This window comes from Mytilus californianus, unplaced genomic scaffold (assembly GCF_021869535.1).
Source record: "Mytilus californianus isolate M0D057914Y unplaced genomic scaffold, xbMytCali1.0.p SCAF_2, whole genome shotgun sequence".
NCBI classification, from domain to species: domain Eukaryota; kingdom Metazoa; phylum Mollusca; class Bivalvia; order Mytilida; family Mytilidae; genus Mytilus; species Mytilus californianus.
This window is the reverse complement of record NW_026262668.1, coordinates 128151712-128385045: the sequence shown is the minus strand read 5'-3', so window position 1 is coordinate 128385045 and position 233334 is coordinate 128151712. Positions and strand designations below refer to the sequence as shown.

At 31.9% G+C, this 233334-nt stretch overlaps 5 protein-coding genes and 1 long non-coding RNA gene across 57 annotated transcripts; 3 read left to right on the top strand and 3 right to left on the bottom strand.

Moving 5' to 3' along the window:
• Window positions 1-1476: 1476 nt before the first annotated feature.
• Window positions 1477-68195, bottom strand: LOC127730979 (neurogenic locus notch homolog protein 2-like). Of its 50 annotated transcripts, none has more exons than XM_052239621.1 (34): window positions 68154-68195; window positions 65271-65444; window positions 62285-62404; window positions 61596-61688; window positions 57594-57920; window positions 56218-56469; window positions 49946-50170; window positions 47825-48049; window positions 46966-47190; window positions 45963-46187; window positions 45244-45468; window positions 44241-44465; window positions 43522-43746; window positions 42519-42743; window positions 41812-42036; window positions 40249-40473; window positions 39532-39756; window positions 35159-35383; window positions 34438-34662; window positions 33804-34028; window positions 32837-33061; window positions 31872-32096; window positions 30907-31131; window positions 29035-29259; window positions 26573-26797; window positions 17674-17898; window positions 17062-17286; window positions 12380-12604; window positions 11699-11923; window positions 11057-11281; window positions 9187-9411; window positions 8141-8365; window positions 6542-6763; window positions 1477-4158 (listed from the first exon to the last, which is right to left on the bottom strand). In XM_052239621.1, exons 2-34 carry the CDS (start codon window positions 65442-65444, stop codon window positions 4021-4023), a joined length of 7176 nt encoding a protein of 2391 aa, XP_052095581.1. In that variant the 5' UTR covers window positions 68154-68195; the 3' UTR covers window positions 1477-4020. The 50 variants fall into 50 exon arrangements, with proteins under 50 accessions (XP_052095581.1, XP_052095602.1, XP_052095582.1 ...); XM_052239642.1 differs by having other exon boundaries at window positions 31872-31985; window positions 32951-33061; XM_052239622.1 differs by lacking the exon at window positions 6542-6763.
• Window positions 68196-68297: 102 nt separating this feature from the next.
• LOC127730984 (uncharacterized) lies at window positions 68298-92405 on the top strand. 3 transcript variants are annotated; one of them, XM_052239675.1, is made up of 11 exons: window positions 68298-68351; window positions 74249-74285; window positions 76471-76549; window positions 78043-78168; window positions 84451-85568; window positions 85992-86124; window positions 87249-87398; window positions 88777-88944; window positions 89920-90024; window positions 91289-91442; window positions 92116-92405. In XM_052239675.1, the coding sequence occupies exons 1-11, from the start codon at window positions 68312-68314 to the stop codon at window positions 92355-92357; spliced, it is 2352 nt and encodes a 783-aa protein (XP_052095635.1). In that variant the 5' UTR covers window positions 68298-68311; the 3' UTR covers window positions 92358-92405. The 3 variants fall into 3 exon arrangements, with proteins under 3 accessions (XP_052095635.1, XP_052095636.1, XP_052095638.1); XM_052239676.1 differs by lacking the exon at window positions 89920-90024 and adding an exon at window positions 89468-89572; XM_052239678.1 differs by lacking the exons at window positions 68298-68351; window positions 74249-74285; window positions 76471-76549; window positions 78043-78168 and adding an exon at window positions 79323-79364.
• A 4560-nt stretch (window positions 92406-96965) lies between these two features.
• On the top strand, window positions 96966-136169 carry LOC127727809 (calcitonin gene-related peptide type 1 receptor-like). Its single transcript, XM_052234926.1, has 6 exons — window positions 96966-97011; window positions 97619-97900; window positions 133277-133374; window positions 133814-133905; window positions 134511-134661; window positions 136011-136169. Exons 1-6 carry the CDS (start codon window positions 96966-96968, stop codon window positions 136167-136169), a joined length of 828 nt encoding a protein of 275 aa, XP_052090886.1.
• Window positions 136170-149951: 13782 nt separating this feature from the next.
• LOC127730985 (uncharacterized) lies at window positions 149952-160044 on the top strand. Its single transcript, XR_007995408.1, has 3 exons — window positions 149952-150167; window positions 154079-154120; window positions 158895-160044. It is a non-coding gene; the product is annotated as an uncharacterized LOC127730985 (long non-coding RNA).
• Window positions 160045-163740: 3696 nt separating this feature from the next.
• LOC127727808 (calcitonin gene-related peptide type 1 receptor-like) lies at window positions 163741-213715 on the bottom strand. Its single transcript, XM_052234925.1, has 11 exons — window positions 213697-213715; window positions 212811-213143; window positions 183416-183513; window positions 182205-182296; window positions 177995-178142; window positions 175347-175497; window positions 174377-174437; window positions 173017-173083; window positions 171731-171813; window positions 169526-169661; window positions 163741-163839 (listed from the first exon to the last, which is right to left on the bottom strand). Exons 1-11 carry the CDS (start codon window positions 213713-213715, stop codon window positions 163741-163743), a joined length of 1287 nt encoding a protein of 428 aa, XP_052090885.1.
• An 11880-nt stretch (window positions 213716-225595) lies between these two features.
• LOC127730978 (uncharacterized) lies at window positions 225596-232358 on the bottom strand. The gene is made up of 3 exons (XM_052239620.1): window positions 232146-232358; window positions 227035-227498; window positions 225596-226417 (listed from the first exon to the last, which is right to left on the bottom strand). The coding sequence occupies exons 1-3, from the start codon at window positions 232260-232262 to the stop codon at window positions 225910-225912; spliced, it is 1089 nt and encodes a 362-aa protein (XP_052095580.1). The 5' UTR covers window positions 232263-232358; the 3' UTR covers window positions 225596-225909.
• Between the last annotated feature and the right edge of the window lie 976 nt (window positions 232359-233334).

Genomic DNA, 233334 nt, shown 5'->3' with positions numbered 1-233334 from the left:
ATCTATTTGTATTTATGTTTATAGCGAGTTATATGATCATCGACAGTATTCGCAGGTCATCTCGATGGATAATTAAATGGCATCTAGCGTAAAATACGCAAGAATTGTTGATACTTTATAACGAGTCCAAACATTGTTAATTGTATCTTTTGGACTATTTGTAATGTGGATATACGTTTCAACATGCTATAAATAATACATAAGAATTGGAGTTAAATCGGTGAATAGGAGTTTGACAGCTAGTGCTCCTTTAAATGTGATCGATTTTAAGTTATAAGTAGCAATTTGCCGATATATTCAAATTGATTACACGTTACATGTAACATTGAAATCCACAGTTTATTTAATGAAAAATATGTTTTACTATAGCAGAGAAATAGGGATAAGGGGATATATTGCTGGTACCAAACGGGAGAAATCGGAACAAATCCATTTGCAAGCAAACTTTGCTTGGTTGATTTCCTTGACATAAACCCAACATCCCCTTTTAATTCATCATAAACAAGCCATAGCAAGACGAGAATGTTTTGGGACTCAACTGTTTCGGTTCTTACACATCTTGGCTGTCAAATTTTCGGCTTTGAGAGTTCCTGATGAAGGTAAATATAGAAAAGCGCTTGCAATTTATAACGTGTTGTTCTATCTTTTTTGGATTTTAAAAGAGCAAGAATTCCAACAAAACAATGCACTGATAACATGAGAGACTTTCACTGTAGATTCTACTAAGACCTACTTTAGAATTTGTAGAGTTTTTTAATTTGATTTGTTTAAAAAAAAATTTCTCTTGGAAGATCATACAATAGTCTCAAAATTTACTATCGAACCCTGCAGAACATTCTTTCATATACATATGTTTTATAAATTGTTTGTGGGATAGACATTTTTTCCATGTAGACCATACAAAGACTTCCAAATTGACTAATGCACATTACAGAACAATATCTTACATAAGTTTAAAATGAAGGAGATGTCGTATGATAGCCATGGAGACATCCATTCATCATAGACCAAATGAAGTGGCTGTAAGCAAATATATGTAATTGTCTTAGTAATCTGATTTGTGGATTACATACTACTACTAGGGGGTGTTTAACGACCTTGACTATCCATAAGGGTCTCGCACGGTCGGGTGGTTTACATGTATTTTCAATCAAGACCATATATGTACTGCCAGATGAGCAATTTTTCAATGCAGAAGAGTTTTTTACATTAAAGTAATTTTTAATTCTATTATTGGTATGAGTGATTTCCACCAAAAACCATACAATATCCACTAGATGGGCTATTCTAAGATTTAGAATAATGTTTGTTATTAAAAAAAAACAAATATTTATAGTACATGATAATAAAGGGTAATTTTCAGCTTGATCTTTGGTTTTGACTTTTTTCCAACACTGCAGGCAATATTGCTTTGGTCCTTGTATATGTCTTGTGGAAATACACAGCTAGACGTCTCATTCATAATAAATCACATGCTGTATTTATAAATATAGTTTATTCAAGTACAAGTGATATGAAGTCAAAATACAAATTATGTAAGGGAATGTGACTTTCAACATTAAAATATCACAGTGTGGATTACTCAATAATCTTCTATCTCTTTTATTCACATTTAGACTCTTTGTTTTTCTCTTTTCAAGATACTATGAAACTTATCAGTGATAGGTCGATGTTTACTTGAAAAAAAAAACCCAATAATTTATACAAATTTTAAGGAGAAATGTCATTAAGTTTTAACCATTAACAGCCAATATATGTAATTACAGGATTTCCTCTCTGATATTGCAATTGGGATTCACATTTTCTCTGTCTCTATAAATATGCATGTGCCATGCACACTAAAATTGTTGACATATCTTTATACCATTTTAGATTTATTTCAGATAATTTATTTTCTTATTTGTCTAACTGACATTATTGTATATTCGTGTAAGGGGTATTTTGTTTTGTTTTGTGTTATATTTTATAACTTTCATCAACCGAAAGTTCTTATATGTGCAACCGTCTTTCTAACATTTGAACAGACCTGATTCAGATCTATTTAACAATTAAATAATCCTACATTTTCATTGTGAGCTAAAAATGATTGAGAGATTTTCTGAACAATTTGCATATGAGGAATATTTTAAATGCTATATTAAGAATAAAATATATCTTCTATAATATCATTCATACAAATTTTATAAACAGTTTTAACTCGTCTGAAATACATGTAATCCATACATGATTTTTAACTTTTTTGAATAGCAAAGCACATTCAACCACACTTGCATGCACAAAATGCACACAGATCTCTACAATATTTGTGATCCAATTAGTGCGAAATAAAATGTAACTGGATCATTGGTCCATGAAAAACATTCAAAATATGTATATAGAAACTGTTTGTAACAAGAGATATTACTTAGATATTTGCTTTATCTACACACATATTGACAGAAGATATGTATGTGTCAATTCTTGACTACATCATGATATTAGCTATGTCCTCCTTTTAATACAAAATAATAAAAGACTTAAATTCAAAATCACACATTTCAACATTCATACTCTCATAGTTATTCAAAAACAATGAAACAAGGAGATGCAATCAGTCACAATGTGTTTACAGAACTATACTAAAATCAAAAGCATGTGAACTTTATTTTAGAACCATTTATTACCACTTACTAATGTATGTAAAGCATCAATAATATTTACATTTTGAGGACTAAAAATACTTATAAATATTTGTTTTTCATACTGAAAAAAAAACAAGTCTCTTCATTCCCCCTTTCCTTCTTTCTATATTCCAAAAAAATATTTTAAATATTGACAATAATAGGTAAAAGACTAAAATGGTAGGGATGTAATACTGATGATTTGTGTATATAAGTAGTACTTGCATAAGTATTGATATGCTTTAGGAATCAATTATTTGAATGCAAGTAAGGAAATTAAATATCTACAGACTTCTTTTAGACTAATTAAAACTGCAATCTCCAAGTAGCTAAAATAGACCAAATTATGATAAAAAATTTTACCATGCACCTGGAATGCTTTGTATATTGACTTAGTTAAATGATCTTGGTAAGCTGCAACAAATATCCACAAATTTCACAAAGTAAAGTTCACATCTGCAATGTTTATACAAAATTCTAGAAAACCTAAAAGGTTCTGGGTTAAAAACTGCAGGAATTGATGAAATAAAATTGGTAATTTGTATCAACCATTGCGAAATTTGCTGAAAATTGATGAAGTTTCACTCTATAAAAAATCTGCAAAAGGTTTCCCAAGTATGTTAAAAAAAAGGTATATAATAAATAAAGAAATGTTTTTAAATTTGAAGTTCTGAATTAAATTCAAGGAGGAGATATACACACAATTGGGTTGTACCCTCTACTATGAAAGTTGCTAAACATCGACTATTTTACAATTACAAAATCCTAAAAAACTATGAACTATGTGCAAATTTTAAGTATGAAGGCTCAGTGTTGTTATAAAAATAATGAGTTTGTTGTATATATTAAATGACATGAAATAAGTATCCTTTTTCCACTCATTTCATCATATGCCTACTTGTCTGAAATGTACCATACAGTATGATGGATTAACACTCCATGCAACATGGCGAAAAAATAATCATTCATTTATAATGCACAACTACACATGTTTATACATGTAGCAATTTTGTAAGGTGTTGTTTTAAACATTAACACACTTCTGTTTATGAGAACTCAAACATTTGCAGTTACATTAAAAATGAAATAAAATCTACAATGATAAGAATCAAGCAATGTTGTTCCATTCCAATGAATGTGATTTTGTTATGTCAAACTGCTCTATACGAAAAGATCCATAAAAAACCAATATTACCCAAAAATGATATGCAGAACAACAAAAGATATAAAACAACAATATCATAATCGTCTGTTGCAGTAATGGACAAACAGACAAATTGACAAACAAAAAAGGACAGTACACAAACAATAAGTCTAAACAAGCCGAGATATTGTATACTATTAAACCAACAGTCTTTTCTTAGAGTAATGGTTTCCCAACAACAGGTTTTGGCATGTGTACCAGTCCATATGTGTAAGGAATGCGGCAGATTCCTGGTTCTTCATCACATACATATGTGTGTGGACAGCAATATTTTGAGTTTGTACAACAAACACCCTACAAAAAAAAACAGAATAGGTAATTTTAAGTTGCATTGTACATTAAACAATTACATTGATATCTCTATGATATGAAAATAACGCATCATAAATTTGGTGTGCACGAAACACTCTTTCTGGGTTTACTTTTACCAGGAACACTCAAACCCCAAAAATGCAAAACATGATGAATAACTATTTGAATACATTAGGAGCTTCATATTGGAATTGTATTAGATAATACTGTGTGTCATAACGAGGTTTATTTTAAGTTATAAGGTTCATTACATCAAAGTTCTGCCTTTGTTTGTGAGTCAAAAGCCAAGGAAGAATCAATGTGCTTTGAGCACTGAAGGGTAAATATTGCTTTCATTTTGCAATTTTGTGAATTTTTAAATAAAACATTGAATTTTATTTTGCTAGGCAAATTCAAAATTTGAGTTGAGTTATCTTCCTTTGTTCATGATTATACATTTGTAGTTGAATCTTTTTTTATACCAGATTCATACACCATGCATATCTTAGGTAATTTTGAATGAAAAAATGTTTTCTTGACAAGCATGGTAATTCAAATACACATCATATTGTAACTTAAATATCAAAGTATAACATAACATCAATAAATTGCATGACACTGAATGGATAGGATCTAAATAATGATCACTTCACTGCACTATTTTATTTGAACTATCAAAGATAGTGATCAACCTTGGAAGATATAGATATCAAGTCAGTATCATAGGGTTTTGATTGCATTTCATACAATGTTTACCCAAAAACTTCTTGGATACATTAGGAGCTAGTTAGTGGAATATAATGTGTAACTATCTTATTTTATCAGATATATATACCTAGTTATATCTATTATCTTTCATAACAACTTGGATTATTTCGAATAGACAGATGGAGACTATTACAATATTCTCACAGGGGGCAATCAGCACATAAACATACAATTTAAGGATTTGAAAAGAACTTACTACATACACAGTGATATAAGTGCAAGGGGAGACAATTAAAGATTGGTATATTTCATGGTAACAAGTATTCACAAACATCTTAATTCGAGAGCATTAGTGCATAGCATTGATAGGTATCATATAGTGCAACTATTATGAGAAAAAATATAATTTGTAGGAATTTCAGTATAAGTATGATGATTGAAAAGATCATAAATAGGAATTCTAGTGAAACTATCATCCTGATCATGAGAAGAAAAACACTGATATATATATAGATATAAACTGTTATCACAGAGATATGTCTCGCCTTTTTGTAATTTTGATAATGCAAATGTTGAAATTAAAATTGCAATACTTTAACATGTAAGTTATGCAAATATTCAAAGTCGATGAACCATGACTGAAGGTACATGGCTAAACAATCTCCATGGAATGAGATGTGCCAATGCTCATACAACTGCATACCAAAAACCATGGACTTATTATAAGTCGTTCCCTTTAAACAAACCTAAACACAAACATTAACTTGTAAACTATGTAAAAGTTTCAAAGTCAATGAACCATGATCAGGGGTGGGGCTATATAATATCCATGGAAACGATACTTGCAATATCATTGACTTAACATTAGCAGTTCATCTTAAACTGACCTAATCACAAACTAATACATGTAAACTAAGCAAAAGTTTCAAAGTAAATAGACCATGACTGAGGGGGCGGGGTCAAATATTCTCCATGGAAATGAGATGTGCTAATGCTTATACAACTGAACACCAATTAACATTGGCCTACCACTAATGGTTCCCCTTGAACTGACCTAATCACAAACTAATACATGTTAACTTAGCAAAATTTTCAAAGTCTATAGACGATGACTAAGGGGCGGAGCCAAATAATCTCCATGGAAATTAGATATGCCCATGCTTATACAACTGCATACCAAATTTCATCGACCTACCACTAGTGATTCCCCATAAATTGACCTAATCACAAACTAATACATGTAAACTATGAAAAGTTTCAAAGTCAATAGACCTTGACTGAGGGGGCGGGGCCAAATAATCTCCATTGTAATGAGATGTGCCAATGCTAATACAACTGCATATCAAATATCATTTACCTACCACTAGTGGTTCACCATGAACTAGTCCTAATCACAAACTAATACATTGTTCACGCCGCCGCCTCCCTCGCCGACGCCGGAAACAGCATACCTATGTCTCGCTTTTTAACTCCGTCAAGGCGGGACAATAAAATAAGATATAATATTAGAGTATAACTATCTTGTGAAAACTGATGTGTCTTGAAAACGAAGGAAAATATATACGTGTTTGCAACTTTTGTTTTGTTAAAAAAAATTATTGCAAACTATTATGAAATTATGGTTTTCTTTTCATTCTGTTTTAAAACTTGATTATCAATATTTATATCAGTAACTTACATTGGAGTAAGGACAGCATGAGTATCCACTACTACCTGTTTTACAACATATATTTTTATCTGGGCATACTGTTTGCCCGTCAGGACAAGTAACAGTCTGTAAATGAGTCTCCAATGATAATAGAGGTTGACTAGCACTTAACAGTAAATCACAGCTACTGGTTTTGATGTTACATTTTGTGTTTTGAGGACAACAGTGAAGGTTATCATCACAACAAATAGCCTAGAAAAAAGTTTTTTAAAAGTTAATTTGATTAATTGGTTGTTGTTAACCAATCATGAAGTAATCTAAAGTTTCATGCTAATTCAGGGCAAAAATTTATTAAAAAGGCGAAAAGTTACTCAAGACAACAAACCAGATTAAAATAGTTGTTTCACACTTGGCTAAAATAAATCAGAAATGATTTTCAACGGAATCCAAAGAAAGGGATTAACAATAAAATTAGAAAATTGGGTTTTTCTCCCTTTTTAAGAGTAAAACAAAGGAAGAAAATAACAAGTGGCTATAAAAAAAACTATGCCAAAAAGAGAATCGACAAAATGAAAAACAACCAGCAACAAAACAATATACAAAAAACTAAGGTTCATGTTCCTCAGTCTTAGGTTTTCTATTAGTGTTTTGTAGACTGTTTTTTGTCTTTTGGTTGTTTTTTTCCCAAAAAGCATTTTGTTTGACATATTTAATGAGAAAAAAGTATTCAGCTGACTAAAGAAAAAAAAATCAATTACTTGAGCATAAGTTTTCTAACAACCTTCTGCATCCTTTATATAAGAAAGATAAAAATAGTAGGGGCAAATCTGCTTGTCAAATATAGGTAACCATTTTTAGGCAGTAAAAGAAAACAAAAAACTATCAGTATTAGCCTAAAAATAAAAAAGTGAAAAAATATTCGGTCTAGATGTTACTTTGTCTTTGCTTTGAAAATACAAATTATATCAATATAATTTAAAATGTCTATTTTGATACAAATATGTTTCATCCTTCATTCTTTCTCTATCAAGTTATTAATGACTATCAATTTTAAAACTAAATTTCTGGTTTACTTAGAAATGTAAACATGATATGAAGAAATAATATCCAGTTCTGTTCCAATACAAATCAATGGAAGATATATTTGAATTGACAAAAAAACTCCCAAAGTTCATAATTTGCTATGAGAAACTCTAAAAGGCATTCTGAATGAAAAATAAAAGGTGCACAACTACTTATAGTTTAAAGAGAATCATTTTTATTCAATGAAACCACTGTATCAATAATGGTGGTGCAAAACTTTAAAATGTAAAAAAAAAACTCATCAAAGATACCAGGCTTAGTCATACATGACAATCTTTTGTGTTGAATAGATGGATGGACAAGTAAAAACAATTCATCTCCATACAAATATAATATAAAGAGATACTTTTCACATTAAATACATCTCTCATAATTTAAAAATATTTATATATATATATATATATTTGTATCATTTTTTCCATAGTAATTAGTGTATGAAAGAAGGAATTTTAAGCAGGAGGAATACAAGAATATATAATTATATTACACAGGACTAACTAAAATGCTACTTAACGATTCACTGACAAAATTCTTAAAACTTCATACCTGTGCCAGTGGACAACAAGCATATTTATTATTTCCAGCTTTACAACAAGTCTGTCCATTTTTACATGTAGATGAGTTGTCAGGACAAGTGATGGTATCAACCTTTGCCTCTAATTTTGTAAACCAGGCAATTTGACTTCCATCTCCACGATTACATTTTCCAGATGACACATCACAGGTAGTTCCCTCAGGACAACAATGTTTACCATCAGTACAACACACAGCCTGTAAGTACAAACCAAAGACTTACAAGACCCCCCTCATGTCTTAAAGTTCCTTTATTCAGGATACATAATATAAATTTGAATGCTCAATGTTCTATATTAATGATATAATGAAAAAACAATGTTGTGTTTTTAATGATTGATTGAATGTTGGTGTTTAACGCCCCTTTCAGCACTATTTGCTATATTGTGGTGGGCAGTTTATATTGGTAGAGGAAACCAGTGTGACCTGAGAGAAGCCCGACCATCGACAGTAAAATGAATATGAATTCAAGCAGATATGGGGTAAATGTCAATGAGAAAGTTCACTGATGAAAAAGCTAGTGTAACTTAGCTTGCAACATTGATTTCGTTATAATATTACTGAAAAGAAACCTGAACTACCTCAATGTTCTAGCCCCACATCCCTGCGTGCAGGAGGGCAAAGGTGCAATAACTGGCCTGATCAAAACAAAGTCTTAAAATTGAGATTTCTAGCTTCTCTTCTAGGCACATGGCATTTAGCAGTAAGAGCAAAGACTGGTTGGCTTGAGTGAAAATAATGATTCTTGATATGGTGTCCAGCATTTTTACAGACTGTTACTATGTGAAATATAAAAATCTGGGCTTGTTCTACCAACTGTCTGTATTTAGCTATACAGTGATCATTGAACTTCTTCTTGAAGGGATATTATTAATCATTATGAAGAGAACAAAATATAAACACTTTTCCATGGACATATTTGTTATTTCCTAGCATTCCATGGGTTTATTCTTTTCTAATTTAAAGAAAAACCAATTGCATATGCTAAATAAATCAAGGAATATAAATATTGGCTTCACCTTTGGTATAGGACAACAACCATATTGACCAGATGCTAGTTTACAACATGTCTGTCCTGTTTTACATTCTGACCGACCATCAGGACATTTAACACTTCCAACATTTGCAGGAACTTTTTCAAACCAGTCTATTACAGTCATGTCTCCACGGTTACATTTTCCAGATGACACATCACAGGTAGTACCCTCAGGACAACAATGTTTACCATCAGTACAACAGACAGCCTGTAAGGTGTAAACATTTAAGTAAACCTTCCAATTTGCAGATGATAACATAACTAAATACAGTTTATTCTACCTGAATGTATATTTATTATTTTTCAAATAAAAGTTCAGTTTGTTATATGTGGGTATTGATACAAAATATTTTTTAGTTTACTAGGAATCAAAAGAGGTATTATTGTGAAATGTTGCATTGCTATTAATGAGAAAATTTCAATGGTATTCTACATAGCAATATGAAATGCTACAAGGAGCCATTTAGACAGATTTTTGTGACAATCAGTGCAATTAAAGTACAGCTATTGGGAAAGAAATGAAACCTTCCCCAAAATAAGTTCCTTTTTGTCATGCTATTCAAATTTTTGCAAGTTCACATGTCCCATTGAATAAATACAATAGCTATTGTTCTCAGTGGAGTTTATTCAATGGGACCTTTAAATCTTTCCTTGTAAAGCCAATCATTCATTGATTAATTTAGATGAACAAAAAACTTAACTCCCAGTAATGAAATACATGTACCAATACCAAATAAGGACACACACAACCGCATTTGATGTTGTATTTGTTCTAATCCACTAATTTATCTATACATGTACCAATGCTGAATAAGGACATACAAAACTGCATTTGATGTTGTATTTATTATAATCCACTAATTTATCTATACATGTACCAATGCTAAAAAAAGGACATACAAAACTGCATTTGATGTTGTATTTATTCTAATCTACTACTTTATCTGAATTGTAATTGTTGTAATTTGTTGTTTAGTGGGTTACTAGATTGTATGAGGAAAATGTGATATGCATTGGCACATTGCTATATCAGCCTTAAGTATCACTATGAAACCATTAAAAATGGATATAATTTATTTTGCAGTTTGCACCAATTATTACTTTCTCATATTTTTTTTACAAATGTTTTATTTTTCAATTTGTTCAATAACACTGATTATAAACAGATAAAAGTAAATTTCTGACTTAAGATTTTGCTACATTTCTATAGAAATTTTTCTTGCAAATATTTCACATTTGTGTTCAACCAATAAAATTTAAAAATGACAATGCTTATATTAGGTACCAATTATAAGCCATTTAGCCTGTCCTAAATTTATTCTAGGTTACATTAAATCAAAAAAGAAGATTTTTTTTTGTGTGTTTATAATCCAATATAATAGAATTGCTACCAAAATTTCACAATATACATTAGCCTAAAAAGTGTACAAAACAACACCAGTATTTAAAAAAAATATTATAATAACTTAACTTTGACACCTCTGAAATTTTAGAAATAAATCAGTTATATTGCACATTATTAAATGCATATTATACATTCTCTGTTGTACATACTTAACCTATGTCATTTTTGCAATTTTTCTGCAATTTTAGAATCATACAAGCATTGTTCGGTTTTTAATTGTAAAACGGTTTTTAATTCAAAGAGGAACTCATTCTGAAGAAAGGTTTTATTTCTTTTGCAATAAAAGGCAAACCAAAAACAATTAATTAAAAGTTCAACTATATGACATCGCATAGCCACATGAAATGCTGAGAGGAGACTTAATGTCATTCAGGCAGATTTATATAGTGACTATCAGATCAAGTGCAACACATTTTTACAGCAAAACATACTACATTCTTAAACATACCTTTGGTATTGGACAGCAACCATATTGACCAGATGCTAGTTTACAACATGTCTGTCCTGTTTTACATTCTGACCGACCATCAGGACATTTAACACTTCCAACATTAGCAGGAACTTTTTCAAACCAGTCTATTACAGTCATGTCTCCTCGGTTACATTTTCCAGATGACACATCACAGGTAGTTCCCTCAGGACAACAATGTTTACCATCAGTACAACAAACAGCCTGTAAAGAGTAAGCCTACTAGCAAACCTTTCTAATTTCCAGATCCATAATATGATTAAATACATCTGATTCTATTGTAATGTGTATTTTACTTTTGCCAAAAAAATGTCAAGCTTATTAAATGCAAATATCAGGTTTATAATAGTTGTTTTTAGGAAACAAATGCAAACTTTTTCATTATCAAGACCAGGAAACTTTACATTTAAGCAAAATCATTTAAATAATTATATTGCAAAAAATAGTATTCAGTGTTATAGTTTTTTTCCAGAAGAGTAATAAAATGTTCAACTATATATCATCACATAGCAATAAGAAATGTTGAGGAGAGACTTTTTGCTATTTAGATAGATTTTAGTGATTATCAGATCGAGTGAACAAATTTGTTAATGGAAAGTTATACAACATCTGTAACCATACCTTTGGTATTGGACAACAACCATATTGACCAGATGCTAGTTTACAACATGTCTGTCCTGTTTTACATTCTGATCGACCATCAGGACATTTCACACTTCCAACATTAGCAGGAACTTTTTCAAACCAGTCTATAACAGTCATGTCTCCACGGTTACATTTTCCAGATGATACATCACAGGTAGTTCCCTCAGGACAACAATGTTTACCATCAGTACAACAAACAGCCTGAAAAGTTTAAGCCTACTAGCAAACCTTTCTAATTTCCAGATCTATTATATGATTAAATACCTCTGATTCTATTGCAATGTATATTTGACTTTTGCCAAAAAAATGTCAAGCTTACAAAATGCAAATATCAGTTAAATAATAGTTGTTTTTAGGAAACAAATGCAAACTTTTTTTCATTATTAAGACCAGGAAACTTTTCATTTAAGAAAAATCATTTAAATAATTATATTGCAAGAAATAGTGTTCAGTGTTATAGTTTTTTTCCAGAAGAGTAATAAAATGTTCAACCATATATCATCACATAACAATAAGAAATGTTGAGGGGAGACTTTTTGCCATTTAGACAGATTTTAGTAATTATCAGATCGAGTGAACAAATTTTTTAATGGAAAGTTATACAACATCTGTGATTTAATTTGTTAACAGAAAAGTATACAACATCTGTAACCATACCTTTGGTATTGGACAACAACCATATTGACCAGATGCTAGTTTACAACATGTCTGTCCTGTTTTACACTCTGACTGACCATCAGGACATTTCACACTTTCAACATAAGCAGGAACTTTTTCAAACCAGTCCAATACAGCAATTTCTCCACGATTACATTTTCCAGATGACACATCACAGGTAGTTCCCTCAGGACAACAATGTTTACCATCAGTACAACAGACAGCCTGTAAAGTGTAAACCTTTTAGAAAACCTTCCGGAAAGAGTTCCATATGGCACCCCCACGGAATAAACTGTAATACATTATTGTGTTCTTTTAGTATGGTGGGGTGCCATATGGAACTCTTACCAACCTTCCAATTAGCAGATTTATAACATGGAAATATACATCATATTCTATCCCAATGTTTGTTTTTCTCTTTCAAGTAAAAGTGCAGCTTGTAAAAGGTAACTATTGATATAACAAGTTTTTTTTTTATTTTACCGCAAATTCAACAAGAGTGCACACGCTGAAATGTCCCGCCTGCTTTACTTACCATTGATTTAATGTTGATAGTCTTAAATATAAAGCTTTATTACAAGTATCACATAAACTTAACATGATCCAAGAAAATGAGGTCAAGGTCAGATAAACCAAACCGGAAATACACATACGCCTTACAATCATTCCATACACCAAATATAGTTGACCTATTGCTTATAGTTTCTAAGAAACAAACTTAACCAGGAAAACTTAACATTGACCAACGAATCATGAAAATGAGGTCAAGGTCAGATGAACCATGCCAGACAGACATGTACACCTAACAATCAATACATGCATTAAATATAGTTGACCTGTTGCTTATAGTATCTAAGAAACAAACTTAACCATGAAACTTAACATTGACCAATGAATCATGTAAATGAGGTCAAGGTCAGATGATACCTGCCAGACAGACATAAACACCTAACAATCATTCCATAAACCAAATGTAGTTGACACATTGCTTATAGTTCAACAAAAACAGACCAAAACACAAAAACTTAACACTGAGCAAAGAACAGTGAAAATGAGGTCAAGGTCAAATAAAACCTGCCAGACTGACAACTTTACATTGTAAAATCTTTCCATACACCAAATATAGTTTACCTATTGCATATAGTATTAGAAAAAACTTTAACCACTGAACCATGAAAATGAGGTCAAGGTCAGATGACACCTGCCAGTCGGACATTTTCACCTTACAATCATTTCATACACTAATTTAGTAGACCTATTGCTTATAGTATATGATATATGGACTTGACTACGAAAACTTAACCATTTTCACTGATCCATGAAATGAGGTCGAGGTCAGATGAAAACTGGCTGACAGGCATGAGGACCTTGCAAGGTACGCACATACTAAATAAATTTATCCTATTACTCATAATAAGAGAGAAATTAACATTACAAGAAATGTTAACTTTTTATTCAAGTAGTCACTGAACCACGAAAATGAGGTCAAGGACAATGGACATATGACAGGCGGAAACTTCAAAACATAAGGCATCTATATACAAAGTATGAAGCATCCAGGTCATCCACCTTTTAAAATATAAAGCTTTTAAATAGTTAGTTAACGCCGCCGCTGTCGCCGTCGCCGGATCACTATACCTATGTCTAGCTTTCTGTGACAAAAGTCACAGGCGCGACAAAAACAATGCGTGCATTTATTATTCAATTCCTTGCCCTCAGGCAAAATTGCAAAATCTAACTACTGTGACTTGACTTTATGTGTTGCTGTTTACCTTTCCCTATTGTTCAACAAGATTATAAAATTGACAATACAGTGTGGACATTTAAATTGAACAGTTGGTATTGTTAGAGTTGAGTCTACCTTGATGCTACCTGTACTGTTTTTTATTCACCTAACCCAACATTAGACCATGCTTTTTTCCTGAAGTTTGTCTTCATCTAGGTTTATTCTTTTATAAAATTGATAGGAAAGAAAATATGATATGTTTTCATTGTTATAAATTCCTAAAATAGATGATTTATCTAATTTTGACCCAAAAATCTAAATCAATAAAATATTTTCTTAACTGGATGTTAATATGTATGAAAATTAAAACTGTTTTTACATAATAAATGAATCTTTAAATGTTTAACCCTAAAACATAGTATTGTCCAGTTGTCAGTGAAACAAGAAATAGCTATTCAGGTGTTTTCAGTTTCAGTTTTCAGATGGATATGTTATGCTTTCTTTCATATATCTGTTCAAAGTTTTCATTTTGGAGTATTCTTCGGTGTTTGAAATCTATTGGAATCAATGTGCATAAAAAATTTATTTAATTTGAATTCACTTCTTAGATGCCATTTAATTTTGCTGCTTAAAATGTGACTTGTTTTCCCAAGTATGGATTGTCATGAATGTATCAAGGAAGAAATCATTCATTCAAAATGTTTTGTGTTGCATTAACTTGATGAAGTACATGTAAAATTCGAAACAAAGTTTGGAGTATACCTTGCAGTGTTTTTTTAAAAATCTATTAAGATTTTTGTGCATAATAATATTGTGTTCACTCAAGGAGTTCACTTTTTATAAGTTGGGATTTAGATAATCAAAAAGGTAAAAACAATTCAAAACTGGAATGCTGAAAACTGAAAGTAGGAGATCTGTGGCTTTTAAATGTGATTTTTAAAATAATAATTACAAAATTCTGGATCTAATATGAAGATGTTTCACCTGTTTAAATTAGATACATATCATGGAAATGAAATAAAATGTGAATACAGTGAATATAGTCAATTCAAGTGAAAAAGTGAAAAATTAAAGTAAAATATTCCAAAAAATTCATAACGTGAGGATACAAATTTTAAATGTGATATTGGAAATAATCATTATAAAATTCTGGATCTAATATTGTTTAATTGGGACATATATCATGGAAAATGAAATAAAAAAATGAAAACTGTGGATATAGAATAAAAAGTGATGTAGTGAAAATTATAAATAAAATATTCCCAAAAATCTGTAAAGTTTAGATAATTATTTTGAATGTGAAATTGGAAATAGTCAAAAATTACAAAATTCTGGATCCAATATAAAGACTACTCTGCACCTGTTTAATTAAACAGAATACAGTGGATACAGAAAAAAATCTAGTGATATAGTGAAAAATGTAAGAAAATATTCCAAAAAGTTATTAAGGTTAGAAAAATATTTTAAAATTATTTAAATAGTGAAACTGGAATACTGGATGGGATATTAAATATCAGTGTCAATTAATAATAAATAAATAAATAAGTTTATTCATAACTAATATTTTGATATTTCACTATGCATAAGCACTTTGTACAAGGCTCATGCCAATAAGTATTGAACAAATGTCAAAATGAAGGAATGCACACATTTGTTCTGGTGTTTATTAATCCTGGAAAAATTATGGAATTATAATATAATTAAGATTTCCACAAGAGTGAAAAAATTTTTTTAGTTATCTCCCATTAAAAAAACCAAAGAGGACTTTTCAACAATATAAAAGAAATTCAAGTACTCATAGTATTTGGATTGATTGATTGTTGGTTGCTTTACGCCGCATTAGCACAACAAGGCTATATCGCGGCGACATAGTATTTGGATATGAAAACAATAAAAGAAAATGTAGTGCATCATATGATATGCAATTAAATATCCTACAAGAAAAAAATATATATATATTCTTTATCTGGCTTGCTCACTCCTAAAATTAGACATGACAGTAGAATATAAAATGTTTCTTTGGCAATTGTATGGCCAGTTACTTTAAGGAATACATTCATTTCAATGAAAATAAGACTTACTTATTTTAGGATTCTCTAGTGGAAAGCATAGGGAAATGAATTTTTCAGAAATCAGCAGTATTTTAGCAAATATTAGAACATGAAATAAGTTTGCCACATGGATAACGTTTGAAAGACCTATCCCAGTTACATTACAACATTTACAATTGAACAGGTGAAGTGATGGGACAGCATCCAGGTATACTCTAAATGCATGAGTGATCATATATTCATCACCTCTAAAAATACCAACTGGTCAATTTAAATGTCCAAATTGTTTTGTCAATTTTACAATCTGGTTGAACAATAAGTAAAAGTGAACAGCAACACCTATAGTCAAGTCACAGTAATGCCATTGCAAAAACTTTATCAAGAAAAATCACTACTAAAATTATGAATGGGAGGTTTTTACTATTGAAAAACTGAAACTGTCACATTTTTCATATTAAAAAACATCGCAATAATTTCTGAATTTACAGTACTAGGAATCAAAAAAGGTTATAATGAAATGTAGTAAAATCAGGATATAAAGAACATTTATTTTGATCAATACCATTTCAAACTAATGTAGGTTTTACATGAGATAGCGTGAAAGCTATAAACAAGAAAAGTAATAAATTTGTCAGCGATATATCATCACATTGCAATAGAAAATGCTACAATAAGACTTTATTAAGGAGACTTATTGCTATTCAGACAGATCTTTATGACAATCCATGCAATTGAAGAACTATCAAAAGGCAAAGCAGAAAAGTAATAAACAATTCAACTATATGCAATCAGATAACAATATGAAATGCTGAAAGGAAACTTTTTGTTAATCAGGCAGATTATAGTGACTATCAGATAAAGGAGAATACTTTTTAATGGCAAACATACTACATCCTTAACCATACCTTAGGTATTGGACAGCAACCATATTGACCAGATGATAGTTTACAACATGTCTGTCCTGTCTTACATTCTGACCGACCATCAGGACATTTAACACTTCCAACATTGGCAGGCACTTTTTCAAACCACTCTATAACAGACACGTCTCCACGGTTACATTTTCCAGATGACACATCACAGGTAGTTCCCTCAGGACAACAATGCTTACCATCAGTACAACAAACAGCCTGTTAAATGCATGCCTATTAGCAAACCTTTCCATATGCAACATGATAATTGGATAATATAAAGCAGAATCCACTCTGGTATTATTTTTTACTTTTGCCAAACAACTGTTAAGCATATAAATGCAAGTATAAGGTTTAGTTTGTTTCGAGGCAACAAACCCAGTATTTTTACATTATCAAGACCAGAAAACTTCAAATTTAAGCTTTATCTTTTAAATATATGTGTTTATTGTTAGAGATTTCAACCAGAAAGTAATAAACAGTTCAAATATATATCTTCACATAGCAATAAAGAATGCTGAGAGGAAACTTATTGCCATTGAGACATATTATAGGGATTTAGTGAATTAATCTGAATGGAAAATTATACACTATCTGTAACCATACCTTTGGTATTGGACAACAACCATATTGACCAGATGCTAGTTTACAACAGGTTTGTCCTGTTTTACATTCTGACCGACCATCAGGACATTTCACACTTCCATCATTGGCAGGAACTTTTTCAAACCAGTCTATTACAGACATGTCTCCACGGTTACATTTTCCAGATGACACATCACAGGTAGTTCCTTCAGGACAACAATGTTTACCATCAGTACAACAAACAGCCTGTTAAATGCAAGGCTATTAGCAAACCTTTCCATATGCAAAATAATAACGGGATTAAACAAAGCAGACTCTACTCCAATTTTCTTTTATTCCCTTCCCAAACAACTGTTAAGCATATAAATGCAAGTATAAGTTATAACAAGAGGCTGTCAAGAGTGACAGCAAACCGGATTTTCCTGCAGAGGTCGAACCCTGAACAGTTGAGCAAGTATGGACACTACATTCAAGCTTAAAACAGCTCTGAATTTGGATTGTGATTGAATATTTGACACAGCATAGGTTTGTGAATGTGGTCAAAGAACTGAAATATTTGAAATTGGACATTTACCTTATGTGGACCAATTTGATAAAGAAACCTACAATAAAAAATCTCTCAATACATGGTTAGATTCAGCATTTCAAAGAACCCCATAAATTCAATTTTCGTTGAATCAAACAAACTTTAATTTTGGACCCTGATTTGGACCAACTTCAAAACTGGGCCCAAAAATCTAATATTTAAATACAGGTTTAGATTCAGCATTTGAAAGAACCCTATATTTATTTAATTTATGTTGAAATGAAACACAGGTTAATTTTATCCATAATATTTTCTGTGCAAAGGGAAATATCTCAAACATGATAAATGTTTTCTAAAATAAGATATGATGCAATTTTTCAACTTATAATCAATAATATAACTAGAGGCTCTCAAGAGCCTGTGTCGCTCACCTGTATTTACTGATTCTTTGGAAATCATGTAAAATAAGGTTAAAATCATAATTAATAGTATTGGATATTAGATATTATAATGATATCTAAGATAATAACAAATAAAATGCTCCGCTGGGGCGCAGCTTGATACGACCGCAGAGGTCGAACCCTGAACAGTTGGGGCAAGTATGGACACAACATTCAAGCTTGATACAGCACTGAATTTGGATTGTAATTAAATATTTGACACAGCATAGGTTTCTCACACAGAATGAAAGTAGTCTAAGAACTTAAAATTTTTTAATTTACCTATTCAAACCATATCATTATTATTTGCTTTTATATATAAATCAGAAATAACCAATTTAAAATGGAAAATTTTAAAGAAAAATAGGGAAAAAAAAATCCCCCCCCCAAATTTTTTGAAACCCCCTTATGATTCATCACCCCCAAACTCAATCCCAGCCTTCCCTTTGTGGTATGGTACCTTGCAGTACAATTTCAGAGAGATCCATACACTTGAACACAAATTATTGTCTGGAAACTAGAAAAATGCTTGGGTTTTTTGCACCTTTTTGGCCCCAAATTCCTAAAAGTTTAGGGCAATTACCCCAAACTCAAACCCAGCTTTCCCTTTGTGATATGGAACCTTGCAGTACAATGTCATAAAGATCCATACACTTACACACATGTTATTGTCATGAAACTAGAAAAATGCTTGTTTTTTTGCCCCTTTATGGCCCCTAATTCCTAACATTTTGAGACAATTACCCCCAAAAACAATCCCAGCCTTCCCTTTGTGGTATGGTACCTTGCAGTACAATTTCAGAGAGATCCATACACTTGTACACAAGTTATTGTCTGGAAACTAGAAAAATGCTTATTTTTGGCCCCTTATTCCTAAACGTTTTGGGCAAGTACCCCCAAACTCAATTCCAGCTTTCCCTTTGTGATATGGAACCTTGTAGTACAATTTCATAAATATCCATACACTTACACACAAGTTATTGTCATGAAACTAGAAAAATGCTTGTTTTTTGCCCCCTAATTCCTAAAATTTGGAGGCAATTACCCCCAAAATCAATCCCAGCATTCAAACCCTCAATCAGCATCATTTAACAGTAATATCTAAAAATGGAAATTACATAATAAAGGTATTAAAATAGAAAATGACATCATAGTCATGGCTAAAAATAAACAAAATCCTTAATCAGCAACATTTTACAGTAATATCTAAAAATAAAATTCCTTTGTAACCATAAAAGCCCATTTAAATACATCATGACAGATATTAAAATAGAAAATGACATCATAGTCATGGCTAAACATAGCAAAAACCTTAATCAGCATCATTTAACAGTAATATCTAAAAATAAAAACTTTGCAACCATAAAAGTAAAATAGAAAATGACATCATAATCATAGCTAAAAATAAACAAAAATTTTTTTTATTACCAAATTTTAAATGGAGTTTATTAAACTAAAACAATAAATTTGCAACCATAAAACCCCATTTAAACACATCATAAAAGTATTAAATAATTCAACTACATCATAAGGCTATAAAAATAGAAAATGACTTCATAGTCAAGGCTAAAGGTAAACAAAAAACCTTCATCAGCAAAATTTTATATTGGCAAATTTCCAATGAAGTTTATTATACTAAAATTGTTGGCAAATTTCCAATGCATTTATTAACAATAAAGTTATTGGCAAATTTCCAATTTACATAATTTAAAAGCAGTGTAAGTGAGATATTTAAATGAGTTTGAATTACCAACCTTACACTGCTTTTAAATAATGTTTTGTACTTATTTGTCTATTAACCTGGAAACCCTTGTTTTTTCACCTTTTTTTCCCTTATTATTCAAAGGTTTGAGCCATAACCCTACCCCAAAGCCAATTCTTAAATTCCAATGTAACCTAAATTTACAATATACATAACTTCAATTTAAGTTTTTGATAAAATCAAACCACAAAATTATTATTTGCTTTTATATCTAAATCAGAAATAATTAACCGACTTTAAGTGGAAAATTTTCACACATCACGCCCCCCCCCCCCCCCCCCCCAAACTCAATCCCAGCCTTCAGTTTGTGGTATGGTACCTTGCAGTACAATTTCACAGAGATCCAATTACTTAAACACAATTAATTGTTGGAAACTAAAAAAAAATGCTTATTTTTAACCCCTTTTTTAGCCCCTTATTCCTAAACATTTGAGCAATTATCCCCCAAACTCAATTCCAACTTTCTCTTTGTGATCAGAATTAACCAACTTAAAATGGAAAATTTTAAAGAAAAAAAAAAGGAAAAAAAATCCCCCCCCCCCCCCCCCAAATTTTTTGACCCACTTCCCTTTGTGGTATGGTACCTTTAAGTACAATTTCAATTAAAATCCATACACTTGAACACAAGTTATTGTCTGGAAACTAAAACAATGCTTATTTTTGCCCCCTTTTTTGGCCACTTATTAATAAATGTTTTGGGCAAACATTTTACAATAATATTTAAAACTGAAATTAATTTGTAACCTTAAAATTAAATAGAAAATGACATCATAGTCATAGCTAAAAATAAACAAACTATTGGTAAATTTCCAATGGAGTTTATTATATTAAAACAATAAATTTGCAACCATAAAAGCGCATTAAAATACATCATAAAAGTATTAAAAAAAATTTAACTACATCATAAGGCTATTAAAATAGAAAATGACATCATAGTCAGACTAAAGGTAAACAAAAAACCTTCATCAGCAAAATTTTATATTGGCAATTTTCCAATGAAGTTTATTATACTAAAATAATTAACAAATTTCCAATTTACATAATTCAAACATAGTGCAGGTGAGATATTTAAATGAGTTTGAATTACCAACCTTATACTGCTTTTAAATAATGTTCTTTACTCAATTATTTGTCTATTAAAATGGAAACCCTAGTTTTTTAACCTTTTTTCCCCTTATTCCTTAAACGAAAAAAAATAATTACCCCTTTTTTGACCCCCCCTATGATTCATCACCCCCCCATTCCCCCCCCAAACTGAGCTCAATAACAGCCTTGCCTTTGTGGTATGGTACCTTGTAATACAATTTTAGAGAGATCCATACACTTGAACACAAGTTATTGTCTAGAAACTAAAAAATGCTTATTTTTCACCCCTTTTTAGGCCCCTTATTACTAAACGTTTTGGGCAATTACCACAAAATCAATTCCAGCTTTCCCTTTGCGAAATGGAACCTTGTAGTAAAATTTCAGAAAGATCCATACACTTACACACAAGTTATTGTCATGAAACTAGAAAAATGCTTGTTTTTTGCCCCCTTTTGGCCCCTTATTCCTAAAATTTCGAGGAAATTAACCCCAAAATCAATCCCATCATCGACCCTTTGTGATATGGAATCTTGTAGTACAATGTCAAAGAGATCCATACAATAACACACAAGTTATGTCTGGAAGTTACAAAAATGCTTATTTTCGGCCCCTTTTTGGCCCCTAATTATTTAACTGTTGGTACCATAACCCCCAAAATCAATCCCCACCTTCCTATTGTGGTATTGAACCTTATGGTAAAATTTCATAGAGATCCATTCACTTAAACTAAAGTTAGAGTGCGAAAACCATTGTGTATTCGGACGACGACGCCGGACGACGACGACGACGACGACGACGAAGACGACGCCAACGTCATACCAATATACGACCACAAAATTTTTTAGCGGTCGTATAAAAACTGCAAAATTTTTGTAAAATTACTAACTCAGGGGCAGCAACCCAAAAACGGGTTGTCGGATTCGTCTGAAAATTTCAGGGCAGATATTTCTAAATCTGATGAACATTTTTGCCACCTGTCAGATTTGCTCTAAATGCTTTAGTTTCAGAGATATAAACCAAAAAACTGCATTTTACCCCTATGTTCTATTTTTAACCAAGTCGGCCATGATGGTTGGAATGCGGGGTCATCGGACAAATTTTTTAAACAAGATACCCTAATAATGATTATAGCTAAGTATGGTTAAATTTGTCTCAGTAGTTTCAGAGAAGACGATTTTTGTAAAAGATTACAAAAATTTACAAAAAATTGTTAAAAATTGACTATTAAGGGCAATAACTCCTAAATGGGTCGACTGACAATTTTAGTCATGACAACTTATTAGTAGATCTTACTTTGCTGAACATTATTGCTGTTTACAGTTTATCTCTATCTATAATTATATTCAAGATAATAACCAAAAACTGCAAAATTTCCTTAAAATTACCAATTCAGGGGCAGCAACCCAACAACGGGTTGTCGGATTCGTCTGATAATTTCAGGGCAGATAAATCTAAATCTGATGAACATTTTTGCCACCTGTCAGATTTGCTCTAAATGCTTTAGTTTCAGAGATATAAACCAAAAACTGCATTTTACCCCTATGTTTATTATTAACCAAGTCGGCCATGATGGTTGGAATGCAGGGTCATCGGACAATTTTTTAAACTAGATACCCTAATAACGATTATAGCCAAGTATGGTTAAATTTGTCTCAGTAGTTTCAGAGAAGACGATTTTTGTAAAAGATTACAAAAATTTACAAAAAATTGTTAAAAATTGACTATTAAGGACAATAACTCCTAAAGGGGTCGACTGACAATTTTGGTCATGACAACTTATTTGTAGATCTTACTTTGCTGAACATTATTGCTGTTTACAGTTTATCTCTATCTATAATAATATTCAAGATAATAACCAAAAACTGCAAAATTTCCTTAAAATTACCAATTCAGGGGCAGCAACCCAACAACAGGTTGTCAGATTTGTCTGAAAATTTCAGGGCAGATAGATCTTGACCTGATAATCAGTTTTATCCTTGTCAGATTTACTCTAAATGCTTTGGTTTCAGAGATATAAGCCAAAATCTACATTTTACCCCTATGTTCTATTTTTAGCCACAGCGGCCATCTTGGTTGGTTGGCAGGGTCATCGGACATATTTTTTAAACTACATACCCTAATGATGATTGTGGCCAAGTTTGGTTAAATTTGGCCCAGTGGTTTCAGAGGAGAAGATTTTTGTAAAAAGCTAAAGACGACTGACGACGGACGCCAAGTGATGAGAAAAGCTCACTTGGCCCTTTGGGCCAGGTGAGCTTATAACAACAACCAGTGATGACTAAGTTCTCTAAAATTAGATATGATTTAACACTCAAACATTGTTAGAATCAGTATATCAAAGAACCAAAGAATTCAATTTTTGATAAAATTAAACAAAAGTTTAATTTAGGACCCTTTGGACCTCAATGTGGTATTATCTTATTATAAATGAAAAGAAATACAGGTTTAGATTAACCATTTCAAAGAACCCTATATTTATTCAATTTTTGTTGAAATCAAACACAGTTTAATTTTGGACCCCCGATTTGGACCAACTTGAAAACTGGGCCCAAAATCAGAAATCTAAATATATGTTTATTAATAAACAATATAAGCTTAGTTTTTAAAGGAGTTCACTTCATAAAAAAAAAATATATAGCATTCAGAAAATTAGTTTTTACAGAATAACAAACAAACATGACACAAAATTCTCCAAACAATTTACCAAAGAAAAGAAGAAAAAAATCCAAAATCTCATTTATCATTAATACAATGTCTTTTCAAAATGAATAAAACTTATCAGTAACAAGAAATAATTGTAACAGGATGCTGTTACGAAGTCTCCCAAACAAAGCTCCAATAATTCGTCATTCCCATGGTCACCTTACATTGGCCAAAGTCCAGTACAAATTGGTTTGTGATATGCATAAGTGACGCCTATGAATTGACCCTGTATGTCATTCAAATCTTCTTGAAATGACGAACAGGAGTATATACGGTTGTTTAGGGGTGGAGATCTCGACCGTTTACAAGTTCTCAAAAGGGGGGTGTGATCCCCAGTGGACTCCCCCTAAATTTCATATGATTTGTTTTTTTGTCCCATACAAGAATATATATGGTTTAGGGGTGGGCATCGTGACCGTTTACAAGTACTTAAACAGGAGGGGTGGGGGTGACCCCAGGAGACTCAGCTTTTATTTCATTTGATTTGTTTTATTGTCCTATACAAGAATATATATGGTTTCGGGGTGGGGATCTTGACCGTTTACAAGTTATCAATAAGAAGGGGGGGGGGGGGTGGGGGTTACCCCAATGGACTTCCCCTATATTTCATTTGATTTGTTTTAATGTCCCATACAAGAATATATATGGCTTAGGGGTGGGAATCTCAACCGATTACAAGTTCTCAAACAGGAGGGGTTGGGGTTGACCCAAAAGGACTCACCTTTAATTTCATTTGATTTGTTTTATTGTCCCATACAAGAATATATATGGTTTCAGGGTGGGGATCTTGACCATTTATAAGTTTTCAAAATAGAAGGGGGGTGGGGGTGAACCCGGGGACTCCACCAATATTTCATTTGATTTGTTTTATTGTCCCATACAAGAATATATATGGTTTCGGGGTGGGGATCTTGACCTTTTACAAGTTTTCAAAAAGAAGGGGGTGGGGGTTTCCCCAGGGAACTTCCCCTAAATTTCATTTGATTTGTTTTATTGTCCCATACAAGAACATATATGGTTTAGGGAGTGGGAAGTCGACCGTTTTCAAGTTCTTAAACAGGAGGGGGTTGAGTTGACCCCAGGGGACTCGTCTTTTATTTCATTTGAATTGTTTTATTGTCCCATACAAGAATATATATGGTTTCGGGATGGGGATCTTGACCGTTTACAAGTTTTCAAAAAGAAGGGGGGTGGGGGTGACCTCACTGGACTTCCCCTATATTTCATTTGATTTGTTTTATTGTCCCATACAAGAATATATATGGTTTGGGGGGGGGGATCTCAACCGTTTACAAAGTTCTCAGACCTCACTGGACTCGCCTTTTATTTCATTTGATTTGTTTTATTGTCTCATGCAAGAATATATATGGTTTAGGGGTGGGGATCTCGACCTTTTACAAGATAAAAGCACATTATCAAATTGAAGTTGGGTGGGGGTAAGAATATATATGATTTAGGGAGACTTAATTATCTACAAAATGTCTAATAATGAACAGTAAATTTCAAACTTCATTTATACAGTCCTTCTAGTAAATTTCAAACTTTATATATACAGTCCTACAGATCTTATCAGGAAACAGAAAATTTTCAAATAAATCTGTCACTCCAATTATTATCATATGCTAAGACATTTCCCAGATCTAATTAATAATGAAAATAAATCATCATATGCTAAAATGTTTCCCAGATCTAATTGAACAGAACTATGGTTTAACATAGTACTCTAACATTACATATATAATAATTAATAATGTTATAATCTTCAAAATGTCTTATGATATAGCTTATAATCATTACCACTTAGGACATAGATAATTTTCAAATAAATCTGTCACTCCAATTTTTATTGTGAGATAAGACAAATCATAACATGATAACAAGAGTAAAATATTTAAAATTCCACTTTTGGATATTAAAAATGGCGATAACTCAAAAAGGAGAAATACTTAAGTCTTGAAAATTGAACAAGACATTCATTAAGTCCCAGGAAACAACATATTTAAATTTGAAACAAGTTTGATAAAGCGTTTTCATGTTATTGGGCTGACACTGTTTGGCAGCCGCCCGTAGATCCGCCCAGCCGTCCGCCGTACATCACCATTTTAATAACCGATATTTCCTTCAAAAATCTGGTTAATAAAAAAGGTTTTGTTTCTAGGCAACAAACCCAGTAATTTTACATTATCAAGACCAGAAAACCTTAAATTTAAGTAATCTTTTTAGATTTGAGTTTAGTATTAGAGATTTTAACCAGAAAATAATAAACATTTCAACTATATATCATCACATAGCAATATTAAATGCTGAGAGGAGACTTATTGCCATTCAGCCAGATTATAGTGACTATCAAATCAAGTGAATTTATTTGATAATTGACAATTATACAGCATCTGCAAACCATACCTTTGGTATTGGACAACAACCATATTGGCCAGATGCTAGTTTACAACATGTCTGTCCTGTTTTACATTCTGACTGACCATCAGGACATTTCACACTTCCAACATTAGCAGGAACCTTTTCAAACCAGTCCAATATAGCAATTTCTCCACGATTACATTTTCCAGATGACACATCACAGGTAGTTCCCTCAGGACAACAATGTTTACCATCAGTACAACAGACAGCCTGTTAATTGTGAGCATAGTAGAAAAAAGTCAAATTTGCATATTTATAACATGATGATATTCAGCTAATTTATCCTAATGTTTATTTTTATTTTTCAAATAAAACTGAGCTTGAAAAAGGTAACTATTGATACAATTTTTTTTTTAGTTTACTGTAAATTCATTTTTATTATTCAATTTATTGTCCTCAGGCAATAATGAAATCTTATTAATGCCCTTGAAAAAATTTATAAAGGAAAATCACTTTTGAAATTATGAATGGTAGTTTTTATTTTTGCAAAACTTGAAATGGCAAAATTTTTCGTATTATTAAAAACATTGCAATAATTTCTAAATTTACAGTCCTAGGAATAAAAAATCAAAGCATTGTTGATGTTGTGATCCAGTCATATTCATAGCTAGTCTCATATTCTTTCTGACCATACTTTTTTCTAAATTTTTACTCTGTTCATTTCCAATCTTACTGTAAAATTTCTGTTATTGTCCAAAGGTAGGGAATTTCGCAATATTGATGCAAATATAGATATATATATATACTGATCTTTCAATTTTAGACTCTGTCAGATTTTACTTTTGACGAGAATGGAAAGGAAAATCGTCAAACAAGTAATATATTTTTTATATGCCATTAATAATGACAGGTTTAATAATTTCCAGAAAGAAGCCTTATAAATGCACTTTCTAAACAACAAAAATTAAAAAAAAATAATAACTTTCTTTATCTAAATTGGTGTTCATTCTTCATTAAGAAAAAATACATTTCCTGTATTCAAATCTGAATGTACAAATACCTAATGCTGAGATATATCCAATTACTGTTAAATAGCAATATAATGGGATATAAATGTAAAACAAACAAATAAATTTTATTGCAGAAAATGCTCAGTTAAGAGTTATGCAATTTTGTTTAATATTTCAACCAAATTTCTGATAATTGTAACTAATTAATTAGAACTTGATTATTGACTTATGTCAGATGATAATGGCACTGATTTTACAAGTAAAATAAAATATGCTCGGTGGTGGAACTGTTCGACATACGAAAGTAAGGTTACCATATAAAGGGTGTAAAGATCCAGAGAAGAAGCTTGCATTTATTATACATATTTTTTTCATTTTAAGTATTTTCTTTGAAAAAAAAAAGCACATCAGATTAATCATTCAGCTAGCTAGCAAAATTAAAAGAATATTTTAATGCAGTGTAGATCTAAATACATTTGTAGATTTACTATTGAGGTCAAGAATGTGTGTATTCAGTTAAGTGTGTAATAAATTGTGACTATTTAATTATGTAACAGGTCATGAGATATTAACTGTTTTGAATTAAGCCTGGGGTTGTTTCTAATTAATACGTATTTGAAAATCATGACAGTTAATAATCATTTGACTCTTACTTGCCTATGGAAAGAATTGGAGTAATACCATTTCAAAAAAGTGTGGGAATCAACTTAGATATATTAATACACATGTTGACCTACATTTCATTGAACAATGATTTCCACAAGCACAAGATACTAATATAATACTTTCAAAATTCTTATCAACTGATTCAATTGATATACAAATACTTTTTCAAATTAATTTATAAATAGTGAATCATCATAAATTTTGATTTAGATAGGAACTATGTCCAAGTGTATATCTAAAATAAAGTCACTATTCGACCAATCTTTTCTTAATTTAAGGGCAAATAACATGTCAAAAATTTGCAGTTGATGATTAAAATAGTGTAGAAAGTTTCTGCAAGTCATTAAAACACATAATTAAGTTCATGATATGTCTTCAACTTAGTATTCTGCACCATCTCCAAAACCAGAGTGATCGCATAGATCCAGCATGGCTGAATCAAAAAGTGTTATTGTGAAATGTAGTAAAATCAGTATATTTAGAACATTTAATCTAAAGTTAATATCATTTCAAACCTATGTAGGTTTAGCATGAGATGGTGTGAAAGCTGTTAACAAAAAAAAAAAAATGAAATTTTCAGCAATATATCATCACATTACAATAGGAAACGCTACAAGAAAGCAGACTTTTTTGGAGATTTATTGCCATTCAGACAGATTTTTATGCCAATGCGTGCAATTGAAGTACTACCATAAACAGTACAACTATATATCATCACATATCAATATGAAATGCTGAGAGGATACTTTTTGTCATTCAGGAAGATTATAGTGACTGTCAGATCGAATGAAATCTTTTTAATGGCAAAATATACTACATCCTCAAACATACCTTTGGTATTGGACAACAACCATATTGACCAGATGCTAGTTTACAACATGTCTGTCCTGTTTTACATTCTGACTGACCATCAGGACATTTCACACTTCCAACATTAGCAGGAACCTTTTCAAACCAGTCCAATACAGCAATTTCTCCACGATTACATTTTCCAGATGACGCATCACAGGTAGTTCCCTCAGGACAACAATGTTTACCATCAGTACAACAAACAGCCTATAAAGTGTAAACCTATTAGAAAACCCTCCAATTTGCAGATTCATAACATGAATAAATACAACGAATTTTAACCTAAAATATATATTTCTCTTTCAAATAAAAATGCAGCTGCTAATATCTGAGTATTGGTACAAATAAAATTGAGAATGGAAATTGGGAATGTGTCAAAGAGACAACATCCCGACCAAAGAGCAGAATTCACCCGAAGGCCACCAATGGGTCTTCAACACAGCGAGAAAATCCCGCACCCGGAAGCGGGCTTCAGCTGGCCACTAAACAAAAATGTGTACTAGTTCAATGAAAATGGACGTCACACTAAACTCCAAAACATATAAATGAATTAAAATTAAAAAACATACAAGACTAACAAAGGCCAGAGGCTCCTGACTTGGGACAGGCGCCAAAATGCGGCGGGGTTAAACATGTTTTGTGAGATCTCAACCCTCCCCTATACCTCTAGCCAATGTAGAATAAACAAACACACAGCAATACGCACAATAAAACTCAGTTTAAAAGAAGTCCGAATCAGATGTCAGAATAGGTAACAAAAGAAACTAAGCGAAATGACAATGATACATAAATTAACAAAGGACTACTAGCAGTTACTGACATGCCAGCTCCAGACCTCAATTAAACTGATTGAAAGATTATGTCTTCATCATATGAAAATCAAGCACAATCCCTCCTGTTAGGGGTTTAGTATCATACCATCATAAAATATATGAGAAGAACATGGCCCGTATCATGCCAACAACTTGTTTTAGAATAAATGTGTTTATTTCCGATGCAAAGACCCTATGAGTGAATCAATATTAATACCAAAATATGCCATCTTTAATGACCTGACAACAGTATCGTAACTATATCTCTTCTGAATAAGTCTGTTTAAAGGTTTGGTTAGCTTCTGAGGTGAATGTTTACATTTTTGTGCTTTGTATAGAATATTACCATAAAAGATAGGATGTGAAATACCGGAACGTATAAGATGTCTGCATGTTGATTTATATTTACTAATGATGTCCTTGTACTGATGATAAAATTTAGTAAATGTTTTGACTAGTTTGTGATATCAAAAAAACCCTGGTGTAATAATTGGTATTAAGCTTCCCGTTAAAGATATAGATATCAAGATCCAGGAAAGGGCAGTGTTCATTGTTAGCATTAGCTTTATCTAAAGTCAGTTCAGCAGGATAAATATATTTTAGTCTACAAGAAATCAAAAGAGGTATAACTGTGAAGTGTAGCATTGCTATTAATTAGAAAGATATGTCTTCACATCATGATCATATCAATATGATATGCTGCCAGGAGAATTATTGCCAAGCTAACATATTTTTGTAACAATCAGTGCTTTTCAAAGTACTGTTCAAAAACAAAACAGAAAAGTAATTAACAGTATAACTATGTATCATCACTAAGCAAAATGAAATAATGAGAGCAGAACTATTTCCATTCAGACAGGTTTAACGGACTGTCAGATCAAGTTATTATTTGTTAATGGACAATTATACAACATCTGTATAACATATATCTTCACATAGCAATATAGAATGCTGAGAGGAAACTTATTTCCATTGAGACATATTATAGTGATTTAGTGAATTAATATGTTAATGGAAAATTATACACCATCTGTAACCATACCTTTGGTATTGGACAACAACCATATTGACCAGATGCTAGTTTACAACAGGTCTGTCCTGTTTTACATTCTGACTGACCATCAGGACATTTCACACTTCCAACATTAGCAGGAACCTTTTCAAACCAGTCCAATACAGTCATGTCTCCCCGGTTACATTTTCCAGATGACACATCATAGGTAGTTCCCTCAGGACAACAATGTTTACCATCAGTACAACAGACAGCCTGTTAGTTGTGAGCATAGTTGAAAACTGTCAAATTTGCATATTTATAACATGATGATATTCAGCTTATTTATCCTAATGTTTATTTTTCTCTTTCAAATAAAACTGAGCTTGAAAAAGGTAACTATTGATACAATTTTTTTTTAGTTTACTGTAAATTCATTTTTATTATTCAATTTATTGTCCTCAGGCAATAATGAAATCTTATTAATGCCATTGAAAAAATTTATAAAGGAAAATCACTTTTGAATTATGAATGGTAGTTTCTATTTTTGCAAAACTTGAAATGGCAAAATTTTTCCTATTATTAAAAACATTGCAATAATTTCTAAATTTACAGTCCTAGGAATCAAAAAAGGTGTTATTGTGAAATGTAGTAAAATCAGTATATTTAGAACATTTAATTTAAAATTAATATCATTTCAAACCTATGTAGGTTTAGCATGAGATGGTGTGAAAGCTGTTAACAAAAAAAGAAATGAAATTTTTAGCAATATATCATCACATTACAATAGGAAACGCTACAAGAAAGCAGACTTTTTTGGAGATTTATTGCCATTCAGACAGATTTTTATGCCAATGCGTGCAATTGAAGTACTACCATAAACAGTACAACTATATATCATCACAAAGCAATATGAAATGCTGAGAGGATACTTTTTGTCATTCAGGAAGATTATAGTGACTGTCAGATCGAATGAAATCTTTTAATGGCAAAATATACTACATCCTCAAACATACCTTTGGTATTGGACAACAACCATATTGACCAGATGCTAGTTTACAACATGTCTGTCCTGTTTTACATTCTGATCGACCATCAGGACATTTCACACTTCCAACATTAGCAGGAACCTTTTCAAACCAATCCAATATAGTCATGTCTCCACGGTTACATTTTCCAGATGACACATCACAGGTAGTTCCCTCAGGACAACAATGTTTACCATCAGTACAACAGACAGCCTGTTAGTTGTGAGCATAGTTGAAAACTGTCAAATTTGCATATTTATAACATGATGATATTCAGCTAATTTATCCTAATGTTTATTTTTCTATTTCCAATAAAACTGAGCTTGAAAAAGGTAACTTTTGATACAATTTTTTTTAGTTTACTGTAAATTCATTTTTATTATTCAATTTATTGTCCTCAGGCAATAATGAAATCTTATTAATGCCCTTGAAAAAATTTATAAAGGAAAATTACTTTTGAATTATGAATGTTAGTTTTTATTTTTGCAAAACTTGAAATGGCAAAATTTTTCCTATTATTAAAAACATTGCAATAATTTCTAAATTTACAGTCCTAGGAGTCAAAAAAGGTGTTATTGTGAAATGTAGTAGAATCAGTATATTTAGAACATTTGATTTAAAATTAATATCATTTCAAACCTATGTAGGTTTAGCATGAGATAGTGTGAAAGCTGTTAACAAAAAAAGAAATGAATTGTTTAGCAATAATATCATCACATTACAATAGGAAACACTACAAGAAAACAGACTTTTTTGGAGATTTATTGCCATTCAGACAGATTTTTATGCCAATGCATGCAATTGAAGTACTACCATTAACAGAACAACTATATATCATCACAAAGCAATATGAAATGCCGAGAGGATACTTTTTGTAATTCAGGAAGATTATAGTGACTGTCAGATCGAATGAAATCTTTTAATGGCAAAATATACTACATCCTCAAACATACCTTTGGTATTGGACAACAACCATATTGACCAGATGCTAGTTTACAACATGTCTGTCCTGTTTTACATTCTGACTGACCATCAGGACATTTCACACTTCCAACATTAGCAGGAACCTTTTCAAACCAGTCCAATACAGTCATGTCTCCACGGTTACATTTTCCAGATGACACATCACAGGTAGTTCCCTCAGGACAACAATGTTTACCATCAGTACAACAGACAGCCTGTTAGTTGTGAGCATAGTTGAAAACTGTCAAATTTGCATATTTATAACATGATGATATTCAGCTAATTTATCCTAATGTTTATTTTTCTCTTTCCAATAAAACTGAGCTTGAAAAAGGTAACTATTGATACAATTTTTTTTTAGTTTACTGTAAATTCATTTTTATTATTCAATTTATTGTCCTCAGGCAATAATGAAATCTTATTAATGCCATTGCAAAATTTATAAAGGAAAATCACTTTTGAATTATGAATGGTAGTTTTTATTTTTGCAAAACTTGAAATGGCAAAAAATGTTCGTATTATTAAAAACATTGCAATAATTTCTAAATTTACAGTCCTAGGAATCAAAAAAGGTGTTATTGTGAAATGTAGTAAAATCAGTATATTTAGAACATTTAATTTAAAATTAATATCATTTCAAACCTATGTAGGTTTAGCATGAGATGGTGTGAAAGCTGTTAACAAAAAAAGAAATGAAATTTTTAGCAATATATCATCACATTACAATAGGAAACGCTACACGAAAGCAGACTTTTTTGGAGATTTATTGCCATTCAGACAGATTTTTATGCCAATGCGTGCAATTGAAGTACTACCATAAAACAGTACAACTATATATCATCACAAAGCAATATGAAATGCTGAGAGGATACTTTTTGTCATTTAGGAAGATTATACTGACTGTCAGATCGAATGAAATCTTTTTAATGGCAAAATATACTACATCCTCAAACATACCTTTGGTATTGGACAACAACCATATTGACCAGATGCTAGTTTACAACATGTCTGTCCTGTTTTACATTCTGATCGACCATCAGGACATTTCACACTTCCAACATTAGCAGGAACTTTTTCAAACCAGTCCAATACAGCAAATTCTCCACGGTTACATTTTCCAGAAGACACATCACAGGTAGTTCCCTCAGGGCAACAATGTTTACCATCAGTACAACAGACAGCCTGTTAAATGCAAGCCTATTAGCAAACCTTTCCACATGCAAAATGATACCCAGATTAAATAAAGCAATTTCTACTTCAATGTTATTTTTCTTTTGCCAAACAACTGCAGAGCACAAAAATGCAAATATAAGTTATAAAAAAGGTTTTGTTTCTAGGAAAAATCCTTTTTTCACATTTTCAAGATCAGAAAACTTTAAAGTTAAGCAATCGTTCAAATATATCGTTCAAATATATGTGTCTAGTGCTAGAGATTTTAACCAGAAAGTAATAAAAAGCTCAACTATATATCATCACATAGCAATATGAAATATTGAGGAGAGACTTACTGCCATTCAGAAAGATTATAGTGACTATCAGATTAAGTGAATTAATTTGTTCATGGAAAGTTATACAATATCTGTAACCATACCTTCGGGATTGGACAACAACCATATTGACCAGATGCTAGTTTACAACAGGTCTGTCCTGTTTTACATTCTGACTGACTATCAGGACATTTCACACTTTCAACATTAGCAGGAACTTTTTCAAACCAGTCCAATACAGCAATTTCTCCACGATTACATTTTCCAGATGACACATCACAGGTAGTTCCCTCAGGACAACAATGTTTACCATCAGTACAACAGACAGCCTGTTAAGTGTAAACCATTAAGTAAACTTTCTAGTTTGCAGATTCATAACATGAATAAATAAAGCTACTTCTACCCCAAAGTATATATTTCTTTTTCGAATAATAGTGCAGCTTGTAATATGTGAGCATTGATACAAAATATTTTCTAGTTAACTAGGAATCGAAAGAGGTGTAAATGTTAAATGTAGTATTACTATCAATGAGAAAATAATAGAAATTTCAATGATATGTCTCCACATCATGCACATAGCAATATGATATGCTGCAAGAAGACTTATTGCCAATTTGACAGATGTTTGTAACAATAGGTGCTTTTTAAAGTTCTGTTAAAAAGAAACCCAGAAAAGTTATAAATAGTTCAACTATATATTATCACATAGCAATATGAAATGCTGAGACGAGACTTTTTTTCGTTCAGGCAGATTATAGTGAATATCAGATCAAGTGAAATACTTTTCAATGCCAAAATACTTGTATACTACATCCTTAAACATACCTTTGGTATAGGACAACAACCATATTGACCAGATGCTAGTTTACAACATGTCTGTCCTGTTTTACATTCTGACTGACCATCAGGACATTTCACACTTCCAACATTAGCAGGAACTTTTTCAAACCAGTCTATTACAGTCATGTCTCCACGGTTACATTTTCCAGATGACACATCACAGGTAGTTCCCTCAGGACAACAATGTTTACCATCAGTACAACAGACAGCCTGTAAAGTGTAAGCCTATTAGAAACCTTGCACATTTATAACATGAAGATATACAACTAATTCTATCCTAATGTTTATTTTTCTCTTTCAAGTAAAACTGACCTAGAAAAGGTAACTATAGATACAATAAAATTTTTAATTTACTGTAAATTCAGAAATTAATGCCTGCATTTATTATTCAATTCCTGTGCCCTCGGGCAATAATGCGAAATCTTATTAATGCCATTGCAAAAACTTTATAAAGGAAAATCACTTCTGAAATTATAAATGGAAGTTTTTATTGTAAAACTGATACTGTCATTTTTTGGTATTATCAAAAACATTGCAATAATTTCTGAATTTATAGAAGTAGGAATTAAACTAGAGGCTCTCAAGAGCCTGTGTCGCTCACCTGTATTTACTGATGCTTTGGAAATCATGTAAAAAAAGTTTAAAATCATAATTAATAGTACTAGATATTAGATATTGTAATGATATCTAAGATAATAACAAAAAACTGCAAAATTTTTGTAAAATTACTAACTCAGGGGCAGCAACACAACAACGGGTTGTTGGATTCGTCTGGAAATTACAGGGCAGATAAATCTAAATCTGATGAACATTTTTGCCACCTGTCAGATTTGCTCTAAATGCTTTAGTTTCAGAGATATAAACCAAAAACTGCATTTTACCCCTATGTTCTATTTTTAACCAAGTCGGCCATGATGGTTGGAAGGCAGGGTCATCGGACAAATTTTTTAAACTAGATACCCTAAAAATGATTATGGCCAAGTATGGTTAAATTTGTCTCAGTAGTTTCAGAGAAGAAGATTTTTGTAAAAGATTACAAAAATTTACAAAAAATTGTTAAAGTTGACTATTAAGGGCAATAACTCCTAAAGGAGTCGACTGACAATTTTGGTCATGACAACTTATTTGTAGATCTAACTTTGCTGAACATTATTGCTGTTTACAGTTTATTTCTATCTATAATAATATTCATGATAATAACCAAAAACTGCAAAATTTCCTTAAAATTACCAATTCAGGGGCAGCAACCCAACAACAGGTTGTCAGAATTGTCTGAAAATTTCAGGGCAGATAGATCTTGACCTGATTATCAGTTTTACCCTTGTCAGATTTACTATAAATGCTTTGGTTTCAGAGATATAAGCCAAAATCTACATTTTACCCCTATGTTCTATTTTTAGCCATGGCGGCCATCTTGGTTGGTTGGCGGGGTCATCGGACACAAATTTTAAACTAGATACCCTAATGATGATTGTGGCCAAGTTTGGTTAAATTTGGCCCAGTGGTTTCAGAGCAGAAGATTTTTGTAAAAAGCTAACGACGACGGACGACGGACGACGACGACGGACGACGGACGCCAAGTGATGAGAAAAGCTCACTTGGCCCTTCGGGCCAGGTGAGCTAAAAATGTGTTTTTGTGAAATGAAGAATGATCAGTATATTTAGAAAATTTAATTCAATCAATGCCAAATTTCAAACTGATGTAGGTTTGCAAGAGATAGCGTGAAAGCTATTAACAAGAAAAGTAATACAGTTTTCAGCGATATATCATCACATTGCAATAGGAAATGCTACAAGCAGACTTTATTTAGGAGACTTATTGACATTCAGACCGATTTCTATGACATTTTATGCAATTCAAGTTCTGATAAAAGGTAAACCAGAAAATCAATAAACAGTTCAACTAAATGTTACCACATAACAATATGAAATGCTGAGTGAAGATTTATTGCCATTTAGACAGATTATAGTGACTATCAGTTTAAGTGAATTAATTTGTTGAAGGAAAATTATACAACATCTGTAAATATAAATAAGAAGATGTGGTATGAGTGCCAATGAGACATATATCTATCCAAGTCACAATGTGTAATAAATTGCTTCGCCAAGCCCAGCTATATATGACCGCAGAGGTCCAACCCTGAACAGTTGGGGCAAAAATGGACACAATATTCGTGCTTGATAAAGGTCTGAATTTGGATTGTAATTAAATATTTGACACATAATAGGTTTCTGACACAGAATAACTGTAGTCAAAGAACTTAGAATTGATTGGTTATATGATTTGAATTTATATTCAATTTCATGCTTCTGTGCAATACACTGTGCTGTTGCGCAATACTTTGTAAATCTGTTTTCAGACGATATACAAAGAATTAGCAATTAGCAATTGTGACACACAATTATTCTTTGGAAAATTGACAATGAAAAATTGACCCCCCCTCCCCTCAAAAAAAGATTTGTTAACCCCCACCCTCCCCATTTTTGTAAAAAAAAAAATAATGGAATAAATTTTCTTTTCAATTTCTGAAATCTTGATAAAAAATTGTCCCCATCCCCCACCATTTTTTTTTACCCCCAAGATATGGTCATAATCTCAATTGAAATTTCCAATGGAGTTTGCAACCATATAAACCCATTTAAATACATCATAAAAGTATTGAAATAGAAAATGACATACATAATCATGGCTAAAATTAATAAACCTTCATCAGTATTTAATAGTAACTTCTAAAAATAAATTGACAGCTAATCACCTCAAGACAATACAACAATACTTCATAACAAAACCATTGTAAGGGAGGTAACACTTAATGCTAAAATAACCCCAAACAAATGATATTGATCACAAGTAAACAATTCTGAATATGAAAATTTATTACCACTGAACCCTTTGATATACACTATTATTATATCATATATACTTCATCACAGTATTTAATGTTTCTAGAAACAGCTAAAAAATAATTCATACTAGAACTAGCTGACAACTTTACATAATTTAATAGCAATGTAAGGGAGGTAATTCAAATATAACATTGTGATTATTATCTTTTAAATTTTATTTAATGTTTATTAAATCAAACAAAACAAATTTTATAGCCTTAGGACCAAAATTTGGACCAATAAGAAAATGGGCCCAACAACCAAATACACAGTTAGATTCAACATATGAAAAATTGTAATACTTAAAGCAAAAAGTCCAAACATAAAGAATCAAAGCTTTCTCAAAATCAAAATCCCAAAATATTGTTCTCTTCTATATACTGTAAAATATCATGAATCAATCGAATGCTATCCCTTATATAATGCTTAATGGTCCAATATCTATTTCATAGAGATCCAAAGACCAATACTTAAGTAATTGTCCATTAACCAGGAAACCCTTGTTCCCCTCCCTTTTTTTGCCCCTAATTCCTAAACGGTTTGAACCATAACCCACCAAAGCCAATCCTAACCATTCCTTTGTGGTATGGAAACTTGTGGTATAATTTCAGAGAGATCCATTCACTGTTCCACAAGTTATTGTCTGGAAACTAGAAAAATACTTATTTTGGCCCCTTTTGGGCCCCTAATTCCTAAACGGTTGGGACCATAACCCAAAAAATCAATCCCAACCTTCCTTTTGTGGTTTTAAACCTTGTGTTTTAATTTCATATATTTTTATTTACTCATACTCAAGTTATTGTCCGGAAACCAAATGTCTTCGGACGACGCTGACGCCGACGTGATACCAATATACGACCGTAAAATTTTTTGCAGTCGTATAAAAAGTAAACAATTATAGGTCAAAGTACGGCCTTCAACACGAAGCCTTTGCTCACACCGAACAGTAAGCTATAAAGGGCCACAAAAAGACTAGTGTAAAACAATTAAAACAGGAAAACCAACGGTCTAATCTATAAAAAAAACGAGAAACAAGAAACACTCATGAACCACACAAACAAACGACAACCACTGACCAACAGGCTCCTGACTTAAGGCAGGTGCATAAAAATGCAGCGGGTTTAAACGTTTTAACAGGCGACAACCTTCACCCTAACCTGAAACAGTGGTATAACATTACAACATAAAAAGACCCACAATAAAATATCAGTTGAAATGCCTTAACTCAATCAAAAAGACAATACACAAAAACAAGTAAATATTCAATGAATGACTAAGTCTGATCAATGACACAGTATAAATAAAAAAGATGTTTCAATGTCAAAAGACAACTTTAACCTAGAACAAAATGGCGTTAAATAAAGTAACGTACACAGGTAAATATAAATATAATAATTTTGTTGTTAGTACAGAAACAATTTTTACAAAATAAATTTGTTATTCATAGTACCTGTACAGAAGTTTAACCATACCTTTGGTATTGGACAACAACCATATTGACCAGATGCTAGTTTACAACAGGTCTGTCCTGTTTTACATTCTGACTGACCATCAGGACATTTCACACTTCCAACATTAGCAGGAACCTTTTCAAACCAGTCTATTACAGACATGTCTCCACGGTTACATTTTCCAGATGACACATCACAGGTAGTTCCCTCAGGACAACAATGTTTACCATCAGTACAACAGACAGCCTGTTAAGTGTAAACCTTTAAGTAAACCTTCAATATTGCAGATTCATTACATGAATAAATACAACAAATTCTACCCCAAAGTATATATTTCACTTTCAAATAAAAGAATAGCTGGTAATATTTGAGTATTGATACAAAATGTTTTTAAGTTTACAAGAAATTCAAAGAGGTATAATAGGGAAATTTAGCATTGCTATTATAAATGACAAATAATAGAAATTTCAATGATATGGCTACCCATCATGCACATAGCAATATGATTTGCTGCATGGAGACTTATTGCCAAGTTGTCAAATTTTGTAACAATCAGTGTTTTGTTAAAGAACTTCAAAAACAAAGGAGAAAAGTAATTAACAGTTCAACTAAATACCATCACAAAGTAATATGAAATATTAAGAAGAGACTTATTGCCATTCAGACATATTTTAGGGAATATCAGATCAAGTGAATTGATTTGGAAACAGAAAAAAAATACACCATCTGTATCCATACCTTTGGGATTGGACAACAACCATATTGACCAGATGCTAGTTTACAACAGGTCTGTCCTGTTTTACATTCTGACTGACCATCAGGGCATTTCACACTTCCAACATTGGCAGGCACTTTTTCAAACCAGTCTATAACAGACATGTCTCCACGGTTACATTTTCCAGATGACACATCACAGGTAGTTCCCTCAGGACAACAATGTTTACCATCAGTACAACAGACAGCCTGTAAAGTGTACGACTATTAGAAACCTTACAATTTGCATATTTATAACATGAAGATATACAGCTTATTCTATCCTTATGTTTATTTTTCTCTTTCAGGTAAAACTGAGCTTGAAAAAGTTAACTATTGAAACAATAAAAGTTTTAATTTACTGCATTTATCATTCAATTCCTTGCCATCAGGCAATAATGCGAAATATCATTAATGCCATTGCAAAAACTTTATAAAGGTAAATCACATTTGAATCAGAAATTATGAATGGAAGCTTTTATTTTTGCAAAATTGGAACAGTCATATTTTTGGTATCATCAAAAACATGGCAATAATATCTGAATTTATAATAGTAGGAATCAAATAAATGGGGAATGTGTCTATGGGACACAGATGATGCCCCTGCTTACTATCATATAAAGGTATAAAGGGACATAACTGAAGAATGGTAAAAGTGACACTACCCAAATTTGTCCTTGATGTGAGTTTTGTGGTAATAAGTATTTTGTATAAGTTTCATAACATTTGATTGAGGCAAGCTTGAGTGAGACAACGGAAACGAAAAATTCAGCAATTTTTCCATTTGTAAAGAGGCATAACTCTAGAACAGTAATAGTGACACCACCAAAATTCAAACTTGATGTGTATTTTGTGGTAATTAGCATTGTGTGCAAGTTTCATAACATTTGGTTGAGGTTAACTGAAGTAAGAGAACGGAAACAAAAAATTCAGCATTTTTTCCATTTGTAAAGGGGCATAACTCTAGAACGTTTAAAGGGACGCCACCAAAATTCAAACTTGATCTGTTTTGTGGTAATAAGCATTGTGTATAAGTTTCGTAAAATTTGGTTGAGGCAAACTTAAGTTAGAGAACGGAAACCAACTTTGGGACGGAGGGACGGACAAGGGTAAAACTTAATGCCCCCTACGCTATGGCGGGGCATAAAAAGGTGTTATTGTGAATTGAAGTATAATCAGTATATTCAGAACATTTAATTTAATCAATACTATTTCAAACTAATGTAGGTTTACAGGAAATAATATGAAAGCTTTTAACAAGAAAAGTAATTAAATTTTCAGTGATATCATCACATTGCAATAGAAAATGCTACAAGCAGACATTATCAAGGAGACTTATTGCAATGCAGACAGATTTCTATGACAATCCATGCAATTGAAGTCCTGTTAAAAGGCAAATCAGAAAATCAATAAACAGTTCAACTATATGTTATCACATAACAATATGAAATGCTAAGAGATATACTGCCATTTAGACAGATTATAGTGACTATCAGATCGAGTGAATAAATTTGTTAATGGAAAGTTATACAACATCTGTAACCATACCTTTGGGATTGGACAACAACCATATTGACCAGATGCTAGTTTACAACATGTCTGTCCTGTTTTACATTCTGACTGACCATCAGGGCATTTCACACTTCCAACATTGGCAGGCACTTTTTCAAACCAGTCTATAACAGACATGTCTCCACGGTTACATTTTCCAGATGACACATCACAGGTAGTTCCCTCAGGACAACAATGTTTACCATCAGTACAACAGACAGCCTGTAAAGTGTAAACCTTTAATTAAACCTTCCAAATTGCAGATTCATTACATGAATAAATGCAACTAATTTTACCCCAAAATATATATTTCTCTTTCAAATAAAAGTGAAGCTGGTAATATTTGAGTATTGATACAAAATGTTTTTAGTTTACAAGAAATTCAAAGAGGTATAATAGTGACATGTAGCATTGCTATTTTAAATGAAAAATAATAGAAATTTCAATGATATGTCTCCACATCATGCAAATAGCAATATGATATGCTGCATTCAGACTTATTGCCGAGCTCTCAAATTTTGTAACAATCAGTGTTTTGTTAGTTGATCTGTTCAAAAACAAACGAGAAAAGTAATTAACAGTTCAATTATATACCTTCACAGAGGAATATGAAATATTAAGAGGAGACCTATTGCCATTCAGACAGATTTTTGCGAATATCAGATCGAGTGAATTGATTTGGAAACACAAAAAAAAATCCATACCTTTGGGATTGGACAACAACCATATTGACCAGATGCTAGTTTACAACAGGTCTGTCCTGTTTTACATTCTGACCGACCATCAGGGCATTTCACACTTCCAACATTGGCAGGCACTTTTTCAAACCAGTCTATAACAGACATGTCTCCTCGGTTACATTTTCCAGATGACACATCACAGGTAGTTCCCTCAGGACAACAATGTTTACCATCAGTACAACAGACAGCCTGTAAAGTGTAAGCCTATTAGAAACCTTACAATTTGCACATTTATAACATGAAGATATACAGCTAATTCTATCCTAATGTTTATTTTTCTCTTTCAGGTAAAACTGACCTAGAAAAAGTTAACTATTGATACAGTAAAAGTTTTAATTTACTCTAAATTCAGAAATTAATGCATGCATTTATTATTCAATTCCTTGCCATCAACCAATAATGTGAAATCTTATTAATGCCATTGCAAAAACTTTATAAGGGTAAATCACGTTTGAATCTGAAATAATGAAAGGAAGTTTTTATTATTGCAAAACTGGTACTGTCATAATTTTGGTATTATCAAAAACATTGCAATAATATCTGAATTTATAATAGTAGGAATCAAAAAAGGTGTTATTGTGAATTGAAGTATAATCAGTATATTTAGAACATTTAATTTAATCAATACTATTTCAAACTAATGTAGGTTTACAGGAGATAACGCGAAAGCTTTTAACAAGAAAAGTAATAACATTTTCAGTGATAACATCACATTGCAATATGAAGTGCTACAAGCAGACTTTATTAAGGAAACTTATTGCCATTCAGATAGATTTCTATGACAATCCATGCAATTGAAGCCCTGTTAAAAGGCAAATCAGAAAATCAATAAACAGTTCAACTATATGTTATCACATAACAATATGAAATGCTAAGAGATATACTGCCATTCAGACAGATTAAAGTGACTATCAGAATGAGTGAATAAATTTGTAAATGGAAAGTTATACAACATCTGTAACCATACCTTTGGGATTGGACAACAACCATATTGACCAGATGCTAGTTTACAACAGGTCTGTCCTGTTTTACATTCTGACTGACCATCAGGGCATTTCACACTTCCAACATTGGCAGGCACTTTTTCAAACCAGTCTATAACAGACATGTCTCCACGGTTACATTTTCCAGATGACACATCACAGGTAGTTCCCTCAGGACAACAATGTTTACCATCAGTACAACAGACAGCCTGTAAAGTGTAAACCTTTAAGTAAACCTTCCAAATTGCAGATTCATTACATGAATAAATACAACTTATTCTACCCCAAAATATATATTTCTCTTTCAAATAAAAGTGAAGCTGGTAATATTTGAGTATTGATACAAAATGTTTTTAGTTTACAAGAAATTCAAAGAGGTATAATAGTGAAATGTAGCATTGCTATTTTAAATGAGAAATAATAGAAATTTCAATGATATGTCTCCACATCATGCACATAGCAATATGATATGCTGAATGGAGACTTATTGACAAGCTCTCAAATTTTGTAACAATCAGTGTTTTGTTAAAGAACTGTTCAAAAACAAACGAGAAAAGTAATTAACAGTTCAATTATATACCTTCACAAAGGAATATGAAATATTAAGAGGAGACTTATTGCCATTCAGACAAATTTTTGGGAATATCAGATCAACTGAATTGATTTGGAAACAAGAAAAAAAATACACCATCTGTATCCATACCTTTGGGATTGGACAACAACCATATTGACCAGATGCTAGTTTACAACAGGTCTGTCCTGTTTTACATTCTGACCGACCATCAGGGCATTTCACACTTCCAACATTGGCAGGCACTTTTTCAAACCAGTCTATAACAGACATGTCTCCTCGGTTACATTTTCCAGATGACACATCACAGGTAGTTCCCTCAGGACAACAATGTTTACCATCAGTACAACAGACAGCCTGTAAAGTGTAAGCCTATTAGAAACCTTACAATTTGCACATTTATAACATGAAGATATACAGCTAATTCTATCCTAATGTTTATTTTTCTCTTTCAGGTAAAACTGACCTAGAAAAAGTTAACTATTGATACAGTAAAAGTTTTAATTTACTCTAAATTCAGAAATTAATGCATGCATTTATTATTCAATTCCTTGCCATCAACCAATAATGTGAAATCTTATTAATGCCATTGCAAAAACTTTATAAGGGTAAATCACGTTTGAATCTGAAATAATGAAAGGAAGTTTTTATTATTGCAAAACTGGTACTGTCATAATTTTGGTATTATCAAAAACATTGCAATAATATCTGAATTTATAATAGTAGGAATCAAAAAAGGTGTTATTGTGAATTGAAGTATAATCAGTATATTTAGAACATTTAATTTAATCAATACTATTTCAAACTAATGTAGGTTTACAGGAGATAACGCGAAAGCTTTTAACAAGAAAAGTAATAACATTTTCAGTGATAACATCACATTGCAATATGAAGTGCTACAAGCAGACTTTATTAAGGAAACTTATTGCCATTCAGATAGATTTCTATGACAATCCATGCAATTGAAGCCCTGTTAAAAGGCAAATCAGAAAATCAATAAACAGTTCAACTATATGTTATCACATAACAATATGAAATGCTAAGAGATATACTGCCATTCAGACAGATTAAAGTGACTATCAGAATGAGTGAATAAATTTGTAAATGGAAAGTTATACAACATCTGTAACCATACCTTTGGGATTGGACAACAACCATATTGACCAGATGCTAGTTTACAACAGGTCTGTCCTGTTTTACATTCTGACTGACCATCAGGGCATTTCACACTTCCAACATTGGCAGGCACTTTTTCAAACCAGTCTATAACAGACATGTCTCCACGGTTACATTTTCCAGATGACACATCACAGGTAGTTCCCTCAGGACAACAATGTTTACCATCAGTACAACAGACAGCCTGTAAAGTGTAAACCTTTAAGTAAACCTTCCAAATTGCAGATTCATTACATGAATAAATACAACTTATTCTACCCCAAAATATATATTTCTCTTTCAAATAAAAGTGAAGCTGGTAATATTTGAGTATTGATACAAAATGTTTTTAGTTTACAAGAAATTCAAAGAGGTATAATAGTGAAATGTAGCATTGCTATTTTAAATGAGAAATAATAGAAATTTCAATGATATGTCTCCACATCATGCACATAGCAATATGATATGCTGAATGGAGACTTATTGACAAGCTCTCAAATTTTGTAACAATCAGTGTTTTGTTAAAGAACTGTTCAAAAACAAACGAGAAAAGTAATTAACAGTTCAATTATATACCTTCACAAAGGAATATGAAATATTAAGAGGAGACTTATTGCCATTCAGACAAATTTTTGGGAATATCAGATCAACTGAATTGATTTGGAAACAAGAAAAAAAATACACCATCTGTATCCATACCTTTGGGATTGGACAACAACCATATTGACCAGATGCTAGTTTACAACAGGTCTGTCCTGTTTTACATTCTGACCGACCATCAGGGCATTTCACACTTCCAACATTGGCAGGCACTTTTTCAAACCAGTCTATAACAGACATGTCTCCTCGGTTACATTTTCCAGATGACACATCACAGGTAGTTCCCTCAGGACAACAATGTTTACCATCAGTACAACAGACAGCCTGTAAAGTGTAAGCCTATTAGAAACCTTACAATTTGCACATTTATAACATGAAGATATACAGCTAATTCTATCCTAATGTTTATTTTTCTCTTTCAGGTAAAACTGACCTAGAAAAAGTTAACTATTGATACAGTAAAAGTTTTAATTTACTCTAAATTCAGAAATTAATGCATGCATTTATTATTCAATTCCTTGCCATCAACCAATAATGTGAAATCTTATTATTGCCATTGCAAAAACTTTATAAGGGTAAATCACGTTTGAATCTGAAATTATGAATAGAAGTTTTTATTATTGCAAAACTGGTACTATCATAATTTTGGTATTATCAAAAACATTGCAATAATATCAGAATTTATAATAGTAGGAATCAAAAAAGGTGTTATTGTGAATTGAAGTATAATCAGTATATTTAAAACATTTAATTTAATCAATACTATTTCAAACTAATGTAGGTTTACAGGAGACAACGTGAAAGCTTTTAACAAGAAATGTAATAAAATTTTCAGTGATATCATCACATTGCAATAGGACGTGCTACAAGCAGACTTTGTTAAGGAGACTTATTGCCATTCAGATAGATTTTTATGACAATCCATGCAATTGAAGCCCTGTTAAAAGGCAAATCAGAAAATCAATAAACAGTTCAACTATATGTTATCACATAACAATATGAAATGCTAAGAGATATACTGCCATTCAGACAGATTAAAGTGACTATCAGAATGAGTGAATAAATTTGTTAATGGAAAGTTATACAACATCTGTAACCATACCTTTGGGATTGGACAACAACCATATTGACCAGATGCTAGTTTACAACAGGTCTGTCCTGTTTTACATTCTGACCGACCATCAGGGCATTTCACACTTCCAACATTGGCAGGCACTTTTTCAAACCAGTCTATAACAGACATGTCTCCTCGGTTACATTTTCCAGATGACACATCACAGGTAGTTCCCTCAGGACAACAATGTTTACCATCAGTACAACAGACAGCCTGTAAAGTGTAAACCTATTAGAAAACCCTCCAATTTGCAGATTCATAACATGAATAAATACAGCCAATTCTACCACAAAGTATATGGTTCTCTTTCAAATAATAGTGTAGCTTGTCATATGTGAGCATTGATACAAGATATTTTTTTGTTTACTGGGCATCGAAAGAGGTATAATTGTGAAATGTTGCATTGCTATTAATGAGAAAATAATAGAAATTTCAATGATATGTCTACACATCATGCACTTAGCAATATGATATGCTGCAAGTAGAATTATTGCCAAGCTGACAGAGTATTGTAACAATCAGTGCTTTTTAAAGTACTGTTCAAAAACAAACCAAAAAAGTAATAAAAGTTTCAGTGATATATCATCACATTGCAATAGGAAATACTACAAGTAGACTTTAGTAAGGAGACTTATTGACATTCAGACGGATTTCTATGACATTTCGTGCAATTGAAGTACTGTTAAAAGGCAAACCAGAAAATCAATAAACAGTTCAACTTTATGTTATCACATAACAATATGAAATGCTGAGAGGAGACTTATTGCCATTCAGACAGATTTTTGGGAATATCAGATCAAGTGAATTGATTTTGAAACAGAAAAAAATACACCATCTGTATCCATACCTTTGGGATTGGACAACAACCATATTGACCAGATGCTAGTTTACAACAGGTCTGTCCTGTTTTACATTCTGACCGACCATCAGGACATTTCACACTTCCAACATTGGCAGGCACTTTTTCAAACCAGTCTATTACAGTCATGTCTCCACGGTTACATTTTCCAGATGACACATCACAGGTAGTTCCCTCAGGACAACAATGTTTACCATCAGTACAACAAACAGCCTGTAAAGTATAAGTCTATTAGAAATCTTTCCAATTTGCACATTTATAACATGAAGATATACAGCTAATTCTATTCTTATGTTTATTTTTCTCTTTCAAGTAAAACTGAGGTTGAAAAAGGCAACTATTGATACAAAAATTTTTATGGTTTACTGTAAATTCAGAAATTAATGCATGCATTTATTATTCAATTCCTTGCCATCAGGCAATAATGCGAAATCTTATTAACGCCATTGCAAAAACTTTATAAAGGAAAATAACTTCTGAAATTATGAACGGGAGTTTTTATTATTGCAAAACTGGTACTGTCATATTTTTCTTATTATAAAAAAAAACATTGCAATAATTTCTGAATTTTCAGTACAAGGAATCAATAAAGACCTGCACCATGAGGGCATGATACCCCTGGCACATCATATTAGAAATTTATAAAACCCTAAAGGGAGGTTATTTTAATACATATAAACCAGTCACCAAAGTTTCATTAAAACTGCTCTATTCACTTTTGATTTATTGTCTGAAAACTTGAAAATCACCCCTTTATATTTATGAATAAAATCCCATAACTCGGAAACGTAAAATCTTAAATTTATAAAAATATAAATGGAGCTTACATCAATAGATATAAACAATTCACCAAAGTTTGAAGAAAACTGCTCAAAGCATTTTTGAGTTATTGTCCAATAACTGGAACATCCCTCTTTTTTGAATGAAAAAACCCCATAACTCGGAAACTTATAATCTATTATTCATAAAAATCTAAAGGGAGCTCACATCAATAGATATTAACAATTCACCAAAGTTTCTTGCAAATTGGTGAAAGCGTTTTTGAGTTATTGTCCGAAAACTGGAAAATCCCCCTTTTTTAATGAAAAAACCCCATAACTCGGAAACTAAAAATCTAAAATTCATAAAAATCTACAGGGAGCTCACATCAATAGATATAAACAATTCACCAAAGTCTATTGCAAATTGGTGAAGCATTTTTGAGTTATTGTCCAAAAACTGGAAAATCCCCCTTTTTTAATGAAAAAAAAAAACCTTTACTCAGAAACGTTAAATCTAAAATCTATGAAAATCGAAAGGGAGCTCACGTCAATAGATATAAACAATTCATCAAAGTTTCATGCAAATTGGATAAAAAGGTTTTGAGTTATTGTACAAAAACTGGAACATCTCTCTTTTTTAATGAATAAACCCCATAACTCAGAAACGTAAAATCTAAAATTCATATAAAATCAAAATGGAACTCACATCAATAGATATAAACAATTCACCAAAGTTTCTTGCAAATTGGTGAAAGTGCTTTTGAGTTATTGTCTGAAAACTGGAAAATCCCCCTTTTTTAATGAAAAAAAACCGATAACTTGGAAACGTAAAATCTAAAATTTATAAAAATCGAAAGGAAGCTCACGTCAATAGATATAAACAATTCATTAAAGTTTCATGCAAATTGGTTTAAGGGTTTTTGAGTTATTGTCTGACATTTGGACGACAGATGGACGGACAGACGGACGGACAACGATATTCCTCTAAAATGGCATATAAGAAAGTTCTTATTATTAAATGTAGTATAATCAGTATATTAAGAACATTTAATTTAATCAATAACATTTCAAACTAATGTAGGTTTTTGCATGAGGTAGCTTAAAAGCTATTAACAATTAAGGAGACTTATTGCCATTCAGACAGATTTTTATGACAATCTGAGCAATTGAAGTACTCTTAAATGGCAAACCAGAAAAACAGTAAAAACAGTTCAAATATATGTTATCACATAGCAATATGAAATGCCGAGAGGAGACTGTTTGTGTTTTAGACAGATTAAAGTGACTATCAGATCAAGTGAAATACTTTTAATGGCAAAACACTGGTTTACTACATCCTTAAACATACCTTTGGTATTGGACAACAACCATATTGACCAGATGCTAGTTTACAACAGGTCTGTCCTGTTTTACATTCTGACTGACCATCAGGACATTTCACACTTGCAACATCGACAGGAACTTTTTTAAACCAGTCTATAACAGTCATGTCTCTACGGTTACATTTCCCAGATGACACATCACAGGTAGTTCCCTCAGGACAACAATGTCTACCATCAGTACAACAGACAGCCTGTAAAGTGGAAGCCTATTAAAAAACCTTTCCATTTTCCAGATCCATTACATGATTAAATACAGCTGATTCTATTTCAATGTTTATCTTTTCTTTTGCCATGTAATTTAGAAGCTGATAAATTGCAAGTAATGGTTATGAAAATAGTTTTAGTTTTCTTGGAAATAAAAGCAGAAGTATAACATTATCAAAACCTAAAATTTTGAATTGAGCAATACCTTTTTAAAAATGTATGTATATTTTGGATGAAATGATGGTTTAGTCAAAACCTTTTAACAAGAAAAGTAATAAAAATTTCAATGATATGTCATGACATGGCAATATGAAATGCTGAGAGGAGACATACATTGTATTGCCATTCGGATAGGTTCCAGTGACTATCAGACATGTCAGATATCATATTTGTCACAAAAAATATGATTTAAGTCTATGAGTAAATACTTGTCAATTATATGGTTTGAACATTTTAAGCAAATCAAACATCTCCCGTAGATTCACATTATAGTCAGACTGTGCTGCAGGGTGTGAGACCAGAGCTAGGTTGAATGGTAAATCCAAAACCGCCTATTACAGCATGGTTGTTGTTGAAATTTTTTTCTAACGTACAAATTAAAAATCTCAATCATATATGTTTCTGGACAGCCTGTTTGATTGCTTTTTTTGCATAAGATGTTGCAAAGTGTAGAAGCTATCATCCCCAACACAGAGTTATAATGAAAGAACCTTTAGTGAGCAAGATAACATAACTTATATGCAATATTTTCACCAGTTCCCCTCAAGAAAAAAGTAGGTCCCCCTTTTAAATTTATGTTATTATTCAACTCTTCAGAGGTTTTGATGAGTGGAAATCTTCATATAAATTTGAAGAGGATTTGACAAAAAATGAGAATTCTATTTTTGGGATAAGAATAAAAATGGAATATCTTTACAAGTCTCCCTTCCAAACTATGGTCCCTCATTTCATTTTTTCTCAATTATCCATATCTTTAAAGGTTTTTATGAGTGAGAAGCCTTATCCAAATTTGAAGAGGATCTGACTTAAAATAAAGGCACTATCCTAGCAACAAGTAATTATATCAGATATACAAGTCCCCTTCCTCATAACTTTTGCATGAAGAATTTTGGAATATTTTTGAATTTATTATTAAGTTTGGTTGAAAAGTCTGGATTGATAGTTTCTGCTTTGTTCCAGTAACCAAACACTTTGTTTTATTTGCATTAATGAACATGTTATTCATTTTGCACCACTCTTCAACCCTGTATAAATCTTCTTGAACATCATCATGTATATTTATATTTTCTATGTTTTTCCCTGATTTATGAAGAGTGGTGTCATCAGCATATAGGTCTGTTTCACAGTTTTCAATGCATAAGGGAAGGTCGTTTATAAATAACACAAACAATAGAGGACCAAGTATAGAACTTTGGGGGACACACATTTTACATGTTGTTGTTCAGAATAAACATTACAAATGTTTAACTGCTGTGTTCTGTTATTCAGGTATGACTTGAAAAAACTAACAGTAGCCTCACTTAATCCATAAATTACAAGCTTTAAACAAAGAATGTCATGATCTAACAAATCAAAAGCTTTTTTAAAGTCTGATAATTATTTACCAGTAAAAATTATTTGAAATCATTCAATATTGGTATACATTTAATATACAAACTTGTTTAGCATTAATTAAATATTTCTTTTTTTTTTATTGAAAATCATAAACAGACATTAAAATGATATTGCAGAATTACATTAAATGTGAGGAATAATGATGCACAGCTACTAACAGCTTTGTCTGCATAAATAATAGTGCCAATATTTCTTCTTTTTATGAAATAAATCATGTAATGATATTAGAAATCATTGTACTTGGTAACTCAAGACAGTCTGTACTCAGGCATGGGATAATCGTAATCAGTAATCTTAATCAGCTGTAATCGATTACATTTTGCAATGTAATCCCATGTCATCAGTAATCATGCAATTTCTGATTACAAGCAATCGTAATGTAATCGATTACAGTGTGAAAAACAGGTGTAATCATGATTACTTTTTGATTACTTTAAGATTATATTCATATGATTACTTGCTGATTACAATTTTGTATATGAAAATAGTTTTTGATAGACAATATAAAAATAAGATGTGAAGCATGAATGAAAAATTAAGGATCATTGTTCATTGTGATTAATCATATTATCTATGTAACAAGCTAAGTATAACCAAGTTGGGCATGTAGAGTGAAAATGTGTGATTTTTTTTGTAAACAATTTACTAAAGGAATTTACCTTTCCAAATATTTCATTGTGATATTGAGTTCCTATGATACAAGAATATGCTTTGAAAGCATTTTGTGTTCCTTGATGAAACACTTCTGATATTAACTCCAATTTAAGTTTTCACAATATTTTGGTATAACTACATCATTGTACATGGAAATTCAATAGCATAAAAGATTAGTTCCAGTTTGACTTTGACGGTCGACATAAATGAGCCCACTTAATTAATAATGGAGTTTAGAACCAAATTTTATTTTTTTATAATTTGTATAAATTTTGTTTTCCAAAAATATTTTGATATGTGCTTTCTAATTATATCAAGTATTGAAATTTTTCAAACAATTATATACATAATGAAAATAAACTACTTATACTTTATTAATATTGCAGTTAAGACAATTAAATTTTAATACCCAAGCTCACCTATTGTTTGTCCAAAAAATGGAAATAGTGATAAACACCTGTAAAAAACATATGGATGTGTCAATTATATCCCCACAGACAATAAAACTATACCTAATTGATTTTTCATTATTTGTTCTGGTTTTTTGCTAAATTTTTGCTAAAATTTTTAGATAAACCATGTTTTATCATTTACACAGAAAAGGACATTTGTCTATGCTATCAAACTTTACTCATGTTACACTGCTCCTAGTCGTCTGAATTCTTAATAAGATGAATAAATTAAGGATATAAACAAAAAAATTTCACCAAAATTAACTTTTTCGTGAGGATAAAAAGTTTATAAGAAATTCTTTAATATTACAATATACAGTGTAATCATAAGTAATTCAAAGTAATCATGATTACTTTAAAGAAAAGTAATCTAATGTAAAGGTATACATTTGAATTTAGGTGTAATTGTAATGTAATCGATTACATTTTAAAGTAATCAACCCCATCCCTGCCTGTACTAGAAATATATTCAATAGTATAAAGAGTTGCTTCTTGTTTATTATTGAATTGAAATCATGCACCATATCAGTAGACTTTATAACTCAGAATGGATTGTTAAACAAAAAAGTGAGAAATATTTGTATACATTTATTTAAATACTGGTCTTCATTCATAAAATGGGTAAATTGTTTTTTTAATTAAAAATCATGTACAGGAAATACAATGTAATATAAGTGTTAACTCGGGATAAACTGTATTACTTCACATTTGAGCAATATTAGAATATGCTATTCCTATTTTTGTTGGAATTAATAAAAAGTGCCTATATTTCTTTTTTAATTAAAAATCATTAACACTTATGTTCTACTTTGCTTGCTCATATGAACATTAAATTGTCTTATGAATGCGTAAATAAAACAAAAAGCAACTTGGGATGAGAAATCGCATTGATCGGTTTTGAATGGCACAAAATCGAAAGATTTATAAGTGAGATAACCAAATTACTCCATGCATGTGAAAATATAAAAAAAAAAACGCAATTTAAGAAATGAATGCATTGAAATTTAATAACCTTGGTATCTATAGATGAGGTAACTTGGGATGGATTGCAATACATATAAATTTGCACATTTAATAAAATTGTGTCTGCATAAGAAAATAGTGCCAATATTTCTTCTTTTTATTGAAATTAATGTACCAGTCTTGGAAATCTGTAGACTTAATAACTAAGGATTGATTGTATTATATAAACGTCAGCAAAATTGGCATACTGTTAACAAATAAAACTGTTATCACAGAGATATGTCCCGCCTTTTTGTAATTTTGATAATGCAAATGTTGAAATTAAAATAGCAATACTTTAACATGTAAGTTATGCAAATATTCAAAGTCGATGAACCATGACTGAAGGTACATGGCTAAACAATCTCCATGGAATGAGATGTGCCAATGCTAATACAACTGCATACCAAATACCATTAACTTATTATAAGTCGTTCCCTTTAAACAAACCTAAACACAAACATTAACTTGTAAACTATGTAAAAGTTTCAAAGTCAATGAACCATGATCAGGGGTGGGGCTATATAATCTCCATGGAAACGATACTTGCAAATGCCAATAAATTTTCATACCAAATATCATTGACTTAACATTAGCAGTTCATCTTAAACTGATCTAATCAAAAACTAAAACATGTAAACTAAGCAAAAGTTTACATGTATTAGCAGTTCATCTTAAACTGATCTAATCAAAAACTAATACATGTAAACTAAGCAAAAGTTTCAAAGTAAATAGACCATGACTGAGGGGGCGGGGCCAAATATTCTCCATGAAAATGAGATCTGCTAATGCTTATACAACTGAACACCAATTAACATTGGCCTACCACTAATGGTTCCCCTTGAACTGACCTAATCACAAACTAATACATGTTAACTTAGCAAAATTTTCAAAGTCTATAGACCATGACTAAGGGCGGAGCCAAATAATCTCCATGGAAATGAGATATGCCAATGCTAATACAACAACATACAAAATATCATTGATCTACCACTAGTGGTTCCCCATAATTGACCTAATCACAAACTAATGCATATAAACTATGAAAAGTTTCAAAGTCAATAGACCTAGACTGAGGAGGCGGGGCCAAATAATCTCCATGGTAATGAGATGTGCCAATGCTAATACAACTGCATACCAAATATCATTGACCTACCACTAGTGGTTCACCATGAACTAGACCTAATCACAAACTAATACATTGTTGACGCCGCCGACGCCGGAAACAGCATACCTATGTCTCGCTTTTCGACTCCGTCAAGGCGAGACAAAAATTGCCAATAGTGCTAAAAGTGATATTAAACACCACAATATTCAATCAATAAATTCAAGACCAGTATATATAACAATAAAAAAAAAACAGCACTGAATGAATTATCTGTCGACCTGAAATTTAGGTTTGGGCTAGAAAACTGGGAACAAAGCAATCTTAAAATGCTGTCCCATCATATATAAATTCATATCTTCCAACACATTAATTACCCTAATGTATGTCACGGAATTGTTTTAACAATGCATTGTGAAATAATCATTTGTTTTTTTTTTTGAAAGTTATTCACTCAATACCAAAAAAAATACAATTACATGTATATTCATATACAGATTTCTTGCATTTCATGCATATTAAAATGAATGAAATTATCCTTTATGTCAACCCAAAAATAGCCATGTATAGTATGAAAAGTTCTAAACATCATGGCCAGTCACAAGCTGACCTGTTCACAGGTCTGGTCTGTTTAAAATTCAGGACCATCTTCCTAATCCCTCATTATTCAAAAGAATTCTAGGGAAAACAATAGTTTGGTGCAGATTTAATTGGGGAATGGTCATAGACAGACCTGTCCTTAAGACAAGTCAAGACGACTGGTCTGGTCTTGACTGAAGCAGAAATGTCCATAGGATTGCAGCAGTTCTAAAAGAATGTATGAAGGTCTGGTCTTCCACCAATTAAATCAACTTGCTTGACTGCTCAACTCAACTTTGCTTAATAATAAGAATATGGCAATTCCCAGATAATCACTGATTTAATTAATTAAATGCCAAGAGTAAAATAACATGCCATATCTAAAACTAATTAGCAAGTAATTATATGACATACGTAATCATGGTAATGCAGATAAAACATTTGAGGTGGCAATTAAGATTTACCAGTCTACATATTTTACTTCAATATTCCCTTTAAATTATTCTTTCCAATTTTGTAAAATAGGAAAACTGACAAAATGTAAACTTGATATTTTATCAAGGGAACAATATTAAAGTTTTCTAGATTTCTGCATCTTTTGGACTTAACATTTTAAATGTAATCCTACCTTAGGTATAGGACAGCAACCATACTGACCGGATGCTAGTTTACAACATGTCTGACCTGTTTTACATTCTGACCCACCATCAGGACATATAACATTACCATCTGTAGTCATGTCTTTCTTGACTAACGGATGTGGAGGAAGGGTTTTAAACCAATGTATTCTTTGCGCTCGTTTACCAACACATTGTTGCTGTATGACATCACAAATATAACCTTGTGGGCAGCAGTGGACATGATCACTACAGCACTTAGCCTAATATAAACATCAACTGTTACAGCATGCTGTATTAACATCAATCTGATTAAAAAACAGATCATGTGTGCATGCATGCTTACAAGGATCTGAGAACACTCCTTTCTATTTTCTTTTCTGGTAGGTAATTATATCATCAGCCAATGAAATTTCAGTCTTCAAATTTTTGAAGGTGTCTATCATAATGACAAATCCAGGGGATCCCTAAAGGTCTTTAAAACAGAAAGTAGATCCTTGTAAAAGTAGAGCTGACACAGAATCTGCATTTGAATTAGATTGTATTCGCAATTTCATTCATGCTACCAGACACACTTATAGAGGCCTTTGAACTTTCAAGTAGATTTCAAAAAGTATCATCATGAACTGTGCAAAGAGACATAATTGTGAGCAATGCACAATTCATTTAATTTACAAAATACAGTTAAAAAGATAAAATACTTGTTCATGTTTCAAACTGTAGGTTGTAATTTGAAAACAATAGGAAATTAAAAATGCAATGACTTAACAATATCAGTATAATTATAACCCCAAACAAAAAGTATATTAAGCCAAATAAAATTTTTTCAAAGAATTGTTTGGTTTATATACAATCTTACCATACCAATACCTATGTATATGTTTCTATATTTGTAAAATTCGAAAAAAAATACCAAATCTCTATTGTATAAAAGAGGCAAAGAATACCAAAGGGATATTCAACCTCATAAGCTGATGATAAACTGATAATGCCATGGCAACAAAAAAATAGAAAAACAACCAAAAATAAACGACATAGAAAACTAAAGACTGAGCAACACAAGCACATAATTCTTCATTTTCATGCTTTAACCAAGCTATTCCTTTGCATCCAATTTTTGCTTTTTTTTTTATTTTGAACTGCTGTCTCCTTGACATACCACTTCTTATTTAATTCATACATGTAACAGTGGAGAAAGGAAGATCTTAGGACAAAATAATTATGGTTTAATATAATTCAAATTTTCAAATGTTGTTTTTTTACAAACAGAAACAAATTTGAGTGAAGTTATACTAATGTGAATGTATATTTGACAAATTATCATACCTTTGCTTTGTAAGGTCTATTGTTTTATTTACTTATAATTTATGTAAGAATTACCACTTACATCTGGTATTGGGCAGCAGCCATATTTCCCACCATCTAATGGACAACATGTTTGGCCATCAGAGCATTCTGATCTACCATCTGGACACATCACAGACTTCATTTTCAGTGCTTCAACTTTCTCAAACAAATCCATTACCAAGTTTCCACTCTTACATTTCCCTATGGACAAGTCACATGTGTCCCCTTCTGGACAGCAATGTATTTTGTCAGAGCAGCAAACAGCATTTGGCAATTGACAGCAAGCATATTCTCCATTTGACTTGTTACAGCAAGTTTGCCCGGTCTGGCATGCTGATTTTCCATCAGGACACATAACATTACCAATCTAGTAGTAGAAGTAGACAGTACTATTTCATCATTAAAAATAATTTGTGCTGCTCATGTAAGTACAAAGTAAATCTTTTTTTTCATCCTTCATTTAAACGTTTCATTGACAAATCTTTACTGAATATCTAACTCATTACAGACAATTTTATCTATTTTTGCAGTTTTGATATTTTTCTTATTTCATCACTCTCTGGACCAACAGAAATCTCTTTTATTAGAGGCAAAAGATGACCAGAAACTGCATATAATGGCATCTTCTACATGAGTGTTAAACAAGTTTGACTCCCCATTAGCGCCTTGCACGGTAGTTTTATTTTATTGCTGCTCATAACTCTTCATGTGGCATTTATCAGATCAATCCTGGTAAAATCCAGGAAAGGAGAATGAGACTACAACAATAACAAAACAAAAATATACATGTTTGCATCTAGGAAAGCCCATTCAATATTGACATTGGGTTCTCAAAAGAAGCAAGTAAGTTTTTGAAAATTCATAGAAGATTTGAAAGAAGCAACCTTGAAATGTGTTTAGAAGAGCCAATGGAAAAGGATTCAATCCATCTTCATTAAAGTCAGAAAAGGACAAAAATCCATCCATGCATACAAGATTATGATTGACATGAAACCAGTGGAAATAAGGGTAGAACTGAACTGCACAAGAAAGTTTCTGCTCACCAATCTTCTTTGTGTGGCATTTATCGGGTCACTCATGGTAAAATACAAGGACTGAGGAAAGGAAAGTTTGACTACAACAATGACAAAACAAAAATATCCATGACCTTTTTTAATGGATTTACTCGGCAAGGTTTAATGATTAATTTAAAAGTGATGATACCAACTTAAGAATTAGTAACTCTTTCTTCAATAACAACTTATTTAAAACGTTTCCACAACTACTGAGTAAGACTATAGAAATTCTGACACATATTTTGTTGAATGCAAATGCAACAGTATTTACTAATGGTATCATAAGAAATTCTTCAAAATTAAAAACATTTGCAACTGATCAGAATAATGTCAATCCCCCCTATTGTTGGGTGCTATGATACAGCACTTAGCAAGAAGGCCAAATAATTTAAACCACACATATTTTAACATTTTCCTAGCAGTGGAGACCAATTGCAAGTTACTTATAAAACTATATAAAAGTCATTAAGGCATGCCTGAGGGCAGTAGAGAACAATTAAAAATCACTTCAAACGGAAAAATGATTGACATAAAAGTAGTTGGAGATTGCCTGGGTGCTTGAAATAAGAATTCTCATTAATTTTACATTTCCAACAACCATAACTTTACCAAAATTCATGCAGCACCCACTTTCGAAATTAACTGACAAAATTGTGTAATGAATCATTTATTTTGATTTGACTGAAAAATACATAACTATAGGCAAAATCTGACTGATCCAAAACAGTGTCCAAGTATATCCTGTGTTGATGTAATGCACAATACATTGTAGATGGATTTTTATATATAGTAACTTTATTACATACTTATATCAATCATTGTCAAAAGGTTTTTGGAATTTATCAACTAGCCTAGAACCTGTATTTAACCATATGGTACTAACAGGTCTTAAACTACACTATAAAACTACAAAGTGCAAAGGATATGGGGTATTGTGTAACTGGTAATAAAATGTATAGTTCATGCATATCACTGACAAAATAAAGACAATATGGTTTATGAAGAACAGTGCTATGCAACATAAAAAGGAGAACCTGCCAACCTTCATAACTGAAGTTGATTTTGCTGGTATTTTTGTTTGTGTACCATTCTGACATTCTGGCGTTGCAGAGGAATTACAAGTGTAGCCATATGGGCAACATTCTAGTTTATCTGGACAACAGATAGCATCAGGGAGCTCACAACAGAAGTGACCAGACAAACCAATACAACAAGTTTGACCATCAGGACATTCTCCAGCATCACAATTACCTGTCAACTTATTGTTCTCAAACTGAAATATATACATTGGACTCAAACTGAAATATATACATTGGACACAAACTGAAATATATACCTTCAACTCAAGCTAAAATATGCATTTTGGACCCATACTGAAATATGTACATGACAGTAACACTAAAATATATATTACATTGCACAAACATTGAAATATATCTATAAGTCAAATAGAAATATATACATTCCCAATTGATAAGATGTTCCAGGGCTTATGTTTGCTATCATGAACACAGAAGCTTATTTGCATCAAAGGTTGGTAAAGTAGAAGTCATTTCTTTGAACGTTTTAAGGACAACTTATTAATTTGGTTGACTGTTGTACATCTGTGTCACAAAGAACAATGTATATGTTTTGATTGTTGCAGTCAAAATCCTGTCCTCTTAGTCTTGATTGTGACATCACCAAATATGACTTGTCATCAAATTTTACTTGAATGGAGGAACACAATTAGTGCCACTAGTGGTGCCAAAAGCTGCCTACCCTTCAGAAGCACTCAAGTTAACTCCCATTTTTGGGGTTTGTGTGCAATGTTTGTGAACTGTTGTTTGTCTTTCCATCATTTTTTATTTTTGACCATGCATGGTATTGTTTGTTTTCTTCACCTTTACAGATTCTGATTGACCTCTTGGTGCCTTCTTCCTCTTTTTGCATTCAAATTATAATATATATTTGACTCACTGAAGTATATATACTGAACTCACACTGTTATATATATACAGTACACTCTATTTTCTATACATAACAACTTTTCTTATAACTAGAAAGGTAAAAAGATTGTGCTTGATTACTTTGGAGGATGGCCCTTAATGTAGTTGGTTCAAAATTAAATGGTTTCATTTCACCAACCACAAACGGTGCCCTTCACAAATGTAATAAATCCTTTAAAAAAAAAATTCATTCAATTTTATCAGAACTGTTATTTTAAATATTTGACAAAAATATGAAGAATTTCCTATATCAATAAGAAGACTCAATTTTAATGAGCATTTCAGAACACAAAATTGCAGACAACCTTTGGTGGCTGTAGGCACAAGTTTATAGTTATTGCTGACTGCAGGGTAAAGATTTTCTATCTTTTTAATGTATGTTTATAATGTTTCAGTGTCTTTCTTCATACAGCAGTTTTTTACTGCTTACAAAAAATTGTTATTCACAAAATGGAAATAACACTTGTTTATGTTTACTTTATTTTGGATAGATTTTTTTGATGATTCATTCTATGCGCAATCTAAAATTCATCATTTACATTTTTCTGCAGTAAAAGCTGACTAAAAATACCTTCAATAATATTCGTGTGATTAAGTCAACTATGATTCCATGAATATAAAATGATCACAGGAAAATGCTTGACCTACAAATATATAGTTCAATAAATAAAATATATATCTTTTCCACAATTACCACAGTGTTTAATCATAGGCAGATCCAGGGGCTCCCTTTTGTGGGAAAAATTTGGTTGATTATATATAGAATAACTGAAGAATTGACTGTAGTGGGCCCCCCTTATGGCAGTCAGTGCCCCCCCCCCCCCCCCCCCCCACCCCCCCCACCCCACCCCACCCCCCTTATAAAAAGTTTTGGATCCGCCACTGTTAATAATCAATGAAGTAACTAACTTATTAAATATCTTGTCTTACACTTAATCTACTGACTATAATGATTAATTTAATTGTCTTGCCTCAAACTTATTGGTCTTATATACATACCTTTTGATCCAAAACTCTGGTAACATCAGCCTTTGCACTGATATCATTTACAATAATATGAGGTTTATTTGTTGATGCCAATTTAGTGATAACCTGCATAGAAAAGGGAGTATAAAGCTATAGACATGTATATCAAGATAATATATAAAGACAATTTCAGCATACAATATTTGTATAATAACATTAACAGTACCAATTTTACTGCACCAGATAGGCATTTCAACAATCAATGTCTCTTCAGTGATGCTAGAGGTCAAACTATTTGAAAATCAAACAACTATAATAAGTTTATATTTATTGCTAAGAGCTTATCAAATGTTGATGCCTGTAAGGACACTTATAATTTGATGGTGTTCATCACATAATGCCCTGTTCAACACATTTCATTTCTTGTATAGGTTAAAATATCACAAATGCTATATATAAAACTTGTCCTTTCAATGGAACATAACTTAAGATCTGGGCTTCCAAAACGGTGGTATTGTCTGGACTTGAGACAGTTAAATTATATTTTTTACTTGCTGTGCAGAGCCTGAAATGGACATATAATGTTGGTTTGCCATTTTACATAATTTTTAAAAAAATTGAAGTTAATGCGATCTTTTATACCCGAACTTTTGCCTTAAACAACCACACATTTCCCGTCTTAAAAGTGACATGATGAATAAGTACTATCAAGTTAAGATAACCTTTGCTTGAGATTTCTGTAACCATGGAAACACTTCATTTCCTCTCTGACAAGAAGCTGATGTTGTCAAGCATTTAGATCCAAATGGACAGCAATATTTTCCACCAGGGCAACAAACAGCCTGTAAAAAGATAGATAATTAGAAATACTCATTAAAGCACTGTTACTATACTTTTTCTGGTGGAACTTCTAATTAAGAAATAATTCTATCATGCCATGCTCTATGCTCATTTTAACATGGGTAGGCATTATATTTGTCAATATCCTTATAACAACCGTTAGCGAGGTGTAAAATGTTGACAAATATAATGCCTACCCATGTTAAAATGAGAATAGAGGATGGCATGATAGAATTATTTTGATTCTAATAGGAAAATTTTGAACTTTTGTTCTTCGAAGCGGACCTATAATACACACCCGAAAGGCAGCCATTTTGATTTTATGAAGCCAAAACGATATAGAAAATCAACCGTTTCAGGATAAAAAATGAACAGATACATTTAAACTTACTTTTAGAATGATTTTATTTAATTTCCTAGCAAGCAACACCAACACAAATGTCCATTTTGATCACCGGCGTTGTTCAACATCCAACTGACATTGCAATTTCAATTGTGATGTCAATCATGTGCAGTCCATGTTTTATTTGAATTAGAACATGGCTTTGTTTCCAAAGCAAAAGAAGAACGTCATATTAGAATACTTTACAATGATCATCTTTTTTTCAAGATGTAATGGTATCATTATTTTGTTTTTATTTGTTGTCACACTCAATTAAAGTACATTTATGAGATCAATGGATAAACTATGAGACTCTAATGTTTGGATTTAAGGATTTCAATTTGTATATTTGGTAAATTTACCTCAAAGATAACTTTAAATATTGTGAAAAACCAGAGGTGTAAAATTGTTACAACTGAATCATTTCTGGTCCTCATGTTACGAGTAATAGTCTCTTAATACTTTGAATAGGGGTCTTCCTATTTTATTGGAATTCATTGTTTAAACTTACTCTACCACTGCATATAAAAGTGAATCAAAAACATTTAAGTCCACTTTAAATTATAAGGCTCAACTGGAGTATAGTCAGAACAAGTAAGTTCATGGGCAAAAAAAGTCTGTAGAAAGTCTGTTAAGGAATACATTGTCTCGTGATCTGTCAATGTCAATGTGTCAATGAATACATCGCCTCGTGGTCTGTCAATGTATAAATAAATACATCCACTCATGGTCTGTCAGTGTCAATAAATACATCATCTCATGGTCTGCCAATGTCAATGTGACAATAAATACATACATGTAGCCTCATGGTCTGCCAATGTTAATGTTTCAATGAATACATCACCTCATGCAGTCATGGTCTGCCAATATCAATGTGTCAATGCATACATCCCCTCATGGTCTGTCAGTGTCAATGAATACATCACCTCATGGTCTGCCAATGTCAATGTGTCAATGAATACATTGGGGATTGCCTCATGGTCTATCAATGTGTCAATGAATACATCACCTCATGGTCTGCCAATGTCAACGTGTCAATGAATACATTGCCCCATTGTCTGTCAATATCAGTGTATCATTATTATACCTCTTGGTCTATCAATGTCAATGTGTCAATAATTATACCTCTTGGTCTGTCATTTTCAATGAGTCAATGATTATAGCTCTTGGCCTGTCAATGTCAATGTGTCACTAAATACATCGCCTCATGGTCTGCCAAAGTCAATGTGTCAATGATCGACAGGAATCATTTACATTGTAGTCTATAAATAATAATTTGAAAGAACAATACTTAAGACTGAATTACTAATAACAAATATGACAACACACTATTTGCTCTGTATAATACACTTAATCTGATGTTTACTATATAGTATGAGTATAGCATTGGGATCTGTTCATAGTTGAAGACCATACTGTGATCCTAAGACCTTAATTTTGGTTGTTGTACAGACAATGACAGACACTGTCTCAATATGGTGTTTATTCTATACCCCTATACACATGATACGTGAGTAGAGGGAAACAACTAGGGAGTGGATAATGAATTTAAAGTCTTCTACTGCAACTTGAAATTAGATATATCTTATTTATCACAGACCATCAATGGATCATAATTCAATGTAGACATTCTTAAGAGAGTGGTTGATGTTACCTTCCAAAATAAAGTTGTATAGGAGAATTATAAAGTCCCAAGTAAAAAGTAAAATAACAAAAATACCGAACTCCAAGGAAAATTCAAATCGGAAATTCCCTTATCAAATGGCAAAATCAAAAGCTCAAACACATCAAACAAATGGAAAACAACTGTCATATTCCTGACTTGGTACAGGCATTTCCTTATGTAGTCAATGGTGGATTAAACTTGGTTTTATAGATAGGTAAACTTAAACTTAGGGAAATGTAGGGAAAGACTAGTGTGAGCTTTAATGTCTCAAAAATACCTTGGTGGTTTCCAATGTCCTAAAGAAAAAGACAGAATAGGTTTAAATGCCTTAAAGGAATGTTCAAATTGATTTTAATATCTTAAAACAGTCGTTACTGGTTTATATCATTGAAAAGAAAGGCCTGGATGCATTTTAAAGTTTCCCCCAAAAAGCCTAAGGGATTTCATGTCCTAAATCAGACTAGATGTTGATTTTAATGTTATTCATATTTAGTATAATTCATAAACTTAATCCATAAAAAAAAACTAGTACTAATACCAATAAAAGATAAAGATTTGATATAGATAGATAGAAGCTATCATTATATACATATGACCTCATGACTTTTGACACTATCTGAAAATGTGACCGTCATCACATGTAATAATTATCTAAAATCAACTGTCCTGTAACATATACAGGTCATGTAGGAAAGAAGTCATGTCATGATAAATAACTGTCCAAAAATTATAACAAATTAAGTCAACAAAAAGTGTTTAAAAAAACAGGGTAGTAGGTACATATAATTTTAATAATGTATTAAATAACTAGGATAATTACATTTGGTGCTGGACAACATCCAAACTGCATATTAGGTAATGGACAGCAAGTATTTCCTGTGGGACACTCATGCTTTTTATCTGGACACACTACTGACTGAGCTAATCTTGGTACAAATAACAAATTATGTGCTGCTGTCACTGTTACAAGCAGGGACACAACAAGGAAATACATCTGTTAGAAATATAAAATAATTAATGTGGCTTTTATGATGAATCATACATGTATCAATCAAAGTACAATTCTCGACTTTTATAATTTAGCTAAAATACATGTATACAATTTAATGTTTATCTGTCTACATTTTACAAAATCAGTTTTGACATTTATAGTTTTGATAGTGATATAGGGTTGAGTCATATATTGCCCCCTGCTAATAACATATTCAATATACAATACTCTATAAAAAAATTTAATATGTACTTATGATTAAAGTTGTAATGGAACTCATTTTTGAACATGCAATGAGATGAGGAAATGGTCAGATATGTGTACCTTCATGAATGATAAATAAACATGTGCTTGCATTTCCTCAAACTCAAACTTCAAAGTTGAATATCCTCTAATCATATATAGCTATAAGAAGGGATTGTGTTCACTCTGCATTGTATATACAATACATACATTTATTCAATATGCTGTAATAGAAGAAATACAGTAAGGTCTTTCCCTTTTGGGAAAGGAAAGACCTTAGTTATAGTTCTCAACCACCTTAATAGTCACGATAGTCCTTGTTCAAAGAACATAGTCTTGTGTCTAATAGTGCTTATTGGTTTTAAAGGGGGTTCATACCCTGAACAACACTTGGCTATCTATATAACAGTCAATATCATTGTAATGTGGGTTATTCAATAAAATACAAGTGTTGTAACAGGGTTCTCACTAAGAAGAGTCCACAAGTCTTGATCTCATCAAAAACCAAATTCAGTCTGGACTCCTCATTTTCTGAACTGGTGCGCCAATGATGCATCAAGAATGTACAATTTTGCATCAGCTGAGCCCATATATATTTCCTCTACATTTGTATATGTAGCAAAGTTAAAAATCAATCTAAATTTGATGTTATTTGAATGCTCTTCTTGTCACTGAAACTTAAATAACATATTATAGCAATGACATACATGACATAGTATTTTTTCTCACTACTGGACTTGCCATGGCCAAAAACGATGAGTCTAGTCCCTGAACTTGCCTACAATAATTCTTAGTGAGAACCCTGGGTAATATGCCAAGACTTCTGGACAAACAAGAGCCCTCTGAGGAATTTTTATTCACAAATGTACATGTACAAATGTAGATAATTTAGAGAATCTATTATGAAAAGTACCTAGCTCCTAAAATGGGAAAAGAACTACATGTAATAGAAGAACAAAGGATATGGAGTATCCATCCATGACACAAAATCAGTACATGCACAGCAAAAAACACACAAAAAGTACAGGAACAGTCCTTCATTGCTGTTCTTCATCTCAAAAGTGACAGGGAGGCCTTCAACATGGATAAAAATAAAACTAATTACAAGTTTAAAACAGACCCTATCGACTGTTTGAGCAGACTTCTTTGCAAAATGATTCAGATAGACTTTGTACATGTGTTGTAAGAGTCCATATGAACGATACTAAAACCCCTGTCTTGCAGATTGTTACAGTAAAAGTAGAAGCTACATACAATTTTGTGTACATGTATGTTCATTATGACTTTATCAATTTGGTAAGTTCAATTTCTCAACTCTTTACAAGAGTCTTGGTATTACAAATACATGTACATATGTCTGTAACTTTTGTTATTTTGTTTATTCCGTAGATTTTGTTTGATCTTTTTTTGGTAAAGACCATTTCATCCTGGACTACACTCTTGCAGTACTACCAAGTTTTCATGAAGCAAATGCGTGAGATTTGGCCAAAATTGTAAAGATCAAAGAGAAAAAACAATAGATCAAAGGAAAATGCTGCCAAATATGCATGAAAATGCATGAGTCTCACGCTAATTGCGTGAGACTTGGCAGCCCTGCTCTTGATCAGTAATCTGTGTGCTAGCATTATTCTCTAAAACAGGTATTTTACTTTCAACATGTTCAACAGCAATTGTTTCTTTGAGTTGATATGAGTTTTAAATGTGTTTATCTGTCATTGTCTGTTATCATATATTATATAGAAAATAAGGAAATAAACATTGAGACAACTATAGTACTATCCACCAGAGATCAAATGACAAGGATGTGAAAAAATATAGGTCAATGTTTGGACTTCACAATGAGCAAAATCCATACACTATAGTCATTTACAATGTATTTATAAAAGGTTCCAGCATGACGAAATTTGAAAAGAATTAATTATTCAAATGGGAAAACCAACAGTCTGATCTATCATGTGTCTATAATTTATTTTGTATATATTCCCATAAGAATGCATTTTATGTTTAACATCTCATTATGTTTTTTGAACTTGTGGACCTTTTGAATACTAAAATGGGTAATTTATTTTATTGCTTTTTATAGCCCTGGTAGATTTGGAATCTATAATAATCGTATGCATAATCTATAATAATCGTATGCATAATCAAACATAGTATTTCATGTTTGTTTATTACATATTTGAACAAGGTATTATAAACCTTGTTATATGCAGAGACATATATGCACATATATCCATATATGTCTTATATACATCCTTGTTGTGTATCATCTGGGACTAGTATAATAGTCCCAGGTATCATGCATTTTCTAACCTTATTCTTCTTTTGTAATGCAATTATTGAATTAATCTATTAACATTAGATAATTATTAACTTTCTTTATAAATACCCTGACTTTAGAATGCAGTTGGTATTTGCATGCAAAAATATCCTTAGGTAAAATGTGAAGTGCACAGGTACAATATCTACCTTTTCAGTTCCCTGTATTTCCTACCAAACGAAGTCACATGAACAAAATCACGTGAAGAGATTAATTTTCATTTCGAATATTCTCTAGACTTTACAAAAATACAATACAAATAAAACAAGTTACTCTCCCCATTTCGTAACGTTCCAAATTTGTAATAATGTTTGCTGCACAACAAGAGTTGAAAATTTTATCTATCTGTACGATAAAGTGAATAATTATCAAAACTCATGTGAAAGAATTAAAATTTTATTCACAAAGTAAATGCAAGCATTTCCGACAATAGGTCAAAATGATAAAAGCTGTTCTCAATTCGAATTTTTTTATGACGTATATTCTTCATCTAAGTCTAAGACTGCTATCACACAGTACTTGTCAGTAGTCTCAGTATACATGTGTACTGTCATGGTTGCACTTATTCATGTAATACAACACCAATTAAGTATATATATATATATAAGTACATAAGTACGTCTAAATAAGTGACAACTCTATGACAGATCCATCCAGTGGATCACATGAGTGAAGGTGATACACGGCTGAAAACACATATTATATTATTGAGTTGTCACTTGTTTAGACGTACTTATCAAATAATTATTTCTGTGACTGCATTTTACGATCCTTTACGACAGATAAGTTAGCTAATCTGCAATCAATTCCATCTTCATGCCTCATATATCATGTACTGTGTTACAACTCTAAATTCTACTAATGAGGAAAGGTAACACTAGGCCACCGAAAGCTGAATTTTTAGTTCAGTCTAGGTGGCAGAGTGGTCTAGAGCGCTGGACATAGTGCAGGCGATGTTGTCTAGATATCCCAATAGTATGAGTTCAAATCCCAGCGAGGGAAAACAAAAATTTGCCTCTGCAAATTTGCAGATTTAACATTGTTGTGCTGATATATATAAGTACATATATATGTTGGTACCTTCAATCTTCTTTGCATGTGGAAATAAATGGTCTGTAGATACTTATAGATGACATACAACACCATGAACACTTAAAAAAAAGCATGTGCTTTGTGCCCATATTTTTGTGTAATTAGTTGTTGTCATGGCAATGTCATTGTGACAAGTTTTATAGCCGTTTGGTATCTTCCGCTTTCTTTTACAAGTCTTAGATGATTGAACTTTGCCTTGATCATCTTGACAATTTTTATGCCCCTGCCGTAGCGGAGGGGGCATTAAGTTTTACCCTTGTCCGTCTGTACGTACGTAGTACGTACATCCGTACGTCCCAAAATTGGTGTCCGTTCTCCAACTTGAGTTTGCCTAAACCAAATGTTATGAAACTTATACACAATGCTTATTACCACAAAATACAGATCAAGTTTGAATTTTGGTGGCGTCACTTTCACCGTTCTAGAGTAATGCCCCTTTATTAATGGAAAAATTACAAAATTTTTAGTTTCCGTTCTCTAACTAAAGTTTGCCTCAACCAAATGTTATGAAACTTATACACAATGTTTATTACCACATAATACAGATCAAGTTTGAATTTTGGTAGTGTCACTCTAACCGTTCTAGAGTGATGCCCCTTTATAAATGAAAAAATTACAAAATTTTTAGTTTCCGTTCTCTAACTTAAGTTTGCCTCTACCAAATTACATGAAACTTATACACAATGCTTATTACGACAAAACACAGATCAAGTTTGAATTTTGGTGGGGTCACTTTAACCATTCTCGATTTATGCCCCTTTATAAATGAAAAAAAAAATGCAAAATTTTTAGTTTCCGTTTTCTAACTTAAGTTGCCTCAACCAAATGTTATTAAACTTATACACAATGCTCATTACCACAAAACACAGATCAAGTTGAATTTTGGTGGCGTCACTTTAACCGTTATCGAGTTGTGCCCCTTTATAAATCGAAAAATTGCAAAATTTTTAGTTTCCGTTCTGTAACTTAAGTTTGCCCCACCAAACATTATGAAACCTAGCTATACACAATACTTATGACCACAAAACTCAGATCTAGTACAAATGTTGGTAGCATCACTTTTATTGTTTTTGAGTTAGTCCCTTTATAATGTTGTATGGAAACGGGGTCATCATCGGTGTCCATGGGGACACATTTTCCATTTATTTATTCATTATTCATTTCTTCCAAATGATAAACTAAACACTAAAGTTAACCTGTTTACGTCTATAGATTGTCACTTTATTTTGAAACAATAAAAATACTTATTTATAGCAATACACTATCTGAAACATGATTAAAAAATTATTCAACTCAAAACCAATAAAAAGTTTGCGAACGTATAGGTCGCGAACAGACCCAGCGTGCGAACGTATTAGGGGCAAACATGATTTTGGACAAACAAACCCTGATTCCTTTAGAATGCATGGGTCCTGGGTTTGTTTCCCTGAGGAGACAATGTGATTTCTAGTGAAAATCATGCTTTCTGGATATATAAACAATACGGACATGAAGTATGATTGCCAATAAGACAACTATCACCAGAAACCAAAGGACAAGATTATTAACATCTATAGGTCACTGTACTTCAACAATTAGCAAAGCCCATAATTCAGGGCTTCTAGAATATATTCTGGCCAGCTGGACATTTTTTTCTTATTCTGATTTTAATCTGTAGACATGTTAGACTAAATAACAGTCTTTTGTCTTGATATAAAATGATGTTCTGATGTAAAATGTTCCGTTGACAATGCATGATTCGAAGTGTGCAACATCACTGATCAGTCTACTAATATCTGGCTTAGACTCTTTATTAATGCAAAATCCTGGTGTCACAACCTTTTCTTTTGTTTTTAAAAGGCACATTTTCCTAATACCAAATGTTGATTTCCCAATGGTAAAACACAGACCAAAGACAGATATGTAAAATCCGTGCTCATTTACAAAGGATAATTGAGTTTAAGTAGTTCTTTTCACATTATTATTTCAAAAAAATACCTAAAATGAACTTAAGATAAAGGTATCAATGATATTTTTAGTATTTTTGAAGAATTTGAATGCATAATTAAATCTCGCACCTGCACATATGCGCACACCATGCACACCACTTCGTACAACGTGGTTCTGATGATTTTTCACATTTATTACTGTCTTTTTAAATGTATCATCAAATGATGTTTTGATACGAATTCTGATAGACTAAATTAAATAGATGCAAACCAGTGAAATAGACAGATTGAAAAAAAAGTTTACATCTCGCCTTAACAGGTAAATTTCAGCTGTCAATTAATTCCCTTTGATTGCAATGATGGGGATATTAAAGTAGGGGTTACTTTTATAGTTATTATTTATCATGTCACTTTTATGACCGGAAATGTGATGCTGTTTAAGGTAAAAGGTCAGGTCAAAAATATCGCATAAACTTCAATTTTTTTCTGAATTGTTTAAATATGGCAAACTTAGGTTATATGGCCAGTTCAGGTTTGGCACAACCGGTCCAGAATATAATTTGTCGGACTTGTCCGGACAATACAACTGTTTTGAAAGCCCTGCCCATACCATATAATAAACTATAAAAGGCACTGGCATGACAAAATATGAAACAATTTAAATGAGAAAACCAAGGATCTGATTTATGCTTAAAAATTAACAAAAAATATATATGGCAGACAGCAACTTAGGACAACCACTGATTGAGAGGCTCCTGACTTGGGGACAGCCACTGAATTAGAGGCTCCTGATATGGGACAGCCACTTAAAGAATGTGGCAGGGCTACACCTTAAATAATTAAGCATCCTTGATTTTGAAAGCTTGTGACTTTTGTGTTTTTATTCATGTGTTTTCTTTTTTATATGTTTTCATTTATATTTCACCATCATCTGTGCAAATTCATGAGGATATATCTCTTTTCTGACCCTTTGTCATGGTATTTCAGCATTCTCATTTTCATATACATATAGCATCCTGGTAAACAAGGAATATTTCAATACCATCTTCACAGTCATGCTTGTTTCTAGGAAATATGGCATCACATTTATAACACAATCTATAAGAAAATCATTTCAGATAGCATCATATTTATGACATCATTGGCGTAGCTTACATTGAGGCAACCGAGGAAAGTTGCCTCTGTAAAAAAATAATTAAAAACAAATTAAAATTTTTTTTTTTTTTTCACAAAATGCAGAACAGACTCGCTACTAAACCAACTTGTATATTGTCTTGTTGCCATTATTGATTAATACCCTTTGGGAGTTATGCAAGATTTATGGAAACATTTCCCTCCGGAAATCCCGACCCCTTTGCGGTAGTTTTCTAAATATGTTGGAGTCAAAAGAAATCGACACAATTGAAGCTGAAAATTTTAATCCTACCCCAAGCAAAATCAGTAGAACAGATGATGATCCATTTCAAGAGCTTGTAAATTATTAATTTTGTGTGAGAATAATTCCTAGTATATGAGGGTCTGGGTGAGGTTTACAGAATACAGAAACATGCCCTGAAATTATTTTAAATTTAAAAGAATAGAGACTTAAAATGGTGCTTAAATATAAAAGAAAGGAAATCAAAATATGGACAAAAAGGATTAAAATAAATATTTGAAGTCCTGCATTCAAACCCTTCAGAAAAAACGAAAATGTTTCCGTTAGTACTTCAACGGTTGTCACTTTCACAATGGGAAAACCATGTAAGAATTTGAAGACCTTCCAAAAAATATCAGGGCCAAACCCAACCAATAAATTGGCTGTGGTGCATTTTCATGTAGCATGTATCTATTTCTTTGTTTATCAAGAAATGGTGCTAGCGTAATGTCTGGTAAAGTTTCTGGTATTAAAACCTGCATACAGCAAATCCAACCAAGAGCATATTATCATCATTGCAGAGTGCACGTTTTGAATCTTGCTGTTGCTTCCACTTGTAAAGCACTAGCTGAAATCTGGATTTAAAAAAAAATTCTGTACGTAAGTTGACATGGTTTCTTAGCTGTATTGTTTGACATGCATTTAAGTATACCCCATATCCATCTCCTTTTATTCTCAAAGAATTTAAAATCTTAGTTCACTGAAAGGATTCAATTTGAAATAGTGGTAAATGTATTTGAGAACATTTATGTATTCATCTGAACTGTTGATTGAAAATGATGTAGGTACCAGTAATCAACTAATAAATCTGTAGTATAACTTAGTGTAAGGCATATTAACATTATTATGATGAAATAAAATAAAACAACTGTTATAATTTTTAAAAGATTCTTCTTGTTCAAATTGCAAAACCTCAACAGCTTCTGGGGGCTGCAACCCCAGACCCCCTGCCTGAGTAATAACAGAATGCAAGCTACGCCACTGGACATTGATATTATGTTAAAAGGCCCAAGGGAGAATGCTGTATTTGCCAAAACACTTAGCATTGTTACCCTCCACAGAGAAAGCATTGCTACCCTCCACAGAGAAAGCATTGCTACCCTCCACAGAGGCTCATTTGTGCCCTTTATTAAATGCAGCTCTTTTCATGTTTTTGGCTAATAATTTGATAGCAAAACATAAAGGGAATTAAATTTTTTAATTTTTACCTTAACAATCTCCATTGAGATTTGTTGTATTTTAACAGATTTATCATGTTTAAGGAGGGATATTTTTGTGAAAAAGTTGCTTATATCCAAATGATTTGGACCCTGGTGGATAGTTGTCTCATTGGCAATCATACCCACCTTATTTTTATATTGGAAAGAAATTTTCTTTGCCAAGTGGCACTGGAAACTTTACCTTATCTCATTTTTTTTTGCAAATACCCCTCCGAGCATGATAAATCTGTTCATAATTAATTAGAAAATTGTGTACAACTTAGAAGTTCTCTGGTATTTCTTCAAATTTCTGTATCTATGTGCTGTGCAGGGACACACTTTCAATTTGTTTCTTACTGATACTTGTCCTACACGATGTTGGAAGGTGAAAAATAGTGTAAGTCTCTATTCTGTACATACACAACTTGTTAATACCTTCACAGCAAAGAAGCTGTAATGAATTTGAAGAAAATTTCAAATAAACCTGATTTGAAATGTAAAAAATTCAAGTATATATATGGCACTATAACAAGTTCCAAGAGGTTCATAATCTTGAAATGGGCTACAATGACCTTATTTTGAAAAAAGATTTCTTTAATTTTTTATTTAAGGTAGTTTGGTCCAGTCTGCATTGGGAACAAAAAACAGGTATGGTTTATTTAGTTGTTTTTTTTAAATTAGTAAATATTAAAAAATTGTTGCTGCTCTTCATATTCACTGTTACTTAGAGATTTCAACAAAGATTAAATGTTTCATGCCTTGCAGTAAAATCTATACAACCTTATGTTTAGATCCTTAAAAATTTATAAACACGGGATTATTTGAAACTAGAAAAATTTTGAAATCAGAAATACATGGAACGTTTAATATTTAGAAATAATCTACTTCTAACATGTCTGAAAGTAATTTGACCAAGGAGAGTTAGCCATGTATGTATGTATCGGTAAGGAAAAATATGTGTTGTTAGTATATATGTCTATGTTAAGCAATTGGAGACCCTTGGCCATGCATGGCTAATCCTTCTTAGTTGAGGTAGTTTATATACCAGAAACTAAACTGATTTTCTATTTTTTTTTTTGAATGACTCCAGTTTTCATTAACGTGTTTACAACAGAATTTCACTTCAACTCCATATGTCATGACTATATAAAAAAAGGCACACAGTTATAAAAAAGTGAAAGGAAAAAAGCTGTAAGAAATATGCTAAAAATAAAGGGAACTACAAATGAATATTTATAGTCATCAAAGACTGAAGGGAAATGATTGTGCCGAATAGCATATTGCAAATTTAGCTCATGCAATAGAAATGATGAAGTCTATAATTTCTGTGTGAATGAATGACAAGCACTTTAATGAATTTATCTTCATCAGGAACTCTCAAACCCAAAAATTTGAAATTCAAGGATGTATAACGTATTGAATATGTGAGGAGCTAAATAACCAAATGGGACCTAAATAGAATAGCCAAATCCTCCTATAAAGGCCTATAACTATTTGCATAATTAAGCTACATATGACCAAAAGGGACCTAAATAGAATAGCCAAATCCTCCTATAAAGGCCTATAACTATTTGCATAATTAAGCTACATATGACCAAAAGGGACCTAAATAGAATAGCTAAATCCTCCTATAAAGGCCTATAACTATTTTCATAATTAAGCATCATATGACAAAAAGGGACCTAAATAGAATAGCAAAATCCTCCTATAAAGGCCTATAACTATTTGCATAATTAAGCTACATATGACCAAAAGGGACCTAAATAGAATAGCTAAATCCTCCTATAAAGGCCTATAACTATTTGCATAATTAAGCTACATATGACCAAAAGGGACCTAAATAGAATAGCTAAATCCTCCTATAAAGTCCTATAACTATTTGCATAATTAAGCTACATATGACCAAAAGGGACCTAAATAGAATAGCCAAATCCTCCTATAAAGGCCTATAATTATTTGCATAATTAAGCTACATATGACCAAAAGGGACCTAAATAGAATAGCCAAATCCTCCTATAAAGGCCTATAACTATTTGCATAATTAAGCTACATATGACCAAAAGGGACCTAAATAGAATAGCTAAATCCTCCTATAAAGGCCTATAACTATTTTCATAATTAAGCATCATATGACAAAAAGGGACCTTAGTAGAATAGCTAAATCCTCCTATAAAGTCCTATAACTATTTGCATAATTAAGCTACATATGACCAAAAGGGACCTAAATAGAATAGCTAAATCCTCCTATAAAGGCCTATAACTATTTGCATAATTAAGCTACATATGACCAAAAGGGACCTAAATAGAATAGCCAAATCCTCCTATAAAGGCCTATAACTATTTGCATAATTCAGCCACATATGACCAAAAGGGACCTAAATAGAATAGCCAAATCCTCCTATAAAGGTCTATAACTATTTGCATAATTAAGCTACATATGACCAAAAGGGACCTAAATAGAATAGCCAAATCCTCCTATAAAGGCATATAACTATTTGCATAATTAAGCTACATATGACCAAATGGGACCTTAAAAGAATAGTCTAACCATCCTTAGGTCAACTTTGCCTGAGAGAGTTGGAAACTTAGTTTCTTAATAATTTCTAAATTTATTAACAGATTTTAAGATAGGTATGTTTTATATGATGAGTTTATTATGAGTACTGAAGCACTGACTTCTAAGCTGACATTACCCTCTGGCACTAACAGCCTACCAGAAGAAGTATCAACACAGTGCTAGAAAATAACACTTTGTAAATAGTTGATAATAATATTTTATATGTATTGTTATACAGAAAGCAAGTTTATTTATTGTGTTAATTTATATTGCCAGTATAAAATGTGTTGTGGATAACAATCATAGCCTGTTTATAAGAGAAACCAGTATGCTGTTAACAGCTTTAAATGTGCAGGTTAGTTTGTATTAGGGTAATTAAATCTGTTTAAACAGGTATTAGTTACACAATTTTTTAGATGTTGAGTGCAACTTGCAAGGACTAAGGGAGCTACCATTTGATTTTTATGGGGGGCTAGGATGAAAAATTTTGTCCAACCTTTTTTTTTAGTTGTAATCTCTGTCCCGCCTTTTTATTTTTCACTCTATTCAGTCCTGCCTTTTTTTACATAAATTGTCATCCCTCCTTTTTTTTTTGCCAAGTTTCTCATCCTGCCTTTTTTTTTACTCAAAACTCCTGTCCTGCCTTTTTTTCAAATTTCATCCTAGCCCCCCCCCCCCCCCCCCCCCCCCCCCCCCCCCCATAAAAATCAAATGGTAGCTCCCTAATGAAAAATTTGCTATCAAATATTTGCTGTTAAAAAGGTCAAACAAATAATTTCAACTTAAACAAACTATTGTTAATTATGTGTCATTTGGTCTCATGTGGAGAGTTGTCTCATTGGCAATCATACCACATCTTCTTATTTTTATATAACTTCCAGTTGGAATTAACTGCCGATTCCTTCTTAGTTCTACCCAGGCAAAAATGTAAGCTTTTATTAGAAAAACAACTTGAAAATTGGCTAAATGGAACCTTTCAGAACTATATATTTTATTTGGATTAGGCAGTTATTTGATAAACACTGGTTAAATTACTGTACAATTTAAGTGTATGCCTTTATAAATGAGTTCAGTTTATGTAGTTCATTAGGACAGCTTTCCATCTATTTCTACCATATTACCAGGGTTATATATTTTTCATCATTTTATCTACATATTTTAGGAATGTTCTTTTTTGGTCATTTTGGGCATCCTTTTCACAAAAGTATGGTCAACTAAAAATCTGCAGAATTAGTGAGTAATTTCCTGTACAGTATTTTTCGAAAATGTTTTACCATGAAAATTTTACGTGTGAAGGGAGCAACCATTTAACTTCAAGGAGGGGTTATGGTTTTTTTGTCTGAGTCAGAAATTTTTTTTGCGCAAGGCACGAACATTTTTTAAAAGTTTTCGACGCTTATAATCAATCAAATTATTTTTTAAAAAATTTTAACATTATAAGGTATGGGAAAACTGGATATAGAATATTTTTTTTGTCATCTTCTTGACCACAATATTTTTTTTCAGCAAATTGGGGATCAGAATTTTTTTTAGGAAAAAACCATATCCCTCCCCCCCTCCTCCCCCTCCCCCCCCCCCCCTTTTTTGAAGTGGTGTTTCCTAAGTACACTGAAGTAATTTGTTTTGATGTTAAAATGACTAAAAGTAAACCTCAGCCTAAGTTTAGAGTTGTTGCTAATGTTGATATATAATGTATATCTTTGTAACAATTAAAATGAAAAAGATGACAAGGTTGATTGGTGTTTAGTTTTATGTTTCAAGAATCGTGAAGTATGAGTTAATCCTGAAATATTTTTTTTAGGATAATTTTTATTCTTTATGTGTGACATAAATTTAACAATTTTACAGCATCCTGTTGGACAGTTTATTATATCTGTTTGTCAGTCATTTCACCAGCAACATGGGTGTGGAGTGAAAACTCTGCTTTATATGATTGGGATGTTTGTCAAAGTCTGCAGGAATCTCAAAGACAAGGTAAGTATCTATAGTAATATACTGGAATGTTTATCAAGTCTGCCGGAATCTCAAAGACTAGTGTATGTATCTATAGTAATATACTGGGATGTTTATCAAAGTCTGCCGGAAACTCAAGGCTAGTTAAGTATCTATAGTAATATACTGACATATTTGTCAAAGTCTGCAGGAATCTCAGAGACAAGGTAAGGATCTAGAGTAATATACTGACATGTCTGTCAAAGTCTGCAGGAATCTCAAAGACAAAGTAAGGCTATATAGACTATAGTAATATACTGGAATGTTTATCAAAGTCTGCCGGAAACTCAAAGGCTAGTTAAGTATCTATAGTAATATACTGGGATGTTTGTCAAAGTCTGCAGGAATCTCAAAGACAAAGTAAGGCTATATAGACTATAGTAATATACTGGAATGTTTATCAAAGTCTGCCAGAAACTCAAAGGCTAGTTTAGTATCTATAGTAATATACTGGGATGTTTGTCAAAGTCTGCAGGAATCTCAAAGACAAGGTAAGGGTCTAGAGTAATGTACTGGGATGTCTGTCAAAGTCTGCAGGAATCTCAAAGACAAGGTAAGTATCTATAGTAATATACTGGAATGTTTATCAAAGTCTGCCTTAATCTCAAAGACTAGTTAATTATCTATAGTAATATACTGACATGTCTGTCAAAGTCTGCCTGAATCTCAAAGACTAGTGTATGTATCTACAGTAATATACTGGGATGTCTGTCAAAGTCGGCAGCAATCTCAAAGACAAGGTAAGGATCTGGAGTAATATACTGGAATGTTTATCAAAGTCTGCCGGAATCTCAAAGACTAGTTAAGTATCTATAGTAATATACTGGGATGTTTGTCAAAGTCTGCCGGAATCTCAAAGACTAGTTAAGTATCTATAGTAATATACTGGGATGTTTGTCAAAGTCTGCCGGAATCTCAAAGACTAGTTAAGTATCTATAGTAATATACTGGGATGTTTGTCAAAGTCTGCAGGAATCTCAAAGACAAGGTAAGGATCTAGAGTTATATACTGACATGTCTGTCAAAGTCTGCAGGAATCTCAAAGACAAGGTAAGGATTTAGAGTAATATACTGACATGTCAATCAAAGTCTGCAGGAATCTAAAAGACAAGGTACGTAAAGATATATAGTAATATACTGGGATGTTTGTCAAAGTCTGCAGGAATCTCAAAGACAAGGTAAGGATCTATAGTAATATACTGTGAAAATCAAATGCACATATTAATTGTCCCTCGTGCAACGCGTTGCAGGGGGTTCATAGAAATACTGGGCGTCCGTTTGTCCGTCCATCCATCCATCCTCTCTTGTTAGCGCTCTCACATGTACAATTCTTGACAGATTTTCATAAAACATAAGTTTTATAAAAATCTGTCATAGGTTTATATCTGCAATGTCTTGAACGACTTCGAAAATCAGTGCCTATCAATTATTTTTAAAAGAGTTATGCCCTTTGAAATATTAATTATATGGAAAATTACATGGTTAGCGCTCTCATTTGCACAATTCTTGCCAGATTTTTATGAAACTTATATCATAGGTTTATATCAGCAATGTCTTAAATGAGTTGGAAAATAGGTGCAGATCCTCTAATTTTTTAAAAGAGTTATGCCCCTTGGAAATATTAATTATATGGAAAATTGCCTTGTGAGTGCTCTAATGTGTACAATTCTTGCAAGATTTTTATGAAACTTATATTGTAAATTTATATCAGCGATGTCTTGAATGATTTGGAAAATAGGTGCCGATCAATTATTTAAAAAAGAGTTATTCCCCTTGGAAATATTACACAGAAAATTGCATCGTTATTGCTCTCATGTGTACAATTCTTGCCAGAATTTTATGAAATTTATATTATCGGTTTATATCAGCCATGTCTTTGACACACTTGAGAGTAAATGCTGATCAAACATTTTTAAAGAGTTATGCCCCTTTGAAATATTAATTATATTGGAAATCACATGGAATTTGCTCTGAAGCATTCATTTCTCTAAGATATTTATCAACAATTTTAAAGAATAAAAAAAAAGTTTATTTATTAGTTATTGCCCTTGATCTTTGGATAGATAAAATATGTGCAATGCGGGGGACATTGGAACTCTCTTCTTTTATTGTAGAATGGAAAAGAAATGATATGATGTATCAACTCGTGAGACAAATTCACTACACACCCATGTAAACACCAAAAGCAAGGGAATCATAAAGAAAATATGTTTTAGTCATTAGTCATTCCAGATTACGAGTGACTTTTATTGTGAAAAACTTGGAATGTTTCATATGTCTGGTGTGATAATATATATCATATGTTTACTTTTACTGAATCATAGGAAATGTGTGGAAAATTTCACAGCTTATAAGCTCCCTTTAATTTTTTTATGATTTCCTGATTACTCATTCCAGAGTTATGGGACATTCTTCATACAAAATATGAAATTTTTATTCCCCCTGCCGTAGCTGAGGGGGCATTAAGTTTTACCCTTGTCAGTCTGTACGTCCGTCAGTACTCCCCAAAATTGGTTTTTTGTTCTCTAACTTTAGTTTGCCTCGACCTAATGTTATGAAACTAATACACAATGCTTATTACCACAAAGCACAGATCAAGATTGAATTTTGGTGGCTTCACTTTTACCGTCCTAGAGTTATGAGCCTTTTCAAATGCAAAAATTGCTGAATTTTTCGTTTCTGTTCTCTAACTTTAGTTTGCCTCTATCAAATGTTATGAATCTTATACACAATGCTTATTACCACAAAACACAGATCAAGTTTGAATTTTGGTGGCGTCACTTTTACCATTCTAGAGTTATTCCTCTTTACAAATGGAAAAATTGGTCAAATGGAAAAACTGCTGAATTTTTGCCTCAACCAAATGTTATGAAACTTATACACAATGCTTATTACCACAAAGCACAGATAAAGATTGAATTTTGGTGGCTTCACTTTTACTGTCCTAGAGTTATGAGCCTTTTCAAATGCAAAAATTGCTGAATTTTTTGTTTCCATTCTCTAGCTTTAGTTTGCCTCAACCAAATGTTATGAAACCTATACACAATGCTTATTACCACAAAGCACAGATCAAGAATGAATTTTGGTGGCTTCCCTTTTAGGTATAGAACCACTAATTCAGGCCCGGTCGGAAAGAACATACAAGAAAGTAGTACATATTTTAAACAAAATAGTTCCTACGCATAGCTGTATCTTTGTCAATAGTGGGAATATTTGGGTAGTTTAAGTATCAACTGAAAGCTTGGGGACTTGGGATCACTGTAGAACCCTTGTTGAAAGTTTTATTTGAATAATAAAGAAGTATATGAAATTTTAATAGGAGGGCTCATTTGGCCTGTTGTTCAGATCAGAAGTTCCTGTTTTTGTACTATCAAACTTCTGGGAACCAGTATGCTCTAATATGCAATTAAAGGTATGTTGATTTTTTCAGCACAAGTCAGGATAAGGTACAGTTTTGACATGAAATAACTGCCACTTTATTTGAACTTAAGACAAAGTAGCCATTAATGCTTGAAATTGCAGAATTTAACATAGAAAGCTATGAATTGGTGGTTTTATACCTATTACTGACAGGCATGTGAAATTCTATTTTTAGAAATCATACCCTTTACAGTGAAAATTGGTCACATTTGTTGTCAGAAATCATGTTACATTATTTTTTTTATGTAACAATTATGTTAGTGTCAAATTACAACCCTCAAATTGCTACATTAAGGTATTTTAGCCTTTTTTGGTCATTTAGCATGCACACAGTTAAGATTTTACCTGAAATTTTAATTTTTGGAGTATCTAACACTGAAACCAACGAGACTTGTATATTATGACTAGTTTGCAGTATAAATATTGTTTTTGGTCAAATTATCTAGTTGAGTGTTCATGTTTTATTGTCTTTCATAGTGAATTATTTATTTCAAGGAAAATTGGTGTATACTTATATAGGAATTCCAAAATCTCACTTGAAATGCATTTTTATAACCATTTTAGCAAGTTGTCTAGCTTGGAGATACATAAATTGCTCTTGTTGATCCATGTTTATACATAAAAGTATGTTTTTTTACCAAATCACTCTCCTTTTCCAACATGTAGAAAAAAGGGGGGACAAAATTATCAATTATATTTTATGTTTGGACCACTGTATTTATATTCAAGGAAGAATCTCTGATAAAAATAAGACATATAGGTAAGAACACTGTTATTTGAGTAGATATTAACAAATCAGAACTGGTAAAAATTGAAATAGTGTCATATCTGTCACTAGTAGTATCCATATGTAGTTTTCTTTGTTTAACGCATATGCTACTACCAGTCTAATTTGAGCTTGAATTCAGTGATATAGTGTTTTGACAAATGCTTGATGTGTTTTTCTATGCTAGAAATAGATCATAGAAGGAAATTAGGTCAAGCAGAAGTCAATATAACAAGTTTGGTACTGTTATAGGTATAGAACCACTAATTCAGGCCCGGTCGGAAAGAACATACAAGAAAGTAGTACATATTTTAAACAAAATAGTTCCTACGCATAGCTGTATCTTTGTCAATAGTGGGAATATTTGGGTAGTTTTAGTATCAACTGAAAGCTTGGGGTTTTGGGATCACTGTAGAACCCTTGTTGAAAGTTTTATTTGGATAATAAAGAAGTATATGAAATTTTAATAGGAGGGCTCATTTGGCCTGTTGTTCAGATCAGAAGTTCCTGTTTTTGTACTATCAAACTTCCGGGAACCAGTACGCTCTAATATACAATTAAAGGTATGTTGATTTTTTCAGCACAAGTCAGGATAAGGTACAGTTTTGACATGAAATAACTGCCACTTTATTTGAACTTAAGACAAAGTAGCCATTAATGCTTGAAATTGCAGAATTTAACATAGAAAGCAATGGGGCTATGAATTAGTGGTTTTATACCTTTTACCGTCCTAGAGTTATGAGCCTTTACAAATGCAAAAATTGCTGAATTTTTCGTTTCCGTTCTCTAACTTTAGTTTACCTTAATCAAATGTTATGAATCTTATACACAATGCTTATTACCACAAAACTCAGATTGAGTACAAATTTGGGTAGCATCACTTTTACAGTTCTTGAGTTATGTCCCTTTATAACGTTATATGCAAACGGGGGCATCATCTGTGTCCCATGGACACATTCCCCATTTATTTTCATATGTGTTGAGATAAATCAACATTTGAACCTGTAAGTCATGCAATGTTACACAATGTACTATTAAAACTATTACAAGCTAATTTAATGCTTTATATGTAACAGATCAATTTTCATAATATGAAGCCATAAATTGCTTCAAATCATTTGTTTAAAACATGATGTTAAGTACCAATTGAAATAGCTATAATTTTATTTTTACTGCATTTTTATCATCATGTAGAACCAAAAATATAAAAGTATACATGTGCAAACTTTAACCCAGTGATGGATATTTTTATGATTCTGAAGCACATGCTAAGTTTTCAATTTCCATGTGCACACAAAACTGATGTGTCACTGTTTTGTGGACTTAAGGAGTAAACAATTCTTTGATCTCAACTGCCTCTGTGGTCTTGTGGTAGCGTGTTTGCCTCGAGTGCAGCAGGTCTTGGGTTTCGAACCCTGGCCGGGTCAAACCAAAGACTTGAAAATTGGTATTTGCTGCTTCTCCTGACTAGCATGTTAAATCCGGCTCAGTGTGTCGGTCTAGTCCAAAGTAGGGTTAATTTTCATATCACATTAACATGTTCTCGTCCTGAATATGCATATTAATTTGCCGCTGGACATTAAGCAGCCATCCATCATCATCTTTAATCTCAAATAATCAAGACAAACATCTTTGTTTCAGTGGGAGACTTGTTTGGGTAGCCACAAACAATAATGATAACATGAAACAAATGTCTCTATACCAACAGGGATCTAAGGTTAAATTTGGATACATCAGATGTACTTTCATTTTAATGACATATTCTAGTCACCTGATAAAATCAAATCGTCAAAATCTCACAATAAGTCAAGAAAGGTGACAAGTTCAACCCAAAATTGTATCTCAGGTTACTAATATATAGCTATAGTGCCACCAAATGGCACGCCATGGTTTTTATGTTTATTTTTTTCAGTTGTTTGCTTAATTTACAGGACACGAAACTGAAATGGCTGTTGTCCAAGGGAAGGCAGTTTTAGAATGTTCATTTTGCTTTTTTGCTAGTTGAAAAAATTGATTGAATAGAAGTATGTAATATTATCTTACGAACCAGATTTAGTATATATACTTTGTTGTTTTAGGGGGTACCTTCAGATTACATAGATACAAATTTGGATGTGATTTTAGACAGATGCTGTAAGAAAGCTGATGAAATAAGAATAGACTTTTCTAAACCTAGATATAAAAAAAACATACAGAAAGAAAATTATAGTAAACAGAACTGTACTGTTGCTGGAGGGGTGGTATTAGAAGACAAACATGAAAATTCATTAAGTGGTACACCTCCTCAAACCCTTGAAATGGACCAAAGAGTAAATTGTAGTAGAAAAGGTATAATAAATCTAAAATCAGAGAATTCACAATTAACTGATGAACCTGATCATAGTGAGCTAGACTGGTTATTGGATGATGATTTGTCCAGAGAAATGTTAGGAATTAACAAAGACAATAATTCAGATGTTCTTTATAGTCGCCAACAACCATCACATTTTAAGGGTTCAAATGTCAAAGTGAGGCCACAGAATAAAGTTGTTAATGATTGTGAATCTGATGATGAATTTGATGACTGTTTTGACACTTTGTTGAATAATACATCTACTGATCAGGTTCAAGGGATTAATCAATATTCTAATGTCCTTAGTGTTGATTTAAAAACAAAGTCACCACAGCCTACAGAGTCCAAACAAGGAACAGATTTAAGTTCTGTAAATAAATTATTAAAATCTATAACATCTTCAACAGGGAAACAATTCAGTGCTTCAAAAATTCTAAACAGTAGCAGACATTATAAAACTATACACTCATCTGTTAGCCAAATAGGTGACAAATCCAATATAGAGGAGACAGGCCATGTTAGTAATGGAACTATAAAATCTACACACGAGATACCTTTAGAAAAATATAAGGAAATGGGAAACAGAAGAATATTCAAAAACCATATTATAGATGATGAATTTGTGGACAATGTACAATGTAAAGAAACAGGAACTGCATTTTACTCATGTTCTGAAGGTGGTAGTTGTTTAAGTAGGAAAACTTGTATTGCCAAGGATGTACCACCAGATATTGTCCAGGAGAACAGAGAAGCTGGTTTTATATCATTAGCTTTAGGACTTAGTCATGGATCAGAAGAAATGATGAATAGTTTGATAGACAGTCTTGATTTGAATTCTACACAGTTTGGGCAAGCTAGTATAAAGTAAGTATAGTGAGAAAATAAGATATAAATGTTGAGAAGTTGATAGTGTACCCAAAAGTCAAACATAAAGAAATAATACAAAGATAAAGCTTTCAATCAAAAATAGGTGTTATAAGAATTATAGATTCAATTGGAGTTTTGTTTAAGTTGAATAATCAATTTGTGTTGAAGTTGTGGCCCTTGGACATAGAAAACGGATGGATATATCATTATTCTGAGAGAGAAAAACTTTAAAACTTACCAATGTTCTTGCAGTAAGGGACATTGACAATGAAATATTGTATTTGTCTGTTTCAAACTTATCACTGTTCCTTCCAGTAAGGGACATTGCCTATGAAATATTGTATTTGTCTGTTTCAAACTTATCACTGTTCCTTCCAGTAAGGGACATTGCCAATGAATTATTGTATTTGTCTGTTTCAGTTGTGTACATAGTATCTGTATAGAAGGACCATTGTCACAGACACCTATAACAGTACCTGGTATTGTTGTTAAAGCAAGAACAGAAGTTTTGGATATAGTTACAAAATATGACCAGACCACAATAAACACTGTGGTAGGTTACATTTTGTACTTTACATATGGTATTGCTGTTCAGATTCTGTTCATTCTATAGTGGTCTATGTTAACTCTTTCCCTTTAATTGTGTATTACCCCCAAGACTAGGGTTTACTGGAGTATTGACATATGTTTACCTGAAATTCTGTAATGGAGTCGTAAAACCATGCAGAGTGGGTGTCAGTTTGGCTGTGGGGGATGCATATTACCAAACTATATGAAAATAAGATGATGTGGTATGATTGTCAATGAGACAACTATCCACCAGAGACCAAAGGATGGGGATGTAAATATGGCTAGATCAAAATTGTATGTTAAATCAGATGCCTCTTGTTTGGAGAGAGCCACTCACTTTTCACTGGAAAGGATTCTTGCATCAACTTTTTAAGGGTTTATGTAGGTGGCTTATTGGAATGCTAGACTTCTGCCCCTTTCCAACATATTATCTTTTTCAATTTGAAGTATTTTTAGTTTTCCCACTTCCTTATAAGCAACCATAGTGACTCAATTAGTGAGCAATGACAAAACCATTATGTCTCCTGACCTTTTTCTTCAACATTTACTTGTGAAGATGGTCATGAAATTTGATTGAAAACTACAGATATGGCAAATGATGCCTTATAAATTATAAATTATCTAATGTTTGCCTATCACAGATGACACATACACAGATTGTGTATTTGTTTTTCCCAATGAGTGTGCTGTAAAGAGTACTACAGTCATTTTAAAATTTGATGTTTCAACTGTTTGAAAAATGACTTCCTTACTCTTTCTAACACATTTTCGATAAAAAAAAATATCGTTCCTATGTCTGGTCAACTTGTAATAATCAGATAAATGAATGACCTAATTATTTATGATAAAATAAAAAACTTTGACTTTACATGACAACTACTATATGTGCAGGAAATCAATCAATACTTTTAATTTCAATCAATGTTAAGAATTTTGCTTTTTTTTGTGGGATAAAATGTTTTAGGGGAAAGAATATTTTGCTCAGAGTAACCACTACAAAACTCCTATGAGATGTAAAGACAAACTAATGAGTGATTACTTTTTGAGGTTGTATATGGTTTGAGATGTCGTACTGCTGAAGCAATATAGTCTGTCCTTCCATTTCAGATAATAAATGGAGATATATCGTATAATTACAAACATATTGGTTATAAGAAATCACTACCAGCAAAACAAGTATTGTCAGACAGAGTTACGGGAATAGAAGATCAAAGGAATATTGAATGGTTGAACACTATAGAAGAAATCCTAAAAATGGTGATGTTTCTCTTTCTTGTTGTAAAAACTACACCTTCTTATTAACAGTTTACTCCAAAAATACATTGTAAAGGAAATAGTAGTTAGTATGCTCAGGCAGTGTTCTCCCCAAGGCTTAATAGCATTGTGGTACCTTGGTGCTTTCTGAATAGACTACTTAAGAATAGAAATTATAAATGTGGTGCTACAATTTTTGGGGAAAACTGCTATTTTATATACAGCAGTGTTATTTGAAATACTAGGGAGAATACTGTGCTGACGAGGTAAAACAAAACATGTAAACAACAATAACATGTACAATCAGTCAAAACTACATGGGTTGTATGCTTGTTAATATTTCCTAGTTATAATCAACATATCATTTTTTTTTATCAGGAAAAAGTAAAATTACAACAAATGATTGAATATAAGAAACTTGATACAGTCGAACCTTGATAAGTCAAAACAAAAGGGACCTGACATAACTATTTTACTTAGTTATGTTATTTTTATTGTACCTTTTATTGCCAATCTGGTATATGATAGGTAGAAGATGTGTTTTATAAATTCCCAATTTATATGCATTGATAGTGTTAGAAAATAAATAAATTTCATAAAAACAAAACCGGCTAAACAATACACATCTGTTTACAGAGATATTAAAGTTAATTTGAAATACTGGAAGTACTTGTGGAACAAAACAAATAGTTTGAGAAGCATTTATCATACTTTCCCTTTTGCCGATATATAATGATGTCCATTTTGAATATCTTTACACAAGTTCTATCATTTAGTTATAAGTTATAATATAAAAGGAAACTCATTTTGATGCTCAATAAAGGTATATGATTAGAATGATTAGAATTTTTAAACCAGTATTTCAAAATTTCTGTACTTCATTTTGTTTTATTCTAAGAGGGAACTTTAAAATAATTTCTATTTAAACCATTTTTCAAGTCAACCAAGTTTGACTCATCAGAGTCAGGAATGCATTGATCAAACGCTAAATCTTATTGGAACTGACAAGAAACCTTGATTTATCTGAATTTTTGTACACAACCAAGTTCCACTAAATGAGGTTCAACTGTATACCAGATTTATTTGATCATGCCTCGAAACTTGTATTTTTGTTTATTACTTCATAATTCATTGATATGCTGCCACAATTTTAATATCTATAAAATGACAGTTGCTGATAAATTATGTAAAGCTGTGAAGTATTAACCACAGAGTGTTGATTTCTGTTGAACCTCAAAAAGTTTAAGGGAACTGACTGTATGATCATTCCATTTTGTGTTTGTCTTTCACTGCTCATATTCACTTCATTGTTAGTAATATGTAAGTGGTAAATTAGATTCAATTGTATGAATATTTTTGAAACAGTTATCTTGTGTTTCAGTATTCCATACGTTGTTTGATTGTTAAAGGATCAGTCTGCAATGAAGTAATAGATCTCTGTCTGAAAGAAAATATTATTGTGCTTGATGGTGTGTATTACAGAACATTACAAGGTCTTGCTAACCAGTTTGATATTTGTATGATGGCATACCTCACCAATGTGACAGATGTGAGTTAACTGTGTCACTTCTTTTAAAAACATATTATTCTTTATGTCAGTAAAGCTGTGTACAAATCTTTTCAGGGTACCACTTTCTCCTTAGAAGACCTAAATACTATAAATAATGGGCTTTTGGTTACCTTATCATATTTATTATTCATTATTGCTTTAAGAAGCTATTTGATGAACATTATTACTTAAGGAAGTTCATTCACTTGAGCCATAAATAAGATTGGTAATACATATATACTTATGGACTTAAAACACTTTTTCAAGTTGAAATTTTAATTTATTTCTTCAAATTAATCAGCTGGTTAAATATTGAAGCCTATTGCTAATGCTCTCTATGAGCTGAAAAGCTTGATTTTTATTTTTCTATTCATTCACATTCTTTAAAAAACTTTTTGAGAGTTATTAAAAATCGAAGTGTATAATTTTTTAAATGGTTTTAATGCTTTATCATCTTTTTTTTTAATTTAACTAGTAATTCTGATTAATGGGATACCTGAGATCAGATTCTCTTTCATTGTAGGCAAATGTATGCAACATACTAGTTAAACCCTACTGTGATGATTGGATGCTGAAACCATATAATCATGTGATTATAAAAGGTGATGTCATGGTTGATAATTTTAAAGTAAGTTGAAATTATCTGGTCACTTGATTGTAACAGATGATGGGAGACAACTTCAAAGCTTTAATCATTCAACTTAAATTTATTTAACTGAGACCTTTAACTACTTTTAAATTGTCATCAAATTTAAAGGTCAGTCAAAATAAATGTGGACAAGAATGGCTCCATTTCACAGCTTTGGTGTCACCTGTACTGTTCATTAACTTCTGCTATCTCAGCCTATGGTTATACATTAAAAATCGAAGTGTATAATTTTTTAAATGGTTTTAATGCTTTATCATCTTTTTTTTTAATTTAACTAGTAATTCTGATTAATGGGATACCTGAGATCAGATTCTCTTTCATTGTAGGCAAATGTATGCAACGTACTAGTTAAACCCTACTGTGATGATTGGATGCTGAAACCATATAATCATGTGATTATAAAAGGTGATGTCATGGTTGATAATTTTAAAGTAAGTTGAAATTATCTGGTCACTTGATTGTAACAGATGATGGGAGACAACTTCAAAGCTTTAATCATTCAACTTAAATTTATTTAACTGAGACCTTTAACTACTTTTAAATTGTCATCAAATTTAAAGGTCAGTCAAAATAAATGTGGACAAGAATGGCTCCATTTCACAGCTTTGGTGTCACCTGTACTGTTCATTAACTTCTGCTATCTCAGCCTATGGTTATACATTTGTATAAACATATCCCAAAACATAACATGCATCAAATAGGAAAAGAGTTACTTCCCTTGTCTTAGTGTAAAATATTAAAAAAAAAAAAATTAAATATAGAAATATTAAAAAGATACTACTTCAAAATGATTTTAAACTTATGTAACTAGATATATGATTATCTAATAGTTATTTCAGACTGGTTATAACAACTGAAAGGAATTTTATTATGTCAAAACCAATGATAATAAAGTGAAAACAACCTATTTCACAAGATACCACATTTAATATTGTGCATTAAAAGACAAACATACATGCTTTTCTTTAAAATTGTAATACTGTTAATTCAGAAATTATTGTGAGGTTTTTATCAGTGCGAATAATGCAATTGATTGAGTATCACAAATAATAAGAACTCACATTCTAATATGCAATTCATACATCTGTATGCAGATTTTTCTGAATAATTTGCAATATTTAATCTCACATTTTTGTCCTTTCTTTAAATAAATGCATGCAATAATTTCTGAATTTACAATAGATAAACACACATTCTTCACTTTTTCCGAATCTGAGATGAATATTAATGTCAATAAAAACGTAGCAGATATATAAGGATTCTACCACTGCATCAAGTGTGATACAATATTTATCCACTTGTGACAGTGGAAAAATATCGTATTGCACAAGATTTGTTAGGTGGTGGAATCTGTTTCGCTATTGATTTTTAGACGATACACAGACAATCTAAATTCTTCTTTTCAAATGATCTGCCAAAAAATGTGTTCCTTCTATGTGACATCATCAGGCATGGTTGCCTTTTTTCATGACATCACAATAGGAAACTTAGAGGACAGCAGGAACATTTGACATTATAATCGAATTTTGACCAATGAAGAACTGAGATCAAACAAACCACACGTTGATGAAATAAAAATAATCAATAGGTCAGGAAAAGGATAAATCGGGTAAGAATTAGAGAAAGTTGTGTAGTTAATATTGTAGAACATAATACTGCCTCAGTCTTTACTTTTGTAGTGGTTGTTTATTTCAGACCATTGTGTTATGTCATCCTAGTAAAAATGGGTGTGATTTACTTGAACAAGAATTTCAGCGATGTATTAATGTTTTGTCATCTGCCATGTCATTAGGCTGTGTTTTGCCAGGATATGCTAAAACAGAGGAAATCATTGCTCAGCATTTAACAGGTACTATGTAAAAACTTACTTGATATAGTAAATAAATTTATGTGAGCTTCCAATAATCTCACAAAAAAAAAGATAATTAAAAAAAATTAATGAAATAGATATATGTTCATGAGACTTTATCCAAAATACATAACATAAAACAACTTACTGATTTTTTTACAAGACAAAACCTGGGGGAGGGTAAAAAACCTCCAAAACTCACAACCTGTGTGCAGTGTAAAAAATAGATTAAAATCACTCAACCTAGGAATAGACCCTACAAAACTTACAAACTGTGAAAGCATTAAAAGACCTTATAAAACTAACCTCGTGTGCAAAGTCTAAAAAGTACAATATAAAACATGCATAATAAATATTCAACTAGTATATATATATTGAAATGTTATTTGAGAAACTAGCACCATCATAGAACAAAAACTAAATAAACTACACTTACGGATTAATCTCATATTTAAAAAGATAGGAAGAGTTAAAAAAAATCTACTGAATATTGTGATAACAACATTGATGTTAGATATCAGATTATTTTTCATTTTTGTGAATGAACACAATAGACATATGAATTAATGTGAAAAAGGTACTAACTGTATGTTCCTATGAATGTGTACTCTGTGCAAATTCCTCATGATAGTAATATTAACATGAAGCTCAACTTTGGCCTTTTGTTTTTCAGACAATGGACAAGAACAGTCCTCTGATATGTATTTATCTGTTGTGAGTGAAGAAGTAGCAGCTGCATTTCAGGAGTTTGTTTGGACGGTCAGGCGTAATGTGCAGGATATTCCATCTCTGGATAATAGAATTGTTGATGATTATAAAACTAAAATTTCTGCCTGGAAAACCTCACTGAATACTGCAATGACAATATTTCACACAGATTCCTATATAATTAATGATCAGAATCAAACATTGTAAAACAGTCTGTGATAAAAAAAATTATTAAAGCTACTAGATTTTTTTATTCCTCTGTCTTAATGTTATAGAATTGCCTGGACAATATTGTGAAGTCAAGACTTGGGCTTGTGGTTTCTGGCATCAGCATCTAGGCAAGACTTTGGCTTGTGGTTTCTAGCAACAGTGTCTACAATTGTTAAAGTTTGTGATTAGGTCAGTTATAATGGAACAATCAATGGTAGGGCAATGATAGTTGGTAGAAAATGGTATAACCATTGGCACATCTCATTTTGATGGAGATCATTTTGGCCCCCTCCAAAGTCTTGGTCTATTGACTTTGAAACTTGTTGAAAATTTAACATGTTGCACTTGCAAAATATATTTCTGTGTCAAAAGTTTGCCATATAGATATTGTATCTCAGTCTGACTAGGGTCAGGAGTTTACTAAAATAAACTTGCCAAACTAGACTAGTTTTTTTGCCTTCATTTTCCCTCTCAACCCTATCATTCTGCTGTTAGATATGTTATATGATCTGGTTTATAATATCTAATCCTCTTTAGTACTGAAATGAATTGATATACATAAACAGTTTTGTGGTATCAATGTAGCAGCAACCAATTTACACAACAAAACTAAGCTCTATTTCATATTGAGTACCGGTAGATCTAATTTATGTGAAATGATTTTACAGGGTCACAATAAAGACTTGGATTTTCATAGATTTCTTTGTACTTGTTTAAATTCTAGAAAATGAAGGTGTTATCTCATATTTTCAACTTTCCTAAATACCATGAATATTAAGTCATTATTCAGGTTTTTTTCAAAGATATTCATTAAAAATATTTGTCCAGCAACTCCTATTCTTCTGAATATTTGTCCAGCAACACCTATTCTTCTCAATATTTGTTTAGCAGCCCTATTCCCAATATTTGTCCAGCAACACCTATTCTTTTCAATATTTGTTTAGCAGCCCCTATTCTCAATATTTGTCCAGCAACACATATTCTTTTCAATATTTGTTTAGCAGCCCCTATTCTCAATATTTGTCCAGCAACACCTATTCTTCTCAATATTTGTTAAGCAGCCCCTATTCTCAATATTTGTTCAGCAACACCTATTCTCAATATTTGTTTAGCAGGCCCTATTCTCAATATTTGTTCAGCAACACCTATTCTTCTCAATATTTGTTTAGCAGCCCCTATTCTCAATATTTGTCCAGCAACACCTATTCTTCTCAATATTTGTTTACCAGCCCCTATTTCCAATATTTGTCCAGCAACACCTATTCTTCTCAATATTTGTTTAGCAGCCCCTATTCTCAATATTTGTCCAGCAACACCTATTTGTCTCAATATTTGTCCAGCAACTCATATTCTTCTTAATATTTGTCCAGCAACCCCTATTCTTCTCAATATTTGTACAGCAGCCCCTATTCTTCTCAATATTTGTCCAGCAACCCTTTTCTTCTCAAGTAAAAAATCAGTGACATCTTCCAAAAAATTCTAATATTCCAAACGTCTGTTGCTCTAAAACAAGCATTCCGACTTATTTTTATATACCACAATTATTCTGTATTATACATTATGTATTTGAGAAAGAAGCAATTTATGAGAATATTATTTTGAATATTAGTAGTAAAGTTCCTTCATATGTTAAGATGTTGTGTATCTGGAAACAAAAGGCATATAAAAAAGTTGAATACTGTGTTGTTGGTTGAAATCTTTATATCTAAACTGTAACCGTATAAGTTTGATCTTTAAGTAGAGCAAAAGAGCTAGTTATCTGGTAATACTTAAAAGTTCTGTAAAGTACACATTTTGTTGAAAATGTGAAATTACTTTTAAAATACGAAGAGATATTTTAGATACTTCACCTTTTCAAATGGAGAAACTTAAACATTCACCTAGCGAAATGGGCAAAGTGTGTGACTGCTTTGTTGATCACATTTTGTTTATACCTTTGTAATATTCTGATGATACATGAACTCACGATATTTTAGAGGGGTTAGCATCAAGTAGACAACACAACAGAACAAGTCATAAAAGACAGACTTCAGAAGGTGGTCTACAAAGATATATATACAATTTGATAGGCTCTGTTCATACATTGCAAGAATCTAGAAGGAACTGAAAAGTCGGAGATATTTGGTCAATCTATACCTGTGCAGTTTATTTTGTCCCATCACCATCATTGTAAGCTTGAAGATTTTGTCTTGATTTGTAAAAATGGCAATGTGAACTTTAGTGACAAGATGACAGTTGTTTTCCATTCGTTTGAGCTTTTGATTTTGCTATTTGAGAAGGGACTTTCCGTTTTGAATTTTCCTTTGAGTTTGGTATTTTTGTTATTTTAACTTTTTATCTACTGGTACCATTGTATGTAATACATAAAAGAGATAACAGAAATTAATCAAGACCACACCAACAACTGACTCCTCGAGAACTAACAACAAAATAAAAACACATGGTCATACAAGTAGATTGGTTGAACCAGTATATATTTGAACCAACTTGCTGTAAAAAGATTTTATAACTATCACAAGTTCCAATCTATTATTTTTCATCGTGTTTTTTTTTATTTACCAAATAACAATGGAAGATAAGATAAGCAATACCATCTAATATTGTTTTATATACATTTCAGTTACAGATAAGATGTGCAGATACCGAGTGTAAAATTCTTGTTGTATTTGTTACTCTTTAAAAAGAATTGTTTGTGTTGATGGAGAGTTACATTTAAAAGAATTGTTTGTGTTGATGGAGAGTTACATTTAAAAGAATTGTTTGTGTTGAAGGAGATTTACATTTAAAAGAATTGTTTGTGTTGATGGAGAGTTGCATTTAAGTCCACTACATTAGATCATATTCTAGGAAACTGTATAAGTACTGAAATGTACATACCTTATGATCGATCTTATCATGACGATGATGTAAAAACGTCTCTTGAATATTTTAGATTCAATTTGGTATCATACAGTATTATATATGTTCCACAGGGTCTGTTGTACCAATACAAGTAACTGTCATGAAAATGTAAAAGTGTATGAGAACGGTTTAAGTCAACAATCATTAAACAAGTGGATAATTTTGATTTTTTGTTATCGAAGAACTAATATTACTGATAATGGCTTAACATCTTTCTTTTTCCATAGCTTGTCTGTTTTCCTACATTTCTTTCCTTTACTTCGATTTCTTGGTTCAAACCTCATCTAGTATCCAGTCATAAAGTATCTTATAATAAGGTAAAATAATTGGGAAGGAAGAAATTTTGCCATTAGTATGTTGTTGGTCTATTTTCTCTGAGTTTTCGGCAATTATACAACCTACCAAAAGTTCCCCGTCATTTCTTTTTTGTTCAAAATACTGATTGTGGAGGCATTGTGTTCGTATTTTCAGTTTTGCGTTTTTCTACTACCAGTCTTATTTATCAGCTGATTTGTCTTGCGCTTAATTAAAATGTGAACCTCAATCTTATGGCCTGTTGGCACAACTGCTATCTAGGATGAAGGTGTACTCTGTTGCTTTTTCATCTTGTGCTTCAATTGGTTACGCTGTTTAAGATTGAGGTTGAGGGTTTGGAGGATTAAAACGGCCAGTCAGGTCAATGAAGTTGGCAACTAGTTTTAATTTTGTTTCCTCGTTGTTGTCGCCATCAATATTGATTAGTAATATTGATAAGTTGGTATTTCTTATCCCGGCCTGTTTCGTTATGTCATAATTATACATAATTTCCCTTGCAGGAACACACGAGGATAACATGGTGAGGTGTTTCTGGTGATTGACATTTACAGGTTTCATTGGCGTTGGATTTGTCTACTTTTTTTCTGTTATAATTGAGTTCTGATTATCCAATTTTCATTTGGGCAAATATGCTGAAATATCTTTTGGTTCGGTGGGCACAAAAGATGATATGATTGAAGGCTGATATCTTCTCATACAGGTCTTTGCTTTTTTCTCATATTTCCCATCTTCTCTGTTATTTTTAGCGACGCTCATGTTTGTCCCTTGTTTGACTTCGTGAAAGGCTATGATGTTGGTTTCTAGTTGTATATGTCTTTTGCTTCCTGTGATGCTGTTTTTTGCAAGAATGTTGACTTCATCATAATCACTCATATTGGCATCTCCTGTTTTCCATCAAGTATATCAACAATGAAATTGACATCGCTTGCATCTGACCACCCAGTCTTTGAACTAATGATACCGTTTGACATTCAGTCATAAATAAAAGCGCTATGAACAAACGTCGATGAAATTTTGGTAATAAATGAGTAAAAATAATAGCATACTAATCAAAGAAACCAAATGTACGCAATTTGTATATTATTTTCATTGTCACTTCAAATTGTACATAAATATCTTCTCTATACCTATATACATGTATATGGTTTTATTGAAAATATGGTATATTTCGACGGAACTCCGGAGATTACCATTGTTATAGCAATATCAGTTCGAGACTAAATACAAGACAGTTATTAGTTTCATATGCACTATTTTATAATATTTTTTTATAGTCACTTCTAAGGAACCCTTATTGAATATAAAATGATCATTCGAGGCTAAATACAGTAATTAGTTTTATTTGTTGGTTGTAAAGCATGCAATTACAGATGAAAGGACTCGTGTTGAATGCATAGCTATATTACAGTTCAATCTGAGTTGGAAATAACAATTAGTAAGTTAAGTATGTACACAGTATTAGTTGCTATGGTTAATTCTACGCTAAAAAGACTTATCCATACTCTACATCTGAATGGACTGTATTTACGTATTAGCTTTACATAAAACTAGAAACACCTGTCTCCATAACAGTAAAAGTTGTGTTCTATAATGACCAATTAATAAGCAAATCGTGAGAATTCTATATACGATTTTCATCGCTGTTATCTTTCGTTGTCTTTTTTCCACTTAGTTATTACTGTATTGGCGAAGAAAACGATCAACTTACAACTGAAGCTATGTAGCTGACGGTATTGGTGGTACTTCATTGTTACCAATAATAACGTTCCGGTATTTAATATTTCAAGGTTTCTACAAGTAGAAGTACATTTTAAATTGTTTAATTGGAATTCCTTTTATCCGAGACATTCCGTAATATTAAAGATAAAATAAAGTAAAATATCCAAGGATTATGGAAAATATCTGTCGGGACACTTTTGGATATTTCAATGCAAGTATTTTTAAATTGTGGACATGTTCTCTCTGTTTTTCATACCTCTTTCAAGATTCAGCTCGTCTTACTCCAAACAGGAATAAATCTTATCCCTTACTTATTTCCAAAGATAATGACTTGGGATTAATTCCAGATGTTTCAAATACTAGAGCTACGTTAGAAGTTTGTAAATATTTGGATGAAACAAATTGTGAAAGATGGAAAAGTTGCTGCCTGTCGGCTGTTGAATGTTGCAAGACGCAAGTTCCAGAAAGACAATTAACGCACAAACCACTTTTCACCGTGCAATGTCCCAAAACATGGGATGGATTTGGATGTGTTTCGGAGGCAAATGCTGGAAGTATTGCAGATATTCGATGTCCTCATTTTGTCCAGTACGGATTTTCATCAGGTATGTTGTAAATCTTAAGTTTCAGCTTAATTTTTTTTTTAGTATTACTGTTCAATTACATTGAAAATATACAAGATTAATGGTAACTGTTTGTGATTAGGAAATCCTCTCTTTTTCCACGGTTGAGGTACGACGGATTTGTTCCATTTGTCATGGTCCTTAAAATTTCGTCGTCTTGCTTTCCTCTTTTATGACTTATCGTCGATTTTTAGTTCTCAATGATTTGTGCAACAACTAGTGGAGCATCCTTGTTTTGAGTTTGTGGATTTTACTGCATTGGTTATGGGGAAAGTATATGCAAGAAATCGTAAAACAGTACTCGGAAAGGGTGATTAAAGTTGAATATTAAATCGTCGACAGTGCAAGAATATCCGCATGGCTTTCGAAAATGGTTTAAACTCTCTCTCAGTTACTACTACCAAATGCTTTCAGTGTGTATGAGAAATTAGCTAACGTAGACAGGGGGTCTAAATTATTGTGATTTTACTTTGCCAAAATATTGTTGATCCATTAAAAAATGTAATCAAAAGAAAATGTCACGGGGCTCTTTTTCATGCTACCGGTTGTGCAAAATTTTCAGATTTTGTAAAGATTATACTTGGAAACCCCAATTTTGTGTGAATAGAAAGAAAAATAAATGATATAATTGAAAATGAAATATGAGAAGAGTATTCAAGATAGGTCTTCTAATGTGCTATCAGAAAATAAAAATAAAATGGGGTTACAAGAATCTGGCTATACAAAACAAAACAAAATAGGTAAATTGACTGTACATGCATTCCTGTATAAAAGTTAGACTATCTCAGTTACATGTATTATGTGTATGTACCCTTAGATGATTGAGTTAAACAAATAATGAACTCAAATATATATTTACAGTTGTAATAAGACAAAAGACATATTTTTTTTATTTTGATATAATTAATTGCATTCTTTTCTCAAATTTTGCAGGGGCCTCGGTGGCCGAGTGGTCTAAGTAGTTACTACTGTAATCACTAGCCAGTCAACACTGAGGTTGTGAGTTCGAACCCCGCTCGTGCGGGTGCACTCGACTCCAATCTTTATTGACTAGGATTGTCAGTTTTCCTATCGAAGGTCGGTGGTTTTCTCCGGGCACTCCGGCTTCCTCCACCAATAAAAACTGGCCGCCACGAAATAGCCCAAAAGCGGTGCTTAAAAGTGGCGTTAAAACACCAAAAATCAAAAATCAAAATCAAATCAAATTTTGCATATTTCATTAAAAATCTAGACCGATTATTTTATTGCTATTTTACAATCCAAAATGGCGAAAACATTCGATCTACCTAAAGATTACTACTTGACGCAGAAAAAAATACATAAAACAGCACTAACACACATATATTGGTAAGTCAACACACTATTGATGTACACATGTATAAATGTGTAGGCAAATGAACATGTTAAACAGTAAGATGTATATTTATGAGCACTATAGCTCTAAAAGTGAATCATTCCAGATAGATTTAACGTGTTATTGGCAAAACTTAAAAGTAAGCATTTGAACAAAAAAGAGGAAGAAACTATAACCAGATAGAATGTTCCGTAACTATTTCATATTAACATTTTTATTGCTTTCTGTCTAGCAAATCTGTTGAATTTTGTTAATCGAAAAAAGTTGATCAATAAGATATTTGGGTTCTGTCAATATTTTTATTTAGAAATACGTTTTAACGCTCTATTTATATAAAGTAAGTTAAGTGAAAGAAAGAACATAAGGTTCATGAGAAAATATCACCATGAATTCAAAGGAAACAATCAAGACATCATAGGAACTGCAACTTTATTGCTGTTTTTCATCTTGACTTGTTAGGGAGTTTTTTTACGATAGACAAAAGAGGTTATTCTTTTCAGGACGATTATATACGTATTGTATTGACTTGGTTGGATCAAGATGGCATACATATTCACTATATAACCGTTACAGACACCGCTATTGGTGTACTCTTTGTTCACAAGGGTGTCATACCATCAATTTAGTTAGAGATTTGGCACTGCCTATGATTTAAGTGAATATGTTTTTGTAAATCACAGTAAATAATTTTTGATAACCGTATCTAAACGATTTGTTTTTCATGTCTGCAACAGTAAGGATTATTGAGTTGAAATGAAAGTTTTCCGAGTACTGTATCCCTTAGTCATGCTTAAGTGCTTTTGAATTTTTGTAAGTCAGTTGATAAGTTTATAACGACAACTAACCTAGACCATAATGCATTTGTCTGCAGTTGAGTAAGCAACATATTGTGAGGCTGTTGTCTACTACTCTGTTGTCTTGTTCATTTTTGTTTTCTTATTTAGTACAATAAAATAATTTGGTAAGTGGATCGTTCTTTCTATAATAATGCATTCTGTGATAGTTCTGCTTTGATTTTTTCTACAATAATGCGAGACCTTCTTCGGAATAGACAATTTTGTTATTTCAACTTATCTTCATTTCTATATATACGTTATTCGCTATGACTCCCTCAAGAGATTGATAATTTATCATAATCCGTTACTAGATATTGAATAATAAAACCTTACTTCTATGAATTAGTTGATTTTTAACAGTTAATACCGCTTTAGGCTTGATTAGCTCGCCACATTGACTAACTATTGAAAGAATTCATGCAAGTAAACAGCTGTCATTCAGGTATAATTACATATATCTGTACTTTTGAAGACGGTTAATGTTGTTAGTTGATTTTGACGTTGCAAAATTATACAAATCTTGCTTTGTAATTATTATTAAAAACTATTAGATTTAAAATGTCCCTTGCATATATTTATTTGTAAAAAACTAAACTGCACATAATTGCTTTCATACAAGTTTAGATTGCGGTGCATTCCGGTGTATCCGCGCACCTAAGACTTTTGGCTTCATTTTGGTAATCTCACAAAACTAATAATCGGATAATATTGTGTGCACAAATTCATGACATATATTAATTTCATGAAATCTTCTTTATGTATGGCTTCAGCCTAAAGATTTTATGTAATGTGTATGGCAAGCCGATTTACTATTTATTCGAACTTCAAGATATCTCATATAATATTTAAGATATCTTATAAACTTTATAATATATCTTATAAACTTTATAAGATATCGTATATACTTTATAAGATATCTTATAAACTTTATAAGATATCTCATATACTTTTAAGATATCTTCTAAAGTTTATAAGATATCTTATAAAGAAAATTATATAAGATATCTTATAAATTATATAAGATATCTTATTAACTATATAAGATATCTTATAAACTATATAAGATATCTTATAAAGTCTTATATATTATATGAGATATCTAATATATATTATATGATATATACTATATACTATATAAGATATCTCATATAGTATATAAGATATATGAGATATCTTATATAGTATATAAGATATCTCATATAGTTTATAAAATATCTTATCAAGTATATAAGATATCTTATAAATATTTTTTATATAAGATATTTTAAATATTTTATAAGATATCTCATATATTTTATAAGATATCTTATATAGTTTATAAGATATCTTATATAGTTTATAAGATATCTCATATAATTAAAAGATATCATATTAAGAAAACTTATATGAGATATCTTATAAACTATATGAGATATCTTATAAAGTTTATTGTAGATATCTTGAAGTTAGAATAAATAGTAAAACGGCTTGCCATAAATGTGTGTCCAAAATTAGGGAAACCCCTGTTTTGACATTTCTTCAAATGTCCGGTGATTTCGCGCATGCCTTTTGAAAACAGCTTATTTTGAGTACAGGAAAGATTTTTTACTACGAAATATAGTTCAGTTTGAACCAAACAGACTGCCAAGGATGCGGAGCTAACTTTATTTTATTTTGATACAAACTTTACTTAAAATGAAACCAATTTAATCTGGTGTAATTTTTTTATGGAAAATGGCTAAATATGGATAATCATGGGATTGCAATTATAAATTTATGCTTAAACTTATCAATTTTAATTTTTTTTTTTGTGCCTTCGGAAGACTAAAACAATTGCAAGAATAATTAGGTCTTTCCACTTTTCTGTGGAAAGACCAATTGGTTTTCTTCTGATTGTTTTTTTTTTTTTTTTTCTTCCGCCAAATTTTGTTCTTGCGCTTAATTTTTGTTTCGTAAGATGTCGCTTAGATGTTTCGTATATGATATCGAACAGTTTATGCGCCTTTGAAATTGACCATGCTTAACCGAATACTTTTCTTTGTAGGAGTTATCTCCCCGAACACTGTTTTCCTTGTGCGTGCATCTCCTCTGTAACCGTATAAGAAAGCGACAAATTTATTTTACCAAATTGCTCGTTATATCCTCGGGATGTTTTGTCCACTTTTGACCGAAGCGATACGTAAACTCCATATGAGAGTTATTTCCCCTTCTGTATTTGACATAAGGGATATATAAATGTATAGCATGAATGGTAAGTGATAGAGACCTAAGGTATATTGATTTAAGTTCCTTGGTTCATTTAAATGAAATTGAGGCCAAGGTCAAAGGTCAAGGTCATATTCTAAATTTTGACTTTTCCTTGTTATTTGATCTCCTCTGTCACTTTTAAAATTACAAATTAAAGAACTAGTGCATAATGTTTGCTTAATTGTGATTAAGATATGATACATTTGGTCTGAAACAATCCAATGATAATTTATAGGAGTTATCGTCCCTGAAATGATTCAATTTAAGGTTAATTGATTTTTACTCCAACTTGGTACATGATAAAGCCATAGGGTCTTTTGCAAACTGTTGGTTGACATATGATCTTGAAAAAAGTAGACCGGAAGTGACCTTGAGTGAACCGGAAGTAGTTTTTTTGCACTTATTTCATGGAAAAGTACCTAGAAACCATATATTTTTTGAATGATCATAGGTTAACCTATCATTTGAGACCGGAAGTGACATTTTATATACCGGAAGTAGCATATTATCTTCCTTATTACAGGCATAAGTATATACAAACTATATATTTTTGGAATCAGTGTGAATAAAGCTATCATATGAGACCGGAAGTGACATTTTCTAAACCGGAAGTTGGCAATTATCTCCCTTATTTCAGGCAAAAGTATATAGAAACCATTTATTTATTGAATCAGTATGAAGAAATCTATACTTTGACGCTATTAATAACTTTGAGTAAACCAGAAGTAGCTTCCTATCAATTTTTAGAAAATTGATGTGGAAAGACCTTCAATTGTTCTTTGAACAATTGGTTTTTAATTCTATTTGTGTTACAATGCGGATATGACGAAATCAGGTAATGGGTGATATCACATGTCGCGCGGACACAGGAGATTCCACTGTAATAAATGTTGGTATCAAACTTCGTAAGGTTGGTTTCATACGGGTAAGATTGGAATATATTGGTTTTATGTTTGGTAGGACTGGTGTTGGTTTGTTTCATGCTTGGTAAGATTTGTGATGGTTGGTTTCATATTAAGTAAGACGTAAAGATTGGTTTCATACTTTGGTAGGGTTGGTCTCATGCATTGGAAAAATACTTTCATACTAATGCAAATTGACAGAATTTTAAGTGAATGTTTTCTTTTTTGAAATTTTCCAAATTTTTTACAATAAATTTTTCAAGGTCATCTATAAATTTCCGAACTTGGAATTCTCTCTATACTACATATGTGGAAGACTGCCATGTTTTCATTATACAAGAAGAAATAAAATTTACAAAAAGGTTTTGCTAGACAAGAGAGAAGCGTGAAAATATGTATCTCGTTTATTATTGCTCCGTCCATTTTAATTCAGTATTTACAGATAGCTAGTTCACTTTTGTTTTGTATAATACATTTTCTTATAGCTATCTTGGTAATTCCAGACGACAGCGCCATATGACGTCTTAGGAATATTATTAAGCGTTTTCCAACAACTTCAATACATTAAAAAAAGGAAGAAGATATCTGGAAAATTCTCCTTCTTTTTGTTATTTTTACGACAACATTTATTTGGTCATTCAGCCTTTAACAGAATTTTGTATCTTTTCTTGCGAATTACAGGAGAGATGCATTGAACGTTAAAAATTAATAGACCTTACCTACTAAATCAAGTGTCACCTTTATCTATCATTCAAAGTTCATTTATTGTATTTGTATATGGTAATAGAATCTATCATTGCAATGTATACCATTGGCATACAAACATACGACTCTCTAATGAACATACGCTGATATGTGACCAAATGCGCTTACAACATTTCAATTGTCCGTGCAAATAAAAAACTACAATGTAGCTTCAAGTTTTAAACCTTTGCATTTTAGTACACTCATTTCAATGTATTTCAGTGTATGCTGAACAGTATTTTATAAATTCTTACTGAAAAGAAGCGTTGTGTCCAAGAACAAAATAAAAAAAGCTAGCAAGCTTATATGCAATAGAATGTACAGGAGTGCTAATTTTATATAGAAATTTGCAAAAGAACATTTAAGGCGGACTATAGGCTCTAAAGAGCCTTTGCCACTCACCTACATCTTCAACAATGGCCATTGTTTTGCAAAACCATCACGAAAGGGCCAGACCTCTATAAAGACAGGGTTGTAGCTAGGCCAAAATAATGTGTACTCAAAGCCGGGGAAGAGAGTCATACGGCGAGGGGTCTGGGGTCCGCTCAAGGCCCCCAGAAGCTCTGGGGTTATTGGTGCAAAATCCTGCATTCTCGCGATTTCCTGGGACTTAAGATGAACTCGCAGAAATCTTATGTTCATCAGTAACAAGTCAATTTTTGAAACTAAAATATATGATAAATAAATTTTGAAAAAAATATTAATTAGAGAAAAACAAACTTCTATTGTGTAGTGAGTTGAGCTAGATTGGATATTAAGTACAATTAAAATGTATAGTACCACTACCATATATTTTAATTGTTACATAATCAGTCTCAACCCACTGTACATTAGTAAACCAAAATTTCTAAGCCTACACCGTCTGTGCATCTTAAAGGGTATTTTTTTAATTAGAAAATTATACATAAATGAATAGAGTCACATTTCTCTATGATTTATTTTGTAAGTGAACAATCTGTCTTTCTTTCATCTTTTAATTCTCAAATTCAATTCTAAAATCAGGGACCATTTCCTTTCCTTTCTTCTACTGATGATGTAAAAAACAGTGTCTGCTGAAATTTGTTTTTCACGTTATATGTTCAATAGACCAAGCCAGATAAACGCTTGATTTTCATTGTATTTTTTAAGTCTTCTCGTGGTACTGAAAGACTGTTCTGCCGTTGCCGTCGAATAAAAAAAAAAACGGCGAAGACGTTGCACGAAAATTACCCTTAACAATCCCCGTCAAACTTAAGTTTGACTGGACTGTTTAAAAAAGACGTATGTAAGACTATACATACCCCACAGGAACATCAAAAGAATGAGTCGCTGCCCATGGTCTCTTTAGAATTTTAATCTTATTTCATCAGTTAGTTTGAAATCTTCAGAATAGATGTCAGGGTAAGGAGGCATAGTAGACGTAACAAATGTTTTCTGACACCCCGAAAACTCAGCTATTTTAATTGTCAGCACCACAATGACGATGCTGGTTCCGTAAATGAAAAGAGTAGACTAGTTTCAGGAACGGAATATAGATAGAAAGTGACTATAAAGGCAAAAACTAAAACAAAATAGTAAAAAAAATCATCCTTAAAGGGCAATAACTCCAATAACGAGACGTTTGAAGATTTCAGCCATGATGGCTTATTTGAAGATCTTGTCTTGCTGATCATTTTTGCTATTTAAAGTTTCTATCTATTATGATTTTCTAGATAATAGGCAAATATGCTAAAATGGGAAAAATCGTCATTTAAGGGAAATAACTTGAATAAGGAGTAGACTGACGATTTCGGTGACGATGACTTATTTGTAGATATGGTCTAATTGATCACTTTGGCTATTTAAAGTTTCTATCTATCTATTATAGGTTTTTTAAGATATTAGACTATTAAAAAATAATTATTCCAATAAGGAATCATCTGACGAGTTCAACAATTAGACTTATTTGTGGATCATCAAAATTTGCCAGACAAAGTTACTTCAAATATATGGAAAATTTATGTAAATAAAATAATCTGGGAGAAGGAAAAATAGATTTTGCAATTATATTTTTTTTCATTAATTTGAAGGTAAAATGTGAGCCAAAAATAATGCGCCATTTATGATTGCACGAAACAAATGTGAAACGGAATAATAACTGCACCTTTCTGAAAGTTACACGGTTGCTGCCTTAGTATTCCCCGGTGAATTTTTGGTAAACGGACAGAAAGTCACAGGACATAAAGTCACAAATTGGATAGGACAAAACGTCGCAAGACAAAAAGTCACAAATAATTTGTTGACAATTGTTTGAATATATAAGAGAAAGATCTTCAAATAATTTCTTTTTTTACATTTATTCATTTTTAAGTTTAGGAAATTGTTCATAAGCCTTGATAAATGAAAATTTTTTAAATTTTAACCATGCAAATGATATATTTCTTGGCACCATGAAGCCATTTAAGTGCCAAACCACTTTGACATTTTCAGGCCAGTGTTATCATAACAATTATTTGATCATCATTGATATTCATTAATAAATTTTAATTACAAAGTTGCTTCATATATTATAGTTCAAGAAAAAATCTAAAATTTATTTTTAAAATTAGAGTTTTCTTGTTCAAAAAAAATAATCTCAAAACTGAATTGTTACTTTGTCCTGTGACTTTTCGTCCGTGACTTTTTGTCCTGTGACTTTCTGTCCTACATTCGAATTTTTATGGTCTATTTTCAACCAGTCATATCTTCAGTTGATTTGGTCTCATTCATTTAAACGTTGTGTCATCTAATAATTGTGGACCAATCTGTTGTTCAGTTAGCATTTACGGAAAATGCTATCATGAGCCAACATGTGAAATCAAAGTGTCAATTTCAAGGGAACAATTAAAACACATTCATACACACACGCATATGCCCTCACAAAAAGCTGTGGTTAAGATACTTGTAGTTTGATATAAAATAGTTGTCCAGGAGCTTTCTAAGCTTATCAACAAAGAAATGATCATCACACTACAAAAGTCCAAAAGTCTGAAAAGACCATTTTTTTGTCTTAATTTGCATGAACAATTACTCGACATTCTCCAAAAGTATGACTTGTGTCTCAATTTTTCTTGACAATTCTGATTTGTATTAAATTTGTATTAAATTTACTCGACATTCTAAAAATGGTCTTAAAATTTCTTGACAAATTCTTGACATTTGAATACTGCCTTAAAATTTCTCCTCAGATTCTCGACATTCTTATTTTTTCTCAGTATGGCTTGACAAATTCTGAACATTTTGTATTGTGTCTTAAATTTACTTGACAATTCTGAGTTTTATAAATCATGACCAATATACATGATATAACTTTATCTTTATTTCTCTTCATATAATGTACTGTTGCATCAAATTACACTTATTACAACAAAAACCAAAGTTGGGCATGTAAATATAAGATAATTAAAAATTTGGGTATGTAAATATTTTTATAAATACAACAAGTGTGTTGCACGATGACAACCAACCTGAGCATGAGTAGTGTTGTTTATTTATATTTAGATTTTATGTTCAAGAGGGCATGGAAGAGACACTAATTGCATTAATGACCAAATGATTATGATAGAATATTTTCCACATCTTTGATTTTGGATACATTTTGTAGCTAGGAGAGCAACACATAATAGGTTCATTTTTTCATGTGATTTTTTTTAAAATAGGAGATGATATCTGAGAACATGATATCAGGAGGCTGTAATTCAGTGGTTGTCGTTTGTCTATGTGTTACATAATAATTGTTTTTCGTTTATTTTGTGTACATAAATAACATAAATGACTATGCGTTATGGGCTTTGCTTATTGTTGAAGGCTGTACGGTGACCTGTAGTTGTTAATTTCTGTGTCATTTTGGTCTGTTGTGGAGAATTGTCTCATTGGCAATCATACCACATCTTTTTTATATGTATTTGCTCACTATTTGTATGGTTCTATTTATATTACTTTGTGGTGGATTGTCAGTATCATTAGTAAAATATTTTGTTAAAATGTCGAAATTGTTTCTCAGATTAGAAGACATTTATTGGTTTTTAGTAATGAAAATGCCTGACATGATGCTTGGGGCTAGATGAGCTAGAAAGTAAACTTCTGTGTTGTTTTTTATCAATTCTTTGATAACATCTCCTCCAAAGCTGGCCGAAGCAAAAAAAAGTTTTGACCAATATGAAAACGATATCAACAAAAAAACCTTTGTGAGCATGCTTCAAAGACTCATAACTGCTCCAAAAGTAATCTGATAGAATTTCAAGCATGTCAAGTGGGTATTATGAAAATCTACTTAATATGTCTAAATATCAAAAAAGTTATAGTATTCAATATGAAAAAGGTATTGCAAAATTATTCTCTTTTCAATTTTTTTTGTTATATGGATACAAATATAAGTGATACCAATACAGTATTTGTTGTGGTATGAAAGTGTAGTAATTAACATTTACTGTAACAATGTTAATTCACACAAATTAAGAAATAAACAAATGAATGAAATATAGTTTTAGAAATCAATTAGGCCAGATAGGCCTTATAAATTTTTTTTTTTTTTTAACATACTGAATGACCATTTACACTCAGGACCGAGTCATCAGTAGGCAGTACAGATGTATTAAAACAACCTAGCATCATATTGCTAGTAGCGAGTGTAGCATTGTCGGGTAAATTTGTTCTTTTTTTTAAATTTGGTTAATGGACAAAAAATGTTTGGTTCAAATCAATAAAATGCTTTTATCTCCTTATTACTTACATTGTACATAGAATGGATACTACCCTGACAAATCCTTGTACATGAGAGTTGTCTGTCAAATCTTTATTTCACAAAGAATGAATTGCATAACAATGAACTGAGCTCAAAGCAAAGCACTTTAATAATACACTTAGACAAAGAGCCCAATCCAGTGATATACTTTGTACTACAGGTCCTTCATGAACATCCTATCCACCAAAACCATATCTCATAAACATGCCATACTACATGGTTCGATCAGAAGTCCTGAAAAATACATGAATTTTATTATCATATTTTAATTATTTATACACAGGTTAAAAGTTATATACTCCAATGGCAGTCTTTCCTGCTAAAATGTCATGTGTAGAATGTGATATACCATTTTTGGGTCTATATGGGTACTGTCCTTTATATTCATTAGGTCATTCTGACACAGCAAAATATATAGAAAATGTTAACTTTGATCTGGAAATTGAGTTCTTTTTCGCAAAATAAACCCACTAAAACTAAACTTTGAATGCAAAAGACCCCTAAATGGCTAACAGATATTTCTATAAAGAATAGTCCATGATGATTTTTGTTATTAAAGAGTTCATGAAATGTACACCGATTCTGTCAGTTGAATGGACTAGAATGAGATAAGTTATATAAACATAAAGGTTTTTTCAACAGTTGTGGTGTAAATTAAATCAGTTTTATTTTATGGTTGACATATATAAGTATATATGTAGATCATTTGCTTTTCAACACATTGATATTTTACAATATCGATTATCTATTTATTGTTATATTGTTGGTATTTTTCACCTTCCTAAAACAGTTTTAACGCAACATGAACGCAAGCTTAATAGATCTTGATAGGGTGTCCTCACATATTTTGACGTTGCTGAAAAATTTTGGTTGACATATGTATCCTCTTCTCATCGTTTTTCGTGCTATTAAGAATGCTTACTGTCGTCACAATTTCCATTGAAAAGGCATGCATAGTACAAATTCATATGACGTACGAAAACATATGATCTGACCATATACATGTACATGTATGTATAGGTTATCAGCTTTTCTACACATATTAGCCAGTAAGCCCCAATGAACCTATTATGGCGAGTGAGCGCAGCTAATGAGCTAAAATAAATCAAATTGTGTCCTCAGTGGGGGATATTTTAAAGGATCTATATGAAGAAAACCTGATCATCTGTTTATCGTTCTATTACTGGCTTTTTCACCTCCCTAACTTGGCCTAAGACAGTTTTTACAGACGAAAGCAAGCTTGATAACTTCTCCTCACACACATGTATAGATTATCGGCTTTTCTACACTAGTCATGAATATCGTAAAATGTTAGCCAGTGAGCAGGCCCGCAATGAACCTTTTTAGGGAGTGAGCCCGGCTAATGAGCTAAAATTAATCAAATTGTGTGCTCAGTCACAGTTGGTGATATTTTAAGGTATCTACATAAAGAAAACCTGCTTATATAAATCTCAGTGGCGGATCCACAACTTTTCATAAAAGGGGGGTGGCCGCTGACTGACCTAAGCTAGGGTTGCCCACTCCCGTCATGCTTCCCATGTGGCGGATCCGGGGGGGGGGGGGGGGAGGGTTCCGAGGGTTGGGACCTCCCCCTTTTTTGTACGATCAATGCATTTGAATGGGGACACATAGTTGGAACCCCCCCCCCACCCTTTGTCCCGAGTTGGGAACCCCCCTTTTATAAAATGGCTGGATCCGCCCCTGCTTCCCTATAAAATCAACCAAATTTTCCCCGCCCCCTGGATCCGTCTATATAACTGTTTATTGTTCTGCGTAATACTGGCTTTTTCACCTCCCTTACTTGGCCCTAGACAGTTGCTTATCTGTTTATCGTTCTGTCACTGGCTTTTTTTTAGACTATAGAGACTTCATGTGTACAAACCTGACGTCAAACTCGTGTACTATAAAAGAAGAGACAAATAATTTCACATCAAATCCTGTAACATTACATCTAAAGATAATTATAATCCAAAGTAAATTATATTACGATATCAATGGACTAAATTCCCGCGCAAATGTCATTACTGGGATAGACCAAAACGAATTTTAGGTTTATGTATCATTCACATTCCGATCAATTTACTCAGTTAAATAAAATATATGTGTTAACTATTTTTATATTGGTTTTGAATTTAGTTAATCTATCAGGAAAAAGGATTTATTTCTTGCAGATAGCCCTCAATACTATACACCAACTCGACACTGAAGCTAAAAAACCCTAAAACATAATAGTATATGGAATCGTCCAAACGGATTACCTAATATTGATATAGGTGAAATATGTAGATTCAGAATTGTGTACACAGAAATAAGATCAGAAATAAAGCCCTATGTAAGGTGAAAACAATAACACAACTGTATAAAATCATTGTTTATTAAATTTGCTTGCATAAGAACCATGAAGTTAAAATTTATAACGATTACGTTTATCCTGTCAACCCCTTTTCTTCATTGCATCAAGGCTTCCGTTGCTTTACATCCAGCAGCAATTCAACCAATCGGGGAATGTTAAGTTGGGACATACCTCTATTTTTGGAAGCGTGATCTTTACAGCGAGGCTTGCGTTGCTTTACACCGAGGCCACAGTAGTTCGACCAATCGGGGAATGTTTATTTGGGTCATGTGACCTGTTGAACTGCAGGTTTTATAATATTTTAATCGAAATTGTAGAAAAATGAAATGTTGTTAGTACATACAACGGTATCCGGTCGTTCCGTCCCCAAACCGATCGGGCCCCAAGTCGATCCGGCCCAAGGTAGCACTCCACAGTTAGGTGTGTAGTTTCGCATTTTGGCCCCTGTGGATTTTTCAAATATGATAGCTAGTGTAGAATAAAATTCATTTTTGGATAGCTGAAGATTAAAATAGCCTTCATAGTGGGTTTATAGGAACATCAAGATTATGTAATGTATGTAATATGGGCTGTTTTCTGTATGACAGTCCGTATTTTCATATCCATACCAAATATTGGTACGGCAATTATTGTAATGTTTTTTTCCGACTTTTTGTCGCACGAACTTTGCAATTAAATTTTATGAAAAAAGGAGGCGAAAGACACCCATTTTTTATTTGATCATTTGGTAGATTTATATCAACAGTTTCTGAAAAGGTATCACTGAAAGGCATTGAAATTCTAGTTTGAACCAAATTTTGGGGGAATATGTGACATTTTTGCCCCCCTTTTTGCAATATTTTATGGTAAATAAATGCAGAATGTTGCCATGGATACACAAAAAAGGAATTATTTTTCACCATTTTAACTTTTAAAAATCAAATCTATGGAAGATACTGATAACATACATATGCACATGTATAACACAAACAGTTAGGTTAATGTATTAGAAAGCCAGGAATAGAAGATGATAAAACATTTTGTGGTTCAATTTTAATGTTTTTTTCTAACTGTGGAGTGCTACCTTATGGCACATCAGAAAGCACAGAAATGCACTTTTTAAGATAAATTTAACCACAAATCTTTAGTCTGTTAGGTTCTTAATGTAGTTCTGAAGGGAAAAAAGTTGCTAGGATTGCAATACATGTTAATTTTATTGTTTACTGTCCTTAGCAACCAAATATACACATTTTGACACTAAGACATGTTTCTGTCTTAAATTTGTACTCCATTAGCTTCGCCCTTGTAACCAAAGATTGCGCTTTATATGATAGCCTCAGAATATATCGCTTTATATCTTTTAATGCGAATAAGTCAAATAAACATTTTTAGCAGGATTTTATATAATAATTTGGCATGAATGAAATTTAATGATGCCAGTACTGTTAGATATTTATACCCTGCTTGAGAGTTTCTAAAACAAGGTTTGGCATGCTATTTACAGCAAAATTGACCTATAAATGCTTTCAAATACCTAAAAATTGTACAATTTTTCTTCTCTAAAGGTTATTTTATGATTTTAAACAGAAAAAAGGGAAAAGTTTTAGAAATTTACCCCAAAAATGTGACAGGCTTGAGGTTTTACACTTTGATCAGGCATTTTTTTTTTAAATGACTTTTTGTCCCCTTTAACATCAAATGCTAACCTTCATAAAATCTTTATTACTGAACCAATTTTAAAAACTATGGTACCATTTTAATCGTTACAGCTAGTAGAACACAGGAAATGAATTTGAATGTGAGGCAGGGAAAAAAAATTTGATATTAAGGTAGCACTCCACAGTTAGGTGTGTAGTTTCGCATTTTGGCCCCTGTGGATTTTTCAAATATGATAGCTAGTGTAGAATAAAATTCATTTTTGGATAGCTGAAGATTAAAATAGCCTTCATAGTGGGTTTATAGGAACATCAAGATTATGTAATGTATGTAATATGGGCTGTTTTCTGTATGACAGTCCGTATTTTCATATCCATACCAAATATTGGTACGGCAATTATTGTAATGTTTTTTTCCGACTTTTTGTCGCACGAACTTTGCAATTAAATTTTATGAAAAAAGGAGGCGAAAGACACCCATTTTTTATTTGATCATTTGGTAGATTTATATCAACAGTTTCTGAAAAGGTATCACTGAAAGGCATTGAAATTCTAGTTTGAACCAAATTTTGGGGGAATATGTGACATTTTTGCCCCCCTTTTTGCAATATTTTATGGTAAATAAATGCAGAATGTTGCCATGGATACACAAAAAAGGAATTATTTTTCACCATTTTAACTTTTAAAAATCAAATCTATGGAAGATACTGATAACATACATATGCACATGTATAACACAAACAGTTAGGTTAATGTATTAGAAAGCCAGGAATAGAAGATGATAAAACATTTTGTGGTTCAATTTTAATGTTTTTTTCTAACTGTGGAGTGCTACCTTATGGCACATCAGAAAGCACAGAAATGCACTTTTTAAGATAAATTTAACCACAAATCTTTAGTCTGTTAGGTTCTTAATGTAGTTCTGAAGGGAAAAAAGTTGCTAGGATTGCAATACATGTTAATTTTATTGTTTACTGTCCTTAGCAACCAAATATACACATTTTGACACTAAGACATGTTTCTGTCTTAAATTTGTACTCCATTAGCTTCGCCCTTGTAACCAAAGATTGCGCTTTATATGATAGCCTCAGAATATATCGCTTTATATCTTTTAATGCGAATAAGTCAAATAAACATTTTTAGCAGGATTTTATATAATAATTTGGCATGAATGAAATTTAATGATGCCAGTACTGTTAGATATTTATACCCTGCTTGAGAGTTTCTAAAACAAGGTTTGGCATGCTATTTACAGCAAAATTGACCTATAAATGCTTTCAAATACCTAAAAATTGTACAATTTTTCTTCTCTAAAGGTTATTTTATGATTTTAAACAGAAAAAAGGGAAAAGTTTTAGAAATTTACCCCAAAAATGTGACAGGCTTGAGGTTTTACACTTTGATCAGGCATTTTTTTTTTAAATGACTTTTTGTCCCCTTTAACATCAAATGCTAACCTTCATAAAATCTTTATTACTGAACCAATTTTAAAAACTATGGTACCATTTTAATCGTTACAGCTAGTAGAACACAGGAAATGAATTTGAATGTGAGGCAGGGAAAAAAAATTTGATATTAAGGTAGCACTCCACAGTTAGGTGTGTAGTTTCGCATTTTGGCCCCTGTGGATTTTTCAAATATGATAGCTAGTGTAGAATAAAATTCATTTTTGGATAGCTGAAGATTAAAATAGCCTTCATAGTGGGTTTATAGGAACATCAAGATTATGTAATGTATGTAATATGGGCTGTTTTCTGTATGACAGTCCGTATTTTCATATCCATACCAAATATTGGTACGGCAATTATTGTAATGTTTTTTTCCGACTTTTTGTCGCACGAACTTTGCAATTAAATTTTATGAAAAAAGGAGGCGAAAGACACCCATTTTTTATTTGATCATTTGGTAGATTTATATCAACAGTTTCTGAAAAGGTATCACTGAAAGGCATTGAAATTCTAGTTTGAACCAAATTTTGGGGGAATATGTGACATTTTTGCCCCCCTTTTTGCAATATTTTATGGTAAATAAATGCAGAATGTTGCCATGGATACACAAAAAAGGAATTATTTTTCACCATTTTAACTTTTAAAAATCAAATCTATGGAAGATACTGATAACATACATATGCACATGTATAACACAAACAGTTAGGTTAATGTATTAGAAAGCCAGGAATAGAAGATGATAAAACATTTTGTGGTTCAATTTTAATGTTTTTTTCTAACTGTGGAGTGCTACCTTATGGCACATCAGAAAGCACAGAAATGCACTTTTTAAGATAAATTTAACCACAAATCTTTAGTCTGTTAGGTTCTTAATGTAGTTCTGAAGGGAAAAAAGTTGCTAGGATTGCAATACATGTTAATTTTATTGTTTACTGTCCTTAGCAACCAAATATACACATTTTGACACTAAGACATGTTTCTGTCTTAAATTTGTACTCCATTAGCTTCGCCCTTGTAACCAAAGATTGCGCTTTATATGATAGCCTCAGAATATATCGCTTTATATTTTTTAATGCGAATAAGTCAAATAAACATTTTTAGCAGGATTTTATATAATAATTTGGCATGAATGAAATTTAATGATGCCAGTACTGTTAGATATTTATACCCTGCTTGAGAGTTTCTAAAACAAGGTTTGGCATGCTATTTACAGCAAAATTGACCTATAAATGCTTTCAAATACCTAAAAATTGTACAATTTTTCTTCTCTAAAGGTTATTTTATGATTTTAAACAGAAAAAAGGGAAAAGTTTTAGAAATTTACCCCAAAATGTGACAGGCTTGAGGTTTTACACTTTGATCAGGCATTTTTTTTTTAAATGACTTTTTGTCCCCTTTAACATCAAATGCTAACCTTCATAAAATCTTTATTACTGAACCAATTTTAAAAACTATGGTACCATTTTAATCGTTACAGCTAGTAGAACACAGGAAATGAATTTGAATTTGAGGCAGGGAAAAAAAATTTGATATTAAGGTAGCACTCCACAGTTAGGTGTGTAGTTTCGCATTTTGGCCCCTGTGGATTTTTCAAATATGATAGCTAGTGTAGAATAAAATTCATTTTTGGATAGCTGAAGATTAAAATAGCCTTCATAGTGGGTTTATAGGAACATCAAGATTATGTAATGTATGTAATATGGGCTGTTTTCTGTATGACAGTCCTTATTTTCATATCCATACCAAATATTGGTACGGCAATTATTGTAATGTTTTTTTCCGACTTTTTGTCGCACGAACTTTGCAATTAAATTTTATGAAAAAAGGAGGCGAAAGACACCCATTTTTTATTTGATCATTTGGTAGATTTATATCAACAGTTTCTGAAAAGGTATCACTGAAAGGCATTGAAATTCTAGTTTGAACCAAATTTTGGGGGAATATGTGACATTTTTGCCCCCCTTTTTGCAATATTTTATGGTAAATAAATGCAGAATGTTGCCATGGATACACAAAAAAGGAATTATTTTTCACCATTTTAACTTTTAAAAATCAAATCTATGGAAGATACTGATAACATACATATGCACATGTATAACACAAACAGTTAGGTTAATGTATTAGAAAGCCAGGAATAGAAGATGATAAAACATTTTGTGGTTCAATTTTAATGTTTTTTTCTAACTGTGGAGTGCTACCTTATGGCACATCAGAAAGCACAGAAATGCACTTTTTAAGATAAATTTAACCTGTTAGGTTCTTAATGTAGTTCTGAAGGGAAAAAAAGTTGCTAGGATTGCAATACATGTTAATTTTATTGTTTACTGTCCTTAGCAACCAAATATACACATTTTGACACTAAGACATGTTTCTGTCTTAAATTTGTACTCCATTAGCTTCGCCCTTGTAACCAAAGATTGCGGCTTTATATGATAGCCTCAGAATATATCGCTTTATATCTTTTAATGCGAATAAGTCAAATAAACATTTTTAGCAGGATTTTATATAATAATTTGGCATGAATGAAATTTAATGATGCCAGACTGTTAGATATTTATACCCTGCTTGAGAGTTTCTACAACAAGGTTTGGCATGCTATTTACAGCAAAATTGACCTATAAATGCTTTCAAATACCTAAAAATTGTACAATTTTTCTTCTCTAAAGGTTATTTATGATTTTAAACAGAAAAAAAAAGGGAAAAGTTTTAGAAATTTACCCCCAAAAATGTGGACAGGCTTGAGGTTTTACACTTTGATCAGGCATTTTTTTTTTTAATGACTTTTTGTCCCCCTTTAACATCAAATGCTAACCTTCATAAAATCTTTATTACTGAACCAATTTTAAAAACTATGGTACCATTTTAATCGTTACAGCTAGTAGAACACAGGAAATGAATTTGAATTTGAGGCAGGGAAAAAAAAATTTGATATTAAGGTAGCACTCCACAGTTAGGTGTGTAGTTTCGCATTTTGGCCCCTGTGGATTTTTCAAATATGATAGCTAGTGTAGAATAAAATTCATTTTTGGCTAGCTGAAGATTAAAATAGCCTTCATAGTGGGGTTTATAGGAACATCAAGATTATGTAATGTATGTAATATGGGCTGTTTTCTGTATGACAGTCCGTATTTTCATATCCATACCAAATATTGGTACGGCAATTATTGTAATGTTTTTTTTCCGACTTTTTGTCGCACGAACTTTGCAATTAAATTTTATGAAAAAAGGAGGCGAAAGACACCCATTTTTTATTTGATCATTTGGTAGATTTATATCAACAGTTTCTGAAAAGGTATCACTGAAAGGCATTGAAATTCTAGTTTGAACCAAATTTTGGGGGAATATGTGACATTTTTGCCCCCCCTTTTTGCAATATTTTATGGTAAATAAATGCAGAATGTTGCCATGGATACACAAAAAAGGAATTATTTTTCACCCTTTTAACTTTTAAAAATCAAATCTATGGAAGATACTGATAACATACATATGCACATGTATAACACAAACAGTTAGGTTAATGTATTAGAAAGCCAGGAATAGAAGATGATAAAACATTTTGTGGTTCAATTTTAATGTTTTTTTCTAACTGTGGAGTGCTACCTTTATGGCACATCAGAAAGCACAGAAATGCACTTTTTAAGATAAATTTAACCACAAATCTTTAGTCTGTTAGGTTCTTAATGTAGTTCTGAAGGGAAAAAAAGTTGCTAGGATTGCAATACATGTTAATTTTATTGTTTACTGTCCTTAGCAACCAAATATACACATTTTGACACTAAGACATGTTTCTGTCTTAAATTTGTACTCCATTAGCTTCGCCCTTGTAACCAAAGATTGCGCTTTATATGATAGCCTCAGAATATATCGCTTTATATTTTTTAATGCGAATAAGTCAAATAAACATTTTTAGCAGGATTTTATATAATAATTTGGCATGAATGAAATTAATGATGCCAGTACTGTTAGATATTTATACCCTGCTTGAGAGTTTCTAAAACAAGGTTTGGCATGCTATTTACAGCAAAATTGACCTATAAATGCTTTCAAATACCTAAAAATTGTACAATTTTTCTTCTCTAAAGGTTATTTTATGATTTTAAACAGAAAAAAAAGGGAAAAGTTTTAGAAATTTACCCCAAAAATGTGACAGGCTTGAGGTTTTACACTTTGATCAGGCATTTTTTTTTTTAAATGACTTTTTGTCCCCTTTAACATCAAATGCTAACCTTCATAAAATCTTTATTACTGAACCAATTTTAAAAACTATGGTACCATTTTAATCGTTACAGCTAGTAGAACACAGGAAATGAATTTGAATTTGAGGCAGGGAAAAAAAATTTGATATTAAGGTAGCACTCCACAGTTAGGTGTGTAGTTTCGCATTTTGGCCCCCTGTGGATTTTTCAAATATGATAGCTAGTGTAGAATAAAATTCATTTTTGGATAGCTGAAGATTAAATAGCCTTCATAGTGGGTTTATAGGAACATCAAGATTATGTAATGTATGTAATATGGGCTGTTTTCTGTATGACAGTCCGTATTTTCATATCCATACCAAATATTGGTACGGCAATTATTGTAATGTTTTTTTCCGACTTTTTGTCGCACGAACTTGCAATTAAATTTTATGAAAAAAGGAGGCGAAAGACACCCATTTTTTTATTTGATCATTTGGTAGATTTATATCAACAGTTTCTGAAAAGGTATCACTGAAAGGCCTTGAAATTCTAGTTTGAACCAAATTTTGGGGGAATATGTGACATTTTTGCCCCCCCTTTTTGCAATATTTTATGGTAAATAAATGCAGAATGTTGCCATGGATACACAAAAAAAGGAATTATTTTTCACCATTTTAACTTTTAAAAATCAAATCTATGGAAGATACTGATAACATACATATGCACATGTATAACACAAACAGTTAGGTTAATGTATTAGAAAGCCAGGAATAGAAGATGATAAAACATTTTGTGGTTCAATTTTAATGTTTTTTTTCTAACTGTGGAGTGCTACCTTATGGCACATCAGAAAGCACAGAAATGCACTTTTTAAGATAAATTTAACCACAAATCTTTAGTCTGTTAGGTTCTTAATGTAGTTCTGAAGGGAAAAAAAGTTGCTAGGATTGCAATACATGTTAATTTTATTGTTTACTGTCCTTAGCAACCAAATATACACATTTTGACACTAAGACATGTTTCTGTCTTAAATTTGTACTCCATTAGCTTCGCCCTTGTACCAAAGATTGCGCTTTATATGATAGCCTCAGAATATATCGCTTTATATCTTTTAATGCGAATAAGTCAAATAAACATTTTTAGCAGGATTTTATATAATAATTTGGCATGAATGAAATTAATGATGCCAGTACTGTTAGATATTTATACCCAGCTTGAGAGTATTCTAAAACAAGGTTTGGCATGCTATTTACAGCAAAATTGACCTATAAATGCTTTCCAAATACCTAAAAATTGTACAATTTTTCTTCTCTAAAGGTTATTTTAAGATTTTAAACAGAAAAAAGGGAAAAGTTTTAGAAATTTACCCCAAAAATGTGACAGGCTTGAGGTTTTACACTTTGATCAGGCATTTTTTTTTTAAATGACTTTTTGTCCCCTTTAACATCAAATGCTAACCTTCATAAAATCTTTATTACTGAACCAATTTTAAAAACTATGGTACCATTTTAATCGTTACAGCTAGTAGAACACAGGAAATGAATTTGAATGTGAGGCAGGGAAAAAAAATTTGATATTAAGGTAGCACTCCACAGTTAGGTGTGTAGTTTCGCATTTTGGCCCCTGTGGATTTTTCAAATATGATAGCTAGTGTAGAATAAAATTCATTTTTGGATAGCTGAAGATTAAAATAGCCTTCATAGTGGGTTTATAGGAACATCAAGATTATGTAATGTATGTAATATGGGCTGTTTTCTGTATGACAGTCCGTATTTTCATATCCATACCAAATATTGGTACGGCAATTATTGTAATGTTTTTTTCCGACTTTTTGTCGCACGAACTTTGCAATTAAATTTTATGAAAAAAGGAGGCGAAAGACACCCATTTTTTATTTGATCATTTGGTAGATTTATATCAACAGTTTCTGAAAAGGTATCACTGAAAGGCATTGAAATTCTAGTTTGAACCAAATTTTGGGGGAATATGTGACATTTTTGCCCCCCTTTTTGCAATATTTTATGGTAAATAAATGCAGAATGTTGCCATGGATACACAAAAAAGGAATTATTTTTCACCATTTTAACTTTTAAAAATCAAATCTATGGAAGATACTGATAACATACATATGCACATGTATAACACAAACAGTTAGGTTAATGTATTAGAAAGCCAGGAATAGAAGATGATAAAACATTTTGTGGTTCAATTTTAATGTTTTTTTCTAACTGTGGAGTGCTACCTTATGGCACATCAGAAAGCACAGAAATGCACTTTTTAAGATAAATTTAACCACAAATCTTTAGTCTGTTAGGTTCTTAATGTAGTTCTGAAGGGAAAAAAGTTGCTAGGATTGCAATACATGTTAATTTTATTGTTTACTGTCCTTAGCAACCAAATATACACATTTTGACACTAAGACATGTTTCTGTCTTAAATTTGTACTCCATTAGCTTCGCCCTTGTAACCAAAGATTGCGCTTTATATGATAGCCTCAGAATATATCGCTTTATATTTTTTAATGCGAATAAGTCAAATAAACATTTTTAGCAGGATTTTATATAATAATTTGGCATGAATGAAATTTAATGATGCCAGTACTGTTAGATATTTATACCCTGCTTGAGAGTTTCTAAAACAAGGTTTGGCATGCTATTTACAGCAAAATTGACCTATAAATGCTTTCAAATACCTAAAAATTGTACAATTTTTCTTCTCTAAAGGTTATTTTATGATTTTAAACAGAAAAAAAGGGAAAAGTTTTAGAAATTTACCCCAAAAATGTGACAGGCTTGAGGTTTTACACTTTGATCAGGCATTTTTTTTTTAAATGACTTTTTGTCCCCTTTAACATCAAATGCTAACCTTCATAAAATCTTTATTACTGAACCAATTTTAAAAACTATGGTACCATTTTAATCGTTACAGCTAGTAGAACACAGGAAATGAATTTGAATTTGAGGCAGGGAAAAAAAATTTGATATTAAGGTAGCACTCCACAGTTAGGTGTGTAGTTTCGCATTTTGGCCCCTGTGGATTTTTCAAATATGATAGCTAGTGTAGAATAAAATTCATTTTTGGATAGCTGAAGATTAAAATAGCCTTCATAGTGGGTTTATAGGAACATCAAGATTATGTAATGTATGTAATATGGGCTGTTTTCTGTATGACAGTCCTTATTTTCATATCCATACCAAATATTGGTACGGCAATTATTGTAATGTTTTTTTCCGACTTTTTGTCGCACGAACTTTGCAATTAAATTTTATGAAAAAAGGAGGCGAAAGACACCCATTTTTTATTTGATCATTTGGTAGATTTATATCAACAGTTTCTGAAAAGGTATCACTGAAAGGCATTGAAATTCTAGTTTGAACCAAATTTTGGGGGAATATGTGACATTTTTGCCCCCCTTTTTGCAATATTTTATGGTAAATAAATGCAGAATGTTGCCATGGATACACAAAAAAGGAATTATTTTTCACCATTTTAACTTTTAAAAATCAAATCTATGGAAGATACTGATAACATACATATGCACATGTATAACACAAACAGTTAGGTTAATGTATTAGAAAGCCAGGAATAGAAGATGATAAAACATTTTGTGGTTCAATTTTAATGTTTTTTTCTAACTGTGGAGTGCTACCTTATGGCACATCAGAAAGCACAGAAATGCACTTTTTAAGATAAATTTAACCACAAATCTTTAGTCTGTTAGGTTCTTAATGTAGTTCTGAAGGGAAAAAAGTTGCTAGGATTGCAATACATGTTAATTTTATTGTTTACTGTCCTTAGCAACCAAATATACACATTTTGACACTAAGACATGTTTCTGTCTTAAATTTGTACTCCATTAGCTTCGCCCTTGTAACCAAAGATTGCGCTTTATATGATAGCCTCAGAATATATCGCTTTATATCTTTTAATGCGAATAAGTCAAATAAACATTTTTAGCAGGATTTTATATAATAATTTGGCATGAATGAAATTTAATGATGCCAGTACTGTTAGATATTTATACCCTGCTTGAGAGTTTCTAAAACAAGGTTTGGCATGCTATTTACAGCAAAATTGACCTATAAATGCTTTCAAATACCTAAAAATTGTACAATTTTTCTTCTCTAAAGGTTATTTTATGATTTTAAACAGAAAAAAGGGAAAAGTTTTAGAAATTTACCCCAAAAATGTGACAGGCTTGAGGTTTTACACTTTGATCAGGCATTTTTTTTTTAAATGACTTTTTGTCCCCTTTAACATCAAATGCTAACCTTCATAAAATCTTTATTACTGAACCAATTTTAAAAACTATGGTACCATTTTAATCGTTACAGCTAGTAGAACACAGGAAATGAATTTGAATTTGAGGCAGGGAAAAAAAATTTGATATTAAGGTAGCACTCCACAGTTAGGTGTGTAGTTTCGCATTTTGGCCCCTGTGGATTTTTCAAATATGATAGCTAGTGTAGAATAAAATTCATTTTTGGATAGCTGAAGATTAAAATAGCCTTCATAGTGGGTTTATAGGAACATCAAGATTATGTAATGTATGTAATATGGGCTGTTTTCTGTATGACAGTCCGTATTTTCATATCCATACCAAATATTGGTACGGCAATTATTGTAATGTTTTTTTCCGACTTTTTGTCGCACGAACTTTGCAATTAAATTTTATGAAAAAAGGAGGCGAAAGACACCCATTTTTTATTTGATCATTTGGTAGATTTATATCAACAGTTTCTGAAAAGGTATCACTGAAAGGCATTGAAATTCTAGTTTGAACCAAATTTTGGGGGAATATGTGACATTTTTGCCCCCCTTTTTGCAATATTTTATGGTAAATAAATGCAGAATGTTGCCATGGATACACAAAAAAGGAATTATTTTTCACCATTTTAACTTTTAAAAATCAAATCTATGGAAGATACTGATAACATACATATGCACATGTATAACACAAACAGTTAGGTTAATGTATTAGAAAGCCAGGAATAGAAGATGATAAAACATTTTGTGGTTCAATTTTAATGTTTTTTTCTAACTGTGGAGTGCTACCTTATGGCACATCAGAAAGCACAGAAATGCACTTTTTAAGATAAATTTAACCACAAATCTTTAGTCTGTTAGGTTCTTAATGTAGTTCTGAAGGGAAAAAAGTTGCTAGGATTGCAATACATGTTAATTTTATTGTTTACTGTCCTTAGCAACCAAATATACACATTTTGACACTAAGACATGTTTCTGTCTTAAATTTGTACTCCATTAGCTTCGCCCTTGTAACCAAAGATTGCGCTTTATATGATAGCCTCAGAATATATCGCTTTATATTTTTTAATGCGAATAAGTCAAATAAACATTTTTAGCAGGATTTTATATAATAATTTGGCATGAATGAAATTTAATGATGCCAGTACTGTTAGATATTTATACCCTGCTTGAGAGTTTCTAAAACAAGGTTTGGCATGCTATTTACAGCAAAATTGACCTATAAATGCTTTCAAATACCTAAAAATTGTACAATTTTTCTTCTCTAAAGGTTATTTTATGATTTTAAACAGAAAAAAGGGAAAAGTTTTAGAAATTTACCCCAAAAATGTGACAGGCTTGAGGTTTTACACTTTGATCAGGCATTTTTTTTTTAAATGACTTTTTGTCCCCTTTAACATCAAATGCTAACCTTCATAAAATCTTTATTACTGAACCAATTTTAAAAACTATGGTACCATTTTAATCGTTACAGCTAGTAGAACACAGGAAATGAATTTGAATTTGAGGCAGGGAAAAAAAATTTGATATTAAGGTAGCACTCCACAGTTAGGTGTGTAGTTTCGCATTTTGGCCCCTGTGGATTTTTCAAATATGATAGCTAGTGTAGAATAAAATTCATTTTTGGATAGCTGAAGATTAAAATAGCCTTCATAGTGGGTTTATAGGAACATCAAGATTATGTAATGTATGTAATATGGGCTGTTTTCTGTATGACAGTCCGTATTTTCATATCCATACCAAATATTGGTACGGCAATTATTGTAATGTTTTTTTCCGACTTTTTGTCGCACGAACTTTGCAATTAAATTTTATGAAAAAAGGAGGCGAAAGACACCCATTTTTTATTTGATCATTTGGTAGATTTATATCAACAGTTTCTGAAAAGGTATCACTGAAAGGCATTGAAATTCTAGTTTGAACCAAATTTTGGGGGAATATGTGACATTTTTGCCCCCCTTTTTGCAATATTTTATGGTAAATAAATGTAGAATGTTGCCATGGATACACAAAAAAGGAATTATTTTTCACCATTTTAACTTTTAAAAATCAAATCTATGGAAGATACTGATAACATACATATGCACATGTATAACACAAACAGTTAGGTTAATGTATTAGAAAGCCAGGAATAGAAGATGATAAAACATTTTGTGGTTCAATTTTAATGTTTTTTTTTAACTGTGGAGTGCTACCTTATGGCACATCAGAAAGCACAGAAATGCACTTTTTAAGATAAATTTAACCACAAATCTTTAGTCTGTTAGGTTCTTAATGTAGTTCTGAAGGGAAAAAAGTTGCTAGGATTGCAATACATGTTAATTTTATTGTTTACTGTCCTTAGCAACCAAATATACACATTTTGACACTAAGACATGTTTCTGTCTTAAATTTGTACTCCATTAGCTTCGCCCTTGTAACCAAAGATTGCGCTTTATATGATAGCCTCAGAATATATCGCTTTATATTTTTTAATGCGAATAAGTCAAATAAACATTTTTAGCAGGATTTTATATAATAATTTGGCATGAATGAAATTTAATGATGCCAGTACTGTTAGATATTTATACCCTGCTTGAGAGTTTCTAAAACAAGGTTTGGCATGCTATTTACAGCAAAATTGACCTATAAATGCTTTCAAATACCTAAAAATTGTACAATTTTTCTTCTCTAAAGGTTATTTTATGATTTTAAACAGAAAAAAGGGAAAAGTTTTAGAAATTTACCCCAAAAATGTGACAGGCTTGAGGTTTTACACTTTGATCAGGCATTTTTTTTTTAAATGACTTTTTGTCCCCTTTAACATCAAATGCTAACCTTCATAAAATCTTTATTACTGAACCAATTTTAAAAACTATGGTACCATTTTAATCGTTACAGCTAGTAGAACACAGGAAATGAATTTGAATTTGAGGCAGGGAAAAAAAATTTGATATTAAGGTAGCACTCCACAGTTAGGTGTGTAGTTTCGCATTTTGGCCCCTGTGGATTTTTCAAATATGATAGCTAGTGTAGAATAAAATTCATTTTTGGATAGCTGAAGATTAAAATAGCCTTCATAGTGGGTTTATAGGAACATCAAGATTATGTAATGTATGTAATATGGGCTGTTTTCTGTATGACAGTCCGTATTTTCATATCCATACCAAATATTGGTACGGCAATTATTGTAATGTTTTTTTCCGACTTTTTGTCGCACGAACTTTGCAATTAAATTTTTTATTTGATCATTTGGTAGATTTATATCAACAGTTTCTGAAAAGGTATCACTGAAAGGCATTGAAATTCTAGTTTGAACCAAATTTTGGGGGAATATGTGACATTTTTGCCCCCCTTTTTGCAATATTTTATGGTAAATAAATGCAGAATGTTGCCATGGATACACAAAAAAGGAATTATTTTTCACCATTTTAACTTTTAAAAATCAAATCTATGGAAGATACTGATAACATACATATGCACATGTATAACACAAACAGTTAGGTTAATGTATTAGAAAGCCAGGAATAGAAGATGATAAAACATTTTGTGGTTCAATTTTAATGTTTTTTTCTAACTGTGGAGTGCTACCTTATGGCACATCAGAAAGCACAGAAATGCACTTTTTAAGATAAATTTAACCACAAATCTTTAGTCTGTTAGGTTCTTAATGTAGTTCTGAAGGGAAAAAAGTTGCTAGGATTGCAATACATGTTAATTTTATTGTTTACTGTCCTTAGCAACCAAATATACACATTTTGACACTAAGACATGTTTCTGTCTTAAATTTGTACTCCATTAGCTTCGCCCTTGTAACCAAAGATTGCGCTTTATATGATAGCCTCAGAATATATCGCTTTATATTTTTTAATGCGAATAAGTCAAATAAACATTTTTAGCAGGATTTTATATAATAATTTGGCATGAATGAAATTTAATGATGCCAGTACTGTTAGATATTTATACCCTGCTTGAGAGTTTCTAAAACAAGGTTTGGCATGCTATTTACAGCAAAATTGACCTATAAATGCTTTCAAATACCTAAAAATTGTACAATTTTTCTTCTCTAAAGGTTATTTTATGATTTTAAACAGAAAAAAGGGAAAAGTTTTAGAAATTTACCCCAAAAATGTGACAGGCTTGAGGTTTTACACTTTGATCAGGCATTTTTTTTTTAAATGACTTTTTGTCCCCTTTAACATCAAATGCTAACCTTCATAAAATCTTTATTACTGAACCAATTTTAAAAACTATGGTACCATTTTAATCGTTACAGCTAGTAGAACACAGGAAATGAATTTGAATTTGAGGCAGGGAAAAAAAATTTGATATTAAGGTAGCACTCCACAGTTAGGTGTGTAGTTTCGCATTTTGGCCCCTGTGGATTTTTCAAATATGATAGCTAGTGTAGAATAAAATTCATTTTTGGATAGCTGAAGATTAAAATAGCCTTCATAGTGGGTTTATAGGAACATCAAGATTATGTAATGTATGTAATATGGGCTGTTTTCTGTATGACAGTCCGTATTTTCATATCCATACCAAATATTGGTACGGCAATTATTGTAATGTTTTTTTCCGACTTTTTGTCGCACGAACTTTGCAATTAAATTTTATGAAAAAAGGAGGCGAAAGACACCCATTTTTTATTTGATCATTTGGTAGATTTATATCAACAGTTTCTGAAAAGGTATCACTGAAAGGCATTGAAATTCTAGTTTGAACCAAATTTTGGGGGAATATGTGACATTTTTGCCCCCCTTTTTGCAATATTTTATGGTAAATAAATGCAGAATGTTGCCATGGATACACAAAAAAGGAATTATTTTTCACCATTTTAACTTTTAAAAATCAAATCTATGGAAGATACTGATAACATACATATGCACATGTATAACACAAACAGTTAGGTTAATGTATTAGAAAGCCAGGAATAGAAGATGATAAAACATTTTGTGGTTCAATTTTAATGTTTTTTTCTAACTGTGGAGTGCTACCCAAAGTCGATCCGTCTCAAGTCGATCCGGCCCACGTCGATCCGGCCCAAAGTCGATCCGGCCCCATAATAAAATATGAATAAACTATATTGACTTTGGAGGATTTTTAACAGTATAAATGGATTTTGCAAAAAGTATCGATGATGGATGACAACAGGTAAGTGAAGTATTGGTGTACCAGTCAAAGAATTATTTTAAATCGATACGAAACTGAGTGTGATTGTGTCTGTTTGTATAGCAGCTTCAACATATTAATATGAAGTTATTTTCCATGATAACTTTGAATGTCATGGCGATTTTTATTTTGCTTCAACATATTAATATGAAGTTATTTTCCATGATAACTTTGAATGTCATGGCGATTTTTATTTTATTTAATTCACACACAGAATAGCTACATTTCTCAATTTGAGATGTTTTAAGAACTTAAAACAAAAACAAAGTTTGTATGTATGAGCTTGGGGATCGGCTTGTACCGTTGTGTATGTAACTATTTGTTATTACACAGGATGAAAGACTTGTTAAGATCACAGTCAATTGAAAGAAAATGGTAATTACTGCTGATTAATGTTGATGTCTGTTGATTGTACTAAATTCTGTTATATACGTTTTTATTATATTTATACCCAATAATCTTGAAAACTTGTAATGAAAACATAATCAACCTACTTGTTTTATACTCATCTAAAGAAAATATTTGTTAAAGGCCATTTTTTTTTACCGTACACCTTTTACATTATAATAAAATTCATAAACATTTATGAATTACAACTAATATATGTCTTTATTTTTATTCCTTATAAATATATTTTTTTATTGGGGCCGGATCGACTTTAAATATGGGCCGGATCGACGTTGGGCCGGATCGACGTGGGACGGATCGACTTGGGCCGGATCGACGTGGGGCCGGATCGACATGAAACCCATACAAAACAGAAAATGATGAATACTTTTTGTCAAAGATAATTTGGATCCGGGTTCTGTGTATTCACATCATTTGTACAACTCTCCTTACTGATGCCATTTTTTGGAATTTCTGTGACCTAAATGGTTCGCGAAAATTAATATTTTATTATATATATAGTAAATATCATATGGCTACGAATTTAAAGTATTAACAATACAAATGTGGGTATGTTGATATAAACCAATTTAAATGTGGTTAATTACATATAATTAAAAATGTTGATTCCTAAATCTTATAAATAATTGCTAAATGATTAAAACCAATCATATTGTAGACATATTTCATTCTACATGCATGATATTCAATGTAAATATGGTAAATACACAAATATTGTACCAAAATGTGGTTTTTATAAATAGCAAAGTATTAGTGTATCCTAATTCTTCCAAGGATTTGTATAGTCTTACTTTACAAATCCTTGATTTAAAAGAAGAAAATTTGTGTAATGTCATCTGTTGCAATATATATTAAGTATTACATGTGGACAGGATGTTCCCCAGAAAATTAAGGTATTCCATATAAGTTAAACACACCCCAGTACATGCGACTGTCATATGGACAAAAAGTTAAAAAGTATATTTTAACAAAACGCATTTGACAAACAGGTCTCAAACCCTGATGACTGCCATTGGCGATTGCCAAATAAACGGATCCCAAGATGTAACAAAAAGGATCTTTATTATTAATTCAATACCAAACAGAAAACAATAAACTTGCGATTTTATTTCAATTAGACAGATGTAATAACAAACACAGCTGTTGTATTATGTGTTTTTTTTTAAATTTTTCACCAAATACCAGAAACAAGGGCAAAATTGTTATTTTTCACTATTGAGATAAAACATTTGTAACAAAAGGCTATTTCTTATAAAACTCGACCGTATCACTCTCAAAATTTGCAGTAATGTTTCTCTTACAAATAGGTACTTATTGAAAAAAAATCTCATTTTGCACCATGGACCTCATTTGGACCCAAAATTTCATGTTTGGTCACATATAGTGCCCCTTATTACTTGATTTTTACCATAGTGCTTAATTTATTTCTTTATGCAATGCATGTATAAATTTGATTCATAAATAATATAAATTATGTCTGCAATAAAAGACAATTTTATCATATATTGGTGTATTTATATTATATTTTTTGAATTTTATAAGGATATATATTTTTTTTGATATAAATGTACAGTTGTCTGATATGTTTTAAAGTGTCTCATAAGTCTATTCAAAGGCTGGATATTTGATCTCTGTTTTTATTATGAATTGTTGTATATATATATTGTCTGATCAAATATGTGACACTATAATAAAATAATTTATTTTATTTAAAAAAAAATTTATGCAATGCATGTATAAATTTGATTCATAAATGATATAAATTATGTCTGCAATAAAAGACAATTTTATCATATATTGGTGTATTTATATCATAATTGTTTTGTTATTAGTTGTATGTCAAATTAATCGCTTGAATTGATATTAAATTATTGAGAAACAAATGTTCGATTTATTTATCATTTATCTATAGAAATATAAACTACAAAATGAAAAATACCTGAATGAAAACACAGATAAACTATAAACCTATTAAGTTGGAACAGACTATACAATTGTATGCTCATTAAACCTTTTGTCTTTTTTGTTTTCTTTACTAATAGATAATTGGTATAATTAAATGTGGGCAAACCAGGAGTAAACCGGAAAATTACTGCTTTACCTGTAATCAAGGATTTGTATAGTAAGATCAGCAATGCAACTTATCAGTTGACTGATCACTACAATTTTAAAAGTTTGTCGTTAGATCAAAATGAAAATCTTCATTTTAATTAAAAATTTTAGAACTAAAATGGATTTTCTTCATCAAATTATGAAGTGAAATAATTAAACATAAAACAAATCCGATAATTTCCAAAAGATTAAAAGAAAATTATTATCGACTCCGGGAAAACTGTATTTATAAAGGGTCCTATCAATGATTTCTATAGAAATGGATCTCACACAGACATGCATAATTAAGATCTAAACATTTTTTTTGTTCTATGATTTTTTGAGGAAAAAATCAGGAGGGAATATCAAATTGAAATATTTAGTTTTGAAATAAAATTATGAAATACAACACTCAATTTTGGATAAAAAAAGTTTTTGAATCAAGATGGGAACAAATTCTTTTTCCCAAACGAAAAAAATCAAGGTCCCCCTTTTTAGCCACACACACGCACAAAAAGAATGGTAGGATTCAAAAGAGACACACGGTCACATTTTAAAACTGCCTCAGGTCATCCATTTTAGTAAAGCAAATTTGACCATGTACGAAGTCCTGAAAATGGGAAGGATGTATCAGCTTTCCATAAAATGTCAGCTAGATCTTTTTGACAAAATTGTCAAGCCCATTCTGTTGTATGGGTGCGAAGTATGGGGTTTTAGTAATAATGAGGTATTAGAAAAGATACATTTAAAATTCTGTAAATTACTTTTAAATCTGAAATCCTCAACACCAAATTATATGGTTTACGGGGAACTAGGTCGCCATCCGGTTGACATAGATATAAAAGTTCGAGCAGTATTATTTTGGGCAAATTTGATTTACGGCAAACAAGCAAAGTTTTCCTTTATATTGTATCAACTTTCTCGCCATATGAACGCTCATTATAATATGCAGACTAAATGGATTCTATTTGTCAAAAAAATATTTCAAGATTGTGGTTTTTCATATATATGGGAAACACAAAATTATATAGATAAAGATTGGTTAAAAACTGTTATAAAGCAAAGATTATTAGACCAGTTTCTTCAGAATTGACATTCCCTTATTCAAAATTCGTCAAAAGCTATAAACTACAAAATTTTTAAGAAAAACTTGGAATTTGAGGAATATTTTAATATTTTGGACTTTAAAGATGCCGTTGTTCTTTGTCGATTTAGAACGACTAATAACAAATTGCCGATTGAAACAGGAAGGTGGCAAAACGTATTGAGAGAAAACCGTGTTTGCCATCAATGTAACAATCGACAAATCGGTGACGAATATCACTATATATTTGAATGTACTTTTTTCGATCAAAAACGTACAGAGTATTTATCCTCCTATTTTGTACAACGACATAATACATCTAAATTCTCGGAACTTATGTCGAGTACACGGAAACCAGTCCTGAAGAAACTTTGTTTATTTATAAAAAATGTTAATACTTTTGTTTGTCCTCCTGGCTTGTGACTTCTGTAACCTCTCTCCTTGTTTTGTATATATTGTAAATAGTTATTGTTGTTATCTCTGTACTGATGTAATGCATTGGCTTTATGAGAAATAAAGATGTAAAGACTGGCATTTTTTCGACCGGCAAAAATCTCAAATGCTTTTTGTCAGTAACTTCGACATATATTCCATGTGAAAACAATTTAATTAAACGTTTAATAAAAACTTAATCAAAATTATACTACATGGGGGTCATTCGGGGTACTCCCACTCAGGGGCACCCAAAGGGTATCTTACTATACAAATCCTTGATTCTTCTAAGTTCAGTTTAGCGATAATAAAAATGAGTATATAACAGCAAAAGAAAGTGTTTATTAAAACAGTGCGGAATTCAGGCGAAATTTATACTTTTGAGATAGTGTCAAGACATCTTTAAGACCTTCAAGAATGTGTCGAGATATATTCAGACATTATTAAGAATGTCAAGAATATGTCAAGACTGATCGAAACTAATTTAAGACAATCAAGAATTGGTCGAGACTAATCAAGACTCTTATCAGATGATACAGAAAGGGTCGAGAAATGTTTTTACACTGTTAATACTGTCAAGACACTTATTAAGAAAAATCAAGAACCTTATTAGACAAATTCATACTATGTTAAGAAGTTTTAAAAATAATTCAGACAAAGAAAGAATGTCGAGTAAAAATTCATGCAAATTCAGACAAAAATTGGTCTTTTCAGACTTTTCGACTTTTGCAGTGTCAACACCAATGCAAATGAAGTTCAATATGCTGTTTTTCGATGATTTTTTTTTGCCATGGTAGTGTCAGTTTGTTTTCGAATTATGAGTTTGAATATCCCTTTGGTATCTTTCGCCTTGCTTTTTAATATAGTACACACTGTATAACAGGCTGTTGATGGTCAAAAACAAAATAATGGTGTTACGTCCCTTTGTAAAAACAACACGGTGTTGGGGAAAAATCTGAAAGGTTTCAACAGACGAAGAAATTGATGATGAACGATTGAAATAAATGCAGAAAACACATTAAAAGCTAACAAGTTGTTTTTGTTGGCATTTGTTTTTGTATCGACCAATGGAATTAGGTTCTTAATATTGAAGACTTGATCACTTTGATAGGCCACTAGTCTAAATGCCCGATGTTAAGATAGTCGGTAAGATAAATTCGTTACACAGTGTGCTAGTGACCCAAAACGATATATATGGGGTCAGTTAATTTCATATGGGGTTCGATCTTTGCTCTCACCCCATATTGAATTTACTGACCGCATATATATCGTATAATGTCACTAGCACACTATGTAACTAATAATATTATGGCATGAAAGGTGAATATAAAATACAATTATAACATAGCTAAAGTGATTTTTTTATAACCTAACTTGACTTTTATATATGTTTTCTTCTTCATGTTTTTTTACCATATTCTTGACCATATTCTTGACCATAAACTATGTAAGCAATATTCTAATGCAGATTTAAAACCGAAAATGAAAAAAAAAACGTTGTTGATTTCAGATTATGCTACGAAGAAATGTACAAAGAATGGCACATGGTGGAGGGACCCAGTTTCTAACAGAGAATGGACGGACTATACGCCATGTCTTAATCTCAGGGTATTTCATGTTGACAACATTCGAGTATATCTAAATTAAATGAAATTTGAATCTTATCAAAATGTGAAAACATCAAATAGAAAATTAAAAAAAAAAGAAAATGTTTGCTATTAGTCTTTATCAAGCTGATTATACTTAGTTAGTGTTATTCATATCTATTTTACTATGTCTCTGCTACGTTCATACCATGACTGCATGAACCATTTTTGGTAGTACGGCTGTTGACATTCGAGTGTTAGAAGTCGATTTTTATATCAGCAAATCAAACTTAGTATGTTACCATCGTAAAGTCTATGTATAGTGTTTAAGGGTTGATGTATAGTAGACGTTAAATCCACAGCTCTATAAGTGTACTCACATAGATTGGGGAATTGACAAACATATAACCAGTGTTGCGAAAGGGTAAACGTATATGTCATTTTTTTTTGCTTTATTTCAGATCTACAAGAGTATGGTGTATGTAGGTGTAACCTGTTGTAGCATCAGTTTGATTCTACTCATTCCAGCATCTCTTACATTTCTATGTCTAAGGTTTGTGTCTCTTACGTACAGGAAATATTTTGGAAAACCATGATATAATGTTTGATCTTTAAAACATTTACAATGTTACTATAATGATATTAACTTCGGTCTTAAAGACATAGTTGTTTTAATGTGCATTTTTTTTTGTTATTCCACTGATCCTTGATATTAATATGGGAGCATTGAGAAAAGAACTGGGCGATTTAGAGCTTGCCACATTTTTGGAACTTGTTCATTGTTAAAGACCGGATGTTGACCTCTAGATGGGTGTTAATTAAACATTTTGTGTTTCTAGGTTGTTGTCTTATTGGCATTAATTCCACATCCTTTTATTCCTTTCAAAACAGATTGCGTATATTCTGAAATTGATCTTAGTAGATACAATTATAATATCAAAAGAAAATTACCAATTAATGCTGATTAGATGGTCATTCACATTTATCAATTTCAGTACAGATATTTTGAATGCCGGCAAAAATTAAGAACATGCCCATGTCGTTCATGGTGATACGAAATCATGGAATTATATATCCAGATACAGTTTTAAAATATGTGTATCTATTGGAGGTTAAAAGTTTTACACCTGCTATAATATTATTCTGTTTATATTACAGACAATTGAGAACTCAGAATAGAATCCGTCTTCATCTTTGTTTATTTTTATCTTTCATCGTGACTTGTGTTACAACGTTGATGTGGGACATATTTATATACAATGATCGTCTGGACAATCCGGCATCAAAGACTAGAATGCAACAGAATACAGTAATTTATTATTTTTGAATTAATTATATCAATGTTATACTAGGGTTTTAGTCGAAATTAAGGACAGGTTACAATACAGAAGATGACTGTCTAATTGTTACTTCATGAAGACGTAATTGTCAACGAAAGATAAAAAAAAAAAACATATACTCAATGAACAAAAGATACTTTAAATCATTTAAGTATGTGAAAATCACAAATAGAAATTCATAAGTAGTAAGGACTGTCACGCTTTGTATCATAGATGTACATGGTAAAATAAATTGGTTTTTTTTTTTTATTTTAAAGTGTGAAATTATCATTTCTAAAATAAATAAATAATTCTAACTTTCTTCTTGAAAAAATAAAATAAAATTGCTTCCTTTGTCCCTTTCCCCATGTCATTTTGATATGCGAACACTTAAAAACGGTTTAAAGCTGAGCGATTTAATATTGATATTTTTGGCATTCCAAACACTGTACTCTGAAAATGTTAAACAACTTGCAGCATCATCCGCTGTTTATATGAAAATAAGAAGATGTGGTATGATTGCCAATGAGACAACTCTCCACCAGAGACAACGGACATCATATCATATGTGACATTCCTTTACTACCGCTAGGTCGGTACAGCGGCTGCTGGACTATCAGTCACCGAGGAAACAACCCACACAGTAGCAAATCCTTCGGTATTAGAATATTTAAAATTATTCATACTTCAACTGTGCTATTTGCGAAAAGCTGCACATTTTAACTGTCTCTAAACCTTGTGCAGAAAAATGTTATATTTTGAGACAATGTGTAGTTATTCTGTAAATGTGTATTTCATAGAATTGTACATTACATTAAGCTTTTTTCAAAAGAATCCGTAATTTTGATTGATAGAGAACAATCGCGGGGAATTCCAAAATTATATTTTCCCCCAATAAAATGAATCATTAGTGAATGCACGTGCTTCCCATGGCCACGACAGAACAATACATATGCAAACAAACGAAATGTTAACATAAACCATAATTTCATGGTTGTAGCATACAAATGTAAAGCATTGACCGTGCACAGTTTTTTACGAAAATGAGATTTATTGGTCAACGCTCTTACATTTCAATAACACTTTTAAATGTTATTGTATTAAAGCTATTGGTTTGACAGCGGCAAAGGTGGCACTATATTGTGTTCTATTAAGACCCTTCTGGATTTTAAGCTGTCCACCATTTATATTTTTGGCTACCTTACCTTAGATTATACCTGTTGACGACTAATCCATAATAAGAGCATTATAATCCCACCAAATGTCATCTTGTATGATACCTTGATTCGTCGTCATGTAACTTTTAAAAAATTTTGTTCTTTTTTCTATAATTTTACAGATATTTTGTCGTGTTTTATACACATTTAACCGATATGCTAATTCAAGTAACTATTTCTGGATGTTTTGCGAAGGTTATTACTTACACAGACTGGTGTTACATGCTTTTAAAGTACCAACAAATCTTGCTTGGTATTACATCATTGGCTGGGGTGAGTAACAAATGTTAGATTATACTTTTTTTTAATTTGATGATTTACAAGACCTTAATGAACATATCGTACTGTGTTCCTTTCTTAAAGAATACCCCCTTAATCAACATGTACATGTCCTATACCATCATTTGAAGAATATCCTCTTAATCAACATGTACATGTCCTATACATCATTTAAAGAATATCCCCTTAATCAACATGTACATGTCCTATACATCATTTAAAGAATATCCCCTTAATCAACATGTACATGTCCTATACATCATTTAAAGAATATCCCCTTAATCAACATGTACATGTCCTATACCATCATTTAAAGAATATCCCCTTAATCAACGTGTACATGTCCTATACCATCATTTAAAGAATATCCTCTTAATAAACAAGTACATGTCCTATACATCATTTAAAGAATACCCCCTTAATCAACATGTACATGTCCTATACATCATTTAAAGAATATCCCCTTAATCAACATGTACATGTCCTATACCATCATTTAAAGAATATCCCCTTAATCAACGTGTACATGTCCTATACATCATTTAAAGAATATCCTCTTAATCGACATGTACATGTCCTATACCATCATTTAAAGAATATCCCCTTAATCAACATGTCCATGTCCTATACTATCATTTAAAGAATGTCCCATTAATCAACGTGTACATGTCCTATACATCATTTAAAGAATATCCTCTTAATCAACGTGTACATGTCCTATACCATCATTTAAAGAATATCCCCTTAATCAACATGTACATGTCCTATACCATCATTTAGAGAATATCCTCTTAATCAACGTGTACATGTCCTATACCATCATATAAAGAATATTCTCTTAATCAACTTGTACATGTCCCATACCATCATATAAAGAATATTCTCTTAATCAACTTGTACATGTCCCATACCATCATTTAGAGAATATCCTCTTAATCAACGTGTACATGTCCTATACATCATTTAAAGAATATCCCCTTAATCAACGTGTACATGTCCTATACCATCATATAAAGAATATCCTCTTAATCAACGTGTACATGTCCTATACCATCATATAAAGAATATTCTCTTAATCAACTTGTACATGTCCCATACCATCATTTAGAGAATATCCTCTTAATCAACGTGTACATGTCCTATACATCATTTAAAGAATATCCGATTAATCAACATGTACATGTCCTATACCATCATTTAAAGAATATCCCCTTAATCAACGCGTACATGTCCCATACCATCATTTAAAGAATATCCCCTTAATCAACGCGTACATGTCCCATACCATCATTTAAAGAATATCCCCTTAATCAACGCGTACATGTCCTATACCATCATTTAAAGAATATCTCCTTAATCAACATGTACATGTCCTATACCATCATTTAAAGAATACCCCCTTAATCAACATGTCCATGTCATATACCATCATTTAAAGAATATCCCCTTAATAAACGTGTACATGTCCTATACCATCATTTAAAGAATATCCCCTTAATCAACGTGTACATGTCCTATACCTTCATTTAAAGAATATCCCCTTAATCAACGTGTACAAGTCCTATACCTTCATTTAAAGAATATCCTCTTAATCAACGTGTATCTGTCCTATACCATCATTTAAAGAATATCCCCTTAATCAACGTGTACATGTCCTATACCATCATTTAAAGAATATCCCCTTAATCAACATGTACATGTCCTATACCATCATTTGAAGAATATCCTCTTAATCAACGTGTACATGTCCTATACCATCATTTAAAGAATATCTTCTTAATCAACATGTGCATGTCCTATACCATCATTTAAAGAATATCTTCTTAATCAACATGTACATGTCCTATACATCATTTAAAGAATATCCCCTTAATCAACGTGTATCTGTCCTATACGATAATTTAAAGAATATCCCCAACATGTACATGTCCTATACCATCATTTAAAGAATGTCCTCTTAATCAGCGTGTACATGTCCTATACCATCATTTAAAGAATATCCCCTTAATCAACGTGTACATGTCCTATACCATCATTTAAAGAATATCTTCTTAATCAACATGTGCATGTCCTATACCATCATTTAAAAAATATATTCTTAATCAACGTGTATCTGTCCTATACCATCATTTAAAGAATATCCCCTTAATCAACGTGTACATGTCCTATACCATCATTTTTAGGAATACCCCCTTAATCAACATGTACATGCCCTATACCACCATTTACAGAATATCCCCTTGATCAACGTGTACATGTCCTATACGATAATTTAAAGAATATCCCCTTAATCAACGTGTACATGTCCTATACCATTATTTAAAGAATATCCTCTTAATCAACGTGTACATGTTTCTATACCATCATTTTTAAGAATATCCCCTTAATCAACATGTATATGTCCTATACCATCATTTAAAGAATATCCCCTTAATCAACGTGTACATGTCCTATACCATCATTTAAAGAATATCCCCTTAATCAACGTGTACATGTCCTATACCATCATTTAAAGAATATCCCCTTGATCAACGTGTACATGTCCTATACGATAATTTAAAGAATATCCCCTTAATCAACGTGTACATGTCCTATACCATTATTTAAAGAATATCCCCTTAATCAACGTGTACATGTCCTATACCATCATTTTTAGGAATACCCCCTTAATCAACATGTACATGCCCTATACCACCATTTACAGAATATCCTCTTAATCAACGTGTACATGTTTCTATACCATCATTTTTAAGAATATCCCCTTAATCAACATGTATATGTCCTATACCATCATTTAAAGAATATCCCCTTAATCAACGTGTACATGTCCTATACCATCATTTAAAGAATATCCCCTTAATCAACGTGTACATGTCCTATACCATCATTTAAAGAATATCCCCTTGATCAACGTGTACATGTCCTATACGATAATTTAAAGAATATCCCCTTAATCAACGTGTACATGTCCTATACCATTATTTAAAGAATATCCCCTTAATCAACGTGTACATGTCCTATACATCATTTAAAGAATATCCCCTTTATCAACGTGTACATGTCCCATACCATCATTTAAAGAATATCCCCTTAATCAACGTGTACATGTCCTATACCATCATTTAAAGAATATCCCCTTAATCAACGTGTACATGTCCTATACATCATTTAAAGAATATCCCCTTAATCAACGTGTACATGTCCTATACCATCATTTAAAGAATATCCCCTTAATCAACGTGTACATGTCCTATACCATCATTTAAAGAATATCCCCTTAATCAACGTGTACATGCTTATACGATAATTTAAAGAATATCCCCTTAATCAACGTGTACATGTCCTATACCATCATTTAAAGAATATCCCCTTAATCAACGTGTACATGTCCTATACCATCATTTAAAGAATATCCCCTTGATCAACGTGTACATGTCCTATACGATAATTTAAAGAATATCCCCTTAATCAACGTGTACATGTCCTATACCATTATTTAAAGAATATCCCCTTAATCAACGTGTACATGTCCTATACATCATTTAAAGAATATCCCCTTTATCAACGTGTACATGTCCCATACCATCATTTAAAGAATATCCCCTTAATCAACGTGTACATGTCCTATACCATCATTTAAAGAATATCCCCTTAATCAACGTGTACATGTCCTATACATCATTTAAAGAATATCCCCTTAATCAACGTGTACATGTCCTATACCATCATTTAAAGAATATCCCCTTAATCAACGTGTACATGTCCTATACCATCATTTAAAGAATATCCTCTTAATCAACATGTACATGTCCTATACCATCATTTAAAGAATATCCTCTTAATCAACGTGTACATGTCCTATACCATCATTTAAAGAATATCCCCTTAATCAACGTGTACATGTCCTATACCATCATTTAAAGAATATCCCCTTAATCAACGTGTACATGTCTTATACATCATTTAAAGAATATCCCCTTTATCAACGTGTACATGTCCCATACCATCATTTAAAGAATATTCCCTTAATCAACGTGTACATGTCCTATACCATCATTTAAAGAATATCCCCTTAATCAACGTGTACATGTCCCATACCATCATTTAAAGAATATCCCATTAATCAACACGTACATGTCCTATACCATCATTTAAAGAATATCCTCTTAATCAACATGTACATGTCCTATACCATCATTTAAAGAATATCCTCTTAATCAACGTGTACATGTCCTATACCATCATTTAAAGAATATCCCCTTAATCAACGTGTACATGTCCTATACCATCATTTAAAGAATATCCCCTTAATCAACGTGTACATGTCATTTAAAGAATATCCCCTTAATCAACGTGTACATGTCCTATACCATCATTTAAAGAATATCCTCTTAATCAACGTGTACATGTTTATACCATCATTTAAAGAATATCCTCTTAATCAACGTGTACATGTCCTATACCATCATTTAAAGAATGTCCCCTTAATCAACGTGTACATGTCCTATACCATCATTTAAAGAATATCCCCTTAATCAACGTGTACATGTCCTATACCATCATTTAAAGAATATCCTCTTAATCAACGTGTACATGTCCTATACCATCATTTAAAGAATGTCCCCTTAATCAACGTGTACATGTCCTATACCATCATTTAAAGAATATCCCTTTAATCAACGTGTACATGTCCTATACGATAATTTAAAGAATATCCCCAACATGTACATGTCCTATAGCATCATTTAAAGAATGTCCTCTTAATCAGCGTGTACATGTCCTATACCATCATTTAAAGAATATCCCCTTAATCAACGTGTACATGTCCCATACCATCATTTAAAGAATATCCCCCTAATCAACGTCTACATGTCCTATACCATCATTTAAAGAATATCCCCTTAATCAACGTGTACATGTCCTATACCATCATTTAAAGAATATCCTCTTAATCAACGTGTACATGTCCTATACCATCATTTAAAGAATATCCCCTTAATCAACGTGTACATGTCCTATACCATCATTTAAAAGAATATCCCCTTAATCAACGTGTACGTGTCCTATACCATCATTTAAAGAATATCCCCTTAATCAACGTGAACATGTTCTATACGATAATTTAAAGAATATCCCCTTAATCAATGTGTACATGTTCTAAACCGTCATTTAAAGAATATCCTTTTAATCAACGTGTACATGACCTATACCATCATTTAAAGAATATCCCCTTAATCAACATGTACATGTCCTATACATCATTTAAAGAATATCTTCTTAATCAACATGTACATGTCTTATACCATCATTTAAAGAATATCCCCTTAATCAACGTGTACATGTCCTATACCTTCATTTAAAGAATATCCCCTTAATCAACGTGTACATGTCCTATACCTTCATTTAAAGAATATCCTCTTAATCAACGTGTATCTGTCCTATACCATCATTTAAAGAATATCCCCTTAATCAACGTGTACATGTCCTATACCATCATTTAAAGAATATCCCCTTAATCAACATGTACATGTCCTATACCATCATTTGAAGAATATCCTCTTAATCAACGTGTACATGTCCTATACCATCATTTAAAGAATATCTTCTTAATCAACATGTGCATGTCCTATACCATCATTTAAAGAATATCTTCTTAATCAACATGTACATGTCCTATACATCATTTAAAGAATATCCCCTTAATCAACGTGTATCTGTCCTATACGATAATTTAAAGAATATCCCCAACATGTACATGTCCTATACCATCATTTAAAGAATGTCCTCTTAATCAGCGTGTACATGTCCTATACCATCATTTAAAGAATATCCCCTTAATCAACGTGTACATGTCCTATACCATCATTTAAAGAATATCTTCTTAATCAACATGTGCATGTCCTATACCATCATTTAAAAAATATATTCTTAATCAACGTGTATCTGTCCTATACCATCATTTAAAGAATATCCCCTTAATCAACGTGTACATGTCCTATACCATTATTTAAAGAATATCCCCTTAATCAACGTGTACATGTCCTATACCATCATTTAAAGAATATCCCCTTAATCAACATGTGCATGTCCTATACATCATTTAAAGAATATCCCCTTAATCAACATGTCCATGTCCTATACCATCATTTAAAGAATATCCTCTTAATCAACGTGTACATGTCCTATACATCATTTAAAGAATGTCCCCTTAATCAACGTGTACATGTCCTATACATCATTTAAAGAATATCCCCTTAATCAACGTGTACATGTCCTTTACCTTCATTTAAAGAATATCCCCTTAATCAACGTGTACATGTCCTATACCATCATTTAAAGAATATCCCCTTAATCAACGTGTACATGTCCTATACCTTCATTTAAAGAATATCCCCTTAATCAACGTGTCCATGTCCTATACATCATTTAAAGAATATCCCCGTAATCAACGTGTACATGTCCTATACCATCATTTAAAGAATATCCCCTTAATCAACATGTACATGTCCTATACATCATTTAAAGAATATCCCCTTAATCAACATGTGCATGTCCTATACCATCATTTAAAGAATATCCCCGTAATCAACGTGTACATGTCCTATACCATCATTTAAAGAATATCCCCTTAATCAACATGTACATGTCCTATACATCATTTAAAGAATATCCCCTTAATCAACATGTGCATGTCCTATACCATCATTTAAAGAATATCCCCTTAATCAACGTGTACATGTCCTATACCTTCATTTAAAGAATATCCCCTTAATCAACATGTACATGTCCTATACCATCATTTAAAGGATATCTCCTTAATCAACGTCTACATGTCCTATACCATCATTTAAAGAATATCCCCTTAATCAACGTGTCCATGTCCTATACCATCATTTAAAGAATATCCCCTTTATCAACGTGTACATGTCCCATACCATCATTTAAAGAATATCCCCTTAATCAACGTGTACATGTCCTATACATCATTTAAAGAATATCCCCTTAATCAACATGTGCATGTCCTATACCATCATTTAGAGAATACCTCCTTAATCAACATGTGCATGTCCTATACCATCATTTAAAGAATATCCTCTTAATCAACGTGTACATGTCCTATACCATCATTTAAAGAATGTCCCCTTAATCAACGTGTACATGTCCTATACCATCATTTAAAGAATATCCCCTTAATCAACATGTACATGTCCTATACATCATTTAAAGAATATCCCCTTAATCAACATGTACATGTCCTATACCATCATTTAAAGAATATCCCTTTAATCAACGTGTACATGTCCTATACCATCATTTAAAGAATCTCCCCTTAATCAACGTGTACATGTCCTATACCATCATTTAAAGAATATCCCCAACATGTACATGTCCTATACCATCATTTAAAGAATGTCCTCTTAATCAGCGTGTACATGTCCTATACCACCATTTAAAGAATATCCCCTTAATCAACGTGTACATGTCCTATACCATCATTTAAAGAATATCCTCTTAATCAACGTGTACATGTCCTATACCATCATTTAAAGAATATCCCCTTAATCAACATGTGCATGTCCTATACCATCATTTAAAGAATATCCCCTTAATCAACGTGTACATGTCCTATACCATCATTTAAAGAATATCCCTTTAATCAACGTGTACATGTCCTATACCATCATTTAAAGAATATCCTCTTAATCAACGTGTACATGTCCTATACCATCATTTAAAGAATATCCCCTTAATCAACATGTACATGTCCTATACATCATTTAAAGAATATCCCCTTAATCAACGTGTACATGCCCTATACCATCATTAAAGAATATCCCCTTAATCAACGTCTACATGTCCTATACCATCATTTAAAGAATATCCCCTTAATCAACATGTACATGTCCTATACATCATTTAAAGAATATCCCCTTAATCAACATGTACATGTCCTATACCATCATTTAAAGAATATCCCCTTAATCAACGTGTACATGTCCTATACCATCATTTAAAGAATATCCCCTTAATCAACGTGTACATGTCCTATACCATCATTTAAAGAATATCCCCTTAATCAACATGTACATGTCCTATACCATCATTTAAAGAATATCCCTTTAATCAACGTGTACATGTCCTATACCATCATTTAAAGGATATCCCCTTAATCAACGTGTACATGTCCTATACCATCATTTAAAGGATATCCCCTTAATCAACGTGTACATGTCCTATACCATCATTTAAAGAATATCCCCTTAATCAACGTGTACATGTCCTATACATCATTTAAAGAATATCCCCTTAATCAACGTGTACATGTCCTATACCATCATTTAAAGAATATCCTCTAAATCAACGTGTACATGTCCTATACCATCATTTAAAGAATATCCTCTTAATCAACGTGTACATGTTCTATACCATCATTTAAAGATTATCCTCTTAATCAATATGTACATGTCCTATGCGATAATTTAAAGAATATCCTCTTAATCAACATGTGCATGTCCTATACGATAATTCAAAGAATATCCTCTTAATCAACATGTGCATGTCCTATACTATCGTCGTATCCAGGTCGTATTTTCGGGTTCATCGACATTCTTCTGCTCTAGCCCAGAAATCAAAAATACATAGATTTATTAAGCCACAAAAGTCATTCTCTTTTTTGTTCCAGATTTCGTGCAATCTTTTTTAAAGTATAACAAGGATGAGTGATTTTAGAATGTCAATGTCATAGTAATATCTTATAGGAATAAAAAATAAAGATTTTAAATAAAAAGTTGGATGGTCATCAAACAAAAACAAAATAAATTATGTATCATGAACATACAAAAAGTTGTAAGTAATGACTAGACATTATCAACGTTTATTCGTATTCCAACTTAGGAGTACGACGGAGGTGAAATATACCATAAAGAACAGTCAATCTTAATTTGTTCAATAACAGATTTCTTCAGTTTATATAGTTCTGCATTTATACATTTCTTTAATATCTCAATACAACATTTGCCGACATCATAATTATTTTTAGCAGAAACAGTTGAAATACACGGTATAATAGCAGTCAACATTTGAACAGAAGTTATTAAGGATAAGTTAATTACATTTCGTACTGAATTATAATTCATCTTTTGGTCTGAATTCAAATGAGAATATATTCTATTTAATACATAAGTTTTGATGTCGTCTCTTTTCCTTTATTAAAACTGGTTTTTTTTCTAACTTAATTTTAAGGTAATAGCACAAATAAAGGATGTCAAAAACTAAAAGCATGGACACATCAATTGAACATAGAATCTTAACCGAATTCTTAAAATGCTTACTATTGACTATTTGGGGCAAAATTGCTGATATTCGAAAAGGGAAGAAAAATAAAACTATACATGTATTGTTGTCCAATCCGGCGGAGCTCATCTCAATAAAACTATAAAGTATTGTTGTCCATCCCGGCGGAGCTCATCTCAATAATACTATAAATGTATTGTTGTCCATCCCGGCGGAGCTCATCTCAATAAATCTATAAATGTATTGTTGTCCATCCCGGCGGAACTCATCTCAATAAAACTATAAATGTATTGTTGTCCATCCCGGCGGAGCTCATCTCAATAAAACTATAAATGTATTGTTGTCCATCACGGCGGAGCTCATCTCAATAAAACTATAAATATATTGCTGTCCATCCCGGCGGTATTGTTGTCCATTTCGGCGGAACTCATCTCAATAAAACTATAAATGTATTGCTGTCCATCCCGGTGGATCTCATCTCAATAAAACTATAAATGTATTGTTGTCCATCCCGGTGGAGCTCATCTCAATAAAACTATAAATGTATTGTTGTCCATCCCGGCGGAGCTCATCTCAATAAAACTATAAATGTTTTGTTATCCATCCCGGCGGAGCTCATCTCAATAAAACTATTAATGTGTTGTTGTCCATCCCGGTGGAACTCATCTCAATAAAACTGTAAAGCAAATAATATAAAATGTAACATTTCACCTAACGTATTTGTAATGATAGAATGTTGTACAATTATTCTGACAGAACTAAATAAAAGAAAAACGAAATTAGCACGCATATTTATTGCAGAAAAATATCGTCATAATTGCGTGTTGTAAGTCAATTTCATTCATAATTTCAGGCGGGGCTTTGATACCTGTTATTACTTACCTGATCATTAGATTAAAAATAGCAGATAACGAGTAAGTATATATATATATATCAGTTAAATATCAATCAGAAGTATATAATATTAATCGCGCATAGTATCGTGTCGACAACCACTGGCGATATTTCTGACGCGGAACAAGCACATGAACGTAGGCCGAGGTTAAGTCTCAAAGCTCCTTCCATAATCTCTATAAGGCATTTTATTCACGTATACCTTAAATACGAAACACAAAAATAACAGCAACAACAGCAACACTATTACATAAAAAAAATCCCTTTAAATGAATGTGTGCAGAATGTTCAAGGAGAGAAAACGATGTATGCTTACTTTTGTTATGGTAATAATTACACGTTGAATCCTAATGCAAATTAACCTACGTAAAATAGTAGTTCTTCGGTGAGATGTACTGATTATCTGTAAGTTTTAAGGTTAATTATCACTTCCTGATCAAGTGTTCACACTTGGTCAAAATGTCACAATCGGGATTAGGATAAATGTCACAATCGGGATTAGGATAAATGTCACAATCGGGATTAGGATAAATGTCACTATCGGGATTAGGATAAATGTCACTATCGGGATTAGGATAAATGTCACAATCGGGATTAGGATAAATGTCACAATCGGGATTAGGATAAATGTCACAATCGGGATTACTAATAGGATAAATGGGTAAAATAACAGATTAAACTTTTCTGGTATTTAAAGATATTAGACTACGAAAACGTGTAGTAAGTGACTCGATACACAGATATCCCATATCGGTCAACCAATTCGTGAAGGCAACAGTAAAACTGATGAAGTGTCGATTACAGCCGTTATTCCTCATAACTCTATTGGAGCAATGTTTGTGTAAGGAGCATAAATTATTCAATTACACCCTAAATAATCATATTAACAAGATAATTCCAGAAACATGTTATGTGCACGGTCTGGAATTATATCTTACGTTTTTTGTTTCTTCTTTTTTGTTGTTTTGATTACAAATACCAGTGATATACATAATTGACTACTCAACAATAACAATCTAAACACCAACTTAGTTGATCATTAAAAAATCAATTAGAATCTCAAAACTCATTTCAGTATATTTTAGTTAATGTTTCGCTTTCATATAAATATATGTTTTAGGTGTTGGGTAAAAAATATTGGAATTTATGAGTGGATTATTTACATCCCAAACCTACTTTGCATATTGGTAAGCATATTTAAATTGTGCCTAAGATAAATAGTATTTAGCTTCTTCTAAAAACGCCGTGTTTCATATGATATGCATATGCTGTCGATTGCATAAAAAAATCGAGGTAAAAAATATGGTTCCTTGGTCGGTCAAAGATCGTATTCTGGAGAGTCGTTATATGACAGATATTGTTGGATACTAGTATTTTTTTTTATATTAACCAAATGCCAGTCGGACGCCGACGAGATACTTAATACTACATTGATGTTTAGGAAGGAAAGATAATTGTATGTGCGAAATGTCTTCTTTTTGAGGAAAACTAAACCAATTTAAATTTAAAAAAATGAATGAAAGGTTCCCGTGTGCGTAACTAAGGCACATATGCATCTGTCGTTGAGGCAAATTATTTCTTTAAGTATTTTTTTATTCTTAATTTCTTGAAAAAACAGTGGTTGGTGTCTTAGAAGTTGAAGCCCGTTATGACAGATAGCTAGGTTCCCTTACCAAATGTTGTTACGTCGATTGAGTTTGGTTGATCGATATATCTTCGAGCATGGAATTTTGCTTTTTCCAATTTTGTTTTACATTAATTATTGAGTACTATAGGAAATGTGGTGAAATCATTTTAGAACAGCCGAATAGGCTTATTTGTAATTGACTATATATTTACCTTGATTTTATTATGTGGAATTACATAATAACTAATTGTCAATAAGAAGTAAACAAAAATGCTGTCTCTGTTCCTGTATTTATATATGCTTATTTAATTAAATTGCAGATGACGTATTAAGACATCCGTAAAATGTAATAATAAAGATTTAGTAAACTAATTTGGAACTTCAAAGCGATTAAACAGGCCTGGTGACTATCTAGTTTACCAAAATCCATTAGTATCACCAAAAATATGTTTTCTAGGTCCTCACAGATGAAAAATATAAAATCTGTCCACTATTTAATATTTCAAAAAGTTACGTTATAAGTAATTTCCTTAGGAATATATACAGAAAGCTTCTCAGAACATTTACATTGTATCAGAAATTACCAAGAGTTTTATTATATAAGCTTAAAGTTTTATATCTAAATCGATTATACTCTTGGGATAAGTATGATGGGGAAACATAAACAAATTGATACGGATAATCCACTAAAAAGAATATATTATGTTAGATATACTGTTCCCATTCTAGACGTATAAACTATTATATATAGACATTACTAATATTAAATACTACTAAATAATAAATAATGATACCCCTCGGGTCAGCTGAATGTAAAGTTTAACATTATCAAAAGATTATGATCTTTCTTCCATATTCAGAAATATAGTGTTATTGTAAAAGAGGTAATGTCATCTACCTCAAGTATTCTTTCAACTTAGTTTCTACTGACATTTTTTTCCAGACGAACATGGTATTTCTGTGTAGTATACTGAAGATTCTCCTGACGGGATTACAGAATCATCCAAATGAACCAAGCAATTTTAGGTATATATATATATAGAGCGCATCATAATATATACCACCGGTGACAACTTTCACCATTTGAATTATAGCATTCCACAAAGTTGACTTTAACGTTGAATTTATGAAATTCAATGAGACAGCAACGCCAATGATAAGAATTACCAAACGACATCTTGATGACACAGGATGTAATAATATAGTACGTTAGTTGGTATACATAACGCTTTATACTATAGATAGTTTCAAATTCCAATTGCCTTCTATTTTATAAGAATGTCATGAGTAAACAATTGATTGACAGTGCGTAAGAACAGTTTTATTCTTAAATTTTGCCTGATCATAATTGACTGATCTAAAAATCTTCTGTCTGACGAAGATTTGTTCTAATTGTTAGTGTTCAAACTTTTATGTTTTGTTTCAAAGAATGTCTAGTAGAAGAATCACCGAATGTTGTTTCTTTATATATACTCAGTCATCTAAAAGAGAGGCGGAAGATAGGAAAGGAATATTTAAACTCGAAGTCGAAAACGAAATGACAATGCCATGACAAAAAACGAAAATTGATCAAAATACAAACAACAGTCTACCAAACACAACATAGAAAACTAGAACAAAATAGAAAAATAACTGAGCAAAACAAACCCCATAAAAACAAGGTTCTCCGGAAGGGTAATAAGATCATGTTTTAAATATGACACCCGTCTTGTTACTCTTATAAAATACGCTGTTAAGTAATATCAGGTGATCAGTTATCAAATAGTAGTGGATTTGTAATTGACTCTTATCTAAATCTAAGACATCACCAAATCCGTAAGCCATCGGTCATGTACATTTTCTAACCATGAAGCTTCCGAGTGTGAAACAACGGATAATAATGACGATATTAGAAGCACTTGTTATAATTATAGTTTCTTGTTAGTAACAGATTTTATTAGGACCTTTAAAGTTTTCAGTGGGAGTAGAACAAAGATAGGAAGAGTATTTTTGTTGGGATTGACTGTATTTCTGTGTGATTTTCTAAAAATGATTTCAAATTCATTTCAGACGTGGGATCAAAGCAACATTCTTACTGGTACCATTATTTGGTATTCAGCTATTCTTTATTATCTACCGACCGCCAGAGGAAACAGCATACAGATTTCCATACGAAGTTATTTCAAAATTCATTATTGATTCTCAGGTAAATTAAATTTCAACTAGGCTAAAGATGTATGTAATGTTTCTACACTAGAGTATCTTAACTTTAATGTATAAGAATTAACACTTATCAGAAAATAGTGTATAAATAGTTATAATAATATGAGATAATTCACGCATGATGACAACACTATGTGACGTTGTTAGACTTGTCATCTTAAAGATTTCTCAACAGTTATGTTAATAGATTTCGTCTTTATCTAGTTCATTTTCTAGTAGCCGTGTTTTATTTGTTCCATGTTGTTAATGGCAAAAGAAACTTTAGTTTGTACTCCGTCTAGCCTTCCGTTTTAGACCGTTGTCCTCATTTTTTTTTTTATTAAATCTTTTCTTGTACCGATAGGGCGATTTTTGCGAAGTTTATCACATATTTTAAAAAAATTGCTTGAAAATTTTGAGTTCACCGCATTTTTAGCTCACCGGGGCCCGAAGGGCCCCATGTGAGCTTATGCCATCACTTGGCGTCCGTCGTCGTCCGTCGTCTGTCGTCGTAAACTATTTCAAAAATCTTCTCCTCTAAAACTACTGGGCCAAATACCTTCAAACTTTAACTAAATGTTCCTTAGGGTATCTTGTTTATAAATTGTATCTAAAGTTTTTATCTATCTACAAACATGGCCGCCATGGCTAAAAATAGAACATAGGGGTCAAATGCAGTTTTTGGCTTATATCTCAACAACTAAAGCTTTTAGAGCAAATCTAACAGGGGTAAAATTGTTCAATTGGTCAAGATCTATCAGCTCTGAAATTTTCAGACGAATCGAACAACCCATTGTTGGGTTGCTGCCACCGAATTGGTAGTTTTAACAAAATTTTGCAGTTTTTTGTTATTATTTTGAATATTATTATAGATATGTATAAACTATAAGCAGCAATAATGTTCAGCAAAGAAAGATCTACAAAAAAGTAAATATGACCAAAATTGTCAATTGACCCCTTAAGGAGTTATTGCCCTTTAAAGACAATTTTACACAATTTGTTCATCAAGTTTGCTAACATTTAAAAATCTTCTCCTCTGAAACTACTTGGCCAATTACCTTCAAACTTTAACTAAATGTTCCTTAGGGTATCTTGTTTATAAATTGTATCCGAAGTTTGTATCCATCGACAAACATGGCCGCCATGGCTAAAAATAGAACATAGGGGTCAAATGCAGTTTTTGGCTTATATCTCAAAAACTAAATCTTTTAGAGCAAATGTGACATGGGGTAAAATTGTTTAATTGGTCAAGATCTATCGGCCCTGAAATTATCAGTCGAATCGAACAACCCATTGTTGGGTTGCTTCCACCGAATTGGTAGTTTTAACAAAATTTTGCAGTTTTTTGTTATTATTTTGAATATTATTATAGATATATATAAACTGTAAGCAGCAATAATGTTCAGCAAAGTAAGATCTACAAAAAAGTTAATATGACCAAAATTGTCAATTGACCCCTTAAGGAGTTATTGCCCTTTAAAGACAATTTTACACAATTTGTTCATCAAGTTTGCAAAACATTTAAAAATCTTCTCCTCTGAAATACAGGTGAGCGATTCAGGTCCTTGAGAGCCTCTTGCTTTCTCTCAATTCAAATAGGATATGGTATATATTCATATCATAAGTAGTTCGAATTAAGATTCGGTTGAGCGATTGTGTTGAGGTTTAGGCCCTAGGACATAAGAATACCAGTGTTTGAACATATCAGTCAGCCGCATTTTTTCAATCAATTTATTAGATATCAAAAATAAAGTCATATTATAAGTACTTATACATAATGCTCGAATTTTGTTCCCGTTGACCGATTCATTCAGAAGTGTTTGCCCCAGGATATAGAAAATTACTTGAAAATATCAGTTTTTCGCACTTTTTCTACAATTCCTGGATGAATTGAAAAGGAATTGGTTGATACTCATATCATAAGATGTTACAAACTAAGTTCGAATCTCCTTCCGGACAAGCGTTTTTGCAGATATTGATATAAACTTCTATTAGGTTTGATGAGTTTGTTTTTTCTAGGAATATAAGAGAAGTTTGGCCTAAGTTTTTAAATGAGATTTGACCTAGATGATACGAGTTCCGAGTAGTCGTCTTTAATCATTATTCGGATTTTGATCCATTTTTTCCATTGTATCACCGTAAAAACTTTAAGCATGACCAAAATTAGTTTCCAAAATGAAAAATGGCTGCTAAATAAGTTTTACTTTGAATCGGTTTTGTGCACTTTTTTTTATGAAATCTACAGAAAAAGATACTACTTCGATTTTCAACAGCTTTGTCATGATATCTCTTACCTCTACTGATATATAAGCAAATGTTTCCAGCATATTTTATATCTCAGTTATACTGCGAAATTGTGGTCATCTAGTATTAATTTTTATACAATAAAAGGAAATAATGCTCTTTGAGAAGAGAAACCTCGGTATTGGTTTTTATATTATTTCTAAGGACAACTCGACCAATGACTGCCTGAAAAGACGGTACACTCTTTCCAGACATCACCAACGAACGTAGTAAAATTTATTTTAATGTAATCATTATTTTACTCGAGTGCCAAATATCGATTTCAAATGTTTGGTTACCCATGTAAAATTGATACTAAATCCATTGAATGTTGGATGTGTACGGATTTTTATTAGTTGTTAGTGGCATTGAACTAGCTGTCAGTAACTGCGAGTACTCTCAGATCTGTAATTAGTGTCTTTTTGTTGTTTGGATGTACAAGTACCCGGCCACGTCCACTTGTATTTGTAGTATTTGTATTTTTATTCATCTGATGAGTTAAGCCTCTTTCAACTGATTTTTATAGTTCGTTCTTATGTTGTACTGTTACACCAATGTCCCAGGTTAGGGGAGGGTTGGGATCCCGGTAACATGTTTAACCGCCACATTCTGTATGTATGTGCCTGTCCCAAGTCAGGAACCTGTAATTCAGTGGTTGTCGTTTGTTTATGTGTTACATATTTGTTTTTCGTTCATTTTTTGCGGTACACAAATTAGGCCGTTAGTTTTCTCGTTTGAATCGTTTTACATAGTCATTTCGGGGCCTTTTATAGCTGACTGTGCGGTATGGGCTTTGCTCATTGTTGAAGGCCTATAGTTGTTAATTTCTGTGTCATTTGGTCTCTTGTGGAGAGTTGTCGCATTGGCAATCATACCACATCTTCTTTTTTATATACACAACTATGACTTGACTCCCAAAAAATGCAAATGAATAAAAGTTAATTTAAAAGACAAATAATGAAGTCAAACATTTTTAGGTTTAAATTGTGTCCACTTATTCACAATATCTATTTGAATATCCATGAATTATGTGTACTTGTGCTTTCGTGTAAATCAAAGTTTAATGTTGAAGAATCAAAACTCCATTGTAAAACTTTTTTTCAAATTTGTTAGTGGTGTTTTGGGGAAAAGGTTTGTTTACGATAAAAAGAACGAAAGAGTTAATTTGACAACATTACCAAACATATAAAGTACAAATTAAATAAATTTTAAGGAGTTTAACTTTTAACAAAAGTAGACAAACTTTCAGTGACAGTATGTGTAATTTTCCATTAGAACGTGCTGACAGTGTAACGACAGAAAAGAAATCATTTATGAACATTTGAATTGATATAAATTTAATCCGTAGATAATAATATTTAGAACATAGAATATGGATTGAAGAACTAATAATTTGGAAAAGATATGAATAATTGATTGTCGAAATATCATCATATATTAATTCTATATTCTGTTATATTAACTTAATAAGTAATAATACTGGTTGTTCATTCATCACTGAAAATACTTCAATGATTATTGCTGTTATCAATTCTTTTCGTAACGAAGAACTGACTAGGAAGTTAAGTTTATTATATTCACTAATCCAATGTATAAAAATATCCATATTAACACCATATTCTTTGTTTTCAGGGAACATTAGTATCGCTGGTCTTTTGTTATATGAATTCAGAGGTAACAATTTCTTTTTTTAATTATCAATGTACATGTATGTAAGTGAGTTATAGAAAGGGTAAAACTTTGCTGTTGTCTCGTCACGTTTGAGCAAATCAATAGTAAGAGTCGGTGAAAAATTTAATTCATTTCAATCATTTAAAAGATCCAACAAGGAAATAGTAACAATCACCAGTATATACATTACAAAAAGTCACCTATGTTATGTTTGGAGTGCACACAAACTGTATTTGGAATTAACCTTCACCAATAACACTAAAGACCAAACGATTGAAACGACGTCAAAGTCATAAAACGCTAACGAGAAGAACAAATCCCAAAAGTATCTCAATGGAGAGGCAAAATCATCTAGGCTTTGTCTAGCATCAAAATGACATAAATGGAGAATTAAAACCATCTTCACTTTGCCTGAGCTCAAAAGGACGTAAACGAGGAGGAAATAAACCAACTAAACTTTGCCTGATCTAGAAATTTTAAAACAAAATGTATACATTGATTACCTTGGAATTTGAACTTTAGTTTTCTATTCATAATGAAGAATTCCTGTGTAAAACTTTTTTATTAGAAAGATAAAAGTCACTATCATATTAATTGCAAAAAGTGTGATATGTTAAAAGTGCACATTAAAACATGCTTTTGATAACCACCATCCGGTACACTCTAGACTAGTAGAGTAAAAAAAAACAAGCGCTGTATAACCTTTTATCAAGCTTTTCATCTTTTTCTGTCCACTCACTGATTCAAAATTACCCTTGGCCACCATTGTGTATATCTAAAAACATATGTTACCCATGAAAACTAGATCGCATTGTGGAAAATTCTCATGTTGTTAGATACTCTAAAAGCAATTGACAAAGGTGCAGAGAGGGAAACATAATAATTTAACATGCAATGCTTAAGGTTATACATGGAGTACATTTATAAAATGGACAATACAAAAAATAGAAGAAAAAAAAAATAAAGATGAATATAATATAAATAAAGATAAAAATAGATATATAATAAAATGTCCACAAAAAAGGACTTTTTCATTTACTATACTAATAAATTTACACAGTCTATTTAACATGAAAATATTTTTGTATTAAACAGAAAGTGAAATTTATTGGTTTTTTCTCTTATGTAATACTAGAATGGAAGGAATTTTTTTCTTTCGTTTCTTTAGCAGGGCATTTCATGATGTAATGATATTTATCGCCTATTTCAGTCATATTACAGATATTACATTTTTTCTGATCGTTGATAATGATACCAATTTGTTTTTGTTTTATCAACTGGTGAAACCCTAGGTGTTGCTGATAAAAAAAACCCAAGTCATTTGATAATACTAGGTTAACAAGCAAAAAATATCAGTAACACATGTCACAATTAAGGTAAATATGGACCTGCACCGTTACATTTCATAAACATTAGATAAAAGAATTATATTGATAAATTCTTTGAGGGTCCGTAACTGACCTATTACAAGACACAATTTCTACGCTTTTCCAACATTCCCTCCATTTCCTATTGTAATCCAAATTATCCACTGTAATTCTCGAAGGAGTCGCATATTTGTTTTTATACGACCGCAAAAAATTTTGCGGTCGTATATTGGTATCACGTCGTCGTCAGCGTCGTCCGAAGACATATGGTTTCCGGACAACAATTTTAATAAATGTATAAAGAAATCTTTGAAATTTAAACACAAGGTTTATAACCACAAAAGGAAGGTTGGGATTGATTTTGGGGGTTAAAGTCCTGACAGCTTAGGAATTAGCGGCAAAAAAGGGGCCCAAATTAGCATTTTTCTAGTTTCCAGATAATAACTTGTGGAACGGTGTATGGATCTCTCTGAAATTATACCACAAGTTTACATACCACAAAGGGATGGTTAGAATTGGCTTTGGGGGGTTATGGCTCAAACCGTTTAGGAATTAGGGGCAAAAAAGGGGGAAAACAAGGGTTTCCTGGTTAATGGACAATTAAAAGAAAGTACAATGTTATGTTTGGATTACCTCCCTTACACTGCTTTTAAATTATGTATAAAGAAATGTTGTATTGTCTTGAGGTGATTAGCTGTCAATTTATTTTTAGAAGTTACTATTTAAAAATGCTGGTTAAGGAATATTAATTTTAGTCATGATTATGCATGTCATTTTCTATTTGTAGACTTTTAATGGTGTATTTAAATGGGTAATTATGGTTGCAAACTCCATTGGAAATTTGAATGGAGATTATGACCATATCTTGAGGGAAAGAATTTGTTTTTGGAAAAAGGTGGGGGAGGTGAAAAAAATTGGGGGGGGGGGGAGTAAAAAAGAAATTGCGAGGGGGAGGGGGGACACTTTTTTTAGGGGGGGGGGGTCAATTCGCAACAGCATAGTGTATTGCACAAAAGCAAATACAAAGAGGGGTATTTTTTTTTTTTGAGGGGTGGGCGGGTCAATTTGCAACAGCATAGTGTATTGCAGGAAAAGCAAAAAAATGAATATAAATTCAAATCATATAACCAATTCTAAGTTCTTTGACTACAGTTATTCTGTGTCAAATATTTAATTACAATCCAAATTCAGACCTGTATCAAGCGCGAATATTGTGTCCATTTTTGCCCCAACTGTTCAGGGTTTGACCTCTGCGGTCGTATCCAGCTGCGCTCGGCGAATCAATTTATTAGTTAATGTGTTATCGTCCTTGATACACTTGCCACTAGACGTGAAACACACAATCTGCCAATCAATAAATACGGAATAAGAACGATCTTAGAAAGTGTGAGATTTATTCCGTAACCCATAACATTATTGGATTGTTCACTCAAAAGGTCCAAATGAGCATTTGTCATCACTTGGCGACCGTCGTCCTTCGTCGTCGTCCGTTAAATTTCACAAAAGTATCATCCTCTAAAAGTACTGGGCCAAATGTAATCAAACTTGGTCACAATCATCATTGGGGTATCTAGTTAAAAGATTTGTCCAATGATCCGTATTCCAACCAACATGCCTGACATGTCTAAAAATAGAACATAGGGGTAAAATGCAATTTTGTAACGCAAAATGTCAAACGACTTTTCAAATGAGGTACTGCTCTTTAATGACCATTTTACCATTTTTATCACTTTTGGCTATTATCTTGATAACTATAATAGGCAGGGATAAACTTTTAATAGCAAAAATTATCAGCAAAACAAGATCTACAAACAAGTAAAACATGGCAAATATGGCCAATATCATCAGACGACTTCTCATTGGGAGATTTGGTATTATTGCAAATGAGACAACTATCCATCAGAGTTCAAATAAGTGGATATAGGCAATCATAGGTCACCGTACGGCCTTCAACAATGAGAAAACCCGATACCGTATAGTTGTCCAAGATAGGCAATTTGAAAACACAAATTATCAACAAGACAAGATCTACCAATAAATAAACATGGCCGAAATAGTTGACTTTTATTGGAGAGTTTGTTCTTTAATGACAATTTTTACCATTTAACTATTAGGTATGTTTACCTGAGGGATACTAAGTTAAAATCTGTAAACTTAGTAAGTTGTTATAGGAAATATGCAATAAAGAAATTTTTACGTTGAAAAATAATTTTTCCATTTAGCGTTTTTGACCATTATCTTGAAAACTGTAAAATGTTAGACGATGTTTTACTCTTTTTTGTGTTTTGGGCAAAAACAAAAATGATAAGAGAAAAAGTTATTAGCAATACAAGATCAACTTAAAAAAAGATTTTTGTCATGAATTCTATACTTGTTCACAATATTTGAGAGTGTCCATTGTTTGAAATATACATAGACCTAGGTGAGACACACATGCTCTTTAGAGCCTCTTGTTTGCAAGTCTATTCACCTGTTTTGTTGTTTTTGTTTTATCTCGCTTGGGTGTTGTCCTCATGTTCGATACATGGATTTTTTTTCACAAATCATTCGATATTTTCTGCCTATAATTTTCTTCGTATGATTGAATGAACTCTCCATTCAATATCATTTTACGTCGCGCATTGGTTAGAATTGGCTTTGTATATTTACTTGCATTGACAATAGCGGTATCGTCTTCCAAATAATCGAAAGTATCGACTTTAATCTCTTTTGATGAAATATTGAAGAAAGATTAGACTATATAAGAAACAAAGTAGCCACTATAAGTAAAATAGATTTATAGACGAATTGTTTGTAAATTAATTATGAATAAAATATGCATGTCAATTAAGATGTCCTGAGAAAAAAAACACTCGATAGAAATAAACTTACTAATTAAAATTTACTAATTATTGGAATATTCATAATTTAACTGCAACTAAAAACAGTATGGAACTAAATTCTGTTATATTTGTTAAGTCTTGTTAATTAAAAAAAAACCTTATACAAAGCGAAGTGCCGAAATGATAAATAGAACAAACATATTCTGCCACAACTTATCATCACAAAGATATACATATTGTGAACATTTATAAACCCAGGAAGAACTCTGTAAGGAAGAATGTTGTCGCAAGACAGAGTGAAAAAAAAAAGATTAATAAAATAATCAATAGGAATTAACATAAGTCATCGATATTAAGCATTTATTGTTTCCATGATTTATTTTCATATGAATCTTCATGTGAATCATTGTCTGATCCCTTATAATTTTTTTAATATTAACATAAGACAAATAAAAATAATAAAGTAGAAAAAAACAAGTTTCAATGACGTTTGGTGCAAAAAATTTTAACATGCCTAACCAAGAATCTTACAAACTGTTTTATCTTGCTTATCCATATATGTAACATTTTTATTTTTTTTTACTTTAGGTACATTCATCTTTGAAACATTTTTGGCATGTCACTGAATTACCCTGTACTCGTGGAAACCAACGAGATTTTGTGAACAATTTCTCCACCAGTCACCTATCGCTTACAAACATTCGTTCACATATTCAAATGAATGGATATAACAAAGCTTTCAAACCTAAGAAGGCTATCAAAACAGATGACAAAACACGTGAATATGTATTTTCGTAAAACAACCTAACCAATGTTATCAGGCATTAACGATTTTCATTCCCGATATTTGCTAGACGCCTTTAAACATGTTTTGTGCACACATAAATCATATCATTTATATTAATTTATTCTAAAAATTGCCACTATTTATGAAAACCAATCCAAGGTTTAATATTCCAACAACGATTGTTAAGGAAGTGAAGAAACGATGAGTCGAGATAATTTGAAGAAGAAAAACGGTTCAAAGACAACGAGCAACAGTAGACTGAATGAAAAAAATACCATTAGTATAACAAGGGTTCAGAAGACTAACATGAACTAACGAGTGAAAAAATGATACAAATTATATATGTAGTATAAAGTACAAGCAGGTCATCAAAACAACTCTTGAACGCCGATGACTCATTTCTCTGTTGAAAACCTCTACGTGCATCTTGGAACAAACATGACATTGTAGAAACAATAACATTTAATAAAGCGCTATTAACATAAATAAGAAAGGATTGACAAAAAGCAATTACTACTACTGCTACTAATTGCTAATGTTAGGTTTGACTGAGGGAGTTATAATAAAGGACGAACAAAATAATTGAGGACTTGTAAACACAGGTGCTCAAAATTGTATTTAAAGCAGTTTGTCAATTTTTTCTACACCATTAACAACATCTTATTCAATGCAACCTGAAATATTTGTGATGTAAAAAATATATATATTTTTATAGGTTTCGGATTATTTCTGATACAGTTTTAATTCGGTGGATTATGAAAATACATATTCTTTAACATCTCCATTGATATGAACGGTTTTCTCAAATTTAGGACCATTATAACATCCATTTTTTTGGCTTGTTTGGCGTATTGAAGACATATGTGTCGCAGACTGGTTCTTAGAGATACTTTTCTTTGTTTTATACGGAAACTGTAAATGGATTACACGAAGCTGGTACTTTAATGCTGTGTGCACCTAAAAAACATTTTTTTATAGAATAGGTATATATATATATAGATGAGAAAATTTTAATTATCAGTGAAGCAACAACGATATACATTTATATGAAAAAATTGAAGAAAAAATGAATGAAAAAAATGATATCAAACGTCTGCTAAAGTTAAGTAAAGATACATTTCTTTAGAGTCCAATTAAATCTTTTTTCATATTTAGTAAAGTTAAAATTGAGAATGGAAATGGGGAATGTGTCAAAGAGACAACAACCCGACCATAGAGCAGACAACAGCCGAAGGCCACCAATGGGTCTTCAATGCAGCGAGAAACTCCCGCACCCGGAGGCGTCCTTCAGCTGGCCCCTAAACAAACTAGAGGCTCTCAAGAGCCTGTGTCGCTCACCTGATTCTACTTTGGTTTTGGAAATCATGTTAAAATAGATTAAAATCATAACAGATACCCTAATAATGAGTGAGGCCAAGTTTGGTTTAATATTGGCCCTGTAATTTAATAAAAAATCCTGGTGGCAATCTTGAACAGTAAATCTGCAATAAAGTAGCAACACTTCATCAACACCTAATAAGAAACATTTATGCCATGTTAGGTTTCATTCCATTCAGTGCACCTCTAGAAGAAGACATTTGTATGTATTTCCAATAGGGTCTTATGTTAAAGGAAGTCCCCCCGCTGGCAGCCATCTTGGATGAAGGATCAGCTTCAAAGTAACAACACTTAGTCAGCACCTCATAAGTAACATTCATGCCATGTTTGGTTTCAATCCATTCAGTGGTTCTCTAAAAGAAGACATGTGTATGTAATGTCCATAGGGTCCTTTGTTAAACACTGTCCCCAACTGGTGGTCATCTTGGATGATGGATCGGCTTCAAAGTAACAACACTTGGTCAGCACTTCATAAGGAACATTCATGCCATGTTTGGTTTCATTCCATTCAGTGGTTCTCTAAAAGAAGACATTCGTATGCATTTCCCTTAGGGTCCTATGTTAAACTAAGTCCCCCCGCTGGCGGCCATCTTGGATTATGGATCGGCTTCAAAGTAACAACACTTAGTCAGCACCTCATAAGGAACATTCATGCCATGTTTGGTTTCATTCCATTCAGTGGTTCCTTAAAAGAAGACATTTGTATGTATTTCCCATAGGGTCCTATGTTAAACTAAGTCCCCCGCTGGCGGCCATCTTGGATGATGGATCGGCTTCAAAGTAACAACACTTAGTCAGCACCTCATAAGGAACATTCATGCCATGTTTGGTTCCATTCCATTCAGTAGTTCTCTAAAAGAAGACATTTGTAAATATTTCCCATAAGGTCCTATGTTAAACTAAGTCCCCCGCAGGCGGCCATCTTTGATTATTAATCGGCTTCAAAGTAACAACACTTGGTCAACACCTCATAAGGAACATTCATGCCATGTTTGGTTTCAATCCATTCAGTGGTTCTCTAAAAGAAGACATTTGTATGTATTGTCCATAGGGTCCTTTGTTAAACACTGTCCCCAGCTGGTGGCCATCTTGAATGATGGATCGGCTTCAAAGTAACAACACTTGGTCAGCACCTCAAAAGGAACATTCATGCCATGTTTGGTTTCATTCCATTCAGTGGTTCTCTAAAAGAAGACATTCGTATGTATTTCCCGTAGGGTCCTATGTTAAACTAAGTACCCCGCTGGCGGCCATCTTGGATTATGGATCGGCTTCAAAGTAACAGCACTTGGTCAGCACCTCAAAAGGAACATTCATGCCATGTTTGGTTTCATTCCATTCAGTGGTTCCTTAAAAGAAGACATTTGTATGTATTTCCCTTAGGGTCCTATGTTAAACTAAGTCCCCCGCTGGCGCCATCTTGGATGATGGATCGGCTTCAAAGTAACAACACTTGGTCAGCACCTCATAAGGAACATTCATGCCATGTTTGGTTTCATTCCATTCAGTGGTTCTCTAAAAGAAGACATTTGTATGTATTTCCCATAGGGTCCTATGTTAAACTAAGTCCCCCGCTGACGGCCATCTTGGATGATGGATCGGCTTCAAAGTTACAACACTTGGTTAGCACCTCATAAGGAACATTCATGCCATGTATGGTTTCATTCCATTCAGTGGTTCTCTAAAAGAAGACATTTGTATGTATTTCCCATAGGGTCCTATGTTAAAGGAAGTCCCCCGCTGGCGGCCATCTTGGATGATGGATCGGCTTCAAAGTAACAACACTCGGTCAGCACCTCATAAGGAACATTTATGCCATGTTTGGTTTCATTCCATTCAGTGGTTCTCTAAAAGAAGACATGTGTATGTAATGTCCATAGGGTCATTTGTTAAACACTGTCCCCAACTGGTGGCCATCTTGGATGATGGATCGGCTGAAAAGTAACAACACTTGGTCAGCACCTCATAAGGAACATTCTTGCCATGTTTGGTTTCATTCCATTCAGTGATTCTCTAAAAGAAGACGTTTGTATGTATTTCCCATAGGGTCCCATGTTAAACTAAGTTCCCCGCTGGCGGCCATCTTGGATTATGGATCGGCTTCAAAGTAACAACACTTGGTCAGCACCTCATAAGGAACATTCATGCCATGTTTGGTTTCATTCCATTCAGTGGTTCTCTAAAAGAAGACATTTGTATGTATTTCTCATAGAGTCCCATGTTAAACTAAGTCCCCTGCAGGCGGCCATCTTGGATGATGGATCGGCTTCAAAGTAACAACACTCGGTCAGCACCTCATAAGACACATTCATGCCATGTTTGGTTTCATTCCATTCAGTGGTTCTCTAAAAGAAGACATTTGTATGTATTTCCCATAGGGTCCAATGTTAAACTAAGTCTCCTGCTGGCGGCCATCTTGGATTATGGATCAGCTTCATAGTAACAACACTTGGTCAGCACCTCATAAGGAACATTCATGCCATGTTTGGTTTCATTCCATTCAGTGGTTCTCTAAAAGAAGACATTTGTATGTATTTCCCATAGGGTCCAATGTTAAACTAAGTCCCCCGCTGGCGGCCATCTTGGATTATGGATCGGCTTCAAAGTAACAACACTCGGTCAGCACCTCATAAGAAACATTCATACCATGTTTGGTTTCATTCCATTTAGTGGTTCTCTAAAAGAAGACATTTGTATGTATTTCCCATAGGGTCCTATGTTAAACTAAGTCCCCCGCTGGCGGCCATCTTGGATGATGGATCGGCTTCAAAGTAACAACACTTGGTCAGAACCTCATAAGGAACATTCATGCCATGTTTGGTTTCATTCCATTCAGTGGTTCTCTAAAAGAAGACATTTGTATGTATTTCCCGTAGGGTCCTATGCTAAACTAAGTCCCCCGCTGGCGGCCATCTTGGATGATGGATCCGCTACAAAGTAACAACACTTGGTCAGCACCTCATAAGGAACATTCATGCCATGTTTGGTTTCATTCCATTCAGTAGTTCTCTAGAAGAAGTTCAAAATGTAAAAAGTTAACGCCGACGACGGACGACGCTGGACGACGACGGACGACGCCGGACGACGACGGACGACGGACGCCAAGTGATGAGAAAAGCTCACTTGGCCCTTCGGGCCAGGTGAGCTAAAAAGTACCTGTTTAACTTTGCAGTTGTGATCAGTTTCAAAATTATTTCCAATATCCAATGTATTTCATTAATCATATTGTCTTTGCTAATTCCCTTATGAAACGAGATTTATCAGGCAGTTTCATTTTTTAAACATTACGATAAATAATACTGAAATTATATCATGTGAAATACTCACTTCTGCGTTCATGTAGAAAAATATTAATGACACTAGGGATCCCTGTTAAAAAGAAGAAAAAAACAAATCAAAAGTAAGGAAGACTTTTTTCTAGCATTGATTCATACAGAATCAAAATTAGAATAAGATGAAGTGGCGAACAAATTTGAATCGTTTGAAGTATTGTTATATATTTGTTTTTTTTTTTACGACAAAGAGGTTTCATTTGTTGTTACTGATCACTTATCTACTGAGTGTGTTAATTATTAGGTTTCAAATGTTCTTTCAATAATCATATCTTAAGAAGAAAATGTAGGTTAGCGCTTTGTATAAATGATTTGGCATCTATGTTCTTAAATTATATATTCTATAGTTTCACCAATTCATAAGATCTACTCATAGTACGTAAAGTCTGGGAACCAGAGATCGATATTTCTGCAGAGAAATGTCTGTCGAAAACAAAATAGTTTAATTTGATCGGTGTTGTTTAATGTTGCATTATTTTGATTGTATGAACGGAATGCTTGCTTTAGTCCTGCGATATTTTTCAGTTCCTTTTGCAAAAGTAGTAGGTATAATAGGAGCAATAACTTGGCCCTTGAAATTTCAAAATAGTAAACTTATTCAAGCCTTTCAAAATTATGCTACTTTTATTGTCAAATGACACGGTTGAATCTGGACACTTTAGGGCAGACTGGTAACTTGTGAATTTACCATGTTGTCATTAACATTTTGTAATTGACATTTATGACATAAAATGACAATCCTTGCTTAGTGTTTGGACAAAACAGAAATGAGACAGGAAAGCCCAAAAAAGTTATTGTCAGGAACCTGTTTCAGTGGTTGTCGTTTGTTGATGTGGTTCATAAGTGTTTCTCGTTTCTCGTTTTTTATATAGATTAGACCGTTGGTTTTCCTGTTTGAATTGTTTTACACTAGTCATTTTGGGGGCCCCTTATAGCTTGCTGTTCGGTGTGAGCCAAGGCTCCGTGTTGAAGGCCGTACTTTGACCTATAATTGTTTACTTTTTACACATTGTGACTTGGATGGAGAGTTGTCTCATTGGCACTCATACCACATCTTCTTATTTCTATTGTACACACATTAACATCTTTGTATAATACATCTGGTAGCAAAATATCTTTGTTGAGAATAATAAGTCTTGGCTATTTCTAAATATGACTGATAATATTTCAAAATGAGGCTAGTTTGGTCGTTTGTTCAGCTTTGCACTAAATGGAATAAATTAAAGCCCTTATGCCAATATGTAAGACAAAATCCAAAAGTATTGGTACTGATGTCTGATATTTTATGAACATCTTTAGGATATTATCTTGGTAGATTTATCAAAGTTAATTTATTTTAGAACTCAAGGGGCAAATAATTGGCCTTACCATACCTTCTGTTTTTAATACAAATATTATTCATATATCAACCTGCAAGAATCTTGGAAACTTCGAAATTCTATATCTAGACATTTATATCATCAAAGCCCAGATAATTTTAACGAGTTTCAAAAGAACTTATACTATCACTGAAGGTAAATTTATAATTTTATGATACGTATAAATTGGAATAAACATTTTTTAACTTTTGAGTGTCTAAAGCGCTTTTCTGGATTCACATTCATCTGGAATGCTCGAACCTAAACATTTGAAAGCCAGGGATTCGTAAATTTGCTGTAACGTTAAAGGCAATATGACCAAAAAGGACCTGAACAGATTAGCAAAATTCATCAAAGGCAAAAAAAAGTATAACAAACATACTTTGCTCTGTTTGGGTTGCTCACTCACTTTGTCAATAGAACGGAACTATAAACAACTGTCATATTGGAGGGAGGTTTGGCTAGCTTTAAAACCAGGTTTAATCCACCATTTTCTTCATATAATGTCTGCTCCAATCAGGAAAGTGATGGTTGTTTTCCATTCGTTCCGTTGGTTGATAAAGTTTCACATTTAATTTTGTCAGTTTATGGAGTTCGGTTTTTTTTTGGTTATGTTTTTTTGCCTGAGGGAGTTGGAACCACACTTTCTTAATAATTTCTTAATTTATAAACTTGGAACTTTAGATAAGAAGATGTTATAAATCACGTCAGTACCGAAGCACAATCTACTAAGTTGATAATAGCCTCGGGGACTAACAGTCTATCATCAGCGGTATCGACCAAGAGCTAGTCAATGAAATAAACACTTTATAGATTTTGTACGTCCGAATTGTCTGAGATATTAAGCCTAAGGGTCAGTGAATAAGAATTTCTGTCACTACTGCCATTTACATGTTAAACTAGTTTAAATGAAGGATATTTAGCATAAGGGTCAGTGAATAAGAATTTCTGTTACTACTGCCATTTACATGTAAAACTAGTTTAAATGAAGGATATTTACCCTAAGGGTCAATGAATAAGAATTTCTGTAACTACTGCCATTTACATGTAAAACTAGTTTAAATGAAGGATATTTACCCTAAGGGTCAGTGAATAAGAATTTCTGTCACTACTGCCATTTACATGTAAAACTAGTTTAAATGAAGGATATTTAGCCTAAGGGTCAGTGAATAAGAATTTCTGTAACTACTGCCATTTACATGTAAAACTAGTTTAAATGAAGGATATTTACCCTAAGGGTCAGAGTTTAAATGAACAATATTTAGCCTAAGTGTCAGTGAATAAGAATATCTGTACCTACTGCCATTTACATGTAAAACTAGTTTAAATGAAGGATATTTACCCTAAGGGTCAGTGAATAAGAATTTCTGTCACTACTGCCATTTACATGTAAAACTAGTTTACATGAAGGATATTTAGCCTAAGGGTCAGTGAATAAGAATTTCTGACACTACTGCAATTTACATGTAAAACTAGTTTAAATGAAGGATATTTAGCCTAAGGGTCAGTGAATAAGAATTTCTGTCACTACTGTCATTTACTTGTAAAACTAGTTTAAATGAAGGATATTTACTCAAGGGTCAGTGAATAAGAATTTCTGTCACTACTGCCAATTACATGTAAAACTAGTTTAAATGAAGGATATTTAGCCTAAGGGTCAGTGAATAAAACTTTCTGTTACTACTGCCATTTACAAGTGAAACTAATTTAAATGAAGGATATTTAGCCTAAGGGTCAGTGAATACGAATTTCTGTTACTACTGCCATTTACATGTAAAACTAGTTTAAATGAAGGATATTTAGCCTAAGGGTCAGTGAATACGAATTTTTGTTACTACTGCCATTTACATGTAAAGCTAGTTTAAATGAAGGATATTTAGCCTAAAGGTCAGTGAATAAGAATTTCTGTCACTACTGCCATTTACATGTAAAGCTAGTTTAAAGTTACTACTGCCATTTACAAGTAAAACTAGTTTAAATGAAGGATATTTAGCCTAAGGGTCAGTGAATAAGAATTTCTGTTACTACTGCCATTTACATGTTAAGCTAGTTTAAATGAAGGATATTTAGCCTAAGGGCCAGTGAATAAGAATTTCTGTCACTACTTCCAAATACATGTAAAACTAGTTTAAATGAAGGATATTTAGCCTAAGGATCAGTGAATAAGAATTTCTGTCACTACTGCCATTTACATGTAAAACTAGTTTAAATGAAGGATATTTAGCCTAAGGGTCAGTGAATAAGAATTTCTGTCACTACTGCCATTTACATGTAAAACTAGTTTAAATGAAGGATATTCACCCTAAGGATCAGTGAATAAGAATTTCTGTCACTACTGCCATTTACATGTAAAACTAGTTTAAATGACGGATATTTAAAATAAGGATCAGTGAATAAGAATTTCTGTCACTACTGCCATTTACATGTAAAACTAGTTTAAATGAAGGATATTTAGCCTAATGATCAGTGAATAAGAATGTCTGTCACTACTGCCATTTACATGTGAAACTAGTTTAAATGAAGGATATTTAGCCTAAGGATCAGTGAATAAGAATTTCTGTCACTACTGCCATTTACATGTAAAACTAGTTTAAATGAAGGATATTTAGACTAAGGATCAGTGAATAAGAATTTCTGTCACTACTGCCATTTACATGTAAAACTAGTTTAAATGAAGGATATTTAAAATAAGGATCAGTGAATAAGAATTTCTGTCACTACTGCCATTTACATGTAAAACTAGTTTAAATGAAGGATAATAAAAGGAATACAAGTAAATTATCTGGTGTAAAATTTAAAGCTGAACATGTTTTTCTAAGAATTTTAATGCAAACCAAAGTAAAAATTCACTATTGATGCGTGAATTAATATTTTATCACATATACCAAATAAAACATGAATATGACATGTTTGATTCTTTTTCTCTCCTGATTCCAACAATGGTTTTGGAAAATGGATTATCAATTTTTAATTTCGTTTCAATACTTCAATTCTACGTTCATAGACTTTCGAGAAATATTAGACATAAAAGCGTATATTTGAACATTCATGTAATTTGATTTATTTTTCATTACAATCGTGATGATTTTATGCTTACAAAAAGAAAAAAAGATGGTGTAACCTTCAAGTATTACTCGAATTTAATAGAATATGTTATGCAATCGAAAAAAAAAATGATTGGACTGTAACTTTAAGTTATCGAAATTTGTACAAAATGATAAAAAGATTTGAACAGTAATTAGTAAAACCAAAGACAACATTTTATTTCTATTTTAGGCTAGAATGAAATCAATCACATGTTATAACGTGTTGTATTGACAGGTATTTTCTATTGATGTTTCATAATTTGGATTGTATAATTGGAATATGTTTAATTCATATGTATAATGATTTTAAACACTCCTCATTTACACAATTTAATACGATGTATTGAAACTTGGTGTTAAAATATTTTGTAAATTATTTAAAATTTAGGAATGTATATCCCTCATTCAGAGCAGAGCTGTTCATGAGGAATGTATATCCCTCATGAACAGCTCTGCTCTGAATCCTTGTCTGGGTATGGCAATACTTTTGATCGTTTTTTTGTTTTATCATATCTTCAACGTTTGTATTAAGTTTTGAATTATAAGATATTTTGGCCTCGAGTATCACTGATGAGACATTAAATATCTTAATGTGCACCTGGTGCATTAAAATTAATGTTAGTATGACCAAATTATTACAAACTTCATAAAATAATAAATTTTTAAAAGAACCAATGACGTTAACAAAGCCACTCTGATTTTTAATTTGATTGACTTGAATATGTGTCGGTGATTTTCTTTTTAATTTTTCAGTCAAATTCTACAATTTGCAACGAAAATCATACGATCTTAAATGGCAATCTATAGAAACGAGATGCTAAAATCTTTACCTCCCAGGGAATGGACAAATTACGAAAGAATACAACACCAAAGGTTATTAAAATTCTTATCCATCAGATGGTAGTTTTGTGCAAATTTTGAATCATACAAAATTTCTACCGCTAATTTTATTTAGATACCGCTGCTGGTGGACTATTAGTACCCGAGGGTATCAGCAGCTCATTATACCTTTTATAAATGTATTAAAGATCAAGATACTAAGGTTCAGACTTCCTCAGGCAAAGATGGATTTAGGGCCCTTTTGGTCATATAGTTCATCACTTGTTTGGGTACTTATACATCTTTGATCTTCAAATATTTGGCTTTGAGCGTTCCTAATTGAGGTAAACCTCAAAAAGCGCTTCGGACTCATACAATTTTTAAAGTGGTATTTGTTTTTGTCAAGCGGAATCTAAAATAACCAATGTTAATAAGGCGCATATTTTTCTATGAAATATACCTGAGAATCTATGATGACTTTAGATACAATTTCATATAGAAGACGATCTGCTTTTTCTGCTGGTGGTCTGTATGTGATGAAGAATAACTGAATGCCGAACAATGGAACCAGAAGGAATGTCGCTTTAAGACCACGTCTAAAATAAATTGTCTGATAAAATAGTGCACTCCTAATTGATTATAATGTTTATTTTATTTTATTTATTTTAAAAAGTCTATATCAATTAGATGACTATGATATAGTAAATAACAATAGTAAAGTACCATGAGAAAATGCTGTCTCCTGCGACCACGCAGGTCTAGCGCGTTTTCTTATCAATGGTATTACGCGTATACATAAAATTTCGAAATAGTCATAATAATAGTTATGAACAAAAACACTACCATGTAAATACATCAAAACCTTTTAATTTCGGATTCAAAATTCCTTATTGCAAATATAATTTGCTGTTTATGAAAAAAGTTGAAAAATAGTTTATATTGAAACCAACAATAACACTGACAAAAAGGTGTGCACAATTTTTAATGTAAAACGCGTATTGTCTTTTGTCAAAAATAAAGTATTAACAAAAACTCTGAACTCCAAGGCAAATTCGAAAAGGAGAAAGTCTATAAAACTTAACAAAAACACACATTCGACCATATCAACCAACAGAACAAACGGAAAGCAATTGTCATATTCTTGACTTGGTACCGTAATTTTCCAAAGAAAACGGTTGGTTAAACCTGTTTTTAAAAAAAGTTTTTTCTCGTAAAATTTTGTTACGAAATTAAAATAAATGGATTTTCACATCCTCGGATGTTAACCTTTTCTTACTTTTTAAAGTTTTTAATAGCTAGGCAACGAAAAAAAAGACAACACTGGTATACTTAGCTTTTTCCTATACAGCTCTTAAAACATGACAAATGACAACATTGTCCTTATTTCATTGACAACTACTCTGAATCGGCAAATTGAAAACAAAGGTTATCTTTGCAATATCATAAACGTTTTTCGTATTATTGTATCAAAAAGGAAATACGGTGTTTTTTTTTATTAATATCATTATCATTACTTTTTTAAAATCAAACAAAATTTTGATATTGCACATTTGCTGTATGACATTTTACCCAGATTACAGCGTTAGTCTGGATTCCCCTGTAATGAGTCACTGAACTTCCAGGGAATAAAATTTCAGCAAACAAATACGAAAAGTTAATTTTATAATGTCGTGCATATCTTTCATTCATAAACATTGTTATGTAATTCAAATTTCGTATCACCTGTTTACGGGTCAACATTGTTTTAAATTATGTTTTACCAAACGTAACTCAAAAATACACCAACTATATTTAGAGTATATTTGAAAAATAGTTGTAAAGTAAACAATCAAAAATAAACTGACTGCAGAAGGGTATAATCGTTAAAAATATGACCTTTCACATTTTTTGCTATCCCCTTTCTCCAATCACAAGTGTATTGCACCTCCTATGGGTTTTATTCTACATCATAAGAGATATATTACGATTGAAGTGAATTCGTTGGCTTACCTCTCACTAAACGGTTATTGACACTGATAACACTGCATTTATTAACTGCAGTAAAGATGAAACAGAGAATGATAAACCTCATCTAAGATACCATACTGTGTACGCCAGATGCGCATTTCGGCTAAACAAGACTCATTATTGGCTCTCAAATCAATATAGTTTTCAGACCAAATCAATTATGAAGTTGAAGAGAATGTAACCAAACATTCCATAAAGAATTGTAATCTGGCTAAAGCCAACAATGTTTGGGGTACAAACTTAGTATTTGAAATAATTTAAAAGATTCATATGTGAAAAATTCATGGAAATATTGAAAGGGAATTAAATAAATGCTAGAAAAGAGCTAGCATAACAACCAAATTCTAAATTTCACAATCAAGTATGTATGAAGGACGACGGCTGACAAGGTGATCCTGAAAGTCACATTGATCTATGACAGCTTTAAACTATTTTTTGAAAGATTTCTGAAGGGTAATTCCAATTACTTAATCTATAATATAGAGACCATAATTTCCAACAATAAGTTATATGTCACATCAAAGTAACAATGATATATGGAAATGAAGCATTTCCCTATTTTCATAACAGTAAACCATATGTATTGATAATATAGATACTGAAACAAATATACTACGATTATACAAGCATCTGACTTATACTGTATATTGAATTTTACCTGTAGTTACTTGGTTCGTTGGGGTGACTTTGAAGTCTGGTCAACATTATCCTAATAATACTACACAGAAATATCAGGTTTAACTGAAATAAACGAATTTATTATCGGTAATACAGACGATGATTCAGCGAACAGAAAATTTATCCCCATGAACTGGGTCTGAAAAAAAACCCCCAACTAATAGATATCATTTTCAAGAGCAAGGTTGCTTGAATAACGCTTAACTACCATTCTCTCTCTCTCTCTCTCTCTCTCTCTCTCTCTCTCTCTCTCTCTCAGGTAAGGAGCAAACATATTTCTTTGCGTCATATTCACTGGCAGGGTACCAATTGCCAATGAAAAACTATCCATAGACCAAATAAAAAATATGTGAAAACCGTATGTACTCAAATAATGAACAATACTAATACCGTATATTGAGCAAAAAAAGTCCTGATATGACAGAACGTGAAACAAATGAAAACAAAAGAACATCAGCAGCCTGAATTATACTACAATAATCAATAACAAACAGATATGACGGACAACAACCAACTACAGCCACGGAATTACAGGTTTCTGGCTTGGGAGAGGCACATAAGGATGAGGCGGGATTTAAAATGCGTGAATCCCTCTTAACTGGGTCAGTAATGTAACAGCACAACACAATGACGTCTTTACAAAATATCCGTTAAAGTATTGATTGATATTCTAGTCTTGTAAAAAAACATGGTATATTCATAGTTTAAATTGGCTTTGAACCATCTTTCAGTAACTTCGAGGTCTAAAAAAAAATTGTATTGCCAAAGATAACTCATAGCAACTGAAAACTATTTCAAAGCCCAATTTCAACTTTTGAATAAGACTGGTAAATCAGTAAACCTCAGACGGATCTAGAATACAGACGTCATAAATATACACAACAGTAGTTTACCGATATTCAAATCTCATATGTCGATTAAAAAAGACAAATCAAGGCAAAACAGAACAAAAATTGAGGGCATCGCATGAACTCCAATTGGAACAAGAAGGGTACGTCGAAAAGCGAATCAACACTAAGACAAAATGTCACATTCGAGAATAGGACACAATCGGTAGACGACTATTCAGATATATTAAAACGAAGACTGCGAAAACATGTCGGTAGTCAGTTAAGACACAGACATATCGTGTCGGTCAACCAAATCGTGCTGATGACAGTAAAACGTATGTAGTGTGGATTGCAGTCGTTCTTCATTATATCTCAGTTGGAACATTTTTTATGTAAGGAGCATACCAATTCTTATGAATTATTATCTTAAACTTACCAATATGCATATGAGGTTTGGAATGTACAATATCCATTCGTAAATACCGATATTTTTAACCCAGCAGCTAAAATTTACAAATAAATTATCTAAAATTAAAATGTATAGAAATGAGACTATTAGCATATAGCCATGATGCAGCAGTGAATAATTCAAAATTAAAGTTACATTTACTTAATACAAGTTTTAAAATAGTTAAACCTTAACGTTGTCTGCTTTACTTTCTAGTATGATTTGTGCAGAAATATTGACCTAGTCATACTTATATATAAGTTAGCAAGATATTATTCAACTGTTTTTGTGCGTTCTTCTTTGGTTTGGGGTTTTTCGCCCTTTCAGTTTTGACGCTTCTCGACAATTACTAAACATATATTTTCTAAATCAAATATAGTGCATAAAATCCAATCAGATATCGAGTATAAAAACTTATCATAGATACCAGGATTTAGATTTTATTCGGCAGACGCGCGTTTCGTCTAAAAAAGACTCATAAGTGTCGCTATAATCAAGTAAGTGAAAAAGGTCAACTAAAGTACGAAGTTGAAGTGCATTGAGAACTTCCGAGAGGTTTTGCAAATACAGCTAAATTAATCTATTCCTTGGGTATACAATTTTGAGTGTTTTGAAAAATTCAAAGTTTTGTCAACAGTAAATTTACAGTTATGACCATATCAATGAGAATTCATGTCAAAACAGATGTGCTGACTACTGGGCTAGTGATATCCTCGAGGAGGAAACCTCCAGCAGCAGTGGCATCGACGTCCCTTTATATTCTATGTATAACTACGTACCTTATTTGACCTTTTAACTTATTTGATTTGAGCGTCACTGATGAGTCGTTTGTGAACGAATCGCGAGTCTGGAGAACAAACTTATGAGCCTGGTATTTTCCTTTTTTAATCGCAAGATATGGTCAACAAAATTCAACCTATCTGGCTGTCTAATAATTTTGTGTACTTGATGTTTATTATGTGTAAGTGGTCCAAACCATGAACTCTTTTTTCAGTTTGTTTTTTCTTTTTTGTCACCAGATTATAATTACTGACACCTACAGTTATGACGGTTTTATAGTCTTTTATACTTAAATTATTTAGTTTAAGAGACAAAACAATGGTTTGATGCTAAACACAAGAATTTTACAATTGACATTAAAAAAGCTAATTAATTACAACAAATGTATATTATTTAACCAAATTAATACGGTACAATCTGTTAAGTTTGGTACGAACATGCGATAACAATTTTAAAAGTCCTCTTGACATGGAAAACAACTTAAATGAAGTCGAAACATCGCTATATTAGTCTTATAAGGACGTATTCATGATCCGCTATAGTAAGTCTAATAGGACGTACTACTCACTCATAATCAGCTGTAGTAAGTCTAACAATGACGTAAACCAATATAGGTAGGAACGAACCTCCTGTAAAATATAATTTATTATTTGTTATGAAATTCTAATGAATTCGGACCAAAATAAATCAGTAATGCAATGCTTCAAAATATTTTAACAACTGCTTTATTTGAAACACACGTCGTTGATTACTTTTTATTGCTGCTAATGTCTTTCAGAATCGTCACGATTTCATCAGATTTTATGTTTTGCTTATTTCTTAGTGATTTCTTTTTATTGAACGCAATGCAAACAATAATATTATAGGAAAACTAAAGGTTCCTTCTCTATGTGTACATACTGGCTTTAATTTGATTTCGACCTGTCAGTAATATTTTCTCCATTATCCTGAATAGGAAATTAAATAAATTTTCTTAAATATGTTATACTTTATAAATAATGTTAAATTTGTGGTTATTGATATAAAAAAGTACGCATGATAGTATTTCATTCTGTGTGTCTGATATCGAAGAGATTTCTAAATGGGATGTCGCATCAGTCAAATGCAATTCCTCTATAAATGAAATTGTAAATTATTTTCTGACATTTTATCTGAAAACCAAGGACCATTTTTAACGCTGCAGAACTTAAAAGCTTTGCAAATGTTTTTCAAGGCTAATGTATCCTTTCGTAATCTTTTGATTGGAGAAAAAAGCTGTATATCAACAGATTCTTTTGAAATGGGACATGATCAGGCATAATTACTAAAGACATACCACTAACGTATATGTAATAGTCATATGACTTGTTGACATCAAATTTTATAATTTATTTGAGAACAGGGCCATATATACCGCAAAACAAAAATGCATAACGTCTTGATTTTCAGAGCTGGAACTATTTGCTTCTTAGCTTATCATGAATCGATATGTGAAATTTCTTTAAATGTGACATATGCAATATTTATCCAGCCAATGAAGGTTGAATCTTTATTCTTACCCCATCCAGTGATGTAATACCAGGTAAGAGTTTTGGGAACTCTGAAAGCTTGTATTAGTAACCGATGCAAGTAAAACCCTTCACAAAACATCCAAAAGTAATTGCATGTTGAACAGTATCTATGTACTGCATACAACACTCTGCAAAATATCTGCAACCGATTGTAAAGTTAAATATAAGCTGAAAAAACATATGAATATCTGGCATCATATTTACACTATGATCTATAAAAGTAAGTTTATAGAAAAAAAACAGAGATTCTGATGTCATTTTCACAATCGGTGGGGGAAGGGTGATTATTGCATTTTAGATGTAAAGAAAAAAAATTGTACAATGTATATGTGTGAATATTTTTAGTAATGTTTGTAATTTCTTAACCTAAATGCATCAGTGCCCTTTTGTTTACATATTATCGAAATCAGTTTTGGAAGCAATTGGACACACACTAAACATTACCGTATTAAAGCATGTTCTATATTTCTGTTCATTTATTAATATATTGATAAGGAGCTATGGTATGATTGCACATGATCAATATGTTATCAAATAAAGATCACCATACGGCCTTCAACAATGAGCAAAACCCATTCCATATTGTTAGCTCTAAAAGGAAACGACATGAAAAACTGTGAGGTAATTGAATCGATAAAACAACCGGCTTATTGACTTATGATAAAACAACAATCGAAAGAACAACATTATAGACAGCAATCAGCGAAGACCACTGAATTAAAGGCTCCTGACTTGAGACAGGCACGTACAGAATGTGGTGGGGTTAAACATGTTTGCGAGCACTCAACCATCCACCTATCATGTGACAGAGGTGTTACATCACAATACAAGAACACATTGTAAAAGTTGGAGGGTTTGACACATCAAATCGGAAAGAAGAACAAAAACTAACTAACGAATATACAAATACACAAAGTATCGATCTAAGAGAACTCTCAGTGACTTAAAGTTGGTTCAAAGCTTATAGCCCATTTGAACTAAAAAATGTAAATTAATTGTGGCAGAAAAATAGCAATTAGTACATATCAAACAGATTAAGTTCTAAGGCGTCATAAACAGTTTGAAAATACCATGCCCTTGTGCAATGCCAAAATATAAATTGTCTGTTCGTTTGCCCATTTTTGTTTCTGTTTCCCTTCGATATACCGCATGGTATCTTCCTTTTTTTACATAAACTGTAACAGAACCAGTTTAAATATTATTACTGGTTTTTTTGCTGCCAATTTACTGTATGTCACTATCTGTTGATACATTAATGGATATAATGGAAATGTCTGAAGCAAGTCGGGAATATGACAGTTGTTTTCCATTCGTTTGATTTGTTTGAGCTTTTGATTTTGCCATTTTATAAAGGACTTTCCGTTTGGAATTTCCCTTGGATTTCGGTATTTTTGTTATTTTACTTTTTTATTAATGAAGACCATTGTATTGCTTTTATTCATGTATTGCAATATTTTCAGATCAAACAAAGAAAACTACTAAAAGAAGACTAACATCGCCACTCAGCATATATGCGTCTCCCCTAGAAGGTTTAGTTTGATCAAACGGATCAAAACCAGTTAGCAGATATATTGTTAGTGTAGTTCAATAATTATTTGTATATCTTAACTTTTTATGTCACAAGGTCGATTATATCTGATCATTAAGAAGAATTATTTCCGAAATTTGCAAGCGCTATTTTGAGATCAACTCGTTTACGATGTCAAATAATGTCACTTAATATATGATGTAATGTTGGCATTTGACAAAATTGAAGAGTATTAACGATAAGAAAATAAACAAGCAAAAAACTTGATAGCAACTCAATTTTTAAAATGAACTAAAATGTATGCAATGAGTGATTGAAGGGATATTTTAAACTTATTGTGTACACAAAAGACCTTTTTTGATTAGGGACTTTCCGTTTTGAATTTTCCTCAGAGTTCAGTATTTTTGTGATTTTACTTTTTACTAGTGTATTGACATTAATCTACCTAAATTCTTCTATGCAATTTGATATCTGTTAGATATTTTCGTCATGTCCGTCTTTTTTTTACATTGCCACTTAGACCTGAATGTAACAAAGCAGCAATAGAATTTTTAAAGCATCGTGTCCATTGATTTGTCAGAGGTTTCTCCACGAGCAATGTATTTTATAAGTCTTTCATAACAGACTTACTTGATCGGTATGTAAAATTATTTGGAATTGGTGATTGTATTTTGTTTTATGATTTAGACCTATCTTTTTTATAACAGACATACTCAATTATATAGGATACTTGTAGAGAAACTTCCTTTTTTCATTACATCTATATTACTTCAGAATAGCATATTCAGTTGTGTTTAGGAATATAGATTTTCAGAAGAGACGAGAAGGTTGATGTGATGCATTTTGTCCATGATCTGATTTTTGTACTTATTCAAAAAATACTGAAGTATGTATTTACATATTGTCAGAACGGAAATCTATAGGACAATATACTATTGTTTAAAAAGAACAAAGACAAGAACATAGAAGATATTATTCTTTAGTATAAGAAACCGAATGTTTTCTTTTTAGTCAATATTTTAAAACATGTAATTAAGTACCAAATATTACATTTGCAAAAAGTACATAAACTAAGTATCATATCTTTGTAAAGAACATCAGAGCTTACAGTATTTTGATGCATCCTTGTAGAAGCCGGATTATCGAGACGGTCGTTATATATCAATAAATCCCAGAGAATTGTCATGGTGCAGGTCATTATGAAGGAAAGAAACAGACATGTATGTAGTCGTATCCTATGCTGGGATCTCAGTTGCCTGTGTAAAAAAAAATCTTTTACATTTTTGAAGCAAAGTACTAACTCCCCAAATGTCTACACAGTAGAGTAATATTCTGTTTAGTTTATAAATACATTGTAAAATCTTTAAACCAAAGTACATAATTTTCAATTGTCTACCCTTGTACGTAAGTACATGTATTCTGTTTGAAATTTTAACATAAAAATTAAAATAATAATATTCACATATTCCATTTTTGATAAGACATTGATAGTTCAAAGCACAACTTCAACTAATAGATAAACCGCGTTCTCTACAACTAAGCACCAACTAGTGCACCTCCAATATATTTAATATAATTTAGCTAACAGTAGTTTACCGATGTTAAAATCTCATATTAATCGGTTAAGACGAAACAAATCAATGTAACTAACAATAACTGAATGAATTGCATAAATTCTACAAGAGCGAGACCTGCTCCGTCGACAGGGTTAGCGTCTACTGCTATGCATGTTTCATCCACACAGTAAAACCACTTAGTCAAACTGTCACAATCGGGAATAGCGTACAATCGATAGAATAACAGATCAGACGTCTTTTCTTGTATCTAGCGATATAAACCGTGAAAACATGTCTTTTGTGAGTTGAGACAAAGACATATCGTATCGATCGGGATAGTCACCGTAAAAACGATGTCATTATAGGTTGACAAAATCATCATGCGTGACCTTGTTTAGTACCAAAATGCAAGTATTGGTAATATGTACGACTACATGTGTTAAAAATGCTTTTTAGATTGAGTGTCTAGTCAGGTTTTGACTGTAACCAGTTTTCACTCAGATCAACGTTACATTTTCGGATTTTGATAAATTTTTTAGTTACCATCAGTCATTGTTGTTTGATCTAACAAACGTTTTTTGCTGAACATTTTCGTCTTTCGGAGACACCTTATCATTGCTCCTTTTCACGGTTGAGGTATCAACGTAAAATTTTTATAAGAAAATGGGTGGCAAGTTTACGATGATAATTGCTGGAATATTCTGAAATTGTGTAGTTTGTTTTTTTGCATTTTCGACATTGATCTCATATATCAAATTTACGCTTCAATTAAATTTCATATATAAGCCCATAAGCATGCATGTAAATCGGTGTCATTTTGATTTATTTCTTTTTAATTTCGTTTGACAATGACAATTTCATTTCTTTCTTTTAATGTACAAAAAATTATGTCAGCGAAATCCGATGATTTATCAGATTTAGATAAATGCATGTTGTTAAGATGTACTTTTACCAGGATGTCGATCATTAAAAATTAGTCATAGTTATTTCTGTTCTGGAAAAAATATTCAAAAACAAAAACTAGATTGACAAGAATGAATGACATATCGACATGTTATTCAGAAATGACAAGTAAACAATTTCTGATAAATATCTTTCACAACAGAGCTTTAACTTACTTTAGTTTGATGCAGCCATATTATTGTTCCAAAGGAATCGTTTAGATAAAAAAGTATAACAAGAATACCAAACTCCAAGGTAAATTCAAAAAGGGGGAAGTCCATAAAAACTGACAAAATCAAACGTGAGAATATAATAATATTAACAATGAAAGTACATAAAAATAGACGTTTTCAATTTATTGTGAAAAGATTAGATGTTTTGTCATGAATGGAAGAGAAGTTGAATATATGATCATGACAGAGCAAGCCAATAGTATTTTAACATTTATAGGTCGCCCTACGACCTAGTTCTTACATCTTACATAATATTCACATTTATTCTTATCAGTAAGTATTGAACCAACATGAATATCCAAACATGCTCTAAAGTTTTCATGAATGATCTAATGTATCATTTAACGTACAAGGGAATGTGATATTCATTCATTATTTCCATTAAGCTATTTGCAACTCATAGAATTTCCAGAAGATGTTTGCATATTATCGTGAAAAGATTAATTGGTTGTTTCTGTCAAATGGGAGAATGAATGTGACATATACTAATGTATCTTGAATTATGGATTCGTTTTAAAAAGTGTTACACTTCTAGTTTTTCGTGAAAATGAAAAATTAATACAATTCTTCTATGTCGCCTTCCGGATATTGGTGACGTTTTTTGCCTAATGAACGAAAATGGATGGTTTTTTTTAATTTGAAAAACATCTGCCAATTTGAGCTTGAAAAATAATATTTAAAGAATTACAAAAAATTATCCTGCGGCCTTGGCGTCGATATAAAAGAGATGTTTGCCAAGGTAAAACTTCATTTAGTTGGAAACAACAATTTAACATTCTACAATACAAAACGATAAGTGGTTAATGTTAATAACACCTCCTATTATTCATATTTCAGGGTTAATGTAGACACACAATATATTCTATTAGGTTCATATATGAATGGGTGACCGTTACGGAGAAAAAGTATTTTGTAGAAACTGATAAACTGTTGTTCATTTAATAATATCAATATAATGTCAATATCAGAGGGATACCAGAAACTAATGTCGTCAGCCCGGAATTCACATTTTGATATTTTCATACATAGATCTGCACTAATTGTAGGCTGCTGTCTTTTTTCTTGATTTATTTAACCATAGTTATAATTTTTTTTTATCAAAAGTAAAGTGCTGTATGAAACATGATGATTTGAATAAAAGAAAATGCAAGCAAACTTCAATGAAACAGTAACCTTACGATACACCAAAAAAGTCATCAAGAGGTCAACAGAAGATGTTTACCAATCTCGATGACAGTTATGAAGTTATGAATAAATAAAAATGGAAATTATTAAAGAACTGGCATCTACGCAAAAAATCTTTAAAGACACAAGAAAAACAATAAGGAATATCCAAAATACAACGAGGTTTCTGAATTGGGGGACCTGAAAAAAAAATTCTGTATTTTAGCTCTTCGTATTTCGACCTGGTTTGTATTTGATCCATAGTTTTAAATCTCTTGTATTTAAATTTTATAGCACTGGATCGAAACCGCTGCTTGAGGATCGCTAGTTTCTGTGGCTATCATCAGCACAGTAGTCAGTGTTTAGGTATAACATTATTTTAAACATACTTTTCTCAAGCTCTCCGTTTATAACTAAAAACTAAACTTTCAACTCCCTTATGCAAAGTTTACCTGACATGGATTTAACTGATGTTTGAAGGTCCGTTCTAGTCATATAACTCTTCATGTATTCAAATATTTATACATCCGTGGCTTTCAAATATTGGGGTTTGAGCGTTCCGGGTGAAGGTAAATACAGAAAAATGCTTCGGCCGCACCAAATGTATACAGTGATCTTTCATTTTCTTAAACAAAGTATTTTTCTTAAAGTCTGTGTATTATTAGTATAATTTAAAGTGAAAGTTCGATATACCCGATGAGATAGAGGTCCAAAATAACTTTGTAGTCTATCACAATAAACAAGTGTCTATATTATCATCATGCTCTTAAAAGCCTCGAGTACCTTAAGTTTGAAATGTAAATGTAACAGAGACTAACAATTATATGCCATCAACACTTAACTCCTCGATCTACAACGAACATAACCACTGTTCAATGTTCCATTGACATATGTCGAAGATTCGTTAAATATGTGTTTACCCAGCCCCCTTTCTCCTTTTATCTGTATTAATGAAAAAAGGTTCCAAATACACAATAAAACCGAACCATCAACAGCACTGACTATTAAAAATGGGCATACCAAAAGAAATATAACTTTAACGAAGTCCCAAAGTCTTGATTTGCTCATTTACATATAGACATCATGTCTTCTTACACTTTCAATATACCTGTCTGGTTGGGTGCACATTTAACAATAGATTCTATAGTATATTATTGGAGTTATATCTCACCTGGCACGTGTAATAAAAAGAATTATATATGAATTTCAACATACTTTTATATCCTTAGGCACTATTTAATTCGTAGTCATCACATTTTCACGATCCATATATGGACTAGTACTGAATTGTTCATGTTTTTTCCTCATTTTTTCATTATTCTCAATTTTCTAGTTTTCGTCGATAACGACGTATCGCACGTCAACTACAAATACATGTACCATTATTTGAATTGAGGAATTTTGACTATAAAAATCTACAAACCTTAAAGACAAAAAAACAACACAAGCAGGAACAAGTAGCACTAAACTGGCGCTTGAACAGGCTATTCCGACATATACTAAACTTTTGTATATCTGTATAAAAAATATTAAAATGGAAATTAAAAGCTTAAAAAAACATATCAGTTTCATTAAATTTTACAACAGTATTTCAAATAAAGTACATTTGTGACAGCCAGTTTCTTCTGTTTTAATATGACCATAGATACCAGGATTAAAATGTTGTACGCCAGACGTGCGTTTCGTCTACAAAAGACTCATCAGTGACGCTCGAATAAAAAAAATTAAAAGGCTAAATAAAGTACGAGTTTGAAGAGCGTTGAGGACCCAAAATTCCAAAAGGATTTGCCAAAACAGCTAAGGTAATCTATTCTTTTGGAAGAGATATAACTATGGACAACCATCTTACAACCATCTTACAGGTAATAGAAACAAGAAGATGTGATACGATCGTCCTTGAAACAACGCTCCACCAGAGACCAAAAAACGCGGATGTAAACAACTATAAGTACCCACACGACATTCAACTATGACAAAACCTATACTGTATAATAATCTATAAAAGGATCCGGCATGACAAACTGTGATACAATTTTAAAGAGAGACAACAACTAAATTACAGCTTATGGTTCCGAGCAGGCTGATAACAAATATGTTTCTTATTTCTTAGGTTTGTGATTTTATTTGAATATAAAAAATTTAATTTACAAAATGAAAACATTAATAGGTTGTCATCGGTTAAAAAGTCTTTCGAGAAAAACAACACGCATGAAATGTCAAGAAATTACAGATTTATAATAGGACTCTTTTATATTAGGTTTAGATATAATGGTTCGTGCAAAATAAATCTATCATTTCTAATATCGAATGGACAATGTGTAGTTCAACTGAAGATAGTTGAAATACTGTCTGCTTGAACTTAAACATGCAACTATTGCGCATTTCGACAAGTATTTCTCGTCAGAGATGCTCAAGGCCGAAATATTTGAATATTCAAGACCGAATACAAACGTCAACACACTGATATAACCAGTAACGACCAAAAGTATTAAGACCACAAAATATATAATATAACCAATTAACCATCGCTATTGTTGCTGTGATTTTTTCTTTGCGATTTACGTAAGGTAAACTCTAATTTTAAATTATAGTTTTCCTTTCTTATCTTCTTTTCCAGTTATGTTAGAATCGTACCTTGAGGTTTAAACATGGTGTGTAGTCGGTCCATTCTCTATTTGACTTGGAATCTACCCACCAGGTTCCATTTACTGTACAAGATTTACGTGCATATCCTGAAATGATTGAAAGTTCAAACATAAATTTTGATATAGAATTACTAAGTGAGCTTCAAATGATAAGCAGCTTTCTTTGCGGATTACTAGCCTCAAAGTATCATCACCTCATTAGTCAGCACTTCGGTACATGTATTATTTATTACACACCCTTGTTTAACTATCCGTTTATAAGTTAAGAAATAATAAAGAAACTAAGGTTCCAACTCCTTCAGACAAATGTGACCTTAAATTGATTTGCTATTATTTTCGGTTCCATTTTGGTCATGTAGAAACCTATGTCGGCACATATAAATACTTGGCTTTCAAATGTCTAGTTTTGAACGTTCAGATGAAGGTTATTCTAGAAAACGCTTCAGACGCACAAAAATGTATCAAGTCTCATTTTCATGTTTTTAAAGCATTGATATTAAAATGGTATAGATTATTATAACGCAATGCAATGCTTTGACAATGCAAGCTCCGAATAACTTTACAACTGACAAACTGTTTATTGTGATAGACTACAAAGTTATTTTGGACCGCTATCTCATCGGGTATATCGAACTTTCACTTTAAATTATACTAATAATACACAGACTTAAATATTTAAATTTCGTAAGGATTTCGCGGAACCCTGTGTCTCACGTGCGATTGATGCTGTCAGTGTAAAAGTGTAATGTTGATCTTAAAAATGAATCAATTTATCAGTAAAATACAATTTAAAAAGAAATCGAACTTTTTCTTTTGATGCTATTTCATGGTCTTGAAGATTAGCTTTTGTCCAAGTTTCATAACAATACATGAAGGTTTACAAATTTATTTTGTCAATTCCAGACTTTCTGTAAATGTTAAAAGTAAAAAGTCCATCTATCAGAAAAATACTGAAAATGAAAAAAAATATATTTTCAAAAGTTTGCTCCAGATATTATCTCTGAATCATAAAAAAACTTCTGCCAAAGATTCATAAAATTCTATGAAGGTTTGATAAAGAAATTGGTATGTAACAAACTCTAACCCCAGACTGTATCTATTTGCAAAATGTAAAACAAACTTAGTCTATTCATCAGTTAAATACGGAAAAAATGAAAATAAAAATTTTGCTCTTAATATTGAATTTTGGTCATAACTAAGCTTCTGTCCAAATTTTCTAAAATTCCATGAAAGTTTGACAAAGTTATTGATGACTGAAAAACTTTAACATCAGACTGTATCTACTTATTAACTATGAAAAAAATTATACAGAATACTCATTATGTTGAATATGGGCAGTATTTGGAAGAAGTCAATTTATCAGTTAAATACGGAAAAATAAAAATCAATATTTTCCCTGGATACTGTCTTTTGGTCATAAACAAGCTTCTGTCCAAATTTTCTAAAATTCCATGAAGGTTTGACAAAGTTATTGATGATCCAAAAACTTTAACCTCAGACTAAATCTGAATGTTAAATACTAAAAAAGTCCATCTCTCAGTATATATTTTCAGTATATATTTTCAAAATTTTGCTCTAAACACTGAAAATTGTTGCCTACTCAGTGTAAATCACCTAAAAAAATAAATAAACATGCCAAAAAAAAACAAACATTAAAACAATCTGAAAGAGGATTATGGACAACTTTCCCATTTTTATTATGGATTAAGATTCCTTACTAGTTGAAGTTTGTTTTAATGCCTAACAAAGACGTCAACTCACTGGAAAATTAGGTAAACTAGAAAATTACTATCAATTTAAACGCATGATTTTATGTTATCACGCTACTAAATGAACTTTGCCAGTTAGACAATAAATAAATCTTATAAGGGCTGATGTAATAATACCGAGGTTCAAGATTCAAAATGAATATTGATGCAACGTACTTTAATGGACAAAATTTGTCAAAAAAGTTGGAAATCTGAAGAGCTAGTTTAAAATTCAATTATACTGTTCCGCTAAGAAATAATTGCTCTGAATAATTCAATCAAGCGATTAAAGTAATTATGGAGTATGATATAAATTTCCTGTGCATGACACTTGTTGTTTCTGGGGAGTAATTCCTGCATAATTCTGATTATCCTTTTTATATAATGTTGTCGCATAGGCACGGAGATACACAATGATGACAATGTAATTGACCAAATTTAATACAAGGTAGTGTAACACTTCATGATAAGAGGTAAAACGTCTTCTTTCAAGAGGTTTGTTCTAATAAAAAAGTTAGTTTTAAATCGGATTTTAGCCACTTATATTCATTTCTGTTTAACAAAATAATATTCCTCTAGGACACTTGCACTTGATGAGGTTTGTGCCTTAGCAAAACAATTTCAGTTTTCGCCGTGTTCATTATTCGCGTTTATTTGTCTTGTACAATGCTTTTGATAAGACTGTCGTACAAGTGAGAGGTTTAGCGCTATAAAACCAGGTTCAATCCACCATTTTCTACATTTGAAAATGCCTGTACCAAGTCAGGAATATGACAGTTGTTGTCCATTCGTTTGATGTGTTTTGTCATTTGATTTTGCCATGTGATTAGGGACTTTCCGATTGAATTTTCCTCTGAGTTCAGTATTTTTGTGATTTTACTTTTTTTTTTAAATGGGCATTCAGTTTTATGTAATAATGAAATACAAGATAAGTTTTGTATGAACTAGATTTTGAAATATTATCTTGTCTAAATATATGGTTTTTGTTTGTTTCATATTGATTCTGCCATTGCATCGAGTGTGATACATTATTTGGTGGTAGACTCTGATTCTCTAATGACTTGATCCTATACAGACCTTTTCCAATGATCTGCAAAAAAGAATCGAAAGATACCGAAGGGATACAGAAGTCGAAAATAAACTGACAACGCCATGGCTAAAGAAGAACATGACCAACAGACAAACAATAGTACACAAAAAAACACAACATAGAAAACTAAAGACTTAGCAACACGAACCCCACCAAAAACTGGGGGTGATCTCAGGTTCTCCGGAATGGTAAGCAGATCCTGCTCCAAAGGTTGCACCCGTCATGTTGCTCATGTTAGTACAAACTCGGTAATAAGTCTAATTCGGTAGGTCACATTCGGGAAAAGGGGACGGGTTTATAGTTACGACATTAGGAACCTATCCGCTATCATCTGTGAAACGGATATCCCGTAACTGTCAACCAACTCGTGAAGGCGTCCGTAAAATTTACGAAGGGATGATTTCAGCTTCACCACTTGTAACTCTTGGTTTAATAGCTTCCTTGTGAGCAGCAATCCTCTATCAAGGAAATCATGATGGGAAATACAAGCCCTGGAGTATCGTATCAACTGGGAGATATATACTGCGTATGCAGGCGCTGTTGGAATGTTGCTACATAAAAATGGAAAGTTCATAATTGGGAAGCTTAAATCATCTCTTTTGTCATTAAGTTTTGTTTTAAACAGACCCTCATTGTCAATTTCTAGATGTAAGTCAAGATATGCGGCAGACTTAACTGTATATGTTGTATCCTTTATCTCAAGTTCGATGGGATAGATGCGTTCAACATAGTCACCAAATTTTGAGATTATTTAGTGAGAGAACCTCATCTATGTAGCGGAAAGTAAAGTTAAAGGAAACTGCTAGCTTCTTTTCTGTCTTCCTGATAAATATGTCTTCTTTCTGTCTAACGTCATCAGACATGGTCGCCTATTTTCGTGACGTCACAATACGAAAATATTAGGAAAAGCAAGAGCATTTGACATCATAATTGAATTTTGACCAATGAAGAACTGAGACCGAACGAACCACACGTTGATTTGATAAAAATAATCAACAGGTCAGGTAAAGGATACTTGATCATCGTTAATCTACTGTTGTTTTATTTTATTATCTACACGCCAAAATACATAATGTACCGTGTTACATCCCTATATGAAGATTACGAGTGTGAGCATTACTTGAGTAACGAAAGCTATATATTTATGTATAGCCCAGTTCGCCGGATAGTGTCGGGTACTGGGCACAGTTCAGACAATATTGTAACGATGTCACCATAGTACGGGGAAATTTCGCCGAGGGAAAAGCTAGATTTTGGTTCTTCAAATGTGCATGTCTAAAATTGCTGAGTTAATTTCCAAGAAGTTTGTATAATTTGAGCTGTTAGCCCTATATAACACTAGGTCATCCGATTGAGAACATCTATCGTAAAGTTATATTTATTCATTCTAATAGCAAAAAAATATGTTTCTGCAAAGTAACAAATGTTCTAAGCAATCAGTACTTTAAGGAATCAAACAGAATAAACAAAATATATCATCTTTTACATTAGATTAATATTTGGGCAAATGAATATGTATATGAATAGTCTCTATGAGATATATTTTTTAAATATCTCATTTTAATACATATAACTTTCAATAAATATGTCTTCAAAAATTATGCTTTGATACATTTACCTATATCATTTGTCGGATGTACACATACATATAAATTTTCTAAGAAACAGTAAAGCAGTTACAGACATAAAAAAAAATAATAATGAGTCAAAGACTTAAGGTGCAATGCATTGTCCATCAAAATCGAGAATAACATTCTGGATTATATTTGATATTTTTCATACTTAGAATTCATAAATGATTTGTTTTGCCTATTTTTCTTCATTTGATAAACAAAAACCAAAAAAAAGACAAGGTACAAACAAAGACGCAATATCTACCCCTTTCTACTTTTCTTGCTTCTCCATCATTTGTTCCTCCATCTGTGTTTTAACATTCGATGTGCTGCCATTGAAGGGAAGAGGTCCCGTGTTTGAAACATTATTACGTATAAATTATCTTGTATCTTAGGAATCAATCAATTGTAATTATAAATTACCAGTTGAATGTTTTATATGATTGTATTGCAAAACGAAAATAATACTTTGCAAATTTGGTGACAAATCGTGCAGCTCACTTTCAATTCTACGTGGTTATGCTGATAAAGGGCCTAATATACTTTGGATGACATATCAAATTTTGTGCTCTTTCCAGTGTCTTACAAGTAGGTTATTTGATAGATTGCAGTTGATATGGAGATTTCGATATAGGAAACCAATTCTTCTGCTGGCTCTACCTGTGCTGTTATATTTGTTCTTTGTTCTCCCCAATCTAGATCATTTGTGAGGGTGCGGGATTTTCTCGCTGTGTTGAAGACCCATTGGTGACATGGGCTGTTGTTTGCTCTTTGGTCGGGTTATTGTCTCTTTGACACATTCCCCATTTCTATTCTCAATTTTATATTGAAAGTTCAATTCTTTAGAAAGTTACAATATCTAAGTGACAAGCTGACAGATATTTGTAATAAACTTATAGTATATAAAAGATACCCTATCATTACCATTCGAATATTTATGTATCATAACAAAACATTTCATTTCAAGAAAGAATTGTTGCTTGCAATTTCTGTTGGGTAATCATGGAAAACAAAACATTTGACCGACTATTTTATCTAACCAATTTGTCCTACCTGTCTCACTTTGCTGTCAAAACATATCTAAGAGGCAAGTAAACAGAAGAATTTACAATAATAGCTTTCTAAATGAGCATTAATGGGGTGGTTAATAGTTATTTTGACCTTCTGGTAAAAGGTTTTGATCACGATCGTGCACGTTTTAGTAAATGTTTATGGTATTTAGTGCTTAATTGAAGTTTCTAGTTATACATTCACCATTTCTTCTCTTTATATCTAAAAGTTGATTTAAGAAGTCGATCAGTTCTTCCATTCTCTACACTATTAAGAGAGTATATGTGTAGGATCGGAATTATGGCGTTTTTCATAAAGAAATTGGCAAATTGCAGATTGGTACATGGTATTGATATTTCAGTTCCATTACAAATTGATCAACTAAAACGACTTTAAAAATAAATGTGAAGTAGATTTTGTTACCTTCTAGAAATTTATTAAAATTATGTGTATTCCAAAAAAAAAATAACTAATATTTTGGAAATTCAAATTTCGCCGTTTAAAAAAATCATGATTTTCATCCAATTTGTGTATGCTACAAATGATTTTGATAAATGCTTGCTGTTAGTGCACCATTCAAGAGCATTTAGGTTGTTCATTTAGCTCACTATCAATTGGGTCACATTGATAGGAGAAAATCATTTTAGATCCCTGTGATACGAAACTATCATAAATGATCTCTTTTCAGATATATAAAAGCCATTAATCTGTTATAAGTTACTAATAATTTTAATTTTGTCTAGTCGATTCGATTCAAGTCTCAAACTGTGCTTTCAAGAGGCGAAAATTAGCAAAATCTACTGCAACTATCGTATTTCGGTATCTTCTGTTTGAAATTTGATGAAAATTGGCTTGCATATTAGTTACTTTTCATTATTTATATTGAAACAGAATAATGCACTGAAGATCAACTCTTTGAAATAAAGATACAAAATGTTCATACGTCTCATGGGTACGCTCAATTCTGAAGATTATGCATGACAAACATGTATAACAGTTGAAAAAAAACCCGAAGCTTGATATGAAAGTCGCGTGGTTGTTTTACATAAAATCAATACACCTCTTGACAACTACCTGTTATTCCAATTCCAAGAATTTAAAGGTAATAAAAGCAGCATTGTAGCAATGTATACCGCAATAAATTGATTTATCCATATTTTGGCGATGTAAATAGCCGCCCTAATAATTTATTTATAATTGTTGGTAATAAATAATACTACATATATAGTCTTGATGTATTAACGCGAAGAAAGGGCCGTTAACTTGCACTACCTTGATAATTTGATTATAATACTAGTATATATATTACAAAAGTTGACACGAATCGTAATTTTATTGGTTAATGCAATATTATATGCCAACACAAGGCGATATTAAAACAAACTTTCTCAGTATATCCAACTCATTTCTCTAACTTTATTTCAGTAATAAGATTAAAAAGTGAAACCATGACTAAGCAGTTCAATAGTTAATGCAGCTATATAATAAAAGTACACGGGGTATTCAGAATATACGGGAAACATTGAAGTGTTTGACATTTAATCTATGAAACTCCCTGACAAACTACTGATTTACTACATATTGAGTGTAAATCTAGTATTGACTTTAAGGTAGTCTGGCTACTCTTTGTCAGAGTTACTGTTGAATGATTTTATAATTCGCTCATTCATCAATTTCAATTGACTTTTGTTGCTACACATCACCGAAGAGTGAACAATCAAAACAAGGAAATTAAAAATAACAATTGATACAAATGCAGTGTAATTAGATAAATCTGAAGTATAACAGCAAACTTTCTGGGTAGTCTATTGCGTGTTGATTTCTCCATCAAACAATGACAAATATCTCAATTTTGTCTTGAGCTATATAACGTTAAGCTGTATGGTGCTGACTATTTGTATATTTGCAATTTAAAACGCGTTTGGTATATCTAGCATACCATCATCGCGAACAACTTTATATTTCTTATATACATCCAATATAAATTCAAAATTCAGGTATGTTCCGAAGCAAATTGAGGGTTCAGTCTGACTTTATAGCTAGCTAAACCATCCACACACGAAAGTTGTTTATAGTTTCATTATATTGTCAAAATTAGGTGAGCAACCCAAACATTTTTTTTTCAACATTAACAAATCCTTTATTGCACTATCTAGTACAACTATTCTATATAGGTTTATCCTTGTGTATTAATCAGATACAGACATAATTGGTTAACGTGACAATAATTTGGATCCAGCAGCCAAAACTGTGTAGACATACATCAATGATACGTTCATTTATCAAAAAGCACATTTGTATATCAAAGTAAAATTTCGTCCTTGCTTCGAGAAAAACGATAAAAGATACATTTTTAAGATATATTTCCTTTTTAAAGCATTGACCACACCCATGTACTGAATTAATGATGCAAAAGTATAGTATCTAGGTAAAATACACATTCTGACAAGGTGTTCGTCTATGTTACCAATGTTATTTATCCAGGCAAAACCAGGCTTATCATTAAATACGTCAGACGTGCGTTTCTTAAGACACGTAAGGGGCGCTCGAAATAAAACTGTTAGAAAGCCAAAATCAATTAACCTTTAAGTGAGTCTTTGCATTTCAGATATCACAGTGAACTTCAAATTAATTATACTACCGAAACTAAAAAGTCTGCTTCACCTCTGGATCTTTGTCTTGATATTGACATGGATAACCGACTACAAACTAAGAAATACTACAAACGTGACGGTTTAAGCTTTCCCATTGTCAACATACCTTCTGTGCCATTTTATGTCGTTTACATATTTCAGTTGATTTGTTACGCGCACGCATATTCATAGAATACAAATTTCTTCAATAATTGTGTGCTCGTGACACAAATACTGCTATAACAGCGTTATGAGGAAGAACGACTGAAATCGACACTATCATTTTATTATCACCATCACGAATTGGTTGATAGATACGAGGTGTCTATGTCTAAACTCACAAGCGACATATGTTCGTGATATCATCTCTTCAAACACTAAAATAGTTGTCTGATCTGTAATTTACCGATTGTGTCCCATTCCCTTTTGTGACAAGTTGACTTATTTGCATGTCGATTGATGCATACATAACATAGACGCTTACCCTGTAGGTGCGTCCATTCTTGCACTGTTTTGGAGTTTATGCGATTCCTTCAGGTGGTTTTTTAATTTTTTTATCTTGGTTTGCATACTTTAAAAGGATTGACGAGATGCATAGGTAGACTACAGTTGCTTTTAAGATGTTAAAGAGCATTGAAATGAAAATTTCCACAAATGTTTGCCAAATCTACCTAAGGCTATCTACGCCGGTGCTTCAATAAAACCTTAGTGTTTTTGAGTGATTTTCACGATTTATTAACAGTAAATTTTCAGTAAATAACTATATCAATGAAATTTCATGTCATCAACATGCGAAAACTTGTTGATTTTATACTTAAACTTGGTATAATTGTGAATCAAATGTTTTGATGATTACTAAACTAAAATTTCTAGCAATTTTATTTCCAATACTGAACTTCTTTAAACCTTTTCCTTTGTACAGAAAGCTTTTAGACATTCAAGTCATCTGTCAATTACATACAAAAACGAAAATAACATTTTTTTAAATTATATTCGTCCGTAGCGCTTTTCTTGATGTTTTAAGGAACCTTGTCAAATATGTTTTAAGAGTTAAGATTTTGGAGGTACTTCAAATTTCTATATTGTCATGAAACTAATGATACGTTCATTCTCGTTGTATACATATAAGAGTTTTAACATAATATTGTATTGTTATTTCTCTTGATTCGGAGCTACTGTAGAAACCTATCTGAACAGAACAATGATTAACAAGAACATATGCAGTCTCCAACCTTTATTTTTGTCTTTTTGATTTTCCTGAACAATTGATGTTATTAAGATTAATTCAAACACGGGCAAAATAATCTATTTCTCTGATGTTATTTTGCACTGACATTTCCTATACCAATTTGATTTACATCAACCAAATAGATGTGCCGATGTGATTGACACCGGCCTATCAGACAGTTTATATCTAACATTTGATGTTTCAGCTTCTAAAGGTTAGACTGGTCAGTCTGACGTGAAGACATGCTATATAAGTTATCTGACAGGGCAGTCGAACATGAAGACATGCTACTCAGTAAATTTTTAACTTTTTTAATCTCTAAGGGTTACATTGGCGGGTCAAATGCGAATATAAATTACTTTTTAACCATAACTGAGGTATTGACATTTTATCTTGTCAACAATTTGACTGATTTTTAAATAAAAACAACGAGCACTTATTATCACAGACAAAGAATACAATAAGTATTGCAAAACAAAAAAGCTCATTAAAAATAAAAATACACCAAAGGTTGAGAATATACTATTTGAAGTTTAATATTCATAAGATGAGTTAACGTAACTAAAACACAGATACTAAAATTTCTATATCGTATAACTGGGATGCATCTAAACAGTACTGATGTTATGTTTTTCATGCCATTATGATTAACCTTGAATTTGAAATAACAAAAGTCATAAATGTTCATATAAACATATGTTGCCGTCTGCGCACATCGCTTTTAGAATAATTTTGATGAGGAACAATCGAGGAAAGAAACAAATTTTGTTGAAGTGAGCTCCAACTGATGTTTTTATCAGACGTGCAAAGTTGAGAAGCTTTTTTTAAAAATAATGATGAGTCATTTGTTTATTTCACTACCACCGAGGCACTCACTGCTTGATGGATAGTACTCAGAGAATTTACAGTCCATCTTTTGCGGTACCGACCTAGTAATATAAACATAAAAAAAAACACAAACAAGCTCATCATAGACACAAGGCTAAAAAAACACACAAACAAAACTCATCGTAGATACCAAGCAAAAACTTTTGACAGCAGACGCGCGTTCCGTCTTCAAAAAGACTCATCAGTGACGATCGAATCAAAAGGTTAAAAAGGCCAAATAAAGTACGAGATTGAAGAACATTCACGACCCAATATAATCTAATCCTCGGGTTAAAAGTCAAATAACAGAAATCGTCACCCCTAAATTTCGACGGAACGCTTTTATTTAAGACGACATGAAAATAACAAAATTGAAATAAAGTCTTTGTATCATTATTCATACAATTCATAAGATCTATTGAACGTTTTCAAAAAGTTATTTACAGGCAGTTCCTATATGTGTTTCATTGTTAATCGTTATGCTGTAACTGTGATCATCTTTTTATTCTAATCAAGAGATACAATGGCAATTTATTGTATAATTCAAGTATATTATCGGTCCAATTTGTGCTATGTTTTAAGAAGAGACTGTTTAACTTTTTTCAAAAATGACAAAAAAGATCATTATAATTAAATCTTTCTCGAGTTTTAATTCTGGTTGGTTACTGTGTTATGTTTGAATTTTATTTTTATTTTCTACATGTATGTAATAGATAAGATAATTAATCAGCTAGTTCATTTATATGATTTTTAGTTTAAAGCTACTATATACACAGGATTTATTTGTTTTTACAGTTTGATTTAGAAGAAAAACCGATTAGGAGTACAAATAATTACACCATTACTAACACAATTCTATATTTATATTCTTGTAATGGTTAGAAAATACATAAAATAACACCATTACAAACTTAATCCCAATTTTATATTCTATTTTTAGAAATTTACCTGTGACGTAACTTTTTATGGCGTTGATACATTCGTGTGACCCACAGTTCATAATTCTATTGTGGTGCAAATAGGAGGTGTCCGTTGTTATTCTTTGGTTTACATTTTGTAATGTACTATTATATTATTTATTTATGTATGTCTCTGTCCTGAGTGTTCTTGTGTTTAGTTGTAATGTATTCCTATCACGTAGTGTTGTCATTTTAGCGGTATTTTTAATATTAATATTGCCATATAGGCGGGAGGTTTGGCTAGCCATAAAACCAGGTTCAACCCACCATTTTTTTCTTAAAATGTCCTGTACCAAGTCAGGAATATGGCAGTTGTTATCAAATAGTCCGTTTCTATGTATTTTGGCGTTTATTTTTGTAGCAGTTCAGTGTTTATGTTGTCCCGTTGTTTTCCTGTTATAGTTGATGTGTTTCCCTCGGTTATGGTTTGTGACCCGGATTTGTTTCAGTTAAATCGATTTATGACTATTGAACAGCGGTATACTAATGTTGCCTTTGTTTAGCATGTTAGATTTCATATCAACATCATGATAAATATGTGAGAAAAGACCATCGTATCATAACATGAATATTATTTCGTCATTTTGATTTCGCATATTTTCCACTGTTTCCTATACTGAAATCTGTTTCGCTGTGACGACCATTTTGAATTTCGATTTGCAAGATTTTAAAGTCTAAAAAAGGAATCATTTTAAATAAAAGCTTTTGGTGGGGTTCGTGTTGCTCAGTCTTGGGTTTTTATGTTGTGTTTTGTAGACGGTCGTTTGTCTTTTGGGCAATTGTCGTGTTTTGCGTTCTCACTTTATTACTGAGTTAGAATATCCTGTCTGTATCTATCGACTCTCTTTTGAAAGAATTTAAAAAAAAACTAACGGCCTTGGTTAATCTTATAAAATGTAACAAAAACAATACGGCAAATAGCAACCAACGGCAACCACTGACCTACTGATTTCAATCTTAGAAGAGGCACATAATAAATGTGGCTTGTTTACTCATTTGTGTGAGCGTTTAACCCTCTCCTAATCGTGAACTCTTAAAAAAAAACTTAAAATCTAATCAAAAAGGACTTGGCTTAATAACAATATACGGCACAAAGGCAAATAAAATGACATACGACAGAAAGTATTGATCTAAGTACCATCAGTTACCGAAAGCCAGATGAAAGATCTAATAAATGAATAGACCTTTTTACAAATCTGAAGATTAAAATATAAATCAGTTTATCTCCACCGGATTCAGTGTAGAGATTTCATACGCTGGTTGCAAAAAGCATGACGGTTTTACACTGACAAAATACAGGTATCGACAATTAGTATGAAACTTGATAGTAATATTTTTTTGTTATTTAATATACTATTGAAAATAAAATCAATGTAAATATACCAATAACATTTTTTTTTTTCATATTGTGATATCTCGTTTGTATTTAGATTTCTACAGGTTCAGTCAAATTAAATATTTGTATATTTAAATAAATTTAGTAAAGATTTTGATGATAACATTAACGATATCATACACTTCACCAGATTCGAATTTCGTCAATAAATGTCAAAATATTTGAAAAATCCAAAATTCAAATGATAAAGAGTTGATTAAACATTAAAGAACCAGAAGTGAATCCAAACCTGGACATGGAATCAATTCTTTGCACGAGGGAGATACAGCCTCAATTTTAAAATGATTTCCAAAATTGTAAAAGCAGCAAACTTAACAAAAACAATATCATGCTTATACCGCAGTACGAGCTGTTGGGCTTGTGATAACATCGTGGACTAGCCGTTCACAAACAAAGGGGTCGACCAAGTAGTAATAACATTAACGATGCCAATTCAATTGTTAAATAAAGGAATATGTTGGCGCGCAAAAAAAGTAACTACAAACAAACGGTCGAATCAAAGGAATGAGAAAATCTATCACTAGCTGCATTAGTTGAAAATAAACTACGTATAGCACATTACACCCATTTTAAAGAATTAGTTTTATGCACGTAGGAATTTCGGTTTAGAAAAACTTACAATACTTACAGGGGTTTTTTTCCCTATTTGATATGAGCTTTCATAACACTGTTCATTGTAAATTAAACGATGATCTGAAATTTCTATGAGGCGCACAATTAAAATGAAAATTCTCACTATATAGAACTGAAAGTAGACTTGAAGGTTTTAACTATGAATACAATTACACATTATAATATGTTATAGTATTCGCAGGTTTGGCGCGAAACGAATGAAACTGAAACAGCACATTATGCATAAAGCTTTAATTAATCGACATCTGCATGCTTTTTTATAAATTTTGCATCCTTAGATAAATATATATAATTTTTGCACCTCATATTTGCGGTATACAATCTTTTCCGCAAGTTTATTGTTTTCTGATTGGTATCAAATTAATAATTTTCAAGATCTATTTTGTTTCATCATGTGATCCGTTTATTTGGCAATCGCCAATGGCAGTCAGCAGGGTTTTAAGAACCTCAGTTGTTCGACCTGCTAGTCAAATGCGTTTTGTTAAAATATACTTTTTCACTCATTTGGTCTTTTGGAAAATGTTGTTTGTGCTGTATTTAGACCCCTCTACCAAGAAATTTGTTTTGCATCATAAATATAAGCCTAGACACATTTCTGTTTTCCCGGGTTCATTTATAATTATCTGTTTCCTAGATTTATTAATTGATGTGTCAAATCCTCTTTATTTCAATAACAGGTTCTGTAACCAAACAGAAATCAAATCTGTATCCACGAAACAAGTAATTAAATACATAACATTGGTCCGCAAGCCTTATACAGTAAATTATCAATCATTTTCTCACGATTCATATAATTAAATGATGAATAATATGGTTTTAAAGAGGAAAAATATCTGATAGTCCCAAAGCTAATTTTGAAATGTGTTTATTTCTGCCATCATACACTTGTATGATCTATTGTCTATCATTACTTGTCCTAAAAGCGTTATAATACGAATATATATATACGCCATGAAAGCGTAAACTAAACGTTCTAAAAGACAAAAAGACATCAATATCCATTTAAATGATAAATAATGGAACAATAGGAGATAAGTCAAGCTACTAAGTAACAATTTACTGTGGGGTTTTATAAATATATTTTTGTTACGCTATATTTTGTTTTATCATAAATACTAATATGGTTTCAAGGAACTTTTCTATGATAAAAGGCAAAAATAATCACATCTTCTTTATAAATAATTACGTCAGCTTTAATTAGAATCAGTAAGAGTACATATGATGCAATGTGAGTGGACATCTATCAAATTGGATTGTTGGTAACGCTCGGAGCAGTTAGATTCAGCAGATAAAACTTCGTTCAAGGCAGACTTATTCGCACTTTGAAAGCTGTTGATGCTGAATTAAATGCTATCAAATATTGGTTTGACGATGGCAAATTCTGTAAAACAAATAGTGAAAATCTTCAAATATCTAAATATTTAGGAAAAAAAATATAAAAATATTTCGAACTTTTGACAGGAATCACAGTCACAGTCTCACAGATGCAGAGCTTTGAGACAACTGGTCGAGACTTCAATTGAACAGACATCGAGGGAAGATTTGCACCCAGCTGAAATAAATAGCCTGCAGTTTGACAAATACTTGATATACATTATATATCCTTGTTTTACACCTTGCAGCTTTGGTCAAAATAAAACAAAGACAATTCCTGTCATATTCTCCTGAATTTACATTTATTCTGTCTCTTTTGAAGCAAACAAAAAAGAACTCATACTGATAAAAAGTGTAGCATGAAGAAGTATCAATCCTTAAACATGCAAAATCTTACTTGATTGATGAAAGCCTAATCTGTATTCTAAATATAAATCATGACATATTTACGGTTTCCAAGCATCATAAAACCAGAATATGGTATTTGAGAGCTCAAATTAAGCTTTGTCAAACATTGCTTTTTCCTCTAAAAGACATTGACTGCGGTGAAAAAAGCTGAAAGCTTATTGTAAATATCTTAAAGTTACACTAGTGTAAAATGGCTGAGCGTGCAAACTCTGGGTGAAAATCTTTGTAAGTAAGAAACAATTCCTTATCTTTATCCTTTGATGTGCCTGTGTATTTTGTTTGTTTCTAGCTAGTTATGTTATATCTCATATATTCGGTAATGAAACCTTTCGTTAAGTTAATGTATTCTGGTTATTGTTTACTTCGCGTTACTTGTTGATACATTTAGATTTTTTTTAATAAAATGTTTTGAATTCCAAGTGATGTCTAAATGGATTAGATTATGAGCATCATCTCCGAAATCATTTGACACAGCACCCTTGTTATACATGTCTGGCATACAAAGTATATGAAAAGGGCTGAAATAGAAATATGTTCAGAATAAAACAATAATGATGATTATAATGTCTAAGCCTGGTAAGGCATTAAAAGCTAAGATGAGACATCTTAAAATAGTAACATATGATATGACTGTTTATTAGCCTCGAAGCCTTCAAGGTATCATTTACGGGCACACTATTGAACTCAAGTGAACATTTTTACACTTAATTTGAGCCGAAAAAACAATTTTGGATTGGGGTACAGGACTCTTTTCCTCGAATGTGATCTACCGAATTAAACATATTACCGGGTTTGTACTTAAATGAGCAACATGACGGGTGCCACATGTGGTGCTGGATCTGCTTACTCTTCCAGACTCATTAGATGAGCCCTCGATTTTTGCTGCGGCTCTTGGTCGTCAGTCTTTGGTTTTTTATGTCGTATGTTGTGTTTTGTATACCATTGTTCGTCTTCTTTTGCCATGGCATTGTCAGTTAATTTTTAACTAATGAGTTTGGATGTCCCTTTATTAGTTTTCGCCTTTCTTTTTAAACTGGTATACACAGCTTCTAACCTTTCAAACATATTTTAAAACTTTTATTGGAAAAGTATGAAAAACCCTATAAAATCCTGTAGTTTTGTTTTTATCCATTACTATTGATTAGGTGAAAATTATCAAGAAATAGTTAATAGATAAAAAAAATATAGTAAACAGTTGAAGTTGAATAATTCATCATTTATATGTCAAATGTTTTCCGAAAGCTGACCCATGCAATATATCTAGAAAACCTTATATTCCTCGGTATATGTTCTAATATTCGGACATTGTCGATAGCAGGTCACAAAGAAATATATGTCATGATTTACAAGATATGAGTATACAAAAACTAAGATGGTCATTTATGTGAACGAAATGAAGAAGCGACGTGATCTATTATTATTATCTACTGATTGGAAGACTATATTTTTTACTAATGGATTTACTCTATGTTATAGAATTGTATCTGACATTTACGCTGACTAGGGATTCTTTATGTAAAATATCAAAACAAATCACATTTGAATAAACGGCATTAATTTATAACAGAGTTGACGGACATGTCAGAGTACAGTCTGATAAAAACATTAGAAGTAAATTCGGCACGGCTTTGATGTTAGCAAGAAAACAGTAACTTACTGAGAGTATACAGTTAGAGACTGAAGTTTCTAATAGTAAAAATGAAATTGCGAGGCTTAATACCACCATAATTGAAAAAAGAGATATAGTATGTTAAAAATAAGATAACTGATCACCTACCAAAACGACAACGACGTAAACACTAGAGTGGAATGTACGGTCTTTACTATAACAATAGAATAAACAGTTAATGTTAGTACTGATAAAGTAAAAATCCTAAAACTTTACTGCAAAGTAAATAAAATGCTTTGCTAGGCGCAGCTTGATACGACCGCAGAGGTCGAACCCTGAACAGTTGGAGCAAGTATGGACACAACATTCAAGCTTGATACAGCTCTGAATTTGGATTGTGATTAAATGTTTGACACAGCATAGGTTTCTGACACAGAAAGAATGTGGTCTAAGAACTTGAATTTTTTTAATTTACCTATTATGGTCCAATGTCCAAAATCAAAATACATGGTTAGATTCAGCATATCAAAGAACCCCATATATTCAATTTTTGTTGAAATCAAACAAGGTTTAATTTTGGACCCCAGCTTGGACAAACTTGAAAACTGGGCCCATAATCAAAAATCTAAACACATGTTTAGATTCAGCATATCAAAGAAACCCAAGAATTCAATTTTTGTTAAAATCAAACTAAGTTTAATTTTGGACCCTTTGGACCTTAATGTAGACCAATTTAAAAAACGGGATCCAAAATTAAAAATCTAAATAAACGGTTAGATTTGGAATATCAAAGAACCCCAATAATTCAATTTTTGATGAAATCAAACAAAAGTTTAATTTTGGACCCTTTTGACCTCAATATGAACCAATTTGATAGCGGGGCCCACAAATAAAAAATCTAAATACATGGTTAGATTCAGCATATCAAAGACCCAATATTTACATTTTTTGTTGAAATAAAAAAAAGTTTAATTTTGGACCCCAACTTGGACCAACTTGAAAAACTGGGCCCATAATCAAAAATCTAAACACATGTTTAGATTCAACATATCAAAGAACCCTAAGAATTCAATTTTTGTTAAAATCAAACTAAGTTTAATTTTGGACCCTTTGGACCTTAATGTAGACCAATTTAAAAACGGGACCCAAAATTAAAAATCTAAAAACACGGTTAGATTTGGAATATCAAAGAATCCCAATAATTCAATTTTTGATGAAATCAAACAAAGTTTAATTTTGGACCCTTTTGACCTCAATATGAACCAATTTGATAGCGGGGCCCACAAATAAAAAATCTAAATACATGGTTAGAATAGCATATCAAAGAACCCCATATATTCAATTTTTGTTGAAATCAAACAAAGTTTGATTTTGGACCCCAATTTGGACCAACTTGAAAACTGGACCAAAAATCTAAAATCTAAATACATTTTTAGATTCAGCATATCAAAGAACCCCATATATTCAATTTTTGTTGAAATCAAACAAAGTTTAATTTTTGACCCCAACTTGGACCAACTTGGACAAACTTGAAAACTGGGCCCATAATCAAAAATCTAAACACATGTTTAGATTCAGCATATCAAAGAACCCCAAGAATTCAATTTTTGTTAAAATCAAACTAAGTTTAATTTTGGACCCTTTGGACCTTAATGAAGACCAATTTAAAAAAACAGGACCCAAAATTAAAAATCTAAATACACGGTTAGATTTGGCATATCAAAGAACCCCAATAATTCAATTTTTAATGAAGTTTAATTTTGGACCCTTTTGACCTCAATATGAACCAATTTGATAGCGGGGTCCACAAATAAAAAATCTAAATACATGGTTAGAATAGCTTATCAAAGAATCCCATATATTCAATTTTTGTTGAAATCAAACAAAGTTTAATTTTGGAAACCAATTTGGACCAACTTGAAAACTGGGTCAAAAATCTAAAATCTAAATACATGTTTAGATTCAGCATATCAAAGAACCCCATATATTCAATTTTTGTTAAAATCAAACAAAGTTTAATTTTGGACCCTTTGGACCTTAATGTAGACCAATTTGAAAACTGGACCCAAAATTAAAAATCTAAATACACGGTTAGATTCGGCATAACAAATAAATAAATGTGGTCAAAGATTTTACAAATCTAATGCGCCATACTGTGCAATTAAAGATTACTTCTTGAAATTTTTCAATATTTGAAATTTGAAAAAAAAAATAACATTTGAAGTATAATTCTTTTTAATTTCTGAAATCTGAAATGAGAAAAAAATTGACCCCCCACAATTTCTTTTTACCCCCCCCCCCCCCCTTTTTCCCCCAAAAAATTCTTTCCCTCAAGATATGGTCATAATCTCAATTCAAATTTCCAATGGAGTTTGCAACCATATTACCCATTTAAATTTACCATAGTGCTAACTTAATCTATTTTATAATAGAATTTAAAATATAGTGTCAAATCTTTCATATGGATTTTTTTGTAAAAAAAAAAAGATGCAACATTTGCAGATATTTTTACTGGTCTTCCTTTATAAATATGCATTTCTTTAAACATAATTTAAAAGCAGTGTAAGGGAAGTAACCAAAACGTTGTATTTGGATTACCTCCCTTACACTGTTTTAAATTATCTTAATTGTTCATTAACCATTACTTTATACATAATTTAAAAGCAGTGTAAGGGAGGTAATTTCAATGATGTATTTGATTTATCTCTCTTACACTGCTTTAAATTATGTTTTGTACTAAAGTATTTGTTCATTAACCAGGACAACCTTGTTTTCCCCCCTTTTTTGCCCCTAATTCCTAAAAGGTTTGAGCCATAACCACCCAAAGCAAATCCTAACCATCCCTTTGTGGTATGGAAACTTGTAGTATAATTTCAGAGAGATCCATACACCGTTCCACAGTTATTGTCTGGAAACTAGAAAATGCTTATTTTTGACCCCTTTTTGGCCCCTAATTCCTTAACTGTTGGTACAATAACCCCGAAATCAATCCCAACCTTCCTTTTGTGGTATTTAACCTTATGGTAAAATTTCAAAGAGATCCATTCACTTAAACTAAAGTTAGAGTGCGAAAACCAATGTGTCTTCGGACGACGACGACGACGCCGGACGACGACGACGACGACGACGACGACGACGACGACGACGCCGACGCCAACGTCATATCAATATACGACCGCAAAAATTTTTTGCGGTCGTATAAAAATGCAACCTTTCAGAATAATCTTAATCAAAAGACCAATACGTTAACATTGAACTTATCTTAATTTAAGCGCAACATCACCGTAAACATTAGGATGTGATTTCCGTTTGTATTATGATATCTACAGGAACAGCAAAACGTCCAAACAAAATATTTGTATCTGTCAAAGAATAACATCATATAGTTCATTTCAAAGTAATTTAGACTTTAAAATTTACTATTCACACACATAATACGTTTATTAAAATCCAAGATGTCACTAAAGACAAGGACAGATTTGATGAGTTGGAAGATATACACCGTAAGAAAGGATCAAAAGAATATCATCAAAAAAGGAAAACTTACAATGGGAAGCGAAAAATAGTCTTCTCTGTCGTAAATGTTAGTATAGGGTTTCAGATGTGAAACAAAAATATACTTATCAAGAAAAATGCAATCAATCTTTTCAGTTTAGATTTTTTAAAGTCACTATTCTGGTGGAAATTTCTGTATACTAAGAGAAGTCTAAATAATCTAAAGCAAAATATCCTCATATTGATGGTAAAAGTTAGTAAATGTTCAAGTAAATAGAATTTAGACGGATCGTTTATGACCAAATAAAAAAAGGTTTAACGACAGGGAAGGGATATCAATTGTTACAATAAAGTTGTAATGATACATGCAGCACGGACCTTCACAGACTGAATTTCTACCAATTGGTATTTTACCATCATTGCATGATAATTGATGCCGAGCAAAGATTTTAAATAAAGGTACCATATTTTTAAGAGTATTATATAATTAGTTCGAATATTTTTTCACGAGACCCATTAATTTTTTGTCTTTTACAAATTCTAGATGCCAATGGAAAAACATTTCATTAAGTCCCCTTTCCTATAAAAAAAACTGCCCTTTAAACCGAGAAGATATCCTCTCTATAGTCGCTTAATCCAAGACCTTTCTTTCATTTGACTGGATTTTTCAGATTCCGCATGTAATTGTCTTGCTTTTTTTCTGCACAGTATTCAAATTAGATTAATATTTTGTTTTATTTTTCCCTAACTGGCCACAATTTGAACCAGTTATGGTATATAAAGTAAAATTCTAATATCTGAGAAAGGTACTCGCTCGCTCCCCCTTCTTTATGATTTAAAATCTACTCAATATACTCTACTGATAAATGTAGATCATTGGCAGAGACGAATGCTGGATTTTCAACAGAATTTGCAAAGGAAATTGGATAAGTATCCGGAAATTGTAGTAACTATATGAATAAGTTTTGTAGAAATCATAAGGGGGGGGGGGGGGTTTCCAAAAATATTTACTACAAATATAGAATAAAAAAGTGGCAGGAGATATCGAGGGGAGACCGACAAAATCATGACAAACGAAAATCGACGAAAAGACAACAGTCCACAAAACACTACGTAAAAGCAAAGGGATGATCGACAACCAACCAAATATCTGGAGTGGTATTAGATGCACGGGAAGGGTATGAATATCGCGCTCCACATGTGGCATCCAGCTTGTTGCTCATGGTAAGACACATTTGGTGTTAAGTATAATTAGGTAATGTCGCAATGGAGGAAAAGAGGACGGGATAATGGCTACGTCAATTGTAAAATATCCTTGGTCATCTGTGAAACAGATATTCCATAAATTCATAGACGTTGCGCACGATGTTGGTACCAAATCCATTTTGCTATAGATTAGCATAAAAATAAATACGTAGACTGGTCAGTTCGATAAAAATATAGTGATTTCTGATTGAATTCATTCCATTAGACTTGAAATTAAAGAAAAAAAGGAACCGAAATTTAAAATACCAGGAATAATAACACTTAATTATCCCATTTTTACGCAAAAACGTAATGTCCAACGTTTCATTTTGTGTGCAAAAGATCAAAGTTCCGTTTCTCTCCTACGGTATTTTTTCTCTGATCATCGTAAAACTTCACAATAATATTGCTATTGTTATAATTATTCGCGTGTTAAAGCAAAATCAATATCACTGAAACCGTAATCCGGAAAATGTTATTTTTGTAAACGGTCTGAAAAATGTCCAACCGTATGCAAAGTAAGTATATTTCGGGTTTGCGCATTTATACCGTGAAATGGAAAAAGCTGAGAGAAAAAATACGTATTATATTTTGAAAGTTTTTTTACTTTTCTCATGGTTCATGATATTTTTTTGCCGGAAACCATGCGTATAGTTTCTATTGCAATGACTTCAAAAAGTATAGCCATCTTGTCCCAACGAAAAAAACGCTGTATTTTCTTTAAAATTGAGGTTTTAACCAGCTGTCTATCAAATAAGCATAGTTAGATCATTAAAAATAAAACTTGGCGGTAAAGGTTTTTCTGTTTTTCTTCTTAAACAATATAGTGTTTAATATTTTTTCGTTAGGCAACAAGGTTTTTAGATCGTTTCAAAAAGTATAGCCGTTTTGTCCCAACGTTCGCAAAACGTAATTGATGTCATGCTCTGATTTTTAATTTTATATCGTAATTATTTGTTTCCAGTTTAATTCGAATGAAAATAAAAATACATGTATAAATTACAATACAACCAATGTATGAGAAAGGAATAGTTTAAGTTTAAATTCAAATGTTGACCAAATGAGATCGATATAAAAAAAATATCGGGATCTTAGGGGTTTTTTTTATAGCATATTTGTTTTATATAAGGAACATTGTCTATCTGCAAGTTTTAAATCGTCAAAAGTAACATGTATATTTTTTTTGTTAATAAAATAAAATAGAGAAAACCCATTGCTGGCAATTATAACAAACAAAGGATATGCCACAAATATACGGGAATGAGAAAATTTAAAACATGAGTCCCGAATGTTTAACTTCCTAAATATTTTGAGACAAAGAAAGCATCGGGAAATGATAAAATATAGAAAGGAAACGGAAACGGGAAGAAATGCAACAAAAGGAATAAATATGCAAAAAATAGGAGAATATGAATTCAAAATCTAATTTATATTAAAAATAAATCTGTGTAAATTTGGACATTATTGTATCGGATTCATTAATGCGAACTGCTGCCGAAAGGAAAATTATCAATTATGGCCTGGAAAGACTGCATGACAACTCCTGTAAATGAAATTCATTAAAAAAATATCTACACGACCACTTTGAGTTTTATTTGTAAATTTATGCATTTTTTCAGACAAACCGAAATCGGTTACCAAATTCACAACAGTAAATTGACATCATCAATAATATGCTTGAACGCCTGAAACTTTCTTTGAAATCGTCGAAATCGCCTTATTTTGAGGAACGTCGTGAAACGCTAAGTAGTACCAACATCGTGCGCAACGTCATAACGAATTCAACAAGAAAACTGATAGATGAAGAAACTCGATTCAAAGATGTTTGAATAGATAGACCACCTTTACAATTCATGCCGTTGTTTGAAAACCTATGAAAAAAACTGAAAAAATGGATTCTGTTTTAGAGTTGTATGTTTTTCCTCTCTTATACAATTATTGATCAGTAACGTACGGCGGGAATAATGGTAATTTAATTTTTTTGTCGAAACAGACTCAAAATTTTACCGAATTAGTTCAAGGTTTGAGAAGATTATGAGCATGAGCACATTGTGCGCATATTACTTAGAAAAAGTCAGAGTGAATGAATGTTTTTTGTGTGAAAACTGCCAACAGATTCAACTGTTTTGGTTTTATACATCCTTGGCTTTCAAATATTCGGCTTTGAGCGTTCCTGATGAAGGTAAATCCAGAAAAGCGCTTCGGACGCATTAAATTTATAACGTGTTGTATTCATTTTTTGTAATATAGTAGGAATTAATTATTCACTAGCCAGTTAACGACAAATCCAAAAATAAATCAAGCAGCATCTGAAAATTAAGTCTACATCACCATTTTAATACGTACATTATTCCAGGTCTTGTGTTATCATCATGACGGCAATGACAGAGCCTTGCTGCTTTCAATGAACTTATTAAACCATGGGTTCTAAAAGGTAAAATTGGAGTAATGTTTTCGAACTTTTTACGGGGGCATCATTAAAAAGTAAAATCACAAAAATACTGAACTCCGAGGAAAATTCAAAAAGGAAAGTCCCAAATCAAATGGCAAAATCAAAAGTTCAAACACATCAAACGAATGGATAACAACTGTCATATTCCTGACTTGGTACAGGCATTTTCTTATGTAGAAAATGGTTGATTAAACCTGGTTTTATAGCTAGCTAAACCTCTCACTTGTATGACAGTCGCATCAAATTCCATTATATTGACAACGATGCATGAACAAAACAAACAGACACAATAGGTAAAAATGTCAAAAATAGGGTTACAGCAGTCAACATTGTGTTATCATCTTAATCACTATAAAAACAAACAAATGTAATGAAGAAGCACAAAAAGGCATACATCAAATTTAACATCCTCATTTAGCTTATAAAAGCTAAATGAGGATGTTAAACGGTTTCAATTACTTAAGCAATATCCATCACAAATGACTATAGATATGTTCCACTTATCGCAGCTATAAGTTCGTCCAACTTTTCTCGTTTATTTTGCGACTTATCACCGAATTTTTACTGGCTATGAGAAACCCGATGGATCACTAATGAAGTAGGAGTTACTTACTATTCTAGAGCTCATGAATTTACCATGGTTTTTTTGTTTGTTTGGATTAGTTTTTATAAATCAAAATTTCATTTTGATACCTGTCAATATTATGTTTTCGGTGTATTGTTTGGTGATCTTTTTTACATGGCCATTATGTTGTGTGTATTTTCTTCCTGTAATGTTTTTGATTGCTTTTGGTGTTTTCTTGTGTTTTTCTTTTCTATTTGTTAACAGAGAACCACCACAAATCCTTTTTTACTAGAATATTTACACTCTTTAATTATTTTTTTTTCTATTGATTTTTATTTATTTCGTGTTGCACTTGAAAATTTCTATAGATCAGACCTAAACCTGCGAAAAACAATTCATTCGCAGACATCAAACTGAGATTTTGATTTATACATTTGTCTTCTATGCATGAAAATATGCAGTCAACCTGAATTACATGTCTTCTGAACATTATGTGGCCTAGATATTGCACCAAATAACGCTTTGGAAATATTTTTGTCATTGTTCAGACATAAAATAATAACATGTGAAAACATTAAATCAAATCAATGACTTAGAATATGCATGCATTGGCGTCTTACATAACGCATTAATTCTATTACAATTACATAATCCCTGTATTTACTGAATGAAGTGGTTCTCTTATTTGTCTGAGTTCACAACAGTACCGTGAAGAGATGAAGGTACAAATATATTAAATTTGAATTAACGTAAAAGATACCTTAAATTATCAAAAGCTTAAACTAGATCCACCAAACGAAGTTTTTCGTGTCTTCATTGTGTTTTGGTGACCGTATTTCGGCAAGACATTATTACTGTTTTAATTGTATTGTCATTTTAACTAATAATAAATATCATACCACTATTGACTTTATAGAAGAATCGCCGTTTTTATTATCTAGTTTGTGTGGTTTGATTGTTAAATCCTGATAAAGCGTTATGATAAAAGTTCTATGTAAGTATCTATTTAAATGTATTGTGCATTATTAAAGCTACTCACATTCATGTCTTTTTAACAGTTCTGGCAATAAGGATAATGATGCTCCGCCATTATTTGGTACTTGATTTATTTTTTCATGTGTTTGGATTTACTTCTTGTGATTTTGTGGAATATTATCTTAATTTCTGTGACAGTAATTCAGGTCTTGTCTTATAATTATTCTTTTTATTTTCTAAGAAAATTTTATATTGTAGCGAATGCAAACCAGGATCGTTCCAATTATGTATTAATCAAATCTTATGAACTCTCTGATTCAAATCAAAATAGTTGAATTATCCAGTACATGTACGATGAAAAATATCATGTGTCAAATGTTGCCATAAACATAGTGGTTAGATATTTAATTAGTGTTCTGTGATGAATACATTGTGTCTATTATGCACGAGATCACGTAAGATGAGAGATCTCGTGCTTTCAATTTACATAATTAGAAAAGTTAACTCCAGTAATAACATTTTTTTTTCAAACGGAAGCTTGCATAATGATGTATCAGCTATTTAGACAAGAAACCCTGCTTTAATATTATTCCTATTAAAACTGATATATGGGCACTGTCATCTGTATGTTTGATTACCAAACCTGCTAATAGATTGAAAACAAATAAAAGTACGGAATCTAATTTGGAAATTGTTAAATACAACATTTCGTGTCGTTTCGTTCCCAAATTGATTAAATTAAAGTAATCGCCATATGTATACAGTGTTCTATACACTGAAATTGTTATATTCTATGAACCATTTTGTTTTTATCAAAATACATGAATTACTATAAATCTTTCCTTTTTTCTTTATTTGATCAAAAGTAAATATGAGGTAAACGTCAATGGGATAGCATCCAAACGACACAAATAATAGCTTGAGGGCAACTAGCATTCTTTATCAATAAACAAGTGTATAAACCATATGTCAGATAGGTTGTATCTTTACAAACTTTTCCCAATATACTTTAAATCGGTATGATAAACGACAAAGACACGAGAACAAATAAAACAATACTATATTTCACTAATGGCATAAATGTCAGCTACTGAAAGCAAGCTCAAAGTAACTGCTGATAATACTTACTCTATAATATAGCGCTAATGGTATCTAAAATTATCATATTTTATTCATAATATTATGTGTAATGATTAGTACAATCAATTTTATACTGCATATGTTGATATCGAAATAGATCCAAATATATCTTTCGGTTTAATCTGTTCAATCTGATTAGAGAACAAACCATAGAACTTTGGACGAATTAATAGCACTGAATAAAATTAAGACAAATTCTATGTATTCAAAAGTAAAGTAATAATAACAACAACAAAAAGAGATAGAATAATTTATGCATTTATCTAGATTACATAACAGTTCTTTGTCCTCTCCGTTATAATATTCATGTCAAGTAATAAAGCATGCCTTGCAATTTATGAATCAGTATAGTTTTGTCTATGAATGGCCAAACGAAATCCTACTGAAATTAATGGAATAATGTTTTCATTGATTGACAGTTTCGTATTCTTTGTCTTTAAAGGACCTCGACGTCGATAAAAAAAAACAAGAGCTAGGGAAGGTGCATTGTCAATACCTATCATCCTTTATCAGAAATATTTACCTGACTAAACATTGTTTTTACCGTCAGCATTTCGTTAAATATTCTATATAAGATTTTCACATCAACAGATTTTGCTAGTAAATGTCTGAAAATTTCATATTTGTCTGAAAAAGATGAACGGCACAAATGTTATATCATTGTGTGACGTAAAAAACTCAAATTTCGAGCTACCTGATAATAACTTTGTAGTACTTCTTAATCGACGGTCACATGCTATTTTGATATAACATATGATTTTAGAGCAATAAATATCTAATAAAGACCACACATTCTAAGTGCTTTTGGTGTATTGCATCGATAGATAATACACTCCTTAAAAGGTTTTGAATATACGGTATTGCCATGTTTTCAGTGGAAGCGCACTTTTCAGTCATCATATGCAAATATGAAAAAAAAACACTGAATAATTTTATGACAATTTCGGTCATGCTGACTTTTTGTAGATCTTGTCCTACTGATCATTAAGGAGATTGTCTGACAGTTTTGGTTTTCAATAGACAGATCTTTACATTCTAAACATGTCTGCCTCGTCATAGGTTTCTACCCAAAAGGGTGTTAACAATATTGGATTGTACTCGGGTTTACCCACTTGTTCTATTTTTAGTCTCAGTGGCCATGTTGCTTGGCAGGCGGGATCATCGGACAATTTATTTGAAACTAGATACCCCAAGGATGATTGCGGTAAAATTTGGTTCTAATTGGCCTAATAGTTTCATAGACATTTATGTAACAGTTAACGGACGACAGACGACGGACACCAAGTGATAATAATAGTTCATTTGGCCCTTTGTGCCACGTGAGCTAAAATACAGTTCTGTAAAACTGTGATTCTCCGGAAGACGTCACATCCACATCTTCATTTTTCAATGTGATGATTACTTAAGTGTAGGTTTTCGGCGGAAGGTCACACCCAAGTCTGCAATGTATATTGTGATGATTCTAGTAAAGTGTTACAGTAGGTTAGATAGACCATCGTCATTTACAGAACGTTATCGACTGTTTGGGCCCCAGTCGGGTTAGGGACGATTGGTTATCAGGTGTAGTTTGGAAAATCAGTCATCGATTTCGTGGGCAAACCAGAACAGATGAAAAATTGTGTGCCATTTTGTAATATATCTATAACAGGGGTTTTTGTCGTTCCTGTTATATTAAGAATTCTGGGGGTAACTCGCTGGCTAAAGTCAACAAAACTAAGTTAAGCTTCACGATGGTTTATATATAACTTCCTCAATAGTGCAAAACAATTACAATAAAAGTTCAACGGTAAATATTCCAAAAAGATAAAAACATATGGTAATTCCAATGAATGTTCTATACTAAATACAATAAATGTCACTGTAAATGCACGGCGTCCGTACAGCTTGACCGCTGGTATCCAACTGACCATTCGCATAGAAACGATATAATATGAATTACGTAATCTTACTTAATCATAGCTACATGTAATAATGAAATTGTCACGTAATGCTATAAACAATTAATACAAATTAAAAACATATATCTGATAACAAGAGTTGGACAATGCTAGGATTAAAATGGATTAAATTCTTAACATGTAAGCTAACAATTTGAAGAACAATAGTCGCTTGCTTTTAGATAAAGTTTGAATTTCAACGAAATAAAACAAACAGGAAAATATCGCTGTCACATATCCCCTGAAATTGCTATGGTCAAGAGAAAAACTATTTTCATCTAATGCATTAGATTGTCATATCAAAACATTAAACAAAACATAAAAGTGCTTCATTATTTTTCTTAAAATTGTTGGGTCAATTTTTTTTATTTTTTAGAAAATATTTACGACAGACGATGGACGTAAAACGGTTGCCAAAGCCCAAAACTGACAAATACTGATATGTTCGACTTCAAAAACTTACTGAAATGCATTATGTTAAAGTGCATAATAGATATTAGCATGCTTAACCAGTTTTCTCTAATCATATATTATATAGAGATCAATCAAAGTAGTAACATGCAATTTATGGAAACTGCTAAACAAATTTAAATGTTAAATCAGTCTTGCAATGACATCTTTTGTGGGATTGTGATATAACTCCACGGCAGATAAGGTTTTCAGAAACGATAATATTGCAGATCATTTTTATCGCTGATTCCTATTACATTGTAACACTTTACAGCGATGTTAAGTTGTGGGGTTGTATTCATCGTCATTACGTGACAGCCATCACTAACAAATGTTACAACCTTCCAAATATCTTTAACTGAAAGTTTTCACGTTTTACATTTCATAATAGTTTTAAATCTTATAAAATGCATAGGTAGTGTCACATACAACGAAGCTAAGCATAAACATCATATAATTATCTCAAGCTTTTCACATTTAAAAATAAGTTTTTTGAAATGAAGAAAAACTATCTTACCTGACGAGAAACCGTATTCTATAAAATCCGGACATTCAATGATGGAATTTGTACCTGGATTAGTGCTGTCAACACAACCAAATCCGTCCCATGTCATGGGACATTTTAAATCAGAAGTTGAAGTTGGAAAAGCGTTGATTTGTCTTTCACAACATGACACTGCAGCAGTACAACAGTCTTTCCATCTTTCACAGTTCGTTTTATCAAGAAAACTACAAATTTCTGACACGCTCTGATCATCATGAATATCAGGCAAAATAACTTCTTGAGTGGCTGTAGTTAAATTATATAGAAGTTTTGGGTTTCGTTTATCAAAGTTTGGTCGCAGATGAGCTGATTTATGAAAAAGATAAGAATAACACATTGAACAAGTCCACAGTTGAAAAAGACTAGAATTAAGATAACCAAAAGTGTCCCTACAGAGTACAGTTGTCATGTCATACACCTTTATATATACAAATATGTAAGAAAAAAACTTAATCGAAATGACTTCTTGTGTCGCCGCGATAGTAATAATGTGGCACGTCTAGAAAACACTTCGAATTAAATAGTATTTCGAATCATTACATCACTTTCCTCACCAGACTATTTAAGATAATATAGCTGTGTTTTCTACGAGATTAATATTTCAAACGAAAGCATAATATAATGAAGACCAATTATATAGGCGAAAGACAATCCCGATTATTTACGGTGGTATATCACTAACATCGAAAACCCCATATCATTCCTAATGATGTCGATTTTCAAAGAGAAAAGAGTTAAATGAGATGAAGAATGATCCAAATCTGATTTCTTATCAGTATTTTATTGAATATTTTTCATTCACGTATCATAGCTACTGGGGTTTCCTAGGAATTACTAAGCAGTAAGATGATAAGCTCACTTGTAAACGATAGTGTCATCGTTCATTAATAAGTTTGTTTATGTAGATGTATTTTGTTTTTAGTCGCGGACATAGGTTAATAACCCATTTATTCATAAATTAATACGATGCATATATACATTTGATATAAGTTTATAACTTGTCGCAAAATCAGGTCTTCTTTTAAGAAAAGATAGAAAACGTCAACACTGTCTATTTTAACTAAAATAATAATTGCGGTTTTTATCCAACGCAATCATAGGTTTGAACGTTGTTTTCAATTTAGACTTGTTTATATTTCAACTAAAACTATATACATAAACAAAAATATTTATAATTTCTATAAAAAATGGTTGTATATTTGTTTACATATTATATATTAGTGTAGTAGAAAACAGGTGGTGGTTTTTCTCTTTTACATTGTTTGACAGGGCCTTTTACAGCTTACCACTGTGGTATGAGTTTTGGTTGTTTTTCTCTTTTACATTGTTTGACAGGGCCTTTTACAGCTTACCACTGTGGTATGAATTTTGGTTGTTTTTCGCTTTTACATTGTTTGACAGGGCCTTTTACAGCTTACCACTGTGGTATGAGTTTTGGTTGTTTTTCTCTTTTACATTGTTTGACAGGGCCTTTTACAGCTTACCACTGTGGTATGAGTTTTGGTTGTTTTTCTCTTTTACATTGTTTGACAGGGCCTTTTACAGCTTACCACGAGGTATGAGTTTTGGTTGTTTTTCGCTTTTACATTGTTTGACAGGGCCTTTTACAGCTTACCACTGTGGTATGAGTTTTGGTTGTTTTTCTCTATTACATTGTTTGACAGGGCCTTTTACAGCTTACCACGTGGTATGAGTTTTGGTTGTTTTTCGCTTTTACATTGTTTGACAGGGCCTTTTGCAGCTTACCACTGTGGTATGAGTTTTGGTTGTTTTTTCTCTTTTACATTGTTTGACAGGGCCTTTTACAGCTTACCACGTGGTATGAGTTTTGGTTGTTTTTCGCTTTTACATTGTTTGACAGGACCTTTTACAGCTTACCACTGTGGTATGAGTTTTGGTTGTTTTTCTCTTTTACATTGTTTGACAGGGCCTTTTACAGCTTACCACTGTGGTATGAGTTTTTCTTTTTTACATTGTTTGACAATGCCTTTTACAGCTTACCACTGTGGTATGAGTTTTGGTTGTTTTTCTCTTTTACATTGTTTGACAGGGCCTTTTACAGCTTATCACTGTGGTATGAGTTTTGGTAGTTTTTCTCTTTTACATTGTTTGACAGGGCCTTTTACAGCTTACCACGTGGTATGAGTTTTGGTTGTTTTTCGCTTTTACATTGTTTGACAGGGCCTTTTACAGCTTACCACTGTGGTATTAGTTTTGGTTGTTTTTCTCTATTACATTGTTTGACAGGGCCTTTTACAGCTTACCACGTGGTATGAGTTTTGGTTGTTTTTCGCTTTTACATTGTTTGACAGGGCCTTTTACAGCTTACCACTGTGGTATGAGTTTTGGTTGTTTTTCTCTTTTACATTGTTTGACAGGGCCTTTAACAGCTTACCACGTGGTATGAGTTTTGGTTGTTTTTCGCTTTTACATTGTTTGACAGGGCCTTTTACAGCTTACCACTGTGGTATGAGTTTTGGTTGTTTTTCTCTTTTACATTGTTTGACAGGGCCTTTTACAGCTTACCACTGTGGTATAAGTTTTTCTTTTTTACATTGTTTGACAGGGCCTTTTACAGCTTACCACTGTGGTATGAGTTCTGGTTGTTTTTCTCTTTTACATTGTTTGACAGGGCCTTTTACAGCTTACCACGTGGTATGAGTTTTGGTTGTTTTTCGCTTTTACATTGTTTGACAGGGCCTTTTAAAGCTTACCACTGTGGTATGAGTTTTGGTTGTTTTTCTCTTTTACATTGTTTGACAGGGCCTTTTACAGCTTATCACTGTGGTATGAGTTTTGGTTGTTTTTCTCTTTTACATTGTTTGACAGGGCCTTTTACAGCTTACCACGTGGTATGAGTTTTGGTTGTTTTTCGCTTTTACATTGTTTGACAGGGCCTTTTACAGCTTACCACTGTTGTATGAGTTTTGGTTGTTTTTCTCTTTTACATTGTTTGACAGGGCCTTTTACAGCTTACCACTGGGGTATGAGTTTTGATTGTTTACATCCTTGTCCTTTTGGTCTATAGTGTAAAGTTGTCTCATTGGCAATCATTTTACATTTCCTTATTGGTGCAGGTTTAAGTATTTAAGGATAAACTCATCATAGATACCAGGATTAAAATTTTGTACGCCAGACGCGTGTTTCGTCTGTGTACAATAGACTCATCAGTGACGCTCGAATAAAAAATTCAAAAAGCCAAATAAAGTACGAAGTTGAAGATCATTGACGACACAACATTCCGAAAGGTTTTGCCAAATAAACCAGTTCATATACATTAATAACTTTATAAACTCTATACATCGAAAAGATAAATAGTTACATTATTTTACATAACAAACAATATTTTTATGATCGTTTATTTTTTCTGAAAGGTGACTTCTATCAGATTATATATAAAACATGCCAAATTTTTGCTCGAATTAAGCAAATAATCAACGGAAATGTTTATAAAGTTTTGTCATTTATATAAAAAGATTAAGAGTTCTGTGTTGAATAAAAGACAACAGTAGTTTACCTATGTTCAAAAATTATAAACCATTTTTGATATACAAAGATTGGGGAAAATCGTGCGAGACCGTATGCGTCGAGAGGATTATTTTCACATTACACGCCGTACATTGCCTGCTGGAAAAACTCCTATGTTTCCTGTAAATGAAGTCCGTATAATGTGAACATGCATGTGCGTAACGTATCAATTGACATATGAAAACGCTAAATGATGTGCAATTGACATGTGTAAACGCTACATAGATATAGGAAAATGTGGTATGAGTGCCAATGAGACAACTCTCCATCCAAGTTACAATTTATAAAAGTAAACCATGATAGGTCAAAGTACGGCCTTCAACACGGAGCATTGGCTCACACCGAACAGCAAGCTATAAAGGGCCCAAAAAATTACTAATGTAAAACCATTCAAACGGAAAAACCAACGGTCTCATCTATATAAAAACGAGAAACGAGAAACACGTATGAACTACATAAACAGACGACAACTACTGTAATCAGATTCCTGACTTAGGACAGTTGCAAACATTTGCAGCGGGATTAAACGTTTTAATGGTACCAAACCTTCTCCCTTTTCTGAAACAATAGTATAACATCACAACATAGAAAAACACACTATAAAATATCAATTGGAAGGCTAAACTCAATCAAAAAATGTAAATTAACACACAATGAACAAATAACTTTGACCTGTAACACCTGAATGCAAATACACAGTTAATAAAAAATTACAAGGGATAAATAATTAAAGTCAAAAGTAAATAAACAGGTTTAAACAAAGTTAAAGTATGATATCACTGTGAAATTTCAAACAATTTTTTTAGAAAATCATCACTTTTGAAGAAACCTGCGTCATATTATACACAGGTAAATGAAAATAATTTTGCTGTTAGGTGTATTTCTTCTTCTGTGTGTATAAAATCTTCCGTTTAGAAATACCAAGAAATTTCTTTAATATCAATAAAACTAATCTAACACTTGGTATATTTTGGGTGAATATCAACAATAAAAATATACAATTAGTGCTAGATAAAACTTCCTGTACAGGTCCAAGAACAGCATCTAAGGAAAAATGAAATAATTTTGATGTTCATAGTACGAAGAAGTGAAAATTTGTAGTAAATTAAATTCCAAATAATCAAAGCTGGTATAAAGACAAGATCCATGTTAACATTAAATAACAAAAAAGCATTAAAAATAGTATCAACAGGTCAAATTAAAAAGAAAGTACGATTTGATAGTACTCGCAGTTACTGACAGCTAGTTAAAAGCCAAAACAATAAATAATAAAAAATCATGCATCAGAGACATGCATGATGGGCAATTGAAATGTGTACACGCCCAACGATAGGCAATTGGCATATGTAAACGCTAAGCGATGGACAATTGACGTGTGTGGCCGTTATACGATGGGCATTTGAAATGTGTACACGCTTAAAGATGAGCAATTGACATGTGTAAACGCTTATCGATGGGTCAGGGAACACGTTATGAATTGTTGTCGCAATTGATATCAATTTGAATACCAACTGTTTGTTAAAATACCATTCCACTTGTGTACGGTTGTTTTATTGTCCCTTTGGTATCTTGCATTTATTTGAGTTGGCATTTCAGCATATTAACTACATTTAACCATGAATTCTATGAAATTTATCTTAATCAATATACTCTAACTGAGTCAAACGTTACGACACTTTTGAGTTTGTTTCTTTTCTTCTTCTTCTTTTTACTATTGATATTTCACCGTTTGAAGTCATCACTTAACCCTTTCTTGACCCGTAATATTATCATATTTCTATGTGTTGTTAGCTCCGACCCTTCTTATAGTGTATAAAATCTCAATTGGTTTCAATATGCTCCTGTTCGCAGCATCTGTTCAGATTTTATTTTACAAAATATTGTTTTTACTGAAAACATTTTTTAAAACGCCATATAACAGAAGTATATATTACATAAGGTGGTCAAATTTTTTGAGAAATCGTATAAGCAATATAATGATTTATTGTGGCGATATATTACCACTTGCAAGAATATTACGTTCCCTTCTACTTGATATACTTTTTTAAAAAGCACCAAATACGAGATAGTGCGGTTATTTCTCGCTACTGGGTTTGTACACTATGTGTATACAGTAATTAGTAAATACATTCAACAGTGAAGGGATTATATATTAAATAAGTATTGTTTTGGTTATTCAGTCAGTGGATCAAATTCAAGGAGTCATATGTATCCTGAAGTTCCCAGTTATTATGGTCAATGTTCACAAATAATTTGAAGTCGCCCAGCTCAGCAAATACCAGGTTAGGAATTTTATTCAATTTTGAAAATAATCGCAAAGAAAACAAGTGAAAAATCATCAAGGATACCAGGCTTTTAATTTGGTACACAAGACGTTCGTTTTGTCTTCATAAGACTCAACAGTGGCGCTCGAATCAACATAATTAGAAGGCCTACTCAAGTTGAAGAGCATTGAAAACCAAAAGTTCCAAAAAAAATTGCCAAAAAATGCCAAGGTCATTTATGCTTCATGATGCCTTGGAAGATTATCTTAATCCTTTATCGATGAATAATTCATCATTTGAAAAACAATAAATTTACAAAAAATACCGATCAATGATTTTTCAGGTCAACACAGCAGAGCTTACTACTAATCTGTACAGAAGATATTTTTTTCTGAAAAAAAGTATGTATTTGCCCTCAGCTACAAATTTGATTCAATACATACATTGTGAAAGAATAATACTGCGAAGTTTTAAGTTTTGAGATTAAGTGAAAATACTTTTTATATATTTTATAAATTGAAAAGTGTGATTGGAGTCTGAAGAATACGTGTGATTGAAGAATAGAGAAATTGTGCAAATGAAGGATGAGAAATAGTTGTGATTGAAGGATGAATAAGATTGAAGAATGAAGAAGAAGTGTGATTGAAGGACTGAGAAATATGTGTGATTGAAGGTTGGAGAAATATGTGTGATTGAAAGTTGGAGAAATATGCTTGATTGAAGGTTGGAGAAATATGTGTGATTGAAGGAGTGAGAAATATGCTTGATTGAATGTTGGAGAAATATGTGTGATTGAAAGTTGGAGAAATATGTGTGATTGAAGGTTGGAGAAATATGCTTGATTGAAGGTTGGAGAAATATGTGTGATTGAAGGTTGGAGAAATATGTGTGATTGAAAGTTGGAGAAATATGCTTGATTGAAGGTTGGAGAAATATGTGTGATTGAAAGTTGGAGAAATATGTGTGATTGAAGGAGTGAGAAATATGCTTGATTGAAGGTTGGAGAAATATGTGTGATTGAAAGTTGGAGAAATATGTGTGATTGAAAGTTGGAGAAATATGTGTGATTGAAAGTTGGAGAAATGATGTGAATGAAGGTTGAAAAAGATTTGTGTTTGAAGGATAAAAAAATATTTGTAATTGAAGGACGATGTAGATGTGTGATTGAAGGACGAGGAAGATGTTTGATTGAAGTATGGGGAAGATGTGGGATTGAAGAGTGGGGAAGATGTGTGATTGAAGGATGAGGAAGATTTGTGGTTGAAGGAAGAGAAATGTGTGTGATTGAAGGAGGAGGGAATTGCGTATTTGAAGGATGAGGAATATATGTGATTGAGAAATGATGAAGATTTGTGATTGAAGGAAGAAAAAGATGTGTGATTGAAGGATGAGGATGATTTGTGATGGAAGGATGAGGAAGATGTGTGATGGAATGATGGGGAAGATGTGTGATGGAAGGATGAGGAAGATGTGTGATGATGGAAGGATGAGGAAGATGTGTGATGGAAGGATGAGGAAGATGTGTGATGGAAGGATGAGGAAGATGTGTGATTGAAGGATGAGGATGATTTGTGATTAAAGGATGAGGAAGATGTGTGATTGAAGGATGAGGATGATTTGTGATTAAAGGATGAGGAAGATGTGTGATGGAATGATGCGGAAAACTTGTGACAGCAGGATAAGGCAGATGTTTGAATGAAGGACGAGGAAGATTTGTGATTGAAGGATGAAGGAGATGTGAGATTGATGGATTGAAAAGTTGTGCGATTGAAGGATTGGAAAGTTGTGCGATTGAAGGACGAGGATGATATGCGATTGACAGATGAGGAAGATGTGTGATTGGAGGACGAGGAAGGTGTGCGATTGAAGGACGAGGAAAATGTATAATTTAAGAACGAGGAAGATGTGTGATTGAAATATGATGAAGACGTGTGATTAAAGGAAGAGAAAGATGTGTGATTAAAGAATTAGGGAGACAAAGTTATGATTTAAGGGTGAAGAAGATTTGTGAATAAAGGCTAAAAATGATTTGCAGTTGAAGGATGAAAAGGGTTTGTTAGAACAATGAAAAAGTTTGAAGGAATATGAAGGGTTTTTTTTATTGGATTATGAAGAAGATTTCTCATGGCATGGAGAAACAGATAGAAGAATGACCCAGATTTTTTCCATTGAAGGATAAAAAATGAAATCTGAAGAAGATTCTCCATTCCAGGCTGAAAATATTTGTGATCTAAGAAATAATAAGATTTGACCTCGGGATGTCTTTTTATTGTTTTTGTCTTTGGGTTGCTGTCTCAATAACGTTTACCCCACATCTGTTTTTATTCATATTTGTTAATCATAATATATTAATTCACTCGGTTATCATTGGGAGGCAAATCGAATCTGTTACAAGATATTATTCGCTTAACATGTAATCATTGTTGAATATGTTTACTAGATCACAAACATATATATAGTTAAATCAAGGATGTACGTAATCAAAGATCTAAATCCTTGCTTACATCAGACACAAATGTAGTTAAAACAAAGAGAAATCGTGATTTTGTTTACAATAAGGTATAGTTGTGAAGCAAGTTGAAGTTAATTTCCACGGGAAACGCGATATTTCTGAAGATATCATTCTGAAATAACTTTTTCTCACAAAAATAGCACAATATTACCTTTAGGTAAAATGGATATGACATTTTATAGTATTTGCCGATCGATTTTGTAACATTCAGCAATCTTGATATTCCGTAATTTCAAGAAAATAAATTACTGTTTCAGAAGCCCTATCATGGAAACGAATATAAAACCTTCAGGCTGAGTGTGTACTATTGCAGCTTAATTCGTCCAATTATGCACATCGTCCTTTAATCTAAATGATTTCAATAAATCCGAGTACAAATGAAACTAATGCGTGGACCTTCTTCAACACTTCTGTGCCGAAATGAAACTTCATTGATCAATACGCTAATATTTTGTAAATTTACAGTTCATAAAATGTAAAAATAATTTGAACACTTGGATTTTTCTACTCCCAGGCATAGATCGCGTTAGCCATTTTGGTATCCCATTTTGTAACTTTGATTTATAATGTTATTGAGTTGGCTTTCAGACTCCTTTGAATCGAGCGTGGCTGATGAGTCTTATAAACTATAACCCTGGTATCTTTAATGATCTTTGATGAGTTTTGACTTTGCCAGGGGTCCCGGATTCGAACCCTGGCTGGTACAGTAGAAAAGTTGAAGATCATCATGCTTCATTGTTACAGCAGTAAAGATCTTGTGTTGTTCAATCCAGCGTTCTAACTGTGATGTGACGACAGAAGAACACAATTCAGTTAAAAGAACACTTTTGTACGGTTAAATTTTCATTATCGACTCTTGAAAAATTGAACTATGACATGTTTTAAATTTCTTTAGATTCGTTATAAAAAGAGATATGCAAGAATGAATAACTTTAGAATGTTAGACATAACACAAGGTATGTTATCTCATGGTCTTCTTACCTTGTTAGGTTTTGGCATTACTTTTGGTCCCTTTGGTTTTATCACCTGTTCAATTTTGTATTAGGTTTTAGATTTTCAAACATTTTGGCCTCAAGCATCACTAAAGAGACGCTAATTGTGGATTGCACAATTGGTGTAGTAACATTGATACCGTTCTCAGGTGTCGTGTATAATTGTTTATATCCTTATCCACTTGTTTTTCGATTGAGTTTTGTCTCATTTGGCAATGTTTTAACATCTCTTTATTTTTATGTAACTATGGCCTTCAGCAATACCTTTTCTTTTTTAATCGTTGTTTACTAGCTCATAAAAACTATCAACCTCTTGTTTTGATGAATTTAATGTATAATTTGTTTACACACGACAATAAGCTATAAGCTCCTCGTAAATCATTTATTCACCCGAATCTGATGATTTTAATTGTGATGTCGTGTACATTTGATATCGTATACTTGTTTTTATGTAAGTAATAAAACATAACATAAATCCCAATCTAATGATCGAAGTTAAAAGTTGAAGGTCTTATAATGATGTCTAATAACAGGTTATTGTCTTGTATGATATACATAATTTTTATAATCAATAAGAATTCCGATAGAGAACATTTTACAATATTCTTTCAAATTTTGCCTCAAAATGTAGTTACAGAGGAGTTAACCAAATAGTGAGAAGTTAGCAGACAGTAGATGAGGGTCATTTGGCTTCGTGTTCAACTTCGGTTTCCCTTTTAATCAGTATCGTAAGTATAAAAAATAAAATTTTTGACAAAAAAATTACCATTTCCGGATCACATCATATTTTGCCCGAATAGAATAGTAACATTGATACTTAAATAAGATCAAAATTTCTACATCCCATCATATTTTGTCCGATAGAATAGTCACATTTCTGCCTAAATAAGATCATTTACGCATCACATTTTTCATGTAAAAATAGTTATATTGCTACATGAATAAGATCACAATCTCAACATCACATCATACTTTGCCCGTTAGAATAGAAATATTGCTACCTAAATAAGAACACAATTTCCACATCAAAACATACTTTTCACGATAGAATAGTAATATTGCTACCTAAATAAGATCACCATTTCTACATCACAACATACTTTTCGCGTCAGAATAGTAATATAGCTACCTAAATAAAATCACCATTTCCACACCACAACATACTTTTTGCGTCAGAATAGTAATATTGTTACCATATACTTTTAACATGGGAATAGTACCACCCCGAACACCGAGTTTTGTTAAAAAGATTAAATTGGAATCCTTAATTATATAAACAGAGATTTACTTACAAAAGGTTTCAAAACTTTAAACATAAATACAGGGGATTAATCAGTAGCTGAACCATAGAAAAGAAAAAAAGAGGGCCGAGTAAAGAAAAAGAGGGCCGAGTAAAGAAAAATGAAATTTTACTAACGGTACAGCAAAAGCGAAAAAATACCAAAAAAAACCATCAACTTATCCTAATATGAAACAAAAATTAAAAAAAAGATGTATTGACTTATGATACACTAAAACATTTCCGTACTTACTGACTTCATAAACATTATAATTACATTATTATGCATTTCCGTGTTAATGACTTATGAGATATTAGGTACACTTATACATTTCCGTATTTACTGACTTATTAGATATTAGGATTACACTATTAGATTCCTCAATCATTGACTATGAGATATTAGGATTACAGTAAGACAATTCCATACTTATTGACTTGTGAGACATTCCGTATTTAAACCAAGATGTCGTTAAATGAAATTGGAGACCCTGCATTTATCATGCTTTTCGATGAGGGAACGACCATTTAACTTCAAGGGGGTGGGGTGGGGTTATGGTTGTTTCCTAAAAAGATATTCTGATCCCCAATTTGATGAAAAATAATATTGTGGTCAAGCAGATGACAAAAAAAAATATTCTGAATCCAGATTTTCCCCATACCTTATAGTGTTAAATTTTGAAAATAAATAATTTGATTGATAGTGTCGAAAAACTACAATAAAAATTCTGATTCGGACAAAAATCCCGATGATAACCTACCCCTTGAAGTTAAATGGTTGCTCCCTAACATATGGTCAAATCGCTGAAAGACCCACCTCTTAAATTATTATTTGATTAGTAAACTCAGAGACATATATATGTCTCTGGTAAACTATCATTCTGCATTGACAATACTATCTAGGTGTAAATTAAATACACCAAATCCGGCTAACGCCCTCATAGGTGTATCTTATACTTATTTTCTTGTGAGACATTAGGGTAACATTAATACATTTCCGTATGTATTGAATTTTAGGATGACACTAATACATTTCCGTATGTATTGAATTTTAGGGTGACACTAATACATTTCCGTATGTATTGAATTATGATATATATTAGAGCATGGCAGTATTATATCGAAACCGAGTCTGAAAGATATGAATTTCAACAGATGGCAAGTAAGCATTTCGTGTATAACGTCACATGAAATTTTAAAGATAAGAGAGAACATTTTATTTTCTGAATCATTTTCAGTTATTAAATTGTATAAGCAGAAGATGAAACTATAATTTTCATATGGTTCAGAGAAACCATTAGCCTTATTGTGAATCTTAACGTCTCATGGGCCTTTTGTGGCAACGTGACTGGAAGGTATGCAACCCAGTACGGAATTATAATTTTACTAACCATGCTAACAGTACATCTAAAGCGGATTATATAAAATATCACAAACACAATGTCTATTAAAGAAAAATATTTACTTTCATTGTTGAAGAAAAGACAAACATTAATAATTTATAAAATAAAAGTTTTAGAGGTAGCCGGGTTTTTTTTATACGTTCGGAAGAAAGGGACCTTCTCTGGACTTTTCCTGAGTTGTGGCATGTTTGCTGGTTATAAGTATATAAAGGCCTGTTCCGAATTCAATTAGAATATTTGAAGATATTATGCAATGTTATGTTATGATGAGGTAGATACGTCTATTTGATTATGTTCAAGAAACAGCTTTTGGTAACTTGTGCCTGAAAGTTACTGGGAGTATTTTTGTTGTATTCGAATGATGACTTGTCGTAACTGCGAGTGTACGACAATTCTTGATCGTGTTGAATGCATAGCTCGTCGTAACTGATAGTTGGAGGGAATTATTATTTTCATGTGCTTTGATTCTACATTTCAACATCTTTACTTGTTCTAACTTTTGCAAATTTTTGCCTGTTTATCTGCCTGAGTATAATATTTATGTAAATACAGAATTTTTAGAAATCAGACTCATACTCTTGCATGTTGATTGGATTCATTTAAATGTATCCCTTGAACCATCGTCCTTTAATTATTCTGGCCTGAAATTTTCTGTATTCTACTCTCCAGGTCAAAATATATTTTCATAAATCAGCTTCGCCTCTCTAGGTAAACCCAGTTTGCGACAACAAAACCTACGTTTCACGTAAGCCAAGCTTAAATAATTACTAAAATACAATAATCTCTGAAATCCGTTTTATTTGTAAGAGAAATATATACTATTGTCTGAAGTGTGTGTATATAATAGTTTACGGGGAAATAAGGATGTAGATATAACGGACGCACGAACAACATAGGACTAGTTTATATCGCTGGTGGTATTATCACGCATAACAAAACTTTCATAAATGCTTCTTGGAATCGATATTCTCTTCATTTTTTATGAACACATGTTCACTTAGGAAAACTTACATTCTGTAAGAACGTTTTTTATGCAATGTCAAACTGATAGATTAAATAACGTGTAATTTCTAACATGTCTAACTTTAGAGTGACTATGAGAAATTCAAGCTGTTTGTTGTAAGTTTAAAGTTTGCTTTCTTTAACTTTGCTGCCGCTATGTCTCTCTGCATTCTAAGTACCTCCATTTGTAACAAATGTTCTTCTTCCATTATTTGCATTTTTCTTTCATGCTCAATTCGAGCAAATTCGAGTAAATGTTTATCAACATTAAGTTGTCCTTTACCACTTTGGAAATGATCAGACGTATTAATTTCTCTGGTGGAAGGAAGTTGTTCAACTTGTTCAATTTCCTCGTGTGGAGGACTATTGTTTCTTATAAGTATTGCTGGCTGGATGTTTGATTTTTTCAGCGTTACCTTGGGGTGTCCATGCTGTGGCAAAATCTTGTGCTGACTATTATCAAGTCTTTTATTAAAAGGACCATTGGTTGGAGAAGTAGATTCGTGTGGATAAGCATTAGACGATCGCCGGTCATACATTAAATACATCGCACTATTGTCTGTACCATGGAGTGAGTCATCAGACACAAATTTACTAGTTCTGAAAAAAAATATAAAAAACCTTTATGAAGAATGTAAACATGAAGTCTAAGTTCCATTCGACTTCCAGACAAAACATCCCAAGTTAAAAGATAAATCTGTAGATATATACCTAATTCAGAATTCTTATTATATACTACTATGTGCTTTCTTAGGTCCTTTGTATTCAAAATAAAAATACTTTTTTTAAAGGATACCTTTATATATCTTTAAGTTATTTGATTTGTACAGATGGAATATGTTTGATATGTACATGATATAAAAAGAAATAAAATACTAAGCAATATGCAATCAAACAATACAAAATAAAGAACTGGTCAAAGAACACCTAACCTTATATAAAGTACAGTACAACTAAGGTTTCAGAGCGCCGTTCAAACGTCATTATTTTGGTCTAACATGTCTTTAATAAGGGTTGTTGACCAGTTGACATTTAAAAAAAATTGTTATCAGTTCTTTACCCTGCTTTTTATCGTTTTTTTTTTCTATAAAACTAGACAACTGAATTGTTAATACGTGTTCTACATGTATAGTGCTTGTTATTCAAACCTAAATTTGTTATATGTTATAATTAACAAATTTGATTAAACTTTATATGTGATTATGTTTAATACTCACCCATGTTGAGTACTGCATTCTGAATGTCCAGGAACAAAATTCGATACGTCATCCACAGGTTCTGTTTTGATTACAAAAGGTACTTCCATGCTTTCCGTTTCATTATCTTCGTTTTCAAAGTTTATTGTAGCAGATGGTTGACTTTTTCCAAACAAAATTTCTTGTACTTTCGATATTATGTCCAAGGTTTCACCATAATACTTATTTGTAGGTACGTTTGGGTCAACCGGATTTGCACCCAATTCCGGTTGAATACCCCTGTCTCGAAGTTCTGCGCGTGCTGCAATTTTCATTCTTTTCCATTGTTCTTTAATTCGGATAGGTGTTCGCTTTCTGCCAAATCTTGCACAAAACTTATTGTGAATAAACTTCCACGCAGCAGCCTTTTTGCTTAATGTCAATAAATCGCTTTTTTTGTCTTCAATAACACCAACCCTTTGGCTGCATAATTGCAACAAATACTCCTATAAAAGAAACAAAATAAATTTAGTTAATAAATATTTATTCGGCGTATCAAAAACGTCCGGTTACTTATAAGGTTTGTAAAGAATGTTTATTTTAATTCATTTTTCATTGAGGTGTAAGTTTCCAATGCAGTTCTACAAGCATGGATATTTATATGTATTAGCAAATGTCACATTAGTTTGATTGGGTTTTACCACAAGATATTGTACAAACAATCCTTTAAAGTCGTGGTCATTTTTGTTGTCAGTTGGGTCTTCTTACAATTACACTGTGTCTATTTTGCATTATGCTCCAGATCAACGCAATGGTCGGACTTGAATTCAATAAAAAAAAAAAAGTATTTCTTTTCGGGGTTCAATGAGCCGTAATGACCACCCCTTGCACCAATACACAATTGACAACGCCCTTGCATGCTTCCAATACAACGTCTGAGGAGCGATTTTTCCTCTCACGATGTTAACTATTACGCAAGTCTGTGGTCTAGACTATTGATTGTCCGAGATATATTTACGCGACGTGTTCTCCTGCCCAGTTCGTCCAATAGGTGTTCCGTCGGGCTTAAATCAGGGGAGTTTGTTGGCCATTCCATATGTACGATATTGTGTTTGTTTTTGCAGACATCACTATATCGTTCGCGCCTGCGTTTGTACACATTAATTCGTCCATCCAAGAATCGAAGTTTAGATAAAATCGGGACTCGTCGGAATAAACATTAAGTAGGCCACATGCATGCTGTCAAACGAAGATGACGCCGAACACCCTTGATGGGACGCCTTGTCATTTGGTTTGTGGCATGTGACGATTGCAAATTGTCTGATCGGACACAGTAACACATGTTGCTATTCTTAGTTAATACTGCATAGGTCGTTCGCTAAATGTATGATTTATCAGTAAAAATCCTGATCAGATTATAACTTTTGGGTGCCCTGACAGATACAGAAGTTGTTAAATTAAATCGATTCAAAAGTATGGACAATTAACTTGGGGTAACTCCAAGCAAACCTACAACATGGTGTATAGATAAACATGGCTGCAACTTTCCTAAGGCATTAAATCTGTCATTATTGCTGAAGGACGGTCTTTTACCAAAAATCCACTTGAACCTCAAATTAACGACTAAAGACCATGCATACGAATGAGGACATATTGCAAGTGCTAATTTCAATTTTCAATTCTTTATTAACCAAATGTTTTACAACATATAGGTACATGTATAATCAATTTATACTAAATATAGATTACAAAAATATACGATCATGACAAAACAGACAGAAGTATTAAATACACAAAAAATAAATACTTATAAATATAATTCCAAAAAGCAAATATATGTAACAAATGAATTACAAATCAACTTACTGAAAACAGTCATTTCTGAGCTTCAGTGCTCTAAATATATATTTTCCTAAGTTGCACAAGTCTTTTACATTATTAGTGCTTAATAATTGTAAAAGTTTGTAAACAGATGGCTTACGCCAATAATATGGTTTTATCAAACATTCACGCAAATTTGAATATAAAGGACATGATAAAATAAAATGCATTTCATCCTCAATATCATCAATACACAATGTACAGGTTCTAAGGTTTCTTTTTACATTAGAATACCTTCCCTTCTCTATAGCTAGATTATGTGATGACAATCTAAATTTAACAATACACTTTTTGTAAATTTCGGGTATTGGTTTACATAAATATGACTGCAAAGAAAAATTTGATATCATATATCTATACAAAAAACATTTTGATGAACTACCTAAAGTAGCATCAAACTCTTGTTTGACAATATCGCATAGTCTCTGTTTAATAACCATAATATGATCTTTACATAAAGAAACTAGTAAGTTGTGTAACATTTCAAAAAACTTGTTCTTGCTTCCTAACTTTAATTAAGCAGTGTTTTATTGGTATAATAGTTTGAAAATTGAATATAAATTATGTCATTTCTTTCTTTAACCACAACCGAGCAAGGATACTAGTAATTCAAAGTTCCGAAAATCATAATCGAAACAATTAGTTTCAGGTAGGGATGGTCAAACAGATCTTTTATTCAATTATATGCGATCACAATATTATTGAGATACATGGATGAATATAGAAAAACCTAGTATACCAAAACTTTTGTGAATAGTGTATATTATCCTTCGTTACAGATTTATTTTCGCTATAATTCATTATTTCAAATTTAACTTATTTCGTCTATTCAATGTTAACGTGTTACTTTACAATATTCAAACAAGTTGGTTATTTTTCTTGTGTTTGTGTTTGTTTTTGTTTTTGCTTTGGGTTTTTTTATCATGGGGAGGGGCGATTTTTCGACCCCAACGTAGCGAGCGACAGAATGCTGTGTCAAGTAGAAAAAGAAAGTAGAGTTAATTTTAATATAACATTTGTACATTTAATATGTGATGAGTTAGAAACAATTATGATAATAAGTTACAATTATAATGGTTATTAGGACAATCCACCATTACTTATATTACAAAATTGAGGCAATTTGACAAAAAATATTGATTATAGTAACATTATATTTGATTAAGCATAACCAGTTGAAAATAACTGTTCCATTCATACATATAGATTAGTATTCTTAATATTCCAACTATTTGTCCCAAGTACTACAATATCAAAATATATACAAACAAATAAAATAATTAAAAAATTATGCTATCATCATTTTGGTTATTTTTTTACCTTCTGCGCGTTTGGGTAATTGCAAATGTACAGTTCTAGGTTATGTTATCCAAAATTTTATATTTGTTTAGACTCTATTTGAGTGCAAATTTTACGGATTCAGTAAAATTGACCCTTGGGAAGTGGTTTCAAGTTCAAACTGAAAAGGTTGAAAGTAAAATCATGATTTACATATGTTACGAAATTAGTGTAATGTTTGTGTATGTGAATATAATGCTGCCAATCAGAGGTCCTAAGTATTCTCATTCTTATATATAACCATGATAAATACTGAATTGGAATCATATAAGCTCTTAGTAGAATTGTGTCGTTCCAAGTATAGACTGAATGGTAAAATTTTATATTATCATTTATAATACATAATTTATAATACATAAAAATTCGTAAGGGTTCCGCGCAACCCAGTGTCTCGCCTACTTTTGCTGCTAGTCACAGGCTCAACAAAAATGATGAAAAGTTATTAAAAATTTTCCTATAGATACTATCTTTTGATTGAAAAAAGCTTCTGTCCAAGTTTGGTAAAAATCCAGAATGGTTTATGAATCTAACAAATGTTTTAAAAACTTTAACTAAAGACTGTATGTAATGTTAACTGGAAGAAAAACTAAGTCCATTTATAAGTTATATACGAAAAAAACAGGAAATAAATTTTTACAAAATTTCCTTCTAGATACTAGCTTTTGATCATAAACAAGCTTCTGTCCAAGTTTGGTACAAATCCAGGATAGTTTAAGAAGACAGATAGTTTTAAAACTTTAACCACAGAGTGAATGTAATGTTAACTGGAAGAAAAACTAAGTCCATTTATAAGTAATATACGGAAAAACAGGAAATAAGTTTTTACAAAATTTCCTTCTAGATACTAGCTTTTGATCATAAACAAGCTTCTGTCCAAGTTTGGTAGAAATCCAGGATAGTTTAAAGAAAGTTATTAAGATTTTAAAAACTTTAACCACAGAGTGAATGTAATGTTAACTTGCAGAAAAACTTAGTCCATTTATAAGTAAAATACGTAAAAACAGGATTTTTTTTATTACAAAATTTACTTCTGGATATATATCTACTATCTTATGATCATAAACAAGCTTCTGTCCAAGTTTGGTAGAAATCCAGGATAGTTTAAGAAAGTTATTAATATTTCAAAAACTTTAACCACAGAGTGAATATTTGTGGACGCCGCAGCCGACGACGGAATATAATGACAAACAGCTCATAGTCAAGATATAGTCTGCCTTGATACAGGCACACAATTATGATTTTTTTTTATAATTTTAAACTGAAGTATCTGATGCGGATCCAGGATTTTGAAAAAGAGGGACCGGGGCCCTAAATTAGACAACGTTTGGAGATATGACGCTCCATATGGGGGCCAGTACCCTGCCCCTCCCCCATATCCGCCTTTGCGTATGCCCTTTTCCGGAATCATGCGGCATCTTAATCCGAGCCTTAGCCAACAGTAATAACACCGGATATGTTTGTAGGTTTATTGTTCAGTTCAGGTAGATATGTATAACGATCATTTCCTGTTGCACAATGTGCATAATAACCATCACGGAGATAGCTGTTCTAACAAATACAATACTACAGTTTTGAAATCATTTTAAAATTTCAACCCTTATTGTAATTAATATTACTTAAGACTCCTGTACATTTTTAACTAATAAAAAATAATATCGAAGTATTTAATGAGCATCGAATACCTAATCCACGTGACCTAATCTAATTTAAAATTCCCCGAATTAAACCTCAACATATTAGTACGGGTTTAAATGGATTAAATATAATTATATTTATATACACCTATCATTATGTTATCAAATATTCAAGCATATAAATGAAATTCTATCATAAGTGTAAACATGCGTTGGCTTGATATTTACTTCACATTACACATAAAAAAGAGAATAACAAAGAAAATGTAAAACCTAACCTACAATGATTCATTCACTAACCTTTTCACTTGGAGTCCAGTTTATTCCACGAGATTTTTTAATTTGATAAACAAGTGCAGCATGTGATGTTTGCATATTCATTTTACTGATATATTCCATTCTTTCTAATGTTTTCATCGATGTTGATAATATGTCCGACTTTATATGTGTAACCTGGTTTTGTGTGTGTAGTAGTGTGTAAACTATAAACCGGATAATGTGGCGATAACCCAGATCAACAAAACCAGAATGAAAGGGCTCCAGTGGGTTTTTCCTGTGAGATATTTATAAACGTTATTCAGCTTAAACTGGTTTGGGACTCGGGTTAAGATTTTTTTTTAATTATTATGATACTAAATAACCGTTGAAATTTAATTGAACTGTTAAATACAATTACCTATATTATATGTGTATATTTTTAATATTTATCTTGATAATAGCGATAATGATATATATATGTGGGTCAGGGAATAATCTACAAAATGTGCAACTGATGATTATTTTTAAAATACTTTATTATTTTAGACTTGAAATAATTTCCCAGAAACTTATTATTTTCCCCCGTTTTTTTCTTCCAACATGACTTGAAAATTTTCACTGCAAAAATCAGACGACAGAATATTAAATAGAACAAGTATGACTTCAGCAGCTTGTAAAATCTGAATGCAAATATGTGACTATAAAGTGAATAAATTTAGGTTTTGAACATAATTTCCTTACAGCTGTGGTATTCTATAAAAGTAAAGAGGAGCATTACACACAGAGGATTTTATTTAACTAGCTGGCTCCTGCATGGTGAGAATCTACTGGTTCTGTAAAAGTCTCGGAAAATAACTGGTAAATAAATGCTCAACCGATCACGTGATAGAAGGGATAAGAAAATCGAAATCGCAATGCAATAGCAACACGTCAGGTGTACTGAACTAAATATAGTATGTCGACTTGGAGTATTTTCACAGGCGCTTGGGGCATGGCTCCCTTTTTTATTTTTTATTTTTTTGGTGTTTAACCTTTTTAAATCTTTTTTCACTTTAATATGTAATGCGTTCTTTATAGAGGGACAGTATATATAAACTACTGTTATATTGTAACATCGTATGGATGAGAGCAAGAAGACATTTAAAAAACTGAAAAATAAAAACTTGAAATTAATACTTTAAAAGAAAAAGAGGAGGAGGAGAAAAAAAGGGGCTCCATGCCCCAAGCGCCC

Coding starts and splice junctions, on each gene's coding strand:
- LOC127727809 (XM_052234926.1), top strand. CDS start 96,966: ATGCATAGCTATATTACAGTTCAATCTGAGTTGGAAATAACAATTA. Junction 97,901..133,276: donor CCAGTACGGATTTTCATCAG/GTATGTTGTAAA, acceptor TGTTGATTTCAG/ATTATGCTACGAAGAAATGT. Junction 134,662..136,010: donor CTAGAATGCAACAGAATACA/GTAATTTATTAT, acceptor ATAATTTTACAG/ATATTTTGTCGTGTTTTATA.
- LOC127730984 (XM_052239675.1), top strand. CDS start 68,312: ATGTTTGCTGCACAACAAGAGTTGAAAATTTTATCTATCT. Junction 78,169..84,450: donor GCAGGAATCTCAAAGACAAG/GTAAGTATCTAT, acceptor TTGTTGTTTTAG/GGGGTACCTTCAGATTACAT. Junction 86,125..87,248: donor AGACCACAATAAACACTGTG/GTAGGTTACATT, acceptor CTTCCATTTCAG/ATAATAAATGGAGATATATC.
- LOC127727808 (XM_052234925.1), bottom strand. Junction 178,143..182,204: donor GTTGTTTTTTTGTCTTTAAG/GTTTGTAGATTT, acceptor TTTTTTACACAG/GCAACTGAGATCCCAGCATA. Junction 163,840..169,525: donor AAGTCATCATAGATTCTCAG/GTATATTTCATA, acceptor TCTTTTTAACAG/GGATCCCTAGTGTCATTAAT.
- LOC127730979 (XM_052239621.1), bottom strand. CDS start 65,444: ATGTATTTCCTTGTTGTGTCCCTGCTTGTAACAGTGACAGCAGCACAT. Junction 44,466..45,243: donor GTTGTTGTCCAATCCCAAAG/GTATGGTTACAG, acceptor TACACTTTACAG/GCTGTCTGTTGTACTGATGG. Junction 17,899..26,572: donor GTTGTTGTCCAATACCAAAG/GTATGGTTTGCA, acceptor TGCATTTAACAG/GCTGTTTGTTGTACTGATGG.
- LOC127730978 (XM_052239620.1), bottom strand. CDS start 232,262: ATGAAAACATTAGAAAGAATGGAATATATCAGTAAAATGAATATGCAA. Junction 227,499..232,145: donor ACTGGACTCCAAGTGAAAAG/GTTAGTGAATGA, acceptor TTTCTTTTATAG/GAGTATTTGTTGCAATTATG. Junction 226,418..227,034: donor GAATGCAGTACTCAACATGG/GTGAGTATTAAA, acceptor ATTTTTTTTCAG/AACTAGTAAATTTGTGTCTG.